Here is a 206,107-nt window from a genome sequence, read left to right as displayed (position 1 = left end):
ATCTATTACTTGACTCACTCTCTCAAAAGCAAGTCATCCTCTGAATGCGTCTGGCTATTTCAAGGTCTATAATTAGTCCTGTAATTAGTCTTTGCAGGTCCTGCATTCTCCACAGAGAGAGAAAAAAACACTAGTTGGAGATTCAGTGTTATGTCCCAGCTCTATTTGACAAAGAAGATTAGTGAATTTACCTTGAATGTTAATTGGGTTAATTTGTGCACCGTTTATTGTGATGGACCAATATCTGATAGTAAACAGAGTGAGATTGCCCAAAATTGTTTAACCTCAACCAAGCTTAGGACTTTGAATGTTAAACTATTCCATCAATGCTTCCAAAAATTAATTCTAGTGGATATATAATTGTAAAATCATAAAGCTTTACAACCATGCCATTTTACTAGCGCATTTTATTCAACATTCTTATCAAGTGCAGTAAATTGTGTAAATTTGTTTCCTGCCTGCTATCTCTTCCATGCAGTAATTCTGTGGCAATAAGTGCTTCCATTTCTTTCCTTCCTCTGTGCTGACAACGCCTTGTCCCTATTCCCCATCCAAGACTCCTCCAACTTCAACACTGAGCTAATATTTTAACAAAATGTAATCACAGCATTATGTTGATATCCCAACAGATAAATTCCATTTAACAAACAGTCAATTTGATTGTTCTGGTCTACAGCATAAATATTGTGTTAAATGATCCAAAATAAAGTATAAAGAAATCATTCTATACTCTCAAGGTTTTGTTCATGCTAAATTATAAACATCGAACATAGAACATTACAGTGCAGAACAGGCCCTTCGGCCCACGATGTTGCGCCGACCAGTTAAAAAACAATGACCCACTAATCTAAACCAATCCCTTTTCGTCCATAAACCTATCCACGGATCTCTTAAACGCCCCCAAACTAGGCGCATTTACAACTGCAGCAGGCAGGGCATTCCAATCCCTCACCACCCTCTGGGTAAAGAACCTACCCCTGACATCCGTCCTATAACTACCCCCCCTTAATTTAAAGCCATGCCCCCTCGTGCTAGCTTTCTCCATCGGAGGAAAAAGGCTATCACTATCCACCCTATCTAAACCTCTAATCATCTTATATTTTTCAATAAGATCCCCTCTTAGCCGCCTTCTTTCTAGCGAAAACAACCCCAAATCCCTCAGTCTCTCCTCATAGGACCTCCCCTCCATACCAGGCAACATCCTGGTAAACCTCCTCTGCACCCTCTCCAAAGCCTCCACATCCTTCCTGTAATGTGGGGACCAGAACTGCACACAGTACTCCAAGTGCGGCCGCACCAGAGTTGTGTACAGTTGCAACATGACGCTGCGACTCCTAAATTCAATCCCCCTACCAATAAACGCCAAGACACCGTATGCCTTCTTAACAACCTTATCTACTTGATTCCCAACTTTCAGGGATCTATGTACACATACACCTAGATCCCTCTGTTCATCCACACTATTCAAAGTCCTCCAGTTAGCCCTATATGCAACACATCTGTTATTCCTACCAAAGTGAATTACCTCACACTTCTCCACATTAAACTCCATCCGCCACCTCTCGGCCCAGCTCTGCAACCTGTCTAAGTCTCCCTGCAAACTGTGACACCCTTCCTCACAATCTACCACACCTCTGACTTTGGTGTCATCAGCAAATTTACTAATCCACCCAACTATACCCTCATCCAGATCATTAATAAAAATTACAAACAGCAGTGGCCTCAAAACAGATCCCTGAGGCACACCACTCGTAACCGAACTCCATGACGAATATTTACCATCAACCACCACCCTCTGTCTCCTATCTGCTAGCCAATTCCTGATCCAATTTCCTAGACTACCCTCAATCCCATACATCTGCATTTTCTGCAGAAGCCTACCATGGTGAACCTTATCAAACACCTTACTAAAATCCATATATACCACGTCAACTGCCTTACCCCCATCCACCTCTTTGGTCACTTTCTCAAAAAACTCAATAAGGTTAGTAAGGCACGACCTAAGGCAGACCTAAAAGCTCTGATTTTCCACAAGGTCAGCACTAGACTGGTGGAGCTCACATAGCAAAGGCATAAACTAGTCATGTAACTGAATACACAATGCTGCATTAGAACATGTGGATCTTATAATTCCTACTCCTTGGAAATGCAGTCTATCCCACACAGAGCAGAATTTTCCAAGCCAGGTGGAGGCTGGTTCCAAATGGGAAGGTCCCTAAAACTGACATTGGTTCAGGATTCCGATATGAACATCTCCTTCTGCATTTAGGAAACCAAAACCTGACAAATCTCCCGAATTTGATTGCCTCCATCCCAAGGTTGGAGACAATGGACAAGCTGGGTATGCTTTTCCATAATTTCCTAGATTCTAGATCAGTCCCAGCAGACTGGAAATTAATAAGTGTAGCACTGCTATTGGAGAAAGGAGGGAGAGAGAAAACAGGAAACTATAGGACCGTTAGCCTGACATCAGTCATCATGAGTACTGGAAATATTATTGAGGAAGTCTTAAAGATATACTTAGAAAATCATAGCATGACCAGATAAAGTCAACATGGTCTTACAAAAAGGAAATAGTGTTTCACAAACTTCAAGATTTTTTTGAGGATCTAACTAGTACAATTACTGGGTGCTTCGGTTTCCACCATGCTCCAAAGATGTGCGGGTTAGGTTGATTGGCCATGGTAAATTGTCCTTAGTGTCAGGGGGATTAGCAGGTAAATGTATGGGGTTACAGGAATAGGGCTGGATGGGATGTGGGCCAAATGGCCTCCTTCTGTACTGTAAGAATTCTATGATTCTATAAAGGATTTCCAAAAGTCATTTGACAAGGTACAGAGAGTAACTCACTTCCTGATTCCCCTAAGCCTGTCCACCATCTACAAGGCAGCCAGGCACAAGTCATGAGTATGATGGAAGACTCTCCATTTAATTGGATGTGTGCAGTTCCCAACAACACTCAAGAAGCTCAACACAATCTAGAACAAAGCAGCCTGCTTGATGAACAATTCATTACCTTAAACATTCATGCACTGCCAATTTGCTAATTTGTTTTGCTTGTGTTCTCTCTTGTTTGCTTTCAGATAACAGCTGTTTAGAATCCTGCCACTCACACCGCCTCTTAAACATAAGGTATAGGGCCAAAGGACATGTTAATAGGACAAGTGAAGAAATAAGTTATCTCTCCGGCTTTCTGCTCTACCACTGACCTTCCTTATTACTTTTCTTCCTGTCTTCACCCTACCTCCTACACTTTCATTTGCTTAAAACCTATCACATTCCTAATCTCTTCCAGTTCTGAGAAAAGGCTACTGACTGTTTCTTTCACCACAGATGCTGCCAGAATTGCTGCATACCTTCCAACATTTTCTGTCATTGTTCTCTAACATGAGAGGTTTCTGCCCTCCAAATCTATCTGAATCTTGTTTATCAGCTTGGCTGAATTTATCTCATTCACAGATAACCTCCAAGTGAGATATCTGTTCGTTCAGGCTCCATATGGCCATAACACAAAATCAGAACTGACATTCCAGTGCAATACTTTTTTTTTAAGCACATCCTCACACACTTTTTTGTCCATTTGGGAAATAGTGGAAGGAATCCTGGGCTGACTGAAATGTGTCACACACGCTCCTTTAATAGCCAACAAGCTCAGGTAGGGACACTGCACCACAAGACATCCTATAGTGCAGTACCGATAAAGTCCCATACTGTCTGAGCTGCTGCCTTTCCAAGAAGATGTTAAACTGAGGCCCTGTTTGTTTTCACAGGAGGAAGTAAAAGATCCCACAAGTTTGAATTTCCCTCGGCGTCCTGGCCAACATTTCTCCCTCGGCCAATATTATGAATAAAACAGGTCATCTGATCATTATCATATTGCTGTTTGTGGGACCTCACTGTATCCAAATTGCCTGCTACATCTACCTTACAACAGTTACTGCAATTCAAAAGTAATTGATTGTAAAGTACTTTGAGAACATCAGAATAACGTGTAAAGTGCTTTTGAATTTTAATTTTTTTTAATCAAGGCCACAGATTAACAGAGAAGCATAGAAAATAGGTGCGGGAGTAGGCCAATAAAACCTGCACCTCCATTCAGTACGATCATAGCTGATCATGCACTTTCCCTCCATACCCCTTGGTTCCTTTAGCCACAAGGGCCATGTCCAGCTCCTTCTTGAACATATCTTATAAACAGGCTCCAACAGCTTTCTGCAGCGGAGAATTCCACAGATTCACAACCAAGGTTCTTCTTCATCTCAATCCTGAATGGCTTATCACTTATTCTTAGACTGTGACCCCTAGTTCTGCAGTTCCCCAACATCGTGAACATTCTTCCATATCTAGCCTGTCCAGTCCCATCAGGATTTTATACGTTTCTATGAGATCCCTTCTCATTCCTCTAAATTCCAGTGTGTACAAACCCAGTTGATCCAGTCTCTTTTCATATATCAGTCCTGCCATTCCAGGAACCATGTGGTGAACCTTTGCTGGACTCTCATAATTGTCAAACTAGGGTCTGCAACAGCATCAAAAGGCATATGTTTAATTATATATAATTATTAGGGGTCTATAACGCTGTACAAAAAGTTAAATTCAGACAGGACCTGATTTTGGTAGTTTCAAGATTAATTGTTTTAGTGTGCCTGCGATTTGTAGTTTTAACTAATATACTCATAGCATCATAGAATCCCTATAGTGCAGAAGGAGACCATTCAGCCCATCAAGTCTGCACTGACCACAATCCCACCCAGGCCCTTTCCCCAAAACCCCATGCATTTACCCTAGCTAGTCCCCTTGATGCTAAGGGCAATTTAGCATGGCCAATCAACCTAGCCTGCACAACTTTGGTTTGTGGAAGCACCCGGAGTAAACTGACGCAGACGTAGGAAGAACGTGCTGACTCCACACAGACAGTGACCCAAGCCAGGAATTGAACCCAGATCACTGGCGCTGTGAGACAGCAGTGCTAACCACTGTGTCACCATGCTGGTCCTTCATGGGATGCAGGCATTGCTGGCTGGCCAGTATTTATTGCCCATCTTAGTTAACCTTGAGAAGGTGGTGGTGAGCCACCTTGAAAAGCTGCAGTCTATGTGCTGTGGGTTGACCTACAATGCCATTAGGGAGGGAATTTCAGGATTTTGATCTAGCAACTGCAAAGGAATGGCCTAGGTTGATGCCAGGTGGTCCATGCTATTAAACATTTTGTGCCAAATTGACAAAAGCCAACCAGCCAGCTTAGTTAAGTAGTCAAAGGCAAAAATACTGAGGATGCCAGAATCTGAAATAGAAACAGGAAATGCTGGAGAATCTCAGCAGGTCTGACAACACCTTTTGGAGAAAGAATAGAGCCAAGGGTCATCCTGACTCGAAATGTTAGCTCTGTTCTTTCTCCACAGATGCTGTCAGACCCGCTGAGATTTTCCAGCATTTCCTGTTTTGTTAGTTAAGGAGACAGCCTTAATTTTAGAATAAGTAATTGATGTTGGAAAGGCTGGAACTACAATCTGGCACACAAAAGTTATAACTTTCACAATTATAAATAATTGTGTGAATGTAAATATAATAAATGTATTATTAATACAGATTCCCAAAATGCCTCTACTACTACCTCTGGCAGTTTGTTCCAACAATCAAGTCCTAGTAACATCCTAGTAAATTTTTTTGCACTCTTTCTAATTTAATAATATCCTTTCCATAATAGAGTGACCAGAACTGTACACAGTATTCCAAGTGTGGCCTTACCAACGTCTTGTACAACTTCAACAAGACGTCCCAATTCCTGTATTCAATGTTCTGACCAATGAAACCAAGCATGCTGAATGCCTTCTTCACCACTCTGTCCACTTTCAAGGAGCTATGAACCTGTACCCCTAGGGTTATTGTTAGAGAAAGGTAGAGAGAAATGTTTAGAGAATGTTGGACCCTTGGAGGATGAGAGGGGGCATTTAGTGGTGGGAGATGAGGAAATGGCTGAGGCTTTAAATAAGTTTTTTGCCTCAGTCTTCACAGAGGAGGACACGAATAGTTTGCCAGATATTAAAGATAGAAGGATGGTAGGAGATGAGGGCCTATCACTAGGGAGGTAGTGCTTGACAGATTAATGGGACTGAAGGTAGACAAGTCCCCAGGACCGGATGGAATGCATCCCAGGGTTTTGAAAGAAATGGCAGAGGTGATAGCGGATGCCATGGTAATTATTTATCAAAATTCGCTGGATTCCGGGGAAGTGCCGGAAGATTGGAAAACGGCTAATGTTACGCCGCTGTTTAAAAAAGGTAGCAGACAAAAGGCAGGGAATTATAGGCTGGTTAGTTTAACGTTTGTAGTTGGAAAAATGCTAGAATCCGTCATCAAAGAAGAAATAGCGAGGCACCTAGAAAAGAATGGTTTGATCAAGCAGACGCAGCACAGATTCATTAAGGGGAAGTCGTGTTTGACAAATTTATTGGATTTCTATGAGGATGTGACTAGTGCGGTGGATAGAGGAGAACCGGTGGATGTGGTGTTTTTAGATTTCCAAAAGGCGTTTGATAAGGTGCCTCGCAAAAGGTTGCTACAGAAGGTTAGGGTGCACAGAGTTAAGAACATAAGAACATAAGAACATAAGAAATAGGAGCAGGAGTAGGCCATCTAGCCCTTCGAGCCTGCCCCGCCATTCAATAAGATCATGGCTGATCTGTTGTGGCTCAGTTCCACTTTCCCGCCCTCTCCCCATAACCCTTAATCCCCTCTCTTATCAAGAACCCATCAACCCGCTTCTTAAAAATATTTAGCGAGGCAGCCTCCACCACTTCAACGGGCAGAGAATTCCAGAGATTCACCACCCTTTGAGTGAAGAAGTTCCTCCTCAACTCCGTTCTAAACCGCCTCCCCTTTATCTTGAGGCTGTGCCCCCTAGTCCTACTGTCTTTTTTGAGCGGGAAGAGTCTCTCCACCTCTATCCTATCCATCCCATTCATCATCTTATACGTCTCAATGAGATCTCCCCTCATTCTTCTAAACTCTAACGAGTACAAGCCTAGTTTATTCAGCCTCTCCTCATAGCTCAATCCCCTCAAGTGTGGATAGAGGATTGGCTGTCTAATAGGAAGCAGAGAGTTGGTATCAATGGGTGCTATTCTGGTTGGCAGTTGGTGACTAGTGGAGTGCCGCAGGGATCGGTGCTGGGGCCTCAACTGTTTACCATTTATATATATGATCTGGAGGAGGGGGCTGAGTGTAGGGTAACGAAATTTGCTGATGACACGAAGATGAGTGGAAAAGCAAATTGCGTGGAGGGTGTGGAAAGTCTGCAGAGAGATCTGGATAGGCTGAGCGAGTGGGCGAGGACCTGGCAGATGGAGTATAATGTTAGCAAGTGTGAGGTTATCCACTTTGGCAGAAATAATAGTAGGATGGATTATTATTTAAAAGGCGAAAAGCTGCAGGATGCTACGGTGCAGAGGGACCTGGGGGTCCTTGTGCACAAATCGCAAAAACCCAGTCTGCAGCTGCAGCAGGTGATCAAGAAGGCGAATGGAATGTTGGCCTTCATAGCGAGGGGGATAGAATATAAAAGTAGGGAGGTCTTGCTGCAACTGTACAGGGTACTGGTGAGGCTGCAGCTGGAGTACTGTGCGCAGTTTTGATCGCTGCACTTGCGGAAGGATATATCGGCCTTGAAGGGAGTGCAGAGAAGGTTCACTAGGCTGATACCGGAGATGAAGGGGTTGGACTATGAAGAGGGTCTAAATAGACTGGGTCTGTACTCGTTGGAGTTTACAAGGCTGAGGGGGGATCTTATAGAGACGTATAAGATAATGAAGGGGATGGATAGGGTAGAGGTAGAGAGATTCTTCCCACATAGGGAGGATAGCAGGACTGGAGGGCACAGCCTCAAGATAAGGGTGGGGGGTGCAGTTTAGATCAGAGGTGAGGAGGAACTTCACTCAAAGGGTGGTGAATCTCTGGAATTCTCTGCCCGTTGAAGTGGTGGAGGTTACCTCGCTAAATATATTTAAGTCACGGGTGGATAGGTTACTGATAGACAGGGGAATTAAGGGTTATGGGGAGAAAGCGGGAAAGTGGAACTGATCCACTTCAGATCAGCCATGATCTTATTGAATGGCAGGGCAGGCTCGAAGGGCTAGATGGCCTACTCCTGCTCTTATTTCTTATGTTCTTATGAGAGGTGTTGATTTTACATGTTATCCATGTTTTTGGCCAAAGGGCCTGTTTCCCTGCTGTAAACCTCTATGACTCTTAAAAACATCTCTCTCTATCAATGTGGCTTCTCAAGACCCCTTTTTTATACCTTAAAGACACTGCAAGCCCACTTCAGTTAATTGTTGGAATATAGCCATTTGGTCTATAATTTGTCAATAGTGATGATGTTTAAATTGTAAGGAGAGGCTGAATAGACTGGGACTTTTTTCTCTGGTGCGTAGGAGGCTGAGGTGTGATCTTATAGAGGTGCATAAAATAATGAGGGGCATAGATCAGCTAGATAGTCAATATCTTTTCTCAAAGGTAGTGAGTCTAAAACTAGAGGGCACAGGGTTAAGGTGAGAGGGGAGAGATACAAAAGTGTCGAGAGGGGTGATTTTTTTTCACTCAGAGGGTGGTGAGTGCCTGGAACAAACTGCCAGAGGCAGTAGTAGAGGCAGGTACAATTTTGTCATTTAAAAAGCAATTAGACAGTTACATGGGTACATGGGTATAGAGGGATATGGGTCAATCATGGGCAATTGGGACGAGCTTAGTGGTTAAAAGACAAAGGGGCGGCAAGGGCAAGTTGGGCCAAAGGGCCTGTTCCCCTGCTGTAAATAAGAACATAAGAAATAGGAGCAGGAGTAGGCCATATAGCCCTTCGAGCCTGCCCCGCCATTCAATAAGATCATGGCTGATCTGTCGTGGCTCAGTTCCACATTCCCGCCCTCTCCCCATAACCCTTAATCCCCTCTCTTATCAAAAACCCATCAACCCGCGTCTTAAAAATATTTAGCGAGGCAAACTCCACCACTTCAACAGGCAGAGAATTCCAGAGATTCACCACCCTTTGAGTGAAGAAGTTCCTCCTCAACTCTGTTCTAAATCGCCCCCCCTTTATCTTGAGGCTGTGCCCCCTAGTCCTACTATCCTTTCTGAGCGGGAAGAGTCTCTCCACCTCTATCCTATCCATCCCATTCATCATCTTATACGTCTCAATGAGATCTCCCCTCATTCTTTTAAACTCTAACGAGTACAAGCCTAGTTTATTCAGCCTCTCCTCATAGCCCAACCCCCTCAACTCCGGCATCAGCCTAGTAAACCTCCTCTGCACTCCTTCCAAGGCCAAAATATCCTTGCGTAAGTACGGCGACCAAAACTGCACACAGTACTCCAGCTGCGGCCTCACCAGTGCCCTATACAGCCGCAGCAAGACCTCCCTACTTTTATATTCAATCCCCCTCGCTATGAAGGCCAGCATCCCATTAGCCTTCCTGACCACCTGCTGCACCTGCAAGCTGGGTTTTTGCGACTCATGCACAAGGACCCCGAGGTATGACTCTGTGAACATCTCTCTCTATCAATGTGGCTTCTCATGACACCTTTTTTATACCTTGAAGATGCTGAAAGACCACTTCAGTTAATTGTTGGAAAATAGCCAATTGGTCTATAATTTGTCAATAATGAAGTAAGATTTTTAGTTAATTATGATCATTGTCTCAACTTAAAGACCATGCTTTCTCTCAAGTTATATCTCTTAACTTGAATTGGTCTGAGTATTGGCCAATAATTGGTTAACATCGCTGCCTGTCATTTAAAGTTGAAGAGGAGCCTATTAATTCCTTCCATCAAGGTTAACAAGTCACATCCTGCTCTGAGAAGGCTGTTCGATTGTTAAACTTTCTTCTCTTACCATTAATTGACGCTGCTTTTTTATCTTTCTAACTTGTAACCTTTTTGATAGTTAATAAATTTTCTGAATTAACCATTTAAAGTGTTTTTTCTTGACACATGTTTAGGTTTCTAGAATCGGGTGTGATTTAAAATTGTTTTTATTTCAAATAAGTGAACTCCATAAATCCTGGTTCAAATAAATCAAAATCATTACAAACTTGTGACCGCACAGCAGAGCAGAAGGCTAAGGTTCAACACTTCAGTGATAACATTTACCACTGTATATTTGGAAAAAGCTCATTAACAATAACACCTGAGACAGAATCTTTCTGTTTCTTCTCAGTACCAAACTAAGCTAGCCCATTTATCTGGAACAGTTTCTGAATGATTATTCATAACCACAATGTCTGATTTGAGATATTGATTGATTTTATTGAATGTAAGGTTAAAATATAGAAATCATCAGAAAGTCTGATTCGCTTAGCTTATATTGCTGTGTTGTCAGAAGTTGAAGATCATAGAATTCCTACAGTACAGAAGGAGGCTATTTGGTCCATCATGCCTGCACCGACAACAGTCCCACTCTATCCACGTAACCCCACATATTTACCCTGCTAATCCCCCTGAAACTAGGGTCAATTTAGCATGGCCAATCAACCTAACCCATACATCTTTGGGCTGTGACAGGAAACCAGAGCACCTGGAGGAAACCTACACAGACATGGGGAGAATGCGCAAGCTCTACACAGACAATGACACAGGCCAGGAATCGAAACCGGGTACCTAGCACTGTGAGGCAGCCGTGCTAATCACTGTGCCGCCCTAAAGTGATGTTATCATTCAAGGCAAAAATCAGAGATTCTTTGAACTGGAGAATGAATTGAGGTTCTCACTCTTTGTGAGTGTGAACTTCGCTATATCACCAGCCAGGAAGCAATTAGAGGCCATCACTAGACAGAATGAACAACATTTACGTGCATCTGAATATCCAGATTCAATATCTGGAACGTAAGGCTGTTTGCACATCAGTTTTGTTACAACAGCTAGGGCATACCATTGCCTCTGCTGATGAAGCTTGTATTAAAGCAAAAGATTAGAAACAGACTTGCTCAAGCTAAGGAAAAAACGTTACTTAACCTGGATCTAATTGTGAATCAAAGATAAACAAGTTAGAAAATGAGTTGGAAAGAGAGGATGCTTTTGTCGTTGCAATTATTTGATTTATTATTGTCACATATATTAGCATACAATGAAAAGTATTGTTTCTTGCGCACTATACAGACAAAGCATAACGTATATAGGAAAGGAAATGAGAGAGTACAGTATGTAGTGTTACAGTCAGGGCTATGGTGTAGAGAAAGATCAACTTAATGCAGGGTAGGTCCATTCAAAAGTCTATTGGCAGAAGGGAAGAAGTTGTTCTTGAATTGGTTGGTACGTGATCTCAGACTTTTGTATCTTTTTCCCAACGGAAGAAAGTGGAAGAGAATTTGTCCGGGGTGCATGGGGTCCTTGATTATGCGGGCTGCTTTTCTGAGGCAGTGAGAAGTGTAGACAGTGTCAGTGGATGGGAGGCCAGTTTGAGTGATGGACCGGGCTTCATTCATAACCATTAATTATTAATTAATTATAGAAATCCATTTGCAGGTTTTCCATCAAACCCTAAACTTGTGTGTCTGTATCTATTACTTTCAACCCAATGCATAGCATCTTGGAGTAGGCATAATCAATGTCAGAACTCTATAATGGTGAAAATAAAATGAATCCATTGCAGTTTGGAAAGGTAGGATGGGGGGTTGTTAGCCTATTTGGAAATATTTTAACTGTTCAAAAAATCTTTGGCCAACATGGCTGGCATTGCACAATTGTTGCATGATTGTATGGTATGGTACATCTCCCTTATCAAGCTGGAACTCTTAGTACACTGTAAAAATCAGATTCCTGCTCAATTTATGTTTGCGTCTGATGCTAAGTAAGATTTCAGCTTAGGTGAGGGGTGTACCATGCCAGCAGTCAGGCATTTAACTTTGCCATGTTTACAATGATGCTTTGTGGACACATGAGCTGCTCTTCTCATTTGTCTTGACAATTCTGAATTTTACATTTTTCAGTACTACATGGTTTACACTCTAAAAGCTTCCTGCAACAAAAATAGTTGTTCCAAATTTCAAGATTGTCCTGATTGTCTGTTTGCAATTTCAGCGGGAAATTGGAAGAACCGTTTGGAGAAACGGTCTAAAAGGCAATTTTCAGCTGTTTAAATCATTTCTCAGGTGGGTTAAACCAGATTTCCCAAAGCTGTCGTAAGAGATTTTGTAAAACCCCATGGAGAAGTGTGAGGTGATGCATTTTGGTAGAAAGAACACGGAGAGACAACATAAAATAAGGGATAAGGGGATGCAGGAGCAGAAAAACCTTGGTGTACACATACATAGTTCATTGAAGGAGGCAGGACAGGTAGAGAGAGCAGTTAACAAAGCATACACTATTCTGGGCTTTATTAATAGGGGCATAGAGCGCAAGAGAAAGGAGGTTATGCTGAGCTTATACAAGACACAAGTTGGACCTCAGCTGGAGTATTGTATATAATTCTGGGCACCACATATAAGAAGGATGTGAATACATTGGAGAGAGCGCAGAGAGGTTTACAAGAATGGGTCCAGGAATGGGAAACTTCTGTTATGAGAATAGTTTGGAGAGGTTGGGACTGTTCTCCTATGAGAGAAGAAGGCTAAGAAATGTTCAAAATCATGAGGGAGCTGTACAGAATAGATGGGGGAAAACTGTTCCTGCTCGTAAAAGGATCAAAAGCAAGAAGGATGAGGTTTAAAGTGATTAAAGCAAATATGATATGAGAAAAAAACTTTTTCACACTATGAGTGGTTCAGTGGAATGCAGTGCCTGGAAATGTGGTGGAGACAGGTTCAATTGAGGCATTAGATGATTATTTGAATCGAAACAAAATGGGCCAAATAGCCTCCTTCTACACCGTCACAATTCTGTGAAATTCAAGGCTGCAGGTTCTTTTGGGTAGCTGACATTTTCCCTTTAACTGTTACAATAGGGAGTATGTTAATATTTGCAATGTCTCCACACATATCAATTGTAGCAAGGATTCCCACACATAAGTTTGAAAACCACACTTTCTTGACTCATTCACTTTGGCAAAGCAGTTGAGATTACAAAAGGATCAACTAGCATTTTCAGGAGAGGGCAATGTGGAGGAACGGAAGTCATTACAATTGCAAAAAGAAATTTGCAACAATCTTCATAAAATGATAAAGTACAGACAGCTATTTGGCCCATCTTTGATAGCCAATCCACTGCCCAGCTCTTTGCCCAGAACCCTGCAACTTTTCCCCCAAAAGTAACTTCCTGAACTAACATTATTAAAATTACTGTCTTCAGATAATCACTTGATAAGTATAATAGAACTCTGTTATCACCATGGTGGGCCTTGGCTTAGGTTGTCCTTTGTTAGAACTGATAGCCTGCTGGTAAACTTTATCTTTCATTAAGCAATTTAGCACAGCCAATCAACCTAACCTGCAGATCTTTGGACTGTAGAAGGAAACCGGAACACCAGAGGAAACCCATGCTGAGACAGGGAGACAAGCTCCACACAGACAGTGAGCCGAAGCCGAAATTGAACCCAGGTTCCTGGCACTGTGAGCAGCAGTGCCACTGTGCTGCCCCATGATGTCTGTTTATTCCACGATAAATGACCAAGGTGAATAACCTTACTGTGTTCATTTTACAACAGAATATTCAAGGGATAGGAATTACAATATATATAGTATTTAGGGTGGGGGGTCCATAATTTCTAATTGATTTGTAAAGGGTTCCTTCAATTAAAAACTTTTGAGAAATATTCTTCTAGCACAGGAAGTAGTCTCACAACATCAGGTTAAAGTCCAACAGGTTTATTTGATAGCACGAGCTTTTGGAACGCTGCCCCTTCATCAGGTGAGTGAATGACCTCACCTGATGAAGGGGCAGCGCTCCAAAAGCTCGTGTTATCAAATAAACCTGTTGGGCTTTAACCTGGTGTCATGAGACTATTTATTGTGCCTACCCCAGTCCAACGCTGGCAACTCTGCATCATATTCTTCCAGTAGCTGGTTAATACATTGTACAGACATAGTCCTGACAACAGATTTCTCCTGAAGCGGTTATAAAACGTCATTCTGTTTCTAATTGTTCCTGGAACATGCTATCATACAGCAAATACCAATCCCAAAGTATCAGATTTGCTACTGAGATGACTTGTGAGATGAACAAGTTTACTTCATGGCTTTGCTCGTCACACAAGATTCATACATGGCTTAGAATCAGTTTATGGCAACAAAATAAATTGCTTGGATTGTTGGACATGAACAAACACAACCCCTGCTACTCCTAACATATTTCTCATTCAAACACTAGTTTGAACTGGAACATTCCAACTCTTGCCTTTCTCCAAGTACAGCAGCTGAATGCAGGGAACGGTCTAACTGAGAAAACCTTCGGATCTGATGGCTTTACTACTTCTTTGTATTCATTCATGGGACATGGGTGTCGCTGGCTGGCCAGCATTTATTGCCCACTCCTTGTTGCCCGAGGGCAGTTGAGAGTCATCTACATTGCTGAGTTCAAGGTCTTATAACCAGAGCTCATTTCTCTATTATTGAAACTCCAACGTCAGTGTAGAGACAATACATAAAAGACTCCACAATGATTATAGTGTAATTAAATATATCTGCATCACTCCTTAGCGAGGACTATAAAATACTAACAACCTTTTAGCTTTAAGACTAGATGCAATCATCCTTGGATCATTTCATGCAGATCAAAATAATTTATACAAGGTTGCCAAGGTTTATACAAGGTGTTCGTTCAGTGTGATGCACTACTTTAATTGTACAACACATTGGGCCAATCAGGATACACAATGATTTGAAAAACTATGTATGGAAATGTGCATGATCATAGAGTCATAGAATGGTTACAGCATAGAGGGAGGCCATTTGCCCAACATGGCCACACTGGCTCTCTGAAACTGGTGACAACTCCCATTCCTCTGACTTTATCCCCATAGCTGCATTTTTTTTTCTCCACAACTAATTATCCAGTTCCCTTCTGAAAATCATGATTGAATGTGCTTTCACCAGACATCCATACAGTACATTCCAAATCCCAACCATCTCCTGTGTGAAAGATTTTCCATATGCCACCTATGGTTCTTTTGCCAATGACCTTATATCTGTGTCACAGAATCACAGAATCCCTACAGTACAGAAACAGGCCATTCAGTCCATCGAGTCTGTACCAACCACAATCCTACCCAAGCCCTATTCCCATAACCCCACATATTTACCCTGCTAATCCCCCTGACACTATGGTCAATTTTACCATGGCCAATCAACCCAACCAGCACATCTTTGGACTGTGGGGGGGAAACTGTATCACCTGGAGAAAACCCATGCAAACACAGGAAGAAAGCATAAATTCCACACAGACAGTGACCAAGGCTGGAATCGAACCAGAATCCCTTGCGTTGGGAGGCAGCAGTGCTAACCACTGTGGCAACATACCGCCCAATGGCCAATGCACCTAACCAGCACATCTTTCGGACTGTGGGAGGAAACCGGACTAACCGGAGGAAACCCACAACACGGGGAGAACGTGCAGACTCCGGACAGGGAGTGACCCAAGTCGGGAATTGAACCGGGTCCCTGGCGCTGTGAGGCAGCAGTGCTAACCACTGTGTCACCGTTTATTCTATTGACAATATCATGATTATCAGTTTTCAAGGACCCACCCTGCTCCTGACCACCCTGTTTTTCTTATTGTATTAAACATGTGTTGATTTTAATAATCCTTGCAATTTTCTTTTAAAATGCCCTGCTAATGTTTTGTCATCATTTGTTCTTTGTATCTTTCACATTTTCCAGGAGGTGTGCCTTTTTTTTGCATTTTGCATGTCTGTTTCTTTGGTCTTATGCTGTTTCCTACCGCTTTAGATATTAACAGATGCATTTTTGGCAAGTAGAGCTTTTATCTCTTAGGGATAGAGAATGGTTTTGTAACACATTAAATTATTTTTAAATACCTCCCACTGATCTTCTGTTGTTATACTGTTTAATAGATTTGCCCAGCTTACTGTGGAGTCTCCATCTCATCACACTGAACTCAGTTTTACCTAAACCTAGAATCTTAGCAGCCAATTTTCAAGTTTTATTTCAAACACAATGTTGAAAGCAGCCATATGATCACATTTTGATAAATACTCATGCAACAAGGCTAACAATGAAATCTGGCTCATTACTTATTATAGCCTGCCCATGTCTAGTCCTAGGGCATTTTGTGCAGAAAACTATCCAGAACACACCCAACAAATTTCCTAATTTTCTGACAGATTAGATCCCAATCTACATTAAAAGTTAAAACTCCCAACTGAAACCACTCTGAGTTACTGCACATTTGTCCAACATCTGCATTAACACATTTCTACCACTTCAGATGGTTGTTACACACTTCTACTATACAACCTTAAATATTTTTCATTTCCTATAAAGTTTTTTTTGAAGTTTATTTATTAGTGTCACAAATAGGCTTACATTAATACTGCAATGAAGTTACTGTGAAAATCCCCTAGTTGCCACACTCCAGTGCCTATTCGGGTACACTGAGGGAGAATTTTACCATGGTCAACATACCTAACCAACCCATCTTTCGGACCGTGGGAGGAAACTGGAGCACCCAGAGGAAACCCCACGCAGACATGGGGAGAACATGCTGACTCCACAAAGTGACCCAAGCCAGGAATCAAATCCAGTCCTGGCACTGAGAAGAAGCACTGCTAACCATTGTACCAGCATTTATTCAACTATCTTCACTGCCTGATTTTGTTTCATTATAACCTCATCCTTAATCACTAAGGCTACTTCTCCTCTCTACCATTTTCTCGATCTTTCTGTAGACCTCAAATCTGATATATTCGGTTCCTAATTTTGAATGTTTTGCAGCCATGTCTCAGTAAAAGTTTTCATGTCACATCCCTCATGATGAATTTGCTCTTTATCCTCTGTACTTTTATCATGCACACCTTTTATATGTCCTTCTGCGATATGGTTTTACTCACATATCTTTTCCTTCTCTCTGATTTCATCACTGTAAGTCAATTCATCTTCAAAGAATCTGACAATGCAGAAGGAAGACACCTGGCCCATCGAGTCTGCACTGACCACAACTCCACCCAGGCCCCACCTCCACAACCCCACGTATCCACCCTAGTCCGTCCCCCTGACACCAAGGGGCAACCCAGCATAGCCAATCCACCCATCCAGACCACGGGAGGAAACCAGAGCACCCAGACGAAATCCACGCAGACACGGGGAGAACCTGCAAACTCCACACAGACAGTGACCCAAGCCCAAGTCTTCTCTTTGCCATAAGCACCTAAAGCACAGTAACCAGATGGTAATCCACTCTTTTTCATTTTTTGGATTTTGATCCATTATTCATACAAACTTTTCACTTTAGCATTGCTTCTGCCATTTAAAATCTTAGTGGCCACATTTTTCATCTTTTGAGCTGGTTCCCTTGACCCTAGCCTTGGACAATTTCTTCATGTCCCAGTACTGGTGCCAGTGCCCCATAAAATGGAACCTCCCTTTCCCACACATTTTCAGCTACACGTTCATCATCCTAATCTGTCTACACGTACACCATTTTGCATTTAGCCCTATTCTTTAATTTAGTTCCTAGTTCTTGCTGTTTTTCAAGCAGGACTTCCTGTCTGTTCATCCCTATATTACTCCAGCGAAAGTGTGTGCGGCATCCGCACATCACCCCCGCGCCCGCACAGATCCCCCCGGGCGCTCCAGCCCCCCACACAGTACAAAACCGCGCAGGCCAGCCAGACCGACCATGCCAAATTGTCCCCCGACACCAGGCGGACTAGCAGGGCAAATGCACGGAGCCACAGAGACAGGTCCCAGGTAGAACCTCAGCCAATGTGGCTCAAAGGGCCAAATGGCCTCCCCCTGCACCGCAAGGATTCCATGATTTTATGCTACGATTCTAAGGTCTTTATTCCAGCTGTCTTTCTGACAGTCTCTATCTTTATTCTCATGTGTAATAAGTATATTGCATCTGTTGCTTTTCCTCATTTGCTTTCTCGCCTGGTTCTCGTTATAGTACAGGTCACACCAACCTTTTACTGAACCTCTCTACAAGATGTGACCGAAATCTGTTTTGCCCAAATCTAAAATCTTAATAGCTGTTATGGTAAGATTTGTGATATCAGCACACACCTTACCACATTGGAGGCCATTCCACCCAGCAGAAATCTAACCTTCCCATTCACCTACCCTTTCCTCATTGCCCTGCAATTTTCTCCCTATTTACTTATTTATTAATCACAAGTAGGCTTACATTAACACTGCAATGAAGTTACTGTGAAAATCCCCTAGTCGCTACACTCTGGCACCTGTTAGGGTATGTCCTGTGGTTCTCAGCCCTTCTATCCTATTTATTCGGTCTGGGCTATTCATGATTTTGGGCTCCTCTATCAAATCTCTCAACTTTCTCTTCTCTAAGGAGAAAAGCCCCAACTTCACCAACCTATTCATGAAATGCATTCCAGAACCATTCTCAAAAATCTTTTCCTCTTTCTTTTGAATGCTTTCATCTCCTTCCCAAACTGTGGTGCCCAGAATTTGACAACACAGTACTACAAATCAGGACTGTTTTATAAAGGTTCATCATAATTTTCTTGCTTTTGTACTCTATACCTCTATTTTAAAAGTCCAGATTTTCTTATGCCTTATTAAGCTCTGGTTTCCTCCCATAATCCGAACGATGTGCTGGTTAGATGCATTGACCTAACTAAATTCTCCCTCAGTGTACCCGAACAGATGCCAGAGTGTGGCAACTAGGGGGTTTTCACAGTAACTTCATTGCAGTGTTAATGTAAGCCTACTTGTGACACTAATAAATGAACTTAAACTTAACCGCTTTCTCAACATGCCCTGCCACTTCCAACGATTTGTGTATATTTATCCCCAGTTCTCTCTGCTCTACAGCCCCTTTAGAATTGTACCCTTTATTTTGTACTCCATTCTTCATTCTCCTCCTCAAAATATATCACTTCATACTTTCAGTATTAAATTTCCTCTGCCACCCACCTATCCATTCCACGAGCTTTTCATCACTATTTTCATAGTTCACAATGTGTCAATTTTGTGTCATCTGCAATTTTTAAAATTGTGTCCTGCACAGCTAGGCCATTTGTACATATCAAGAAAAAAGCAATAATCCAATAACAACCCCAAGGAACCCCAATCTATATCATTCTCCAGTTTGATAAACAACCTTTCACTGCTACTCTATATAATCTTGTAAAATATCTATGTGTTTGTTCCCTTAATCAACAATGGCTTAAAGTTATGAATATTTTGATGTATGTATAATTGCTTCATGAAAATATGTACAATTGTATGTATAAGTTTCATAAAATATTCTGCACATTCTTAAAAATACAAGAAAATGGAAAATGTAGTCAAGTACAATACCGCAAGGCTGAATAAACAATTTCACTTATTAAAAAGCAACTTTGTGCCTTGTTTTCAGTGAAAAGATGAGCAACTGAGTGTTTTAAGTTTGAAGTTCATTTATTAGTGTCACAAGCATGCTCACGTTAACACTGCAACGAGCTACTGTGAAAATCCCCTAGTGCTATCTAGGTGCTATCATAACATAAGCTGGGGGGGGGGGGGTGCGGGGCGAATAAAATTTCACAATTAATACAAATACCAGCATCCATTATTGTAACTGTTCTAAAGAAACAATTATCTGTTAGTCCTGTAAATCAAATTCTATCTTCAGCCAGTTTTTATACCATTAGGGCACTTTGCCAGGTTGCATCTATTTATCCCTACATTGTTTTCAATAATTGTGCGCATTCGGAAAAGTTGGAAAGTTAACTCTTAACCGTACTTCAGTTAAGTTGACTCTTAACCGTACTTCAGTTCAACGTTTAAAAATAAGGTGAACATGTATTCATAGAAGATCTTATTTTGACCACACTAACTCACTTTAATAAAACCTAAGAAGCCAAGTTAATCAAAGCATCCCTTCACACAAAAGACAAATGCAAGAAGCTAAGGATAAGGTACTCTAATTTGCCAAAACAAAATGATGGATGCAGAAATCCAGTTCAAATAACAAAATTATGTCAAGGAAATGTCTGGAAATAGTAATAACACAATTCATTTTGCAATGTATATTTGTTTCTAAAGTCTGAATTGATAAGGTACAGAGTGTGCATTATAAAGACAATGTAACTGAGGCAGTTTGGCTGGTAAGTACTTCACATCTTTGTTTTGAACTTATTCTTTATTAAAGCAGAAGAATGCTTAAAATGCATCATTACTTTAAAGGTATTATTAAAAGATACAAGTGTTTCAGTGACTGGTGGCATCCATTTTAAGAAGAAAATAGAAAATTCAGCCCAAATGGAAATATTTCATCAAACACAACTTCACAGACATTTCAAATAGGAATCTTTGCTTCCAATCTCCTTCTACAACCTTTTCTACTGTTGTAATGTCAGTGGTAGTAATACAGAATCATATAGTTGAGGGATTTATGATTTGAGCTCTGTTTTACAGATTTTTCCTCTATGCTTTTAAACTTTCACTTAAAGAAATAAATATGCTAAAAGTGAATACTAATGCTAAATACACAACTTCTTAGTTGTGAATATGTAAAATTAAACATTTCAACTGTTTCGTAAATGTTCACGCTAGTAAACATGGAGCTCAATTTATAATGCACACTCTGTACTTTATTAATTCAGACTTCAGAAACAAATACACATTGCAAAATCAATTGTGTTATTATTATTTCCAGACATTTCCTTGACATAATTTTGTTATTTGAAATGTTCACCATTTCCAAGACTATCTAAAGTTAAAGTGAAATTCCCTTAGTTGCCACACTTCAGCGCCTGTTCAAGTCTATGCAGTTAACCTACACATCTTTGGACTGTGGGAGGAAATCGGAGCAGCCGGAGGAAACTCACACAGACATGGGGACAATGTGCAAACTCCACACAGACAAGCCAGGAATCGAACCCGGATCCCTGGCGCAGTGCTAACCACTGTGCCACCATGCCACCCCATTTTGAACATATATATCATGTCATCAACATTTTATCCGTTACAGTACAGAAAAAGTCAGGTTTATTCTGGCAGTTTAAAGTCTTAGCTTGGCTACTTGACAGCAGACCCACCTCTGGGTTAAAAAATGTAGATAGACTAGGATGACGTTTGAGTGCAATACTGAGGGAGTACTGCACTGTCTCAGGTGATGTCTTTCAAATAGGACATTTAACCCAGGCTCCACCTACCCTTTCAGGTGGATGCAAAAGATTCCAAAGCACAATTTCAAAGAAGAACATGAAAGTTCTCCCATTTCCGGGCCAACATCTGCTTTGGTCGTTTATTTAATAGCCATTTGTAGGATGTCCTGTGCACAAGTTAGTATTTCTTTCATTGCAACAACTATTACACTTCAGAGGTACTCAATTGGCTGTAAAGCATTTTGGAACAATCTGTGGTGGTGAAAGGCACCCTATAAATGCAAAGCTTTCTTTAAGCGATAGTCCAATAAAGGGTTATCCTGACTCCAAACGTTAGCTCTATTCTCTCTATCTCTCTCTTCAGAGAGCTGCCGAGTTTCTCCAGCGTTTTCTTTTTTGTTTCAGATGTCAGCATCCACAATATTTTGCCTTAATCAAAGAGTTTAGTTAATTGCTTTCTGAAGAAAAACAATCACGTGAGTACACTATGTCTGATACAGGCACAGGACGTTCCTGTCCTAGTCCTAGATTCACTGCAAGTTTGCCAAGTGTTGGAGAATTAATGTAAGGAGTAAGGATTCATCAGTTCAAATAGCCAAAAGGCCAAATGTAAGAAAAACATTTGGAATATTACCCCCACCCCCACCAGAGCAATACGTGTACACACAGAGAATTAAGAACCACAGCCTGCTGATATACTAAATGTATAACTCCATATTAAGACTGATAATACATCTTACTGAAATTGGGTAATTGGAAACCGCTGATGTAACTGCACAAGTTACGATTCTAATTACCACACCCTTAAAATTGTCAGAAGGTGAAGATTTGCTCACCTTAAATCCACAGTACCTGGGAACACTGGTGTCCTGCAAAGCAACAAAGCCTAAATTAGTATATGTCACAATTGACTAATGTAGAACATCAAGACATTATAATTCATTATATTTAGAGCTACAAATTGCTAATGTAGACTGTGACCCCAAAATCGAGTTTCACTTAAAAAGTTCGAGTACGCTACTTTGGTCATCTCTGAAAAGACAAATCGCTCACCTTATCAAGTAGAGATACCAACAAGGACGATTCAACCGACTTGGCAGAAAGCGTGAGTAAGTAGAAGTCTGATGGGGTGTGAACAATCACGGGAACACCAATTTAATATCAAGGATAACAGACTTCATTCTTGTAGAACACAAGGGAAATGACTTGGCTCAAATCACGCGGGGGAATTCCACCTCTGTGCGGAAGAAAGCGGTCGGAACCACTAATGCTCAGTTTTCAAGCCGGTACATTTTAAGTCTCTGCCACCTCTCGTTTCCTATAATTTGTAACAGATTTTCAACTCCGGAAACTCCTCCAGTCCCTTTGACTAGAAACGAAAGTCAGCACGCTGACGCTTCCAGGGGGCAGAGTTAAAGCGATTTGAATTGGAAATAGTGCATGCAAAATCAACAGGAACGAGCAAAACCTCAAATCTCTGAAACAAAATGCTTTAAAGTTTCATGTTTAGCAAACTGCTTCTCACGAACGCTCAAGTGTAAATCTGTTCGCAGTAATGGGCTTGGAACAATTACGTTTCAATGTGTATCTGAGATTTTCCTCTCACTATCCCTCTCCCTATAATTGGCCTTTAATCCATCCCTTGGCCAATATCATTCCGAGCCCAGCTGAAAGTTTAAATCTCTGCTTCTTTCCGTGACGTTTGCTCTCCTGTCCGATCCCCCCATGTGTTTGCCTCAGGTCAGGCTATCTCCCCCCATGTGTCTGAACTTCCTTCCCTGTAGGTCTGTCATTCCCTGTGTGTCTGAGCTATCTCTTCGCCTGAATGTTTCGCTCTGTGTTCTGTTTGTGGGAAATGTCTCCAATCCCCTGACATTTTTCCTTACCTTGTATAAACCTCTATCTGACTTCCCCACTCTCCGTGTGGAACTTGTCTTTTGCTCCGATTGCCACAATTCCACTCTCCTCGTTGTTCTTTGAGATCAGAATTCTTCTTTTCCTTTTTTTTCGCGTCTGACTTCTCTCACTTTCACTTCCCAGATGTCTTAATTCTCCGTGTGAAAACCCAGTGACAGCCCATCACCAACAATATGGTATGAACGTGAATGCCTTGGTCAGGTCCGGGCTTGACTTCTTCAATGCTGATGTGGAGATGCCGGCGTTGGACTGGGGTAAACACAGTAAAAAGTCTGACAACATCAGGTTTAAGTCCAACCGATTTATTTGATAGTAAACTCACAAGCTTTCGAGGTTAAGCTCTTCTTCAGGTGAATGGAGAGTTCTGGCCTCAGACAGAGCATATAACAATACAGACAGTTTACAGATTACTGATTAGAATGTGAATCTTTACACCTAACCTGCTGTTCAAGTCCTAAAGAGGCTGACAATGTGTGTGGAAGGAGCACTGATCACAGGTTAAAGGGATGTGTATTGTCTCCAGTCAGTACAGTGAGGTTTTGCAAACCCAGGCAAGTCACGGGGGGGTTACAGATAGTGCGACATGAACCCAAGATCCCTGATGAGACCGTCCTCATGTGTGCAGAACTTGGCTATCAGTCTCTTCTCAGCGACTCTGCGCTGTCGTGTGTTGTGAAGGCCGCCTTGGAGAATGCTTACCCGAAGGTCAGAGACTGAATGCCCATGACCACTGAAGTGTTCGCCAACAGGAAGGGAACAGTCTTGCCTAGTGATTGTCGAGGAATGTTCATTCATCCGTTGTCATAGCGTCTGCATGGTCTCCCCAATGTACCATGCTTCGGGACATCCTTTCTTGCAACGTATCAGGTAGACAACGTTGGCCGAGTTGCAAGAGTATTTACCGTGTACCTGGTGGATGGTATTCTCACATGTGATGATGGTATCCATGTCAATGATCCGGCATGTCTTGCAGAGGTTGCTGTGGCAAGGTTGTGTGGTATTGTGGTCACTTCTCCTGAAGGCTGGGTAGTTTGCTGCGAACAATGGTCTGTTCGAGGTTGCATGGTTGTCTGAAGGCAAGAAGTGGGGGTGTGGGGATGGCCCTGGCGAGATGTTTGTCTTCATCAATGATATGTTGAAGACTCCAGAGAAGATGTCGTAGCTTCTCCACTCCGGGGAAGTACTGGATGACGAAGGGTACTCTGTCCACCATGTCTTCTGAGGAGGTCGGTGCGGTTTTTTGCTGTGGCACATCGGAACTGTCGATCTATGAATCGAGCACCATATCCTGTTCTCATGAGGGCATCTTTCAGTGTCTGGAGGTGTCTGTCATGATCCTCCTCATCTGAGCAAATCCTGTGTATATGGAGGGCTTGTCCATAGGGGATGGCTTCTTTAACATGTTTAGGGTGGAAGCTGGAGAAGTGGAGCATTGTGAGGTTGTCTGTGGGCTTGCGGTACAGTGAGGTGCTGAGGTGACCGTCCTTGATGGAGATGTGTGTGTCCAAGAATGCAACTGATTCTGGGGAATAGTCCACGGTGAGTCTGATGGTGGAGTGGAACTTGTTGATATCATCATATAGTTGTTTCACTGATTGTTCACCATGAGGCCAAAGGAAGAAAATGTCATTGATGTATCTAGTGTATAGTGTCGGTTGAAGATTCTGTGCGGTGAAGAAGTCTTGTTTGAACCTGTGCATGAAGATGTTGGCATATTGAGGTGCGAATTTGGTCCCCATGGCTGTTGCGTGTGTCTGGGTGAAAAACTGGTTGTTGAAGGTGAAGACATTGTGGTCCAGGATAAAGCGGATGAGTTGTAAAATTGCATCTGGAAACTGACAGTTGTTGGCATTGAGTACTGAGGCAGTTGCAGCAATGCCATCGTTGTGGGGGATGTTGGTGTAGAGCGCCGAGACATCCATTGTGACGAGGAGTGTCCCATCATCTCCATCATCGACCATCACCTCAGCACCTCACTGTACTGCAAGTCCACAACCTATTCTCCAGAGCATATTCTCCCCACATCTGCGTGGGTTTTCTCCACTGTCCAAATGTACAGGCTGGTTGGATAGGCCATGGTAAATTGCCCCTTGAGTCAGTGGGATTAGCAGGGCAAATGCATAGGGCTGCGGGGATGGGAGTCATGGTGGTGCAGGCTTGATAGGCCGAACAGCCTCCTTTGCAGTGTAGGCCTTCTATGATTTTAAACACCTAATTTTTTCTTCTCCAAGGAGACACACCCTGACTTCTCGAATCTAACCTAATTCCTTCAGCCTCAGAAATATCACTTATTGTCAATATAACTGAATTTGATGTGGAGGTGCTGGTGTTGGACTGGGTGAGCCCAGTCTCACACTACCAGGTTAAAGTCCAACAGGTGAGTAGAGAGTGGGGCTCACAAACAGAGCATATATAGACACAGACTCAATTCCAAGAAAATGGTTGGAACATGGTCACATTTGTGATACCAAATAAACCTATTAGACTTTAGCCTGGTGTGAGACTTTTTACTGTAACTTAAGTTATATCTTGGTTACAAGATGTAGATGAATTTGAATGTCATCTATTAATCATATTGTACACTGTCTCCCAAAATAACTCCAGTCAGAATTTGGATGGGCCACTCCTGACCTGTTTCTAGCATCAGTAGTATTTTGAGAGACAGGATCTGCAGGCACTTAGAGGTGCAAGGACTGATTAGGGAGAGTCTGCATGGTATTGAGTGGAAAATCATGTCTCTGTCAAGAAGCCAATCTCACAGATCCAGCATTAGGTATCTAAATGGATACAAAATTAGCTTCTTGACAGAAGCCAGAGTGTGGTTGCCGAGGGTTATTTTTCAAACTGGAGGCCTGCAACCAGTGGTGTACCTCAGGGCTCAGTGCTATGGCCGCTGTTATTTGTCATTTATATTAATGATTTGGATGAAAATAGAAGAGGCATCATTAGTAAGTTTGTAGATGACAAAGATTGGTGGTATAGTGGACAGTGAAGAAAGTTATCTCCAATTGCAAAGGGATCTTGATCAATTGGGCCAGTGGGCTGACAAATGGCAGATGGAGTTTAATTTAGATAAAACGTGATGCATTTTGATAGATTAGCTGAGTAAGTCCTACCCTCGTTCAATGGTAGGGCAATGGGGAGAGTTACAGAACAAAGAGAGCTAGGGGTACATGTTCATAGCTCCTTAGAAGTGTAGTCACAGGTGAACAGAGTGGTGAAGGCAGCATTCAGCATGCTTGGTTTCATTGGTCAGAATGTTGAACACAGGAGTTGGGACATCTTGTTGAAGTTGTACAAGACATTGGTAAGGCTATGCTTGGAATACTGTATACACTTCTAGTCAACATTTTTATAGGAAGGATATTATTAAACTAAAAAGAGTGCAGAAAAGATTTACTAGGATGCTACTGAGACTTGGTTTTTAAGGAGAAGCTGGAGAGACCGGGACTTTTTTCTCTGGAGCATAGAAGGCTGAGGGATGATCTGGTAGAGATCTATAAAATAATGAGGGGCATAGATCAGCTAGATAGTCAATATCTTTTCTCAAAAGGTAGGAGTCTAAAATTAGAAGGCATAGGTTTAAGATGAGAAGGGAGAGATATAGAAATGTCCAGGGGGCAATTTTTTCACACAGAGGGTGGTGAATGTCTGAAACAAGCTGCCAGAGGTAGTAGTAGAAGCAGGTACAATTGTCTTTTCAAAAGCATTGAGATAGTTGCATGGGTAAGAGGGATATAGGGGAATGTGGGCAATTGGGATTAGTTTGGAGGTTTAAAAAAAGGGTGGCATGGACAAGTTGGGCCAAAGGGCCTGTTACCATACTGTAAATCTGACTATGCTCAGCTGAATCTATTTGGGTCAAAACAATATTTTACTATCAGCAAAAGCACAAAGCAAAAGAATAAATGAGAATAGTTTTCAGAACAGATATAGGTATTGAACCCAGCTGAAGACAAAATACAATAAATCAGAGCAGCATAAAAGTCATTGTAGAAGAAATTGGTGGATAATTTCAGTAGCAATTGTAAAATCTTGGGGGTAAAGTGGGAATGATTAGGATAGTCCTCAAGCTTCTCAACTCAGACACAGCTGAAACGATACTGACAGTTTTGTTCCCCAAAAACTAATTTAACCCTCTACTGCATCTACTTTTGAGTGAAGCAATTGAGGCTACCTCATTAAAACATTGAGGCAAAGATAGATAGATTTCTGACCAGTAAAGGAATTAAGAGTTATGGTGAGTGGGCAAGTAAGAGGAGCTGAGTCCACGAAAAGATCAGCCATCATTTTATTGAATGGTGGAGCAGGCTTGAGGGGCTAGATGGCCTACTCCTGCTCCTAGTTATGTTCTCACATGGTGGATCTGGTTATGATTTAATTTAAGTGTAGCAAGAATAAATAGAACAGGTGAAGATAAACACAGTGGCAACAGGTCTCAAAAATTGGGAATTTGACTCAAATGGGAATTAGGGGCAGAGAGCATGAATGAAGTGGTTTAATTGAAATTTAGTAAAATTTACAAAAACATATTGTAAGACAGCATGAAGGGAGTGGCAATTCCTTAAGGATGTAGGAGGTTGGAGTAACAAATGTTAACTTTGACAAAACTGTGGAAAATTTCTCTAAATTTACTTAAACTCAAGATTTCAGAGCTTGAGTTGAGAGACCCAGTTATTAAAATGGAAGGGGGTGGTATTTACAGTATATGAATACTGCTGAAAGACTGCAAGCAGTGGCAAAAAAAATCACCATCTACAGATCAGGAAAATTATAAGAAATTGGGTGAAAAAATGATTTCCAGAAAAATATGACCTTCATTGAAATGTTTGAACTATTGTGACTTGTACCGTTGACAGGAAAATCAAATTGATTACACCGATACCAAAAAACATGAACTAGCTCAAGCTGGGGGCAAGTGTAGAACTTCAAGCAGAAACACAATAACTGGAGACAAAAAAAATACAGCACAGGAACAGGCCCCTCAGCCCTCCAAGCCCTTGCCAATCATAACTTAACTAAACTAAAAAATTGGCTGCTTTACCCAGTCTATCCCTCTTTTTCCTCCCTATTCATGTATCCATCCAGATGCCTCTTGAATGTTGCTAATGTGCCTGTTTCCACAGCCTCCTCTGGCAACACATTCCAGGCACCCACCACTCACTGTGTGAAAAACTTACCTTGCACATCTCTCAAACTTTCCCTTGACTTGAACCCGTGGCCCCTTGTAATTGACACTTCTACTTAGCCTCTGATGATCCACCCTGTATATGCTCCTCATCATTCTGTAGATCTCTATCAGGTCTCACCTCAGCCTTCATCTTTCCAGTGAAAACAATCCTAGTTTATTCAACCTCTCATCATAGACAACATCCTGATGAACCTTTTTTGCACTCTCTCTTCAAAGCTTCCACATTCTTCCGGTAGTGTGACCAGGACTGCACGCAATACTTCAAATGCGGCCTAACCAAGGTTTTATATAGTTGCAAAATGACTTGCCAACTCTTGTACTCAATGCCCTAACTGAAGGCCAGCATGCCATATGCTTTAATTACCTTGGCCCTCTGTTTTGCCACTTTCAGGGAACTGTGGACTTGCATGCCTAAATCCTTCTGTACATATGGTCATTTTCCATTGCAGCTGCAGTGTGCTAATGTTTTGCTCCTTCCTAATGGATAGTCAATTTTGAAAAGACTTGAAAGAAATATGGTCGTGGTCAGAGATAGCCAGTTTGTGTGGTCGACATGATAGCCAATGGACAAAAAAGGCCTGACACCCTGTGATAGTTTAAGAAATTAAAATACATCACGTGCTAGATAACCTAGGGGCTAAAACTGAGGAAATGAAGGAAATTAATATCTGCTGAGACAAAGTATTGAAGAAGCTTGAGGGATTAAAATCTGGACAATCACAGCTTGGTATGGCTCCTGCTCTGGCCAAGACCAGAAAAAAATTAAAGTGTCCTGAATGAAGCCCAAACCATCAACAAACCAGTCTCCCATCCATCGACTGGGTGACTCGGTAGCACAGCTGCTTCACAGCTCCAAGGGACCTGGGTTCGATTCCCAGCTCGGGTCACTGTCTGTGTGGAGTTTGCACATTATTCTCCTTGTGTCTACATGGATTTCCTCCAGGTGCTCTGGTTTCCTCCCACAGTCCAAAAATATGCACGTTAGGTTGATTAGCTATGCTAAAATTGCCCCTTAGTGTCCTGAGATGTGGAGGTTCGAGGGATATAGGGGTAGGGGCTGGATGGTAGTGTGGTCAATGCAGACTCAGTGGGCCGAAGGGCCTCTTTCTGCATTGTAGGGTTCTATGACTCTATGTAGACTTCCTACTGCCTACATAATCAAGGACTTCCGACATACCCTTCCACCTTTTCCCATCATCAGAACACCAGAAGTCTGATGACATGTACCAACCGATTCAAGACAGTTTCTTCCCTGGTGCCATCAGACTTTTGAAATGGATCTACCTGGCATTAAGTTGATCTTTCGCTACACCCTAGCTATGACTGTAAACACTACATTCTGCACTCCATTTTTGATACAGCACACAAGAAATACTATTTTTCACTGTATACTAAAAATAAATGTACCAATTATACAATTTTCTTCCTGAAGTTGTTCCCTATAAAAGTCCTTATTTTTCACCTCAATTTAAAAAAAACATTGACGACTTCTACTCAAGCAATAATCCCAACTTCTCAAATCTTATTGAAATTGAATATTGCTGAAGAGAAATAATGCCAAAGATTTTTGTCTTGTACTTGAGACAAAGGCAAGAATGCCAAATTTCAAATGATTACAATCTTATACAATATAGAAAAGGATGCTGACTGGTTCACAAGCCAACAAGGAATTTTGGCTTCCATAGCAGCTGGTAGTTCAAAAAAGGTGCAAGACTCTGCGTAAAAATATCTTAATAAATGTGAGGTCATCCATTTTTGTAGGAATAACAGCAAAATGGACAATTATTTAAGTGGTTAAAAAAATTGCATCATGCTACTGTGCAGAGGGACCCAAATGTCCTGTGCATGAAACAAAGTTGGTTTGCAGGTAATTAAGAAGGCAAATAGAATTTTGTCCTTAATTGCTAGAGGGATGGAATTTTAAAAAAAAACAGGGAGGTTATGTTGCAGCTGTATAAAAGATGCTGGTGAGGACACACCTGGAGTACTGTGCACCATTCTGGTCTCCTTATTTGAAAAAGTATATAGTAGCACTGGAGGGGGTGCAGGAGATTCACTAGATTGATTCTGGAGTTGAGGGGAATGACTTAAGAAGAAAGACTAAGTAGACTAGGACTGTACTCATTGAAATTTAGAATGGGGGTTGGGGCGGGGGCACAGTAGAATCTTATAAAATTATGAAGGGAATAGCTAAGATAGCAGGAAGGTTATTTCTGCTGGTGGGTGAAACCAGAACTAGGGGGAAATAGACTCAAGATAAAAAAGGGGAGCAGATTTAGGACTGAGGTGAGGAGGAACTTCTTCACCCAAAGCATTGTGAACCTCTGGAATTCCCTGCTCAGTGAAGCAGTTGAGGCTACCTTGTTAAATATTAAGGCAAAGACAGAGATTTTTTGAACAGCAAAGCAATTAAGGGTTATGGTGAGCAGATGGACAAGTGCAGTTGAGTCCACAAGATGATCAGCCATGAGGGGCCAAATAGCCTACGCCTAGTTATGTATTGCTACTTGTAGCAAGTGTACATGAGCCACATTATGTACTCAATTGATTATCCTAAACTGACTGCTAACCTACCTATTAGCACATTCAGGATTGGTTCATACACGCATACAAAAATTTATTCTCTAAACAAAATCAGCATGGTTTTAAAAAAATCCCTTAAATCATGATGAGCTTTCCCCATGTCACTGCAATCCATAACTAAAGTTACCAATATTTGCACCCTCAAAATTATTTATAGGAGATGGGGGGAGAACGTGTCTACCCTAGAAACTACTATACTCTAGCAATTGTAGTTCATGTGCTCATGACTCATGGACTCATTCATGTACCATAAAATGTTGCTGCAGAAAATCATTCTGCTGTTGCATAACCATAGGCTCCTTTTTTAAAGATTCATGATCATAAATATTCTAGGTCTGTGTTTTCTATTGACTCAATTTTGAAGCCTTTTTAATTTTTTTTAAAACTGCCCCTATTCACACCTAATTACAATGCAACATCAGTGCATGGTTGGCATTACTTTTGGAATTTCTCTTGCACTGTGGGGGCAAAACAAGGAGCATGCTTCAGAGGGATATCCCCCCCATGAGGTGACCTGGACCATCGACTACATCAATCTATTATAGACATAACATTAGAGATTTGATCAGACAGGTTGTTCTCTAGATTAGGACCAACCTCCCTGCAGGATGACAACTGGTTGTCAAACAAATTTCTATAGATTTAACTGCTGTGTATGTGCTCCTTCAACTATGCACATAATAACCAGTACTAAGGCATTGGGGTCTTGAAAGCTTCTGATTCTACAATGCATGTTGCATTTATGCCATGGTACACATGAAACAGGTTAAGTGTCCAGCAAGTAATAATATAGTAGCTAGCTGCCTTTAGATACAGCTTTCCATTCTCCCTTTCATCCCATGCCCTGCAGATAATGAAGTGTTGAGTCTATTCACATGGCTGAAGTATGATACTGAATAACCAACCTTGCATCCACTTTATTCAACTGTACATTAGGCAACCATACTTCAATTTGCTCAGTGTGTTTCCTTTTCTGTTATCTTTGATCAAATTTGTACATAAAATATTGATAGTGACACTGTTGTCCCCTCACACAATAGACATCCCTTTAATTTGGATTTAATGGCCTCAGATCCTTTGGTGCAGCTGATTCCTAATCAAAAACTGCTAAAAATTAAACATGCATATAGGCTGCTTTCACAACAGTGATTGTATTGAGGCAGTTTCTTTTGGCAATGCTGCACATCAGAAATGCAGCATAAAACTCAAAACTGCAATCTTGCTCAAGCCGCCACCAATACCCACCCTCATTCAGTCCTAATTTTACATGCCCACTATTGATGGCTGATCCTTCAGCTGCATAGGCCCTAGGTTCTGGCATTCTCCTTTAAACAAACTCCCTAACAGCTACCTCTATGTCCAAGCTTTTGATCATTTGTAATAATGTCTGCTTATTTGGCCCAGTACCCAACTGGGTTTAATAATGTTCTGGATAAGCACTTGGGATGCATCAATCATTTAAAGTTACATTAAATGAATGCAAGTTGTTCCTAATGGTAATATATACTCAAACTCAAGCCTTATGTAAACCTTCCATTTAAGGACGACATAAAAAAAACGAGACATAACGGGTTTTGCAAATCAAAACAATATTAACCCTATCTTGCACTTTATTTCCCAAGTCACGCAGATAACCAAAAAAAAGGCATTGCAATATCTGATCACTGTGATACAACTTAAATATTAAAGCAAAAATGTGCATAACCGAATGTAAACACTTACAAATAGAAATTCCCTACAAAACAAGTCAACAATGAAAACTTGCTTCAAATTACTAATGCTAGTAATCTTTAGAGGACATTGATTTAAAGTTCTAAGCAAATCAAGTGTTGGAGTTAGTCCCAAGATTCTTCTTCGTTTCCTCCATACATCACTGGTATATTTGTTTTGTAGCCACTGAAGTTTCTGTTAACACCCAAGCCCTACAACAAAAAAAATGGGGAAGAGAAAATGAGGTTGCCATTCAAAACAATTTGCATAGAAATTACTTTAAATCCATGTCCCCCCCACCCCTGTTAGTGATTTCTCTTGCCAAGTGTTTCCTCTTAGCCACTTTATTCAAATTCACAATGACATCACTCCTTGCCCTCCTTCATTCCAAAGACAACAATCTCAGCCTAAACAATTTTCTTTCATAATAAGAATTCTCCAAACCTGGCAAACATCCATCCAAAATCACATCTGTAGAGTGATCTAGAGTGATCACACTTTCCTGGAAGTGATCAGAACTATAAACAACCTTCTTGCTGTTGCCTAGTGTTTTTGCATGTTCTAGCTTAACCTCCCTAATTCTTGTATTCTAATAAAGGAAAGTATTCTATATTTCTGTTGCAGTCTTAATTATTTTATCCATTTGTTCTTCTACATTCAGGGATCTGTGGACATGCACTCCAAGGCTCCCCAATAAGAATTTTACCACTTTTCCTTGTCTCTCATGGTATCCTATGTTTTCCCCAACATTTCGAAAGATAACATTTGGCAAAGTCTTGCTAAATTCTACATACAGCAAACATGATATCCTTATTAACTCTCCCCATTACCCCACAATTTTCAATCAAGTTAGTAGGATACCATTTCCTTAAACTCACACAGATTCTCCAAGTCTCTGTAAACAACAATTTATGGGTCCTCAAATCCTTGCCCCCACCACTGCCAATAATTTGCCCATGACTTGAGTACTAGTCTGTAATTATTCTGCCCATTCTTTCCTGGCTTTTTAAACAATGGTACAACATTATCAATCCTTCAGCACTATGCCAGCAGCAGTGCAGATTGGAAAGTGACCATCCAAACCTTGGCTATTTTCTTCATTGTCAGCCTGAAATCTACACTTGACCTGGGCCTGGCAATTTCTCCAAAAGATACTAATGCCCTCAACACATCTTCTCACTACATTCATCCTACCCCATATTGTGCACCCAACTAATACGTTTGCACTTTTTGGTATTTGACTTCCAAAAGATACTCGTTAGAACCAAGCCCACATCTTCCGTCTCCACAGTTGACTGATCCTTTAAAAACAGTAATAGGCAAATAAAATTAAAAAATCAGCAAAATTTCATACCAAAAACTGTGATGAACTACAAATAATCTCATTACCTGCCTTACTGACTTGATAAAATACCAAAAATCCTTTACAAGGAGCACCACTGATTTGATCAGATTCTCACAAACTTAAATCATAAATTTAAAGTTAGAAATTTCATCAGTATCAAATGACTATCATTCCAACACCCTGTCAAGGAATTTGCAATGGATGTTTATGGCATGTCTGGGAAAGACGTCAATTGTTAGAGTTGCACGCAACTGTGAGCCTGCGAGAGGAGGGAGGAAGGCCCTCTGGAGCAGAAATGACGAGAACAGAAACTGCCAACTTTATTATAGTAAAATATTAGAGGAAAGAAAGGCACAAGTAGTGGAGATTGAAAATATTGCTGCAGGATATAGCAAACAAATTATGGAAAGAAAGCTGGGAACAGCACATCCCATCAAAAGGAATTGGGAGTCTGTTGAGTGTTTTGTGCATTTACACGGACCACCTGACCCAAAATGGGGCAGCTTGAAGCAGATGTCAGCCTATGTAACATACAAATGATAAAACGCAAAGCATTAGAGCACCTAAACCCTCCAGATTAAATAATCCCAAGTACAACAATTCCCTAGACAAAACATTGAAGAGAGGAATGCCACGATGAACAGAAAAAAAATACCACAGCACTGCAACAAAAGGCCAGAGGTTAAATTAAGACAGGTACAGTTAAGGAATAAGAAGCTAATGGTACAGTACTGACGGCATCACAGAAACAAACAGAAACAGAGGAGATTTAGAATCAGAGTTTAGTGAGAACAAGGGCAAAAAAAATTAGGTGATTTAACTAAACCAAGGAAAATAGCAGGAATGTGGGTAAAGATCTTCTGTTGTGACTGCTTCCTTTTATTAGCATAGTTTTAGTTCAACAAGGCAAGCAGCATTGCTTAATTTTGTTCTGGGAAATGAAACAAGTCAAATCACTAATGACTATAAAGAACAATTGCGAAAGTGACCATAATACCGTTTAGGTTCCATGCAAAAATAGAAAAATGCAAATAAGGGATGTGACTCAAGTTAACTGGGAAAGTTAGGAAACAGAACTATCCATCACCAGTAGGAAATCTACAAAATAGATATATATTCAAGTCAAAAAGCAGATGTGGGGCGGCATGATGGTTAGCACTGTCATCTCACAGCTCCAGGGACCCAGGTTCAATTCCAGCCTCAGGTCACTGTCTGGTGGAGTTGCACATTCTCCGCATGTCTGCGTGGGTTTTCTGTGTGCTCCAGCTTCCTCCAACAGTCCAAAGATGTGTAGGTTAGATTGATGGGCCATACAAAATTTTCCCTTTGTGTCACAAGGATTAGAAGGGTAAATACATGGGTTTACAGAGAATTAGGGTCTGGATGGGCTTGTTGTAGGTGCAGGCTTGATGGGCTGAATGGCCTACTTTTGTACAGAAGGGATTCTATGATAAAACTAAAATTGAAAGAGGGTATAAATAAACATTAGCTCACAATACTAATGTGTATATAGCCATCAGTATCCTCAAGATCCTTATTTGTGGCGTTTTGAATGAGAAAGTCCCAGTATTTTTTGCTCAGTTAAAAAACAATGACGTATTTTTGGTGATTGTGATGGAATGCAAGCAAAGGAAACAAAAACAAATTTCTCACCGTTATGGATGGTTCTAGAAGCATCTAGGAGTAGGACGAAATTTTATTTTTTTTTAAAACACATCAAGGAAAGGACCAAGTACGAGAATGTCTCAAGTGTACATTATACACCAATTCTTAGCAAGATGGAACTTGCTTCTCAAAAGACTCTGTATACAGAGCTAAAAATGAAATTGAAGACAGGAAATTGATTTTATTTTAGGCAGAAGGTTGTCAGGGACTAGGAGAAAGAAACCAAATGGAGATGAAGTTTAGAGAAGAACCACAATCTAAATGAACAGGCACATTATGAACCACGCTGGTACTAAAAGCAAGGGTATCCCAGAGAGTTAACTTAGAACATCAGTTTGTACTGGTATACATGTTTTTTGGTATTATGAGAAGAATAATGTACAACCCAGGTGAAACAGCTGTTGAGAAATTATATGAGGAATCAATTCAAGAAAAACAAAAGCACACAAGGACTAGAATACACTGCGGCATTCAGGGATATGGATGTCTATCCACGTATAATATTGCATCAAACTATCCCTTGGTCCCCAAACCTACCCTACATTTATTGATCTTTAAGAGGTCCCTTTTCCCAAACAATATCCAATCTCAAGCAACTCTATGAGCTAACTCCAGCAAACAACTACCACAACCAGGTTAAGATGGCCACGCTTGGGAAATAGTGCGGTTCAACGAAGGTGGAAAATGGTTGTTCTCTCAGGACACTATAGCTGCAACTTGCTGCAGTTCTATTGTTGCCAATGTCGCTCTCCCGCTTCGTTAGGGTTCTTTAGTTGTATTGTATTGTTCCCTGATTTTCTCTCTCTGTGGAGTCGCTTTGTGGGCAGTTGTGTGTCAATTTCCTTATTTCTCCACTTCGAAGTTACCATCACCATCCCCCCATATGTAAAATATTTGTTTTTCCAATGATGGGCTAATTTGCATCATTTCACCAGCCTCTAATCAACTCCCCTTATTTACTTTGTTTTTTAAAATCTTAAATGTGCCCCAATTATTAACACCTTTAACATGTTAAAACACCCTGAGGTACTTTCCAAGAGCATTATTGTCCATCAAGATATATTAGGGTAGATGCAGTTGGTTTTAAGGACTATATCAAAAGAGAGAGGTGGAGAGATTTAAAGAAGGGAATTCCAGAGCTTGGCAACTGAAAACATGATCATCAACGGTGGAGCAAAAAAAAAAGACACTTAATAGACCAGTATTGGAAGATTGCAGCTGTCTGAGTTGTAGGATGCAGGAGGTTATTGAGTTAGGGAGAGGGCAGGTCATGTTGGGGGAGGAGGGAGAATTAAAAACAAGACTGAGGATTTTTAAACATTGGGTCAAGGGGTTGAATTTTTTCCTGTGTGGATAGGAAATTTGATTCTTCTGACATAGCTTATAAAGGAGGAAGCATTTCTCAAATTGTAAAAGAAATTTCGAGAACTAAACATTTAAAAACATTCAATTTGATCATTCATGAATCTGTGAATAATATATTCCCTTTAATGTCCCAAAGCGTGATTTGGATAGGCTGAGTGGATGTGTGTATGACAGATGTAATATAAATGTGGATAAATGTGAGGTTATCCACTTTGACAGCAAAACAATAAAAGGAGTCACGTTATTTGAGAGAAGTGGATACTCAGTGTGACCTTGGAGTCCTCATGCATCAGTTGCTGAAAGTAAACACACAGTCACAGCAGGAAGTAAAGAAGACAAATGGTACATTGGCCTTCATAGTGTGAGGACTTGAGCAAAAGGGCTAAGGACGTTTTACTGCAATTGTTCAGGGCTTCGGGGGGGTCACACCTGGAATCGTGTGCGCAGTTTTGGTGTCCTTGTTATAGAGGGTGAGCAAAGAAGGTTTATCATGCTGATCCCAGGGATGGCATGACCATCACGTGAGGAGAGACAAGGATCGGTTAGGATTATATTCACTGTGGAGTTTGAGAGAGGGGATCTTAGAAGTTTATAAAATTCTAACAGGATAGACAGGTTAAAATAGAATCCCTACATTGGGGGAGGAGACCATTCAGCCCATCAAGTCTACACTGACCATAATCCCACCCAGGCCCTGTTCCTGTAACCCCACACATTTACCCTAATACCTCTGACACTAGGATCATTTTAGCACAGCCAATGAACCTAACCCACGCATTTTCGCACTGTGGGAGGAAACCAATGCAGACAAGAGGAAGGAATGTGTTAACTCCACACAGACAGTCACTCAAGTAACTGAACCAGGGTCCCTGCCGCTGTGAGGCAGCACTGCTAACCATTCCTGCTATCAGTTAGAAAGATTGAGAGGTGGGGTCATAGTTTGAGGATAAAGGGGTAAACCTTTTAGGACTGAGGTGAGAAGAAATTTCTTCACCTAGACAGTGATGAATGCGTGGAATTCACTACCACAAAAAGTAGCTGAGGCCAAAACGTTGTGATTTCAGGAAGGATTAGGGTATTGAATTTGATGATCAGCCATGATCATAATAAATGGCGGCGCAGGCTTGAACGGCCAAATGGCCTTCTCCTGCCTCAATGCAAAGACATTATATCCTACTTCATATCTCAGAGTTAGGTTCACTATGAGACCAATTTCAAAAGCCAAAATGAAAATAATTCAGCTGCCAACAGAAAAAGTTATAATTAGCATAAAACAATCAAAACAAAAATGGAATGCATATTTCTATTCCACCCCAATGCACTGTACCTGCAGCTTCCACATTACTCCCTTTTTATTAAGTTTCATCAGCCAAAAAAATCATTTCTGCTGCACTTCCTGCATGACTACTTGCACAACAGAAAATACCCTCCATTTCTGCATTTATTAGCACAAACTGCACCAGAGGGGAGAGACAATAATTCAAACAGGAAATTAGACTTTCCAAAAAGTTTACACCATGTACTTTAGTATAAAGGTCAGGTCAGTTGCCAAGTATCAGTAAAGACAATTGGGCTTATTGTTTAGTCAGATCTGGTGTCCACCTCAAGAGATAAGTTCCCACATACAAGATGATATCAGAATGCGTGTGCTGTTCCAAATAATTGGGAATAGGGTACAAACAAAAAAGTAGCAAAAATTAGATTTGAGTTGAAACTTCCAGAAAGGAAACCAAAAATTGATCAACCTCAGTTCACAGATGGCTGAAATAAAAGTACATCAAACTAACCTTGCGAGTATCTACTGAAGCAAACACCTTTCCAAGTGGATTATGGTAACTGGTCCCATGAGCTGCATAAGCAAATTCTTCTAGCCATATCGGAACTTCCTGTTGTGCCTACAGGAATAGTTTCAATATAAATATTAAAAACTAAAGGCTCATGCTAGGTGGATTCAATAACAAAAACATCTACTTTCTTGTTTCCCTTTAACTTTTCTCTTTCACGTCCTTGTGCACCCAGTTTTCAATGATAACTTAAAAAGGGGGAAATAATGTGAAATATCCAACTCAGAATGAGAATAATTGGTTAACCTTTTTTAATTCTGAGCAATGTGGTATCTACACCAAATGGACTTGGAAAGATTAATAGACAAATCAAGTTACTGGAGTCATGATGCTATTTTCCATAATCTATCAAACATAATATGGATATTTCTGCAGTACTTACATCAGAAAGAACCTTTAGGAGAGCACGTGCTATTGGCAAATCCGTATTTGAATCAAAGAACGATATTGCTTTGCCAACATTCCCACAACGGCCAGTACGTCCAATGCGATGGACATATTCATCAATGGTAGAAGGCAAATCAAAGTTAATGACATGCTGCACATGCTCAATGTCCAGCCCTCGAGCTGCTACAGCTGTTGCCACCAAAACAGGACACTTCCCTGTGCGGAAGTCACCAAGTGCCATCTCTCTTTCCCTTTGCTCTCGATCACTACAAAACAAAAGACAAAAAACTTTTGCACAATATTTATGCACAGCAAGAATCACATATTTGTCAGCACTCCATAAAGTGCAGAAATTATGAAATTATTTTACCACATCCAAAGTGCCAGTCAAATAAAGCAGCTTCATACTGAAAAGGATCTTCAGAACAGTCACTCTTTCCCCCACAACACCCAATCCCCATCCCACACCTGCAACAAACTATTTGTGGACACCATGGGAATTGAGGGAACACACAGAACAATTAAAGTTTAGTCTATTAGGCTCACATTAACACTGCAATGAAGTTACTGTGAAATTCCTCTAGTTGCCACATTCCAACACCTGTTCAGGTCAATGCAACTAACCAGCACTTCTTTGACTGTGGGAGGAAACCCATGCAGACATGGGGAGGACATGCAAACTGCACACAGGCAGTGACCCAAGCCAGGAATCGAACCCAGATCCCTGGCACTGAGGCAGCAGTGCTAGCCCCTGTGCTATCCAGTGATGTGGAGGTAGGAGATTAGCCATGGTGAGCAGTCCCTTCACCCCAAGTCATTCATATGGATGGCATTAGTTGAGGCCCCAGCAATGGTATTGCAACTAATTGATTTGCCAATCTGACAACAACTCACTTATTCAGGTTTTGCCTCCTGTTAGTTCAGTAAGAAGTCTCTCAACACCAGGTTAAAGTCCAACAGGTTTATTTGGTAGCAAAAGCCACCAGCTTTTGGAGCACTGCTCTTTCATCAGGTGAGTGGTAGTTCTTTTCACAAATTGGGGCATATAATGACACAAACTCAATTTACAAAATAATGGTTGGAATGCTAGTCTTTACGGGTAATCAAGTCTTAATGGTACAGACAATGTGAGTGGACAGAAGGTTAAGACAGTTTAAAGAGATGTGTATTGTCTCCAGCCAGGACAGTTAGTGAGATTTTGCAAGTCCAGGCAAGTCATGGGGGTTACAGATAGTGTGACACGAGGAACCAATTGTGAACAGAACTCCCACTTATCAGACAAAGGAACAACAAGCACTCTGAAAGCTAGTGGCGTTTACTACCAAATAAACCTGTTGGACTTTAACCTGGTGTTGAGATTTCTTACTGTGTCTACCCCAGTCTAACGCTGGCATCTCCACATCCAGTTTGCTGATCCACTATTCACAATAATGAATCATCCCCAATACTGTAAGCTCTTCCTCTGGTGGCAATCTTTTGTGTGGCACCTTAAGTGACTGCCTTTTGAAACTCCATCTACTTTATGCTTTCCCTCCTGCTTATTCCATCCTCAAGAAGAAATCTGCGTATTTCCGACGTGAACATAGAACACTACAGCACAAACAGGCCCTTCGGCCCACGAGTTGCGCCGATCACATCAACACCTACCAATCTATAGACCTATCTATAACCCCCAATCCCATTAAACCCCATATACTCATCCAGAAGTCTTTTAAAAGACCCCAGCAAGTTCGCCTCCACCATCACTGACGGCAGCCGATTCCATTCACTCACCACCCTGAGTGAAAAACTTACCCCTAACATCACTTCTGTACTTTCCTCCCCGCACCTTAAATCTGTGTCCTCTCGTAGCGACCATTTCAACCCGGGGAAATAGCCTCTGAGAATCCACCCTGTCTATTCCTCTCAACATTTTATAAACTTCTATCAGGTCGCCTCTCAACCTTCGTCTCTCCAGGGAAAAGAGTCCCAGCTCCCTCACCCTAACTTCATAAGGCATGCCTCCCAGTCCAGGCAACATCCTTGTAAATCTCCTCTGTACCCTTTCAATAGCTTCTACGTCTTTCCCATAGTGAGGCGACCAGAACTGCGCACAGTACTCCAAATGAGGCCTGACAAGGGTCTTATAAAGTTGCAGCATTACCTCCCGATTCCCAAACTCAATCCCTCGATTAATGAAGGCCAGTACACCATACGCCTTCTTGACCACCTCCTCCACCCGCGAGGCCGATTTAAGAGTCCTGTGGACCCGGACCCCAAGATCCTTCTGCTCTTCAACACTACTCAGACTCCTGCCCTTGATAGTGTACTCGTTCATCCCGTTGGTTCTGCCAAAATGGACAACTACACATTTATCCGCGTTGAAGTCCATCTGCCATTTCTCCGCCCATTCCTGCATCCTATTTATGTCCTGCTGCAACTTTTGACATTCTTCCAGACCATCCACAACACCACTGACCTTCATGTCATCAGCGAACTTACTTACCCATCCCTCCACTTCCTCATCTAGGTCATTTATGAAAATGACAAAGAGCAAGGGTCCTAGAACAGATCCCTGGGGCACTCCACTGGTGACTGACCTCCATGCCGAAAAAGACCCATCCACAACCACTCTGCCTTCTGCAGGCAAGCCAGTTCTGGATCCACAAGGCCAAAGGCCCTTGGATCCCATGCCCTCTCACCTTCTCAAGAAGTCTTGCATGGGGGACCTTGTTTTCTGCTATCCTTTCAGCTTACTAGTATCTGCAAGCAGTCTTTTGCCAAAAATGAGGGAACTTTGTTCCATTGAAAAGATTTAGTGTGAACTCTCTCCAAATGATAAATAATCTCTACTTCTTCAACTTTTATCAAAAATCTCATTCTAGCAATTTAGTATGAGCCACCCATTTAAATTGGTTACTTTGGGGCACAAAGGGGTAAAATAAAAAAAACCAGATACATCCAACAAGAATCTCTGAAGCTGTTGTGACTGCACTAAGTAACTTTGGTAACCACAAGGAACTGTCAAACCACTGCTCCAGATAAGTTACAACAGACCATCAAGGACTTTGATGCTTCATTATCAGACAGTATAATCAAAAATAATTTTCTCCCCAACCTATTCCAAAAAACAGCCAAGAAAATAAGAATTATGGATAACTGTTTCAAAGCACAAGTCACCTGTGCAAGCAAGTCACTAGAGAACATAAAACACCATGGCAAGAAAGAATGAATTTTCACACACAACATGAATCAAATTTGATTATTAAAAGATTATTAAAGAGGGAATTTAAGAGATTATTAAAGAGGGAAAAGTGGAGTGTGAGCATAACCTTATCAGAAACATAGAAGTGGACTGTAAAAGTTTCAATATGTTAAAAAAGGTGACAAACACATGTCACTTACAGTCTGAAAAACAGAGGAATCAAATTGTGGAAAACATGGAAATGACAGAACAATTAAACAACTACTTTAGTTCTGTCTTCGTGCCAGAAGAAACAAAACTTCCCAGAAATTCCAGGGAAGCAAGGATCTAGTGATGAGGAATTAAAGGAAATTAGTACAATGACAAAAAAAAGTGTTGGGGAAATTAATGGGACCAAAAGCTGATAAATCCTTGGTGTCTGATAATCTACATCCCAGGATATTAAAAGGGGGTGGCCATGGATTCACTAGTGTAATCTTCCAGAATTTTGGAACAGTTCCAACAGACTGGAGTGTGGCAAATACAACACCTCTATTTAAAAAAAGGAGAGAAGGAGACAACAGGGTTAAATTAACATCAGTGGTAGAGAAAATGCTAAAGCCTATTATAAATGAGGTGTCAACAGGATTCAGCAAGTCAACATGGATTTATCAAAAGAAAGTCATGGTTAATACACCTACTGGAATCTTTGAGGACGTAACTAGAAGAATAAACAAGGGAGATAGGCCGTAATGTAGCACAACGATGTGTTTGGGTCTCAGCTACTCACAGTACACATTAATGACTGGATGAGGGAACCCAAAGTAATATTTCTAAGTTTGCTCACGACAAAATCTTGGTGGAGGAGTTGTAAGCAGGAAGAAGCTTCAAGGTAATTTAGACAAGTTGAATGAGTGGGCAAATACATGGCAGATGCAACATAACAGATAAATGTGAGGTTATCTGCTTGGAAGGAAAAACAGGAGATGTTGATGTACAAAAGAGAACTGGGTGTCTTCTTACACCAGTCAGTGCGTGCAAGAAAGCAGATGCAGCAAGTTGTTGGAATGGCAAATGGCCTTTATAGCAAGAAGAAGAGTACAAGAGCAAGGATGTCTTCTTGTAATTATACAAGGCTTCGGCAAAACCACACCTGCAGTACAGCATGCAGTTGTCTCCTCAGCCAAGAAAATATATACTAGCCATAGAGGGGACTGAAACGAAGGTTTACAGACTGATTTCTGAAATGACAATGAGGAGAGGTCGGGTCAACTTGGCCTGTATGCACTGGAGTTTAGAAAAATGGCAAGGGTGGGATCTCACTGATATATCCAGTCTGTCAGAAATGTAGGGATGTTAGAGACAGAACCACTGAATAGATTTGCAAAATAGTTCTCTAGAGGATCAGCCATGATCAAACTGAATGGCTTGATGGGCTAAATGGCCTACTATTGCTTTCTATTTAAGTTCTAAAATCAAACTTATCCATACCATGCATCTTTAGTTAGAGTCCTGTTTCAATTAAATCATGCTCAGAGGAACATACCCAGCAGCCCTCCCAGTCAAAGACCACTGGATTCTAGGCAGTCAGCAATAATTACATTTATGAGAAGCAAATGACAAAACTTTACCCATGAATACTTGTCGTAGGGAATTTTTCTTGACAAAGGAAGGTAGCAAGAAAGTCAGCCTTTCGTTTGGTGTCGACGAAAACCATAGTCCGTTCAATACCTGTAAAAACACTGCTTAAATTAAGAAACTCCTTTTTTGCACACCAATAGGTGCTAGAAATCATTTCTGCACTAACATTTGGTGACATCTAATTACTCTTTGCTGTCAGATGAAACATTTCAGAATCTAAGAACTGAATTATACAAGGTGCCAGACACCCTGCTGTTGCCTGGTTAAGAGGTTAGGGATAGCCACACAGCCATTTAACTTATTCGCTAGAGGCAGGATGTTGACCATATAGATCAGGAAGTCCCACCTCAGCTGTGATTGGCCAGAAGCTCCAGGAATCTTGCCAGGTGCTAAGCAGCAGGGGGTACAACCTTGGGGAAGAAACAAAAGGTCAGTGGAGATTCTATCATCCCACCCACTTGCACAGAGCAAGTAATGTGGACCTCTCCAACTGTTGGTTAAATCCTACTGGCAGTTAAAAGTAGTGGGCACATACTTGCCCACTTATGGGCCTCATATGGCCCACTGGTGATGTGCTGCCTAAACACCTCCTCCTAATGGGGGCATAATGGAGGAATGGACAAGCTGACTACATTTAATTAACTGCCTCAAAACCCAATAAAAGTGAAGCCTTAAATTCAGGCCTAGATGTGTTTTGGTAGCTTGGTTTACAATCATACTACACAAGACCATAACCATAAGACCATAAAAGACATCAGAGCAGAATTAGGCCACTTGGCCTTCCATCACGCCCCCCCCCCATAACCCCCGATCCCCTCATCAATCAATAACCTGTCTTAAAAAGACTCAATGACCTGTCCTCCACAGCGTCCTGCGGCAGAGTTCCATAGATTCACTACTCTCTGGCTGAAGAGATTCATCCTCATGTCTGTTCTAAAGGATCTTCTCTTTAGCCTGAGGTTGTGCCCTCCGGTTCTAGTTTTTACTACTAGTGGAAACATCCTCTTCACATCCACTCTACCCAAGCCTCACAGTATCCTGTAAGTTTCAACAAGATCCACCCCATCCTGCTAAACTCCAATGAGTGCAGACCCAGAGTCCTCAACCATTCCTCATACAAAAAACCCTTTATTCCAGGGATCATTCTTGTGAACCTCCTTTGGACTCTTTAAGGCCAGCACATCCATCCTTAGATATGGCGCCCAAAACTGCTCACAATACTACAAATGGGGTCTGACCAGAGCTTCATACAGCCTCAGAGGTAAATCCCCGCTCTTGTATTGAATGACATGAATGCTACTGTGAGGGAAATACAAATAAAACAATTCTTAAGTATTTTGGTGAAGTGTTCAGGAAGCAAAATGAAAGAATATGGATTTCAAACGCAGTTTCCCAAAAAATAATTTGATTTGAGCAGGACCTCTTTGTAAATAAATTTTCCATCACTTTGTATTTCAATTTCCAGTTTTCCTTCAACTTGGAGCAGCTGCTCCTAGATATTTTTCTAGAAAGTCTTACAGTACTTTTGTAAAGAATTATATACTCTTCCACCCATCAAATTTTTACCTTTATCTCTTGAACCAGTCAATTCTTTGCAGGGATATAGCTCCTCAGGCACCCTCCAGTGCTTTACACAACTAAAGTGTAGCATTATTTCAGTAAATCCTTTGTGCATTTCTGGCTGATCAAATGACAGTGCAAGGTAATTTAAAACTAAGCAAAGCTTAACTGGCTTCTCAATTGAGGCCATGAGTGGAATTTAAGAATAAAAGGGGGGCACATGATTTCTGTCCCTAAACAATCATGGAGAGACAGAAGAGCAGACAGAACCATAGAAAATTACAGCTCAGAAACAGGTCTTTTGGCCCTTCTTGTCTGTGCCGAACCATTTTTTGGCCGAGTCCCACTGACCTGCACTTGGACCATATCCCGCCACACCCCTCTCATCCATGAGCCCGTCCCAAGTTTTTCTTAAATGTTAAAAAAGTGACCCCGCATTTACCACTTCATCTGGCAGCTCATTCCACACTCCCACCACTCTCTGCGTGAAGAATCCCGCCCCCTAAAATTCCCTTTAAAAACTTTTCTCCTTTCACCCTTAACCCACACCCTCTGGTTTTTTCCTCCCCTAGCATCAGTGGGAAAAGCCTGCTTGCATTCACTCTATCAATACCCATCAAAATCTTATACACCTCTATCAAATCTCCCCTTGTGCAGGACAGAAAAAGTAAAAATAAAATGGTAATAGAAGGGGATTTCAACTTTGCCTATCCTAATTAATATTGGGAAAGTGTGAAAATTTTAGAGGGGGTGGAATTCTTAGTGCATTCAGCAGAGCATTTTGAGTCAGAACACAGAAAGGGGTGGCACTTGACCTAATTTTAGTTAAAGAAGCTGGGACAGTAGAGGTGTCAGTGGGGGAAAACACAAGAACATAAGAAATAGGAGCTGGAGTAGGCCATTTATCCCTTCGAGCCTGCCCCGCCATTCAATAAGATCATGGCTGATCTGAAGTGAATCAGTTCCACTTTCCCACTTTCTCCCCATAACCCTTAATTCCCTTGTCTGTAAAAAACCTATCTACCCGTGTTTTAAATATATTCAACGGTGTAGCCTCCACCACTTCAATGGGCAGAGAATTCCAGAGATTCACCACCCTTTGAGTGAAGAAGTTCCTCAACTTTGATCGAAACTGCATCCCCCCCTCCCCCATTTTGAGTCTGTGCCCCCCTACTTCTACTATCCTTTCTAAGTGGGAAGAATCTACTTCTACCCTATCTAGCCCCTTCATTATCTTGTAAATCTCTATAGGATCCCCCCTCAGCCTTCTAAACTCTAATGAGTACAGACCCAGCCTATTCAATCTCTCCTAATAAGCTAACCCCCTCATCTCCGGTATCAGCCAAGTAAACCTTCTCTGTACTCCCTCCAACGTCAATATATCCTTTCACAAATGCAGGGACCAACACTGCACACAGTACTCCAGTTGCAGCTTCACCAGTGCCCTGTACAGTTGCAGCAAGACCTCCCCTGCTTTTATATTCTATCCCCCTCACTATAAAGGCCAACATTCCATTCGCCTTCTTGATCACCTGCTGCACCTGCAGACCGAGTTTGTGATTCCTGCATGAGAGGACCCACAGGTCCCTCTGCACCGTAGCATGCTGCAGCTTTTCACCCTTTAAATAATAATCCCTCCTACTATTATTTCTCCCAAAGTAAATAACCTCACATTTGCTAACGTTATACTCCATCTGCCAGGTCCTTGCCCACTCATTCAGCCTATCCAGATCTCTCTGCAGACTTTCCGCACACTCCACGCAATTTGCTTTTCCACTCATCTTCGTATCATCAGCAAATTCTGTTACCCTACACTCAACCCCCTCCTCCAGATCGTCTATGTATATGGTAAACAGTTGAGGCCCCAGCACCAATCCCTACGGCACTCCACTAGTCACCAACTGCCAACCAGAATAGCACCCATCGATACCAACTCTCTGCTTCCTGTTAGGTAACCAATCCTCAATCCACACTAACACCTTACCCCCAAATCCGTGCACCCTAACCTTCTGCAGCAACCTTTTGTGAGGCACCTTATCAAACGCCTTCTGGAAATCTAAAAACACCACATCCACCGGTTCCCCTCTGTCTACCACACTAGTCACATCCTCATAGAAATCCAATAAATTCGTTAAACATGACTTCCCCTTCACGAATCCGTGCTGTGTCTGCTTGATCAAACCATTCTCTTCTAGGTGTCTCGCTATTTCTTCTTTGATGATGGATTCTAGCATTTTTCCAACTACGGACATTAAGCTAACCAGCCTATAAATTCCCTGCCTTTTGTCTACTACCTTTTTAAAACAGTGGCATAACATCAGCTGTTTTCCAATCCTCCAGCACTTCCCCAGAATCCAGCGAATTTTGATAAATAATTACTAAGGCATCCGCTATTACTTCTGCCATTTCTTTCAGAACCCTGGGATACATTCCATCTGGTCCTGGGGACTTGTCTACCTTCAGTCCCATTAGTCTACCAAGCACTACCTCTCTAGCGACAGATAAAGGGCTCAAAACAGCATCTCGCGTAGTGAAGGTGGTGCAGGGAGGTACTTAAAAAGAAAATTAGGAGTGTGAAGAGGGGGCATAAAAAAACAAACACGAGTGCAAAATAATCCCAAGATGCTTTAAGTATATTAGGGGTAAAAGGATAACCAGGAAAACAGTAGGGCCCAAAGTGGCAATCTGTGTAGAACCAAAAGACATTAACGAGCTATTAATTGAGTACTTTGCATCTTACATCACAATGGCGAAGGAAGATGTAGGTCCAGAGAGCAGGAGGTGGGGGACTGTGATATAATTGAACAGATTGGCATTGAGGCAAGAAGGTGATGGCAGTTTGTGGGTTAAAAAAAGTGGATAAATTCCCAAACGACATGCATGCTTGTCTGCTGTGTAAAGCAAGGGAAGAGCTTGCAGGAGCTAACATTAATTTTCAAATCCTCTCTAGTCAAGAAGTTAAGAGCCCATGGGATCCAGGGCAATTTGGCAAAAGATTTAAATTTAGCTTAATGGCAGACAGTAATGGTCAACAGCTTTTTTTGCGAAACATCACTGGATACTGGCTTCTGCTCGCAGGGATCAATGCCGAGTCCCTTACCATTTGTAATGTGCATTAAGTGATCTAGATATGAATCTAGATATGCAAGTTTGCTGATGCCACAGAAATCGATTGAATGATAAACAATGAGGAGCAAAGCTTTCCATTACAGGATGATATAGACAGGCTGCTCAGGTGAGCAGAAGAGTGGCAGATGGAAATTAAGCCTGAAAGGGTTAAGTTCACAGCAGGAAAACAGTGGAACAGCAATGGTAGGAGTTTGAGTTATTTGAGAGACAACAGAAATTCACCCCACAGAGGAGAAAACATGTTAAGGGAAGGGTGAGGCATCTATGGCTGACAAAGGAAGTCCAGGACAGCATAAAAGCAAAATAGAAAGCATAAAAGTGGCAAGGATTAGTGGGAAGCCTTTAAAAGCAAGCAGAGGACAACAAAAAAAAAGCAATATGGGTGGATAGAAGATGGAATATGAGTGTAAGCTAGCTAGTAATACAAAAAGCAGGAAGTTTTTCCAATATATAGAAAAGGTAAGAGAGGCAAAAATAGCCATAGGACCACTGGAGAAGGAGGCTGAAGAAATAATAGGAAACAAAGCAATTGCAAAGGAATTGAATAATTACTTTGCATCAGTCTTCATGGTGGAAGACGCCAGTGGGATACCAGAGCTCCAGGAGAGTCGGGGGCACAGGTGATTGAAAGGCACAGCAGACTCGATGGGCTGAGTGGCCTAATTATGCTCCTATGTCTTGTGGTCTTTTTAAAAGGAGAGAGGCGATACATTTTGGGAGAAGTGGGCGGCACAGTAGCACAGTTAGCACTGCTGCTTCATAGCTCCAGGGTCCTGGGTTCGATTCCCAGCTCGGGTCACTGTCTGTGTGGAGTTTGTACGTCCTCTCATGTCTGCATGGGTTTCCTCCAGGTGCTCCAGTTTCCTCCCATAGTCCAAAGATGTACAGGTTAGGTTGATTGGCCATGTTAAGAAATTGCCCCTTAGTGTCCAGAGATATGTAGGTTAGAGGGATTAGTGGGTATAATATGTAGGGATATGGGGGGTAGGGCCTGGATGGGATTGTGGTCAGTGCAGACGCGATGAGCCAAAGAGCCTCTTTCTGCGCTGTAGGGTTCTATGATTCTATGCAACAAGGCAAGGAACTGAACAATAGGACGCCAAGTAGTAGAGGACCAAAAAGGATTTTTGGGTGCTTATCCAAAGCTACCCAGAGGCAACACGACAGGTAGTTAAAGGTGGTTTAGAGGGCATATGGGATACTTGCCTTTTATTAGTCAAGGCAGATTGCAGAGAGGTTATAAAAAGGTGCACCAGAAAGGGTACACAGGAGATTCACCAGGATGTTGCCTGGGCTGGAGCACTGCTGCTATGAAGAAAGGCTGAGTTGTTTTCATTAGAGCAGAGAAGGCTGGGGACGGAGGTGAAGACAGGAACAGACGTCATTATGGTATACAAAATTATAAAGGAACCTTGCCCTCTGGGAAAAGGGGTCAATAATAAAGGGGACATAGATTTACAGTAAGATTTAGAAGGGATTAGAGGAAAAACTTCTCGCAGAGAATGATGGGAGTCTGGAACTTGCTGCCTGAAAGATGGTACAGGCAAAATTTAGAAGCATTTTAGATGAGCACTTAAAATGCCGTAGCATTCAAGGGTACAGAATAAGCACTGAAAAATGGGATTAGAATAAATGGGTGCTTGATGGCTGTGGCAGATACCATAGACCAAATTGTCCTCTTTCTGTGCTGTAAACCTCTATGGGGCCATGACTCAGTAATGTCATTCTCACCTATGTTAGTGAGGATTTCAACCAATTTGTTCCTTTTGGAATACTGGTCAACTTGCAGTATGGACTGCTGCACATCACCACAGGCCCCTCCCACTTGGCCAACCGCAAGAAACAAATAGTCGCTCTTCATGAAATCTGCAGCCAACCTTCAGGAAAGAAGCACAGCAACATGAAAATTAAACATTTGGACCAGTTTGAACTTCACTATTTACAACTAAATAAATTTACTCCATTCAAAACTCAGTTTTCGTTTTTTAGCCACACAAGATAATGCAAACAAGATTAAAAATGGAGAGGTGACATCAGCTTAATGGGTTTATTAGTGGGTTTTGATAGGCTAAATAAAGAGAAACTTGTTTATAATGGCTATTAACTGAAAGGCACAAATTTAGGATAATGTGCAAAACAACAAAGGGGAGGGGATGAGATGGAATATGCAAACTGAGTTTTGATGATCTGAAAAGGGTAGTAGAAACAGATTTGACTAACTTTCTAAAGCAAAGTAGATATATACTTGAAAGAGGAGGAACAATTTACATCAGTATGCAGAAAGAATGTGATTAATCAGACAATGCTTTCCAGGAGCCAGCACAGACTATGGGCTGATTGCTGTGTGATAATGATTAATTTACTGAAATTTGGAAATTCAAGGTATTTTCTTTGCTCCTCATTCAGCCAATAGTTTCACCGGCACGTCAAAGCAAAACAAGAACATACAAGTGAAGAGCCCTGCAGATAACAGACGTGTTACATGTTTTGTGAGCAGCACAGGAGCACAGTGGTTAGCATTGCTGCCCCTCATAGCACCAGGTACCAGATTCGACTCCAACCCTGGGTCGTTGTCTATATGGAGTCCCCCCCACCTCCACAGTCTGAATGATGTGCAGGTTAGGTGGATTGGCTATGCTAAATTGTCCTTTGGTGTCAGGTGGTTTAGCAGGGATAGGGCCTGGATGGTGTTGTCGTTGGTGCAAGTTCGATGAGCTGAATGGCCTGACTCTGTGAATAAGCCAGTTTATCAATACATACAAATGAAGCTAGCAGCTTCGAATCTCTCAAACTGAAGGACAAGCAGCTGCAGATGATCAGAGAAACTTAGATCTAATAAATCACTTTTCTCTTTACCAATGGCAAGCATTTTTGCTTCCGCTCAGTGGTTTACTTAAATTGGTTCTACAGTATGAAAAGTCAGATAGCAGTTATTGTAAACAACAGTATTCCAAACAACTGTTACCTTCTATGAGACGCTATTTATTCAGAAAGAAACTCAATTTTGTGTGCCAGTACAACAAATAAGGAAGTGAGAAAAGGATCCAGTCATCTAACCTCCAGACACCCTCAGTTGCACTGATTAAGCAATACCATACTGGGGTGTGCGTGCACGTGGAGGGCAGGGCAGGGGCAATTTATTCTATTGTGGAGTGGGGGGGGGGGGGCGGTTGGGGGGAGGCAGCACTGTAAAAAAAAACGACAAAAAAAGGGAATGTAAATGAGGATAAAGACAGCTGAGAGAGATACTAAAAGCATCAATTAAAAGATCAGAATGCTTGAATGGCAGAACAGATGTAGAAGGATGATAATAACAGATGAATGAGATGAAAAGAAGAAACAGAATGAAGTAAGTGGAAATGGAGTGGAGTGAAGGTCAGGAGAGTTAGTTCATGTTCTGAAGTTGTTGAACTCAATATTCAGTCCAGAAGCCTGTAAAGTGCATTGGAAGAGGAGATGCTGTTCCTCCAGTTTGCATTGGTGTTTGCTAGAACATTGAAAAACGCCAGGAATAGACAAGTGTACAGGAAAGCAGAGTGGTGTGTTGAAGTGGTAAGCGACAGGAAGGTCTGGGTCCTGCTTGCAGACGGACTAAAGATGTTCAGCAATCACTGAGCCTGTATTTGGTTTTTCCGATGTAGAATCGACTGCATTGATCTATTGCATTTGCTGCTCACAAACTGAAGGAGATGCACGTGAATCACTGTTTAGGACCTGGAATGGTGAGCAGGGAGGTGGTAAAACAGCAGATGTTACACCTTTTATGATTGTATGGGAAGGTGCTGTGGGCAGGGGATGAGGTGTTGGGTGTGATGGAGGAGTGGACCAGGGCATTCCAGAGAGAATGGTCCCCACAGAACGCTGACAAAGGGGTGAGGGGGAAGATGTGTTGAATCGTAGCATCGTGCTGGGAGTTAGTGGAAACGATAAAGGATTATGCTTTGAATGTGGTGTCTGGTGGGGGTGAAAAGTGAGGGCAAGAGGGACCCTATCCTGGTTTGGGGGTGAGGGGGAGGGGAGAGAACAGTGACCCAGGGGGTGGGTCAGATGTGGTTGAGAGCTCTGTCAACCACACAGTGGGTGAAAAACCATGGTTGAGGAGGAATACATATCTGCACTGCTTTTTTGGAAAGTGGTATCAGAACAGATGATGTGGCAGAGGCAGAGGCAGAGGCAAAAGGAAATGAGAGAATGGATGGAAACCTTACATGTGGAGTGTGAGGAGTTGCAGTCAAGGTAGCTGTAGGAGCCAGGCTTGTAATGGATACTGGTAGACAGTTTAAATCACCAGAAATGGAGAGGTCAAGGAGGGAAGAGAGAGTGTCAGAGATGGGCAATGTGAAGATGATAGAGGGGTGGAAATTGGAATCTGAGATTTTCCAGCATTTTCTGTTTGTTTCAGATTCCAGCATCCGCAATATTTTGCTTTTATCCAAGTATAATTTAAAGTTGAAGTGTCAAAAGCATATTGCACAAAAGACTATAACCACAGGAGCAAAGAATGCTGTACAAATAATGAATAAAATAAACACCATATCAATAATATTCCAGCAATGGCTCAGTTGATAAACAGCAGCTGCAATTTCCACGGGAGTGCTCCCATTCTTCTGCCAAGATTGAGAAACTCTTGTACAAAATCGATCTTCAGGTGTTTCATTCAATCATTTGGTCCCAGATTTAATCTTCAGTATCTATCCCTCTGGATGAAGGTCCAGAGGACACAGAATGCTTTCTGCCAACTCCAATGTGATTCTACAAGTTCATAATAACATTCCTACTCCATACAGAGCCCAGCTGTAAATTTAGGCACAACTGAAAGTGAACGACAAATGATAAAAACCTGCAGTATATAATCCCAAACAGAACAACTTGGAATATTTTTCTATCAAGACATATTGTACCTGCTGAAACAAAGTACGTGTGACCTGCAGCCAGTGATGCAGTCCCAGGACTGGGGATTTTACTACACTGACTTCGAGACCAGGAAAATGCTGCCAAAGCCAGGACCTTCACTCTGCTGGTCTCCAACGACCAGGCCTGCATCCCTGGGGCTGCAGCTCTCTCCTCCCCAGCCCCCAACCTGGAAAACTGTAAGCCCCAAGCACTCTTCCACTCCCCTTCAACAATCACCCCACACTGTTATCAACTCCCACTGCCTAACAATCACAAACACTGCTCTTTTAAATTTACTTGCAGGTCTAGAGATCCTCCGACCTCCAAAGGAAGATCCTGACCTGGCAGTGACTCCCGGCATGTCATCCACTTACCAGCCTTCAACCCGTCCTAGCCAGAGCATGGTCTGGACCCATATAATGACGCAGGAACCTCAAGCAAGGCAACAAATCCTCCATCTAAACATCGACCAGAGCAAAGAACCTCACTGGACACAACTATACTCTTAGCACCGCAAATTACTTTCACTGTTTCCACCCCCCCAGGCTCGAAGACAACCAGTCACTCCAGGAAGCATGGAAAATGTGCAGGCGAGAGTAAAACAATGCGGTCCCAAGGCGCCCCTCCCCACCTTACTCCTTGCAAATATCTAATCACTGGAAAACAAGCTAGATGAACTTCAAAGCCAGATTCACTTTCCAACGAGAACTGAGGAACTGCTGTGTGCTCTGTTTCACAGAGACATGGCTCACCTCCTGCTTCACCGGACTGTGCCCCACAAACATAGGGCTTCTCAATCCATCAAATGAACAGTACAGCAGCCTCAGTGAAGACTAGGTAAGGTGGAGTCTCCCTCCTAATCAACACCTTGTGGTGGATAGATGTAACACTAACAAGTTTCTGCTTCCTGAACCTAGAATACATGACACTAAAATGCCACCCCTATTGCGGGAGTTCACATCCCACTCCAAGCAAGCAACATCATGCCAGATGATCAAATAGTCTCACAGCAAAACGTCTTGAGGCCTTATTAATCGTAGCCGGCATCTTCAATTAGGCAAAGCTCAAGAGCGTACTACCAAGTTACCACCAAGGGCCCAAAACACCCTAAAGCATTGCTACATAAATATCAAATATGCCTACCGCTCTATCGCCTGCCCACACTTTGACAAACTGTGGAGATGCCGGCGTTGGACTGGGGTAAACACAGCAAGAAGTCTGACAACACCAGGTTTGTCACCAACACCAGGGAGAAAACCCAAAAGCTTGTGAGTACACTTTGGCAAATCAGGCCACAAGGCTGTGCTTCTGCTCCCAGCTGACAAGCAAAAACTAAAGTGGGAGAATCCGTCAAAGAAGGTTGTGCAATGTTGGTCTGGGGAATCAGATGATCTCCTACAGGATTGCTTGAAGTCAGTGGACTGGTCAGTATTTAATAAAACTCTGCGACCAGCCCGAACAAGTAAACCACTACAGTAACAGAGTTCATTAGTAAGTGTGTAGAAGCTGGAGTGCCAAAGAAGCATCTCCATGAGTTTCCCAACTGGAAATCATGGATGAATAGGAATATCTACAGCTTGCTGAAGCCTAGGTCAGGAGGTGTTCAAGATTGGCAACCCTGACCTATACAAGAAACACATGATCTAAGGAGATCCATCAAAAGATGCCAAAAGGCAAGACTGGGCCAAGCTGGAATCCCAGGCTAGCCACATGGACCCTCGCCATGGCGAGGTCTGCAAGGCATTACAGGCTACAAAATGAAGGTTCGTAAAATCACTTGCTCCAATGCATCCCTCCCTGATGAGCTCAAAGCGTTTTACGCCCGTGTTGAGCAAGAGATCAACGAGAGCACACCCTCCACCCTGAAAGCCTCAGATGAAACTGTATATGAAGTCACCAATGTAGATGTCAGAGCCACCTTCTCAAAGGTCAACCCCCAGACTGGATGGAGTACCTGGATAACCACTCAGATCCTGTGCACATCAGCTGGTGGGGGTATTTGCAGACATCTCCAATCTCTCTTTACAACAATCCGAGGCTCCTATTTGCTTCAAGATGATGACCATCATCCCAGTACCAAAGAAAAGAACATAAGAAATAGGAGCAGGAGTAGGCCATCCAGCCCTTCGAGCCTGCCCCGCCATTCAATAAGATCATGGCTGATCTGTCGTGGCTCAGTTCCAAATTCCCGCCCTCTCCCCATAACCCTTAATCCCCTCTCTTATCAAAAACCCATCAACCCGCGTCTTAAAAATATTTAGCGAGGTAGCCTCCACCACTTCAATGGGCAGAGAATTCCAGAGATTCACCACCCTTTGAGTGAAGAAGTTCCTCCTCAACTCCGTTCTAAACCGCCCCCCCTTAGCAGCGTGCCTCAATGACCATTGTCCATGGTTCTGACATCCATCATTATGAAGTGCTTCGAAAGGTTAGTCATGACATGAATCTATTCTGGATTCTTGGATCCACTACAGTTTGCCTACTGCTGCAACAGCGGACGCCATTTCCCTAGCCTTGCACTCAACCTTGATAACAAAGACACCTGTGTCAGACACCTATTTATTAAATTACAGCTCAGCCTTCAACACCATGATTCCCAAGAAACTCATCTCCACATTCCGTGACCTGGGCCTTGGCTCATCCCTCTGCAACAGATCCTGAACTTCCTAACCACAATCAGTAAGGCCAAGTAACACCTCCTCCATGATCATCCTCAACACTGGTACCACACAAGGCTGTGTTCTCAATCCCCTACCATACTTTTTATACATCTATGACTGTGTGGCCAAATTCCCCTCCAACATCAATAATTTCTCCCTCAACGCCAACAAAACGAAGGAGACTGTCATCGACTTCAGGAATCGTAGAGGAGAACATGCCCCTAACAATGGGGACAAGGTAGTTTTCAACTATTTCTACTTCAGGTTTTTAGTTGTCCAGATCACCAACCACCTGTCCTGGTCTCTCCATGCCGACACTATGGTGGGCTTTCTTAACCAACGCCTCTAGTTTCTCAGAAGACTAAGGAAATTTGGCACGTCATCTACAGATGCACCATAAAGAGCATTCTTTCTGGTTGTATCACAGCTTGGTTTAGCTCCTGCTCTGCCCAAAGACTGCAAGAAACTGCAAAAGGTCATGACTGTAGCCCAATCCATCACATAACTCAGCTTCCAATCCATTGGATGTCTACACTTCTCGCTGTCTCAGCAAAGTGGCCATATAATTAAGGACCCCACATACCTTGGACATCCTCTCTTCCTTCTTCTGTTAGGAAAAGGATACAATTGAGGTCACATATCAACTGACTTGAGAACAGCTTCTTCCCTGCTGCCAGACTTTTGAATGGACCTACCTTGCATTAAGTTGATCTTTCTCTACACCCTAGCAATGATTAACACTATATTCTGCACTCTTGTTTCTTTCTCTATGAACAGTATGCGTTGTCTGTATAGCGTTCAAGTAACAATACTTTTCACTGTATACTAATACATGTGGCAATAATAAATGAAAATCAAATCAAGCAGTGGTTTACCACAATCATTTATAAATCGGCACTGGGAGAAAAAGTTTCCATCTATATTCTGGTATTTCAGACTAAACTTTGTAACCCAGGAGTATTTCTGTACATATTCAGCTATTAAGCAGGTTTTCTACATCTAAAAACAACAAATAAAGAGTAATGAGATGCCAATGTTACATCTCACACAAGACTATGAACTGATCAACATTGGCTAATACATTAACAAATGCAAAGATTTGACTGACTGATGGGTTATGCTTTGATGCATATAAATGGTTATTTGAAAAATGCATGGAGGTGCACTGTCCGTTTCAGAATCCCCAGGAATGTTCAGAAGGTTGCACAAAAACCCAAGTACCAGAATTGACCTTTCAGTATCAGCTATGCACAAACTGGTGAGAAGTAAAGGCGGTTATTGATATTGATTTGCTGAATGTCCTGTGATCTCTGTTGGTAGGAGGGGAAGGGAAAGAGACTGAAGCTTCTACTTGCAGGAATCGAATGGAACTTTGAGGCCAGCCCTTTAGAGAGTCAACAAGGTGACATGCGATCAGCAGTAAAAAAAAGAAGTTTGAAAGTTTTAATGTGGGCATAACTAGGGGGCTTGGGCAGAGAACTTTCTTTGTTTGAAACAGTAAGTAAACTTGTCAGAATTATATGCTGACTATAATGTGCTATAAAGGGTGGGGGGGGGGGGGGGTGAGTTGTAGGGAAATGCATGTCCTGTTAAACTAGATCTCTTCAGGCTAACCATCGTTTATGTTATTGGGTGGAAAATTATTTAGCAGACATGAGGAACCCTAATGGGTGCGGCCAGGGAAGATTTTTGAAAAACTTTCTAGTTTACAAACTCAAATGAGGGATCAATTGTGCCTCAACTCTATTTCTAGAAGAGCTAAAGTATTTCTGTGCCAATAACTTTATCCTAGATAATATAATCAAATACAAGTCTCCCTTGCTAGAACCCCTTCTTTTCAATTAGCAATAACATGCTGAATTACATGTTTAAATTAAAAGTTTATAATTAAAATACTCCATTCAGCACCCCCTCCCAGGCAGCACAGTAGCACTGCTGCTTCAGTACCAGCGACCCAGTTTGATTCCCAGCTTGGGTCACTGTCTGCGTGGAGTTTGCACGTTCTCCCCGTGTCTGCGTTCGTTTCTCCGGTTTCCTCCCACATTCTGAAAGACGTGCTGGTTAGGTGCATTGACCTGAACAGGTGCCGGACTGTGGCAATTAGGGGAATTTCACAGCAATTTCATGGCAGTGTTAAAGTAAAAGCCTTACTTGTGATTAACAAACAAACTTTACTTTCACTATAAATATTTTTCTAACCTTACAGCTGAATTGAGTTTATGGGTGAATGAGTAACACATGCACTTATAACTGACAATATAAACCAATTTGAAAAATGTAACAGTCACAATCAGCTGTATTTTAGTTTAACAATAGCATACATTTATTTTGATTGAGAACTATTCTGAACTTTCTTTCTGAATATTGAAATCAACTCGATTGAATTGCATTCATTATGCAAACAAAACGCTGTCCACCATGTTCAAAAGTAAAGTGCAAATCACATATATAAAACTTGGTTCAAAACATAGTCTGGATCTTCCCTCAGGTTTTTGAGGACAGCAAATAGTTAACTACCACATTTATATTCAGTTATGCTTGGAACATAAATGGACAACAGATGGCTTTTAATCTCATTTATGTGTGTTAAGGGGACTGTGCCAAACCAAGACTAAACAAAAATCAACTTCATTTTGAAAAAGTAAACAAATTCAGTTATGCTAATTTGCCCAAGGGCATTTTATCCTAGCTGTGATAGTTCAGTATCAAACCGGAGCATGAGCAAACTTTCAAAGTAATGTTTCTAAATGTGCTTGGTATTTGAACTTGCCTTTGAATCTCTTCAGGAAAGGTGGCACTGAACATCAATGTCTGGCGGTTTTGTTTTGGTGGCATATCAAATGAGCTGACTAGTTTCCGCATGTCAGGTTCAAATCCCATATCCAACATACGGTCTGCTTCATCTAATACCAAGTACTGAACCTTACCAAGGCCAACCTAGAAATCATGAAAATAGATAAGTTTCACCAAGAGCTACAGAGTCGAAATAAAAACGTTGGTCACAAAATGATGAGCTACCACTAAACTGTATGGGCCACAGGTGGTGAGAGGAACAGTGGTCATCATATCAATGACCTTTAACTGGAAAGAGTATGAACACACCTTTATTTTTAGAATCTTGGTGGTAACCTGACAAAAAAGTGTCTGTCCTTTGTAGATCCTGTTCTATTTTCCAATCGTCTTAACAAGAAATTAGATAGATTTAATAAAAGGCAGGAATTGTTTTGCCATGTTACTGCTTAAACGGTGGGCTACACCTATCCCCATACTTCTGTGATAAGATGTCCTGGGCCCAGATTTTGAAAGCTTACTGGCACTCTTCTGATTATACAGGAAGTTATCTAAACAGTTACTGGATGAAAATCACAGCCAGTTATTTTCCAAAGTTAGAGTAAAGATGGCCAACATTTATCCTGAGGGTTTTTGGCCTACTTGTAGCCCATCAGGCAATGCATTCTAAAATCAAAATACTGCAGATGCTGGAAACATGGAAAAACAGAAAATACTAAATATCCTTAGTATCAGATTTGTAGCGGAGAGGACCTGAAATGTCAACTCTCTCCCTTCACAGATGTTGCTAGTCTTAAGAACTTTCAGCATGTCGGTTTTTTAAAAAATATTCTTCCTTCTTTCAGTACAGTGGTAGGTGAGAAAATATTTCTGTTGAGTTGAAATTCTAGTTTCTGATTAACACAAGAAATGATCTGAAATTGTCCATTAAATGTACAATCCATGATCAATCTCAGTTTCAGCGCAGTTGTTCCATCATACGACAACATATGGCTTCCAATTTACCAGCATTCTTGACAGTAAATTTCTATAATAGCCTTTTACTATACAATGACCAACAGCTTACCTTTCCTTTGGAGATAATATCCAAAAGTCTGCCAGGTGTGCCACACAAGATATTACACCCTTGTAAAACCTGACGAATTTGATGGCCGGTACTCGTTCCTCCGTAAACCACAACAGGTCTTATAACAGTTCTGTAAATATCGAAAAACACAGGATTCATAAAATTGAGGGGAAAGGTTAGGCAATTTTAACTTGTAAATACAACCCGGACCTTCCTTCAGCTCAGCACTCAAAATTTCCTCTCCCATTCCCAACAATACTTAACATAAACTTCAAGAGTAGAGTCAACGCCCTTTGTAACAAATGTTGACAGGGACCGGGCTCACGGGGTTAGCCTACTTCCCTCACCCTGGAGGCTTCAGGTGCTTAACTGCGTAGTGTCAAGAAACTGCTGCATTATATTTGTCATTTTTCTCAGCCCTGCCCTCCAACCTCTCATTTTTGTTCCACTAGGCCTTTCCCACATTCCACAATTTGCACTTATTACTTTGGTCATTGCGTCCTGCCAAAAGGCAGGTCTTTTTCTAAGCCAGTCAGTAGTGGTTCAACACTGCCCTCTACTCACAGGGGCCAAGTGCAGACAGGCAGGTCTCACGTTCACCATAGCAGGAACGTGAATCAAAAATCACGTTACGGTGTTATTCTGAACCATACTGAGCTAACCAGCTCTGGTGTTTTTATATCTTTCTGCGGACGCAAGGACCTTTTCTAAAAAAAAATTAATTCCAGGCCAGGTCTGGACTTAAAACCCACCCTGGGAGTAGTGTTAGGCCCACCGGAGCCACTGACGTTATTGTGGCACAAGTACCACATCATGCTACTGGGTAGGGCGTTCTAAAATTATTAACCATTGACAAGAAAACAAAAATGAGGCTACATGCCCAAGTCTGAACAGGGAGAGATTCTGGGAGGTGATGGATGTCCTCCATGCAATTGCAGCCTTCTGAATAGAGTTTAGGAGATGCTGCCATCTTTAAATAAAAAAGTACATAATTTTGCTCCCCTCCTTCTCATTCTTCAAATGATACTAACATTATAATAAAAGCAAAATACTGTGGATGCCAGAAATACGAAAGAGGTAAAATGCAGGAAAAACTCACCTCTAAAGAAAAGTCTTATGGATTCGAAACATTTCTCTCCACAGATGCTGCCAGATGAGTTTTTCCAGAATTTTTGGTTTTTAAATTGAACACTTAACTTTTCAATGTTCAGTTCAAATGAACATCCAAAATACTAACTTTGTTGAGAAATGCTGACTCAGCAATTTCTGTACTTTTGCCAGAAATCCAATTCCTTGGAGGTTTTTTTTATTTACTTACCCAAAAGAAAATTTCCGAGCTTCCAGATATATCTGATTGATCAGCTCGCGTGTTGGAGCTACAATAACTACTTCTGGTTCTTGTAGTTCCTTGAATCGACTGGATGCTGCATTCCCCCTAATTAGCTTTTCTATCATTGGCAACAGGAACGCAGCCTGTGACAATTACATACAAAAAAAACCAATTGACCGCAATTATTACAGGAAAGGAGGAGCATTAACTTCTCAGATTCTTATAAATCAGTTACTCTAACTTGACAGTGCACGTATATTGAGCAAAGACCTTTACCTTGGGTTCACGCATTGAAAAGTGGCTTGGAAAAAGGTAGAGAATTGCAATGGCCTTTACGAAGAGTGTGAGGGTAGAAGATTAGCAGCAATTTTTTTTTTTAAAAGACAAAGCTTTAAACCATTTTCCCTTTAAATGCACAAGAACCTGGAACATACTATGTTAGCCAGCTGCAAGCTACCCAGTTTATAATGATACATGAATGCTGGTGCGTAAGAAATTTTAAAAAGGTATTGCATGTTGCAATGTACAGGTTGCGCACAAAACAAAAAAAAAATGACGCTGATCAGATGGTAGCAATCACTGTCCAGGAAGCTATTGCTTATGAGCTGGTATAGATAAAATGCATCAGAAATAAAAATCAGGAGTAGGACTCAGCTATTTTTATCTTTCCCACTCAAAAGGTGCTAAAGTATAAATTTACATGTAAAAGGGCAATTCATAAAATAGTACCAGCACATTAAGAGTTGGTTACATGGTGTTTTTTTCTACCACTCACTGTTTTTCCAGAGCCAGTTTGGGCACAGGCCATCAAATCCCGTCCCGAAAGCACAATTGGAATTCCATGTTTCTGAACTGGTGTAGGTTTCAGATATCCTGCCTTATTGATATTCTTGTTCAAAGTTTCACACAGATGAGCTTCATCAAATGACTAGAAGGGGGAAAAAAAAACAATAAGCTTTAGTAATTGGTCTATAGAACTGAAATGAATTACGGTGTACAAACCTTGAGAATGTTTTTTTTAAGCTCCATTCAATGTTGGGGACCGTATGAACCACGAATACAAATACATTTTTATGACTAGAAGCCTGTGCCAAGTGGCGAATCCCTTGCCATTTGCAGTGTGCATTAATGATCTAAATATGAATGGGGAAGAAAGAAGATAAGCAAGTTAACCAGCAACATGAAAATTGGTGGTGTGGTAAATAGCAGGAAGGATAGCCTTAGATTACAGGACAATAGAGATGGACTGGTCAGAACAGCAGCAAATGGAATTTAATCCCAAAAAAGGAGTGAGGTTTTTGGAAAGACTAACAAGACAAGGGAATAAACAATGAATGGTGGAACATTAAGTAGTACAGAGGAACACAGGGACCTTGGGGTGAATGTTCTCAGATCTCTGAAAGCAATAGGACAAGTAGATAATGGGCATATGGGATACCTGCTTTTATTAGTCAAGGCATAAAATACAAGAGGAAGGAAGGTTATGACAGAGCTGCATAAAATGCACATTAGGCCATAGCTAGCGTGGTGTTTGCAGTTCTGTCGCCACATTATAGGAAGAACGTGATTGCATTAGCAAGGGTGCAAAAGAGATGCACCAGGATGTTGCCTAGGCTGGAGCATTTCAATATGAAGGAAGGCTGGATAGACTGGGGTTGTTTTCATTAGTGCCCAGACAGCTGAGGGGAGAACTTCATTGAGGTGTATGGAACTATGAGAAATACTAGAAAAGGAAAAAAACTTTTCCCTTTACTACAGGGATCAATAACCAGTGAGGGGATTTAAAGGGGATTAGAGCAAAACAAAAAAAAAAATGCAGGACGGTGGGAATAAAGAACAAAAGAATTACAGCACAGGAACAGGCCTTCTGGCCCTCCAAGCCTACACCACCATGCTGTCCAACTTAACTAAAATCCCCTACCCTTCAGGGGACATACCCCTTTATTCCTGTGCTTGTCAAGATCTCCCTTAGAACTCACTACCGTATCTGCTTCAACTCTCTCTCTCCCGGCAACAGTTCCAGCACCCACTACTCTAAGAAATCTGCCTCCTACATCTCATTTAAACCTTGCCCCTCGCACCTTAAACCTATGCTACACCCAGGTCCCTTTGCCCATCAATACTCTTAAGGGTTCTGCTATTTACTGTATGTTTCCTATCTGTATTAGGCCTTCCAAAATGCATTACCTCATTTGTCCAGATTAAACTCCATCTGCCATCTCTCCACCCAAGTCTGCAACTGATCTATATCCTGCTGTATCCTCTGATGGTCCTCATCGCTATCCGCAAATCCACCAACCTTTGTGTCATCCACAAAACTTACTAATCAAGCCAGTTACATTTTCCTCCAAATTATTTATATATATTACAAAGATCCAATACTGATCCCTGAGAAACACCACTTGTCACAGCCCTTCATTCAGAAACGCACCCTTCCACTGCTACCCTCTGTCTTCTTTGACCAAGCCTGTTCTGTATCCACTCTGCCAGCTCACCTCTGATCCCATGTGACATCACCTTCTGCACATGTCTGCCATGAGGGACCTTGACAAAGGCCTTACTGAAGTCCATGTAGACAACATCCACTGCCCTACTCTCAATCATCTTCATCACTTCCTTGAAAAATTCGATCAAGTTCACAAGACACAACCTCCCCTTCACAAAACCATGTTGCCTCTTACTAACACATCCACTTATTTCCAAGTGGGAATAAAGTCCATCTTGAAGAATCCTCTCCAATAATTTCCCTACCACTGATGTAAGGCTCAGTGGCCCGGATTATTCTTGCTTTCCTTCTTAAACAAAGAAACAGTGGCTATTTTCCAATCCTCTAGGACCTCCCCTGTAGCCAGTGAGGGTACAAAAATTTCTCTCAAGGCCCCAGCAATTTCCTCCCTCACATTTCTCAGTATTCTGGGATATATCCCATCAGGCCCTGGGGACTTATGTACCTTAACGATTCTCAAGAACGTCAATACCTCCACCTTTTTGATCTCAACGTGACTCAAACTATCTACACACTCTTTCCCAGACTCATCATCCACCAAGTCCTTCTCTTTAGTGAATACTGATGCAAAGTACTCATTTAATACCTCGCCCATTTCCTCTGGCTCCACACAGATTCTCTCCCTTATCCTCCAGTCAGCCTCTCATTCTTTACGTCTGTACAAAAAGTCTTAGGAGTTTCCTTAATCCTGCTGGCCAATGCTTTTTCATGATGCCTTTTAGATCTTCTTACTCCTTGCTTAAGTTTCTTTCTACTTTCCTCGTATTCCACACTTGCTTTGTGTTCCCAGCCTCTTCGCTTTGATAAACGCTTTCTTTTTCTCTTTGACTAGGCTCACAATATCTCTTGTTATCCAAGGTTCCCAAAACTTACCATACTTATCCTTTATCCTTATAGGAATGTGCCGGTCCTGAATCCCTATCAACTTACACTTTGAAAGCCTCCCACATGCCAGATGCTGATTTGCCCTCAAACATCTGCCCCAATCTACATTCTTCAGTTCCTGCCTAATATTGTTGTAATTAGCCTTCCCCCAGTTTAGAACCTTAACTTGAGGTCTACACATATCTTTATCCATCAGTACCTAAAGCTGACTGAATTGTGGTCACTGTTCCTGAACTGCTCCCCTACTGAAACAAACAACCACCTGGATGGCTCATTCCCCAATACCAGGTCCAATATGGCCCCTTCCCTAGTTGGACTATCTATATACTGTTTCAGGAAGCCCTCCTGGATGTTCCTTACAAACTCTGCCCCATCCACACCCCTAGCATTAAGGGAGTCCCAGCCAATATAGGCAAAATTAAAGTCTCCCACCACAACAAACCTATTACCTTTTACACTTTGCCAAAATCTGCCTATATATCTGTTCCTCAATTTCCCACTGGCTGTTGGTGGCCTACAGTAAACCCCCAACATTGTGACTGCACCTTTTCTATTCCTGAGCTCTACCCATATTACCTCACTGTATGAGCCCTCCCGGAGTACAGCTGTGATATTCTCCTTAACCAGTAGTGCTACTCCCCCACCATCCCACCTGAAACATCTGTATCCTGAAATGTTAAGCTGCCAATCCTTTCCTTCCCTTAAGAAAGTCTCTGTAATGGCAACAGCATCGTAGTTCCACATACTAATCCAAGTTCATTTGCCTCGCCTGTTACATTTCTTGCATTGAAAGAAGTGCACTTCAGTCCACCACACCCTCTGATTAGCAATCCCACCCTGCCTGCTGTTTGAGTTTTACTGGCCCTACTCTCTGGTTCCCCTTTAGCTAGCTCATTTTTGCTTTGGCTCCCACCCCTCCGCCAAACAAGTTTAAATTCATTCCGTGTGACATTAGCAAACCTCCCAGCCAAAATATTGTGCCCTTCCAGTTTAGATGCAACCCATCCTTCTTGTACAGGTCCCATCTGCCCCCAGAGACCCCAATGGTCCAGGTATCTGAAACCCTCCCTCCTACACGAGCTGTTTAGCCATGTGTTGAGCCACGCTATCTTCCTATTCCTAGCCTCACTAACACATGGCACAGGGAGTAATCCTGTGATTACAACCCTAGAAGTCCTGCTTTTTAACTTTCTACCCAACTCCCTAAACTGCTGCTGGAGGACCTCACCTCTTTCTGCCTATGTCATTAGTACCAATATGTACCACAACCTCTGGCTGTTCACCCTCTCCCTTCACAATGCTTTCTGCCTGTTCAGAAACATCCTGGACCCTGGCACCAGGAAGGCAACATACCATCCTAGAGTCTCTTTCACATCCAGGGAAATGCCTATCTGCACCCCTAACTATAGAGTCCCCTGTAACTATTGCCCTAGTCTTTTGTTCCTCCCTGTTTAACAGAGCCAGCTGATGTACCACTGCTTTGGCTGCTGGTATCTCCCGATAGCCCATCTCCCCCCAACAGTATCCAAAACAGTACACTTGTTACAGAAGGGGATGACCACAGGTCATTCCTGCCCTGACTGCCTGCCCTTTCTGGCAGTCACCCATCTGCCAACAACTTCAGTATGACCACATCTCTAAATCTCCTATGATGCTTTCCACCCCCTTCATGCTCGTAAGTGCACCCAGTTGCTGCTCCAACCTGTCCATGTGGTCTGTAAGGAGCTGCAATTGGGTGCATTTTCTGCAGACAGTCATTTGGAATTCACTGTCTCAAAAGATGGTAGAGGCAGGAAAATTCATGAAGCATTCAGATGATCACTTGAAATGCCATAGCATACAAGGCTGCAGACCTGGAAAATGAGATTAGAACAGATAGGTGTTTGATAGTTGTAGAGATATGGGCTGAAGGCCTCTTTCCGTGTTGTAAAAATCTATGACTCAAATGACTGACAAAAAGGAAACAATTTTTTGCTTTATAGTCTCAATGTAGTGTATATCAATTTCCAAATACCCAAGTTCACGATTTTTGTGGGGCAAGATAGACAGGCTTAAAAAAGATGAGTTTTTAAATATCCTATCATGTTAAAATATTGTTCTAGGCTAGAGATTAATTTTAATAACAAAAAGCATTATCTTGCATTCAATCTATTTCTACCTGTGCTAATCATTTCTTTTTTCCCCACCATCAGCCACCTTCCCATTATGGGTGAACCAATGCAAAAATGCAACACAATACACCAGAACCTTTGAGCAACATCAACTGATTCAGCTTCAAATCCCTGCTCATTTCTGATTCCAATTCAATCCAACCCGAATTAAAATCTTATTTTGACTTGCATGTTAGCAATGTATAGTCTTCCACAATTCCTCTGAACCTATGTTGCATTGGAAAAGGATGGATAAGGAAGGATTTTACTTATGTCCCCATGAATATCGTACAAACAACACTCAGGACGAGTAATAATTGTGTTGTAACGCGACCTGCAAGGAGAAATAAATGGTGCATCTTCAATATGGTCTTAGAATGAACTGTATGCTGTCCGGATACTAATTGCCAAAAAGTGGGGAAAAATCTCAAATTAGCAACTGCACGAATCATAAGCACAGGGTTTTCTTCCTCCATCTCCACTCGATCACCCAATTCTCATCTTCAGTTTTTCAAATGAAAGGCTAAGTGATAATTTATTATACAAACCCATTTCATTTGCCATAAAACTGCCCCCAAATAAATGTTTTCCTGCAACTTGGCACTCTACTTGTCACCCATTCCCTCCCAAGTTTCTCTGCTTATGCACCATTTTTTGAATAAAAGAAAATCCTTCAAATCTAACTTTTTAAACCATGGGTGGGGTCTTCCAACTCTGCCAAAGGCAACTCCCTACTGAGGTTCCCCGACAACATGCAGAACGCCGTGCTGAAGTCTCAGCAGTCAATGAGCCACCTCCATCAGGAAACACACCACAGATGGGCCTGAAAATCATCCATGGTTCTGGTCATCTGATCTAATATCTAACAGTAGTGTTAAATTCTCATTTTTAAAAAAAGGTGCTATACAAATGCAAATACTTGTTCTGGCATTTACTTTCCTATTACACTCTGTATGGAACTCTCTCCGGCAACAGCAGTCAACATAACTGCCTCACAGCACTGGGGACTCGGGTTCAATTCCGGCCTTAGATCACTGTCTATGGAGTTTGCACGTTCTCCCCACGTCTGTGCGGGTTTCCTCCGGGTGCTCCAATTTCCTCCCACAGTTCAAAGATACGCAGGTTACGTGGATTGGCCATGCTAAATTGTCCCTTAGTGTCCCAAGATTGTAGGTTAGTGGAATTAATGGAGCAAATACTTGGAGTTACACAGTGAGGATGTGGGTGGGATGCTCTGTCAGCAAGTTAGTGCAGATCCAATGGGTTGAACAGTATCCTTTTGCACTGTAGGGTTCCTATTCCATTTCTACCAATTTTTTGCAAATATTTCTGCACATTGCCACTTGTACATTTGATCTCAAGACCACATCTGGTCACATTTAATCACAAAGACATGGAAGTTTTGGAGAAAGTGCAAAGAACATTCACCAGGATGTTGCCTATTCAAAGGTATTGGCTTTGAGGTTGAATAAACTAGGATTGCTTTCATTGCAAAGATGGAGGCTGAGGGGAGACCTGATAGGGATCTACAACATGATGAGATTTTTGGGGGTGGACAGAGAGAGGACATGTCCTCTTTTCTTTGAGCTCAAGTCCAACTTTGCCCTTATCGTCTGGCTTGCTGTCTTGTCTCTTTGGCCTTTTTCTTATTATTAAAATGTTAATTTTTCTTTGTGTGGGGTGGGAGGGGAGAAGAAAGGAGAGAACAAAGAAAAACAGGGTAATGGTCAGCTTCTGTCATATTTTAAGATGGGGGGTTGTGTTGTTGTTGTTGTTGTTAAGATGGCATGTGCTTGTGGAGAGGGCTGCTAGGTGACAGTGTGTGTGTTTCCAGGGGCTGGAATTGATAAGCAAAGACAGGGTGAATCAGAGGCTTTTTCCCCAGGGTGGAAAATGTCAATTACAAGGGGGCACAGGTTCAAGGTGAAAAGGAGGAAGGAGATGTGCAAGGTAAATTTTTCACGCAAAGGATAGTGGGTGTCTCGAACATGTTGCCAGAGGTGGTGGTGGTGGTGGAAACAGGCAAATTAGCAACATTTAAGAGGAATCTGGATGGGTACGTGAATAGGGAGAGAATAGAGGGATACAAACTGAGTAAGGGCAGAAGGTTTTTGTTTAGTTAGGGCATCATGATTGGCACAGGTTTGGAGTACTGAAGGGCTGATTCCTGTGCTATATTTTTCTTCATCTGACAGTTTCAAACATCTTCATTTTCCCCCAAAGAAATTGTGGGTCACTGGGATAAGATCCCAGAAGTTTGGACAGGCAAGATCCATGTATCCATTGGAGTTTGGAAGACCAGGGCTGCAATTTATGGAAACAAAAGCTTGAGGGAACCTGACAGGGTTCTCTCTCTGAGCAGTGGTTATAAATGAATACTCAAAAAAAAAAGGGAGAATTAGACAGATTCTTGACTGCCAAGGGAATCAAGGGTTATTGCGGATAGGTGGAATGTGAAGTTGAGGCCACAGTCAGGTCAGCCGTGATCTTATCAAAATTCAGACACAAGTGCTGATAAAGCAGGCTCAAAAAGGGTTGAATTGCCTATTCTTGCTCCTAATTTTAATGTCCATAGATGAGGACTGGACAATAGTTACAAAACCTGAAACAATCAAAACAACCTGCTAGCACTCAAGCTTCTAGACTTGTGCATTGGAAGGGATGATGCCAGCGTTGGACTGAGGTAAACATAGTAAAAAGTCTCACAACACCAGGCTAAAGTCCAACAGGTTTATTTGGTAGCAAAAGCCACTAGCTTTCGGAGTGTTGCTCCTTCGTCAGGTGAGTGGGAGTACTGTTCACAAACAGGGCATGTAAAGACAAACTCAAATTTACACTCCAAAAGCTAGTGGCTTTTGCTACCAAATAAACCTGTTGGACTTTAGCCTGGTGTTGAGACTTCTTATTGGCAAAGATGCCAGAGAACTGCAGCTCTGCACAATTTCAAAATATTTATTTTCTGCACATACAAACATTTCCTACATATACAAAAATAGCTCACTGCTCAGCCTGAACACAATTCCAAAAAAAGGGAAAAACAAAGTCAAAGCTTTTAAATAATAACTCCCACTCCATCCCCATTCACCGAAGAATAGCAACATTTTACCAAATCAGTGTTACATGATCTGCAAGTGCATAGTTAGTTTATCAGCCCAACCATTCATTAGAAGAAAAGGAAATTTCAATACCAACCAGTATTGCAGCTGGAACATTGAATCCTGAAACATCCACAAGAATTTCATCATATTTATCGAAGTTAATGCCAGTCTGATAACGAGCAAAGATTGCATTTTCATCTTCAGGTGGTGGTGGAGGAACATAAGTTACTTTGGGGCCTTGGAAGAAATACATCAACTAGATTTAGATTTATACATTTGAAATCAGAATACTTATATAGTCAGGAATGGAATATTATTTAGGCAAAGCATTTTTCTTTTGGGCATGGGTTTAAAGGAACAAATACAAGATAATTTTCTGCAAAGTAAAAACTATTTTAGATACATCAATATAACAAAGCAAAGCCCTGAGCGCTTGGAACCATTTAACAAAACAACTTTCCCAAAGTAGGAATGCTGGAAAAGGAAAGGCAAGTTACTATAATCTTATATCTCCTTGCATTCTGTTTGAAAAAGGACAGGAACCTGTCTGATGAGAATGGGCCTAAAACAGGAGGGAATTCTTCCTCCTCCCCTCCCAAGTACACAAAAGAGACAGGAATGGGTTATGTATAGGTGTCAATATTTGAAAAGCATGTGCCATTTATCAATACCTAGTTTAACCCCATCCCATAGAAAGATAAATACCAACACGGAATTTAAAGAAAAAGCACAGAAAATGTACAGCTGGTAATCCTCTTCCTTCATATATGTGCAGATATTGATTACTGGCATTCCCTGGATAACAAACAGAAATAGTGGGCTGTCTGATCGTTTATTCTGAAAAGCAGCTCTTTTAGCACGTCCACAGTTGGATTAGGAGCTGCAAAGTTGCATGATGCAGTTGCTTCAATCTTTTGTTTGTGAAGGTGGCAACATCTAACATGACCAGTTTAGAGGTGGTTGATAGATGTCCAATACTTGCATGAAAGGCTTAATCTTTCAAGTTGTACAGTTGGGCCGCTTGCTGTAGAATGCATTTGTTGAAGAAAGTTGAAGAAAGATTGTTGAAGGGTTTCAGGAGTTGTCCAAAGTAGCCTCCAAGATTACACTCAGGTTGGTGCTATATTGGTCAAATTGGCTTAGTCAGGTCTTTGTGCTCTGGGGGCTACACACTTGCAGTAATACACCGAAGATGAGTAAAATTTAGAATATTAGGATGAAATTTAAACTAGGAACATTCTATTTCTGACCTCTTTAAAAGGTCACGAAAAATTACTAAAAAAGTAAAGATCAGTATTGAGACTAAAAGCAAAGTTATCAGATGCTAGAAACATGTAAACACATTGCCTGTTTCAGCTAAACAAATAAGTCACAGTCATTTGCTGGACCATTCCACAGGGCAATGCCTAGTTTCAAACAACGTTTAGCTGTCAGTCACCATCAACTGATACATTCACTATGTTAACACCTCTACCATTAAGGGTCCACTTGCCAACCAATATCAGCACCCTCTTTCCACACAGTATGAAGTTACTGTTTCCCCTGACATTGATATTCTTGCAATAGTCCTGATGAGTGCAAAACAAAAAAATTCAACAAATTAAGCTCTTTACCTCCAAGCAAGGGTATTTGATAAAAGTGAACAACATAGATGAATTCAAAGGGAAACTCGCGAAGTGCTTGTGGGAGAAAGGAACAGAACGATACTTTGGGATCAAATGAAAACAAAAAGTGGGAGGAATCTCAAATGGAGCATAACCGTTTCTGTGCTGCAAATATGATCAAGGTCAAGCATCAACCAGGACTCCAACTCATGATTCTCACCCAGTGAAACTTGAACTCTCAGTGCACAAACACGAGATTGGACTCCCTCTGTCACCCAACCCTACACCCAAGTTTCCTTTTGACACTTGACTATTACCTTGGTTTTTGTCACCTTCATCATTAGAATTCCCACGACCTAAAAAACAAATAAATTATATTATCTGTGCTGCAGGGGGAGCGGACCGGGAACATACTATACAACATAATCACTCCCAACATTAACCAATTTAATGAATACAAATAAAGAACTATTGGCAAGCGGAGAAAATAAAGAAAGATGGAGGTTTTTAAGTTATGAAGAGTCTTGTGTTACTAGGAAGAGACTGCTTCCCATGGCTCGGAAAATCAGTGATAAGTTTAGCAATGGAAACCATATTTCAGCCCATCAGGTCTGCTCTACCGATGAGAGAGTGACTGAGGAATTATCAACTTAAAAATCAGAGTGTAGAGAGTGGGGAGAATGTAAAAACAATCATAGAGGATAGGGTTACTGAAATATGCAACATTCTGCTCAAGACAGCTAAAAGCATTACACAAGGGAAAACTGGTAAATGTGAAATAAAGGATAATGCTTGGGGAGAAATTAGGTCACAGATTAGTTTTAGATAGCTCTACAAAAAAGTCCAAGATATAGGGTGCAATTTTCCCATCCTGCCACCACAGGAAACTTAACAGTTGGGACATGGACCATGTAACAGTCATTGACCTCAGGCAGGATTTCTAGCGTTGGGTGAAGTGTGCAGCAGGAAAATCTCACCCATTGATCTAATGGCCATCTTCTGCGCTGTAAATGTCACCGCTACTAAAATGAACAGCTCACCTGCCAATCTAGAAGCGTATCCAGAAAAGGGCTCTTCATTTCTACCTCGATAACCACCTGCAATTTAAAATTTTAAAGGATGAATTTCAAAACAAAGAAAAGGATTTGGAAACTAGACAAATGCAATATTAAACTGTAAACCACACCTTCTGGAGGGTCATCATTGATCTGCAACAGTTACTCTATTTCTCTCTATAGATGCTGCCTGATTTGAAGTATTTCTAGCATTTTCAGTTATTTTAGATTTCCAGAATCTTCAGCATTTGATTTTGGTAAACTTACACAGGAATTGCCTTTTGAAGCATTGCTTCAGGTGATGAATGGCAACATCTTAGTGCAGGGCCTGGATGATAGAAACGTTAGAAGGTAGAAAATTGGACCTCCTTATGCAATTTTCTCATCCCAAGAAAGCAGTTGACTTGGGGATTTCCCACTTTGAGGTGGTTTATTGCATTTCCCTAGAGGGGGTTTCACTTCATTGAGCATAAAACACAGGGCTGAGGAATAGGGAAGCCAGATGCAATATAAAAAATGTACAACATCTCACCTCTTGTTGCAAGTGCAGATCGAAAACCTGCTCTTCCACGACTTAGACCAAATCCACCACTATCACCTAAAAAAAAAAGTGAATTCAAAACATGATTAATTTACAATGCAATGTAACGAATCTCCAATACAGTGGCAGTGCAAATACAGGATAACCTAGGTTTGCCAACGTGTCACTGCTGGATTACCGCATATCTGTTGGCACCTTTCATTTCATTATTTTTTAAGGATTCTTACTTCCAATGGCTATTAAGGATTTCCTTTTTGTGGAAACTGAAGGAAAGAGACAGGGTAATTGTGTGTACCCCAACAATTAAGATAATGCATCTCTTTTCTCCAAACCACTTCATTCTTTGTCAAGATCTAGAGTCATACCGGTGTGGGCAGGGTGGGACGCAAGCACACAATCCTAAATATGTCATCTTTATTTCTGGCAGATGTTACCAAATGGCAACAGTAGCTAGAATATTAGTGCCATCTAATATGGGATTTAACTTTCACTCAAGGCGGCACATAAGAAATAGGAGCAGGAGTAGGCCATCTAGCCCTTCGAGCCTACCCCACCATTCAATAAGATCATGGCTGATCTGAAGTGGATCCGTTCCACAGTCCCGCTTTCTCCCCATGACCCTTAATTCCCTTCTCTATCAGAAACCCATCTACCCATTACATATTCAGCGAGGTAGCCTCCACCACTTCAATGGGCAGAGAATTCCAGAGACTCACCACCCTTTGAGTGAACAAGTTCCTCAACTCTGTTCTAAACTGTCCCCCCCCCCCTTATTTTGAGGCTGTGCCCTCTAGTTCTGTTATCCTTTTTAAGTGGGAAGAATCTCTCTACCTCTACCCTGTCTAGCCCCTCCATTATCTTGTAAGTCTCTATAAGATCCCCCTTCAGCCTTCTAAACTGGGTACAGACCCAGTCTATTCAATCTCTCTACTTAATCTAACCCCCTCATCTCCGATATCAGCCTGGTGAACCTTCTCTGTACTCCCTCTAATATATCCTTTCGCAAATGCAGGGACCAAAACTGCACACAGTACTCCAGTTGCAGCCTCACCAGTGCCCTATACAGGCACCCTTGCCTGCATCAGGAGATCATGGGTTCAAACCCCAATCCAGTAAAATGAACATAATCTAGAACTTGTGCAATATTGAAGGAGTGTTGCACTATTAAGGGGAGTATCAATCAGGTGAGACTTTAAACTGAAATCATACCTGGTCCCTCAGTTGGGCATAAAAACAACCCATGAAACTACTCAAAAAAAAAATCAGGAAGCTCTCCTGATGTACTACCCTATATATATTTTCTTAATTTATTAGTGTCACAAGTAAGCTTACATTAATACTGCAACGAAGTCTCTGTGAAAATCCCCTAGTTGCCACACTCCAGTGCCTGTTTGGGTACACTGAGGGAGAACTTAGCATGACCAATGCACCTAACCAGCAAGTGAGATGCTAGTGTACCTTGAAAATGTTTTTTTTTCCCTGAAATAATGTTCTCTGTAGTTTGCAAGCAGCACCCCCTCCTGCACACAAGTCTTTTTTATTGCTGCTTCAATGGTTGAAATGGGGTTGTGTTTATTTTTAATTCTGGGCCTCGGGTAGTTCAGGATTTTTTTTAATGACCCCAAACTGGAGGAGAAAAAGTGACTGACAGGTCAGATGACAGGAGTTATTACATTTTCAGTTTTAGTTTACATGGTATTTGGACATCAGGCTAAAAAGCAGCATTTGTTTTTCTCTCTCCCTGGTATTGTAAATTCTGCTGGCTAGCTGGAAACAGGTATTCGTCCCTTCCTCGAGTGAGAATTCTGCCTCTTGCAGTGGTTCGCTGGTTGAAAACTAGAGGCCAGTAGTGGCATTATCTCTACGTTGTGGGCTACTAGAAGTTACAAGGCTGAGAAGGCAAAACTTCAATTCTCCAGCCAAGGGACTAAGTTCCACCACATCAGTGAACATTTGTATTTTCTGTGCTAAACCGATGGCCAAGGGTTTTGTTTGGTTGGAACATTTCATATATTTGTTAAGAACATAAGAAATAGGAGCAGGAGTAGGCCATCCAGCCCTTCGAGCCTGCCCCACCATTCAATAAGATCATGGCTGATCTGTCGTGTCTCAGTTCCACATTCCCACCCTCTCCCCATAACCCTTAATCCCCTTGCTTATCAAAAACCCATCAACCCGCGTCTTAAAAATATTTAGCGAGGCAACCTCCACCACTTCAACAGGCAGAGAATTCCAGAGATTCACCGCCCTTTGAGTGAAGAAGTTCCTCCTCAACTCCGTAATATATTTGTTAAGGGTTATACAATAGTATGGTTGTTTTTTTTCCCCTTGTTTGTAAGTACTACATGTTAACAGTATTCTTAAATAAAAAACTTTGTTTGATAAAAGCTCCCTCGTGAGTCAAGTTGAATCATATCTCAAGTGAAAATACCTCATGCTTACCCTAGCCGAATTAAAATTGTAAATATCATGATCCAGGCAGACTTCATAAAAACACTTGAGTTTCTGACTGGAATTACAACACGTCTTCTGGACTGTGGGAGGAAATTGGAGTACCTGGAGAAAACCCACACATATATGGGAAGAACATGCAAACGCCACACAGAGTGACCCAAAGCCAGAACTGACCCAGGGTCCCTGGTGCTGAGGCAACAGTGCCAATCACTGTGCCACTATATTTATCCCTCAAATCAACATACATTAAAATAAATTATCCATGTATATCTTAGAGTTGGTTGTGGAACCTTAAGAGTACAAATCTGTGTAACATGGCAAAACTTCAGTTCAAAAAATATTTAAAGTGGCTTTAGGATGTCATAGTTGTGAAAGGTGCTACAGGATTGTGTGTTGTTTCTTTCTTTCAGAATGGTAAATGCAATACCATGTTAAGTCATAAAGACCAGGATTTACCAAATTCACCACCAGGAATTGCATCAGCTCCAAATGGCCAAAGCAATTTGTTCACAAAATAAAGTTAGCTTATATCCTCTTGTAGAAATATTGCTCCTCAGATATGGAGATTCGTTAGGACCTCATGGATATTCTCAGTCTTCATACAAAGCCTGGATATAACTAGCATCCACATATTTCAAAATAACAGACATCACAGCCCACATCGTGCTCAGCCAAATGCCTCAAGGACTTCGCAGGAAAAGACAATGAACAAATTAATTAATTTGTCCCAAAAGCAGACGGGAACCAGGAGTTGCGCCACAAAAGGAATTCACTGCATTGACTATTACCTGATGTTGAAATTTTCTCATCATACCCAAATTCCAGATTGGACAACGTGGACCAACCAGGCTACTAGGGAAGCCCTCAACACGGAAAAGTGATTTACTGCAATCCAGAATATATTAGTTGCTTTGGAAATGACTTCGCCAATGAAGCGCACATTAATTTTCTTAGGCAGATTAAATAACTGAATAAGGCATGTTTACACTAAGTCTAGAAATCTGCTAATGGTCAGTACAACTCACTGATAAGAGTTTAGTGGGGGCATGGGGGAAGAGGGGACAAGTCACTGCAGCTGCAATTCTTTCACTCATACCCAAGATGATCACAAAAGCAAAGAATAATTCCTCAAGCTGACTGACCTTCAGCAGCACCATCCCCCCCTACCACCCCAAGCCTCAGTTCCACTCTCCTGATCAAAACCATCCGGGCTTAGGGAAACTGCATCCATCTCTGCAAGGACTTTGCGTCGGACAACTGAAACCTGCCTGATCAATATAGATTTCAATGGCTTGAACTGAAGATTCAAAACATGTTTGGGCATCAAATGCCCAGTTAACCATGAGAAGAATTTTTATTTCTGAATTTATACAATGCAGTAAGGTTTAAAATATCCTCACCTGATTGACCACCAAATCCTCCTCTTCCACCTCGGCCACCTCTGCCCAAAGGGCTACCTCTACCAAAAGAAGCATCTCCACCTGCTTTTGCAGCGTCTTAAGAAAATAAAGTTCACAATTAACTTGCAAAATATTCTAGTGACACAATAGGCAAACGGTGAAAAATGATGATTCGGACAGGGAAAGGTTGGTAGGTTGAACAGCTGAAAGGAAATGGAGAAGCCGTGGATTAAAAAAAGACACCTAGGATCCAAATTAAAATTCAGGCAATATTATAAATGTAGGACATAATCCAAGGGGAGAAGATAATACATTTTAAACAGTGTATTCCAATCTATTGGCAGCCCAAGAACAGCCACTACACCCCACAGGCCCATATCAGGTTTTTATGCTCCAATGAGTCTCCACCTGCACTTTACCTAACCTCATTAATATACCCTTCCGATTATCTAGTTCCTTCTTAAAATGTATCCACACTGTTTATCTCAAACTGGTCCTTGAGATAGGTGAGAATATGGAATGTCCTCTCTGGATAAAGAATTTTCACCCAATTCCCCATTGTATTTATTACAGATCATCTTATATTTATGCCCCTAGCTCTAGTCTTATCCACAAGTGAAGCACCTTCTCTATGTCTACCTTACTAAAGGTGAAAACCTTCCATAATCTTGATGACTAATCAGGTGGGGTGAGACACACCAGAAGGGGCCTGTAGCAAGGTTTGTGGGGACTCCATCTGTTCCTGATGCCTTGTTCTTTAGTTGCTGAGTGGCTTTCTCTATCTCAAGCCATGCCGGATTTGTGCCGAGATAACGGTGGGTAGGTTGCTATGGGAGGGAGTCAGTCAATGATACTTGTATCGAAGACAAAGACCCTGTTCAGGATGCCTTCAAAGTGAGTGCCAACTGCCTTGGTTCTTGATGAGCACCTTCCCACATATGGCCAGTAGTGGTATGGGCCCTAGATGGTCTCAACTGTGCTAAAGAAATCTTGCACATCATGGTTGTCGCCAACTGCTGAAATCACCTGCACTTCACCTACCACCATCTATTCTTTATGTTGTAGGTTTTTTGCTGGACTGCTAATTTATTTGTGAATTCCTGTACTTACCAGACTCCTCAGCACTGACTACACTCAACTCCCAAATTGAGAGACTCAAAAAAAAGGGGAAAGGATCAAAGAACAACACAGCACAGGAAACAGGCCCTTTGGCCCAACAAGCCCGCGCCACCATTTTAACACTGAGTGCCCTCTTCTACCTACAACCTTTGTCTACACCTATTGGACTCTACAATAAAGAAACCATAACCAGATTGAGGGACGACTAATTTTAGGGACAATTTGTTAACACCAATCAGCCTAAGAGCACGTTTTTGGGGTGAGGGGGGAAACCGGAGCACCCGGATGCTGAAAGATGAGAAGTGAACAGATGCGCATTTCCCCAACTCTTACCATTCTGTGCACTAACTCTTGGAAATCCAGCACGATCACCTCTGCCAAACCCACATCTTCTTCCACCTCTGCTATCAAAATTATTTTCATTTATAGTCGCAGACTCTGCAAACCCTGTAACTGCATTGAATTTTTGTTAAATTTAATCATTTGAAATAAAACAGCAAAGCACTGTCCAATATCATCAAAAATCCGTGTTTTACTTTGCCAGGCAAAAACATGGTGACCACAAAAAATGTTGTGAAGCGTGTAACAGCAATATCAGCCAACTGGAAAGGTAATTACTGTAACAAGTAATAAATTTCACCCTGCCGCTCGGGGTTTTCATTATGCAATCAACAAAAATCTGATCAACTGTAATACATAGCTTTACAAAAATTTCAAAGAGATAATCATACTGGAGCTTCATTTGGAAATTTGGAGAATGATCATGGACCATTTTATATTCACGGTTTAGCTTGGATTCCAGATGATTAATATCATACTTTGGCATCCTAATTAAAAAAAGGCCAATATAATAGCAGCAACAAAATAGCAGAATGCAGACAAACATCCACTATCTGCCAGAATAATAAACCAAATGTGTAGGGTGCATTAACATGCAATACCCAACAAGTTGGCAGCAAGGCCAAAGTTTACTTTCGAGCTGAGCTCAACTAATTTAGAATTACTACCTACACTCCACTTATAGTAACTACAATGACAGCTAAAGCAGAAACAGATTGTAATCTTTTACACATTCCTGGGTGCCAATTTCAATAAATAGGGATGATTTCTTACCAAAATCTCTGTTCTGAAACATCAATTTGCACTGACACTCCTGGGATTTCACAAGTGTCAGTACTTGACCCTTGTGCCAGCATTCATGGATCACTCTAGTGTAAAAGGAGATCCTAGCCAAACTCAACCGTGCTCTCAATCTACAAAGATTTCTCAAGCAAGGTCACTTGATAGTAATCAAGGTTTCCCGACTGGTTGAGATCAGACCCCAGAGAAGCCCCTTGGAAGCCAATGAAACCAACACCAAAAGGGTTCCACTGGTTTATTTTCTATGCTGATTTCCTGGAAAAACAATCCAAAACTAATCTAATTCCTGTCCAACTTCAAAGTCTTGCATCTTTTTTGGCTTAAATAAATTTTGTGTTGTCCTTTAAAAAGGTAATTACTTTAGAAAAGCATTCCATTACAAAGTGTAGAGAAATTTCACATCCTCTGTACAGAAATTTAGATAGGACTCCTTGCCACCAACTCTTCAAGTAGAATAAATGTTATTCCTTAACTGACAAAAGATGATTTATAGTTGAGACAAATCACTCTTAAACCTCCTTCAAGACTCCAGCAAAAGGAATCTCGGTATTGTTGGATTTCCATCACCTCTCTCATTGTGAAAATGCTAAGTGAGCCCTTAAAGTGATGTACCTCCCAAACAGAGCACTTCCCACTTTCACAGGGGAGGGGCTAGAGCCAGACCAGGCTTAGTGCAAGCGTGTTTTCACAGAGGAAGCTGGCTGCTAAAATCATCAGCTGCCTCCACTGAAATGGGACCTTGGTAGGCCAGGAACGTGAAACCCAAAATGTGCAGATTAGGCCAGATAAGGGCGAGTCTGAATTTGGTATTTGTTTTGATAGCTGTTTGGCGAGGGAAAGTACCCCTTTGGATATGGCCCTGGAACACCTAACCTACACATCATTTGTACATCAAGGAGCAATTTAAGCATGGGCTACTCCACCTAACGTGTACCTCCAGCTGTGAGGAGAAGCCGGAGCACATGGAGGAAACTCACACAGACATGGAAAACATAGGCCCAAGACCAGAATTGAAATAGGTTCCTGGTATTGAGAGGCAGCAGTACTAACCACTGTGCCCAGTACAGGGGCACAGAACATGGAGTGTGTGAAGGGGGGTGGGGGTGCAAGTAGGAGCTTTGCTAGTGAGAAGTACAGTCAGGCGTTTCTACAGTTGAAGTGACTCCAGGATGGTGCATTGTTTCCCCCCCCCGGTGCCAGGGTCAATGAATGGCTCAGAAGTTGTGGTTCACATTGGTACCAATGGCTGCTAAAGAGAGAGGGACATGATCCTGCAGCAAAAATTTAGGGAGCTAGGTGGCAGTGTAAAGCAGGACATCAAGGGGTGGAATCTCTGGATTACTACCAGTCACATGCTAGTGAGTAAAGGAATGGGTGAATAGAGCAGCTGAATGTGTGAATGAAGAGATGGTGCTTTAGTTTCCAAAGTTACATACACCAGATGTAGTCTCAACAAAACCTTGTACAAATTTGGCAACTGCTTATTTATTCTGTACTTCACTCCCTTGCAATAAAGGGTCAACATGCCATCTGCCTTCCTAATTGCTTGGTGTACTCGTGTTAACTGTATGAGAATACCCATATACTACACGCAGTAGTTAACATTGCAGCCTCAACGAAGGGGACCCAGGTTCAATTCCCAGCTTGGGTCATGGTCAGTGGGAGTCTGCACAGGTTTCTTCTAGGTGCTCCGATTTCCTCCCACAGTCCGAAAGATGTGCTGGTTAGGTGCACTGGTAATTCTGTCTTAGTGTACCCAAACAGATGTCAGACTTGTGGTAACTTGCACAGTAACTTCATTGCAGATGTTAATGAGTGTTAATATAGGCTTTAATATAAGCCTATTTGTGACAATTAAAAAAAAAAGTCCTTTTGATAACATCCATGCACCAGATTAGCATTCTGATGTTTTGTAAAGTGAACTATACATACTTCGTATAAAATTGTTTCCTCTAGCCTGCCCCCAGATACACTTCCCCTCTTCTAATATTAAGCTCACACATGGAAGTTTACTGAAGTTCACATGTTTATATAGCAAGGTGGACATCTAGTGGAATAAAACTGACATTGATACTGACGCAGTAAGACATCAGATTTAACATGATAAAAAAAAAGCATGAAACTAGAAACATTGTTTTAATATAGTAACTGGAATTATCTAATTAAACAGTTATGCAAAAGGAACTGCCCAAACTTGGTCTTTAATTCCAATGAAGTCCAAAGCACGTCAGTGGCTCAGTTGCAGTATACATTACTCAGTTCCAGTCCAGAAAACTGAGCACCTTTATAGACATTAGTGCAATAACGAGAGAAAGCTGCAATGTCAGAGTTGCCATTGAACTGATGTGCCATGTGCTTGCACACGTGGAAATAGCAGTGGGGGGCTATTTTGAAGAGCAAGGGAGTTATCCACCATACCTTAGCTAATATTCAACCCTCCAAAAAAAAACAAAGAATTACTTGGACATCACTGTGCAAAAATTGGCTGCTAGTTTTTCCTACATTACAATAGTGACTACACGCCCAACAAAAATACAACACTGGCAGTAAACAGATACGGTGGTCTCCAAATAGTTGATCACGATTAACAGGTCGATCCTGAAGTCTCAAAAAATTGATAGTCATTTGCTGCCGAACCTCTGCCAAAAATTGCAGGACTCCGGCTCCTTATGGAACATTTTTATATAATGTAAAATTACCTGCTTTACAAAACATTCTAATGCCGATCTAGGTGCATGGATGTTATCAAAAGGACTTTATTTTATTAGTGTCACAAGATTTACCAACATGTTGCCTGGTTTGGAGGACATGGACTAAGAAAGGTTGAACAAACTTGGATTGTTTTCATTGGAGCACCAGGGGATGAGAGGAGACCTGATAGAGGTTTACAAGATTACGACGGGCTTGGATAGAGTGGACAGTCAGTCTTTTTCCTAGGGTTGCAGAGTCAATTACTTGGGGACATTGGTTGAAAGTGAGTGGGGGGAGGGGGGAAGTTTAAGAGCAATGCAAGGGGCAAGTTTTTCCAGAGGGTCATGAATGCATGAAACATGCTACCAAACAGGTGGTTGTGGCAGAAGTTACAATAACAGCATTTCAGAGGCATCTAGATAGTGAATAGGTAGGGAATACAGGGATACCGACCAAGTAGAAGCAAGAAAAGAGAGGCATCTGCATCAGCTTAGACTCAGATGGACCAAAAGGCCTGTGTGCTGTACCGTTCTTCGTATATCAAAAGGCAAGAATGTGTGTGAACAACAGTGTAGCCTTCAACAAAACGGCATCATAAGAAAATTTCCTTTCAACTCCCCAATTTTTGTCAGAATGGTATTGTTTAAAAGGGAGATTTTCTTGCTCATGCAAAAAGACACCTCTTTGCGCACCTTTCCTTCAGCTCAGGTTTTGCAGAGTGTGACTGTCAGAATGGTGTTTAAAGGGAATGCTGCAAACTTAATAGTCACACTTTGCAAAACCTGCACCAAAGGAAAGGCGAGCAAAAGAGGTGTCTTTTTGCATGAGCCGGCAAAAAAAAAAGACACCATTCACTGACAGCAAAGTTATCAATGAGGCGATGATGCTTGCTGCTGTCAGCTTGTTAAAGACTTTAAAAACAAAGATGAAATTATAATAGCCATCGGTCGCTTGGCACTTTTTTTTTGAAAAAAACAGTAGCCAGAAAGACATCAGCAAACCATGTTAATTTATTTCATTTTACAAACTGATTGCACAATTAATAATTGCAGGACTCCACTGCAGAAGGATAACACCTCTGTTCATTCCACAAACATAACCAAGCTTTTGGTCATTTGTCATTTCATTCCTCTGCTCAACTATCACCTCAGTTTTGGTTTCTTCCACTGCTCCAATAAAGCTCAGAGGTTCAAAGAAAAGCACCTCTTCTTTTGATTAGGCACACTACAGCCGCTGGAGTTCAGATCATCGAGTTCACAAATTTCAGATCACCTTTTATTGACAATTGTTGGTGATGATTCTGTTATTGTCGTTTATATCTGCTCCACACTTATCTGGTGTTTCTTTACTTGCCCAATTATCATCCTCTTTGGCTTTACCTCATCATTTTTGCTGTTTAATTTTCACTCCAGCCTTCCTTTTTAACCTCAAGTGCCTCTGCACTTAACTATTAAATCTCTAACTTTTTCTAGTTTGATGCAAGTTTTCTTTACCCTGTCAGAGATTTACTCCTACTGGTACTCATGATTTCTTGAATTTGCTGGTTACAATATCTGTTTTTCGGCCATGGCAGCTGTTTCTGGCCTGTGCCACTTAACTATCAAAATTCCGAATATCTTTCGCTAGACTGATCCCTCAAGGTTGTGCTGCTCTTGCTCTTGAGATTGGTCTGAGGAACAGCAGGAAGACAAGGAGCGCACAATCTTCGGCATTAAACAATTAATTTATCTTTTCTCCGTTAGCTCCCTGGTGTCACTGTATGTAGTCTCAACACCAGGTTAAAGTCCAACAGGTTTATTTGGTAGCAAACGCCACTAGCTTTTCGGGCTCTACCCCTTTGTCAGGTGAGTGGGGAGTTCTGATCACAAACAGGGCGTGTCTTCACTCACCTGACGAAGAGGCAGAGCCCCGAAAGCTAGTGGCATTTGCCACCAAATAAACTTGTTGGACTTTAACCTGGTGTTGAGAGAGTTGTGTGTTTACCCCACTCCAACGCTGGCATCTCCACATCATTACTGTATGTGATCCATGCATTTCAATCCCATTGCTTCTGTTGTTATCCATGATCCACTGCACGTCTTGGCTGGACCCTTGGATTAACTACTTTATGCCTTGTGGTTACCAATTCCTGTTAAGGCACAGCAACGGATGGTGGTAAAAGCTATGTTGTCCCAGCTACTAGAAGAGAAACTTGAATCAACTGCCAAAATGGCTTTTCCACATAGCCTGAGGAGAGATTATGAAAGCTGGAAATTGTCTGCTGGTGATTTTAAAGTAAATACTAAGAAATTTAAAGGACATAATAGAATTGCACTTGAACACAAGGCTTGACATAGCCTTCACAGCTTAACCTTTTTTCTGTCCAGCAACCTCAAAATTCCAGTAATATTTACCACACAATATCTTTTATGCTTTTATTGTCCTCTGAGGCTAACAGCAGCTGGCTCTTTAGGTCTGGCTTTGTTCATACCTAAACACCCACTTCGTCATTTTCATTATCTCCTTAAATATGTTCTGTCCTTTTGATCTCAAAAAATATTGTAATTTCTTTTGTTTCCTTAGCATTCCATATGCACCATCTACACCCTCTGATTTTGGATTCCAGTGTACTGCACCAACTAGAGAGCTGAGACTTATTGTTGTCTTCACGTTCTGATCAGAAAAATCCTAGAACTGTGTGGCACAGTTGAAGACCCTTCACCCCATCAAGTCTGGGTTGGCTATTTTTAAACCAAGTAGTCCCAGCCCTCTACAACATCCCAAGTATTTGCTCAATCCCTTTTTAAGTCTATCATCACAGTAGTTCATCCTCAAAAATCTTCATCACTTGTGAGAAGGTTTTTTGTGTTGCCCCTGCCACTTTTTGGTATTAACTTTAAAATCTGGGCCTCCTCTAACTCTTACAATTGAGGAGGGTATTTTCTTTAGCATTCTACCCAAACACCACGATTTTCAAGGACCTCTATCAAATTCTCTCTTCAGGCTCCTCTGCTTGACAAGCAATTCCAACTTCTCCAATCACCCAAGTAAATATAATTTCTCGTCCCTGCAAGTTTTCTAATAAACTTCTTAGAATCCTACAGTGCAGGAGGCAGCCATTTGGCTCATCAATTCTGCACCAATCACAATTTCACCTAGGCCCAACCCAAAGCATTTACCCTAGCTAATTCCCTTAATACTAAAAGGGGTAATTTAGCATGGTCAATCCACCCAACTTGCACATCATCTTTGGACCATGGGAGGAAACCCACACAGACACAAGGAGAATGTGCAAACTCCAGTGATCCAAGCTGCAAATCAAGCCTGGGTCCTTGGCACTGAGACAGCAATGCTAACCATTGTGCTGCCCTCTTCTATACCGTGTCCAAAGTCTTGATATTTTCCCTCGATTTGAGACATCCAGAATTGGGCATGGTACAGCAGCTAGCACTGAACTAGTTTGTCAGTTTTAACCTTTTGCCACGCTCAGGTAGCTTGAATTTCTCTTCTATCTGTACATTTTCGTTTGTCCAGTGTGATGTTGGAGTACCTTTGAGATGGTTTCTTAAAAAAAATCTCTGCAGCTCTCACAGCCTTAGCCGATATCATTATGGCACTGACTTGACTGGTGATGTCCTTTTTATTGCTGCTTGAACGGGAGTTTGTTTATTTTTACTGGGATGTTTATAACTGCATTGTTAGGAAACTGATTGGCAGGTCAGATAAGAGATTCCCCCCCCCCCCCCCACTCAGTTTGGAGCTGCAGTTTGCATTTTAGTTTTGGAAGGGGCATCAAGCTGAAAAGTCTGTCTCTGGTTTTGGAAATTCTGCTGGTCATCTGAAAGCAAGGTCTTGCTTTTCTGAATGGCAGAATCTGCTATTTGTCACTTGCTTGGAGTCCCTGGTGTTTTGGGAAACTGTTCTGAGACTATCCAGAGAACTGCAGACTTCATCCAAAGGACTCAATTCCAGTATGTGAGTGTTTAGTCTGTACTGTATTAAACTTGTTTGAAGGGTCTTGTTTATGGAATAGGTTTAATTGGAACAGCTCTATGTTCATTATCGTGTTGTCAGGAAGGAGTTTTGAACGATTATCGTTACAAGTGAGGATATTGTGTGACTTCTAGGTAGTGTTCCCATTTACCTGCTGTCCTTGTCTGTCTGGGTGTTAGAGGTCAAAGTTTAGATGGTGCTATCGAAGGAGCCTCTGCAAGATACTGCTGCACATCTTGAAGATGGTACTCTGTATCACTGGTCATGGGATGGCAGTTGGTTGCTATGCCCTGGATGGTTAAGCTTTTGAGTGTTGTTGGATCTGGACTTGTGCCTTGTAGATAGTGAATAGGCTTTGGGAGTCAGGAGGTGAGTTAATGCCTACAGAATTCCCAGCCACTGGCCTGACACAGTTTAGACGGTTGATTCTGTTAAGTTGCTGGTCAGTGGTAACGCACAGGATCATGTTGATGGGAGTTTCAGTTAAATCTGGAATTCAAATAGTTGTTTGGCAGTACAGAATTTTAGTACTGTTGAAGCTTTTTACTTGTGCTGCTCAAGACAATGTGTCAGGGGACTATTTTTATGCTGAGAAAAGTGCTTTTTGATTGGCACGTAGACTGGTAGAAGCATTGCCATGGCAAATACAAGTTAATAATGACTGACAGTTAAATCAGGCAGCTTGACTATGGTCAAGCCATTGGCCTGAGAAATGAACATCACTTTCTAGTTGAAACAGGTGCAATGTGTTTGTGTCCTTTCTGCCTACAAAAAGGCTATGTATTAATATGTTGCTTCCAGTTAACACAAATGCACCACACTGCAAGCCTGGTTGACCATCTTAAAATGTTGTCAGTGAAGTTATTAGCGCACTCGATGACTGCTCAGAATGTGGTCCTCAAGTGTCCTCAACAGTCGAGTTTTGCAACCACAGGGTGGTTAGGAATGGCCATTGTGGTAGGGATACACTTCTCAAAGTATCAAGTTGTCTCTCCAGCATTAGTATTCTTACAAGTACAAGATGGAAAATTTTGACAAAGTGTGTTTTTCAGCAGTACTAAAACCTGGAATCGATAACTAATCTTAGTAATGGTCACTATGACCACTATCATCATTTTGTCATTAAAAATCCACCTAGTTCCTTTGGGGAAGGAAACCTGTCATCATTACCTTGCCTGACCTGTATGTCACTGGAGCAACAACAGCAGTGTGCTTAACTTGTAACTGCCTTCTGAAAATGGCTTAGCAAGCCCCTCTGTCAAATTCCTTTTGTCTGTCTTTCTTTTGAACAATTACATTTTGTGCACCTTTTCTCCAAAATATTGCGTTGTTGCTGTTCATAATTAAATGCATCCAACTTTTTTGTCGTGTGGCTGTTTGGATAGGATTTTATTAACCAACTGGGTCATCTTGCATCAGCTGTGACTTCATTTGTGCGTCTCCTTCTTTGCCTCTTCCCCCTCTCCTACTTGTTTGTTTCCATGGTCCCCAACTGTCACTCTGACAATTGTCACACTGCTAATCCTTAGCACTGAATTTGTTAATTTGCTAATCCGCATCTTGCACATAGTTGGTGATATTGATGCTGCATTTATTCACACATGGGATTTTCATAGCAGCTTAATTGAAGTGATAATGTAAGCCTACTTATGACAATAAATATTACGTATTTTAGTCAACAGTAAAAGTTTTTTACTTTGCAAACATGCATTGATACATCTACTTCATGCGTGTGAAATGTGACACTTGGGGCTATTTCTAGATAATTGTCTATCAATGCCTCTGATCTGGTTTGATCAATTAGTTTTTTTTAAATTGCAAGGTTTTAACCAGACTGAGAATGATCAAGTGCAAAATTATAATTTTGCAATGGTTATTAATCATTTGGAAAGGCATGGATTACTTGGGCAGTCAGCTTGAACTTTTTAAGACCAAGTTCTGTTTGATTAACTTGATTTGAAATTCTGAAAAGATAATAAGGGTTGATGGGGTCTTGAATAGGCTTTTGAGGACATCCCACAAAAGCAGCAGATAAAAGCAAGTGAGATCCAGGGACAAGTGGAAAGTTGGATTGAATGTTTGTGTCTGGAAGGCTGTTTGCAATGGGGTTCTGCAAGCCTCTTTACTGGATGCTTGTCATTTGTGGAATGTATCATTTGGGTGTTTATATGTCCATTGGATTTTCAGACTTGACTGCCTCTTTGGGCATCCTTTTTCCTCACTGTTGGCTGATTTGATGCTGGGGATTTTATGAGAAGTCCCTATTGGGGACTGCTTGTGTGCATATGCTCTTGGGGATTTTGAAGAAGGAGTGGGTGAGGATGCTGTCAGACTAACGTATATGCACCCAACCAATAAACCATGTGGACATATATTTCAAAGGTGCAGTTGAAAGCACCTTTCTATTTTCCCATTCTAAATGTGTGAACTTTGTTTTAAAATCTTCACCCTTTTCATATTCCTCCACATTTTTGTACTCTGCTTTCCAATTCTGGCTTTTTTCCTGCTAATTTACAGAACAAGGCTGTTGCTGGCTAAGCCAGGATTTATTGCTCATCTCTGGTTCCCTGTTCTGCACTTCAATTGTAATTTTGTCATTTGTGGCAGCCTAGTCTGAAGCTGTGGAATAATTTCTTTCAACTTCTCTGCCCCTCTTTTATAGGAGCATCTTCCAGTATTCATGTCACCTCATGGTTTGATGAAAAATGTTCATTATCCCTGTGAACCAACTTGTGATATTTATCTCATTATCCTTGTGAACTGCCTTGTGGCATTTACCATGTTAAAAGGCACTTTACAGTTATTGCTAGGATTTTAATGGAGGGTGTTGGGGAACAACTTCCTTTGGCTTTTTTTTTGTTGATTTTCTGATTTTTTAAATTCGACATGAATCCAAAGTCTTAATTTCTTAAGACTCTTAATATTGAATCATGTAGTGAGATGACAGATGAGGTAGTCTCACCTTGCAGAGCAGAAACCACTGGATACATAATCAGTTTTCAAACTAGCTTTAGGAGTGGCTCTAGCAAGACCGTTTTAACCACCTACTGCATTCACATGAATTGCTTAAATACATTTGTATTTATTTAACACATCTGCCACCATTCAGTAACCAAGGAAATGAAGCACTTGATATGCTATCATGCTCTACTTCCCTCAGACATTTACACACTCAACACTTGTTCATTGAGTCACCTTTAAAAATGACTCAAACTAAATTAGGAATAGGGAGGATGTGACACGCTTTTTAATTTTTTGGAAAAAATGAATCTCCTGGTTTCATAAGTGTGTTTACTGCTTCTCTGCTTTTAATGAATCAGAGCGGTCATTGGTTAGACACCATTTAGAATACGCTGCCCATTTCTGTGTCCTTGTTTAGAAAGGGTGCAAGCAAGCTGATACTAGGTCGAGGGGCTTTAGTTTGGAGAGACTGAAGAAACCAACATGCACCCCTCCTAGACACAAGGTGCTCAATTTTTAATTAAGCAAACAGAGAAAGCGCACATTTGTGCTTTTAGATTACCACATATAATACTGATATACAATAAAATGGCGAAGGTCAAAACTGAAACGCCTCAGCAAGGTATTTACTATTAAATTCTCAAATTAGGAAATCTATATTTTTCATGGCAAGTTACAAAAACTGCATTGTAACACATCCTGTTATGTAACATTCATGTAGTGTCCTCCAGTGATTATGCAAGCAAATAATTTTTGTAAGACCCCTCCACTGATGCAATTCATGTTACGGTTCTAAAAGCTATTCTATGCTCCAATTTTCCTTCTTATAATCTTGTTCTAAATTAAAGTCTGAGGTAACACATCTCAATGTGTTTCTCCAGTGATAGAGCCATCAATTTGTGGTCATGAACTGGGAATCATTAGGCTTCAGCTTTCAAACCTCTCTTGCTTTATTTCTTTTTCAAATCATGCATTGCCATCTTTTTAAAATACCAAATGCCAGCTTAACGCTCATTTGTGCATATTAAAGTTTGTAAATGTTTGCAATTTTTAGAAAATATTTTCATTTTTGAACAAAAAGTTTAAAACTACATGATTTCTTATTTAAACTAGTAAATTGCCTTGGCACTTGCCATGGTGAGCAAAACTTTGTGCTGCCAATTTAATGCTTACCTAGTGTTTCCATTTTTTTTTAAATGATTTTTTATGCATTAACTTGAATTTGAAATTGTGTTTGTGAACGTTAAATTTATGCAACAGAATTTTCTGAACGTAGATGTACTACTAAAGGGAAATGCTAGTTTTTCCAGATGTATTTTAACTGAGCAGCTCCTGGCTGGAATTACCTACACACATTTATGTCACAACTTGTCCTTCAGAATTCCAATGGTCAACCTCAAATTGCATTTTAGTGAATATGTCTTTATAAATAATGCATTCTGAAGTATTACACTTAACTGACAATTTAGATTAGATGAGATGTGTTTATATCAAAAACATGTCAACTTGAGATACCTTACCCTTCAAGTCAAAAGGTCGATTGCCGTTGATGACATCTTCATTCATTAGTCCCGTCTAAATTAAAAATAAACAACCAACATTGACTAAGAAATCTGAGTTCAGGAAACGAACCTCAAAAAAAACCAGCCAATACCTACCATATCATTAAAAGATGAGATAACGTTTACAGGTTCTGTTCCTAGTTCTGCATCCCAATCTGTCATTTTGAGGTAGTCTGTATATCCACACTACAACTGCAAATCAAAACCAAAATTGTAAGATAAGTACATTTATTCTTTGAGGATCACAGAACCTACAGCTCAGAAAGCCATCTGTACCTTGTAAATGGAGTTATTCTTCAACTGGGGTCAGTTCAATCCCATTCCTATCACTCTCCTGAACCTTCTTTCTAAATAAGCAGCCAAATTTTTAAGTAACAGCCTTCATCTCAATGACAATTTGTTGTAAAGCATTCCAAATTCTAATAATCCTTTTCTACCATGTGTTTTATTACTGTCTGCAAATTAAAAACAAGTCATGCACTCAAGTCTACACACAAACTGGTTACAGACAATATTTTTGACACACTAACACCACATTACTTACGAGGCAAAAAACTGCAGCAGGCGACGGTGCAGAGGGACCTCGGGGTCCTTGTGCATGAGTCGCAAAAACCCAGCTTGCAGGTGCAGCAGGTGGTCAGGAAGGCGAATGGGATGCTGGCCTTCATAGCGAGGGGGATTGAATATAAAAGTAGGGAGGTCTTGCTGCAGCTGTATAGGGCATTGGTGAGGCCGCAGCTGGAGTACTGTGTGCAGTTTTGGGCGCCGCACCTTGGCCCTGGAGGGAGGGCAGAGGAGGTTTACTAGGCTGATACCGGAGTTGAGGGGATTGAGCTATGAGGAGAGGCTGAATAAACTAGGCTTGTACTCGTTAGAGTTTAGAAGAATGAGGGGAGATCTCATTGAGACGTATAAGATGATGAATGGGATGGATAGGATAGAGGTGGAGAGACTCTTCCCGCTCAAAAAAGACAGTAGGACTAGGGGGCACAGCCTCAAGATAAAGGGGAGGCGGTTTAGAACGGAGTTGAGGAGGAACTTCTTCACTCAAAGGGTGGTGAATCTCTGGAATTCTCTGCCCGTTGAAGTGGTGGAGGCTGCCTTGCTAAATATTTTTAAAGAAGCAGGTTGATGGGTTCTTGATAAGAGAGGGGATTAAGGGTTATGGGGAGAGGGTGGGAAAGTGGAACTGTGCCACGACAGATCAGCCATGATCTTATTGAATGGCGGGGCAGGCTCGAAGGGCTAGATGGCCTACTCCTGCTCCTATTTCTTATGTTCTTATGTTCTTATGTACCACTTCTAAATTCCTTCATTAAATTTTCCCACTTCAGACAAAAAATACTCAAGCAACCATACGCTTACTTGTACAATTTTACAGAGCCTCCTCTATGTGTCCACACACACTCATGGCTTCAACGTTGTACTGATGAAGAAATGCCCAATCATAAATAATAAATCTAACTGCAAAAGGCTAATTGTAGCCTGATGTTTTGGGGAAGGAGGTGGGAAAAAAAGTAAATTGGTGATTGGTTGAATGTAGAAGTGGCTTTACTGGTTCCAAGTGCAACTGCCAATTCAGTTCATTTCATATAGTGAGGATTCTCAACTAATTCATGGGATACCAAGGCTAGGGTCCACAGAAAATTTTAAGGGTTCACCAAAAGAATGTTTCAAGGATAATGTTTTTAAATTGCCAATATGAGAACATATTTCTAGTCTTAGGATGCACAGGGAACACATTAAGAAATTGCACAGTCCCAACAGAAGGAAAAGCATAAAGGCGCCCAAGTAGAAGTGCAGTCATTGTTGCTGGCAGGAAGGAGACCTTTCACCCTCAGATCAGTCAGTGACAACCAGCAGTGGATTCTTTACCCAACTCATCTCCTGTCCATGTTAAAATTGGAGCAACAGGTCAATGAAGTTGTGCCTGATTTATGGAGTAATTAGGCCTAGAATTAACCAAATAATGGTGGCCAATATTTGGCTAACCTCCCTTGTTACAGTTATTTGCTGCTTGATCATAGCAGAGCCAAGTAACTGAACAAGCCACACAATAGAGTCAGTCCGTAAGTCCAAGTTCCACGTTAAAAAAGAGACCTTTTATTACAAATGAAACACCCCAGTTTGGATGCATATCATACAGCATACATCAGACTTTGTGCACAGGTTTTTTTTACAAAGTCATTCCACACCACATCAAGTAAACCAAAACTAAGTGCTTAATTGTCTACCTAATTTTTACTATAAATGGCCTGCAGATTTAAAACAGGAGGCAGAACGTCGGAAGCAAATAGATCGGCATGCCCCTGTTCCACAGTATGATAAACAACGTGCACTGGACACTGCAAATGATCTGGGCCTTGTCAATATCCCTGTAGCTTGAAGTTGCACACCTAAACTAAGCCAAGATGCTGCAATGCAACTAAAACTACAACTAGTGAAGCACCAAGTCAGACATATCCTACCCACATACAATTAGCTTCCAATCAGCAATGCAAGTAGTCCCCAGTAATACCAAATATGTAGTCGCCCAACCATCGATGCTACTCAGATTTTGCCAATATTACTTAGCACCAAGCCCCACCATATTTTTAATCCACACAAAAAAAAATACAAAGCAAACATTTACAAAAGATGGAAACTGAAGGAATAATTAGATAATGGCACCTAGGAGCCCCAGTAAATCTGAAACCAGACAAAATCTTTCCAGTGTCTGGACATCTACTTGACAACATCCAAAGGTATTGAGCAAGATCTTGCTTGAAGAATAACACTTCACGTTGCATACTAATGGTCCATGGCTCAGTTACTAACACTCTTGCTCTCTCCGTCATAAAGGGATGGGTTCAACTCCCATTCCAAAGACTTTGTTCACAAAAATGGAGTTGACACTTGAGGGTGTGCTGTCAGTCATGCCATCTTTCAAATGAGACTTTAATCAGGTGTCCCATCTGCCATTTCCAAGTGCACATTAAAGATCCCAGGGCACTATTTAGACATGCAAGGGAGCTATTCCCAGTGTCTCAGCCAATATCTACCCCTTAATCATCACTATTTGTGGGAGCTTGCTACGTGCACATTGGCCTTCATCTTTCTGATATCACAAGTGACTAGAGTCAAAAAAATTACTTCATGGAAAGCAAGACTGAGGTCACAGACAGGAGCACAGGGAATTTTTCTGGCATTGGATACAGGTGCAGACCAGATCATGCCACATGTGTCCCGTCCTCCCTTGTTAGGTGGGATGGCCCCCCTCAATCTCTAGACATTAACATCCAGGAGGGGCATGCTATTGCCTCCAAAAGCATTCATGGTTTCTAAAGAAGTGAGGGGCTTTCTGGTTGCTGTACCTCCCCTCCAGCCTGGTGAATCTTCCAGCAAATGACATTTTTAAACTTGTGGCAGGCCACCCCATGTAGCCATGATTCACTATGGCTGCCACTTAATATGGCAAGGTTTTTTTAAAAAAATTGAGATAAAAAGGGACAGGCAGAGTACAACAATGACACAGCTCCACCCTCCCTCAAAAAAGGAGCAAACAAGAACTGGTGTAACACTGGAAAAACAATTAACCTAACAGTCACAGTAATTTTCAAAAAAAAAAGGCCACAATAAAACTGACATGTTTAATCTTTTCCAAAGAAAAGACATTAAGTTTCTAACCAGGATGAAGCAGTGGGTGGCTTGTGGGGGTATCAACTTAATAGAATTCACCTGCAGCCCATTAGTAAATGTAATGACATCTACCTTACACTGGCCAGTTCAGATTGGATTAAGATTATCAAAGGACACTGCTGCAAAGTCTCAAGTCCAGAAGTGTCAAAGGATGCCCTAAAACCAGCCAATTTTGAGCATGACCAGATACATGTGGATATGGTCTCCAGGGGAGAGTGAACACCTGTACATTTGTGGTTTGCATTGGGGGAAAAAAAAAGAGAATCTGATCTTGAAATGAAGTCTCTGTAGAATTAAAGCAAGCTTAACAGAGCACAGGGTCAACTCCCACCAATCATCCACAAGATCTAGCCCAAGTTCAGTCTCCCTATCATTTCTTAGCTTGTAGAGGAAAGAGGCCTGAGGGCAGTGTAAACTTGTAGAATGTTAAAATGAAACCTCCACGAGTTTGTGGCAGTGACAAAATCCCTTCCAATAAATAAAGATGTTTAGAGAGAGCAGAGGGAACATAGAACATAGAACATAGAACATTACAGCGCAGAACAGGCCCTTCGGCCCACGATGTTGCGCCGACCAGTTACAAAAACAGTGACCCACTAGCCTATACCAATCCCTTTTCGTCCATAAACCTATCCAGAGATCTCTTAAACGCCCCCAAACTAGACGCATTTACAACTGCAGCAGGCAGGGCATTCCAATCCCTCACCACCCGCTGGGTAAAGAACCTACCCCTGACATCCGTCCTGTAGCTACCCCCCCTTAATTTAAAGCCATGCCCCCTCGTGCTAGCTTTCTCCATCCGAGGAAAAAGGCTATCACTATCCACCCTATCTAAACCTCTAATCATCTTATATGTTTCAATAAGATCCCCTCTTAGCCGCCTTCTTTCCAACGAAAACAACCCTAAATCCCTCAGTCTCTCCTCATAGGACCTCCCCACCATACCAGGCACCATCCTAGTAAACCTCCTCTGCACCCTCTCCAACGCCTCCACATCCTTCTTGTAATGCGGGGACCAGAACTGCACACAGTACTCCAAGTGCGGCCGCACTAGAGTAGTGTACAGTTGCAACATTACACTGCGACTCCTAAATTCAATCCCCCTACCAATAAACGCCAAGACACCGTACGCCTTCTTAACAACCTTATCTACTTGATTCCCAACTTTCAGGGATCTATGTACACACACACCTAGATCCCTCTGTTCATCCACACTATTCAAAGTCCTCCCGTTAGCCCTATACTCGACACATCTGTTGCTCCTACCAAAGTGAATTACCTCACACTTCTCCGCATTAAATTCCATCCGCCACCTCTCGGCCCAGCTCTGCAACCTATCTAAGTCTCCCTGCAGACTATGACACCCTTCCTCACAATCTACCACACCTCCAATTTTGGTGTCATCAGCAAATTTACTAATCCACCCAACTATACCCTCATCCAGATCATTAATAAAAATTACAAACAACAGTGGCCCCAAAACAGATCCCTGAGGCACACCACTCGTAACTGTACTCCATGATGAATATTTACCATCCACCACCACCCTCTGTCTCCTATCTGATAGCCAATTCCTGATCCAACTTCCTAGATTACCCACAATCCCATACATCTGCATTTTCTGCAGAAGCCTACCATGGTGAACCTTATCGAACGCCTTACTAAAATCCATGTATACCACGTCAACTGCCTTACCCCCATCCACCTCTTTGGTCACCTTCTCAAAAAACTCAATAAGGTTAGTAAGGCACAACCTACCCGCTACAAAACCATGTTGACTATTTCTAATCAATTCATTACACTCCAAATAACTATAAATCCTATCCCTAATAATTTTTTCTAAAACCTTGCCCACAACAGAAGTAAGACTCACCGGTCTATAATTCCCAGCAAAGTCTCTGTTCCCCTTCTTAAACAATGGGACAACATTCGCTATCCTCCAATCCTCCGGGAAGGATGAACAACAAAAGCAAAAACAAACTTGGCTTGAAATTGAGACAGGTTAAATTTGGTTGCAAGCTCTTCCCATCAGGCAAACACCAAGTCAAGCTTGGAAGGTAAGAATGAGTGGTTGTTGCAAAAATGTTGACAAAATTGCTTCTATATTTTTGAAGTAGAAGTCACACTGGGGTTTGACATGTATTCAGAAGATAGTGGATACAAGTCAAGGCAGAACAACAATTAGCAGGACTGCGCTTCCATAAAACACCAGTTTATACTTGGTGTATGGCACCACATTATTGGACAGCCAATATTCAATTACAGTAGGTTAGGTAGTGATAGTCTATCATCCTGGGAGTCCTGCCTGCCTAAACAAATTTGATACCAGCTTGTTTATCCTAACAAAGAAAATTGAAAAAGAAACATGAACTTGGGCCAAGTGCTTATTTTAACAGATAAAATCTTGCCAGTTGAGAGCAGTCTGAAAGGAGGATAAGTCTTTGGACTACAGCGGTCCAACCCTGCATCCATGATACAGTTTAGAATCTCTCAAAACACAAGATGGTAACTGTCTAGATTGGGAGAGGATAGGAGCAATGCATACAATTTTACATTGTCAATGCCCCCAACTGGGACAATCAATACGCCATGGAAGCATGCCATTAACTATGGTATAACGTCCAAGATCTGAAATTATGTTCAAGGGAGAAGAACTGTATTCCTTTGTTAATTAGATTGCTGTCTGTCTAGTTTTACCAATGAAACACCTGGCTAACTCATGATTTACATACAAAAGCAAAACACTGGAAATCTCAGGAGGTCTGACAGCATCTGTAGAGAGCATAGAGCTAATGCTTCAAGTCTAGATGACTGTCAGATCTTTACAGAATCTTGGTGCAATTAGCAATGAAGGCATGCCTCCGAAAAGAAGGTGATGGAGTTAAAATTAAGATGTGAAAGTGCTTGGGAAAGTTTCACTGAGCCATTCATCAGCCCCCCCAACAACAGTACACATATTTAGTCTGATTAAGAGCCCTGTGCCAGGCATACATAAGGCAGCTTTACAAAATTAATGGAAAAGAAAACAAGGAGGATCTGTTACACAATGAGAATGGCTAAAAACAAGAAAGTCTTGGTTACTGTCAACATAAGATGTCCCTCCATCCCAAACCTAATCGCCACTTCCCAAGCCACTAGAACAAAAACTAAGTGGTGTGGTAAATTCATAAACAAATACCAGGTATTCCCTCTTACCTAGCATCCCTTCGCCATTGAAAAGTTGTTTGTTATAAGCACATGGTAAGAGCTCTAATACATTGACAATCAAATACTTGCTTAGTTTTAAGTCTCTTATTTGGCAAGTGTGGGTGTGCAAGCACATGAACCCAAACACCCCAAAAAACTTATTCACCTCATGGCTACTACAGTAACTAAACCAGCTTACGTCTAACATTCCAGCTTTGCCAAATTATTGGACTACAACTGAAAGAAAAAGAAAATCAAGAGGTCCTCACAGGAACAGGGTTACAATGCACTGAATTGCTATAAAGATATACATCCTAAGGTGACCAATGCTGCCACTACTCATCACGAGGACAGTCAGAGATCCATGTTCAATTGGTCCACTTTTAGTGACCAAGTATAAACAGCAGTTAGGTATTGAAAGGCATAGTTTCCAGTCATTACTCCCATAAAATCTGGTGTCAGTTATCCAGTCAGGAATTAAGCATGCACCATTGCAGGAAAGGATTTGCATCACCCCAAGTGATCTTCCCCTTTTAGTGTGATGCAAAGACAGGCAGGGCAATTGGTCTGAAGCAGACTCCTTTTTGTACAACATGGATTTGATGTTAAATACTACTTGCCTCCTTGCCAGATTTGTCCTATACACCTTAATTGGATGGCCTTGGTACGTGACATTGTGGAGGCACCACAATGACCTAGGTACAAGTTCCTTCTCTTTGGCATGGTGGAATCATACTGTAATGGCTCACAGGGGATCACCTGGGCAAGACTTAGGTTGAAGGTGTGCTCTGTCTAGCTCTGGGAGTTTGGGGAAGGTTTCCTCGTCCACCATCTTTGATTAAATCTGACCTAAACTCTGTTGGGGTTTGGCCTTGGGTCCCACTGGTAGGCTAAAAATGCACAAGTCGTGTTGTGTAGACTGGTTTTCCAGGCATGGGCTTTGCCCTGCAACAAATACACCTTAAATTTGCCAGTCAGCTTGGACTCCATATCCTGTTGCAATGACCCAAGTGGACCATCTCGATGTTAGGAACAGAGGAATTAGGAGCAGAAGTAGGTAAATTCAACGCTTCAATCAGATCATGGTGGGACTGTCCTTGGGTCTCAAGTCCATGTCCCCACATCCCTGTTTTTTTTTTAAAAAATTAGAAATCTATTTCTTTCCTGATATTATTGATTCAGATCCCATCACGCTATGGGACAATAAGTTCCACAAAGTCACCACTCTGAATAGTTCCTCCTCATCTCAGTTTTAAATCTATTGCCTCTCAACTATACCTGTAACCTCACGCTCTAGAATTAAAGAGGAAACATTCAGTACATATTTACTTTATTAATCTCTTAAAATTTTATAAGCCTCAATCAGATCCCCTCATCCTTCTAAACTCCAGCAAGTACAAGCCCAACTGCTTAAACTCTCATAGGTCAATCCCTTCAAAATCACCAGAATCAATATAGTGAACCTCCTCTGAATGCCAATCCCACCACACCCTTCCTCAAAAAAAGTGAGATGAGGGGAAAACTGGTCAATGCTTCAAATGTGGTCTCAGCGATGCCTTACACAATTGCAACATGTTGCTAATAACATTGACCTCCAATAACAGCACAATAAATGATAAAGGGAAGACCAAATTGGAACGCGTGACTTCTTCAATGAATAAAGGCTCCACAACCAAACTTCAATGGGACTTATCAACTCCCACAAAGAACTTCACTTAGGGTTTCAATCAAAGGCATAAGGGAACTGGCCACCATCTGAACTGAAGCCACCTCAGGAAGCATATCTTTTCATTAATTTTTTTCCTAACTGATGCTTTAAATTCCTAGGCATTTTTGGATAAACTTGGTACCTGAGCGTTTAGGTTGGTTTATGGTAGCAAGAAATCAGGGTAATGAAAAGTAATGTTAAAAAGAAATTCATTCACCACTTGTGCTTCTACATCAAGTGGAATTCAATGTCACTAGTTTTAAGTCGATTGCAAGCAGGATCAGGAAACACAACTGTTTCCAGTTGCACCTGCCGAGTGCGCACACGTACGAAATTCTATCTCACGTTTGAGAATAGTCCAGGCCCCTCAATTACTAATCCAGTCACTGACATGCCCATTTGATTTAATGGGCAATTTACCCTCTTGCTCAGTTCTAGTTTCTTACATCTTATTAGATGTGGGTGGACAACAGGATTAATGTTCAGTCTAGTGTGCATAATTATCAGCCTTGAAGTAAAGAACATTTTCCTGCATTCTTCATCTGAAAAGTTCCACTAGAACAGGCTGCAAACTATGCCTTTTATGACTGCACCACATTGCCACCAAAAGCAACTATGTCTTTGAACCATTACTTCACAGTCATAACACCTTCTTAAATTTGAAGATATAAATCACATTTCCTGCATGTGGGTCACAATGGCTGAATTCCCTACCAAACTCATCACAACAGCAAGTTAAGAAAGTACCCTAGCATCATCTGCTCAGGGCAGGCCATTAATAAGGTACCACAAAGTCTGAAGGTTAGAGCACATGGAGTCAGAAGCCAAGTAGCAGAATGGACAGCAAGTTGGTTACAAAATAAAAGAGCTAAATAGTTACTCAGATCAACAAACAAAAATAGTTGAGAATATTCCACCAGGAATAGTGCTGGGACCAGCATTGTTCACTGTTTTGAAGAGTTGATTTGGCCTCAGGAATCAGAAACATTTGGAGATTACACTAAACTGGGGATATTAAAAGAAAGAACTGCAAAACAAACTTGTAGAATGAATGCAGTTGCCAAATGAACTAATATAGGTATCCAAAATAGGAATATCGTATAGGTGTTATATTTTAGTTGGAAGATCATAGATACCACAAATTCCTAGGTAAATGGAGCAAAGAGGGAGAGGGGAACAGATGCACAAATTACTAAATGGTGTCATGTTAACAAAAAAACTCATTTCTGAAAGAATAGAATTGAAAAGCAGAAATATATAGAATCTTATGAACTGTTCATTTCTCTAAATTTTAAAAATAATACTGTGGCAATGGAGAATGTGCAAGATGGATTTACATGGAAGACACCAAAACTGAAAGCTTAAATCAGGAAAGACTGAACAGGCTGGGGCCCTTTACTCATGCAAAGAGGACTGAGGAACAATCTGATAATGATTATTAAAATTATGAAGGGTTCAGTAGGTTATATGGGGTTGAAGAGACACAAGGAAATCCCTTCACCAGAGAGGGTGGGTAAAATGCAGACAAGGGAGTCATCCACACAAACTACAAAACAACCTTTGTTTCCAAGATACTGCATCAACAATTTTGTTTTCAAAAGGACAAGCAAACAATGGAACAAGGTGCCAAAGGAAATAGTCATAAACCAATTATTTGAAATCAAGACCTGTCTTCAGATTATATCCATTTAAAAAAGGTATCAGGAACTAGGCAGGTGTAGCCACTACAGCACAAATGTTGATGGAATGTAAATATTATTCTAATATGCACATAAACTAAAGCAAAAGCAGTACATGGAACTCAGCATCACAAGGGCAAGTAGTGGTGAATAGTGCAAATGCTTTTAGGAAGCCAAATAATGAATGAAGAACGAGGAGTGTGAGGGAGTTTTTGTTTTACATGTTTTCACAGATGTGGGCATCCCTGGAGAGCCAGCATTTGTTGCCCTTTCAAAGGGCAGCTACCACATTGAAACTCCAGACTTGTAGCAGATTGGCCAGACCAAAGAACAACCAAGCAGTGTGCCTTAATGACTATCTCTAACGTCCATCATTATGGAGTGCTTAGAAATGTTAGTCATGGTACAAATCAATTCTAGCCTCCTGGACTACCTGGATCCTACTGCCACAACAGGTCCATAGCAGACACCATTTCCCTGGCCCTACACTCAACCCTGGAATACCTAGGTAAAAAAAGTCACCTATGTCAGACTATGTATTGACTACGGCTCAACCTTCAAAACCAATATTCCTACGAAACTTATCTCCAAATTCCATGGCCTGGGCTTTGGCTCCACCCTCTGACTGGATCGTGAACTTCCTAACCCACAGACCACAATCAGCAAGGATAGGTAACTACACCTCCTCCACAATCACTCTCAACACCAGTGCCCCACAAGGCAGTCTTCCCAGCCCTCTACTATACTCCTTATACACTTACAACTGTGTGGCCAAATTCCCCTTGAACTCAATTTGAGTTTGCTGACGACACCGTAGTGGGTCAGATCTCAAACAATGACAGGACAGAGTACAGGAATGAAAGAGAGAACCTGGTGAACTGGTGCAACAATAATCTCTCCTTCAATGTCAACAAAACAGGAGATTGTCAACAACTTCAGGAAGCGTGGGAGAACATTCCCTTGTCTACATCAGCGGGACAAAATAGACATGGTCAAGAGCTTCATGTTTTAGGTGTCCAGAGCACCAACCTATCCTACTCCACCCGTGCCTACACTATTGTTAAGAAAGCCCACCAACACCTCTACTTTCTCAGAAGACTAAGTAAATTTGACACATCAACTATGACTCTCACCAACTTTTACAGATGCACATAGAAAGCATTCTTTCTGGTCAAATCACAGATTCGGTATGGCTCCAGCTCAAGACCACAAGAAACTACAAACAGTTGTGAATGTAGCCCAATCCATCACATAAACCAGCTTCCCATCATTGGATCTGTCTACATTTCCCACTGCCTCAGCAAAGCAGCCAACATAATTAAGGACCCCCACACACCCTGGACATTCTCTCTTCCGTCAGGAAAAAGATACAAAAGTCTGATGTCACATACCAACTGACTCAGGAACAGCTTTTTCCCCTGCTGCTGTCAGATTTTTGACTGGACCTACCTTGCATTTAGTTGATTTTTTTTCTACACACTAGCTATGACTGTAACACTATATTCTGCACTTTCCTTCTCTATGAATGGTATGCTTTGCCTGTATTGCACAGAAGAAACAATACTTTTCACTGTGTTACTATGTGACAATAATAAATCAAAACGATTTCATTACCTAAAAGAGAACATTAGTGAACTAGATGGGTTTTTTTGATAGTCAATATTTGTCATATTCAATAATCCCACCAGCTGCTATGATAGGATTTGAACCCATGTCTCCTACAGCAATAGTCTGGGCCACTGGATCACTAGCCTAGTAAATGTATCAATGTGCCATCACCTCCTCTTGTATCAAGTTGGGTGGAAGAAGCCTGTGTAGAGCATAAACACACCAGCATGCATTAAGTAATTAGGATGGAGCATTACATGCAGCCTTGCTAGTTAACATTTTCTAAACTTGGAACAATTGCCAACTGATTAGCTGGATGAACAATAAATCAAATTAACATCATCAGTTTGGGTCATTTAAAAAGGGTGATCAGAGTAAATGGGAGCTCCTACAACTGATGGAAAAAAAAACACACAAAAAGGACAAAATAGCCAACGCTAGGCCTTTGACCTGTAACACTTAAAAGTTGGGCATTATCCACAGCATTTAGTTTGAAAAACATTAAAATGACTAACTGATCACAACAAATTCCACTCCCCTCCCCAACACTTGCACATTCTACATTACAAATAAGTTCAGTTAGGATCCATCAACTGTCAATATAGACCACGTTTGCTAACTAAACTCATTACTTTCATAACAAAATAAATGACAGTATAGAAAAGTATGTTTATAAACTGAGTTGAAAGCATGATCAGGCTAAGGAAATTTAGAACAATATCAAATATAAAGAAATGAAAGCTTGTTGTGAAAATTAAAGCAAGCAAGATGAGTTTTTTTTTAAGAAAGAAAGACTCAAAACAAAGGGAGAAATTGGGAGACAGAAAAAAAACAGGAAGAAATACAAAGACAGACAATCAAAGCTTCAATATATAGATGTCTTTTAAAGGCAAAGAATAGCTAAAGTGAACATTGATGGAATGGTATTAACAGGAAACAAATGGTAGACGGCACCCAAGAATAGTAGAAAACAGGAGCATGGGCATAGGGAAGACAATTTTAAAAACAAAGTCACCATCATTAGAAAAACTAATTAGGACTAAAGGCTAACAAGTTGCCTGGACCCGATGGGCTGCATCCTAGGGTCTTAAAAATAGCGGATTCATTCTGGAAAGGTTGGAGCAGACAAAGTATGTTTCCCCTCCTGAGGAATCTAGCACTAAGGACCATTTAGAAATAAGTAGGCTCCCATTCAAGACAGATGAGGAATTTCTTCCCATAATAGCCTTTAGAATTCTCTTCCACAGTAGTGGAAGCTGTATTGAAGGCCACAATTAGATATGTTATGATCTTATTGAATTGCAGAGTAGGCTTCATGGGCCAAATGGCCTACTGGAGGCCCAAGTCATAGAATGGTTATAGCACAAGAGGTCATTGCCAATCAGCCCATTATATCTATGCTAGTTCTCTGGAAGAGCAAATCAGCCAATGCCCCACTTTTCCCTCTCTAGCTAGGAAATAATTATCTTCCAAGTATACAATTCCCTTTGAAAGGTCACAATTTAATCTACAGCCGCTAAATTCTCAGGTAGATCTTTACCAGCCATTATGTAAATACTTCTCGTCTTGCGTCTTAGGCTCTTGTGCTTTTCAGTTTAAAAATCAGCATCCTCTGGTTCTCGACCCTGTCACTAACGGAAAGGCTCCATTTTCCCCTGTTTAGAATGATTGAGCACCTATACCCAATGTCCTCTTCACCAAGGAGAACAGCCCCAGCTTCACCGTTTTATCTTCATAACTAAAGCCCTCCTCATCCTCAAATCTGTTCCGCAAACCTCTTATATGTCTTCACATCCTTCCTAAAGTGCAATTCTCAGAATTGGGCAAAACATTTCAGCTGAGGCCAAACTCACGTTTTATGAAAAAGGGTCACTATTACTTATGTGCTTGCTTTTAACTGCCTCAATACAGAGCCCAGGATTATGTACGCTTTATTAAATGCTTCCTCAACTTGTATTTCCACCTTCAATGATTTTTTGCACATACACTTGTAGGTTCCACAACTGGTGTGACAGGGGTTGGGTGCTTCATTACCCCTAGTTTGGTTTTAAAAGTTTCCATTGACATGTTGATGTCCCTGTTGAGACACTCACCTGTTAGTCATTTTTAGATCAACTTATTTTCTATCATTTCATCAAAAGATCATATCCCTGATCCTGATGCTCCTGCACTCGTCAGAATTTAATATTGCCTCTCATCATTCTTCCTACCATGGTGAATCACTTCATACTTCTCTGCATTAAGTTTCATCTGTTACTTGTCTGCCCATTCCATCAGTCACGGCTTTTTGAAGTCTATTATCCTCCTCATAGTTCACAATACTTCCATGTTTTGTCTCATTGCAAATTTTGAAGTGTGCCCAGCACCAACGGTCTCATTAATACTGAGCAAGTACTAGTGCCAAAACCAACCTGGGAAAATCCCACTATATACCTTCCTCTAGTTCAAAAATCTGTTCACCACAATGGTTCCTTTCATTCAGCTAACTTAGTACTCATTCTGCATAATCCTTTTTGTTCCAGTAGTTTTTAAACTTGCTGACAAGTCTATTATGTGGCATTTCATCAATGCCTTTTGAAAGTCTACATGCACCACAGCAACTGAATAATTCCCATCAACCTTGGGGACCTCAAAATCCATTTGCCTTTCACTCCAATGTTGGCTTTCCTTATTTAATCCATAGTTTGCACACTTATTGTGGATTAACATGTCTAAAAGCTTTCCCCATACCAGGTCCAAACTTTCTGACCTGTGGTTGCTAATTTTACCAATATCCTTTTTGAACAAGGACACAAACATCTTATTACCTCGTCCTCAGGTACCAGCCCACAACTGAAAAGGAATGGAAGATTATGGTCAGTGCTTCAACAATTTCCACCATTACTTTCCTCAGATGCATTTAAAATGGTAATTGTGACTTATCAACTTTTAATTCCACCCAACTGTCTTAATACTCACTCTGTACCCAATTCCAGTGACTGTCTTAATGAGCACCACTCCTTTCAATTTACATGCATATAGTAACTAGAATACAAACAGAGGGCTAGCTCAAAATATGAGCTAGCGTGGCTGACAGAGGTTAGACAGGATAGCATAACTCAAATAAAATAAAGGCATACAAAGAATTAAATGCTCCAGGAAAAAAGCTACGAACACATGTATTTTAATTCTGGTAAAAACCCTACTGGGCAAACAAGGTTGGAAATCCACTGTATGAGGAATGTGATTAGACCTGTACAGATTTGAATACACTTAGGATTTATATAAAAAGATGGCTGTAACAGAACAACTTGGAGCAGATCCTTCTGATCGCTCCCAATGGCCATTGTAAGCACAAAATAAAGTAATATTGTGGATTTGCTGCGATGTAGACTTCTTTGAAATTCTTTAAGAGAATACACAAGTGTTCTATTATGTTAAAGGCCTGCCTCAAGCTCCTCTTGCTTTTATTTACCTTCCTGAAATTGTATTGTGTGGTCCTTGCTTGTATTAGCGATCCACTGTGATACATGCATCCCATTTCTACTCCATCTTTTCCTCGTCATCCAGAAAGCTATGGCTTGGTTTGATTCCCTTTCTTCCACATACAACCAGGGATTGAACTTTGTACTCAAAGCAGCACTTTGTTCCATTACAACTTTGCCTTACAATTTTTGATTCCAATTTAACTGGGCCAAATCCACTCTCACCCATTGCCCATGCTTGTCTCCTAACTAAAATTGCTCCTTGGCCTGTTGCTAACCTAAGTATCATGATGATACAATGATCACTTTCTCCTGAATGTTCCCTTATTCACTTCTGACCCATTTCATTCCCCAGACCAGATTCAGCAATACCCACTTCTGGGAGGGAGGGAGGAAAAAGAAGAAGAGAGTGGTGGTGGTGGTTTCTGACCCACATCATTGCTTTTTTTTAAACTCCATTACTATCCCAGTTGACATCTGGGTAATTCAAGTTCCCGTTGTTTTTTCAAATCCAATTTCCTTGCAAGTTAGTTCTTCATCTTTCCCACTCTGCGGAGGACAATAGAATACACTCAGTAGCATAATGGTAGTAAATAAATTATGTTTTTACTACCCTAGGATATCTTCTCTCACCACCACTAATTTCATCACTACTGCCACAAATCCTCTTCTTTCTTGAGCACTTTTGCATCCAGCAGAATATTTAATACCCAGCCCTCTCATATCACACATCTTACTCCCCACCCCATGGCTATATGCATCTACCGCTCACTTTTATTTACCATACGTTGCACATCTCTAGACATGCATAGCAAGCTTTCCAGTTCTCCAAATCATCTGCATTCTGTTCACCCTCTGTCGGGGTTCTCCTAAATGAGTTTAAATCTTGTCTGACAGCACTCTGGAAACTAACCCACCAGGACATTGGTCCCATCTTTGTTCAGATTCTAGCTCCCTCTGGAAATCCATCTCGATTTTAAAGCCCACTTTCCCTCTAGGCTCCAGTTCATGGTAGTTATGCCCAGAAAACAAAAAGACTGGGTTTTAGTTAAAACGGCCTAATTGGCAAACTTCAGGGCAGAACAAGAGACTAGTCGACAAACAGCCCAACCCCACTATTATGCGATATAATCCTTCCATTATTTTACACACTCGACAGACTCTGAACAGAAATATTTACTTGGGGCCTCAAAGCTCTTTCCAGCTGCTGTAAACACGAGGGTTGGTCCAAGCCATGAACTGACACCCAGTCAGCAAGTTAGCCTCCCTCCTCCCAGGGAGCCTGGGGTATTTATTTGAGCCACAGACCGCAGTTGCTGTGCCTTCCTGCCCTACAGTGGGGTATTTTACTTACAGGGGGTATTTTAGAGGAGGGCTCGCCGCCTCCCCCTCGCCTCGGTTTGGCGCCTTTTCCAGCCTCACGTGGCCTCCAAGAGCACGTGACCCTATGACGCGAACGCCTGACGCAAGATGTGATGGAACCCGAGACTTCCGCCCCGCGCGCTGCCCCAGGGCTCAGCTGTAACCATCACTGCAGCAACTCCCGGGGGCTCAGCTGTAACCATCACTGCAGCAACTCCCGGGGGCTCAGCTGTAACCATCACTGCAGCAACTCCCGGGGGCTCCCTGCCCCAGTGCTCGACTGTAACCATCACTGCAGTAACTCCCGGGGGCTCCCTGCCCCAGTGCTCGACTGTAACCATCACTGCAGCAACTCCCGGGGGCTCAGCTGTAACCATCACTGCAGCAACTCCCGGGGGCTCAGCTGTAACCATCACTGCAGCAACTCCCGGAACTCCCCCAGGGCTCAGCTGTAACCATCACTGCAGCAACTCCCCAGGGACCACTTGCCCCAGGGCTCGGCTGTAACCATCACTGCAGCAACTCCTGGGGGCCGCCTGCCCCAGTGCTCGGCTGTAACCATCACTGCAGTAACTCCAGGGGGCCACCTGGCCCAGTGCTCAGCTGCAACCATCACTGCAGCGATTCCCAGGGCTGCCTGGCCCAGTGCTCAGCTGCAACCACTGTAGCAACTCCCGGGCTGTATCAGTGAAGCTGCTGGTTAACCCTTTGCATACAGAGGGAAGCCAACCTCTCCCTCCCCGCTTCCGAAATAAAAACCACGCACTTGAGGACCCAAAATAAATTGGACTAACTTTAAGTAATTAAAGAGAACTGTATTCCATCTGTTCAGTCAAAGGGCATTGGTGATCTCCAAATTGATGTAAACGTTGTTGAAAAAGAAAGTTACACATACTTAAAGCAAGTAATCTCAAACTTTACAATACTTAACTACCAGATCAAGCTGTACCACAAAAGCAAACCCAAAAAATACTGGAGGGAGTCAAGTTTCCGCTAATACCTGATTTTCAGAGTAACTTCATTGTAGTGTTAGTGTAAGCCTATTTGTAACATTAATAAAGAAACTTAATGTTGATTTGTTTTGAGTAAGCATTTCACACCAAAATAAACGGCCGTAGAAAACACTCCCAAACAGCAACCGAAATCAATCAAGTAATTTACGGGACGGAGGGGGGGGTGCCTGCAAAACAGGCAGGATCAATATTCTCTCAAAAGGGAACAATTAAATTATTATTGTTGTGTCTCAATTACATACGCACTAAACAACCTGGTCCATAACTTACCTTCGCTCTACTAACCTGTACAACAGTTTAAACCCACATTTTTCTCCTCGTATAGAGAACCAATCAATACAGGCAGCGCTTGGGTACTCTCACCTTTAAGTACAGGCTGAAAACAAACTACACATTTCCGCTGGGTCCTAAACTTCTCCACGCCCTGAGGACAAAGCCTGAGTTCTTGGTCTAAATATTTACTTTAAAGGAGTAGGGGTTTTTTTGCCAACTAATCGACTGTTTTCTTAACAGCGGTATTTGCATATTCTTAGCACTAGATGGCCCCCTAATAGTATAACAATTATACCCAAAGGTTTTTTGATCGTAACGAAGTATTCTAGGGTTCTGGAAGTATAAAATAAGCAGCTAGTCATTATCACATCAATTTGAGTGTTTATTGGTAGGTAACATTATTTAACCGATTTACATAGATTATTACATAAACAGTTGTTACTGAAAGAACTTGCATTTATAAAATATCTTTCACAACGTCATGGCGTGCCACTGTGCTGCAAAAGAAAGCTTGAAACTCCTATAGATGCTACTGAGAAATTTTAACACAAGAAAAGGCTACGTGACCAAACGCGCTTTTCCAAGTGCTCCGTCATGAATATAACGTTTATCAATTTCTCACATGAACCAGACAAACAGATTGCAAATAGAAAGAGATGGAAGTCCTTGATTCGATCTAGGCAACTTTCAATCACCCACAATTAGCAGTTATTAATCCCTCACAATAGTCGGACCAAGAGGCTTCACATGCAGGAGGCAAAGGCCTTGGTTAGATCCAGCAAGCTTTTAATCTCCCACACAAGGTAGGGAAAAAGAATTTGAATTAAAAACAGAAAATTCTGGAAAAGCTCAGCAATTGTGGAGAAACAGAGTCGTGTTGAATATGGCATTTTCTGGGAATATGTATTTTAATTTTGCTCCGATAAAAAGCATTGGAACATGATAATGCAAAGTACAAACTAGTGCAATGCACCACAGTGGTTAACACTGCTGCCTCATAGTGCCAGGGACCCAGATTTGATTCCTGGCTTGGGTCACTGTGTGGAGTCTGCACATTCTAAAGTAAAGTTTATTTCTTAGTTGCAAGTAAAGCTTACATTAACACTGCAATGAAGTTACTATGAAATTCCCCGAGTTGCCACAGTCCAGGCGCCTGTTCAGGTTGATGCACCTAAGCAGCACGACTGGGAGGAAACTGGAGCACCTAGAGGAAATCCATGCAGATACAGGGAGAACATGCAAACTCCACACAGACAGTGACCGAACCCAGGTTCCTAGTGCTATGTTACTGTGCTGCCCATGTCTGTGTGGGTTTCTTCCGGGTGATCCGGTTTCCTCCCACAGTCCAAAAGATGTGCTGATTGGGTGTATTGGCGATGCTAAATTCTCCCTCAGTGCACCTGAACAGGTGCCTGAGTGTGGTGACGAGAAGATTTTCACAGTAATTTCATTGCAGTATTAATGTAAGCCTACATGTGACACTAATAAAGAAACTTACAAAAAGTTGAGGCAGCATAAGTAGTTCCAGATTCAATGATTGTCCCAGTAGAACTAGGTAATATTGGCTGGAATTCAATGTCCTGCCTGGAAGGTCAGCTTTTATTCAAGCGGGAATGTGGCAGGTGGGGGAACCTCGCCACATTCCTGGTTTTGCCTCAATTGACTCACTAGATGAAGGTGCAGCGCGCCAAAAGCTCATGATTCCAAGTGAACTTGTTGAATTTTAACCTGGTGTTGTGAGACTTCTTACTGTGCCCACCCCAGATCAACACCAGTATCTCCACATCTTGCCTCAATTAAGTCTGGGGCAGGAAGGCCTTATTCTGCCACCACCGTTATTTGTCAGATTTACTGGTATCCTAAGATTAGGTATCAATGAGGAAAGGGCTTTTCTGCATAGAAATCACACACTTTCATTTTTAAAAATGAGTGCTACAATTTCAAATGTATCAAATCTCATCTCAACATTAATTCAGACATTAATAAGTACATAGGGAGAAGGAAAGGAGAGGATGCAAAATATAATGTTACAGCTATTGCTGGGTGTAGAGAAAGATCAGCTTAGTTTATAAATGAAGTGAAAGGAATTCACTACACAACAACCATTTTGAGTTTTATTGCAGGGTAATGTGAGCCTGTTTCTTTGCTGATAAATTTATTGCACCTTAAACACAGGGTTTTATTATGCTGTAATAATTCTGCTTTTTAAATGGGCCTAAAGATGACCCATCTTCATTGCTGCATTAACAACCCCACGTCAAGATAAATTACATTTTTCTACATTGTGTTTCATATTGGAATGAATTTGTACAAATAAAAACTTGATTGAATAAATGTAAGATGGCATTTATTACCGTCCAGGGCACAATACAGAGGAGAAATTGTTCCGAAGCAATAGCAAAAGAGTGAAGAGAGCATCTCTGAAAAAGTAAAGATTTTGCTGAGAGTTTGAATGGAAGGAAGAGAGATGTGAAGTTAAAGTACTTGAGGCTGATGTTTACAGAGTAGATGGAAAGGAGGGTTGCACAACAGGTCAGAGTTAAAGAGCCACAGGTGGCAACACTTGGCTGGAGAGGTTACCTGAAGCAAGGTCTTGGAGGCATTTTTAAATGAGATTAATTTTGAATTCAATATGTTTGTGGGTAGGGGGACTAAAGTGATCCTTGAGGACAGGAGTGAGGTGAGAGGCAGATGGAGAGGGGAATGCAATGTTATCTGACACAGAATGAATCCAGAGGTCAGAATTAGAGGAATGGCGATAGCTTGGCAGGTTGGAGAAGATTACAAAGTTTGCTGGGGCTGTGGGGAGTGTGGGTATGTGGAGGGCTGTGGATTACATTTTGAAAACATGGGGGAGAATTCTAAAATCAAGAAGTTGCTTAACAAGAAAATACTGCAGATGTTGGAAATATTTCACCAAATCAGAGAATTGTTACAGTGCAGAAAGAAGCAATTCGGTCCACTGTGTCTCCAAATGAACAATTCACCTAATGCCATTCCCCTGCCTTCTTTCTGTACAGTAAGAAGTCTCACAACACCATGTTAAAGTCCAACAGGTTAATTTGGCAGCACTAGCTTTTGGAGTCTCAGGCTCCTTCATCAGGTGAGTTCTTCCTGTATTCCTTTTATTGTCCATCCCTAATTGCCTTTGAGGAATTAAGTGGCGAGCTGCCTTCTTAAACCGCCACACTGCCATTAGGGAGGGAGTTCCAGGATATTGATTCCATGACCGTAAAGGAATGGCAAACAAAAATAGAAAATGTTCGAAAAGCTCAGCAGGTGCGGCAGCACCTTTGAAGAGAAAAGAAGGGTTCATGTTTCAAATCCACATGACTCTTTTTCAGACAAAAAGTAATACAGTTCCAAATCAGGATGGTGTGTGGCTTGGAGGGGAACTTACAAGTGTTGATGTTGAAGGACAACAATGGGTTAACAATTCCTTGTTTCAGCTTCTGCTAGAGTTACAAATTTGGATGGGACCAGACAATCACAAAGCTCAATTGAGACGAAAGGTGCAATAAACATATGCGTCCGACACCTACAATGGGGGACGAGATAAGGACTTGATGACCTGAAGAACCAGACAATGGAAGGAGATCAGCACTAGTGCTGTGTAAATACAAAAAGCAAAGGCATGAAAGACTGACATTCTTAGGGTCAATTATCAGCAGAGGTAGACAGTGTGTCTTTCACAGAAAGCCCTTTCTCTTAAAAAAGGGTTTTATGAATGAGATCCTAAATTGCCAGTCAGAACAAAAGTTTGGCCTCGTATCAAAATTTGGTATGACCAGACCAGCAACAGAAATGGTATAATTGTGAACAGAAATTGTGGGACCCCAGTCAAAAAAAGTCCGTAGAGTCTGGTCAATACCTCCTACAACTCCATTGTACGAAGTCTCACAACACCAGGTTAAAGTCCAGCAGGTTTATTACTACACTTGATCTTTGCCAAAAGGCCACAATTTGGTTGCATGACCTTCTACTCCTTCATCAGGTGTGTGAGAGTTGGGTTCACAAACATTGCATATATAGACACAAACTCAATTACAAGACAATGGATGGACTGCAAGTCTTAATAGGTAATCAAGTCTTTACAGGTACAGAGAATGTGAGTGGAGAGAGATTTAACTATAGGTTAAAGAGGTGTGAATTGACTCAAGCCAGGACAGTTAGTTAGATTTTGCAAGCCCAGACAAGTCAATGGGTTTATAGATGGTGTGACATGAACCCAAGATCCCAGCTGTGTGTGGAACTTGGCTATCAGTTTCTGCTCGGCAATTCTGCGTTGCTGTGAGTCTTGAAAGCTGCCTTGGAGAACACTTATCCAAAGATCAGTGGCTGAATGCTCTTGACTGCTGAAGCGTTCCCCAACAGGAGGGGAGCACTCCTGTCTGGTGATTGTCAAGTGTTGTCCATTCATCCATTGTCGTATCGTCTGCATGGTCTCGCCAATGTACCATGCCTCAGGACATCCTTTACTGCAGTGTGTTAGGTAGACAATGTTACTCCGAGTCACAGGAGTATGTACCGTGTACCTGGTGGATGGTCTTCTTATCTTGTAATTGAGTTTGTGTCCATATATGCCGTGGTTGTGAACCCAACTCCCACTTACCTGAAGGAGCAGCGCTCTGAAAGATCATGTTACCAAATAAACCTGTTGGACTTTCACCTGGTGTTGTGAGGCTTCTTAATGTGCCTACCCCAGTCCAACGCCGGCATCTCTACATCATGGCTACAACTCCATTGGAAGACCAACTGAAGGGTGATTGTAAATGTTAAGTGAGGTTATAAAGACTATACATTAACTCAGGAACAGAATGGGGGTTTAGTCTCTAATGGGACATGATTCTGGTAACATAGCTGAAATTGTAATTGTATTTTATGTTTGCTGAATGCAGACCTGGATAATACAATAAAGCAATTGTGTGTTATCAGAAATAGCTTAACATGTTGGTCATTATGTTCAAGCCATACACACGGGAAACTGGTGTCATGAATTTGAGTGTTGGGAGGGACTCTGAGGGAAAAAGAAGATTGCTCTACAGGGATCCCATGTATCTGCTGGACTTGACCTTTTAAGAGGTAGAGGTCATGGATTTGGAAGGTATTGTTGAAGGAGTTTTGGTGAATTGCTGCAGTGCATCACCTGGATGGCACATGTTGCTGTCACTTCGCATCAGCGGTGGAGGGAGTGGATGTTGGAGGTAGTGGGTGGGATGCCAATCAAGCGAGCTGCTTTGTCCTGGGTGGCATTGAGCTTCTTGAGTGTTGAAGCTGCACCTGTCCAGGCTAGTGGGGATTAAAATTAAAATTAAAGTTTATTTATTAGTCACAAGTAAGGCTTACATTAAACCTGCAGTGAAGTCACTATGAAATTCCCCTAGTCACCACACTCTGCCTGTGGGTTTGTAGTGAATATTAGTTGAAAGCCCAGCTCCAGAAATGGAGACAGAGAGGTTGCGGAAGAGAAGAGTCAGAGATGGTGGCAATTGGAAACAAAGTCAATTAAATTTTCCAGTTCATGGTAAGAGAGCAGGTGAGACATCAATATAATCATCAGTGTACCAGAAAAAGAAAAAAGAAAGGTGCCTGATTAGAACTGGAATAATGAATATTCCAAATAGGCATGCATGGGACCATGAGAATACTCATATCAAAACCTTTTATTTGGAGGAGTGAGAGTCGATCTATAATTGCTACCTGAATATAACATAATGTGAATGTCAGCGTTTGATTGCCTGAGGCTGAAACTGCTTCTCTGGTTCAACTTTAATTGGGACACTGCAGTCATTGAGCTTCCCCTGTGGTTACACATAAGCTGAGCTTTCTATGATTCTATAATTGGGAAATATTGGAACTTGTAGACAAACTGCTAAGTATACCTACCACACAGAATGTAACCTAAACAAGTGGTATGTAACAGAGAATTTTACTTACTTACAATAACACAAAATATTCTGGTAAAATTGCACAAAAGAATTTGGTTTCGGTTCTCAGTTCTCAGGGTGGCCCGGTAGCACAGTGGTTAGCACTGCTGCTTCACAGCTCCAGGCACCTGGGTTCGATTCCTGGCTTGGGTCACTGTCTGTATGGAGTTTGCACATTCTCTTTGTGTCTGCGTGGGTTTCCTCCCACAGTCCAAAGATGTGCGGGATAGGTTGAGTGGCCATGGTAAAAATTGCCCCTTAGAGTCGTGAGATGCATAGGTTAGAGAGGATTAGTGGGTAAATATGTAAGGATATGCGGGTAGGGCCTGGATGGGATTGTGGTCGGTGCAGACCCAATGGGCCAAATGGCCTCCTTCTGCACTGTAGGGTTTCTATGATTCAGTTGTTCTATAGAATTGCTGATCTGGCAACAAACGTTTCTGTGGTTCAGATTCATGCATTTTCTTGCTGAATGAAGTTTTTTTCTGCTGATTATATAAATTCTTTAGGATTGTCTCAAGATTTTGTGGTTATGTTTGCTCACACAAATACTGAGGGCAGAATTTTCTGATTTTTTGACAAACTGTCATCTTGGGCAGGAAAAGCAGAGAGTAGCCCATTGGCATCGTGGTTGCCTGCTGTGCCTTCCACAATCCAGCCCTTCAACAGAACAAGTAGCTGCCTGTGGGCCAGGGCACATCAGCAGCGGCTGTTTCTCGGGATTCCTGTTGGGCGTCATGGCCTTCATGCATTTCCCAAGGTAAATTTTCTGATGTAATCAGCTGTACACTGGAAATCACGCAGGGCTGATTATCATATGGAAATGTGACGGAAATTAACATTTACATATGATTAGTGGGCTTGGGATGGAGTTCTCCGGGCTCACTTGCTGGGAATGATTTCCCTCCAGTGGCATTTACAACTGCTCCCCACTAATGGGGAACAGGCATTCAACCCTGCTGGGGGGAATAGAGGTCATTGAGGTCCCCTTGGGAGGTTGGATGTAAGGGGCAATGCCCCTTGGGCAGTGCCAGCGTGGCATAATAGCACTGCCCAAGGGGCAAATTGGCATGCCCACTGAGCACTGGGTAATGCCAAAGAGGTAGAGCCAGAGGGAATGGGGCCTATTGGGGCCGAGGCATTTTGGGGGATGATCAGTGTGGGAGAGGGGTAACTCACTGCAGCTGCAAAAGAATTGGTGAGGGAGGGAGGGTATGAGGGTGATCAGGGCTGACCATCCAGGTGGGGGGTGGGGCAGGATTGTGGGGAGGGGAAGTGAGCCTGTTAGGGGAGAGATTGGGATTGGCGTGACATAGGAGCTGACTCGGAAAGATCTGGGAGGCGATGATCGGGCGTGGGTGGGTCGGAAGGCCAGCGATCGGGGGTTTAGAGCTGGCCAATGGTCAGGCTGGTCTGCAATCTGGAGGCCAGCAACGGAGGAACACCGTACAAGTGCTAATCTCCATGCTGACAGGTCGGCACGTGCGCAGTGGCCCGCTCAGAACTATGCTGCTAGCCTCTTGGACAGGAATAGGCCCCACCATTTACTTTCCGGGGGAATCCCGCTGGGCGATTCTGTGATGCACAGAGTGCCAGAGAATCGCTCTGGTAAGTACATTTTAAAAATAGCAAGATGTATTCCCATTTTCCCGCACGTTGGGAAGTTGGAATTTGTTTGGGAGAATACCGACCAGGGTTTCAGTCTCATCTCCTGAGATGCCTTTCCCCTGGATTCCAAAGTCTGTTCTCCAGCATCAATTTATAAGCATAACTTCAGCTCTTCAGGCATTCTGAGCAGGTTATTACTGCTCCAAAGGGGTACATTCACCCCTACAGCTCACAGCATACAGTTCCAATATTCTGCTGTTTCACATGTGCAAAACTCTTCAGGCATGCTGGGCATGATAGTTTCCAGCTTCTGCTCTCAATGAGGTAAATTTGGATCTCATAACAGAGTGCTGATGTAAATGGCAGCCAAAACAGATTCAGAGAGGGAAGACCCTGCCTGTGTTCCCTGCGGAACAGAGAGCTCTTAAGAGTTCGAGGAAGTATTTGAAAATTTTCCATGAAAGGTTTTACTTGAGATCAAGGTTATGAGCATTTAGGATTCAGTTAGAAGTTAGCAATTGAATACATCAGATTCATGTTTGAGGAGTTAGATTGAAACTAATTTTGGTGTCAGTGCAATGCCACGTATGTAGGCCTTGCATCCAAGTGATTGCTGATTGAATCAAACTATGTTCCTTCAGTTATTCATATTAGACAGAGTATCAACTATATTCAACCAGCCTGTACTTACAAAACCCAAAACAAAATTTCTACTTTTAGCTGTGATTCTGAAATTGGTCAGCACTTGATGAACAATCCTGAATGTGCTAATAGCTACACTAACAACCAATTTAAGATAATTAGTTGAGCGCCTAACACTGTTCATTTATGTTTGCTGCAAATGGCATACATTCACATGTAGCAACTCATTCTCTGCAAATAAAAGGGGCATGCTCAAACTTTGCACTTTCTTTGAATATCCAGGAGCTCAGGCAGAATACAGTCTCTGTGGCAAAGCCTTGATCAATTAGATTCAACTTGCCAACTAATCAACATCCATTCCTACTGTAATATAAATTGTTTGGGATTTGGCATTCTTGCATTTGTCCTGATGAATGCAAGATATAAAGCTTTGGCAGCATGACTCTCTTTTCATTAATATTCAATAAATTGTCTCCTAAATGAAGCATGTTATGATGTTTTATTATGTATGCGAGTCCCCTCCTTTACTAAATTTCTCCTCCCTTAAATTGGTATTCAGGTTTTTTTTGAATAATCTCCTCCCTTAAGGCGCACCTTAAATTCTATCCCTTTGGCAAGTCTTTTGGTCTCCTGTTCTAATTCTTCCTTATGTAACTTGGTATCAATTTTTGGCTAGTAACACTCCTGTGAAGCATCTTAATTGTACTTATTTAATGGTGTTATATAAATGTAAGTTCTGGTTATTGTTGAAGATATGGTGCAGGTTATTATTGTTGGTTTACATCAGGGAAAGCTTCCACAAACGTCTGAAGCCAGCCACATTCTTCTTCAAGTAACCACTTTTTTTTTATTCATTCGTGGGACATGGGCGTCACTGGTTGGCCAATATTTATTGCCCATCCTTAGTTTCTTTTGAGAAGGTGGTGGTGAGCCACCTTGAATAGCTGCAGTCCATGTGCTGTGGGTTGACCCACAATGCCATTATGGAGGGAATTCCAGGATTTTGACCCAGCGACTGTGAAGGAATGGCCTAAGTTGTTGCCAGGTGGTCCATTGAGACTTTGTAGCAATGGATACAATTGAGTGGCTTACTCGACCATTTCAGAAGGCAGTTGAGAGTCAATCACATTGCTGTAGCTCTGGAGTCACATGTACGTCAGACCAGGTAAGGATGGCAGATTTCCTTCCCTAAAGGACATAAGTGAACCAGATGTTTTCTCGACAATCGACAATGGTTTCATGGTCAACAGTAGATTCTTAATTCCAGATTTTTTTTATTGAATTCAATTCCACCATCTGCCATGGCGGGATTCAAACCAGAGTCATTAGATGAGTTTCTGGATTAATAGTCTAGTGATAATACTGCTTGGCCATTGCCTTCCCTTAGCTTTCATTGAAGAACGATGATAAGTAAAGATTTATGTTCTATACTGCCTTCCATATCTTCAGGATGTCCAAAAACACTTCATTGCCAATGAAGTACTTTTGAAATGTAAGTTTTGTTAGGGAAGCACAACAGCTAATTTGTGTACAGCAAGAGCATACGGGTGAGCAATGAGATAAAATACCAAATTAGCTTGTTTATTTATATCGCTTGAAAGATAACAACATAAGAAGTAGGAGCAGGAGTATGCATTTGGCCTCTTAAGTCTGCTCCACTATTCAGTAAGTTAATGGCTGATCTGATTGTGGCTTTAACTTCATTTTCTTGCCAGTTTCCACTGCACTCCCATAACCTTCGACTTCCTTGTTAATCAAGAATTTGCTTAACTCAGCTTTAAATATTTTCAATGATCCAGCCACGACTGCTGTCAGGGGTAGAGAATTCCAAAGATTAACAACCTTTTGAAAGAAGAAATTCCTTCTCTCCATCTAAAGTGGGTGACCCCTTACTTTGAAACTGTGTTCCCTAGTTCTAGACTTCCCCAAGAATGTAAACATTCTCAGCTTCTACCCTATCAAGACTTTTAGAGTCTTATGTGCTACAATAAGATTACTTCCCATTCTTCTGAACTCCAGTAAATGTAAGCCCAACGTGCTCAAACTTTCTTCATAAAACTACTTCTGCATCCCAGCAATCAACCTAGTGAACCATCTCTGAATTGCCTCCAGTGCAAGCATGTCCATTTCTCCTAAAGTAAGGAGACCAAAACTGTACTCTAAGCATAGTCATACAAATGTCTGATATAGTTGTAGGATGTCCTTAATTTATACTCCATCATGAACATTCCAATTGCCTCCCTAAATATTAGCTATACCTGAATGCTAGTCTTTTGTGATTCATGTGTGAGGACACTCTGATTCTACTTTATTGCAAACTCTTTTCTTCCTACCAACAGACAGTCTCACATTTTCCAACACTGTATTCCAATTTTATGCCCATTCACTCTTTTTTGTTAACATTTATCGTTTGATGGAATGCGCATATTGCTGGCAAGGTCAGCATTTGTTGCCTATCCCTAATTGCCCTTGAACTGAATGCCTTGCTTGGTCATTTCACAAGGTAGTTGACAGTCAACCACATTGCTATGGGTCTGGAGTCAGAGGTAGGCTAAACCAGATAAGAATGGCAGTTTCCTTTCCATTAGTGAACCAGATTATTTTTATAACAATTGATGATAATTTCATAGTCACTATTGCTGACTAGCTGTCAATTCCAGATTTTATGGATTGAATTTAAATTCCACCAGTTGCTTTGGTGAGATTTAAACCCATTTCCCCAGAGCATTAAGCTTGTTCTCTGGATTGCCAGACCAGTGACATTGCCATGGTGCCACCATCTCTTCCCTATCCCTCTAATCTGACTATATCCCTTGCAGACTTTGTTCTCTTCAATTTGATTTTCCACCTGGCTTTATATCATCAATGAATCTGACTACAATACAGTTGGTCCTTTCATTCAAGTCATTAATATAGTTTGTAAACAGATGTGGCCCCAGTACTGATTCCTGCAGCACTAATTATTGTTTGCCAACCTGTGTCCTAACAAATTGCCAATTCTCTATCCATGCTAATATATTAGACCAAACACGATGCTCTCTTAACTTGTGTTAACCCTATCAAATGCCTTTTGAAAGTTGAAATACACCACATCTTGTAGCAAAGGATGCAGAAGCCCGAGATTTCTGAAACTATTAAAACAAAGTAGATTAGTTTAAAATAGGGACCACAGTGTCCCTTGTATATATCAAGATATCACAATGTGCCTCACTTATATGGAGGTATTGTCTGTATAAACACGTGTAATCATTTCAGATTTAAACTGTATTTTTGTATTTTCTTATAAGCTTTGGCCAACAACCAAGTTAGCCCTTGGCATAATGGAAAATAAATTTAATTAGACAGACTGCATTCTTTTGGAACAATGAAGTATACAGCATATACCCTATTGTCAGGGGCAGGCCAGGCAGCTACAAGCAACCAAGGTTTTTGATTTGAATAGAAATGTTCAGCTTCTAGCTGCAATGAATAGACATACTCAGGCTCCACTGATAGAGGGGACAGAAAACAGACAAGAAAGATGACTCCCTTCTTGTTTCCAGGACTGCAGGTGTTAGGAATAACCCTTGAACAATCGGATTTGCGTAGGTAAGGTTACTAGGCAACGGAGGGAAGAATCTCTGCGTTTAGTTAACAAATGACTTCCTAAGTCTGCTAGAAGGTAGAATGCTATTGACCAAAGTAAATAAAGTATTAATGTAATTGGACCATCTAGCTTGGGCAGGAGGATCAAATCTTCAGAACTGTATGTCTGTTGTGCTAATGTGATGCAACATCAAAGAGAAGTTGGAATGCTCTGACTGTCTCTCTCCCAATACATGTTGGTCAAATAAATAATGTCTTTAACTGCATACTGTCTTTCATAAATCTTTGTGCTATCTGGGTTTGGCTGAATACAAGACCCCCCTGAGGGAAACCCCAGGAAATCCCCTTACACATCTACTGATTCCCTTTTGTCCACTCTGCTTATTACATTCTCAAATAATTTATATAAATTTGTCAACAGTTAATTTCCTTTAGGAACTTTCCAGAATCCAGGGAAGTTTGGAAGATTATAATGAACACATCCACTTTCTCTGCATCTACTTCTTTTAAGAAACTAGTGTGCAGGTCATCAGGCCCAGAGGATCTGTTAGCCTTTTAAGGATCATTCTCGTTAGTTTTTCTCGAGCGCTGGTGTAGTATTTAAGTTCCTCCTCTCTTGCATTTCCCTTAAGAACACAATCCGAGAGGGGGTGCAGGAACAGAAAGACAGGAGGTTCACATATATACATTGGGAAAAGATGTTGAGGTCGGTTGAGGAAGTGGTTAACAGACATATAGGGTTCTAAATTTTATAAATAGCTATTGAAAATTATTCCTTTGTGAGATGCGGGCATCTCTAGCTAGGCCAGCATTTGTTGCCTATCCCTAATTGCTCATAAATATTGGACTGTTCCCCCTTCTTTTGGGGAGCTGCCTCTTTTACTTTGTCCCTAAGTTAATTTGAGTTAGTTTATTTGTTTTGCTCTAAAGGAGGGAGAAAAGATATCCCTAATTGCTCATGAAATGGTCATGGTGAGCTGCCTTCTTGAACCACTATAATCCATGTAATGTGAGTACATCCACAGTGTTGTTAGGAAGTGAGTTTCAGAAGTTGAAGGTTATGGTGTTCTCATGCATCTGCTGCTCATCTGTCCAGGTGATAGAGGTCAGGGGTTTGGAAGAAGCTGTTGAAGGAGCCTTGGCAAGTTGCTGCAGTGCATCTTGTAATGGTACACATGTTGCCACTGTACATCTGTGATGGAGGGAGTTAATGTTTAAGGTGATGGATCAGGATGCCAATCAAGCGGACTGCTTTGTCCTGGATGTTGTTGAGCTTCTTGTGTGTTGTTGGATCTGCACTTATCCAGGAAAATATTCCATTACATTCCTGGCATGTGCTGTGTAGATGATGGACAGGTTTTGACGAGTCAGGAGTTGAGTTACTCCCGATGGAACTCCCAACTCTGACCTGTTTTTGTAGCTAGCAATCTTCCACAGTATTTATGTGGACGGTCCAGTTCAGTTTTTGGTCAATGATAAACCCCAGAGTATTGATGTTGGGGGACTCAGTGATGATAATGCCATTGCAAGTCAAGGAGAGATTTTTGGTCTCTCTCCTTTCAGTGATCACTGCCTGGCACTTGTGTGATGTGATTATTACTTGCCACTGATCAGCCCAAGTCTGAATGTTGTCCAAGTCTTCCTGCATATGGACACAAATGATGCTGAACATTGCACAATCATCAATGAATCATCCCTTTTCTAATCTTATGATGCCATTGATGAAACAGCTGCAGATGGACATACTGTGCAAAAGGAAGCTATGACAAATCTGTGTCAGCTTCTACTTGAATATTGACACTACAGATGGAAGGACGTGAAGGGATTAGAAAAGAATGCAGGAAAATATTTACAAAAATGCTTTTGGGGACTTCAGTTACATGGATAGACTGATGAAGTTGGGTCTGTGCATAAGAAATTTGATGAAGTATTGAAAATGACGAGGGTCTGGACGCAGGAGATAGGCAGAAAATGTTCAGCAATAGCGGGAAGATTGATAAACCAAAAGAGCCAAGAAACTTTTGTTTTAACACAGTGAGTGGTTTCACACAATGAACTCCCACAGTGTTTGGTGGAGGATTCAATCGGTTTTCAAAGTAGGCGATTGGATAATTAGCTGAAGGGAAAAAGATGTCGGGCCGTGGGAAAAGACAGAGTGGGACCAAGTTGGGTTGCTGTTGAGAGGGCACACAGAGACAGGACAGGCTGAATGGCCTCTGAGCCCAGTGGCCAATCTCTGATTCCCACTGAGCTCAGCTCAGGCACATCACGTGACACTCCGCGCGGATCGAGACCCGGCTGGTTCTCTCACGTGACCCCGAGCTTCCTGCCGCGAGCCAGCTTCAGCGGCAACGGTCACCGGGAAGGCCGTGAGCGGGGCCGCCAAACGGCGCTTGTTAATTAAAGGTGAGGCTGACACCGGGGCTGGGACATTTTTTTTAAAAGCCCCGCTGTGTTGCTAACTGCCCAGGTGGTAAAGCCTGCTGGGAAGTGTAGTTCCACTGGAGTTGGCCGGGGCGTTGAAGTACGCCGGTGCAGACTGGCAGATCGGGGGGTAGCAGTAGCGGTGGCTGGAGCAGGTGAGGCTGGGCACGTGCAGCGCTGCTTCCAGCTCAGCCCCTCAGAGAAAGGAGCAGACTGCAAGCTGCAGTCAATACAAGAGGCAGGTGTGGGACACAGCAGCTTAGCCTCCCGTTTCTGGCTTCAGTGCTGCGGAAACTTTTGCTTTCCCAAGTGCAGATTTTCATTTGGCTACATGACGAGCAAATTCTCCGTTCTAGTGCGTCTGGATGTTTGTGTCACTGCGTTAGCCAGGGGCAAAATCAGACCGATATCCACCCGAATCATGTTCCAGTCACCACTTCACCAGTGCGATGGGGTGAGGGCCCAATTCAATTTGTTTTTGATCCGTTTTCCTTTCTCCCTACCCCCATTCCCGGTGACCTTTGAAGCCCACTACCATTGGAGATAAGTGTTACTCCTCACTTTGGAGCGAAGCTGACCAGACCTTTAATTTAAAGCTTATTGAAATTGTTAAGATTTTTGCCGACACAGCAGATATGAAAGTATTATTCCTCACTTCCTCTCCAAGCCTAAGTCAAGAGATACTTTCAAATACCTGTTTAGAAGTTGGCTGCTTATATCGTCGTGAAATTGGTTCGGTTTCGTCTGTGCATCTGTTCTTTAGGGTATATTTACATCTTTTCTCGGATTTCTTGAATTTGTAATCAATTTGGTTTCTGATCCAGGATATATACAAAGGTATGATTGGTTTAAGCATGATTTTTAGATTGGTCTACGTTTTTCTGAAATTTTAACGAAGAATACGGAACTTCTAGTATAACTAAATATAACTTGTTGGCGGTGCTTTTTAGTCTGACATCCCAATGTGTCCATCTGATCCTGCTATGCACACGCTTGAATTGCGCTGTTTCTTCTTTGGTCCAAAAATGGCAGTATAAATGTAGTTTCTACACGAGTCATAAATCATAACTACAAGTTGAAGTATTGGAGAACTTATTTGTGAGAGGCTTTTTGACTTTTAAAATTGTACTTTTGCAATTGGATTGTTCTGGAAAAGATATATGATTGGACTATGTTTATTAAATTTCAAACCAGTGGTAGAAATGCAGAAAGTGGATGGCAGGCAATTTTGTTTTTTTTCTATAAGCACTGATTTGGATTAGTCCAGGTGCCATAGTAACTAGTTATGATTACTGAACAAATGAAGTTAGTTCCAACTTTTAATCCATGTCTCTAGCCACTGCTGACAATTGAAAGTAAATAGTTTAAAAACCTTGTGTGGAGGGTGGAGAAAATGAACAAGGAGTTCTGGATACCTGTTTAAAAGGTGTGTACGTATTCCTTATGGATAGAACTAAGTTCAAATTTCACTTTCATTATGTACATCTGCAAACCTCAATGAAAAAGAGAGGTTCTTGAGAAGGAAGTACTAACTGTGGTAAATGAAGGAACTTAAGGATGGTATCAAAATAAATGGTATACAATGCTACAAAGATTAGTGGTAGGCGTGAAGACTGGGAACATTTTAGAATCTAGCAAACGTTGACTTAAAATGAGGAAGAAATTAGCAAGAAATATAAAAAGTTGAAGTAAATGTTGATCCTTAAGAGAATGAGGCTAAGGAATCAATAGGAAAGCAACAAAATGGTGGATATTTTGAACAAGTATTTTTGTGTGCATGGGAAAAGACACAAGCAGCCCAAGAATAAAAAATTTAAAGAACAAAAGGGAGGGAGGAACCTAAAATTGTCAAAAGAAAGTACTGGAAAACTAATGGGGCTAAATGCTGACAGGTCTCCAGGAGCTGATGGCCTGTATTTCAATAAGATAAAGGAATATTAGAGGAAGTAGCTGTGGAGATCATAGATGCATTGGTTGTTATCTTCCAAAATTCCCTACATTCTGGAAGGGACCTAACAGATTAGAAAATACACACATTAGCACCTCGATTCAAGAATGAAGGGAGACAAAGTGTGAAACTCTTGGCCAGTTAGCCTAACATCTGTCAGTGGGGAAAATACTGGAATCCACTGTTAAGAACATTGCAGGACATTCAGAAAATGATAAAATAATCAGTCAACGTGGCTTTCATGAAAGGAGAACAGTGTTTCACAACTTCATTAGAATTCTGAGGATGTAGTAAGCATGGTGGATAAAAGACAATAAAGTGCATTTCGATTTCCAAGGTGCCACATCAAAAAGTTAGTGCACAAAATAAAAACTCATAGTATTGAGGATAACAAATTAATACAGATAATTGGCTGTCAGGTAACAGAGTCAGGATAAATGAACAACTTTTATGTTACATAAGAACTTAAGAAATAGGAGCAGGAGTAGGCCATCTAGCCCTTCGAGCCTGCCCCGCCATTCAATAAGATCATGGCTGATCTGTCGTGGCTCAGTTCCACATTCCCGCCCTCTCCCCATAACCCTTAATCCCCTCGCTTATCAAAAACCCATCAACCCGCGTCTTAAAAATATTTAGCGAGACAGCCTCGACCACTTCAACGGGCAGAGAATTCCAGAGATTCACCACCCTTTGAGTGAAGAAGTTCCTCCTCAACTCTGTTCTAAACCGCTCCCCCCTTTATCTTGAGGCTGTGCCCCCTAGTCCTACTGTCCTTTTTGACCGGGAAGAGTCTCTCCACCTCTATCCTATCCATCCCATTCATCATCTTATACGTCTCAATGAGATCTCCCCTCATTCTTCTAAACTCTAATGAGTACAAGCCTAGTTTATTCAGCCTCTCCTCATAGTTCAACCCCCTCAACTCCGGTATCAGCCTAGTAAACCTCTTCTGCACTCCCTCCAAGGCCAAAATATCCTTGCGTAAGTGCGGCGACCAAAACTGCACACAGTACTCCAGCTGCGGCCTCACCAATGCCCTATGCAGCTGCAGCAAGACCTCCCTACTTTTATATTCAATCCCCCTCGATATGAAGGCCAGCATCCCATTCGCCTTCCTGACCACCTGCTGCACCTGCAGGCTGGGTTTTTGCGACTCATGCACAAGGACCCCGAGGTCCATCTGCACCGTCGCCTGCTGCAGTTTTTCTCCACGTAAGTAATAGTCCTTCCTACCATTATTCCTACCAAAGTGGACCACCTCACACTTGCCAACATTAAATTCCATTTGCCAGTCCCTGGCCCATTCGCCCAGCCTATCTAGATCCTTCTGCAGACTCTTCACATCCTCCGCGCAATTTGCCGTTCCACCAATCTTGGTGTCATCAGCAAATTTCGACACCATACACTCGGTTCCCTCCTCCAGATCATCTAAATAAATGGTAAATAGCTGAGGCCCCAGCACCGACCCCTGGGGCACTCCACTAGTCACCAACCGCCAATCCGAATAGCACCCATTAACCCCCACTCTGCCTCCTATTTGACAACCAATCCTCTATCCACGCTAACACCCTACCCCCAACTCCATGCCCCCTTACCTTCTGCAATAACCTCTTGTGAGGTACCTTGTCAAACACCTTCTGAAAATCAAGAAAGACCACATCCACCGGCTCTCCTCTATCCACCGCCCTAGACACATCCTCATAGAACTCCAATAAATTTGTCAGACACGACTTCCCTTAACGAAACCGTGCTGCGTCTGCTCTATCAAGCAATTCCCCTCAAGATGCCTCGCTATTTCCTCCTTGATGACGGATTCTAACATTTTACCTACAACAGACGTTAAACTAACCGTTAGTAACTAGTAAGGTTAGTAACTAGTTAAGTGCTACAAAGGTCAGTGCTGGTGCCTCATGTTTTACAACCTATATTGATGACTTGGTTGAAGGGACCAAATGTATTGTAGTCAAATCTGCTAATGATACAAAGGCAGGTGGGAAAGTAAGTTCGGGTGGACACTGATGCTGGAAAGCAAATAGGTGAAATGAGTGGGCAAAAAAGTGGCAGCTGGAGTATAATGTAAATGTGACAATCTCCATTTACTTAAATTATCCACTTATCCAAGTACCTGAATGCTATGGGGCTTAGGAAACTTGAAATTGCTTGCTGCAATACTGCTGAAAAGAAGCTGTGAGGTGAAATTTATATCTTGTAAATGTAATTGGATTCTGCGCACGCGCTATTGTTGGGTACCTTGTTTTGGCTGGTGGTAGTATTTTCACGAAACTCTAGATGGGTGGCAAATTTGAGACACACAATCCACTTTGGTTTTGTTCTGGTATAAGTTGAGTTCTGAATTTAGGAAAAATTCACTGAAACATGAAGAAACTCATTGATACCTGAAATAGAACCTCATAATCTCATGAGGACAACAGTATGGAAGTCCCTCTATAAAACCACTGAGGAGGGCAACCTACACCTGCCCTAATCTCAAACTGAAGAATGATTCTAATAGTGAATCACTTAGACTTGCATTCAGGTCTTGTAGTCAACAAAACACTGTATCCCCAGCAGAACCACGTCTCAAGAGGGAGAGTTATCCAGAAGTCCCCAAAAGAACTTCTTGGGGAGGGTATATATAAAGAAGAGACAGGCTAGAGTGAATGTTGGACCCTTGAAGGACGAGAGGAGGGATTTAGTGGTGGGTGACGAGGAAATGGCTGAGGGTTTAATTAAGTCTTTTGTGTCGGTCTTCACGGAGGAGGACACAAATAGCTTGCCGAATATTAAAGATGGAAGGGTGGTAGGAGATGAGGTCCTTAATGCAATTAATGTCACTAGAGACGTAGTGCTTGATAAACTAACAGGACTGAAGGTAGACAAGTCCCTGGGACCGGATGGAATGCATCCCAACATTCTGAAAGAAATGGCAGAGGTGATAGCAGATGCCTTAGTAATTATTTATCAAAATTCGCTAGACTCCAGGGAAGTGCCGGAAGATTGGAAAACGGCTAATGTTACAGCGCTGTTTAAAAAAGATAGCAGACAAAAGGCAGGAAATTATAGGCTGGTTAGTTTAACGTCCATAGTTGGGAAAATGCTAGAATCCGTCAAAGAAGAAATAGCAAGGCATCTAGAAAAGAACGGTTTGATCAAGCAGATGCTGCACGGATTCGTGAAGGGGAAGTCGTGTTTAACAAATTTATTGGATTTCTGAGGATGTGACTAGTGTGGTAGACAGAGGGGAACCGGTGGATGTGGTGTTTTTAGATTTCCAGAAGGCATTTGATAAAGTGCCTCACAAAAGGTTAGGGTGCAAGGAGTTGGGGGTAAGGTGTTAGCATGGATAGAGGATTGGCTGTCTAATAGGAAGCAGAGAGTTGGAATCAATGGGTGCTATTCTGGTTGGCAGTTGGTGACTAGTGGAGTGCCGCAGGGATCGGTGCTGGGGCCTCAACTGTTGACCATTTACATAGATGATCTGGAGGAGCGGGCTGAGTGTAGGGTAACAAAATTTGCTGATGACACAAAGATGAGTGGAAAAGCAAATTGTGTGGAAGACATGGAAAGTCTGCAGAGAGATCTGGATAGGCTGAGTGAGTGGGTGAGGACCTGGCAGATGGACTATAATGTTAGCAAATGTGAGGTTATCCACTTTGGTAGAAATAATAGTAGGAGGGATTATTATTTAAAGGGTGAAATGTTGCAGTATGCTACGGTGCAGAGGGACCTGGGGGTCCTTGTGCATGAATCGCAAAAACCCAGTCTGCAGGTGATCAAGAAGGCGAATGGAATGTTGGCTTTCAAAGCGAGGGGGATAGAATATAAAAGCGAGGAGGTCTTGCTGCAACTGTACAAGGCGCTGGTGAGGGCGCAACTGGAGTAATGTGTGCAGTTGTGGTCCCTGCATTTGCGCAAGGATATTTTGGCCTTGGAGGGAGTGCAGAGGAGGTTCACTAGGCTGATACCGGAGATGAGGGGGTTGGACGATGAAGGGAGACTAAATAGACTGGGTCTGTACTCGTTGGAGTTTAAAAGGATGAGGGGGGATCTTTATAGAGACATATAAGATAATGAAGGGGATAGATAGGGTAGAGGTAGAAAGATTCTTCCCACTTAGAAAGGATAGCAGGACTAGAGGGCACAGCCTCAAGATTGGGGGGAGCGGGGTGCAGTTTAGATCGGAGTTGAGGAGGAACTTCTTCACTGAAAGGGTGGTGAATCTCTGGAATTCTCTGCCTGTTGAAGTGGTGGAGGCTACCTCGCTAAATATATTTAAGTCACGGGTAGATAGACAGGTTTTTGATAGACAAGGGAATTAAGGGTTATGGGGAGAAAGCAGGAAAGTGGAACTGATCCACTTCAGATCAGCCATGATCTTATTGAATGGCGGGGCAGGCTCGAAGGGCTATTGGCCTACTCCTGCTCCTATTTCTTATGTTCTTATGTCAGTTAGGCCCCACCATCAGAGATTCCATCCACTTCCCTTCATCAAAGAAACTCCAACAATAGGTTGATATGCCCACTGTATGCTCCATGAGTCAAGTAACCAGTGTCACTCAGTGCAGCCAAATAAATATAGAAGACCAACTCAAGGTGAGGATTAGCCAAGCACAACAGTACATCGTCTTCCGTGCCCGTTGGGCACCGCAGGGGCTGCATTATCAAACCTAATAATCAGATTTTAATTTGTTTTCAAGTTTCCTTTGTACTTTGATTTTGTTCAGGCTGTTCCTGCTCCTTTTGGGGAGCTTCCCCTTTTACTTTGTCCTGATTTAACTTGAGTTTGTTTATTTGGTTTGACCTTAAGAGGCCAGAGACACCAGTGACAGAAAGGAAAATAATCCAAATCTTTTCCAGGATACATGATCTATCTGCGTGTTCCTCAAATGGAAACCATTGAACAGGGATATTCAGTGCTTGCTAAAGTCCAGGTATGAGGTGTTCAAGTCAGGTGACTGTCCTACAAAAGAGCCAGATACGATCTAAGGAGATCCATCAAAGATGCTAAAAGACAGTACCGTACCAAATTAAGTCCCAAGCTAGCCACGTGGACTCCCGCTGACTATGGCAAGGTCTGCAAGACAGGCTACAAGATGAAGACATGTAAAATCGCCGACTCCAATGCACCCCTCCCTGATGCATTCTACGCTCGATGGGAGCATGCCCTTCACCCTGGATGAACCTGTATCTGGGGTCACCATTGCAGATGTCAGAGCAGCTTTCTTGAAGGTCAACCCATGAAAAGTGACTAGCCCAGATGGGGTACTCAAACAACCACGTGGATCAACTGACAGGGATATTCAGACATCTTCAACCTCTCTTTACAGCAATCTGAGGTCCCTATCTACTTAAAGAAGACAACCATCATCCCAGTATCTAAGAAACCAAGCAGTATGTCTCAATGACTATCGTCCGGTGGCTTGACATCCATCATTATGAAGTACTTCGAAAGGCTAGTCATGGCATGAATCAATTCCAGCCTCCCTGGACTACCTGGGTCCACTACAGTTTGCCTACTGCCACAACAGGTCCACAGCAGATGCCATCTCCCTAGCCATGCACTCAATCATGGAACACCTACGTAACAAGGACACCTATGTCAGATTCCTTTTTACTGACTACAGTTCAGCAATCAACACTATTATTCCCACAGAACTCACCTCCAAATTCTGTGGCCTGGGCCTTGGCTCCTCTCTGTGCGACTGGATCTTGAACTTCCTAACCCACAGACCACAATCAGTAAGGATAGGTGGTAACACCTCTTCCTAGATCATCCTCAACACTGGTGTCCCACAAGGCTGTGTTCTCAGCCCCCTACTATTCTCCTTTATACACCTATGACTGTGTGGCCAAATTCCCCTCCAATTCGATTTTCAAGTTTGCTGACAACAACACTGTGTGGTGGATCGGATCTCAAACGATGACAAGACACAGTACAGGAATGAGATCAAGAATCTGGTGAACTGGTGCGACGACAATAATCTCCCTCAATGTCAACAAAATGAAGGAGCGTGTCATTGACTTCAGGAAGTTAGTGGAGAGCATGCCCCTGTCTACATCAAAGTGGAAAGCATCGAGAGCTTCAAATTTTTAGGTGTCCAGGTCACCAACAACCCGTCCTAGTCCTTCCCCATGCCGGCAATATAGTTACAAGAGCCCACCAGCACCTACTTTCTCAGAAGACTAAGGAAATTTGGCATGTCAGCCACAACTGACATGGTTGTGTCAGTTGGAACAATGCAACTTTTCAGATGCATCATCGAAAGCATCCTTTCTGGTTGTGTCACAATTTGGTATGATCCTGCTCTGCCAAAAATAACAAGAAGCTACAAAGGACTGAGTGGCCAGTCTATCGCACGGGCCAGCCTCTCATCCGTTGACTCTGACTCTGTCTACACTTCCCGCTGTCTCAGAGCAGCTGGTGTGGTTGGGGACCCCATGCACCTTGGACATGCTCTCTTCCTCCTTCTGTCAGGAAGAGGATGGGGACGTCTGGGTTCGCATGCCGACCGGCTCAGGAATGGCTTCTTCCTGTTGCCGTCGGACTTTTGAGTGGACCTACCTTGCACTAGGTTGATCTTTATACCCTAGCTATGAGTGTAACACTACATTCTGCACACTGTTGTTTCCTTCACTATGAACAGTATGCTTTGTTTAGCGTGCAAGAAACAATACTTTGCACTGTATGCTAATACATGTGACAATAAATCAAATCATAGCTAGGGTGTGGAGAAAGATCGATTTGGTATGAGGTGGGTCCATTCAAGTATCGGGTGGCGGGGAGGAGGCTGTTCTTGAGTCGGTTGGTGTGTGACCTCAGACTTTTGTGTATTTTTCCTGGTGGAAGAAACTGGAGGGGTGTGCCTGGGGTGCGTGGGGCCCTTCATTATGCTGGTTGTTTTGTCAGGGCAGTGGTAGGTGTGGACAGAGTTGGTGGATGGGAGGCTGGTTTGTGTGGTGGACTTGGCTACATTCGTGATCCTTTGTGGTTTCCTGTGGTCTTGGGCAGAATGATAGATGATTAAACTTTTGAAAAGTGGCAAGCAATAAATTAAAATAGTTCTTTACTTGGAATGGTTCTCAGGTTAACTGACATCCAATCTGTAAAATATTTTTATCCCGCTAATATATTGTATACAGATTAGATTCCATCCCTGATCTGTGCACTTGCCTTTTTAAACCTTGAGTTGGCTTACGATGTCTCCAGGATATTTTTGCCACTCTGCGTGCTTGATGCAGAAGACAATTACAACCCTGAAGATGCTGGACTCTGTAACGCACTTCCAATCCCTCCATGGCCCCCCCTCTATTTGGATTCTCCTGTTGCAGCCTACAGACTTTGAGGTATCTATACTCTAATTTTGATCTGTTCGCATCCTCAATTTTAATTGCTGCACCATCAGTGTCTATGCCGCCTTCAGTTGCCTACACCTCAAGCTCTCAAATGCCTTCCCAATACTTCTCCGCCTTCATACCTTGTTTTCCTCCCTTAAAACCTACCTCTTTGACAAAGCTTTTGGTTATGCGACCCTGTATCAAATTATGCTTATTGCGCTTATGTGAAGTTTCTTTAGACACTTCATTACTTCATTATGTTAAAGGTGTATATAAATATGCTGCTGTTTTGCGGGCCTCGTTTTGGAATCTGTTTCTGTTGCATGTTTCTAAAGCAGAGTTTTTGCTGTCAATTTTGAGGCATATTAGATGGACAGCAGCATCTCACGTTGATTTCTCAATGGCTCAGTTTTATAAGGATCCTACATAGAATTATCAGCACAGACATAACAGTCCAACAGATTTATGCTTCTTATGAATCCCTTCGCACCTTTCTTCACCTTGCCCTACCCCATCACCAGTCCATTGTCCCTTATATATAGCTTCCCCTTTCTTTTGTGTTGCATCTCCATACCACTCGCCTTAATCAGCAAAAGTTCTAAAATCCTGTTAGTCTATTGAAGGCCTTTTAAAAACGCATGCATTTTGCAACCGCTCCATTATCCCTTTTCTGTTCCTTCTCGTGCTTCAAAGAATTCAATAAGACTGATCAAGCATAACCTTGCTGTTTGAAATGTTAATTTTATGATATTCTTGGTTTCTAGATACTTTTCTATTTCGTTTGTTTCATAGCTTTCTTCCTACTAGTATTAAGTTAATTGCTCTATGCTTTTCTAGTATTGTTCCTTTTTTTTAAAAAGATACTGGAATAATTTTAGCAGTCTCTGTCCTTTTTGCATGTTCCCGTTTCCATTTAGTTTTATGTAGACATGAATGCCTCTGCTATCTCATAGAAACTAGAAACAGAAGGCCATTGGCCCCAGCCAATACAATGTGTCTATTGAATTTTCTTATCCAATCTACACCCATGAGTGGTGAAGAAAATCAGGTTGCAAAGATTTTGCAAGACCTACCTGTCTTTTAAAATGACTCCCCAAGCGTTGCTTACCTCACTCAAATAAGGCCAAATGGCCTCATGGTTATGGACATGCTAAATTGAATCAAGCCATCCTTGGATGATGCCTTTCCACAGTTTCTGTACTATAGAATCTTATGCTGTTTCTTCTGAAATTAGAAGAACACATTCAAGTTTGATGTCAATAAAGTTACAGGTCTAAGGATGTATCTTCTGGGTTAGGCAATCTGCTAAAAAAATATTCAATGTGACCATCATGTTATCTGGCTTGTACCTCATCTCACAATCACAGTCTTGAATTTTTACCAAGAAATGTCGCAGTCTTCACAGTGCACCGGTCAATGGTTTTTGCCAAATCATCTCCAGGGCAGTCTCTACTTCAAATCTTTTGCCAAATAGATAGGCATGAAAATAGAACATAGAACACTACAGCACAAACAGGCCCTTTAGCCCACAAGTTGTGCCGATCACATCCCTACCTACCAGGCCTATCTATAATCCTCAATCCCATTAATTCCCATGTACTCGTCCAGAAGTCTCTTAAAAGACCCCAACGAGTTCGCCTCCATCATCACTGACGGCAGCTGATTCCATTCACTCACCACCCTCAGTGAAAAACTTACCCCTGACATCTCCTCTGTACCTACTCCCCAGCACCTTAAACCTCTGTCCTCTCGTAGCGACCATTTCAGCCCTGGGAAATAGCCTCTGAGAATCCACCCTGTCAGGTAGCCTCTCATCCTTCGTCTCTCCAGGGAGAAAAGTCCGAGCTCCCTGAACCTATCCTCATGATGCATGTCACCTAATCCAGGCAACACCCTTGTAAATCTCCTCTGCACCCTTTCAATAGCTTCCACATCCTCCTTGTAGTGAGGCAACCAGAACTGCGCACAGTACTCCAAGTGGGATAATGAGGAGGGTCTTATAAAGTTGCAGCATTATCTCCCGACTCCTAAACTCAGTCCCTCGATTAATGAAGGCTAGTACACCATATGCCGCCTTGACCACATCCTCCACCTGCAAGGCTGATTTAAGAGTCCTATGGAAAATGAATGATTCCAAATACTGAAGTTTTTTTCCACTTGATGTTGGAGCAGTTGGATTGTGTTAACTTTTTCCTAACTTTGCTTGGTATGCAGGGATGTAACCTGGTGAGGGATTTTTATCTGCTTCAAGTTTACCTTTTCTCAGATGTTGCCTTTTTTTCTGTGCAAAACCCCAACATGTAGATTTTGCTTGCTTGTCTCATGTGCTTTTCAGATGTTGGTTGACTTTTATGTATGCTACCTGAATATTTCCAGCACTTTGTTTTCAATTCTTTGACCAGGTGAAAAGCAACTTTTTCTACGTACCTTTTTATTAAGCCCCAGTTTTCAGCTATTAGTGGGTGTCCATGTACATGGACGCATATTTCAGAAGCGGGTATATATCAAACAAAAATACTTTTCTTTTTAGAGCAATTGTACTTGGATTCCCAGATGTATTCTTATTCACGAACAGCCCTGTGCTTTCTACGTTTGGATCTCCATTGAGAAATGCCTTGATTTTAAAATTCTCATCCTTGTTTACAAACCTCTCCTTGGCCTTGGCCCTCCTTATGTTTGTAATCTCCAGTCCACTGCAGCCTGCACTCCTCCAACTCTGGCCTTCTGTGCACCCCCAATTTTAATTGTTCCAACACTGATAGCGTGCCTTCAGCTGCTGGGCACCTGAACTCTGGAATTTCCTCCCAAAACCTCTCATCTTGACCTCTCTCTTTTCCTCATTTTGTGATGCTCTTCAAACCTTGCTTTCTGACCAAGCTTTGGGTCATCTGACCAAATGTTTCTATGGCTCAGTATCAGTTTTTATTTGATAAAGCTTATGTTTTATATTAATGGCACTACATCATAACAAGAACTAGGAGCAGGAGTCGGCTATCTGGCCCCTCGAGCCTGCTGCGCCATTCAATAAGATCATGGCTGATCTTTTTGTGCACTTGTCTCCAATTGCCTGCCTGCTCACCCTTACTTTCTTTACTGTTCAAAAATTTATCTATCTTATCAGTACATATTGCTGGGGCCTCAGCTTTTTACCATATATATAGATGATCTGGAGGAGGGAACCGAGTGTAGGGTGTCGAAATTTGCGGATGACACCAAGATTGGGGGAACGGCAAATTGTGCGGAGGGTGTGGAGAGTCTGCAGAAGGATCTAGATAGGCTGGGCGAATGGGCCAGGAAATGGCAAATGGAATTTAATGTTGGCAAGTGTGAGGTGGTCCACTTTAGAAGGAAGAATGGTAGGAAGGACTATTACTTACGTGGCGAAAAACTGCAGCAGGCGACGGTGCAGAGGGACCTCGGGGTCCTTGTGCATGAGTCGCAAAAACCCAGCTTGCAGGTGCAGCAGGTGGTCAGGAAGGCGAATGGGATGCTGGCCTTCATAGCGAAGGGGATTGAATATAAAAGTAGGGAGGTCTTGCTGCAGCTGTATAGGGCATTGGTGAGGCCGCAGCTGGAGTACTGTGTGCAGTTTTGGGCGCTGCACCTGCGCAAGGATATTTTGGCCTTGGAGGGAGTGCAGAGGAGGTTTACTAGGCTGATACCGGAGTTGAGGGGGTTGAGCTATGAGGAGAGGCTGAATAAACTAGGCTTGTACTCGTTAGAGTTTAGAAGAATGAGGGGAGATCTCATTGAGACGTATAAGATGATGAATGGGATGGATAGGATAGAGGTGGAGAGACTCTTCCCGGTCAGAAAGGACAGTAGGACTAGGGGGCACAGCCTCAAGATAAAGGGGGGGGGCGTTTTAGAACGGAGTCGAGGAGGAACTTCTTCACTCAAAGGGTGGTGAATCTCTGGAATTCTCTACCCGTTGAAGTGGTGGAGGCTGCCTCGCTAAATATTTTCAAGAAGCGGGTTGATGGGTTTTTGATAAGAGAGGGGATTAAGGGTTATGGGGAGAGGGCGGGAAAGTGGAACTGAGCCACGACAGATCAGCCATGATCTTATTGAATGGCGGGGCAGGCTCGAAGGGCCAGATGGCCTACTCCTGCTCCTATTTCTTATGTTCTTATGTTCTTATATTGTTGTATAGCTCAAATTGTGCTGGTATTTTTTTAAATGACCAACTGGTGTAATTAAACTGATCTTTGTGATTGCTGAAGCACTACTAAAATTTTGCAAGACTCTTTTATATGAAAATTTCCAAAGTTGCATCAGAACTTTATAGTTCATAATGCATAACAGCTTAAAAGTAGCCTAGCAGTGTATAAAACTGCAACAACCAAAACAATTGACATGTCACCACAAATGACAGACTGGAAAAGATCAACTGATCCAACTAGCCTGTCCACATTGTTGAAATACCTTATGCATTACAATATGTGTAATCTCTGAGGAGAGAAAAATGCATAAGACGAATTGGAGAGGAGAGTAGGCAGTGATTAAAACTAGTCCAAAAGGGCACCTCAGTCTTGATTTACATTACAAGATATCTATATCTGAAGTACCCATCATACCAGCCAGAATTGCACCCTCTGTTTTCCTACTCCCCTATGTGTTCTGTGAATGGTATGCTTTGTCTATATAGCATGCAAGAAACAATACTTTCCACTGTATAGCAATACATGTGATAAAAAGTCAAATCAAATTTGGGTCCAGCTCTCATCTGATGATCAAATCACCCGTCAGCCTCCTTTGTTCCTAGGAGAACAGCAATGGGAGATTTGATTTATTACTGTACGAGATTATGACAGGTTTGGATAAAGTAGACAAAGAAAAGCCGTTCGCCTCAGCTGGTGATACAAGGCTGATGGGACAAACCTCGGGTGTCCTGTCTTACTGGCAGGACAGATCCAGCAGGGGTGGTGGCACGGTGGTATACAGCCTGGGAGGCGTTGACCTGGGAGTCTTCATCATTGACTCTGGATCCCATAACATCTCATGACATCAGGTAAAACACCAGCAAGGAAACCTTGATTATCATATATGCCTCCCCTCAGTTGATAAATCAGTATGTTCCTACATGTTGAACGCTACTTGGAGGAAGCACTGAGGGTGATGAGGGTACAGAATGTACTCTGGGTGAGGGACTTCAATGTCCATTGCCAAGAGGTAGCTTGGTAGCACCACCACAAACTGAGCCCTAAAGGGCATGCCTGCTGCTGAATTGGGTTTGTGGCAGTTGCTGAAGGAATGAACAAGATTGAAAAATACACTTTACCTCATCCTCACCGACTTGTTCATCAATCTGTCCATGACAGAATTGGGAGGAGTGAGTACTGCACAGTGCTTGGGGGGAAGAAGTGGCAATAACACACTTGCACCACACAAGCACAAGGCAATGACCATCTCTAGCAATAAAATCTAACCATCATCCCTGACATTGTGGCATTTCCATCACTGAAATTCCACCATCAACATCCCTGGGGTTTACCATTGACCAGAAATTAAAGTGGACTAGCCATACAAATTTTGGCTATAAGAACAGGTTAGAGGTTAGGTGATTAACATACCTCCTGACTCCCTAAAGCATGTACGAAACACAAGTTCAGGAGTGCAATGGAATACTCCCCCCTCGCTTGGATGGTTGCAGCTCCAACCACACTTGCAACTTTCCTGAATGACAACCCTTCCACGAACATTCACTTCCTCCACCATCAGCAAATAGTGGCAGCTGGTTTTACCATTTACAAGATGCAGTACAAGAACTCACCAAGGCTCCTCGGAAAGCACCTTCCAAGCCCAGTAATTCTTCATATTGATTTAGTTGGTTTGAAATTCCACATTTTCACCGAAACTTTTCTACTTTTGCAGATTGCCCATTATTCCACATTGAGTTATCCATGTTGCTGAAACATTCATACATGCTTTTGGTTCTTCTGGACAGGCATTTTCCATGAGCATCTTCACCATTTCCTCTCAAGCTCTGATGTATCAAAAATCTGCTTGTGTCCCATTCCCATTGTCTTATTTGCACATTTCCAAAATCCTTTCTGGCCTTTGGTGTCCCTATACATCAACGCATTAAAATTAAGATTCTTGACTTTGTCTCTAAATCCACATGGTGAATTCAAATAGTTTTGCTGCACTGTGTCTCAGTTCATCCAGCCCTCTAACCTTGTGAATGTTTGATGCTGTTAATCCTGGCCTTCCACTTGCTTGTAATAGTGTTGTTATCTGGGGTTCTCCTTGATCTCTTCATCAACATTATACTCTTGAAAATCAGCTTTCCAACCCATCTCCTTGCCCCTACCTTTGACTTGGCATTAATTTCTGTGTCCACCTGCAAACTGTCTTTGTTTTCTGTGTTAAAGATGCTGTAATAGTTAATTAAAGATTTGATGGAAAGGCCACTAAATCCTGCAAGCCCGTTCAATTTTATTGATCCCAATTTTGTTTTGTGATCCAACGGCCATGACCCGTTTCTAGAAATTTGTACAAATAGCTTTTTCACCCATTTATGAATTTGCTTCAAAAATATTAAAGTTACAGTCATGTAGTGGTTACAGCATAAGTGGTCACTCAGCCCATCCAATCCACGTTGTTCATAAGAACTGGAATCAAAAGCAATCATGTGCTATTGTAGCCCCAGTCAGCTACCTGGCCCCAAGGTCTGGAATTTGCTTTCTCAATCACTACAGCCTTCTGCCTTGCTTTCCAACTTTGTCAACCAAGCTTATGTCATCTGCCTGTATGTCTTGTTATTTGGCTGAGTGCCATGTTTTGTTTTATACTTTCTTGAAGTGCTTTGGACCTTTTTTTATGTTAAAGGCACCTATATAAGTACAAGTTACCCAGGTTGAATTTTGAACCCAGATCCTTGAGGGAAATCAAAGGCTGCATGCTCCATTCATTCGCAGATGACCTCGTTATCTTGATGACTTTTGATCCAGTAATGATCACATTAGGTTCACATGCTACACCGGTTATTGTACCTTGATACTGTTGATTTTTGCAGCAAGTTGAAGAGGTTAGGAGAGTTACACTATCGAGCTTTTAGATGTGTGCAGAATTCAGTTCCAGGTTTGCATGCATAGATCATTTGGATTCTAATGATATTTGATTAACTGAATTAACTTAATTGCTCTTTTTAGATTGGCTACCTGAGTTGGTATAGTGCTGGATGCAAAATTAGTTACTGCTGTCAATTGAGATGTTTTTGCAGTTGTAACTAATTGTAACCTGAATTAGTTATTGCCTTGTTGTGATGCTCGTGCAGTGTGTCTTGGTCAATCTCTATGAAAAAAGCTCTGAAAAAGGAGCTTAACTACTGTTGCTTTTTATTGCATAGAAGTTGTAATGAGCATGTTAATGCTGTAACCGCTTTTCCTTGCTAGATTATCCTGTTTAATTTGCTGTTTTCGAAGTGTGACTTGCTGTCTTTCACTGTTAAATGTTTGTGTGAAATGGCCAGTAGTTATCATTTTGAACCATCGTAGAATCCCTACAATGCAAAAGAGGCCATTTGGCCCATTGTGCCTACACCGACTTTAACTGAGTGCCTACACCGGGTCCCATCCTTCACCCTATCCCTATAACATATATAGCATGGCCAATCCACGTAACTTGCACAACTTTGGAGGGTAGAACCAATTTTTCTCAAGGTAATTCTGAGTATGGAATTTAATCATTAAAAATGTAATTTTTAAAAAATCATGTCAGCAGGAGGTGGGCCCATGAAAAGTTTTCAGAGGATTGTCTAAGGTTGCACAGATGTGCTGGTGTGCGATAATAGAGGCTTGAACATTAAGACGTAAATTTTAAGAGGTTGTGTGGGGCAGGAGCAAATGTAACTTCAGCGCAATGGTGATAGGTGAATGGAACGCGGTGTGAGTCAGTGTAATGTGAGAGGGAAGGAAATTGATCAGAACATTTGTAGAAGTTTTAGCTTCATAATATAGAAACTGTGAAGGTACCTCACCTTTTTTAGTAAAGTAGTTCTGGAAGGAGGGTACCAGTTAACTCAGTTGGCTAGATGGTTAGCATGTGAAACAGATTAACGCCAGCGAGATTTGATCCCCATTCTACTCAAGTTAGACTCGATCGCAAAGTGGTACTTTGCCATTGCTTTGAGGTGTGTGCTGTCGGCTGTTCAAGTTTCAGCATATCAGGGTGCATGGATCACTGCTGCCTGGTAAACGGCAGCCTTCAGCTCAGACTTGAGATGCCAGTCCTCATTCCCTCTCTGTTAGTTGGTCAAAGGCTGAGTGGCATATTGGTGATGAAGATGAATTTTGCCTTTAGTGAGAGAAAGTTCCTTAGATACAGAAACGGACCTGTTTCCAGGATCTCTGTTGATAATTGAGGGACAAATGCTTTACTATGGGAGGTGGTTGGAATAGAACCCTGGTTCTGTGTTTAGTGAAAAGCTCATTTTTTCACTTGCTTCAGCAAAGGAGCCAACAATGACCTGAACCTCATTTTTTTTTGAGTGAACATTCTCTCATAAGCATCATCTGAGCACTGAAGCAGATGTTGGAGTGCTTTTGAATTTGGATTGAAACTAACATGGGTTGAAAAGTTTTCCACCTATAGATTATCTTGTTGCTTGTGGGTGATTTGCTGGAGGTGAGGTGCAATATTTCAGAGAGGAAAATGGATAAGTGTTGGTGCAATGATGACAATCTGTTCAAATGGATTATCAATCAAGGTAACAATGAGTTCACACAAAATGCATTTGTTGCCATGTTGGTGATTTAACATACGGTGGGAGCTTTACATCTTTTCATTCCTAACTTGTTTTTGATGTACTTGCTAGCTTTAACAGTTTCTTTTGAATATCTTTATTTATGAACTATCTTTGTATATATCTGCCTAGATGATACAGGCTGCAGAGAACAGCTACCAATGAAAACATAGCAATTGAGCACCAGAGAGCCAAATAGACTGAAATATGGCAGATGATACGCAACCGTTAATGACTCCTGTGGTTGAAGATGAACCGACGTATCTCGAACATGCAAGGGACAAGCCAGAATCAAATTTAAGAAAGTAAGATTTAAGGAATAATCATCAAGAGTAGTCTAAAATATTAAATATTCTACTTATCAAAACAAAGCAGACCTGCATTTTTTTTGGAAATGAACTATAGATGGCAACTTGGGTGTGTTTTGATTTCTTCAGATGTGTAACTAAATATTGTCAGTAATTTTTTATGCATCTCTTTGGAGGAAGGTAACATTGGGAAATCTGTATAATACATATAGTTGCAAAAATTATGAGAATGCAGATTCTGGTAACAGATTTTAGTTTGCATTTCTTTATCACTGCTTGTTGCAACATACTTCCACAGGTGCAAGTAATGTCTGGTACCTCAGAAAATGGGCGGTGATGTGAACAGTGACAGTATTGTTAGCTATTCACTAATAGAAGACCACTGTTATTCTCCTCTTGACCGATCATCCCACTCAGTAGCAGGATAATGATCATGAATATGAACTTACCAACATTTTCCTGCTTAATATTTACTCCTAATCACTCGCTCTGAAGCCTGTACAAACTGTGATCAAGCAAGTAACTTAATTGTTTTTTTTTTGAAGTATAGTGACCAGTCATAATCTTCATATTTCCAGTATGCAATTGGTCCATTATTTTGAATCAAATAGTTGCCAAAACCTAAATATAAATCTGTTAATTCCACAAAGACCAAAGAACCACAGTTTAATGTCACACTATGCAATGCACTTAGTCCTTACATCTTCAGAAAACAGTGTTAAGGTATGTGTTTGGTAGTCTTCTGTCTTGTACAACAATGCTTTGAGCTGTGTTGGTCAACTGTTAGGTGTTACCTGCTGTGGCTCAAGCAGCTGCACTCTGGCATGGAAGTCTCTGTTGCATGTGGGGGAGGATGATTGGCTGCGCAAGTACATGATTCACTGTCTTCTATAAACATGCAGATTAGGTGTAGGAGTCAGCTATTTGGCCCCTCTAGCCTGCTCTGCCATTTGGTAAGATCCAGGCTGATCTGATGTGGACTCAACTGTATTTTTCTGCTGATCTTGCATTGTTTGACTCCTTGTCAATCAAGAATCTATCTAAAAATATTCAATGATCCTGCCTCCACTGCTCTCTAGGGAAAATAGTTCCATAAACTAATGACCCTTAAGAGAAAAATTATCTTCATCTTGGTCTTGCATGGGAGACCCCCTTATTTTAAGCAAGGTGCCCTTGTTTTAATATCTGCCGTAAGGGGAATCATCCTCTCAGCATTCATCCCGTCAAGTGCCCTCAGGGTTTTTGTTTTGTTAAAGTCATCTTTCACTCTTCTAAACTCCAATTATACAGTCCCAACTTGTACGTCCTTTGCTTAGAAGGTAACCCTTTCATTCCTGGAATCAGTTTAGTGAACCTTAACTGTTTCTATTTTTAAAATAAGCACACCAAAACTGTACACAGTACTCCAAATGTGCTCTCACCAGTATAGCTGTAGCAAAACTTCTTGACTTGTATCTTCTATTTCCCTTAACAACAAACAATCCATTTACTATCCTTGCTGTACTGCATGTGAGCAGTTCATGATTCATCTATTAGGGCACACAGATCCCCTCTGTCTTGCAGAATTATGCAATATCTCTCTGTTTAATATGCTGCTTTTTCTATTCTCCTGTCAAAGTGGAGAAGTTCACATTTTCCCACATAGTGCTCCAGCTGCCAAATTTTTGCCCATTCATTTAATATATCTATATGTCTTTACAGATTCATGTACTCTTCACTGCTTACTTTCCTGCATGTCGTTGGTCTCTCTATGCCCTTTTTTTCACAGTTGAGCTTCTTGTTTTTTGCTCGGCTCCTTCGAAGCCCTGACTGCTAAGCCTCTAGCAGTCACAGCCATCAGCAACTGTCTCCCAGTTGTCGTGTCCAGTCTTCCTATCCCATTTAGAAATGTCCTTGTAGTGGAGGCGTGAACAGTTTTTAGGTGTCCAGATCACCAACAACCTGTCTTGGTCCCCCCATGCCGACATTATCGTTCAGAAAACCCACCAATGCCTCTACTTTCCCAGAAGACGAAAGAAATTTGGCATGTCAGCTATGACTCTCCCTAACTTTTACAGTTAGCATTCTTTCTGGTTGTATCACAGCTTGGCATGGTTCCTGCTCTGCCCAAGACCGCAATGAACTACAAAAGTTTGTGAATGTAGCCCAATCTATCACGCAAACCAGCCTCCCATCCTTTTGACTCTGATACTGTGGCCAATTCATGAAGGTCTTTGGATACATGGTTGTCATCCACATGTGGCTGAGCCAGTACAGATGTCATTGACTTGGCAAAGTGTTTTCTGATGTAATGAATACGCTCCAGGGATAACCTTGCTCTGGCAAGTAATACTGAGGATACGCCTGAGAAAGTGAAGATGCAAACTATTTTGCCGTCTGGCTAGCATACATTCAGGAGAGGAGAGCGCTGAGGACGCATGCTTAGTTGACTCATGGTTTGTAGAGTGAGTTTTACAGCAGAGTCCCTTCGCCAAACATGTCTGTACTGGCCTCAGAGTTATTGTTGTTCCCCACACAACTTTCACATGCGCAAAGCTGCAGTATTATGTTTATTTCACTATCAAGTGATACGTCAGCTCCACAATCACCAGTGACTTATGTAAAGCTATCTTTCAACATCATGTTAACAATGCTAATAGTCCAGGCTGCTGCTATACTGCCATGTCACTTGTCTTCCTGGTGCTGATGGTCAAACTAAACTCGGGCGTGAGTTTCTTTATTTGCCGCTGAAGATATTCCTCAGTACGGAATGTTTGTGTGGTGTCATCAGTGTAGAGCAACTGATGAGGACCTGCCACACCTTTGTCTTGGATCTCCAATGAGCAAGACTAAACAGCTTTCTATCAGTTAGGGTAATGCAAGTAGACACGCTTTGTAGGCAACTTGAAAGCACATGACAGCAGCCAACAGAATATTCCAAGAGTGGTTGGTGATCAAATGCAACTTGTTTGACTACACTACTGATCTCAAAGGGCTCCAATGTTACCCAGTCAGAGTTGACCTTGCGCATCTTGTCATAGAAAGAGGAGATCATAGAAACTAGAAGCAGAAGTAGGCCATTCGAGTTTGTCTGCCATTCATTGTGATCATATTCAATATCCTGATCCCTTTAGCCCCAAGACATATGTCTAATTTCTTCATGAAATCCAGACATTTTGGCCTCACTACTTTCTGTGGTAGTGAATTTCACACATTCACCATTATCTGGTGAAGAAATCTTTCCTTGCCTCCCTTCTAAATGGGTTTACTCCTTTATCGTCAAACTATGACCCGCAGTTCTGGACTCCACCACCATTTGGGAATATGTTTCTAATATGAGACCTGCCATCCCAGGAATCAGCCTGGTTAACCTTCACCACACTCTCCGTGTTGCGAGGACATCCTTCCTCAAATAAGGAGACCAAAACTGCACACGGTACTCCAGGTGTGGCCTTACCAGTGCCCTATACAAATGCAGTAAAACATCCCTATTCATATACTCAAATCCTGTCACTATGAAGGCCAATGTACCATTTGCCACCTTTACCGCCTGCTGTACTTGCATGCTTATTTCCAGCGACTGACACACGAGGACACCAAGGTCTTGCTGAATATCTGCCCCTCTCATAGATCACATCAAGCAGTTTCAACAAGCAGCCAATTCTCTGCAGCAGCTTAAATAGAATACTTTTATCCATGTGATGAAATCAGTGAAAAGAATTTGGACTTCATTTGTTCACCTTTGTCAATTTGTACTACTTTGTTCTAAAACACTGGGATTCAGAGTGGATGTGTCCAGCCAGGATCTGTATTCCAATGAAGTCCATGTGGGCAGATACTTTTCCCTTGATGCTCAATAGAGTAATATTTCCATAAACTCTGCGTCAGACCATGAACTCCACCCATCCACCCACCCCAGGGCCAACTGGTGTTGCTTTCATAGAGCTCTGGCCCTTGTTCTACTGTTAGCCTATTCACGTTCACAACTACGCCATTAAACTTCTTTGCCTTGTGTCCATGACATCTTTGTCTAATCTCCCCTGAACTCTTTTCCTGTCCCTGATCTTCTAGAGTGCTTTGCTTCTGCACCCTTCTCTCCAGCTATATAATCCATCACATTTCAAATTCTGGAGAAAAGTCATATGGACTTGAAATGCTAACTGTTTCTGTCTCCACAGATGCTGCCAGACCTGCTGACTCCTTCTAGCATTTTTGATTTTTAGTTCAGATTCCCAGAATCCAGAATTTTGCTTTTAATTCAATGCTTCCATAACTGTCACCATTGCTGTGGTTGCTTTTGTTCTTGCACAGGGTCACAATCTTTGCATCACTTAACCTGTGGCACTGCCTCCTTCCTCCAGCAGAGATGGAGAAGTTTGCTGTGACACTATCAGTTGCCCAAGTTTGAGTTCAGACGGTATAGCACAGGCACCTGGAGCTTTGTTCAGGGCAAATGAATCAATAACTTTGTTAAGCTCCTCCACTGATGTACATTATCCTAGTCAAGGCTGTGCGAGTCAGACAGTCATGTCTGGTGATAATCTGATCCAGCTGATGCCAATGCCCTGATCTTGAATGTCTCCAATACACATGGTGACATGATTTGTTCTGAAAGAAAGTGTTCATTACAGAAATCTCACGGTAGCAGTAAACCTCGGACATGCCTCTATCTTTCCTAAGCTGTAATGTCTGAGGCAGGAGCCCATATCTCATCATATATGCCCACTCCTGCATTGAAATCCCCTACTAGGTAAATATGTTCTAATCTGGGAATTTGGGGATTCTACTGCTCGCAGCATCAAGCTCTTTACAAAATTGATTTTTCACCTGTGTAATGGAATACAGCACTGGAGTGTAGATCTCAAGAGTTTAACACTTCCTTGGGATTGGCAGAGACGCAGTCTGTATACAGGTATTTGATATTGCCTGCGAGTGTGAATAACTTGAACCTTTTTTCTCAGTAAAATAATCTAGTCCCTTTAATATTTGGCAGTCAAAATACGCAGCTTGTTGGGCAGTCTTCAGAACAGGTCACATGATCCCCTTCATTTTACCTTCAATTGAAGACATAGCCCAAAAGCAGCAGAATCTTACAAAGCCATTAGAATAATAACAATGGATATTCCACTATATTCAGTTCCATTCTCATTCATCTGAGCAGTCTGAGCTTGACTGGCATTCCAATTTGATGCTTGGGTGAAAGAAGCAAGCCGTTGTTCCATCTCCCACAGCGGTATTGTTGGTTGACTCCCACCATGGCAGATTGTGGATTTTAAAAAAGCTGAGTTAAAAGTCTGACTGTGAAACCATTGTCAATGCTGTAAAAACCCATCTAGGATAGGCAACAACAACAACACCTCCATGATCACCTTCAACATCGGTGCCCCACAAGGCTGTGTTCTCAATCCTCTCCTATACTGTTTATACACCGATGACTGTGGCCAAGTTCCTCTCAATTCAATTTTCAAGTTTGCTGATGACACCATCATAGTGGGTTGGATCTCAAACAATGACGAGACAAGTGAAGGAGCAGAGAGAGAGAGATAAGATTTTACCTGTTTAAATAAGTTTAAAGCACTTTGTTCTTTGTAGAACTGTTTAAAGCATTTATTGTATTTACTGCTTTAAGAATTGAGGGAGTGGTTAGAAGGGAGTTGTGGCCCAGCAAGCTTTAAATCTGCACCAGGTTTAAAAGGAGGCCTGGTGTAGACAGCGGGCAGCGGAGTGAGAGGGAAGTAGTGTGAGCAATTAGGGCTTAATATCAAAGGGCTTGAGAGAAAAAGGGCCAGGTGAGTTCGTGTGGAAATTTTCAATATTACAACAGTGAATAATGGAGGGGCATGTGATGTGTGGTTTCTGTATGATGTGGGAACTGGTGGACCCCAGGGTCCTCCCCAGTGACCATGTCTGCAGTAAGTGCAGGTTGCTGGAGGAGCTCCAGCTCAAGGTAGATGAGCTGGCCTCTGAGCTACAGACACTGAGGCTCATCAGGGGGAGAAAGGGTGACATTGTCAATGGGGTGGAAGAGGCATCCACCCCCCCCCTAGACTGGCAAACTCTAAGGATCAGGAACAAGAGGGGGTTGCTGAGAGGAGGAAAGAGGGTGGGGAGAGGAGGCCTCAGCCTCTCAAGCTGCATAACAGGTTTGAGGTTCTTGCTTCCAGTCTGGACGAGAACGAGGGAGGTGAGGTCGGTGAGCAAATTGCACACTGTACAGTGATGCAGCAGGATATAGGCAAAGAGAAGGTGAAAAGGAACGTAGTAGTAATTGGGGATAGTGGGGTTAAGGGTATTGACACTGTCCTTTGTCACAATGACAAAGTGCACAGAAGGGTGTGTTGTCTGCCTGGTGCTCAGGTCTGGGATGTCACATCTGGGCTGCAGAGGAACCTGGAGTGGGAGGGTGAGAATCCAGTCGTTGTGGTTCATGTCGGTGCCGACGACATAGGCAAAATGTGAACTGAGGATCTGGGGAGGGAGTATGAAAAGCTGGGAATGGAATTAAAAAGTAGAACCGACAAGGTGGTCATCTCTGGGCTACTGCCTGAACCGAGTGCAGACGGGAGTAGGGTTGATAGGATTAAGGAAGTGAATGGGTGGCTCAGGGATTGGTGTGGGAGGAATGGGTTTGAATTTATGGGGCATTGGCACCAGTATTGGGGTAGGTGGGACCTGTTCGGGCGGGATGGGGTTGGTCTGAACCATGCTGGGACCTGAGTGCTGGCGAATCGTGTAAAGAGGACTGTAGACAGGGCTTTAAACTAATTGGGGGGGGGAGGGTGCGAGGGTAGGTGACATTACGGGGTCTAAAGTTAAGGAGCGGGTACAGGTAAGGGTAGAGGCCGAGGATGTCCCAATAATAGAGGGAGTAGGGGGCGTGAGTATGGTTGGTGGCGTTCCGGCAAATAGGGTCCAGGTGAAGGCTGGGATGAAGGCACTTTATCTGAATGCGCAAAGCATTAGGAATAAAGTGGATGAGTTGGTGGCGCAGATCAACACAAATGGATATGATCTGGTGGCCATTACAGAGATGTGGCTGCAAGGTGACAGGGACTGGGAGCTGAATGTCCAGGGCTATCAAGTGTTTAGGAAGGATAGGCAGGAGGGAAAGTGTGGGGGGGGGGGGGGGGGGGGGGGTGGCGTAGCTCTGCTGATTAAGGATAGCATCAGGGTGGTAGCAAGGGATGATATCGGAGCCAAGGAGCAGAACGTGGAATCGTTGTGGGTAGAGATTAGGAACAGCAAAGGGAGGAAGACGCTGGTGGGTGTCGTCTGTAGGCCCCCGAATAATGATCTGGAGGTGGGGCGGGCTGTTAACACGCAAATAAGTGCGGCGTGCAGGAATGGGACGGCCGTAGTTATGGGGGATTTCAATCTGCATATTGATTGGTCGACCCATGTTGGATGCGGTGGGCTCGAGGAGGAGTTCTTGGAATGCTGCCGGGATAGTTTCTTGGAACAGTGTGTGTTGGAGCCGACGAGGGAGCGAGCTGTCTTGGATCTGGTGTTATGTAATGAGGTGGGTAGAATTAGAGACCTTGCGGTGAAGGATCCTCTTGGGGAGAGTGATCATTGTATGGTGGAGTTTCTGGTGCAGATGGAGGAGGAGAAAGTGGGTTCCCGGACATGCGTCCTTTGTTTGAACAGAGGGGAGTATGGTAGGATGAGAGAAGAATTGGCGAATGTGGACTGGGGGAGCGCGTTGGAAGGTAGGTCTGCTGAGGAGCAGTGGAGGATCTTTAAGGAGATCTTTCTTGGTGCTCAGCAGAAATTTATTCCGATGGTCAAAAAGGACAGTAGGAGGAGAGGTAGTAAGCCGTGGATAACGAAGGAGGTGAAGGAAAGTGTTAAATTAAAAGCGGAGGCGTTTAGAGTAGCTAAGAGTAGTGGGCGAGAAGAGGATTGGGAGAGGTTTAAATGTCAACAAAGATTGACAAAGAAGTTGATAAAGAAGGATAGGAGAAACTATGAAGCTGGGCTAGTGCTTAATATAAAAAAGGATAGCAAGAGTTTTTATAAATATATAAAAAGGAAGAGGCTGGCTAGGGTGAACGTTGGTCTCTTAGAGGATGAGAAAGGGGGACTTAGTGGTAGGGGATGGGGATATGGCTGAGGTCTTGAATAACTTTTTTGTTTCGGTCTTCACGGAGGAGGACATGAATAATTTGCCAGATGTTAGAGATGGAAAGGTGGTAGGACTGGAGGGTCTCAATGACATTACTGTTACTAGAGAGGCGGTGCTCGACAGACTGGAGGGGCTGATTGTGGACAAGTCCCCAGGACCGGATGGAATGCATCCGAGGGTCCTGAAAGAAATGGCGGAGTTGATAGTGGATGCCTTGGTGGTTATTTTCCAGACGTCGCTGGATTCCGGGGAAGTGCCGGAAGATTGGAAAACGGCTAATGTTACGCCGTTGTTTAAAAAGGGTGCCAGGCAAAAGGCAGGGAATTATAGGCCGGTTAGTTTAACGTCTGTTGTAGGTAAAATGTTAGAATTCGTCATCAAGGAGGAAATAGCGAGGCATCTTGAGGGGAACTGCTTGATAGAGCAGATGCAGCACGGTTTCGTTAAAGGGAAGTCGTGTCTGACAAATTTACTGGAGTTCTATGAGGATGTGTCTAGGGCGGTGGATAGAGGAGAGCCGGTGGATGTGGTCTTTATTGATTTTCAGAAGGCGTTTGACAAGGTACCTCACAAGAGGTTATTGCAGAAGGTCAGGGGTCATGGAGTTGGGGGTAGGTTGTTAGCGTGGATAGAGGACTGGTTGTCAAATAGGAGGCAGAGAGTGGGGGTCAATGGGTGCTATTCAGATTGGCGGATGGTGACTAGTGGAGTGCCCCAGGGGTCGGTGCTGGGGCCTCAGCTATTTACCATTTATATAGATGATCTGGAGGAGAGAACCGAGTGTAGGGTGTCGAAATTTGCTGATGACACCAAGATTGGTGGAAAGGCAAATTGTGCGGAGGTTGTGGAGAGTCTGCAGAAGGATCTAGATAGGCTGGGCGAATGGGCCAGGAAATGGCAAATGGAATTTAATGTTGGCAAGTGCGAGGTGGTCCACTTTGGTAGGAATAATGGTAGGGAGGATTATTACTTACGTGGAGAAAAACTGCAGCAGGCGACGGTGCAGAGGGACCTCGGGGTCCTTGTGCATGAGTCGCAAAAACCCAGCTTGCAGGTGCAGCAGGTGGTCAGGAAGGCGAATGGGATGCTGGCCTTCATCGCGAGGGGGATTGAGTATAAACGTAGGGAGGTCTTGCTGCAGCTGTATAGGGCATTGGTGAGGCCGCAGCTGGAGTACTGTGTGCAGTTTTGGGCGCCATACTTACGCAAGGATATTTTGGCCTTGGAGGGAGTGCAGAGGAGGTTTACTAGGATGATGCCGGAGTTGAGGGGGTTGAGCTATGAGCAGAGGCTGAATAAATTAGGCTTGTACTCGTTAGAGTTTGGAAGAATGAGGGGAGATCTCATTGAGACGTATAAGATGATGAATGGGATGGATAGGATAGAGGTGGAGAGACTCTTCCCGCTCAAAGGATAGTAGGACTAGGGGGCACAGCCTTAAGATAAAGGGGGGGCGGTTTAGAACAGAGTTGAGGAGGAACTTCTTCACTCAAAGGGTGGTGAATCTCTGGAATTCTCTGCCCGTTGAAGTGGTGGAGGCTACCTCGCTAAATATTTTTAAGAAGCGGGTTGATGGGTTTTTGATAAACGAGGGGATTAAGGGTTATGGGGAGAGGGCGGGAATGTGGAACTGAGCCACGACAGATCAGCCATGATCTTATTGAATGGCGGGGCAGGCTCGAAGGGCTAGTTGGCCTACTCCTCCTATTTCTTATGTTCTTATGTACAGGAATGAGATAGAGAATCTGGTGAACTGGTGTGGTAACAATAATGTCTTCAATGTCAACAAAATGAAGGAGATTGTTGTTGACTTCAGGAAGCGTAAAGGAGAACATGCCCCTGTCAACATCAACGGGGACAAAGTAGAAGGGATCAAGAGCTTCAAGTTTTTAGGTGTCCAGATCACCAACAACCTGTCTTGGTCCCCTCATGCCGACATTATCGTTCAGAAAACCCACCAATGCCTCTACTTTCTCAGAAGACGAAAGAAATTTGGCACGTCAGCTATGACTCTCCCTAACTTTTACAGTTAGCATTCTTTCTGGTTGTATCACAGCTTGGTATGGTTCCTGCTCTGCCCAAGACCACAAGGAACTACAAAAGTTTGTGAATGTAGCCCAATCTATCACGCAAACCAGCCTCCCATCCATTTGACTCTGTCTGCACTTCCCGCTACTTCAGCAAAGTAGCCAGCATAATTAAGGACCCCGTGCACCCGCACATTCTCTCTACCGTCACCTTCCTTTGGGGAAAAAAGATACAAAAGTCTGAGATCAGGTACCAACTGATTCAAGAACAGCCTCTTCCCTGCTGCTATCAGACTTTTGAATGGACTTACCTTGCATTAATTTGCTGGCTATGACTGTAAGACTACATTCTGCACACTCTCTTGTTTCCTTCTCTGAATGGTATTGCCAGTCTGTGTAGCGCTCAAGAAACAATACTTTTGTTAATAAATGAAGCAGAAGTAGAAGATCAAATAATGTCCTTGAGGGAAGGAAACCTGTTGTCCTTACTTGGTCTAGCCTACGTGGGATTCCCAACACGGCAATGTTGTTGACTCTTACATTTGGGAGATGGGGCAGGGCCTGGGTAACAAGCCTATCAGAGGGTCAGTGCAGACGTGATGGGCCAAATGGCTTCTTGCATTGAAGGATCACTTAAAAAAAATTTGGAACTCACACCCTAACAGCACTATAGGTACCTGAGGTACACCTCAGGGACCGCAGTGGTTCAAGAATGCAGTTCACCACCATCTCCTTTCCGAAAGCAACTAGGAATGGCAATAAATACTGGTCTAGCCAGTGACACTTGCATTCCATAAAATAACATGAATTTAAAAATTCACTTCGCTCCTTTCAGCATCTAGTGCATGGTGGTTGCAGTGCATATCATCTACAAAATGCAGTAAGGCAAGTTGCCAACACTTCTTTGACAACTCCTGAAACCCAAGACTGCTGTTGTCTAAAAAGGCAAAGGTAGTAAGCAGGTGCATGGGAACACCATAGCTATAAATTCCCCTTCCAAATCGCACACCATTCTGATCTATCTTTGTTTCCTGGAAACCCATTTCTTCACTGCACTGATTAGCAGTCAAGGAGATAGCTCACCACCTCAAGGACACTTTCATGAATGATAGAAGTCCAAAATTCTTGTTTGTAAACATCCGGTTCTGTACACTTAATGAAATATACTTTTATCTTGTATTTAGACCTTTCTATGTACGACCCAGAAACCTCCATGGAAACACAGACCCGCAAGAGTGGGTGACAGATGAAGCTTCAGCAATGAATAGCCGTGTTCAGTACTACAGCAAGTTGACTACGACACACAACACCTTGGTATGTTATTTTGCAAAGCTTAGAACATAAACCTGTAAGCTTTATTCCTTCTCTTTACTCCTCGCCACACTCACACTTCTCTTTGCAATTCCACCTCACTCTCATTCCACTTTTTGTGTTGATAGCTTGACTTAAATTGCCTTATAACTTTTTTAAAGTGATTCCACTTTCACAATGGAATGAGTGACATTCTACTGTGCTGTTTGATCAAATTCCTTGTGCTAATTGGACTTAGCTAAACTAGGTGCATCTTTGAACACCTAGCAGGAATTATTAATTTAGGAGCAGGAACCTTGGCACCTCCTAATTTGATGAGTAATCTAGTTAATTGGTGAGCCATACAGACCAGGAAGATTTCTAGTTATCTATGGTTGGTGAGTTTACTGGTCTTAAAGCAGTATTAGAGTTCTTGCAATTGGCTCAGTGTTCTTAGATGACACTTCTGTTTGTGTAGTGTGATGCATGGATTTTTGGTAAACAATGGGAGGGTGGATTGTGTTTTATCAACCTTCTGTTGTAAAGGTTTGCATGATAGTTGGATGTCTGAAAATGACTAAATATAGCACTGAATGCAAACCAGATGCTGCTACTATCAAGGAGTAAGGAGAAACAACACAGGGGAGAGGGACCTTGCTTTCCTCAATTCTATCTTTTGCTTGAAGTAGGTCAATTACAGTGCCCCTTCTAGGATGTTCTTGAGCCACCCAATTAGAAAAGTTACTTAAATGAAACAAGGAGTGTGACAGAAATTCAGAATGGAGAGAAAAAAACTGGCAGTGGGAAGTAAAGAAGAATTAACTGATCGGAAGGACATATATCAGTCGTGTCTATGTAAAGAGAATACTTGGAAATCTTGACAGAATTGGAGTAGGGAATAGTAAGTCATTTAGATGGAGTCAGAGTAAGGGAAAAGTTTTTTAAAAACCCCTGAGCTAAGCTTCATGCATGTGAATGCACTGTGTGGTTAATAAGATTGATGAATGGAAGAATGACGAGAGACATGGCTCAAGGGCAGGTCTCGGTATTAAGCACCCTGTACGCAGGAATGTTTGAGAGAGACTAAAAAGGAAAAGTGGGGTGAAGAGATTGTTTGAAGATGGCATTACAGTAGAATGAAAACGATACAATAACATTGCTATAGACAGCAACTAACTATGTAGTGAAATAAATTTGCAAAGAAATTAGAGGTGCAAGAATTATGGAGTAATTATAACGAACTTTAATTATCCAAATGTACACTGGGATTGGAATAGTGCTTAGGGCAAGATGGATGAGAGTTCTTCAAATGTGTTCAAGATAATTTTTTTGGCCAGAAACATGCTGCTGCAATGAGAAGGCAGACACTAGTGGACCTTAATCTGGGGAACGAATTGGCCCAAGTGCATCACATATCAGTGGGAGTGGGGGACAGCGACCATAGTATATAAGGTTTAGGTTGGCGATGGAATAAGACCAGGAGCAATCTAACGCAGTGATACTTAAGTGGGGAAACCTAACTTGGGTGGGACAATGAGTTACAATCAAATGTTGGCAGAAAAGATGGCTGAACAATGGGCCGCCCTGAAAGGAAAAAGTATTGGAGGCAACATTAAGGTATATTCCCTTTCAGGGGAAAAGTAGGATAAATAAATCCAGAGATTCCTGGATCATGGGAATGGAGAATCAGGCTGATGACAGAACGACCAGAGGGGAGGTGAAAGGACTAATTAAAGAAAGGAGAAAGAGGCTGGGCAACTCAGATGGAAGACGATGGGATTTCCTTCCATACACATATAAAAATAAATGTGTGGTAAAAGAGGCACTAGGATCAATTAAGAGATTTAAAAAGTGGACTTGCTTGTAGATGGAGGAGAAAGATCAAATTATCACTTTGCATCTGTCTTTACAGAGGGAAGGGCAAGTGTGGGCCATCCAGGCTGAGGCAAGAGAGGAGGTAACTGGTACGGTCAAAGAATTTACAATTGAGAAGGAAGTGATGTTAAAAGAGCCAGCCTTACTCTTTGACTTAATATTGTCACACGTATTAGTGTACAGTGAAAAGTATGGTTTCTTGCATACTGTACTGAGAGAATGCAGAATATAATGTTAGTCATAACTAGGCTATAGAGAAAGATCAACTTAATGTGAGGTAGGTTCAATCAAAAGTCTGATGGCAGCAGGGAAGAAACTGTTCTTGAGTCAGTTGGTACGTAACCTCAGACTTTTGTACCTTTTTCCTGATGGAAGAAGGTAGAAGAGAGAATATCTGGGGTGCTTAGGGTCCTTGATTATACTGGCTGCTTTTCTGAAGCAGCGCAAAGTATAGATGGAGTCAGTGGATGGGAGGCTGGTTTGAGTGATGGACTGGACTTTATTCAAGACCCTTTGTAGTAGTTCCTTGCGGTCTTGGGCAGAGCAAGAACCATACCAAACTGTAATACCTCCAGAAAGAATGCTTTCTATAATGTATCTGTAGAAGTTAATGAGAGTTGTAGCAGATGTGCCAAATTTCTTTACTTAAAATGGACATAATACCAGGACTGGATGAGATCCAAGGGAGGTGAGAATAGAAATTGAAGGGGCGCAAGTGAGAATATTTCAGTCTTCCTTAGACCCGGGGGTGGTGTCAGAGGACTGGAAAATTGAGAATATTACATCTTTATTCAAAATAGAGGTGCAAGGATAAAGCCAGCATCCACAGTTTGATTTCAATAATAGGGAAACTTCTGGAAACAACGGTTGGGGACAAAGGCAATACAGGTAGCCCTCAACCTTGCAGCATTCATGTTCCAACGGACAGTAGTTAACAATGTTTAACAAACCACATTTTGACTTGAAAGTTGGTTTTGATTTTGATGCCATGCCAGAATGTTCTGTGATGCACGTTGATGTACTGTGGTACCATCTATAATACTGGATAAGTTGAACTATTAGGTTGGAAACGAGTGCATTGTTCTGTTAAAATTATTTGGTGCAACTGTTACATTTTTGTATTCAGACACTTGTGATGTATTTAACAAGTGATTTGATATATGATTGTCGCATGAATTAACATAGTGAAAAGTATTATTTGCACACTATACAGACAAAACATACGGGTCATAGAGAAAGAAATGAGTGTGCAGAATATAGTGTTGCGGTCATAGCTAGGGTGTAAAGAAAGATCAACTTAACGCAAGGTAAGTTCATTCAAAAGTCTGACAGCAGCAAGGAACAAGCTGTTCTTGAGTCGGTTGGTATGTGACTTCAGACTTTTGTATCAAGGTTAAACAACTGATAGTGATCGATGGCTTTATACCTCCTCACACAACTGAGGAACTTGTGCTAAGGTGTGCATGCATCAAGGTTGCCATAGCGACTTGACAGATTGAGTTGTGAGCATTTGATCTTGTCGGGCACCCCATGAGCAATTTCCAGCCTTGGTTCAGGAACCAATCCACCTGTTTGTGATGTTGTTCCCATGGGAAAAATCTGTTCTGAGTTGCGATGTTGTATCTTACAACCTGTTCTCAGGAGCCAAAAGTGGCACAAGTCCGTGGCCTGCTTTAGTCATTAGGCAAGTGCAGGATAATTAAGGAAAGGCAGTGTGGATTCATTAAGGGAAAATCATGTTTAACTTTAAGGTGTTTTTTGAGGTGTTAGCAGAGATGTTTGATGAGGGCAATGCTATTTATGTGCTGTATATTTTCAAAAAGCATTTGATACAGTGCCACATCTCAGACTTGTGAGCAAAATTTTAACTCGTGGAACGAAAGGGAAAATGGTGCTTGGATACAAAATTGGCTGACGGGAAATCGAATGTGGTGATAAATGATTTTTCCAAATTGGAGGAAGGTTTATATGGACTTCCCCAAGAAAAGATCCTTTATCTTCCTGATATGTATTACTGACTGTGTTTGTGTGTTCCTCGGGGACAATAGACTGAGACAAGACTTGATAAGCAGTGTTCAGGATCCTGAGGGGTGTGGACAGGGTAAATAGTCAGAAACTGTTCTCTCTTGAAGACATCAAGAATGAGGAGGCATGTATTCAAAATAATTGGCAAAAGGAGTAAAAGTGATGCAAGCAAAAATCTTTTCACCCAGGGAATGGTCGGAGTCTGTAACAAACTTCCTCAGAGCGAGTGGCAAGCAAGTTCAATCAAGGTGTTCAAAAGGGGGTTGGATTGCTATCTGAGAATGTGCAAGGTTACAGGGATAAGGTGAAGGAGTGGAACACTCTCTTTCAGAGAGCCATTGCAGACTCAAAGGGCTGAATCATCTCTTTGAGATTGAGATGCTTTACAAGGTAGCCACACAGACTCCTAACGACTATGGCAAGGTCTGTAAGACGTAACACTTCAAGCTGAAGGTGTTTAGAATCACTAGCAACAATGTACCCGTCCAGATGAGCTAAACGCATTCTATGCCTGTCTTGAGCGAGAGGATGTCATCCACTCCAGAAGCCTCGGTCAAACCAGTATTGCAAATGCCAGATCCGCCGCCCTGAAAGTTAACCCAAAGAAAGATTCCAGCATCCGTAGTAATTCAATTTTAACCCAAGGAAAGCAATCGGCCTGGATGAGCATTCAAATCCTGCGCTGGCCAGGAATTTGCAGACATCTTTAACCTCTCCTTACTCCGATCTGAGGTCCCTACCTGCTTCAAGAAGATGCCCATCTTCCCTGTACCAAAGAAAAGCCAGGCGATGTGCCTTAGTGACGACATCCATCATTATGAAATGTTTTGAAAGGGTCGTCATGGCTTGCATCAATTCCAGCCTCCCAGATTGTCTAGATCTGTTACAGTTTACTGACTGCTGCAACAGCAGATGCCATCTCCCTGACCCTGCACTCAACCCTGAAACGCCTAGATAACGAAAGACCCTGTTTGACTACAGTTCAGCCAACAACACTCCTCTCAACTCTGTGACCTGGGGCTCAGCTTCTTCCTCTCTGACTGGATCCCAGATTTCCTAACCCACCGACCATATTCAGTAAGAATGGGTAATGACACATATCCTCCATTATCCTCAACACCAAGCCCCTTACAATGCTAGAAACATAGAACAAGAAGCTGAAGTAGGCAAATTCAGCCCTTCAAGCCTGCTCTGCTGTTCCATCAAATCATGCCTGATCGCTACATACATTAATGAACCTTATACACTTAGGACTGTGGCCAAATTTCGCTCCAACTCCACTTTCAAGTTTTCTGAAGACACCAGTATAGTCGGTCAGATCTCAAACAATGATGGAGCATTGGAAGGAGAGAGTCTGGTGAGATGGAGTGACAAAAAAAAATCTATCCCCCAAGGTCAGCAAAACAAAGGAGACAGTCACCAACTTTAGGAAATGTAGGGGAAGACATGCCCCTGTCTATATCAACGGTAATGAAGTGCAAAGTTCAAGACCTTCAAGTTTCTAGGTGTTCAGATCACCAACAACCTGTCTTGATCCCTTCACATCCCTATAGTTCAAGTCCACCAACACCCTGACTTTCTCAGATGCTAAGGAAATTCAGCATGTCCTCTATGATTCTGAACAATTTTTATAGATGCACCATAGAAAGCACCCTTTCTGGATGTATTACAGCTTGGCATAGCTCCTGCTCTGACCAAGACGAGCCTTTGTAGTTTCTTGTAGTGAATGTACCCCAGACCATAATGCAAACCAGCTTCCCGTTATTTGAAACCAAAAGAAAAAATGTTGGAAAATCTCAACAGGTCTGGCAACTTCTGTAAGAGAAAAGAGCTGACATTTTGAATCCAAATGACCCTTTTGTCAAAGCTGAGAGTGGGAGATATTTATAGTGTCAGATGAGGGAATGAAAGATGAGTCATAGCCACAAAAACAAGGGGAAAAGTTTGCCAATGGCTGTCCACAGAGAATAAAGGGTGTGAATGGCTGAACGACAGAGAAGCTGTGACAGATGAAGATGTTCAGGGAGGTGAGGGAAGAGAAGAGAATGGGACAGAAGTAACATGTAGAAAAGGAGAAGGATGGCGGGGCTGAAAAGGTGAGGGAAGGGGGAAATAATAGGAAAGAGTGGGGGGGGGGTAGAAAAACGAAGACAATAAAGAAATATAAGGTAGAGAACAGTAAAAAACTAAATAGAATGAAAACAAAGGCAGTAGGGTAGAGCAAATCATCTGAAGTTATTGAATTCAGTGTTGAGACCAGAAGGCTGTAAAGTACCTAGGAGGAAGATGAGATACTGTTCTTCCAGTTTGCATTGAACTTCACTGAAACATTGCAGCAAGCCAAGGACAGATATATGGGCATGGGAGAAGGATCTTGTGCAAAATGTCAAGCATTCGGAAGGTTCGGGTCCTGATTGTGCACGGACTGAAGGTGCTCAGCAAAGTGACCACCCAGTCTATGCTCGGTCTTTCCAATATAGAGGAGACCGCTTTGGGAGCAGTGAATGCAATACACCAAATTGAAAGAGGTGCAAGTGAAACACTGCTTTTAACCCCCTGTTCCGCACATCCTTTCACATGCCTCCAATTGGACATGCCCAACAGGACAATTACCTGCTCTCGATCTTTTCATTGGGAACTGTTGTCGGGACATTGGCCATCTCAATTATTCTACCCTGTGTGTCCCTCCCATTATTTGACTCTATCTACACTTCCTGTTGCCTCAGAAAAGCAGCTAGTATATTCAAGGTCCCTATGCACCCCAGACATTCTCTGTTCCACCTTTTCCTGTCGAGATAAAGATACAAAAATCTGAAAACACGGTTCAACTGAGTGAAGAACAACTTCTTCCCTGCTGCCATCAGACTTCTGAATGGATCTACCATAGGTTAAGCCGATCTTTCTCTATACCCTAGGTATGACTCTAACACTACATTCTGCACCCTCTCCTTTCCTTCTGCCCTTATGTACTTTCTGAACAATGTTTTATCTGTATAGCATGCAATAAACAATACTTTTCACTGTATCCCAATATATGTGACCATAATGAATCAAATCTCAAAAATTGTGCAACCTATATTAACCCTCCCCCACAATGCATTACTTGGAAGACCAGACCACTAATCAAGCTCCAAATTAATTTGAATCATTGTTATAATCATTCTTCTCATGGTGTTGTAGATATTCATCTAAACTCAGTTGGCTATCTGAGATAACCAAGTAATTTCAGATTCTTGCATCTGTAGTAATTTGCTACAAGTAATATCCATCCTCAATTACCTTGTATATACCATATATTAGAGCGTGTAATTCTTAAGAAAGCTCAATACTTGGTATTTTTTTCAAATATCTAGCTAATGTTTTGTTGTGTATTAGTATTTGTTGGTGAGATGGACTAATGATCTTGCTGTGTCACAACTGAGCAATAGATTTTGATAACTGTGGTGAACTATACTCTAATTTATTCAATGCAATGATTCTTATCTTTGTTTGGTGTTGAATACCAAAGGGTGTGCAATAGTATGGGTGCAGCTCCTTCAACTTTGTATGGTTGTATAGTGACATTGTGTCTCTGGTACTTAAGCAGGGTATAGTATTTTCAGTTCTCCTAGCTTCTCCTTCTGCCTGCAGGTGGAGATTCTGATTGTTGCCCCTGGTACAAATGGTAACTGCCTGGAGAGAAACTTGCATTGCAATGATGGTTTGTAGTAGCTGTCCCTTCCACTTCGACACTCAAATTGTCTGGCATAAAGTGTCTCCAGAATGTTAAAGTCCTTGAATGAGCAATGTGTCAAGTAGTCGCTCCTTAAAACAAAAATGTTTTTCCAGTAGCTGATGAAGTTTTTTTAAGCCAGATTGGTACCTTTTGTCATCTTATTCAATGTTTTCTCCAAGACCTAATTCTTAGTAATCTGAAGCCAAGCCTAAGCAATCCAGATCAATTTGCCGCCGCATCTCCCTCTGTCAAGTTCACTTCACTTCCCTTGAGTGCAGGCAACATTTTGAAAGCCTGCATTACAGATAAAAAAATGACTGGTATCAGTCATTAACAAAAGGGAAGTAGAAAATGCATAGGAAGTCATTAATACAGTGTTGTGTACTTTTGCAATTGCAGTCAACGTGTTTGATTTTACCCCACAGGAACTAGCATTTGTAAAGAACCATTAATATAGAAGAACATCCTAAGTGCTACAGAGGCACAAGGAAATTTGGTACCTGGTCAAAGAAGGGAAAAATTTATAGATGGATTTTCAGGATGCTCTTTTAGGAGAGAAAATTATAAACAGGAATTAGTGTGGCTTAAATCATGTTCGCCAAGGTGGAGGCAAAGAATGAAAGTGAATGCTCAAGAGACCAAACTCGTAGGCATAGAGAGTTTTAGGGTGAGAGAATTGTAGTGATCAATTGGTTAGAAATGAGAGGGCCTAGATTATGGGAGGGTTTTGAACAACAAGATAATTTAAAATTTGAGGCATTGAGGAGTTAATACAGATATGATGGACAAGCACATTTGGTGTGGGGGTGCAGTTTTTGGAGGAGTTGCTGTTTACAGGGGGTCATTGGATTCCAAAGTTTATTATAGCACGGAATTGGATTTTCAGATTGTGCAGCTGGCATTGAGCACAGAACATACCACAGATCAGTCATGATCTCGTTGGTGGCAATCAGACCTGATAAACTGAATGGCCTGCTTCTGATTCCACATCTTGTGGTCTTATGAGATATTTGTGTAAGTTTTTAAATATGGAAGAAACTTTGTTCATTAAGTTTGCTATGATTCATTAATATTTTACAGATACCACCTGATCACGTAATTCCTGCTGAAGAGAAAATTTATGTTTACAGTCCACTAGGAAGTGCTCTCCAATTTGAAAATAGCATTGATGGCTATGGAAAGAATCCCAGCATAGTCACTATGTATGTATAGGTTTACACTTTCTTCAATAATCTCCCAGTTTATAAGGAAAATATACAATGTGTTCCATGTTCAGGATTCAAGTGATGGTGAATTGTATTTCTTTCCAGATTTTCCATCTGGAATACTATGATGGGTACATCGGTACTGAGTCTTCCATGGGCACTAAAAGAGGTTAGAAGTTCTTTGCAGAGTTTCATGAATCTTGTTGCACTTTTTCTGCATTTAATTAAATGTTGCAACTTCAGAGCCAGTTTATTAAAGTTATAGTTTCTTCAGAAACAATAACCATTTTTCCCTCTCCCAATTAGGCAGGATTTACTTTAGGGATTATATTGCTCGTTTTAATGAACATGCTAATGCTGTATTGTTGTTATCGGGTGCTGAAATCGCGACAGACAATAGGTGCGTATTATTATTTTGTAATTCGTAATTTAATGCAGTTATTGAGCAATTTGCAAGGATTTCAGAAATATATTTTGCAAGTAAAAATAATTTGTAGTATTTAACCTAACTGCTTATTGCATACTGTCAACTTGGTTATTGTCTAATCATTGCCATGTTTAATTTGTCCAGCTAAAGTATTTAAGGAAACATCAATTCTCAAAATATTTTGGTTGAATGGTACCTGAGGTTTGGGTAATTAATTTTAAATGACTAATAGTAGTAACGGTAATGTGTTTTTTTTTTAATGCATTTGTAATAAAATCTGTTCTAAACTTATGGGATTGTGAAAACACTTAGTTTCAATATGAATTTTGACTCCTGTACCTGAGTACTGGATGGAAATCTTCATTCCCAAAATAGTTTTTATGGGGAGTATGCATTCAATTTTTAACACTATAAAGGCCTTGCTATTTAAATTCACCAAGGAAAATGAGAATTTTTTGAAATTAAATTTCGGTTAACCAATTTGTGCAGTCTTTTTGTTATACATAGGGGCATTTCTGAGAATGGTGGATGTGAACTTACATTTTGGCTCTTTGCTTCACAGCGAAGTGTTTTAGCAAATCACTGTCAGCTGCTACTTGATGAGGAAAATTAATATCTGGGCTACTGGGTTATTTGGCATGTAAATCAATCACTTGAGTATGTATGAATTAAAGTATCTGAGAATTACCTCCAAATGCCTTTGCCACACAAAATCTGTCTGCTTTGTATCCACTTTTTCTTCACTCATGGGATGTGCACATTGCTGGCAAGGCCAGCACTGTTGCCCATCCTTGGTTCCCCTTGAGGAGATGGCGGTGAGATGCTTTCTTGAAACCTTGCTATTTATATCGTGTAGTTTTCTGTACAGTGCTTATAGGAAGGGTCTTACAGGATTTTGGCCCTCAGACAGTTAAGGAACATCAATTTAGTTCCAAGTCAGCTTGTATGGCTTGGAGAGGAGCTTGTAGGTGGTGGTCTTTCCATATATTTGCTGCGCCATGTGATGGAGGTACTAGAAGGTGCTGTCTAAGGAGGCTTGCTTCATCTTCCTTGCAGTTTGACTGCTTTCCACTAAAAGGAAAGTAGAATGACGCCACAAGTGCAGTGGTCTGGATGAGTTTAAATCCTTGAAGCTGGTGGTAATCCACTCTTGGGATTTCATGACCTATTTGACCATGGTTCCTTCAATTAATACCTTTAACCAGCAGGCTAGCAGCAGAGTTTTTGGCCCTCTATTTGCTGAATTGATTTCTAAAATTTGTTTGTTTCTCTCAAAGATTATGTCAATACATCAGACTGGGAGTTTCCTGATGTCTGCAAATACTATTTTGGCTCATTTGGTCAGTGGTCCAGTCTTCTTTTCTCTTTCATTTCTCTCTTTGGAGCCATGATTGTTTACTGGGTCCTTATGTCCAATTTCCTCTTCAACACGGGGAACTTTATTTACAGTAAGTTTTTGAAAAAACTTTGTTTCTACCAGTTTGAACTTTTAAGTATAACTTAGATCTCTGCAGATTGTTTGATTCTTAAATATTTTAATTATCACATTGGAGATGAGACTTCCTACGCATGTTAAAATCTTGAGCATTCTAATTTTATCAAATTGCTGTGAATGGTATTTATTACATGAGTAAAATTGATTACATGCTTCAGAGGTTTGCTTGTAAGAATTGATAAGAACCAAAGGGTTTTCAATATTCCAGGAACTAGTGGCACAAAAGAGTCACAAGGCTGTTTTTATGATTGTTTGATTTTTAAGCTTGTTTAATCTCAATTACCTTGTCCCATTACTTTATTTTCCAGATTATGTTCATAATGTTACAGAAGTGGACCATGTTTTAAGTACGAATGGAAGTGTTAAAGGTAGTACTGACAGTTTGAGAGTTGAGTTTAATATAGAATTTCATGTAAACTTCATCACAATGTGTATGCATAGTTCTTTTACTGAATATCCAGACCTGAACCTATTGCTCTATTTCCACTTCATTCTTCAATATTTGGCTTCCTTTTAGTCTTTGTACAGATGTCTCTCTGTTATGCTTCTTGCCATTTCTTCCCTCTTGGGTCCAGGACCCTCAGTCCTACCCCTGACTCTTTGCCTTCTGACTCTTCTGGCATCCTAGTCTTTATAGCTCATTGACAAACTAGCTTCTCTCTGCCTCACTTGCCATTATCCAAAGCACTCTACTGCCTACTTAAGCAACCGGCCATCCTACCTTTTTTGTCAAAACTACTGGAGGTTAAATCCTGACAAACTGATTCCTGTCAACTTAGCACTCCTAGTGCCAGTCTTGTAAACTCGACTAATGGGTCAGCTTTCATTGTCCCCCTCAGCACTTCCTGCTAGAATGTCTGTTCACTCTTGGACAAGGCATTTGTCCACTACAAGCCTATTGTGAATGATCGCAATTACATCATGGTCTTGACGCAGATTTGGCTGGAGGGTGGTGATACCCTCCCCCCTTCCTAGCTTTACCATACTATTATCCCCATCCAGTCAACCTGTTGCAATTATGATGTGGCTCGTATCACCAAATCTGGTACTTTATCCTGCTTTGTGCATCTCAGCTTTCTCTCTTTTAAAACCCTTGCACTCTACTGCCCACCCTTGTACCATAAAAAATTTCACGTAAGATTGTAAGAAATAAGAGGAGTGTGTCTTAGAGCCCATTGAGCCTGCTCTGCCATTCAGTAAGATCATGGCTGATCTGATAGTGGCCTTAACTTTCCTGCCTGGCTCATGGCTTTCTTTGTCACTAAGAATGTGACAATTTCATCAGCTGCTTCTGCCTCTTCCCTTCCTTTTGCGCATCAAGGCAAACCTCCTCCAAGATTATGTTCCACCCTATCCCTGAACTTGTAACTTTCTCCAGTTTCTCACCTGTTTCCCTGTCTGGTCTCTCCAAGTTCATCCATGAGACTACCCCTGCTCTCTTGACCCTACTCCCACTAAACTGGCCATTGAATTTCCTTTCCCGGCTCCTTTTGCTAGTTGACGTTGTTAATGGTTCTCAGCTACTGTCCCCCTCTCCTTTTTAAATTTGCTATTAGTGCCCTTCCCTTCCTTCATTGCAAGCTATTGCTGGATTGCCAAACTCTCTTTCTGCTCTGTTCTTGAACATTATACAGCTTGCAAATCCTTCCCATCGTTTATGGAACTCTTTGGAGGGATTCAAGCAATTGGGTTTCTGTCTCTGCCTTAGTGTCAGTATAGCTTTGTATTAGTCACAAATGGTATCCAATGTGGCATTCACAAAGACAAACTATCTGTCTGCAACTTTTAACTCAGTTGAATATGCTATCCTCCAATGTCACTCCACCATCGTTCAGCTAGCTGGCATCATAAGTTTCATGATTATCTATCCAATTGTATCAGAACGTTACCTCCAATGGCACTTCCAGACCTCCAATGTTCCCTCATTGATTTATCTTTGACTCTCCTATTTCTAATCCACGTATTGCCTTTTGGTGACCATTATCTGCAAACGCACAAAAGTTTCCACATGTATGTTGATGGCACACAGATCTATCTCAGTAAGAGTTCTTGCCACTACTCGTCTGACAGCCTGTGCTGGATGAGATGAAACTTCCTCCAAATAAATTTTGCCAGGTCCAAAGGCGTTCTATTTAGTTTCCACCACAAATTCAATTCTCCTCGCTGTCAACTTCATCTCACTCCCTGGCAACTATGAGTCTTGAAAACATATTTGAAATGAGTTTCCAAGCACAAATCACTAAAACTCATTTCTGCTTGAGCATCACCTGACTCTGCTCTCCCTCAACTCATCTGCTGCAGATTCCCTCTTAGAGCTTTGTTGTCTCCATGTTAAATTTCTGTTATGTTCTTGGCAAAACTACTGTGCCATCCAACCACAGAACTTAGGAGCAGGACTAGACCATTCTTTTGTGTCAAGCCTGCCCTGCCATCCACGCTCCTGGCTGATCAGGTTATAGCCTTGCTTCCACATTCCCACTACTACTGGATAGAATGTGATTGATGTGACAGTTTATCTAATTCAGCCATAAAAATATTCAAAGACTCTGTCCCCCTCCACTTTCTGGAGAATGAGCTCCGTGGACTTTGCACTTCTCCACTTCCGTATTTGGCTAGACATTGGGCAAGCGAATAAAAGCTTTGACTTTGGGGATTGAGGACTTGTATGCAACTTGACTAGTGAATAAAAAAAGCCCACAAATATAACTATTATTGTATTGCTATAAAGTATTTGATAAAATTTGAAAGAAAGTCATAATTAACAGTTGTATGGTGTTTTTGTTTCAAATTCAATGCATGGAAATATTTGAGTTGCATGGAATTAATTCTTGAATTTGAGACCATATTAGAACATAGGCATGGATCTATTCTTCCTCTAGCCACAAAGAAAAGTGACTGACTGACCCATCTCTTATCACTCCCAGTGAGTGCAAATGTTCATTCTTACGTCATTAATGCATAACAGAAGCTGACCCAAACATTTCAAACAAGTTCCCAATCAGTATGTCCTACTGACTGGAGCATGATGCCAAGTCAGTTTTGTTTTCAATACCTTTTTAACTGAAGGTTGTTGCAATTGTTTATAGAACTTGCGGTTCTGATCCTTGCTTTTTATTTTCAGTTGTTTGTCCAAACCCGCCCGGAGTTCACCATAATAGCACAGACATGTCTTTTGTCATAAGCAATGACACAGGTGTGCAGGAGTTTCGAGAATGGTGGAATAAAACCAATACTGTCCCCCTCTACCTGATTTTCCTGTTGCTGCCTCTCCTCAGCTTCAAGTCTGCTTCATTCTTTGCACGATTCAATAACCTAGGTAAGTATTTCATTTGAATGCTGATGCAGCTGTAGAAACTTGCTGAGAATAAGGACATTAATTGAAGAAACAGCTAGATTTTTTTGAAAACCAAACTGTTCAGCAAATAAACTGTGGCTGCAGCAGTGCGTCCAAGAATTTGGAAACTCACCAATAAACTTTGAAGTCTTCTCATAATAGTGCCTAGTATTTATTTGGATTGTTTATACGATAATATCTCTGCACAGAATAATTTCTGCAACTTTGTGTTTTTGGAGTTTAGTTTTCAGTTTGTGCCATGAGCAACATTATTTTTTGAATTAATTTAAGATGTACTGATCACTTAAGATGGTTTGGAAGAGCTGTACCTTTGAATATCAGCAATAGTTGAAAAATTACAGTTATCGGAACATTTTGTGAATGGAGGCAGTGGGACATTTTCTGGAAACAGGAAAAGTGTGAACTCCTTTTTAGTCGTTAGTCTTCATGTTTTCCTTGGCTTGTGCTGCCTCCAAATCAGTGTTGGATTTGAACTATAGTGGGAATATTAAAATTGATATGATCCCTTCCTAATCTCACTGTTAAATGCTATCTTATACTGTTCATGTATTTGACTTGCCTCTGGCTTCACAATGGCAAATCTGAATTTGGTGTTTGCTGAAGTGCTGGTTCAACTTTATGGTTAGATTTTGTTTGGATTTAGTGTTTTTTTTTAAACTGCTGTTTTCTTTTGGGACAGGACAGTTGGTGAAAAAAGATGTGCTCTCTTCCACGTAATGGTTGACTTTACAGTTACTGATGAATGGGATGATGTTTCCTCTGCCTGGGGCATCTGGGACAAGGGGTGACAGTCTCAGGATATAGGGTAGGCTATTTGGGGCTGAGATGAAGAGAACCCTCTTCACTAAGAAGGTAGTGAAATTCTGTACCACAGGATATGGAGGCCAAATCGCTGAAAATATTTAAGAAGGAAATAGATTTCTAGACTCTAAACGTGGACAGTGTGGGAATATAATGTTGAGACGGAGAATCAGCCATGATCATATTGAATGGCAGAGCAGACTTGAAGGGCTGAATGGTGTATTCCTATTCTGATTTTTTTTTTTCTGTTTCTATGAGCCAGAGATGTAGACAATCCTCCTTTTCCTCCAATTGGCAGAAACGATTATTAGGCATGTGGTGCCAGTTTAGCTGTGACAATGTTGCCTCTTATTCCGATGTTAGCATATCCTGGACCTGTTCTATTTGGGAAAATAAATGGATGTCCCTGATAGTTTGCTTGGATGCTACTCCAATAATGACTTCTGATGATTTACTTTGGTTTCAGTTTAGCTGCTAATTCTCCATACACAGATTGAGGAATGATCCGTTAACAATTGTCTTGATCATGTTTTTTTAATTCAGAACATGCTGTTCTGTGTTCTTCAAATATTGCTGGTCTCAATGGATACATTGATCAGATACAGCTTGGAAATATACTTGATAACCACATATGGTTGACGTGGCTTAGAATTGCATTGCATTGTGCATTTCCTCCCATTATCCATTAAGAGGCACAATGGAACATTTTTAAAGCTCAATTTTAATTAGATTCTTCTGATCCAAATAGGTATCATTTCAGTTTTTCTTTTCTACTTGCAGGCACAGTTTCAGTCATCTATTTAATTATACTAGTAACACTGAAGGCAGGGAGAGAAGGATTTCACTTGGAGTTCCACTGGTTTGAATCTGCAAATAATTTTGTAGCAGGTAATGTTTTGAATAATTGTATATTCCACTTGATTATTATGTCTCATATATAGAATGACATACGAAATTAAAATGGAATCTGGAGGAGATGGCCTATTGACTAATTTGACTTTTGAGTTGATTATTTTTAATTGCAAGATAGGTTGAGTCTTTTTGGCCCATTTGATATTATCTTTCTAGATTAGAAAAACTTGGTGTGACCTAAATTTTTCCATCACAACCATTTGTTACCTTGGTATATCTGAGAGTGCCCTTATAGGTTAACTTTGTTGTCTTGAGTATTTCTGTACCATTTTATAAGATTTCCTTCTCGGGAGCTTTAGTGCATTTATATATAGCTTTTCCACTGACACCAGACATCAAGCAGAGGCAGTCTAATTGCAAGACTGAAGTGCAGCCCAACAGTTTCAACGCAACTAGAGGGGATTTGAACTCAATTGATCTTGTTGATATTATGTAGATTGGAAATGTTTGGACATGATGGGTCAACAAATATCCTTGGATCTCTTGTAGACTTCACTCCTGGGAATTTGTCTCCCACTCATTGGACCACCTGAAATCATTGAATTATGTAGGATAGGAGGACTCCATTTGTTCCGCCACACCTGTGGTGATTCATTGAAAGAACAATCCAATTCGTCCCATTCCATCTTTTATTTGGTTACAGGCAAGTACAAGGTACTGCAGCTTTGTCAAAACTATCTGTTCTGAATCCACAGTCTTTCCTCTTTTTTTTGCATCTTTTCCATCCCGCCTCCACGGGAGGAGACCGGCATTCCCCTGCAATCAAATATTGCCAAAAGCAGATTATTAGATCCTTCATCTCCCTCCTTTAGAGGCCTGTGTGTAAACTGGCCATTTATTTGTTTGCACGACAGTCACTATTGGTATGTTATAGATTTTTTTTATACTTATTTAAATATAGAATGTTTCTGTGTATGTCTAAATGAAAAGTGAGGACTTTTTCTGCTGTTAGGTTGGTATATTTCATTTTTACAAAGGATTATCTATTTAATTTTACCACTACATATGATTGGGGGGGTTTGAAAATGCTTCCAATTATGAAACACACTTCAAACTCCAGGTAAAAAGTTTTGTAAACAGGCAGTGGGAGTAGGGAAGTGAGGATTTAGTGGATCATACATCTTTTTATCCATAGACTGAATGTGCCAGCCCTGTAATTGTTGTTCATAAAATTAGCTTTGGTGATAGTGGTCTCAGTTTTATTAGACATGGCCCTACAGGAGGGTGAATTAATTAGTGCAGTAGGATGTCCCCCATGCAAACCTTCCAGCTTTCCAGTAGAAAGTCTACTACTATACTCCAGTTTGGGAGCGACGGTTCTGTTTTGTTTTGTGCAGAAGTCAGGGGAAAAGTCCAATGGCCTGCTGTACTTCCTGTGGTAGACTTGACTTAATGATTTCTCGAAAGCACAAACATAAATTCAAAGTGAAAACAGTGAAAATCAATTGGCAAATCGTGCAAGTAACTGATTCCTTTAAAAGGTGCTGCTGGGAGGTTCCTTCCTGCTGCTGAATGTATGTTCTGCCTAATCTGCATACACAGTAAGAAGTCTCACAACACCAGGTTAAAGTCCAACAAGTTTATTTGAAAGTAAACCTACTAGCTTTTGGGGTTTGCCCCTTCATCAGGTGAGTGGAGAGTTCTGGTCACAAACAGAACATATGTTGTTCGTCCATTGTCATTGATGAGGACCTCGACACCATTAGTCATTTTGAGGCTGGTTGCAGTGTGTCCGAAGATGACTGATCGGGCCAATTCGGGCACGGAATGTCCTGGCATGTATTGGACAGACTTGTGTAGACACAGTAGTTGTTGCGCTGGTGGCTCTGGACTTGTGCAGCTCGCGCTTAAGTTGTGCTTCAGCAATACACCTTGCTTCGTGAGCTTGACAGCCTTTGTAGATGAGGTAGTGCCAAGTAGGGCAGTTTTGTGCCAATGTCAAGCGACTTCAGGGAGGCTTTGAGTGTGTCTTTGAAACATTTCTCCTGCCCTCCATGCGAGCGTCTTCCAGCAGAGAGTTGCCCAAAAAGGAGCTGCTTGGGTATGTGCTCGTCTGACGTATGGGTGACATGACCTGCCCACCAGGTCTGCGCTCGCCACAGCAGTGTGTGGACTGATGGTAGACTTGCTCCAGAGAGAACTTCAGTGTCTGGTACTTTGTCTTGCCATCTGATGCATAATATTCTGCAAAGACAAGTCGCGTGGAAATGGTTGAGCTGTCTTGCATGCCTTCGATACACAGTCCATGTTTCACAGGCTTTCGGGAGGATAGTGAGTACCACGATGCTGTAGACCTTCAGTTTTGTTGCTGGGCTGATTCCTCGATGTTCCCATACAGTGGAGCGCAATCTACCGAAAGCAGAACTTGCCTTTGCTATTCTGCAATTAACTTCTGCATCAATAGGTACTGCTTGGGAGAGGGTACTGCCAAGATAAGTGAACTGGTCCACTGCCTGTAGTTTCTGCCCTTTTGATTGTAATTATGGGTTCTGTGTACAATGCATGAGGAGCAGGCTGGTGCATGACTTCGGTCTTTTTAATGTTGATGGTGAGTCCAAAGTTGTCGCAAGCCGTGGAAAATTTTGTCCATGCTGACTTGCATCTCTGGCTCTGAGCCAGCATACAGGGTGCAGTCATCGGCAAAGAGGAAATCTCTCAGAACAGTCTCTTTCGCTTTGGTAATAGCTTGAAGTCTCCTCAGGTTCAAAAGCTTCCCGTCCACTCTGTACTGCCACGCTGAATGATGCCTTCCAGGACAGTGTTGCTGGAATCGGCCTCGAGTAAACATCATGCTGAACCGTGTGGGCGTAAGCACACAGCCCTGTTTGATGCCGTTGGTGACTGGGGATGCCTCAGAGGATTCTCTGCCATCCAGTACTCTGGCCATCATTGCCATCGTGGAACTGGCGCACCATTTGAATGAATTTGGGGGGAGGGGGGGGTGGGCAGCCTAACTTTGACATGATCCTCCACAGGCCCTGTCAGCATACTGTATTGAAGGCTTTCGCGAGGTCAGTAAAGGTTGTGTAGAGCTCCCGATTCTGCTCCTGACACTTCTCCTGAAGTTGGCGTGCAGCAAAAATCATGTCAGTAGTCCCAAGACCTTTGCGGAAGCCACACTGTGACTCTGGAAGCAGGCCCAGCTCCAGATGAGTGACCAGACGATTTAGCAGGACTCTTGTGAGGTATTTTCCTGTGATGGAGAGCAGCGAGATTCCTCCGTGGTTGTCGCATTCTTGCCGATTGCCTCCCTCTTGTAGAGGTGTACGATGGAAGCATTGTTAAGTTTCTGAGGAATGGATCCTTGCTTCCAAAAGGACTGGAACAAGTCGGTAAGCTTCTCTAAGTGCAGGACCAGCAGCTTTATAGATCTCTGTGGGTATGGCATTGCCCCTGGAGCTTTGCCACTGGATAGCTGGCTGACAGCTTTCGTGACTTCAGCTACTACCGGTGGGTTATCCATGGCGCTGTTGATATCAACCTGGGGAATCCTGTCTATTGCTTCATCATTAATAGATGATGGTCGGTTGAGGACGGCTTCAAAGTGTTCAGCCCATCTCTGCAGGATCTGAGCCTTTTCTGTAATGAGTTGTACCATCTGTACTCAGGAGGGGGGAGCTCCCGAGAGATTGAGGCCCATAGAGAGTGTTGGGGGCTTCGTAGAACCGTTTCAAGTTGTTTGTCAGCATATCCCTGTATTTCATCTGCCTTGGTACTCAGCCAGGCATCCTGCATTTTACGCAGTTTATTCTGGACTGTCCTGTGAGCACTGGTAAAAGGATTTTTCTTGACAGCTGAAGATGGGTCGTTGTGACAGGCCCAATGTAGACGGTGCTTTTCACCAAGTAGAGCCTGTACCACCACCTTGTTCTCATCAAAGCAATCATGCTGCTTGTGGGTGGAGGGCCCGAGCGTCTTCAGTGCAGATGTACGGACAGCATCCCTGAAGCATTCCCAGTCGTCCTCAACGCTGCCTGCGAGGTGTAGGTCAGCAAGCTTGATTTCTAAGTCTGGTCACAAACAGAACATAAAGGCGCACACAGTTTACAGAATACTGATTAGCTGTAAAGACTCACATTCTAATCAATTCTTAAAAAGGCGCAAACAAGGTCAATGGAGATAGCATTAAGCGTAGGTTAAAGAGATGCGTATTGTCTCCAGACAGAACAATAAGTGAGATGTTGCAAGCCATGGGGGTTACAGATAGTGTGACATGGACCCAAGATCCCCGTTGAAGCCATTCTCGCGTGCAGAACTTGGTTATCAGTTTCTGCTCAGCGACTCTGCATTGTTGTATGTTGTGAAGGCCGCCTTGGAGAACGTTTACCCAAAGATCAGAAGCCGAATGCCTGTGACCGCTAAAGTGCTCGCCAACAGGAGGGGAACAGTCTTGCCTGATGATTGTCGAGCTGCGTTCATTCATCCGTTGTCGTGGTGTCTGCATGGTCTCCCCAATGTACCATGCCTCGGGACATCCTTTCTTGCAGCATATTAGGTAGACAGTGTTGGCCGAGTTGCAAGAGTATATGCTGTGTACCTGGTGAATGGTGTTCTCGTGTGAGATGATGGTATCCGTGTTGATCCGGCATGTTTTGCAGTGGTTGCTGTGGCAGGGTTATGTGGTGTTGTGGTCACTGTTCTCTTGAAGGCTGGGTAGTTTGCTGCAGACAATGTTGCAGTTGGTCTTGAGCGTGGATGGCGTTGTGTTGTGCTTTGGGTGGCCGGGGTGTGATTGGGACTGTCTTGAGTACAGTTGATGAATCTGGTGTTGATGCACCTTCTGATGGCTTGGGCATACGTGTCCAGTCGAGGGCAGCGGCCTCCCGGAGAAGTCCATTTGGACTCTCTCCTCTTCAGTTGCTGTACTGCGGATCTCTGTCAGCTGCTCCGGTTCATTGGCTGTCTCGTTGTGTTCGCTATTGGCCTCTTGGGGTTTGCGGAAGAACTCCTGCAGCCTCATTCGCCTGATCAATTCCTCTGTCTGCTGCGAGACTGATGGGGTTCATTTCGGTGGTGGGACAGAAATTTGAACCCTCGGCTGGGAACTTTGACTTTGTCTGGTTGAAGCGTATAATCCGACATGTTGACAATAGACTTCCTTGCAGTGGTACTGTAATCTACTGTGGTGCCGGAGGAGGCTTGGTTGTTGCTGGTGGTGATAGAGTTTCTCAAGTTTTCTGTCCTTGGTGTGCATGTACATGTTGTAGTTTCTTTGTTTCACTTGCTTGGCAGAGTTTCGCAGCTGGTCTGCATCCTGAGCGCAAGTTGAGAATATGAGTTCTAACTTGGTTTCCAGGATGTGGCGTTTACTGTAGAGCTGGTGTATGAGGTGGTTGAGGATTGCGAGAGGGGTGCGACGGCAAGGTCCCTCAGCGTAGTTTGTGCCAACTACGCTGAGAGACTTTGCTGTGGCACCCCTCTCGCCGCAGTGAAAAACCGCATCAACCTCCTCAGAAGACAAACACAGGACAGAGTACCCTTCATTGTCCAGTACTTCCCCGGGGCGGAGAAACTAGGACATCACCTTTCGGAGTCTTCAACATGTCATTGATGAAGACGAACATCTCACCAAGTCCATCCCCACGCCCCCACTTCTTGCCTTCAAACAACCACACAACCTAAAACCCTCAGCAAACTACCCAGCATTCAGGAGAACAGTGACCATAACACCACACAACCCTGCCACAGCAACTGCTGTAAGACATGCCGGACCATCGACGCAGATACCATCATCTCATGTGAGAACACCGTCCACCAAGTACACGGCACATACTCCTGCAACTCAGCCAACACTGTCTACCTCATACGCTGCAAGAAAGGATGTCCCGAGGCATGGTACATCGGGGAGACCATGCAGACGCTACGACAGATGAATGAACACAGCTCAACAATCACCAGGCAAGACTGTTCCCTTCCTGTTGGCGAGCACTTCAGTGGTCACGGGCGTTTGGCCTCTGATCTTCGGGTAAACATTCTCCAAGACAGTCTTCATGACATATGACAGTGCAGAGTCGCTGAGCAGAGACTGATAGCCAAGTTCCACGCACATGAGGATGGCCTCAACCGGGATCTTGGGTTCATGTCACACTACCTGTAACCCCCATGATTTGCCTGGGCTTACAACATCTCGCTTACTGTCCTGTCTGGAGACAGGTTAAAGAGATGTGCACTATGCTTAATGTTATCTCCACTCACATTGTCTGCACCTTTTAAAAATTAATTAGCTGTAAAGACTCTCATTCTAATCAGTATTCTGTAAACTGTGTGCCTTTGTGTTCTGTTTGTGACCAGAACACTCCACTCACCTAACGAAGGGTCAAACCCTGAAAGCTAGTGGGTTTACTATCAAATAAACTTGTTGGACTTTAACCTGGTGTTTACCCCAGTCCAATACCGGCATCTCCATATCATAATCTGCATACTGCAGACAGGTAGCCATTGCATGTGCTTAAGTGCCCTACCCCCATAGCATCCAGTGCAACTTGCATCTGATGTTTTGTATGTCTCATGTAGGTCATTTTGGACTTGACCCCTGGAGCTCCCAAACGGCCATTAGAAATAGGAATTCTGCGTTCTCTAACTTTGGCTTACGATTCTAGGACTTTTCAACATAATGGGAAGATTTTTTAGCAATAGCCAGTTTTTGAAAATTTTAAAATGTCAGGATCTCTAACATTTTTTTGTCACATTGTATTTATCCTTTTTAACTGTTCTATCCTAATTATTTTTAAAACTACGTAAATTATTTTCTTGTATATGTAGGTTTGCTTGTGTTTCCTCAGTAGTTGACCATCTATGTAGGACACAGACTGTTGCTGGCTAATATCTCTAATTCCTTTTCAACATGGCAGTTGAATGTGACAAAGTATTAAAATTTGTTTGCAAGCCACTAACAACGAAAGCCAATCCCAACAGTAAGCTTATTTTTGTATTGGCATATTGACTTTGTAAAGTGCCTTGAATGACTTCACTCAGTTGAAAATATCAAGGAGGGATGCCATGTTTGATGGGAGAGAAAGCATTGCCAAAATGTAGGGAAATGAAAAATAGAGGGGTAAGAGTGAATTCCAGCAATTTGGGCAGAGATGGCAGAAGACTGTGCTGTAAGTAGTAAGATCTGAGGTGTTTAATGAGCAGAAAACCATGATCAAAGGATCAACATGGGAGAGGATGCGAGGCTGTAGGACCTTGCAATAATGGTATGAGGACATTGATGAACATAAATAGTAGTGTGAGTAGTCAATTTGGCCTCTTGCTCTACAATCATCGATTTCATCACCACCTTTCTGCCCACTCCTTTATTCAGCTACGAATTAAAAAGTTTCTATCTCAAATTTGTTTACTGTTCCAGCATCCACTGCACTCTGGGTAGAAAATTCCACAGATTTATGACCCTTTGGACATAGAACATAAAAAAAACTACAGCACAAACAGGGCCTTCGGAACGCAAGTTGCACCGAACATGTCCCTACCTACTAGGCTTACCTATAACCCTCTATCTTACTAAGTCCCATGTACTTATCCAAAAGTCTCTTAAAAGACCCTATCGAATCTGCCTCCATCACTGCCGGCATCCGATTCCACTCACCCACCACCCTCTGAGTGAAAAACTTAACCCTGACATTTCCTCTGTACCTACTCCCCAGCACCCTAAACCTGTGTCCTCCTGTGGCAGCCATTTCAGCCCTGGGAAAAAGCCTCTGGGAGTCTACTCGATCAATACCTCTCAACATCTATTATACCTCTATCAGGTCACCCCTCACCTTTTGTCTCTCTAAGTAGAAAAGACCGAGCTCCCTCAATCTATCCTCATAAGGCATGCCACCTGATCCAGGCAACATCTTTGTAAATCCCCTCTGCACCCTTTCTATGGTTTCCATATCCTTCCTGAAATGAGGCGACCAGAACTGAGGACAGTACTCCCAAGTGGGGTCTGACCAGGGTCTTATACAGTTGCAGCATTATCTCCCAATTCCTAAACTCAATTCCTTGATTGAAGGCCGGTACACCATACGCTGCCTTAACCACATCCTCTACCTGCGAAGCTGATTTGAGTGTCCTATGAACCCGGACCCCAAGATCCTTCTGATCTGATCTTGAGTGAAATAATTCTCATTACTGGTTTAAATCTGCCACCTCTTAGCCTAAAACTATGGGCTGTCATTCTAGAATGTCTAACAAGGGAAAGTCTACATCTATTGTCAATCCCCTTTAGCATCTTGTATACGTCTATTAGACTTCACGTCACTCTTCTAAACTCCAGCGGGTATAAGCTTAAATTCTCAACCTCAAGACATGTCTTTCATCCCTGGAATCCACCTAATGAACCTTCTTTGAACATGCACAAATTCATTCATGTCCCTCTGCACTGAAGTTTCTCTCCATTTAAATAAGTTGCTTTTTTTATTCCTCCGATCAAAATGGATAACCTCTCTGTGTTATGGAAGGGTCGCTAGAACAGTATGTAACTTTCCCGACTAGGGGAGGGGCTATACTGGATTTAGTGTTGGGAAACGAGCCGGGGCAGGTGGGTGAGGTAGAGGTAGGCGAACATGTGGCAAACAGTGACCACAAGTCCGTCTACTTTAGGATAAAAATGGAAAGGGACGAGTGCCGTCCAAGCGGGAGTGTACTGAACTGGGGAAAGGCGAGCTATGGCAGGATTAGGAGGGAGCTGCAGCAAACTGACTGGGAGGGACTGTTAGCTGGCAAGTCCACGGTTGGCAAGTGGGAGGATTTTAGGGACAAAATGAAATGGTTGCAGGGGAGGTTTGTTCCGGTTAAGCGAAAGGATGGGAAAGGTAGGATTAGAGAGCCGTGGATTACGGGGGATATTGAAGACTTGGTTAGGAAGAAGAGGGAGGCGTATGTTAGGTCAAAACAAATGGGTACGGAGTGTGCGCTGGAGGAATATAGAGAGAGTAGGAGGGAGCTAAAAAGGGGAATTAGAAGGGCGAAGAGAGGGCATGAGATGGCTTTGGCCGGTAGGATTAAGGATAATCCTAAGGCATTTTATTCCTATATTAGAGGCAAGAGAGTAGTTAAAAGGAAAATTGGTCCTCTTAGGGACAAGAGTGGAGAGTTGTGTATTGAGTCGGAGGGAATGGAGGAGCTCCTGAATGAATACTTTGCGTCGGTATTCACGAAGGAGAGGGGTTCGGAATCGTGCGGTCTCTTGGAGGGAGCGGAGGTGCAGTTGCAGGATATAGTTATTACGAGAGAGGAAGTGCTAGGGCTTTTAGGTAGCGTAAGGACGGATAAAGCTCCGGGGCCTGATGGTATTTATCCCAGGCTGCTTAGGGAGGCGAAAGATGAAATTGCTGGGCCTCTGGCGCACACCTTTGTCTCTTCTTTGGACACAGGTGAGGTCCCAGAAGACTGGAGGGTAGCAAATGTGGTCCCGTTGTTCAAAAAAGGTAGTAGGGATAACCCTGGGAATTATAGGCCGGTGAGTTTGACGTCGGTGGTAGGGAAGTTAATGGAAAAAATACTTAGGGGTAGGATGTATGAGCATTTGGAGCGTTGCGATCTGATTAGGGATACGCAACATGGCTTTGTTAGAGGGAGGTCTTGCCTTACGAATCTGGTGGAATTCTTTGAGGAGGTGACAAAAACGGTTGACGATGGGAGAGCCGTTGATGTCATCTATATGGATTTCAGTAAGGCGTTTGACAAAGTCCCTCACGGTAGGCTGGTAGAAAAGGTTAAGGCGCATGGGATACGAGGCCAGGTAGCTAGGTGGATTGAGAACTGGTTGGGAAATAGGAGACAGAGGGTAGTTGTGGAGGGTACCTTGTCGGGCTGGAGGCCAGTGACCAGTGGTGTGCCGCAGGGCTCGGTACTGGGACCTCTCCTCTTTGTAGTCTACATAAATGACTTAGAAGAGGGAGTAGGTGGTGTGATCAGCAAGTTTGCTGATGACACCAAGATGGCAGGGTTGGCGGGTACAGAACTGGATTGTCAGGTGATACAACAGGATATAGATAGGTTGGTGCAGTGGGCAGATAGGTGGCAGGTGGCATTTAATCCTGACAAATGCGAGGTGATGCATTTTGGAAGGAATAATGCAGGGAGGAGCTATGTGATAAAAGGTAGGCCGATTAGGAGTATAGACGTACAGAGAGACCTGGGAGTGCAGGTCCACAAATCCATGAAGGTTGCGTCACAAGTGGAGAACGTTGTTAGGAAGGCTTATGGGATGTTAGCCTTTATAGGAAGGGGCTTAGAGTATAAAAGCTGCCGTCTAATGCTTCAGTTATACAGAACGTTGGTTAGACCGCATTTGGAGTACTGCGTCCAGTTCTGGTCACCTTATTACCGGAAGGACGTGGAGTCTCTGGAAAGGGTGCAGAGGAGGTTTACCAGGATGTTGCCTGGCATGGGGGGACTGGGTTACGAGGAGAGACTGAAGAGACTGGGGCTATTCTCCTTGGAAAGAAGGAGATTGAGAGGGGACATGATAGAGGTATATAAGATACTGAAGGGAATAGATAGAGTTAATAGTGAGAGACTGCTCCCTAGACTGGGTACGAACACAAGAGGTCATCACTTAAGGGTGAGGGGGGGGAGGTATAATTTGGAGGTAAGAGGAAGGTTCTTTACGCAGAGAGTTGTGGGGGTCTGGAATGCGCTACCGAGTAGGGTGGTGGAGGCAGGCACGTTGGACTCGTTTAAGATGCAGTTAGATAGGCACATGAGTGAAACGAGTATGGAGGGATATGGTAGGGGCTATTAAATAGGGTTAAACCTCGGGAGACACCGGAAGGGCAGGCTGTATGATTAATATGTTTTGTCTTTATTCCACAGGTGGAGGTCCACCTCGTGTCAAGCGAGGGGCATGCACACGGCGGGTCATGCGTGGGCTGCTCTTGGAAGTCCAGGAGTGGCCTAGTACTTCATGTCGGTGTGTGTGCTTGATCCTGGACCGATAGACGGGCTCCACAACAGCTCAGTGACTAGCACTGCTAGCTGTGCAGATACATGGATTTGGGCCTGTGTCTGTGGGAGTTTGCGCATTCTCCCTGTGGTTGCGTGGGTTTCCTCCGGGCGCTCCGGTTTCCTCCCACACCCCAAAGATATGCTCTTAGGCTAATTGGTTTCCACCAAATTGACACTATTTCTTCCCTGAATCTGACTGAGTAGGGTCCCATTCGTAGACATGCAGGGTAGAATAGGTGTAGGGCGATGCGGCGGCGCGGGCTCGTTGGGCCGAAGGGCCTGTTTCCCGTGCTGGGTTGTTCTTTGTTCTTTGTTCTTTGTTCTCACTTATCCACATTAAATTCCATCTGCCAAGGTGAGAGCATGAAGACATTAATAGGAGCACTTAAATTCAATATATAGACGTGACAGCAATTGTATACAGGAGGACAAGAGCGGATACACGCTTGAGCTTTGAACAAGTCGTATTTAGAGGGCAGAGGACTAGAGACCTGCAAGGAGTAGTCTGTGAAGTAGTATCAAAAAGTGGCCGGTTGAGTTTTGGGAGTAGAGCAAGAACAATTATGTGCAATATTTAGCTTTTAAAATGTTCAATTTCACTTATTTCTGACTATCAACTACAATTACACAGGCAGAGCAGGCTTGAGGGGCTGAATGGCTTACTGCTCCTTTGTTCCTATGTTATCCACGATATCTCATTTGTAACATTGCTTGTATATCCAGCATTGGATGAACAGAAATTTCCTCTGGTTAAAATATGATAAACTACGTCAGGGTCACATTTTTATGCATGAAATGCTAAAACATACGTGCACAAAGCAAATTAAATGAGCTGAAGCCAACTCATTGGATGCTAGTTACGTAGCTAATGAAGTTTTGTTTTTCCTTTCCAGAGTTCAGGTTATCTTTTCCACATCTTACTGGAGTTCTTGCACTTGCTTTCTTCATTCACAACTGTATCATCACCCTGTTGAGGAACAACCAACACCAAGAAAATAATGTAAGTTAAAACAGTAGGAAAGGCCCCATTAGGTGACTTTGTTACATTGTGACATTCATTGCTGGATTTTTATGAAGATGTAACGAGTGCGGTTGACAGAAGGGAACCGGTGGATGTGGTGTTTTTAGGTTTCCAGAAGGCATTCGATAAAGTGCCTCACAAAAGGTTGCTGCAGAAGATTAAGGTACACGAGTTGGGGGTAAAGTGTTAGCGTGGATTGAGGATTGGCTACCTAACAGGAAGCAGAGAGTTGGAATAAATGGGTGGTTTTCTGGTTGCCAGTTGGTGACTAGTGGCGTGCTGCAGGGATCAGTGCTGGGGCCTCAACTGTTTACCATATACATAAATGATCTGGAGGTGGGGACCTCGTGTAGGGCAACAAAGTTTGCTGATGACACAAATGAGTGGGAAAGCAAATTGCATGGAGGACGCAGAAAGTCTGCAGAGAGATTTGGATAGGCTGAGTGGGCGAAGATTTGGCAGATGGAGTATAACGTTGGCAAGTGTGAGGTTATCCACTTTGGAAGGAATAATAGTAAAATGACTATTTAAATGGTGAAAAAATTACAACATGCTACTGGGCAGAGGGACCTGGGGGTCCTTGTGCGTGAATCGCAAAAACTCAGTTTGCAGGTGATCAAAAAGGCAAATGGAATGTTGGCCTTTATCGCGAGGGGGGTGGAATATAAAAGCAGGTAGGTTTTGCTGCAGTTGTACAAGGCACTGGTGAGGCTGCAACGAGAGTACTGTGTGCAATTTTGGTCCCCTTATTTGTGAAGGGATATATCGGCCTTGGAGGGAGTACAGAAAAGGTTCACCAGGTTGATACCAGAGATGAGGGGGTTAGCTTATGAGGAGAGATTGAGTTGATTGGGCCTGTACTTATTGGAGTTTAAAAGGCTGAGGGGGGGATCTTTATAGAGAAATATAAAATAATGAAGGGGCTAGATAGGGTAGAGGCAGAGAGATTCTTTCCACTTAGAAGGGAAACAAGAACCAGAGGACACCACCTCAAAATAAGGTGGAGTCAGTTTAGAACAGAGTTGAGGAGGAACTCCTCCTCTGAGGGTAGTGAATCTCTGGAATTCTCTGCCCATTGAAGTGGTGGAGGCTATCTCGTTGAATATGTTTAAGTCACAGGTAGATAGATGTCTGATCAATACGGGAATTACGGATTATGGGGAACAGGCGGGTAAGTGGAACTGAACCACTTTTAGATCAGCCATGATCTTATTGAAGGTGGGGCAGGCTCGAGGGGCTAGATGGCCTACTCCTGCTCCTATTAAGTGTTTAACCTGGCTATCTGGTTTAAATAAGCTGGCATCTGAATTGCATATTATTTCAAATTTATCTTTCCATTAAGTGCTATTCCGGACCAAAATAAAATGGTAAAACCTTGCTTTTAACTTTTTAAACCATCTCTAGTATGCTGACAAGAATTAAAACATTGCTTCAATTTGTCTGCCCTTCTGAGGGAAAACCTCTGGATCAATTCCCTTACAGTCGCATCTTAGTTGGGAAAGCTCTCTCTGTGGCTCTTTCACAAGACAAGTTGTTCCAGGCTCCTAATAATGACTTTAAAGACTCCTCTTGGCCACTATTGGTATTGCTTAGGATCCTCTCAAATAGAAGGGCTAAATAAAACATCTTTTTAAAGATGCACCAAAGTAATTTACAATGAGCTGCTTGCTTTTGAAGTTTTGTACATTTTCAGGTTGGGTTTTTTAATAGAATTTTAGAAGTCGCCCAATTTTATATTCAAAACTGGTTGCTTTTACCACTGCTGTCTGCAAATGGTCTGAAGTTTTACCCCCACCCCCGCCGCCCCCAAACTTGTTTCTCATTCTTGGAGATTCAATTTGCAGATCAAGCTGCTGTCGCTGGAACAGCTTTATACTTTGAGCTTAGAGTCTTTTGGTAGCAGTCTGAAGATTTGCAGAAGTTTTGTATTTTGCCAAGAGTACAGGAGGCCAGCAGATCAGCAGCCAGCAGTGCAAGCTTAATTCTAAGCTTTTACAGTGCATTTAGAAATGGTGCAATTCTGCAGCATTAACATCAGGTGGCAGACATTTGCCATTGTTTCTTTACCTTAGTTTGAGTCCTTTTGGAACCAGCTAAAAACTTGTGCCACAACACTAGGGGGAGTATTTACTACACGTGCAGTGTCAGCTGGCTAAATCGAAACAAAACAAGTTGGCTTAATATAGGCTAACAAAGCTCAAGTTGCCTATTTTTAAGTCTGCACAGTTAACAAATAATAAGTGATTGTATCTAGTTTAGCAATTTATTTTAGAGATATAATTAGGGTGGCACAGTGGTTAGCACTGCTGCCCCAGCTCCAGAGACCTGGGTTTGATTTCTAGCTTCGGTTACTGTCTGTGCGGAGTCTGCACATTCTTCCTGTGTCTGCATGGGTTTCCTCCAAGTGCTCCAGTTTCCTCCCACAGTCCAAAAATTTGCTGGTTAGGTGAATTGGCCATGCTAAATTCTGAGTACATCCAAACAAGCATGGGAGTGTGGCGACTAGGGGATTTTCACAGTAACTTCATTGTAGTGTGAATGTAAGCCTATTATGACTAATAAATAAACTTTAATTGTTAAATATGCTGTCATTTCAATAACTAATTGGGAAATTTCAATAAATGAGATTTCCAACTTTGAATGAACTAATGTCTTTGTAAAAGTCAATGAGGTATTTGGATTAAAATATTGAGGAAATAAATTATTTCCTCCTGCAGGATTTGCAGCACTGACCCTGGAATTAAAAACCTCATTACTAACCAAGCTACCCAGACTGAGAACTTGGCATAAGCCGTAACAGATGGGGGAGAAATTGAATTCAATATAATTCGCTTGTATGTTATTCGTGAAAATTAACAAATGATCTGATTTCCATTTCCTCCATCCTGCTATTAAATATCCATATAGCTCATTATCACACTTTCACCACCTGTTTTCTTTATCAGTTCTTCCTTCATGCAGTACTGTCTTTCAGTCTTGTCCCTCTTGCCCAGTACTGCTACACCCCAGCACACCACTCTATGGCCTGATGTGCTCTTTCCAATATTTCCAGGTACTCTTGGCTCCAAGCAATTCCCAACATTCCCCCTTAACACAAGATCAAAATCATCCTGTGTTACTGCTATAGTGTTATAATCCATGCATCAGTGCACTATATCGTAAATATATTGTGCCATCTTAAAATAGACCAGTACAGCTATATTTTCATCTAGTAATGTTCCTAATGTCAGGCTGAAATTTACCAACTTCTCTAAATCGTGGGCTCTTTTTAACCTTGGTAATTTAAAAATAAATCAATATTGTTTAATGCGCTTATGGATTTGTCTGCCAAAATACCACAAACCTATCTGAGAAGTGCAGTTTGTAACAATCACTAAATTAATAGCTTGAGAAAATAAACTGTATGTTATAACGTGTCTTCAGGGAGGGGGAGAAAACAATTCCTTCAAGTCATCTGAGGAGAACTAAAGGGAATCTGGATACTAATGATGTTGAACCTTATTTGAACTTGATTACAAGGAGCAATCAATATGTTACCAAATATCCATATTGTAAAACTAAGAAGATAAATTCAAATTCAGTCCATTCCAAATGATCTGTTTGAGAATTATTTTGTGTAATTATTTGCTACCTACATTGTACCATGAAAACAAATAAAATTGTCATTAAAATCCGTAGCACAACTGACTGTGGTAGCTCTGACGAAGGATTATCCAGACTTGAAGCATTGACTCTATTCTCTCTTCACAGATGCTGTCAGATCTGCTGAGATCTTCCAGCATTTTCTATGTTTGTGACTGTAGTAGTGTTGGGCAGTCAAGGGGAGGAAATAGCAAGTCAGATTCAAAAGACACCCACCATTCTTTCATGCCAATGAGCAACTTTGAAAATACTGAAAGCATTGAAAAAATTGAGTATCTACTTGGATGTTGTCTTGTTAAAGCTCAAAAGCATTTTTAGAATCAATCTGGCTGAAGCATTCTAATGAAGGGGACGTTTTTAGGATGATGTATTATAAGTTTGCTTTTGTTAGTGTTATGAACCATTTTTGTACTCAAGTGAGGTGTGATATCAGAGGTTAGGGATGCACTAGGTGGAAACATTTTTTAGTGTGACTTAAACCAGCCACCAAGTGAGTGGCAAAATGGTAGAGGTTGGCAAATCCTACTGTTTTGTCTAGACGATTGACTCTGGTCTTTGTTATGTCATATTCATGTAATCATGCATCAGTGCACAATATCATAAATGTATTGTGCCATCTTAAAGTAGGCCAGTATAGCTGTATTTTCATCTAGTGATGTTCCTAATGTCAGGCAAAGCCTTGTAATAAAAGCAAAATACTGTGAATGCTGGAAGTGCAAAATAAAAACAGAAAATGATGAAAAGACTCAGCAAGTTCATGACTCCTCAGATACTGAAGCAGTCAAAATCCAAATACAGCAAGTCCTAGACAATATCCAGGCTTAGACTGACAAAGAATAAGTAACGTTTGTGCCCCACAAGTGCTAGGCAATGACCATCTCCAACAAGAGATCATCTAACCATTGCCCATTGACATTCAATGGCTTAACTGTAACTGAATCCCCCATGATCAACATCCTGGGAATTACCATTGACCAGAAACTGAACTGGATTACCCATGTAAATACTATGGCTACAAAAGTAGGTAAGAGGCAAGGAATACTTCACCACAAACTCCCACAGCCTGACCAGTACTTACAAGGGACAAGTCAGGAGTGTGATGTCATACTTTCCACTTGTCTGGATGAGTGCAGCTCCAACAACACTAAAAAAGCTTGACACTATCCAGGACAAAGCAGCCACTTGTTTGCTACCCCATCTTGTTTGCTACCCCATCCACAAACACTCACTCCCTTCAACATGGATGAACAGTGGCAGCCATGTGTACATCTACAACATGCAGGAATTCACCAAGTCTCCTTAGACGATTCCTTCCAAACCCATGACCCCTACCATCTAGTAAGATAAGGGCAGCAGATACTTAGGAACACCACTGCCTGGAGATTCTCCTCCAAGTCACCCCTTATCCTGACTTCGAAATAGATCACCGTTCCTTCACTGTCGCTGGGTCAAAATCCTAGAACTCCTTAACAGTGGAAGTACCTACAGCTCAGGGACTGCTATGGTTCAAGAAGATGGACCTTCTCGAGGGCATCCAGGGATGGGCAGTAAATGCTAGCCTACCCAGCAACAATTGCATCCTGTAAATGAATCTTTAAAAAAAACAGTTCATGTTTCCTGAGGCTAGGACTACTTCAAAGCTCTGAAAAGTCATGTTGGACTCTCAATGTCAACTCTATTTCTCTCTCCACAGTTGCTCCTCAATCTGCTGGCTGTTTTCAGCACTGTTTTTATTTGCTAAAGCTTTGTTTGCTGGAACATATTCTGCTTCAGTTCCATTACAAGAAGTTTGGAATTTTATTTTGGTTGTGTTTAATGCGATACCAGTCTCTTTATTGCAAAAGTCTGTGGCTGAGTATTTTCTGAAAATAAAAAATACAGTCTGCAATATTAAAAAGCACCTTTGACTTGTCCAGTGAATAGTTCTATAAAGATGCCAAGTCAGCCCACTTGAAATGAGCTCCACTCCAATAGAGAAATTTGTAAAAATACAAAACTTAAATATTTTTGGAGAACAATAACATTATCTTCTATGATCTTTCAACAAGGATGTACTCAAATTGAAGAGATGATTTGAGCAGGTCCTGCTGTGTCACAGCAACCAAATAAAATCTGAAACTCATTTCTTTTTATTATATTCACAAATAGTATGCCTTTAATTAACCAAAGTTGGCTTGGAAAGAAGTTTATTTCCTTTCTTGGCTCATGTCTCCATGCAGACTTATTTCCTTTCTCATTTAATTTCTATTTCAGGTTCGGGATCTGTCCGTTGCCTACCTACTTGTGGGATTAACCTATCTATATGTTGCAGTGATGACATTTGCTGCATTTCCCTCTCCAGAACTATCCAAAGATTGCATTGAGCCGGTATGTTATTCTGAAATTCTTTAATAGGGGGAGAAAATATTTGTTATTTAAAATCTTGCTGGCAACAAGGGCTTCAAGAATAGAAGGAGAGGGAGATATTAAAGCAATTCCAGTTTCAGAACATAAGAAATAGGAGCAGAAGTAGGCCATCTAGCCTCTCGAGCCTGCCCTGCCGTTCAATAAGATCATGGCTGATCTGAAGTGGATCAGTTCCACTTTCCCGCCTGCTCCCCATAACCCTTAATTCTCTTATCGATCAGAAATCTATCTACCCGTGACTTAAACATATTCAATGAGGTAGCCTCCGCCACTTCAATGGGCAGCGAATTCCAGAGATTCACTACCATCTGACAGAAGTTCCTCCTCAACTCTGTTCTAACCTGCCCCCCTGATTTTGAAGCTGTGCCCTCTAGTTCTGGTTTCCTTTCTAAGTGGAAAGAATCTCTCTACCTCTACGCTATCTAGCCCCTTCATTATCTTTATAAGATCCCCCCTCAGCCTTCTAAACTCCCAACGAGTACAGGCCCAATCTACTCAATCTCTCCTCGTAAGCTAACCCCCTCATCTCCAGTATCAACCTGGTGAACCTTCTCTGTACTCCCTCCAAGGCCAAAATATCCTTTTGCAAATAAGGGGACCAAAATTGCACACAGTACTCCAGTTGCGGCGTCACCAGTGCCTAGTACAGTTGCAGCAAGACCTCCCTGCTTTTATATTCTATCCCCCTTGCGATAAAGGCCAACATTCCATTTGCCTTCTTGATCACCTGCAAACTGAGTTTTTGCGATTTGTGCACAAGGACCCCCAGGTCCCTCTGCACAGTAGCATGCTGCAACTTTTCACCATTTAAATAATATTCCATCCTACTATCATTTCTTCCAAGGTGAATAACCTCACATTTGCCAACGTTGTATTCCATCTGCCAGATCCTTGCCCACTCCCTCAGCCTATCCAAATCTCTCTGCAGACTTTCCGTGTCCTCCACGCAATTTGTTTTCCCACTCATCTTCGTGTCATCAGAAAATTTTGTTACCCTACACTCAGCCCCCTCCAGATCGTCTATGTATACGGTAAACAGTTGGGGCCCCAGCACCGATCCCTGCAGCACGCCACTAGTCACCAACTGCCAACCAGAAAAGCACCCATTTATTCCAACTCTCTGCTTCCTGTTAGATAGCCAATCCTCTATCCACGCTAACACTACCCCCAACTCCGTGTACCCTAACCTTCTGCAGCAACCATTTGAGAGGCACCTTATCAAACGCCTTCTGGAAATCTGGAAAAAGTTGCTGTGATAAATGTATAACCAAAGACAATGCATTTGAGTTTGAAAATATAATTATAAGTGATTAGAATTTTTCTGGGATTGTTGAGGCAGGAAGTGGTGTTGGAAGAAGTAGAAAATTACAATACAAATCCACAAATTGGACTGTCTTGGTAGACTTATTTTAGCCTGTTCCTGCCTGACTGAACATAAGAAATAGGAGCAAGAGTAGGCCATTTAGCCCTTTGAGCCTGCCCTGCCATTCAATAAGATAACGGCTGATCTGAAGTGGATCAGTTCCACTTTCCCGCTTTCTCCCCACAAACCTTAATTCCCTTGTCTATCAGAAACCTATCTACCTGTGACTTAAATATATTTAGCGAGGTAGCCTCCACCACTTCAACGGGCAGAGAATTCTAGAGATTCACCACCCTTTGAGTGAAGAAGTTCCTCCTCAACTCTGATCTAAACTGCACCCCCCTTATCTTGAGGCTGTGTCCTCTAGTCCTGCTATCCTTTCTAAGCGGGAAGAATCTCTCTACCTCTACCCTATCCATCCCCTTCACTATCTTATACGTCTCGATAAGATCCCCCCTCATCCTTCTAAACTCCAATGAGTACAGACCCAGTCTATTTGGTCTCTCTTCATAGGCCAACCCCCTTGTCTCCGGTATCAGCCTAGTGAACCTCCTCTGCACTCCCTCCAAGGCCAATATATCCTTGCACAAGTGCGGCGACCAAAACTGCGCACAGTACTCCAGCTGCGGCCTCACCAGTACCCTCCCTGTACAGTTGCAGCAAGACCTCCTTACTTTTATATTCTATCCCCCTCATTGTAAAGGCCAACATTCCATTCGCCTTCTTGATCACCTGCAGACTGGGTTTTTGAGACTCGTGCACAAGGACCCCCAGGTCCCTCTGCACAGTAGCATGCTGCAGCTTTCTGCCTTTTTAAATAATAATCCCCCCTACTGTTATTTCTGCCAAAAGTGGATAACCCCTCACTTGCTAACATTATACTCCATGAACTATCTTCCTATCTTGAAGTTTCTCCCCTTGTCCTGTCTCTTCAACACTCTGCTGTTTCCTGGGTTTAACTGCTGCTTCTTTATTAGGGTCATCCAATCCCGCTACACTTCTGTTCCTGACAGGATGATCTGATAGGCTCTTCCCTTCTTCCTTGAATGGAGGCCAGAACAATCTCCATCTCCACCTGACTGAAATCATTGAACAATCTTGCCTTCAACTTGACTCGCTTCCTCCAAATAAAAGCTGTGGATATGTGTACCTGCCTGAGCCCCAGTTATGCTTGTCCTATGGGATATGTGGGACATTGCTGACTCCTTGCACATGGATGCTGTATCGTGAACTGGAAAAATTAATCGCTATTTCTGCCGAGTCCAGTATGAAACAACAACCAAATACATTTTCTGCACCCCTCACTTCTTAAGATTCCGAAGGGACCATGACACCCTGATCTACTCCTCTATCATCCCCAGCACCTCCTCCCTTTCCCATGGCACTTCCCCATGCAATTTCAAGGAGTGTAACACCTGTCCCTTATCTCCTCAGTCCAAAGCCCCAGACACACTTTCCAGGTGAGGCAGTGATTTACTTGTATTTCTTTCAATTTAGTCTACTGTGTGCGCTGCTCACAATATTGTTCCTTCTACACTGGGGCAACCAAACATTGACTAGGTGATTGAATTTAGCTGTTCTGTAAGGCAATCTGCAACCAGCTGAGAGGTTAGGGTACATTTCAATTCACCTCATGCTCTCCTGCTGATGTTTCTGTCCACAGCCTGATACAATGTTCCAGTGAAGCCTGGCCCAGGCTTGAGAGACAACACCTCATTGTTCACTTAAGCACTTTGAATTCACGGTAGTCCAGAAGGCTGCAATTTCACCTTCGAGTGCCAGTCTGTACCTCATGTTTTTGTTTTTATACAGCACTGACATTTTTTTTTGCTACTCATGCATGCTTTATTCTTGAAAGGCTATCATTACCACACCCTTTGTACCATAACTACTTTGTCATTTAACCTTTCCTCCCCTCTAACCCATCCCTCAGCTTTTCTTTTGCTCTACCTGCCCCTCCCTATCTTTCAAAAGCATAAAAATAGTTTCTGTTTTGAAAAAGAATGGATTCCATGTTTCTCTCTCTAAATATGCTGCCAGACTGGTTGAGTTTTTCCAGCACTTTGGCTGCTGGAGATCTGAAATCAAAATGCAATATTTTACTTTTATCCACTAGAAGAAATAATTAAATTGCTAAGAGTGTAATGCTGATTTGATGCAAGTGTTGCCATTTAGAGTTCAAAGCATCAGCACAGTTAAATATGCATTTATCAGCGCGAGGAATGTGCCCCTGCCCCTCCAAGAGATGATGAACTAATTCCAATTTAGTGGCTAATTGATTTCAGTTGGCTGTTGCTGCAATTGTTGGAGCATTTAGTAGTTTCCTGAGTTGTTTAAAGTTGCTTACGTCTACAGTGAATGCTTAAAGTCTTGGTCACGTCTTCAAGGATTCTGTACAAGTTACGTCCTCCTAAATGGGTGCAGTAGATGGCCAAAGGAGTGCATACAGCTTTGCAAGGAGAAGGAATAACATGGGGATAGAAGACTTGCTGCAAAAGCAGTGCTTGCACTGGAAAGCCATGTAGGTTGCATACATAAGAACAAAGAAAATAGGAGCAGAAGTAAACCACTTGACCCTTCAAGAATGCTCTGCTATTCAATATTATCATGACTCATCCTCAATTCCATACAATCACCCCAGGACCTTTGTTGCCTTTCAAGTCTAGAAATCTATTTCCTTAAATATATTCAGTGACTTGGTAAAGAATTTCACAAGTTCGCACTGAGTGAAGAAGTTTCTCCTCATCTCAGTCTCAAGAAATGGGGTAGACCTTTTGGGACTGTGACCCCTTGTTTTAGACATGCCCCAATCACAGGAAACAACATCCCTCCATCCAGTTTGCCCAGCTCTGTCAGAATTTTGTTTTGATTAGATTCTCCACCCCCTGCCCCATACTCCATTCTTCTAAATTCCAATGAATATAGGCCTAGGCAAGCCAATCTCTCATCGTATGATAGTCCTGATATCCCAGGAATCAGTCTAGTGAACCCTCACTGCACTCCCACTATGGCAAATATATCTTTTCTTTGATCAGGACATCAAAACTGCACGCACTACTCCAGGTGTTGTCTCACCAAAGCCCTGAACGGCAGCAGTAAGGCATCCTCGCTCCTGTACTCGAGTCCTCTTGCAACAAAAGCCAACATGCCATTTGCCTGCCTAACTGCTTGCTGTACCATGTTTGTTTTCAATGACTGGTGTACAAGGACACCCCGGTTCTTTTGTACATCAATATCCCCCAATCTGTCACCATTTAAATAATACTCTGCTATTCTGTTTTTCCTTCCAAGTAGAAAATTCCACGTTAATCCATGTTATGCTGCAACTGCCATATATTTGCACACTCATTTTGTCTAATCAGCTTGATCATTCTTCTCGCTGCTCATATTTCCACTAAGTTCCATGTTGCAGAAAACTTGGAAATATTACATTTGGTTTCCTCCAAATCATTGATATACATTTTAAGTCACTGGGGCCCAAGCATTGATCCCTGTGGGACCACTATAAAACCAAAGTGCAGTTGCTGCACAAAATGTAATGGAGTAGCTCATTGGGATACTTAATGCATTTTCTATCTGAACTGCTCAGTGTCAGGGTTTTGAGGGGATTGTGGTGGCCTGTTGCGTACCATACAATATCGCCATCATGAGAACACAGCTCTTGCCACTAGCTAGTTGATGATCAGAAGAGGAAGAAACTAACGATCCCCTTTTCTGGTTGGGTTGTCTGTGATCTAGTTTTCCAACTGCATTATCAGTAAACAACCCCAATTCCCTGTTCAACAACTTGCTGACCTTTGCTTTATTAATTTGGCCACACTATAAAAAGTAAAGTCAAACACAAGAGAAAACATCCTCCAGTTCCCTGAAGACCTTGTGTTTCAATAAGATCACCCCTCATTATTGTAAACTCCAATGGATATATGCCAAATGCATTCGACCTTTCTTCCCAGGGTTAAACTCTTCAACCCTGAAATGAGTTGAGTAAACTTTCTCCGAACTACTTCTAAAGCGCTTGTATTTTTTTTCAAGTAAAGAGACCAAAGTAGGATGCAGTACTCTTGATGTGGTCACACCAAAGGCCTGTACAGCTGCTGTCAAACTTCCCTACTTTAATATTCTATTCCTCTTGCAAAAAACACCAATATTCTATTTGCATTCCTAATCACTTGATGTACCTACGTACGAGCTTTGACTTATACCAGAACATCCATCATTCTGTCCATAGCCTTGCAACCTTCCTCCACTTAAATAGCATACTGCTTTGCTAAGTGATGAAGTTTACATTGACCCACATTATCTTCGAACATTTCACTTCACTTCATCTGTCCATATAGCCTTACAGACACTCTACTTCCTCTTGACAACCTACTCTTCTACTTATCTTTATCATTTAATATTGCTACTATACATTTGGTCCCATTATTTAAAAAGTTGAGCACCCAACACTGATCTCCGTGGCACTTCACTAGTTGCAGCTTGTCAATCTGAAAAACACCAATTTATCCTTACTCTGCTTCCTGTTAGCTAACCAGTTTTCTATGCCATGTGTTCTTCCTTGAGTGTTAACTGTTGATGTGGTATCTTTTTAAATGGCTTTTGGAAATCTTTGTATGCCACAACCTGTCCTGGTCTCCTCATGCCGACACTATGGTGCCCACCAACACCTCTACTTTATCAGCCATGTGTTATAGCATGTCAGCTATGACTCTCATCAACCTTTATAGATGCACTCTTTAGAAAGCATTCTATCTGGTTGTATCTCAGTTTGTATGGCTCCTGCTGTGCCCAAGACCGCAAGAAACTACAAAAGGTTGTGAATGTAGCCCAATCCATTGTGCAAACCAGCCTCCCTTCCATTGACTCTTCCCGTTGCCTCGGCAAAGCAGCCAGCATAACTAAGGACCCCGTGCATTCCGGATGTACTCTTCCACATTCCACCGGGAAAAAGATACAAAAGTCTGAAGTCACGTTCCAGTTGACTCAAGAACAGCTTCTTCCCTGCTGCTGAATGGGTCTACCTGGCATTAAGTTGATCTTTCTCTACGTCCTGGCAATGACTGTAACACTAGATTCTGCACTCTCTCATTTCTTTCCCATTGAACGGTATGCTTTGTCTGATAGCGGGCAAGAAACAATACTTTGTGTATGCTATAACATATGACAAATCGTATTTAATCTAACAATTCCCCTTTATCCAGCTCAAGTGTTACTTTGTCAAACCAATTCTAATAAATTAGTTGATCACAATTTCCTTGCATAAAGCCATGTTGGCTCTGCTTAACAGTATCGTGATTTTCTAAGTATTCTGCTATAACAACCTCCATAATGGATTGTAGTACTTTCTTACTTCCCCAATGACACTGTAATGCTAATTGGCCTATAGTTTCTGCTTTCTGCCCCTCTGCTTTCTTGAACAAAACTGTTACACTAACTGTTTTCAAATTTCAGAATCTAAAAGAATTTTGGGGGATTTTAACCAATGTAGTTACTGCCTGTGCCGCCACTTATTTAAGACCCTACGATGGAGATCATCTGGTCCTAGAGATTTATTAGCCTTTAGGTTCAATAGTTTTCATGCCACCCTTCCCCCTGACAATTGTGATTGCTTTAAGTTCATCATGCCTTATCACCCTTCATCTTCAGAAAGTTTTCTACCTGTTAAACAGCTTTGTAATTTTCTTGTATCACATTATCATTTCTCCAGACTTGTCCTCTTTGTCTATTTAAATACTTGTTGAAACTCTTGCAATCTGTTTTTCTATTTCTTACTAGTTTCCTCTCATGCTCTTTCTTGTTTCAATTTCCTGGGGCTGTGTTTGTGATCCTAGCAATATAAAGAATAAAGAACAAAGAACAGTACAGCACAGGAACAGGCTCTTCCGCCCTCCAAGGCACTGATCATGATGCCTGCCTAAACTAAAATCGTATGCACTTAGGGTCCTTTTCCTTCCATTTCCATCCTATTCGTGTACTCGTTTAGATGCCCTTTAAATGCTATCGTACCTGCTCCCACTATCTCCAGACATTCATTACCCTCTGTGTAATAAAAAAACTTGCCTCGTACGTCTCTAAACTTTTCTCCATGCACCTTAAACCTATGTCCTCTAGTACTTTACTTTTCTACCTTAGGAAAGAGCACCTGACTCTCCACTCTTCTGTGCCACTCAATCTTGTAAACTTCCATCATGTCACACCCACACCGATCCAGTGAGAACAAACCAAGTTTATCCAACCTCTCCTTGTAGCTAATACCCTCCAGACCAGGCAACATCCTGGTAAACCTCTTCTGTACCCTGTCCAAAGCATCCGTATCCTTCTGGTAGTGTGGCGACCAGAATTGTACACAGTATTCCAAATGAGGCCTAATTAAGGTTCTGTACAGCCGCATCTGCCAATTTTTATACTCAGTGCCCCGATCAATGAAGGCAAGCGTGCTGTATGCCGCCTTGACTATCTTGTCCACCTACATTGCCATTTTCAGTGATCGGTGGACATGTATGCCCAGATCTCTCTGCCTGTCAATATTTCTAAGGGTTCTACCATTTACTGTATAATTCCTACATGCCATGGACCTTCCAAAATGCATTACCTCACATTCGTATGGAGAATATTTGCCCAATATGTTGGGGGCAGGCTGCCATTGATGCCCTGTCGGCGCCTTTGATTACAGAAATCTAGAGTTATGAAGACAACACTGAAATTCATGGCAGCAAGATACATAAACTACAGTCTAAATTTGCTTGAATTTGGACAAATTTAGTAGAGATGCCTGCAACAAGATGAGTAAAACATAGCCTCTGGCTCTCCTGCTATGTATATCTGCTCGAACTGTATGAAGATGCCTGCCATGGTTCTTGGCCATTTATAACAGGCTGACACTTGATTCTTCCAGTTTTATAGGCATTTAACCCTTGGCATGTAATATTGGCAGCACTGGCATTCCCCGTCTGGTTGGTTGCTGTCGTTTACATTCCATCCAAAAGGTGATTCCTCTGACGTTGCAGCACTCTCCATATTGTAGAGTCACCCTCTTGCGTGCGAAGTTCCTGGCATCTGATTTGCATAACAATGAGTCAAATTGGTACCTAGCAAATCCATAGAGAGCTAAGAACTGTAAGGGCACAGTTTAGTTATGTACAGCTGTAGATTTGAATATGGAGATACGTGTGATAACATGCTTCCAAAAATATAGTTGGAGACTGTTGCTAGGGAAGACTGAGTAATGATGAGTTATAAAGAGTGCAATTGGTTGATATTTATCCAAGTTTCATGGACCTTGGTGTTTAAGCATCTTTAAAGGGGCTTGTTTAAATTTTTTTAGGAAGGACACATTTTTGAATGGTTAACTAAAAAATCAGTAAAGGACTTCTAGCAAGCAATTTTCTGTAAAAACGCACAATGCAACCCCCTCCTCTGTCTGTGTTCTGAATCTTCAATTCCTGTTTTTCATCTCCCCATAATGAGTTGATTTTGCCACCTGAAACTCCCTTCACATCAGGTGGTCTTATGATATGTTCATAAGACTGACCGTCTCCCCTGAGCTTTTGTCTGCTTCTCTTTTATTTCTGTAACAATTTGTTAATCTTTTTTCCAGAACTTTCTAGACAACCTGCCAAGCAGTGATGTCATGGCCTTTATTTCCAGAGTCTTCCTGCTGTTTCAAATGACAACCGTCTATCCGCTACTGGGCTACTTGCTTCGAGTGCAACTACTGAGCCAGTTATTTGGAAACGTGTATCCCAGGTGTGATGTAATTCAATATTTTCTTTCCAGCTACTTTAACAGTTTGACCAGCCAATTTATGCTGTGCAGAAAACTTTCCAAGTTGGGCATTGCAACACTGATTGATTCTGAAAGTTGGCCACCTCCTGATCTAGATAATAGCCAGATCTTTTGTTCCAAGTATTACATCATAGATTTCAATCTGGTGGGAGATTTGGGAAACAAATTACTATGCGTTTGCTTGGCACGTGGTTGGTGGCTTTTTTCTGGGTTCAGTGTCATAACAGCGTAGGATTTCTTTTAGCTTCAGTCCAGTCACCTCGCTAAACTAGAAGCCATTCCTCCTGTTGTTTGTACTGGTTCTGTGCATGAGCAATCTTGTCCTGTACACTTAACCCTTCCTCTTCCCCTTTACACCCATATTTCTTTGCTGTTCAGGTGCTTAAACAATTTTACTTTTTTAAAGGCCACATCTGAACTGCCTCCACCACTCTCCGTGCATTCCACATCCTAATCACTCACTGCTTAAAACTGTACTTTCCTCATTATTGGTTCTTGTGCCATTCACGTCCAATCTCAACCCTCCCCCAACGGGAACACTTTCTACCTATCCACTCTTGTTTTGACTCTTCCTGATTTTGAGCACCTCTATTCAATCTCCCCTCAACCTTTCCTAAGGAGAACAACACCAGCATCAACAATTTATTCATAACTGAAATCCTTCACTCTCTTAAAACCATTCTTGTAAATTCTTTGTGCACTCTCTCTGAAGCCTTCACATCCTTTCTAAAGCGTGGTGATTTGAATACTCTAGGTGAGACCATATCAGAGTTTTTTTTAAGAGGTTTTTCATCATTTGTAATGAAGTACTCCGGTCTGTGACCTGATCAGATGAAGGATATTTCTCGTCCAATCCTTTTGTTTCCTTTAAGTGCTATGTCCTCGTTCCCATTCCCTGTCTGGTTAATTTAAGCTGATGCCCTAACCACCAGTCTAGGGCAGTGGTCTTGGCAACCTGTTCTGCCTGTATAGATGGTAGAACTGGTCTCAATGCATGAGGCATCTAAGCACAATTCACACAGTTATCTGTGATAAAGACAGAATACTGGATAAATTCAGCAGGTCTGGCTGCATCTGTGGAGAGAGAAGCAGAAGTTTCTTGGAACCACTTTTTTGTCCTCTCCACAGATGCTGCTAGACCTGCTGAGTTTCTGACATTTTTTGAATTTCCAGTATCCATGGTGTTTTGCTTTTATCTCTGTTCTATCCACTTATTTCTATACTCACTCATGCACAGCACTGGGTGTAATCTAGAGATAGAGGTCTTGCCTGCTGCTGTCTTTTAGAACATAGAACACTACAGTGCAAACAGGCCCTTCGGCTCACAAGTTGCACTGATCACATCTATACCTACCGAGCCATAGAACCATCTGTAACTCCCAATCCCATGTACTCATCCAGAAGTCTTTTAAAAGACCCCAGCGAGTTTGCCTCTACCACCACCGAGGGCAGCCGATTCCACTCACTCACGACCCTCTGTGTGAAAAACTTTCCCAACATCTCCTCTGTACTTGCTTCCCAGCACCTTAAACCTGTGTCCTCTCATAGCGACCATTTCAGCCCTGGGAAATAGCCTCCGAGAATCCACCCTATCTATTCCTCTCAACATTTTATAAACCTCTATCAGGTCGCCTCTCAACCTTCGTCTCTCCAGGGAGAAGAGACCTAGCTCCCTCAACCTATCTTCATAAGGCATGCCTCCCAACCCAGGCAACATCCTTGTAAATCTCCTCTGCACCTCTCAATAACTTCCACATCCTTCCTGTAGTGAGGTGACCAGATTTGTGCACAGTAGTCCAAGTGGGGCCTGACAAGGGTCTTATAAAGTTGCAGCATTACCTCCTGACTCCTAAACTCAATCCCTCAATTAATGAAGGGCAGTACGCCATATGCCTTCTTGACCACATCCTCCACCTGCGAGGCCGATTTAAGAGTCCTGTGGACTCGGACCCCAAGATCCTTCTGCTCTTCAACCCAGCTAAGATTCCTACCCTTGATATTGTACTCCTGCATCCCATTGGTCCTGCCAAAATGGACCACTAAACATTTATCCGCGTTGAAGTCCATCTGCCACTTCTCCACCCAGTCTTGCATCCTATGTCACACTGCAACTTCTGACATCCCTCCAGACTATCCACAACACTGCCAACCTTCATATTGTTGGCGAACTTACTAACCCATCCCTCCACTTCCTCATCCAGGTCATTTATGAAAATGACAAAGAGCAAGGGTCCTAGAACAGATCCCTGGGGCACTCCACTGGTGACCGACCTCCATGCAGAAAAAGACCCATCCACAACCTCTCTCTGCCTTCCGCAGGCAAGCCAGTTCTGGATCCACAAGGCCAAAGCCCCTTGGATCCCATGCCCTCTCACCTTCTCAAGAAGTCTTGCATGGGGGACCTTATCAAACGCCTTGCTGAAGTCCATGTAAACCATGTCCCCCGCTCTTCCTTCGTCCATGTGTTCAGTCGCATTTTCAAATAACTCAACTAGGCTCATAAGGCACGACCTGCCCTTGACAAAGCCGTGCTGACTATTTCTGATCATTCTAAACTTCTCTAAATGCTCATAAATCTTTGTCCCTCAGAATCCTCTCCATCAACTTTCCAACCACTGAGTTCAGACTCACCGGTCGGTAATTTCCTGGGCTATCCCTGTTCCCTTTCTTGAAAATAGGAACCACATCCGCAATCCTCTGGAACCTCTCCCATCTCCATCAATGCAAAGATCATTGCCAGGGGCTCTGCAATCACTTCCCTCACCTCCCACAGTAACCTGGGGTACATCCCATCCAGTCCCGGTGACTCATCTATCTTGACAGAATTTAAAAGTTCCAACATGTTCTCTTTCTTAACATCCACATACTCGATCTTTTCAGTCTGCTGCAAACCTGTAGTACAACTTCCCAGATCACTTTCCACCGTGAAGACTGAGGCAAAGTACTCATTAAGCACCTCTGCCGTTTCTTCCAGTTCTACACGGAATTTTCCCCCTTCACCTTTTATAGGTCCTATCCCTTCTCTTCTCATCCTTTTATTCTTCACACATTTGTAGAATGCCTTGGGATTCTCCTTAATCTTACCCGCCAAGGTCTTCTCATGTCCCCTTCTGGCTCTCCTAATTTCCTTTTTAAGCTCCTTTCTACAAGCCTTATACTCCTCTAGATTCTTAACATCTCTTAACGCTCTGAACCTTTTATACGCCTTTCTTTTCTTCCTGACTAGGTTCACCACAACCTTCGTGCACCATGGCACCTGTGACCTACCAAAACCTCCTTGTCGTCTCATCGGAACGTTATCGTGCAGAGCTCCAGTCAAACATTCCTTGAAAATCCGCTACCTTCCTTCAGTACTTTTCTCTGTAGCTAAATTGCATGCACAGTCTCATTCCACTTTCTACCTGTGTCGTTGATACTGATATAGACTGCATCATCTAGTACCATTCTGGAATCGCATGGCTGTGAAACTCCTATGTTAGCCTGACATCTCCTAAAACTATTACTATCCCAGTCTTACTCCTTTACCTACATCCTCCTGCCCTGTCAGATGTTGCAATGTTGAGTCTATCTTGGACTTGCTCTAGCTGCAGTCTTCAGGGAAATAATTAGTCTTGATGGCATACAGAATTGAATATGAACTGGATAGTGAGGTACATGTATGTCCCTCCCAGGCAAAGTTTATAGGAATTTTGAATATTGGGGAAGGTTTAAATGAAGGATGGAAAAAAGCAGAAATTAAATGTGGCTTGATAGCAGAGTACAAGCAAAATTACTAGATACCTTGAGTGGCTACCAGAAATTAAAATGCATGGATTTCTATAAGTTCTGTCAAAATGTCCTAAGAACCAAAAAGGAGTAATTTTGTTCAGGTGGCAGCAGTATCACTCCATTTGCTGAATGTGAATACTGCTACCAGATTTTAACTGCAACCTGAATCCTCCAACTTCGGGAGAGCGGAGGTGCATGTGTGATATTTCCCATGGCTATCAGATAAGGCAGACCCGCAATGATTCAGCCACAAGGAGCCATAGCTCAGTACAGTGGGATGATTCTTTGTTCTGCTAGATTCTGCATTGTAATACCCTGTAACCAATTGTTCCACCTGACCCAGCTCAGACTCAACAACTACCCAATGAAGCCCAGCTAGCCAGTACTGTTACCGCTACTAGACTACTTCATTTCCATTTTTAACATCTCATTTCCAAATGTTTTAATGATTTTTTTTTTCTCTCTCCCTCAGTTTTTTTCACGTGTTCATCCTAAACATTGTAATTGTGTTAACTGGAGTCTTTGTCGCAAGGTTCTATCCCAATATAGGAGCCATCATAAGGTATTTGTGGAGTCATTTTTAGTATTTGAAATCAAGTTGTATTGTATCAAAGGTTCGACAGAACTATTGAAACTTTAAAATGATGTAGAGCAGTTATTGTGAAATCGTTTTGTTTGAAGGTCTTCTCAAATGGACTACAAAACATAGATTCTTTGCTCCCCCACCCCTCCATGTGCCCCTCTAAATTTTAATGCTGTATAGTAATCATGAAATACGTGTGGTATTTTAATAATGCTTTAGGGAAGCAGGTAAGTACTTGCAGCTATCCGTGAGATGGATGTGCCTACCTAGGCATGTCCCACTTAAATATTAACTTAAATCTCCCTTCTTGATGAGGCTGAATTTATCTGGTACAGAACAAAGTGCTGGAAAGCTGATCCAGCTGTATCTGTGGAGAGGGAAACAGAGTTAATGTTTTGAGTTGAATGTGACTTCAAAGTTGAAGAGTGGGAGATATGTGTTGGATTTTATGCTGCTGAAAGGGTAATGGGGAAAAACAACAAAAGGGATAGTGCATAGGGCTGGAGAGATAAAGGTAATAATAAACAAAGCATCAGTCTAAAGTGAGTGTTAATGACAAAATAATGAACACCTGTCTGAAAGTATAAAAATGAAAACAAGGCACAACCCAATACATGGCAAACAAAAATCAAAATGGGAGAGAGTGCTCATGGTTTAAATTGTTGAACTTATTGTTGTAGGAACAGTGCAGAAGGCTGTAAAGTACCTCATTGAAAGTTGAGGTGCCATCCTGCGTTAAGCTTTACTGGAACATGGCAGTGGATCGAGGATAGATGTGAGAGCAAGGAAGTGTATTAAACTTGGTGGGTGGTGAGTGGTCATCTTGCAGACTGAGCAGAGGTATTTCACAAGAATCAGCCAGTCTGCATTTGGTCTCCCCAATGGAGAGGGGCAACTACACTGTAAACAGTGAATATGGTATTCTAAATTGAGAGAAGTACAAATGAAAAGGAGTTTTGGGGGCTTTGAACAGCAAAAAAAAAGATCAGTGAGGTGTTAGACCTCCAGCTGTTGTGTGGAAAGGGACACAATGTTGGTTGTGATAGAGGAATAGACAAGGGTGTTGCAGAAGGAAAAGGCCCTTTGGAATGATGGGTGGAGAGGGAAGATGCGTGCCATACGATCCAGTATTTTGCTTTTGCTTTCAGCAGAGTATACACAGCTCTGATGTCTTCAAATTTTGATGGTGTAAATGTTTGCAAGTACTTGGTCCCAATAAATTAACCCACAATGAGTATGCACAATCCTTTGAGTAATTGGAATGTTTATATCATTATTAAAAACATAATCATCATCATCTTGATCACTGGAAGTCTAACTGGTGGTATTGGTCTAACTCCAATGTTGCTTCATGTGCATGCTCCTCCAAGGTAAAAACAGCCAAACAATTCTGCACTTCACACTTGTGGTTGCTCTCTGCTGGCATCAAGCCCATTTCCAGCTGCTACAGAATTGATTTTCTGTTTCACTTCCCCAGTTCGTGGATCATGATGTGGAGTATTATTTTTCCAGTACTGATATAAGTATGCCTTAAAGCCAAGGAAATACCTTCCATAATTCTGGTCTTTTAGCTGTAGTACTTGTCTCATAGACTAGAACAGATGCCATCAATAAATTCCAATCCTTCAAATTCCTGACCAATATAAATTAATGCATTCCAGTTGTACCTTGGTTCTGTGATGAATCAAGAGTTACTATGTTCATTGGGGTTAGACAATGACTTGGTGTAAAGACAAATCGTTGACTCATGTATAGAAATTAACTATTTAACTGCTTCACATCTGAAAGCTGAACATTATTTGTTAGATACCTAGCCTTAAAATCACATCGATAAAATTGAAAATCTAAATTTGCTCTGACTTTTTCTCATTGACTTACTAAGTACAAAAATGGTTTCTATCCTTTTAAAAATATAAATGAACAGATTCCATAAACATAATTTTGTGGTTCTCTACAAAACAGCTGTAATGAATATAAAAACAGAAAATGCTGGAAAATCTCAGCAGGCCTGACAGCATCTGTGGAGAGAGAACAAGAGCCAACATTTCAAGTCACAATGATTCTGACTTGGAAATGTTGGCTCTATTCTCTCCACAGATGCTGTCAGATCTACTGAGATTTTCCAGCATTTTCTGTTTTTGTTTTATATTTCAGCATCTGCAGTAATTTGCCTTTATAAAGATGTAAAATTAAAATTGAGCTCAGTATATCATGAAAGTAATGGGCTTCTAATAGTTAGAGCTGAATGTTATCAGACACCAGGGACAAAAATGTATGCTATATAAATATAGCCTGTTCTGAGCTAGAAAGGAACATAAGGGTTTAAAATCACTTTGAACATTTGGTTGCAAGTAAATTAATTAGGATTGATATTAAAACATGCAAGCATTTGTTGACTAGACAAATTCTCTTAATGTTCACCTCAATATTTAAATTATAGTGAGATACCAGGAATAATCAGGGAGGAATTTTAAAAAAGGAGGCAACATGCATAGCTGCTAGAGATTATGTAATTCAGTGGGGTACAAAAAACACAGGCTTTTCTGAAGAAAGGCAGCGATATTGAAGAAGAGCTTAAAGGGGAACCTTAAACCAAGACTTCTCAGCCTTTTGAAGAGTTGGACACTTCAAACAGTTCTTTTTGTGTCCTACTGTTCAGACAGTCAAAGCTACTCAGGAATTTAAGCTAATACTTCAAATATTTGATGGCTGGCCTAAGAGCTTTTCTGTCTGTAGCATTTTAGGTCTATTTTACTGGGTTCTAAATTAGAACTAAGATCATGGTTTCCATCTTTCAATTGTGCAGTTCACTTGCTCAGATCCAGAACAAGTGTCTGTGGGAAGTGGCTATTTTGCACTAGTGAGGATGATTATTTTGAGGGTGTGCTCCTTATCTGGGGTAACCCCCAAAACCAGCTAAGGAGGCGAAGGATATATCCTTGCAGCTCCAGAGATGAAGTGCAGGAGCAGGTAGAGAAACCATTGCAAGTGATGAGATGGTTAGAAGTGGAATTGGGTGAGAGTAACCCCACCCAGCTGGATAACAGGAGTGTTGAAGGAAAATGATGTGGGTCCACTATGTCAAAGGCTGAGTGATGGGGGAAAGTTTACCTTTGTCACAGTTGTATTTGTGCCTTTGGTTAGAGCTATTAGTGAAACTGACGGGCTATAACATTATTTTGAGGGATTCAAACATGGAGTTCTGGGGAAAATGGGAATAGATTTGGGAGATGATAGCATGTTTAGAGAGAAGAAAGGAGGGGGTCTGGAGATGGAGTGGTGGGATCGATTTGTTTTTGTGGGGGGGGGGGAAGGTGGGGGCTGATAACATATTTAAAGGGGGGGGGAAGCAACACCTAAAAACAGATGTTTTAAATTGCAGCAAAACAGAAGCTGAGGGAAAAGGTTGGTAATCAGCAATAGGACTAGGATGGAGAGAAGAGAGATGGGTCTTATGGACAAGATGAGCTCAAGTGGCCATGAAGAAAGATGGTTTATTTAAGACTCATTAAATTAATAAATGCTGACTTTCTGTTGCAATGCAAATAAGCAAGTTGTGACCAAAGTTGCACTACCATTTTGATTCAATGTTTATTTTATCAATACGTGCTTGAGCAAATGGAATAAAAAGGTGTTCAGCTTCAGAGGTGAATAATTACCCAGTTTCAAATTCCAAGATTTCTTTAAATTTGAAAACTAAATGCTATTTAAGTTTGACCTTCATCCCTCTGGAGAGGTGGCCCTTTGCATGATTTCACTTTCAAATGGTGACTGTGGTAGAGATTTCTGCATCCTATAATATTGGACCCTTCAGGTGAAATATAAGATGAAAAAATGAGTTTTTTTGTATACCATTGTGTTTTTCTTTTAATGCAGGTACTCAGGAGCAACATGTGGCCTTGCCTTTGTATTTGTTTATCCATCCCTTATTCACATGATATCACGCCATCGCAAAGGACAGCTGAGTTGGCTATCTGCAATCTTCCATAGTTTTCTCATAGTGCTCGGTGTGGTTAATTTCATTGCACAGTTCTTGATATGAGACCAGCAAAAAGAACACCAGATTAAGATAACTCATTAACCAAATTATATTTGTTCTTGGAGAAGAATTGTAAATTCTATATACTGTTCTCATATGCCAACACTTAGTGCCTTAAGTGGGATGATCAATTTGTTAATCAGTACGTGCACCCAGAGGCCTGATATTTCCCCTAATAATTCTCCTATTTATTTTGCCCTATAAAACGATTGGTATGAGTCAGACATTGTGGTGGCCCTTTGTTTGATTTGCACAGTAAAACAACAGTAAGTAAATACACTTTCTGGTGTGTTTCATCATATAAATTGAAATTGGATTCTGTTGAGCACTTCTAGAAATGATTCAAAGAATATACAAGACATAAAGTTACACGCACATTCTATCAAGACTGCTTTTAAAAGACTATCTAACAACATTTTGATTTGTTAAAGCCAGAATATATTTTTCTTTTTGCAAGCCACTACATCTGGCAGACAAGAAATATTTCTACAAGATTCCATTGCATCAGTTACCCTTTGTCTCTACATGTGACTGTTTTACTACATTGTATAGAGAAAAAAATCCTTCTGATGGATTTTGGCTGGAATGGTTTGAGGAGGTTTGGTCTATTGGTTTGAAATAGTCTTGTATGCAAATACGTAAGAATGAGAAGGTTCCAGCAACAACCACTCTAATGTGGGTACCCAAACCCATATAAAGCTACTTCAGTTGACTGATCTAAACTTTGAAGGTCTGGTTTAATATTAGTCGAACCTTTCACTAGGTGCTTGATTTTATAGCACTAGATTTTTCCCACTTATTTGGGCGAAGTGTTGGCAGACTTGTATTTAGAAACTTGAATGGACCTGGAACATGTGATCTTTTTGCTTACATGATGCCTATATGTAAATGTAAAAATACATTTTCAATTGTTATGCTTAACTGAATTTTTAGTGATTTGAACAGTTCAGCTAACTTGAACACATTGCCCTATCCTGTATCATGACATAATGAAGCTGACATCTAGTTCAAAAGAAACTTAATTGTCATGCCATTCAAAGGAGCAAAAGTCGAAAAAGATAGAGTCATATTCTATGCAAACACGATATTATCTTATTGATGAGTTGCACTGGAGCTGATTATGCCTGTTACTGGCATCAAACATTTAAGCTGGATTATTTGTGCTGCAATTTTGGGTAAAACTTTGAAATTGGCAGACTGATCTGAACTGTGGACTGATAGCAAAACAATAGAAAATACGAAAGAAGCAGTTGTGTTAGTGATACAGCGTGTGTGTGGTCTCCTCTTTTTTTAAAATAGTAATCATTGTAATACAGCACCATGGAAGTGCTGGGATATGTTTTCTCCACCGAATTCCTCATCTGCATCACTGTCATATTGGGAAGTGTTGTTGTTGGGCTCCAGAGTAGTTCAAATAGTGTGTGGCTGGGGAAACCAGGAGGATACAAATCTAGGTCATGCACCCAAAATTCTGTTAGTTTCATTACCTATATCTTTTCTTGAATAAGATATGGTGTAATAATATTTTACAGTTGAGTTAAACCATTGGACAAGTTCAACTTTGGGTAAATTTTACTGGAAATATTTAATGTGTAGTAAACTGGACACTTTGCATCATGTGATACTCATTAAGCTATATCAGTTTAACAGATACCCTGTGCTTCCGTTGCTGTCTTGCACAAGGCTTTTTTACCATCTTGTCAATTATTCTCTCTGGTGCAGTGCACTTGAGTCTGTGAATTCATTGTAAGTTTAAACTTGATTGTCTTGAGTTGCTCATTTGAATGGTACATGTTCAGCCAATAAAACGTAGCATATTTAAACATGGTTTTCAAGGTGCATCTTTCAAGAAAAATGAGCGGAATAATGATGTTGTTAACTTTCATTTCTCATATCTATATGAACATTGGATAGAACACCACCTTGACCCAAGCTGCAAGTGATTATTGAATTGAATTAATAACTGGGTTTGGAATTATATTTTCTTGCTGTCTTTTTGCCAATATCCTATATTTCTATTTTAAAATACTTTGAACTTGTGAAACATGTAGAATGATTGATTGTATAAATAAATTATCCCAATATTGCAAAGAGGTAGAGAAACAAATCAGCAATCCAGTATTCTGAATGTAGTAATGTGAGCTGAATTTTGTTCCTGGAACATGTGCACAATGCTACATTGTGCAATCTGTTACACCATTGCATTATGCAGATATTTGAACATATCACCCAAACTTTAGGCAGTA

At 42.0% G+C, this 206,107-nt stretch overlaps 2 protein-coding genes across 13 annotated transcripts; one reads left to right on the top strand and one right to left on the bottom strand.

The window, feature by feature from the left end:
* Positions 1 to 32,492: 32,492 nt before the first annotated feature.
* On the bottom strand, positions 32,493 to 108,676 carry ddx4 (DEAD (Asp-Glu-Ala-Asp) box polypeptide 4). Of its 7 annotated transcripts, none has more exons than XM_080186064.1 (18): positions 108,653 to 108,676; positions 90,688 to 90,783; positions 90,550 to 90,604; positions 78,599 to 78,718; positions 77,147 to 77,242; positions 73,284 to 73,349; positions 72,737 to 72,793; positions 72,014 to 72,052; positions 70,187 to 70,329; positions 62,229 to 62,381; positions 61,442 to 61,596; positions 60,124 to 60,253; positions 59,038 to 59,204; positions 50,446 to 50,591; positions 44,016 to 44,115; positions 39,217 to 39,487; positions 38,778 to 38,885; positions 32,493 to 32,827 (listed from the first exon to the last, which is right to left on the bottom strand). In XM_080186064.1, the coding sequence occupies exons 2-18, from the start codon at positions 90,751 to 90,753 to the stop codon at positions 32,741 to 32,743; spliced, it is 1,959 nt and encodes a 652-aa protein (XP_080042190.1). In that variant the 5' UTR covers positions 90,754 to 90,783; positions 108,653 to 108,676; the 3' UTR covers positions 32,493 to 32,740. The 7 variants fall into 7 exon arrangements, with proteins under 7 accessions (XP_080042190.1, XP_080042163.1, XP_080042207.1 ...); XM_080186037.1 differs by lacking the exon at positions 108,653 to 108,676 and adding an exon at positions 108,560 to 108,645; XM_080186081.1 differs by lacking the exon at positions 108,653 to 108,676 and adding an exon at positions 108,560 to 108,645 and having other exon boundaries at positions 78,599 to 78,712.
* Positions 108,677 to 122,635: 13,959 nt separating this feature from the next.
* On the top strand, positions 122,636 to 205,684 carry slc38a9 (solute carrier family 38 member 9). Of its 6 annotated transcripts, none has more exons than XM_080185980.1 (15): positions 122,636 to 122,730; positions 140,910 to 141,082; positions 152,401 to 152,530; positions 161,202 to 161,323; positions 161,432 to 161,495; positions 161,633 to 161,726; positions 163,031 to 163,201; positions 163,557 to 163,616; positions 166,370 to 166,564; positions 168,185 to 168,292; positions 180,148 to 180,254; positions 186,171 to 186,284; positions 195,284 to 195,432; positions 199,712 to 199,801; positions 203,699 to 205,684. In XM_080185980.1, the coding sequence occupies exons 2-15, from the start codon at positions 140,985 to 140,987 to the stop codon at positions 203,862 to 203,864; spliced, it is 1,668 nt and encodes a 555-aa protein (XP_080042106.1). In that variant the 5' UTR covers positions 122,636 to 122,730; positions 140,910 to 140,984; the 3' UTR covers positions 203,865 to 205,684. The 6 variants fall into 6 exon arrangements, with proteins under 6 accessions (XP_080042106.1, XP_080042150.1, XP_080042125.1 ...); XM_080186024.1 differs by lacking the exon at positions 122,636 to 122,730 and adding an exon at positions 122,883 to 122,903; XM_080185999.1 differs by lacking the exon at positions 122,636 to 122,730 and adding an exon at positions 122,895 to 122,990.
* The last annotated feature ends 423 nt before the right edge of the window (positions 205,685 to 206,107 follow it).

Source organism: Carcharhinus amblyrhynchos, chromosome 1 (genome assembly GCF_965287045.1).
Source record: "Carcharhinus amblyrhynchos chromosome 1, sCarAmb.v2.hapA, whole genome shotgun sequence".
Classification (NCBI taxonomy): domain Eukaryota; kingdom Metazoa; phylum Chordata; class Chondrichthyes; order Carcharhiniformes; family Carcharhinidae; genus Carcharhinus; species Carcharhinus amblyrhynchos.
Note: the sequence above shows the minus strand (reverse complement) of the source record. Positions and strands in the feature narration are given on the sequence as shown.

Coding starts and splice junctions, on each gene's coding strand:
- slc38a9 (XM_080185980.1), top strand. CDS start 140,985: ATGGCAGATGATACGCAACCGTTAATGACTCCTGTGGTTGAAGATGAA. Junction 161,496..161,632: donor TTCCATGGGCACTAAAAGAG/GTTAGAAGTTCT, acceptor TCTCCCAATTAG/GCAGGATTTACTTTAGGGAT. Junction 166,565..168,184: donor TGCACGATTCAATAACCTAG/GTAAGTATTTCA, acceptor TTCTACTTGCAG/GCACAGTTTCAGTCATCTAT.
- ddx4 (XM_080186064.1), bottom strand. CDS start 90,753: ATGACAGATTGGGATGCAGAACTAGGAACAGAACCTGTAAACGTTATC. Junction 90,605..90,687: donor TCTCATCTTTTAATGATATG/GTAGGTATTGGC, acceptor TTTTTAATTTAG/ACGGGACTAATGAATGAAGA. Junction 70,330..72,013: donor TGAAGGTGACAAAAACCAAG/GTAATAGTCAAG, acceptor ATTTCTTCCAAG/GCCCCAAAGTAACTTATGTT.